Source organism: Panthera uncia, chromosome B1, assembly GCF_023721935.1.
Source record: "Panthera uncia isolate 11264 chromosome B1, Puncia_PCG_1.0, whole genome shotgun sequence".
Taxonomy (NCBI): Eukaryota; Metazoa; Chordata; class Mammalia; order Carnivora; family Felidae; genus Panthera; species Panthera uncia.
In genome coordinates, this window is record NC_064811.1 from 179,568,283 (window position 1) to 179,794,117 (window position 225,835).

Consider the following 225,835-nt stretch of genomic DNA (forward strand, 5'->3'; position numbering starts at 1 on the left):
TTTCTTTCTTTCTTTCTTTCTTTCTTTCTTTCTTTCTTTCTTTCTTTCTAAGTTTATTTTTGACAGAGACAGAGACAATGTGAGTCGGGTCGGGGCAGAGAGAGAGGAGGAGAACCCAAGCATGCTTAATGCTGCCAGCGCAGAGCCTGCACGCAGGGCTCGATCTCACCAACCATGAGATCATGACCTGAACCGAAACCAAGAGTCAGATGCTTAACTGACTGAGCCACCCAGGCACTCCTGGGGACAGCCATTTCTAATGGTTGTGACAAGGTCCTCCCGAAGTTATTAGGTTGCCTTACCTTTGTCTTTGAAAAATTATAGTCATCTCATCTCACTGCATGTTAAAACAAGGCTTGGTACCAGTACCGATTTATTTTTCTAAGTCATTTTTGCAGTGATTCAGATGGTGTTTTTTTGTGTTGTTTTGCTTATTATTGAGGAGAGGGGCATTGATTTCACCCTGGTGTGTATGTCTAAAAGCTTTCGTTCACACACAAAATTATGAATCACTCTATAGTTCTTTCTATACTACTTGATAAAATTCAGAAGCTCTTTTTTCCAAATGTAAAAAACCACTGGGGATTAAAAGGAGACCATAGGCCTTGGGTCAGAAGACACTTTTAATCCCTATGCCATACATAATGAAAGTGAGCTAAAGGCTAGTGTTGATCTCCTAGGTAAAAACTCCTTCATGCCTGAAATCCATAGGTCTCCATTCCTCCACCAGTCATGACGGTACAAAAGAAAATGATCAGGAAACTACAGATAGGATGAAGTATTAATACAACTCATTTCCTCATTAAGCCCTGGGGTTCCTGTACGGTGTGCAAATTTCTTTAACAATCATATCATTATCAAAACAAAATCCAAAAAGGGAGCACAAGGCTCAAGCAAAATCGTGCATTACAAAACATGTTCTTATCAGAAATGAATGACCCACAACTCACGAGTATGAGAAATGCGTTAGTAATTTACAAGATCTGTGCAATCAGACATAAGGTAGCTGTCAGTACCGCAATCAGCAGGTGACAGTTCCAGCTAGTTCGCAGGTGAGTATTAAGCCACAGGATTACAGGATGGTCCGATTTTACTGGTATTAAGTCACCTCTGGCGAGTTGAAATTGTAGGTATTACTTGAACAGCTCAAAAGGGAATGCAGTTTACTATGTTTTGAAGCACACAAAACGGAGTAGCAAAAGAATAAGGCATCTGAGGATAAGCTTAAAATAATAGTGCTGAAACACACCCCATCAGCAGTCCACAATAGTTTTAAAAAGAAACAAAACAGACACAAAATCTATAGTCACATTGCCTTGAACTATCCAGAAATAACTAAATCCTTAATCAATAGAATATTGACCATGGAGGCACACTAGATTTTTGCATTTTCCATGAGCCAGGCTTCTTTTAAAACATCGTTCGTAATTTTTCCAAGTCATATGTAATAGATCGTTTTTGTTGACCATGAAACCGTGGATGTTACATGGCAAGTTGTTGAAAAGCATCTATAACAGAAATTAATGAGAGCTCTTCTAGCTAATATTGGCTTTCGCTAGTTCTGACCTTAGAAGCCAAAAGCGACCCTAAAGATGCCATCAGAATTGTAATCCCATAAAATATAATCTTACATTTCATCAAATTAAAATGTTCTCAGCTTGATAAATGACAATGCCATGAGAGCTTTACTTTCTATAAGGGTGAGTTTTTACTGAACATTGAAAATGTCAACGCTGGAGTGTGATTTTTGATATGGGTTTGGGAAGTCTAAGCGAAATAATTAAAGTCCCTGTGCTGCCATATCCAACTACCACAGAATGGGTGACTAAAATAACATGTCTCCTGATTCTAGAGGCTGGGAAGTCCTAGATCGAGGATCTGGCCAATTGGGTTCACCGGTGGGGCTCTTCCCAGCCTACAGATGGCTGTCTTCTTGCCGTGTTGCTGTGTGTGTGACAGGGAGAGAGAAAGGAAGCAAGCTATCTGGTGTCTTTCCTTATGAGGGCAGTAATTCTATCACGAGGACCTCATCTTCATGCCCTTACCTAAATTTAATTATCTCCCAGAGGCCCCGTCTCCAAATATCATCACATTAAGGTTAAAGCTTCAACATATGAATTTTGAAGGGACACAGTTCAGTCCACAGCAGTCTCTATGGTAGTCCTATAATTTGCTGGCATTCTTATGGCAAAGATATTGTATTTGATAATACAAGCCCTCAAAAGGTTTTGAATTGTTGTCTTTCCCTCTTGACTTCCATTATGCCTCATAATTCTGGTACTCATATTTTTAGAACCACTCCTCCCCATCTTTCACTGGTTTCTTCTTCTCTTCTTACCCCTGCCTCAGGACTGTCACCGTACCAAACACGAACAGCAGATGAGAAACTAAGACCAGGGGAGGAAATGAAATGCAAAGGGTCAAGTCAATGGCGTGGTCAGAATCCAGGAAAGCTACTGGAAATAAAGGAGATGCAGATTCTGGCAGTCAGAATAAGAGCCATGATTCTCTTCACTGGGATTTTTAGCAAGAACTGAAAAAGGAGGGCAAGACAGGTAGTTAAAATAGCAACGAGAAAGAGATGAAGTTATAATAAGGGAATATATTTGAACAGATACTGAACCTAGATTGAGGACAAAGAATTGTTTTGACTGGTTCTCAGCTCTCTGTTTTCTTTACTTTATAGTCTCTTCTTAAATGATCTTATATACTCTCATGATTTTAACTATTGCCTCTAATCTTATTGCCTTTAATTGACAGTTATAGTCCTCACCACTCAAATCTTCAATTCTCTCCCTCTGCTTGGGCATTCTGTGATCACACATTTCAACTAAATGTAAATCTAAATAACTCTAAGTTCATCATCTTTCTTTTGAAGTCAAACTCTAACACCTAACTTCCTATTTCCAGGTCAGTGGTACTATAATTCTCATAAACAACATGGTATTTCATCCTCTATAGTCAGTCTGTAATAAATTTTGTCATTTTTTCTTATAAATTAATTCTCATATCTGACTCGCCTTTTTTATTTCCATGCTCATCAATCTCAGCAAGGCCTTACTTTCCTTACTTCCTTGCACAAGTGAGGATGGTGATTCTCTCCTGCAACAGAGAGAATGTGGGTTACAGAATAATAGAGATAAAATTACACAATGTGTGGAGTACAGTGGATGTACCTTGTAAATGAAGGTACACCTCTGGGGCACCTTGGTGGCTCTGTCAGTTAAGTGTCAGACTTCGGCTCAGGTCATGATCTCACAGTTCCTGGGTTCGAGCCCCGCATCCGGCTCTCTCTGTTGTCAGCGCAGAGCCTGCTTCAGATCCTCTGTCTCCCTTTCTCTCTGCCTCTGCCCCACCTGCTCTCTCTCAAAAATAAACATTTAAAAATAAAATAACATGAAATGAAATGAAATGAAATGAAATGAAATGAAATGAAATGAAACGAAATGAAACTCTGACACAGATGTGGCTCAGGACACATCTATTCCAGAAAGCTTTCATTTCAATTAAGAATTATTAGAGAAGGGCTTACATTATCACATCTTCAGAGGGGACATCTGAGGATGTGGTCTGGGTCATCTTGCAGGCCAGTGTTTGACCAGGCAGTAAAGAACACATAATATCACTTCATCTACTTAAAATCATACAAGAATGGTAAGCCAGTGAAGTATATAGACTCTTTACTCAAATCAATCTGTAAATTTTCACATTTAATAAGTGGAAAATATTGCTGAAAATGTAATCTCTGGCATAGATTTATTATTTTAAAATTAAGAATCAAGAAATACAAATTATGTTCATGAAATTTTATTTCAGCAAAATGCTTACATAAGATGCAAATCATTATTCAGCAAATCATTATTAAATATCTCCTTTTTGTAAAGGGCTAAAGGAAAGATAATTACCAACTCATATCTTGTATCTGAAAAATGTGAAGTAGAAGAACAGGAGATAAAGAAGAAACCAAAACCACGGAAGCTTCTGGTTGCCAGTTCAAGAACTTAGATTTTATTCTGTTAGCAAGAGAGAGATATTGAAGGTGTTTGCACAGAGGAAACGTGGCAAAGATTTTATATTTTTGAAAGGTTTTTATTTTAAAAAGATTTTTAAAAGATTAATCCGACGTGAAATAGACTGGACCAGGGAAGATATCCCTAGACAGGGAGCCCAGTGAGGAGGTGCTCGCCACAGTGCAGGGGAGCAGTGACCGCATGTTTGAACAAAGCTGGAAGTACAGTGAAGGAAAGGGAGATAGGATCTTGAGCAGGGTCACAAAGCAAAACAAAGCAACAGATTTGATCAGCAAGCGCGGGTGGGGCGATTAAAAGATAAGTAGGAAGGATGCTGCTGAGATACAGGAAAACGGCAGTAATATTGAGAGAATTTGGAATTTCAAACAAGAGGCCGGCCGGTATGAGGAAAAGAATGATCATTTCTAACCAAACTGCATGTGAAGTGAGAACAACGTATGAAACTGACCCAGAGACATTTGGAAACGAAAACATGAGACTCGAAACAAGGATCCGTGTTTAAGAGGTAGGTTTGGCACACCTGTAGGTCTATAGATACAGACACAGAGACAGATTAGATAGACAGATAGATAGACGATAAATACAGAGATTTCATAGCTAAAGAGATGTGAGTAGACACTGGGAGAGCTGGAGGAGGGGGAATGGGATCTGGCTGAGTTCTGGAGAATTCTTTCAGACCAATATATTTTTATGGTAGTGGTCTTCATTACAACTGGATTTAACTTGAGGTGTTACAGTCACACACTTCAATGCAAATCCTAGGCTTTCAAAAGTACTTACCAATTTGTTAGAAAAGAAGTCATCATGTTGAAATGTGAAAAATGTGTCTTTATGATGGAGTCCTGATACGATGCCCAGGGCTGAGACAGGCGCAGGGAGTCTTGGATTCTGCCTCGGATCCCCTCACTCTCCTGCTCGTGCAAACTCCTTATTTCTGGCCTCTCAGAACAGGAGCCGGCAAAGAGCCTGACCTTAAAGCCTTTCTTTGCCAACTCCTTCCTGAGACCGTCTACATTTTCGCTTCACCACAACTTGTTTTCAGGGAGGTATTTCCTCTGTGCATTAAGACCAGGTTCCCTCTCCCTTTCACTCCCCTCACCTGACAGGGACAGTCCTAAAAGCCTCTTATCTCTTCTTCATTTGTTTTTTAAATTAACCAAAATCCCCTTATCTGCTTTTATTTCTTTGTTTGTTGAAACTCCCATAATTTCCTTTGGACAAGAGGAAGACAAAGAAGATCTCAGTTCGCTCAAAGAGCTGACTTAGCTGTGCCCAAAAAGCTGTAAAACTAAGAACATTTGGTTAAAACAGAAGGCATTTGCGTGTTCTGCCTCTCTCATGGGAAGAACGCTGCCATGTTGTCTCGTTCTCCATCTTCTATAAAAGTATAATAGTGCTTTCCAGTTTCCCTTCTGTGACTGCTTAGAGAAATGTTACAGGAATTGATGAACACAAAACAGCTTAAGTCCCGAAAGGGAAAAGGGAAACATATGTAAACTCATACATGTATGCGCGTGAACGTGTTTATTATATATTATATATATAATATACACATTATATATAACATATGTAACATGCACCCTACATATTATGCATGTGTATTATATAGATATGACATACACATTTTTTTTAATTTAAGAACCTATTGCTTTGGATAAAAATCACAGATTCTCACAAAAGTGTGCAGTCTGGTTAAAAAACAGCAATTTTATATAATAATTAATATGACTATAGAGCAGAGAATAAATATTATATTACCAGATTGTTTCCAAATTTCAGTCAAAATCCCCCTCTGCAATTAATGAGTTACCCCTGTATTCTCTTAACTAAAGAGTCATATAATTTATTACTCAAACTGGTACATTATTGACAATGAAAGAGGGATTTATAATTAGTAATTACTTCAAGGAAACCAGTATCAAATGAAACCATCCCAAGCAATCCTACATACAAACACTGTAATAGGTTGAACCGTGTCCTGCCTCACCCCACCCCCCAACAAATTCATATGTTAAAATTCTAACCCAGTATCTCAGAATGTGACCTTATTTGGAGATACGGTCTTCACAGGGATCATAAAGTTAAGGGGAGGTCATTAGCCCCTAAACCAATATGACCAGTGTTCTTATAAAAAGGTGAAATTTGGAGACAGCCAGGCATACAGGGAGAGCACCATGTCAACAGTAAGATCCCATCTATAAAACAAGAAGAGAGACATAGAGCAATTTCTTCCTCGTATCCCTCAAAAGGAGCTAACCTTGACAATACCTCGGACTTGTAGACAATGAATTTATGTTGTTGATACTTTCTAACGGCAGCCTTAGCAAACTAATACAGCCGCTCTACTAATACATCCCTTTTTGTTGCTATGTTAGTTCTGGTTTGATTTTCATTACTTGTGACCAAAAGACTTTTGACTTGAAGGCTTCAGAAAGCCGACATGAATAAGGAAAGAAGAATGGTCCAGATATTGGGGGCAGCAAAGTCTAGGCAACAGGGGTGCTTTACACTCACCCAAGGAAAAATGTTAACAACCACAATAGTGTCATGTGTCAAGCTTGCTTTTCTTTCTTAAGAATCTATCAAGAGTGTAGAGAGTCTTAGCAACGGCAAGAATGGCTTCAGAATACAGGATCATTATCGTGGTAGACTATTATTCAGTTATTCCTTTTTTCCCTTGATTCATGGGACTCATTTTAGCCTCATGGTGGATCAAAAGAACTTCTCACCCTTTTTACTTTGGCCACAGAGATATGGCTTGCTTTGTCCAGTGGGACCTTAGCAAAAGGGATGCAAAATGAGGTTGGAAAGGTATAAGGGCCATTGAACTTGCCCTCTTGCATCTCAGCCATCACACAAGATGAGCTTGGGTAGTTCCTATTCAGCTTGGACCATACAATTAATACACCTGGAGTAGACCTGAACCATACCCACAGGGAGACACCACGCCCAACTTGACCCACAGCTTGCTGCAGAACCAGCCAAGCAAAATCTAAACCAGGCCATTTGCATCCAACCCAAATATAGGTAGCCCATGTATGATGGTCGTTATAAGCCACTGAGTTTTGGAAGAGTTTGTTACACAGCATTACTGTAGCAATTGCTAACTAATATACCAGACTTCTCTTATTGAAGATATTATTAATTGTACTATATGGTAACCAGTGTCCCAATATTTGTGCATACAATCAAGGGAGACCATACTCACACCTTTAAGAAACTTCTAGTTCGGAAAAGAAGATAAAAGCATATCTTAAAATTGACAAATGCAAAGTAGTATTTATCGGAAGACTAAGTAACATAGCATTAAAAGGTATAAAGAGCATTAACAGTGATGCAGACAAAAACCTTGGTGCCAGCTGGGCCATGGATTATGTATTATGTTGGGGTTTCTGCTCTTCCAACTCTAAAATGAGTGCTTCGAATTAGGTTGGCCTTGTGGTGACTTCCAGCTCAAAAAATGGACGATCTCAGGCTTACTCAGGGACCGACTCAGACAGGATTTCTCTCATAAAAGGGCATAAGCACAGAGAAATACAATACACAGGGCTATTCCTCGAAAAAGGAGTTGAATTTACATAGGTCGGTATATAACAATACAAACATTATGTGTTTAAACGATCTCAGCATATATCAAGCAAGACCTGAACCGGAAGAGAAAGGAATTATGCCAAGGAAAGCAGCATATCATGCCATACCTGCTCCATACATGTTACTACCCAATGAAACACCTTGACAGTGCTTTCTTTCTAAACATGCTTTTTATGAGATTTTTAAAATTATTCACCGTTCGAAACGACCCTTTCCCCGGACTATTTCAATATTCTGAGGTTGTAAAGTATGAAATCTCTTTAACTACACTTTTTAAAATTACTCTAGCCTCACGTGATCCCCCAGAAAAGGCTTAAAATTGATTTTTGCCTCTGCGGCAGATCCACAGAGCACGATCTAGCTATGTCTCTGTCTCAGTGAAGAGCCAATCAGTTTGCAAAATTCCATATGTTATTGCCACACAGTAACTTTGCTCTATGAATCATGGGAGATGTGAAGACAACTGTCAGGAAATCGTGAATATACATCCTAGAGCTCTTTGTTCCTTTATGATGACACAGTCTTCCAGTTCAAGAATATCATTTAAAAAGAGAGAGAGAGCGAGCTTGAATTTAATCACTTAGAAAAGTGAGCCTGTGTCTCTGGTGTAATTACTTGCCTTTGGACAAAGGCCACTTCCAAAATGTTTCAGAGTGTCCTGAAAGATTCCTGGAAGTTTTATTTTGTGTGCAACTGTTCCCCAGCTGCCGACTCTCACTGGGAGAGCAGAGTCTCTCCAAATGCCTCAGCTTTGCAGCATGGGTAAGAATAATGACACAAGAGGATGTCCTTTGGCCAGCGTATGCCTGTGAAAAATAATGAAGGGAACACAGCAACGACATTATGACACAAAGGTCATAATGAAGGCATAAATGAATGATTCCTTATCCGTCACGATTCTATCATTTAGCTTTCCAATTGTTAATGTAGGATTTTAAAATTACCATGCACGTTTCTCTATACCTGACCTTGCTCAGTTTGCCGTAGGTAAGAGTGGGTAAAACGTTGTTGTAACTCTACCCAGAAAAAAAGTTTTCTTTCTGGTCCCTACCTGTTGCTGGATCTTCAAAGAGAGCTCACGGCAGTGTTTGCAAAGCACACTCTGCAGGGAAAAGGGTGTGGGTGGTTATCTGTAAATATTCTTCTATGCTCTTCTTTGACATTATACTTTCAAAAGTTATTACACAGGAAATCCCCATGGATGACTAATACTTAAATTGAGTAAATAGCTCACACAACATAGGAATCCTAGAAGTAACAACAGAGGCAAACAGCCAATTGACCTCTTCTACACCTCTGTGTAGAAAGGCAACAAAGACATTCATTAATCATTACTCACAGAGCAGTGATGAATGGTAATTTGTCTTTTCTTTAACATAATGGGAAAATAAGAACCGCTATCAAGTTCCTCTTCATGTATAACACCACACACTGCAGATCGGGCAAGAACGGGAGCAGAGGGTTCTGTTGACCTCCTCTGTCACCATAATAAATATAAAACAGCCAAGTATCAGATCCAAATCATTGATATTAAATTGTACATGGGTTAATTACTCCTTTAGTTATATACGTATTTTCATTTTGCTCTTTTGTTGATAGGGAAATAGCTAAGTAATATAATTTTTTTAAGTTTATTTATTTATTTTGAGAGAGAGAGCATGAGCAGGGGAGGGGCAGAGAAAGAGCAGGAGACAGAATCAAGCAGGCTCCATGATGTCATCTGTCCAGGCTTCATGTGGGACTTGAACTGATGAATCATGAGATCATGACCTAAGTCGAAGTCAAGAGCAGGACGCTTAACTGATTGAGTCACCCAGGCGCCCCAGGTAGTATAACTATTATCATTACTTTAGTTCTAAGGGTACGAATAGGGATAGATTATGGAAGAGGCAATAAGAAACCAGGAATGGAAAATTTGAGAAACACACAGACTGTAGAAGTCTGGACAGGGATGTATTTGAGAGACTAGGTAGATAATTATAAACCAGTGGATTCCAAGTGCCAGAAACAAAATTTACACAATAGATCAGAAATTATGTTTGAAATTAGATACCACACAGACACGTCAGCAATGAGAGGTAAAAACCATTTAGATCAGTGCTTCTCAAATTTGAATGTGCATACATATTATCTGGGAATCTTATTAAAACACAGATTCCGATTCAATAATACTGGGGCAGAATCTGAAATTCTGCATTTCTAGCAAGTTCCCAGAGAATGCCAATGTGGATAGTCCATATACCACACTTAGAATATCAGGAATTTAGTCTACACAGAAGCAGGAATATCAGAAAGTCAGGAAGGGGGTCTAGAGGCTGCAAGAACTCTAGTCACAGCATGCTAACGATGCCTTCTGCCTCAGCCAGGATGATTTGTACATCTGCTTCTTTCCAACACAGCAGTCAGTCCCAGGGTATGGAGAGCCCACGGCCTGCAGATAGAAGCAGGTGAGCCAGAGGAAGTAAGTTAAACAGACCGGAGGAACAAACATAAGAGCAAATGCCAATATTATCCAACACAAGTGTCAATTCAAACAATTGTATTTCACGCTCATATTCTGATTTTAATGGAGGGGAGACAACAATTCGGTATTTCTTTGATACAAGTTGTAGACAAAGCTCTTCTTACTCAACTTTCTCATTTAAAGACCTCTCCATGCATTTTAGACAGGCAGTTTAACACAGTGGTTAACAGTCTAGAGACCTGGAAGTCAGGTTGCCACAATTTGAATTCTAGTCTAACATTCATCAGGTTACTAAGATTCATCTCATGACACAAATCATATTGCTGAACTTCACTGGGTCTCAGTTTCCTCACCTGCAAAATGGGGGGAAAGAAGAATACTGTGCTGACAGTATTGTGGTGACCAAATGAAAACATACAAAAGTCTTAGAAAGGTGCCGGGGACAGGAAACAAGAAGTGTGTGCAATGATAGTTACGCCTCGGCGTGGCGTTTCTGGAGCCATGAAAACTCAAAGCCAGGTAAGAACCGAGTGGAAACTGCAGGTGGTGTTCTCCTCACACCCATGGGTGCATGCATAGGTTGTCAAAGCCTCGGTGTCCTTGGCACTTTATTTACATATCTCAAGGCTGTTTAACGGAGGGGAGATCTACCTCCGCTCTCCAGTCAGTATCTCTTTTCAACATGTCCAACCTCATTGGCCTCTTCTTCCCCTCAATTGTTAACCTATTTTCAGTAACTTTCTAGATGTGAGTGCCTTAGATTTGAAAATATCTGAGTTGAGAATATTTCCTATTATATCAAAGTATGATTTAAGGAGAAATATTTAGGGATGTGCATTCTGGTACATCTAATCTGTTGATTTCTCCTACCATCTATGCACTGAGCAATTACATGCCAAATCCATATTCTAATGATTCTTGACACAATTCTTCTCAAATTTGCCTTTTTCTGTCTTTCTAGGCAACACCTTCCTTTTGCCCTCTATGGGTCTCGTGTCATTGCCTGTACATAAATACCATTACGGGGTTACTTTGGTGACTCAGTCAGTTAAGGGGCCGACTTTGGCTCAGGTCATGATCTCGTGGTTTGTGGGTTCGCGGCCCGCATCAGGCTCTGTGCTGACAGCTCAGAGCCTGGAGCCTGCTTCGGATTCTGTGTCTCCCTCTCTCTGTCCCCTCCCTGTTCACACTGTCTCTCTCTCTCTCAAAAATAAATAAATAAAGAAATATTTTAAAAAGTATTAAAAAAAATACTGTTATGTTCTCTCGTCTCTAAACATCTGCTTTAGACTCTCTGGTGGCCCACTGCTATTAACCTAAGATACTGCTTTTTGTCAGGCTTCTACTCTTCTCAAGAATCTTGCCTTCCACACCAAGCCTAAGCTCTTCTGCCCAGCATAACCTAACATTTCCATTTGACCTCTTTGTATCCTACCCGTCTTTCAAAGCAACGAATTGTGTACCCCTGCATTCACCTACCACCCTGTCATTGGTTGTCATCTCCTTTGCTTTGTTTGCCACCTTTTTCAATGGACTCTCATGATCATAAAGCATTCACAAAGATACGCATGAGGTGAATTCCATGAATTTGACTGGCAGTTGATTGGGGTACACACATTAAGAAAAGAAAAACAGAAAGTGCTCAAAAATACATTTACCCGTATCTTTTCCTCAAAATTCTGATTTCAGCTGAGCACTTATACAAAATTGACATATTCCAGAGTGTGTTACAGTTTAGAACAAAGTTCTTGTATTGGAAGAGAGTCCTGCAAATGACATATTATCCATTGTTTGACTACAGGTCAACATATCTGAGCTGAACATGATCCCTGCACCCTGCACCCTGCCTGGGATCGCATTACCAGTCTACACATGGGGACATAAAGCTGTCGGACTGTTATTTTAGAAGACGGGCAAGGAAGAACTTGATGACATGGGTCGCCTGCTGCCAGGAATATAGCTTTATGGCATGATATAGCTGCTTAATGGTCCACTGATCATTCTTCAAGTCACCTGAGGTGTTTAAAGTTTGCCACCCAGGGTGTATAAAGAGCAGCAAACTATAGAGCTTTAAGTATCTACTTTCTAAGTATTTTTTTCAAATATCGAAACTAGATTTAATGAATTTATTTTAAAGTTAAGGTACAGAGAAAAATTATAAACATGGAAAAGGAGCAGCAAGATACTTCTCTAGTCTATCACTCTTGTATTAATAACGAAGCATGGTATACAATTTATATTCTTCTCCTCTTTTGTAATCACTGACATTGTGTCCAACATATATATATGATATATGTACTTCTCTATATCTGTATGTATATATGTAGGTATGTGTATATATGTGTGTATATATATGTAGGTTTGTGTGTATGTGTACATATATATGCATGTGTATGTATATACACAAATTAAGCACAATTCATCTGTGATACTCAACATTTAAGTGGACTGATACCATGGCTGTCTCCCATTAATAAAGACACCATTATATGTTATACACTGTTCGGTTCTATGCCTGTGTCTTCGATCTCAGTCCAAAATGAAATAGAAAGCAGGGATAAAGAAAGGGAGAGAGGACAATGGGAAGAGGGAAAACCAGGGCAAGAAAACATTTACAGATTACTCCTATGCATCAGGCACAATGTGCTGTGTGATTTTTCACATTTTGCGGTAATCTATTTCCAACTCTTAATCATAAAGAAATGCATACGAATATCTCACATATTTTAATTCCTATTTGGAGCATTTGTGTCTGAAATTCTGCCAGCTCTGATATATTTCTCATTTTATTCATTTTATCATTCTATACAGTTCATCATATATTAGTTTACATTGGTTTTTTTTCAATGTTTATTTTTATTTTTGAGAGACAGAGCATGAGCATGAGCATGAGCATGAGCATGAGCAGGGGAGGGGCAGAGGGAGAGGGAGACACAGAATCCGAAGCAGGCTCCAACTCTGAGCTGTCAGCACAGAGCCTGACGCGGGGCTTGAACTCATGAATGGTGAGATCATGACCTGAGCCAAAGTTGGACACTTCACCAACTGAGCAACCCAGGCTCCCCATAGGTTACACTGTTTTTAAACCAACATAGTGAGTACCTTATGAGACTTTTCTGTTCACGCATACTTTCTGTGTCCATGCTTCGTAGACAATGCTTATAGATTATGTTTGACATAAATATAATATTAAATAACAAGTAATTTAAATAAAGTTTTCTGATTATAAAATCATAAATTATAAATGCTTCTTTTTGAAAATAGTTTTAGAGTAGCAGCCTGTCATACAGCCTTTCCTACTTCTTAATAAAGCACCCCTGAAGAAACAAAGAAAACACAACTTGGGAACAGCAATGAAAACAAGAAATGAAAGTCAAGTTATTACAAGAAGCTAGAAGATTTCCACTAATTTCAGACTGATGGAACTGGACAAAAGTTCCAACCAAAAGCTGTACACATTATACCATGAGAAAGACAGAAACTCAGGAATTGGGAAAGAGCCAATAGTCTCCCACCACAACCAAATACCCAGCGAATCAAACAATACCAAATCTCTGTATCAACAAGGCTGCTGGGTAGCTAAGTCAGAGCAAGGGTGTTGGGTGGGGAAGGCACCATGCATCCTCACAGGAATAGATCCACAATTAAATCTCCAGGAGGAGGAAAAGGCTAGAAAAAGCTTGGTCATGGTCAAGTGCATACTTACAAGAGCAGTTTTTCAAACACAATGTTGAAGGTGTGAGAAAGAGAAGATTCCTTCTCAATCCAACAAAACTGAACAAAATAGAAACCAGTCAACACTGGAAGATTAGGTTGGGAATCATTCATGGGAACATATCATCAAGCTGTAGTTGTAAAGAAGGCATAAGGAGACTTGAAGGGAAATTCACTTACCCTATCTATCGGCAAAAGTTTTAAAATAAATTGATGCAGAAACATTAGCATTGAGACTGTGAGGACAAATATTCCTAAGAAAAAGTGTCATACTCAAGATTCAGAGAAACAGTCTCTAAAAATAGCTTAAAATGGAAAAAAGAAAAAACAGATTTTTCTTAGGAGGATTTTGGAAAAAATAACGTTTTGAAGCCAAATAAGAACAGGGTGAAAATAAATCATGATGAAATTTTAAAAGACAAAGGTGAAATAAGGGAGGATTTTTAGAAAGTATAAAATACAGTAGGAGAATTAACATGTACAGAGGAAGCAGTGAATGGAAGAACTTGGTGACATGAGAAACCAAACCAATGAAGTATAAGACAATCTTGAAAAACTCTTAGAATGCAAAAAAAATAAATAATGTAAAGAAAGAGGGAAGGAAGGAAGGAAGAAAGAGAAAGGAGGGAGGGAGGTGGGAGGGAAGGGGAATGGGAAGGGAGGGGAGGGAGGGAGGGAGAAAAGAAGGAAGGAAGGAAGGAAGGAAGGAAGGAAGGAGAGAGGGAGGGAGGGAGGGAGGGAGGGAGGGAGGGAGGAAGCAGGGAGGAAGGGAGAAGAAAAGGAGGAATAGAAATAGAAAGAAAGAAAGGAAGAGGGGCAAACTGACTAACTGGAAATAATGAGGAAAATAGTAACAGAAGTGAAGAATAAGGAATGGAGACCCAATCGGAATACAAGTGAGAAAACCAAACAAATTAAGATGAAAACAATAACCAGACTCACAACTGAAATTTTTCCTGCTTAAAAGTAAACACAGTAATGTTTCTAGTTAGTCAAAAGTGACTGCCTTTAAGAAGTGTGCTCTACATACAGGTGTACCCTAGAAAAATATTTCAATTACCAGAATAAAATAAGAACTCCATAAGTATTCAGCTGGACATACAAAAATAAAAACCAGGTCAGCCACAAATTTCTATTTTTCTACCTTAAATATCTTAAAAACAATGTACAAGGTCTATAGTCACTGCAGGAGAGATTATTATTCAAGAATTTTCTATCCTGGGAAGAGCAGCCAAGATGGCAGAACAACATGGAGGTTTTTTGTGTCTCGTGCCCATGAAATACAGCCAGACCAACACTAAACCACCCTGCACACCTAGAAAATTGATCTGAGGATTAACACAACAATCTGCACAACTTGAACCACAGAATTCAGCAGGTATGTGGCATGGAGAGGTGAACTTGGGGAGACAGAAGTCGCGGAGGGCAGGGAGCCGCTTTTGCGTGCAGAGAGAGGATGGAGACGGGGCAAGGTGGGAGCGAATATGGGAAAAGCACCTCTCTCCAAAAGCAACTGGAGAGAAAGTGGAAAATTGGAAACAGCCACAGGGACTTAACTAAAAAGGGAGAAAGGAGAGGGTTTAAATTCCATTAAGACTGTGAACAGGGGGAGCACAGAGTCTGCAACTCTGTAGCTCGATACCTGGCAGTGCTCTGGTGGGAAGGGCTAATCCCCAGGAGCACAGTGGGGTCTGGAAGGTTCTCAGGCCACACAGGAAAAAGCGGTTCCACTGCTGAAAAGACATTTGGTAGAGACTCTTGAGGCCACCTGGTCCCAGCAGCCCCCAGAAAATGGCCACATTCGCTGGTGCTGGAACAAGGTCATTGGGGGTGAAGTGTGTGTTATGATTTTCCATAATCCCTATGGCACTGCTGCTACACTGTCTCGTAAACTTTTTCTGGGACGGGCTGGCACCTGGTTGCAGTTTTGGGGCACCAGCAGCAGCACAGTCCCGCAAATGTTCCTGGGTGCAGCTGGCACCCAGCCATTGCTTGGTGAGACAGTCTGCAGAGGGGCAGAGTGGGTCAAAGCCGCAGTCCCTCAGAAGAGGGGGGCCAGTGCAGGCAGCCGCATCTGAGACAAAACTTGGGAGGGAGGTTTTACCTGGGGCTTGGTTACAGACAGTGTGGAAGCGGTGAGTGGACAGAAGCTAAAGATGAAGGACGGGTGTGCGATTGCTGATCAGGGAGAACAGAGTTCCAATACTAGAGACAGGTAGCTGGATAACACCATTTTCACCACTCCCGCGCACGCGCATACACATCTACAAACGCCACAACAATCCACCCCAGTAGGCTAGCAGCGCCATCTAATGGAGAACCGAGCCGTTAACACTAAGCCCCGCCCAACTGGGCCAACCTTGCTCTTCAAGAATACAAGTCTCACCGCCTGCTTAGTTTATGGACTATAAAGCGCTTCATAGTTTTACTTCTAGTGGAAAATGAAGTAATTTCAGTCGGATTTCAATCTGTTAGCCGGTCCAACTATTCAAAATCTATCTTTCTTGCCTTCTTTCTTTTTCTTTCTTTCTTTCTTTCTTTCTTTCTTTCTTTCTTTCTTTCATTATTTTCCCTTTTTCATTTCTTTTCTTTTTCTTGAAACAGAAAGAGAAAATATTCATTTTTATTGTCAATTTCTACTAAAAATATTTTTCTTTTATTTTTTCTACTATATTTTTTTTACTTTTGTGTAAATTTTTTCAAATTCTATTTTACTTCCATCATTTCATTTTAGTCTACTTCAGTGCATTCATTTTTTGAAATTTTCAAATGATTTCCTTTTTTTTCCTTTTTTCCCCCTTATTTTCTATAATCTATCAAGCCACTTTCAACGCCCAGATGAAAACATACCTAGGATCTAGCATCATTTATTTGATTTTGTGTGTGTGTGTTTGTTTTTAATTTTTTAATTTTAATATGTTTTTAATTTTATTTTTTTAATTTTAATTTTTTCTACCTCATTAATTCCTTTTCTCCCTTCAAAATGACAAAATGAAGGAATTCACCCCCCAAAAAAGAGCAAGAAGAAACAACAGCCAGAGACTTAACAAACACAGATACAAGCAAGATGTCTGAACCAGAATACAATCACGATAATAATAATACTAGCTGGAGTCGAATATAGATTAGAATCCCTTTCTGCAGAGATAAAAGAGGTAAAAGCTAGTCAGGATGAAATAAAAAATGCTATAACTGAGCTGCAATCCTGAATGGATGCCATAGCAGTAAGGATGGATGAGGCAGAACAGAGAATCAGCGATATGGAAGACAAACTTATGGAGAATAATGAAGCAGAAAAAAAGAGGGAGATGAAGGCAAAGAGTATGATTTAAGAATTAGAGAAACCAGTGACTCATTAAAAAGGAACAACATCAGAATCATAGGGGTCCCAGAAGAGGAAGAGAGAGAAATATGGGTAGAAGGGTTCAGTGAGCAAATGATAGCAGAAAACTTTCCTAACCTGGGGAAAGACTCAGACACCAAAATCCAGGAAGCACAGAGGACTCCCATTAGATTCAACAAAAACTGACCATCAACAAGGCATATCATAGTCAAATTCACAAAATACTCAGGCAAGGAGACAATCATGAAAGCAGCAAAGGAAAAAAAGTCCTTAACCTACAAGGGAAGACAGATAAGGTTTGCAGCAGACCTATCCACAGAAACTTGACAGGCCAGAAAGGAGTGGCAGGATATATTCAGTGTGCTGAATCAGAAAAATATGCAGCCAAGAATTTTTTATCCAGCAAGGCTGTCATTCAAAATAAAAGGAGAGATAAAAAGTTTCCCAGACAAACAAAAATTAAAGGAGTTTGTGACCACTAAACCATCCCTGCAAGAAATTTAAGGGGGACTCTCTGAATGGAGAAAATATAGATAGATAGATAGATAGATAGATAGATAGATAAAGACCAAAAGCAACAAAGATTAGAAAGGACCAGAGAAGAAATACAAATCAAAACCACACTCAGATATCACCTCACGCCAGTCAGAGTGGTCAAAATGAACAAATCAGGAGACTATAGATGCTGGAGAGGATGTGGAGAAATGGGAACCCTCCTGCACTGTTGGTGGGAATACAAATTGGTGCAGCCACTCTGGAAAACACTGTGTGGAGGTTCCTCAGAAAATTAAAAATAGACCTACCCTATGACCCAGCAATAGCACTGCTAGGAATTTACCCAAGGGATACAGGAGTACTGATGCATAGGGACACTTGTACCCCAATGTTTATAGCAGCACTCTCAACAATAGCCAACTTATGGAAACAGCCTAAATGTCCATCAACTGATGAATGGATAAAGAAATTGTGGTTTATATACACAATGGAGTACTACGTGGCAATGAGAAAGAATGAAATATGGCCCTTTGTAGCAACGTGGATGGAACTGGAGAGTGTGATGCTAAGTGAAATAAGCCATACAGAGAAAGACAGATACCATATGGTTTCACTCTTATGTGGATCCTCAGAAACTTAACAGAAACCCATGGGGGAGGGGAAGGGAAAAAAAAGGAGGTTAGAGTGGGAGAGAGCCAAATCATAAGAGACTCTTAAAAACTGAGAACAAACTGAGGGTTGATCAGGGTGGTAGGGAGGGGAGGGTGGGTGATGGGTATTGAGGAGGGCACCTGTTGGAATGAGCACTGAGTGTTATATGGAAACCAATTTGACAGTAAATTTCATATTTTGAAAAAAAAAAAAAGAAAGGACCAGAGAATACCACCAGAAACTCCAACTCTACAAGCAACATAATGGCAATAAATTCATATCTTTCAGTACTCACTCTAAACATCAACGGACTCAATGCTCCAATCAAAAGGCATAGGGTAACAGAATGGATAAGAAAACAAAATCCATCTATATGCTGTTTACAAGTGACCCACTTTAGGGCTAAAGACACCTTCAGATTGAAAATAAGGGGATGGAGAACCATCTATCATGCTAGTGGTCAACAAAAGAAAGCCAGAGTAGCCATACCTATATCAGACAATCCAGACTTTAAAATAAAGACTGTATCAAGAGATGAAGAAGGGCATTATATCATAATCAAGGGGTATATCTACCAAGAAGACCTAACAATTGTAAACATTTATGTGCCAAATGTGGTAGCACCCAAATATATAAATCAATGAATCACAAAGATAAAGAAACTCATCAATAGTAATACCATAATAGTAGGAGACTTCAATACCCCACTCACAGCAATGAACAGATCATCTAATCAAAAAATCAACAAGGAAACAATGGCTTTGAATGACACACTGGACCATATGGACTTAACAGATATATTCAGAACATTTCATCCTAAAGCAGTGGAAGATACATTCTTCTCCAGTGCACATGGAACTTTCTCCAGAATAGACCACATACTGGGACACAAATCAGCCTTCAGCAAATACAAAAAGATTGAAATCATATTGTGCATATTTTCAGACCACAATGCTATGAAACTTGAAATCAACCACAAGAATAAATTTGGAAAGGTAAAAAATACTTGGAGACTAAAGAACATCCTACTAAAGAATGAATGGGCCAATCAAGAAATTAAAGAGGAAATTTAAACATATATGGAAGCCAATGAAAATGATAACACCACAACCCAAAACCTCTGGGACGCAGCAAAGGCAGTCATAAGAGTAAAGTATATAGCAATCCAGGCCTTCCTAAAGAAGGAAGAAAGATCTCAGATACACAACCTAACCTTACACCTTAAAGAGCTGGAAAAAGAGCAGCAAATAAAACACCAAACCAGCAGAAGACAGGAAATAATAAAGATTAGAGCAGAAGTTAATGCTATGAAAACACAAAATACAGTAGAAAAGATCAATGAAACTAGAAGCTGGTTCTTTCAAAGAATTAACAAATTCGACAAACCACTAGCCAGTTTGATCAAAACGAAAAAGGACCCAAATAAATCAAATCAAGAATGAAAGAGGAGAGATCACAACCAACACAGCAGAAATAAAAACAACAATAAGAGAATATTATGAGCAATTATATGCCAATAAAATGGGCAATCTGGAAGAAATGGACAAATTCCTAGAAACATATACACTATCAAAACTGAAACAGGAAGAAATAGAAAATTTGAACAGACCCATAACCAGTAAAGAAATCTAATTAGTAATCAAATATCTCCCAAACCATCTCCAGGGCCAGTTGGCTTTCCAGGGGAATTCTACCAAACATTTAAGGCAGAGTTAACACCTATTGTCTTGAAGCTGTTCCAAAAAATAGAAATGGAAGGAAAATTTCCAAACTGTTTCTATGAGGCCAGCATTACCTTGATTCCAAAACCAGACAGAGACCCCACTAAAAAGGAGAACTATAGACAAATTTCCCTGATGAACATGAATACAAACATCCTCAACAAGATATTAGCCAACCGGATCCAATAATACATTAAAAAAAATTGTTCACCACAACCAAGTTGGATTTATACCTGGGATTCAGGGATGGTTCAATATTCGCAAAACAATTAACATGATTCATCACATCAATAAAAGAAAGGACAAGAACCATGCAATCCTCTCAACAGATGCAAAGAAAACATTTGACAAAATACAGCATCCTTTCTTGATAAAAACCCTTAAGAAAGTAGGGATAGAAGGAGCATACCTTGAAATCATAAAAGCCATATATGAATGACCCAATGCTAATAACATCCTCAATGGGGAAAAACTGAGAGCTTTCCCCCTAAGGTCAGGAACAAGACAGGGACGTCCACTCTCGCCACTGTTATTCAACATGGTTTTGGAAGTCTTAGCCTTTGCAATCAGACAACACAAAGAAATAAAAGGCATCCAAATCGGCCAGGAGGAGGTCAAACTTTCACTCTTCGCAGATGACACGATACTCTATATGGAAAACTCTATATGGAAGATTCCACCAAAAAACTGCTAGAACTGATTCATGAATTCAGCAAAGCGGCAGGATATAAAATCAATGCACAGAAATCAGTTGCATGCCTATTTACCAACAATGAAGCAACAGAAAGAGAAATTAAGGAATCGATCCCATTTACAATTGCACCAAAACCCATAAAATACCTAGGAATAAATCCAACCAAATAGGTGAAAAATCTATACACTTAAAACGATAGAAAGCTTATGAAAGAAACTGAAGAAGACACACAAAAAAGTGGAAAAAGATTCCATGCTCCTGGATAGGGAGAACAAATATTGTTAAAATTCCAATACTACCTAAAGCAATCTACATATTCAATGCAATCCCTATCAAAATAACACCAGCATTCTTCACAGAGCTAGAACAAATAATCCTAAAATTTGTATGGAACCAGAAAAGACCCCGAATAGCCAAGGCAATCTTGAAAAAGAAAACCAAAGCAGGAGGCATCACAGTTCTGGACTTCAAGCTATACTACAAAGCTATAATCATCAAGACAGTATGGTACTGGCACAAAAAACAGATACTCAGATCAATGGAACACAATAGAGAACCCAGAAATGGACCCACAAACGTATGGCCAACTAATCTTTGACAAAGCAGGAAAGAATATCCAATAGAGTAAAGACAGTCTCTTCAGCAAGTGGTGCCAGGAAAACTGGACAGCAACATGCAGAAGAATCGACCCGGACCACTTTCTTACACCATACACAAAAATAAACTCAAAATAGATGAAAGACCTAAATGTAAGACAGGAAGCCATCAAAATCCTCGAGGAGAAACAAGACAAAAGCCTCTTTGATCTTGCCCACAGCAGCTTCTTACTCAACATCTCTCCAGAGGCAAGGGAAACAAAAGCAAAAATGAACTACTGGAGCCTCATCAAAACAAAAAGCTTCTGCACAGCGAAGCAAACACTCAGTGAAACTAAAAGGCAATTGACGGAATGGGAGAAGATATTTGCAAACAACATATCAGATAAAGGGTTAGTATCCAAAATCTATAAAGAATTTGTCAAACTCAACACCCAAAAAACAAATAATCCAGTGAAGAAATGGGCAAAAGACATGAATAGACACTTCTCCAAGGAAGACATCCAGATGGCCAACCGATACAACGGTTATTTTGTTATTACAAAATAACAACGGGCTAAAATTAAAAAATTAAAAACAAATTTATTAGGGTCGCTAAGGAAGACTTCCCTATGGCCATTTTAGCTATGACCTAAAACATAAGAAGGCGCTAGTAGGTTAAGAGTGAAGGTAATCCAGGACAAGGAAACCCCAGGAGTAAGGTTCTTGAGGCAAGGAAGGCAAAGCTGAGCACACCTGGAAAGTAGGAAGCAGTGGGGAATGTTGGAGAAATGGGGCTCCTCTTGCAGAGCCTTACAGACCAAAAGGGACCTTGGATTTTATTCTGAGGACAGAAGGAAGCTTTGGAACTTTAAAGCATGAGAGGAATGTGTCCAATTGATATATTAAGATTACTTTGTTGCTATAAGGAAGGTTTGTTGGTGGGGAACAAGGGTGGAAGCAGGAAATCAGACAGGACCCTGTTGTAATTGTCTGGGCAAGACTCAGAACTCCACAAAGTGCCTGCTAAGATTTCAACCCTCTTCAAGTGACTGCCAATTCCCACATTTCCTGGCACTGTGTTTTCTTCGCAGGCAACAATTTTACCTTTGTTGCCATTGGTGGGAGAGTTATTTAAATGGCAATATTTTGGGGGTACCTGGCTGGCTCAGTCAGTAGAGCATGAGACTCTCGATCTCAAGTTTGTAAGTTCAAGGCCAACGTTGGATGTAGAGATCACTTAAAAGTAAAATCTTTAAAAAATCATAATAATTCCAACACTTCTTCCAAGTCTATCTCCCTTCTCATGGCTCAAGTTCATGTTTTTGTCCCCGTTGGAACTATCCTTCATCAAACACTACCCTGTTACCTCTCTGCTGTCATTCTTAGAAGCCCTTGCTAAGTTGGTGAAAGATCTTTTGAAATTTCATCTCTTTTGGCCCCCATCTATCAGCAAGTATTTGTTCATATATCTCCAGTTTGCCAGACACTATGCTAAGCACTAGGGATAAGGCTATAAGCAACACAGACACATTCAGAGAGCTTATACTCTAAGAGGTACATTTCCCTCCTACAAAGAATTTAGAACAATTTCCTCAAAAAGTTCATCAAATCCCTCAAAGGACATTTCTCTCTTAAGGATGGCCAGCAGACGTCGTCAGCTTTAACTCACCTTTATATTACCTTCTCCTTTTCACAGGATCTCTACATGTCCATGGCAACTTCTCAGATCCTAAAGCAGCCTGGATTTTCAGATTTCCTTATAAGGCCCTCTACAGTATAGTTCTGATGCCCCCTATTCAACTATTCATTGAGCCACTACCCATTGTACACTCTCTACTCTAGGCATTCTGCACACCTTTCTCTTTACTGTACGAAACTTGCATTCACCAATACGTGATTCCATCAGCCTGATACACCTCTTTTCCTCCTAAAGTTGCAGGGCGAGGCCCTTTTCAGTCTTTAAGATTTATCTTAAAGTGTCATCTTCTCAAAGAAGCATGTCCTTATTACCCATCCTTAGAAGATTCTACATGATCCCAGTTATCCTGTCGATAGATTACCTCCTAATCATTATAACAATGCATAATTATTTTGTAGATCTTTCTTCCTTATTTTTACTCTGTCTCCTTCCTTCAGTGTAAGTTCCATGTGGGTAGGATCTATGCCTATCTTGTTCATTACAATGCAGCCTGACACATAGAGATGCCAAAAATGGCTTTCAAATGTATTCTCAGGGTATGAATAAACGAATGAAAGCCACTCTCTGTGTGCAGAACACTCTCCCTCTTCTACTTTAACTTAGTTAATACCAAGCAGGTCCCAGATTTATGGCACTTCTTATGAAAAAGTGTCCTTGGATCCCCTCGTTCACACCTTTCTATGTGCTCTCTTGCTGTCCTGTAGATCATCGGTTATAGTTTCCTCACCTGTTACTGTGATATCTCATCTAATCTATACCTCAAAGTAATTTTGAATTTATCTGAATTGTTAAAAGTCTTCCCACCTTCATTCAATAAATTCTGGAGTTCAGATCAATCAAAAACTTCCTTCCAGTAACTTAAAATTGAAAAAGGGACTTCCATTCAGTCAAAATGCAGTAACAGAGATTTAGATTTACCTGCCCAACTTAACCAAAAACCAGAGAAAATATATAAAATAACGATCTTCAAGGGACTGAACATGAGACAACAAATAATGGTGGTTGCTGAGAGACAGGAAGAGAGACTGAGCCCTGCATCTACCCCAACTTACTGCATCGAAGAGTTTCCAGGCCACATGAAAGGAAGGGGAGCCAGGCAGAACCCAAGGGACCACCTGAGCTGAGAAGATCCAACACAGAGTTCCAGGCAACCAAAGCAGCTGGTGTTCAAAGACATTGTTCTGGAAAGAAAAGTGCAGCACAGGGAGAGAACATTGGATATGTGTCCTAGGTAGTTATAAAAATATGCATTCAAGGAAACTACCAAGGCGAGGAATAAATACCCAGAAAGAATTAGAGGAAAGACCATGAGGCAATCCCACAGGGTTGACCATGCTGCCTCTTCTCAAGCCAAACTAGAAAAAATTCATTACTTATGGGGCGTGTGGTAAAGTACCTGTGAAAGTGAATAGAATTTGTAGATATTTAAAGGACAGGATGATGAAACAGTACTATAGACAATTCTATTCCAATACATTAAACAACTTAGACAAAATGGGGAAAAAAATTTTTGAAAGACAAACCATCAAAGGTCACTCCAAAAGATATAGACAACCAGAAAAAATCTATGGCTATTACAACAAATTAAAATTTTTTCACACAGAAAATTTTCATTCCCAGATAGATTCAATGGTGAATCCTACAAAGCATTTAAGGAAGAAATAACTGTAATATGGTTGCATAAAATATATATAATAATAAAACATACATATTTATGGGTTTACGTATATTTATAACATATATACCTACAAATATAGTAATAATGGTAATACGCTACAAACATATACATACTACATAAAATCTTCCCAAAAACTGTAGTGGAGGAAACACTTTTCAACTTATTTGATAAAGACAATATTACCTTTAGGCCAAAATCAGACAAGGCATTACAAGAAAACTATAGATCAATCTTCCTCACGAACTTAGAAGGCAAAACGCCTTTTTTTTAGAGAGAGAGAGATCCCGTGTGCAAGCAGGGAGGGGGCAGAGGAAGAGGGAGAGAGAGACTCTTAAGCAGGCTCCACACTCAGCATGGACCCCAACACAGGGCTCAATCCCACCACCATGGGATCATGACCTGAGCCAAAATGAAGATTCAGATGCTTAACCAAGACAGCCACCCATGTGCCTCACAAAGGAAAAACTCCTAACAAATTTTAGCAGATAGAATCCAGAATTACATAAAAAGAGTAACACATCATGACAAAGGAAGGGGTTATCCAAGGAATACAAAGTTTAACATTGAAAATCTATGTAATTCACCATAATCACAAAGTTAAAAGAAAATAATATTATCATCTCAATAGTTACAGAAAAAAAATTGTTAACCAAACATACCTAAGAGTGGAAGATAAATGTTTTCCCCTAAGATCAGGAATTAGGCAAGCAAGTTCAGTCTTACTACCTCTGTTTAACGTTGTATTGGAGGTTCTACCCAGTGCAATAAGGCTAATAATAATAATAATAATAATAAATGAAATACATCCAGTTTGAGAAAGAAGTACAATTTTTTTCACAGACATTGCTTATGTAGAAAACCCAATAAAATCTACAAAAAATGCTTCTAGAATCAATGAATCTAACAAATCACAGTACACAAAACCAACAAACAAAAGTTAAAGATGCTTCTATGTACTAGCAGTAAACAAGTCAGTCAGAGAAAGACAAGTACAATATGATTTCACTCATATGTAGAATTTAAGAAAGAAAACAAGTGAGCAAAGGGGAAAAAAAGAGATTGGCAAACCCAGAAACAGACTCTTAACTATAGAGAACACTCTGATGGTTACCAAAGGGGAGGTGGGTGGGGACGAAGGTTAAATCAGTGATAGGGATGAAGGAGGGCACCTGTTGTGATGAGTAGCCGGGTATTGTGTGCAAGTGCTGAATCACTATATTGTACATCTGAAAATAAAACTACACTGTATGTTAACTAACTGAAATTTTAAAACTTTAAATCATCAGAAGCTGATTTTTTAAATTACAACAGCATCAAAATATAAAATAGGGGACAATACGACAAAAGATACGAAAGACCTGCATGTTGGGCATTATAAAACATTTCGGAGACGTTTTTTAAAGTAAATAAATGGAAAGATCTGCCACATTTATGGCTGAAAAGCTCAATATTGTTATGGTGTTACTTTTCCTCAAACCAAAACTCAAGATTAAACATAATTCCAATAAAGCCCCAGCAGATTTTTATGTAAAAATTATCGAACCAATTCTAACATTTGTATGGAAATGCATAGGACCTAGTATAGCCAAAACAAACAAACAAACAAACAAAACCCAAAAACCTCTTTCAAAAAGAAGGACAAAATTAGAGTGCTAACATTACCTGGTCCCAAGGCTTATTATAAAGCTACAACAATCAAGAGAGTGTGGTATTGGCATAAAGATAGACAAATACATCAGGGAAACAAAATAGAAAGTCCAGAAATAGACCCACGCATATATGAAGAACTGATAATCAACAAAGCTTCAAAAGCAAATCAGTGGTGAAATAATAATCTTTAAAATAAGTAATGTTCAACAACTGGATAACCATATGAAAAAAAAACACAAAAGTATAAAAAATCCACTCCAAATAGATTATGGATGTCAATGTAAAACCTAAAACTGTAAAACTTTTCAAAAGAATATGTAAGAAAAAAATCTTTGTGACCCTAGTTAGGCAAAGATTACTTAGACCCCTTTAACTAAATCAATTTTTTTAAAAATTACAAACTGAGCTTCTTCAGAATAAAAGCCGTTGTTCTTCAAAAGACACTGTTAAAAAAATTAAAACACAAGCTACACTAAAAGAAACTATTTTGGAGTCATGTATCTGATAACGGACTTGTATCCAAAATACAAAAACCACCCTCAAAGCACAATAGTGAGAAAATGAATAATACAATGTTTTAAAGGACAAAAAGTTCTGAAAAGATAACTTCATCTGTTCAACTGGTGGCAAATAAACTTAAGCGTGTTCAACATCATTAGTCATTAGGTAAATGCAAATTAAGCCCTCAATGTGATACACACCTATTAGAATGGTTAAAATGTAAAAGGCTGAGCATAGCAAGTGTAGACAAGGATGCGGAACAACTGGAATACCCATGCGCCGCTGGTGGGAATAGGAGATAAGAACTATGAAAAAAAATAGTTTGGCAAAATCATAAAAAGGTAAACTTACACCTACCCTGTGATCCATTCATTTCACTCCTAGGTATCTACCCAAAGGAAATGAAAGCTTATGTCTATAAAAACATTTGTACATGAGTGTTCACAGCGGCTTTATTAGTAATAGTCCAAAACTGGAAATAACCCAATGACCATCAACAGATGAATAAATAAAGTATAGGGATTAACCTCTTGAGTCAAATAATAATAACGCTAAGTGTGCCTTCAAGTGGTAGACATTATTACTCCAGACAAGAGATTGCAGCAGAATTTAAAACTCAATTCATTGTATTTGACAATGGAATAGTACTTACAGATAAAAGGGAATAAACCATCAACACTCAATACAACATGGGCAAACTTCAAAATAATTGTGCTAAGTAAAATAAGCCACATGAGTACCTATTGTATGATTCTATTTATTTAAAGTTCTGTAAAATAAAACTAATCAATGGAACAAAAGGTAAGAATAGTGGTTGCCTGGGAAAGGGGTGGGAGAGAGGTTAAGGGGAAGGAGAGATTACAAAGAGGCATGCATAAGCTTTTGGTTGTGATGGATATGCTCATTATCTTGATTATGGTGGCGGTTTTGTAGGCGTATACGTGTGTTAAGATTTATCAAAAATGCACACTTTAAATATTTGTATTTCTATGATAGCTCACTAAAGTTGTAAAAAAAAAAACAAAAAAAAAAAAAAAAAAAAAAAAAAACAAAGAGGGTCTGAGATAAATGCCCTACACAGAGGTTCCATAGGCTGTGAGCTGGCCCAAATTAAGATTATGTCAAAGACACTGAGACTGAAAGTGATTCAGGCCATCTAACACTTCATGCAAGGATTGCCTACATAACTTAAGGCAGCCACCCTGAAGAGGCTAAGCTAGATCCTGGATAACTTTGCTATATCCAATGCTGAAATGAGAATGCCAATGGGTCATGACTTGACCCAACTTAAAAATACTCAAAAGGTTGGAACAATAAAAAGAGAACCTGGGAGCCTGGTGAATGGACTAGGTTTTCCAGTAATATTTTTGCAATTAGCTAACTGTGACCTGGAGCATATCCCGTGGTGTCTTAGACTATCACTATTTTCATCTATAAATTTCACATGTTGGACTCATTTTATAGAATCCCTTCCAGAGCTATAATGCAAGACCTAATCCTATCTTCCTTCTTTTCTGCCATCGTGTTTTTCTATGACCTATGAAAGTATACATGTGTCTAAAGTCAAGAGAAATACCAGAAGAGGAAGATGTATATTAAGAGATGATATTTATTCACAGATCACACAAGTGGCAACAACTGTTCACTACCATTAGAGCGAGTCCCTCAATCACCAAAGATTTATTAAGCTCCAGTAGTCCATAGTTGTTTATTGTGTTTAAAGAATAAGTGTAGTATTAATAGTTGGTCAGCATGTTCTTTATACTTACAGGCTCAAAGAGGAAATGAAAGGCATTTTAGGCGGCACCAGCTTTTAGTAACATAAAAATTGAACTGAAAAGAAACCCCCGAAATATTTGTGGTTAAAGTTCCTGCCAAAATCCAGCTTTTCTAAGACGGCCCTCAACCACAAACCTACAGTTAGGGATTAACCTCTTGAGTCAAATAATAGTAACGCTAAGTGTGCCTTCAAGTGGTAGACATTATTACTCCACACAAGAGATGGCAGCAGAATTTAAAACTCAAAAATAGTACTAAAATCTAAGATTAAGGGAGAATTTTCCTTGAGTTTTAAGGACTGGAAAGAAATTCAGAATTGGAGCTCTCTTAAAGAAGCACTATTTCTTTTTGACGCGAATGTGCAGCAACATCTTTCAATAAGCTCATCCTTTGCTGGGCTAAGATCATTCTCCTACCTTAGGTGGATGCTCAGGAATAGAAAAGTGCATTACTTTGGTAAAAAGGAAAATTTCTGATGGTAAGTAACATTACACAAAAATTTTAACTTTAAGGAGTATTATTCTAAAGGGTCTAATCTTGTCAGGAAGAATAGGCTCACAGATACTCAAGGATATTTCTTAAAATTCTTTTTTTTTCTTTTTTTACCATTTTAAGGAACCTGGAGATCTGGCTCCAAACTCTTTTTAGCCAAGCAAGTCTATTTATCTATTTCGTGTCTTTTCTGTTATATGAGAATATTTGATTCATTTCTTCATCCAGTAAATATGTAATGGATTCCTTCTTTGTGTCAGACAGCATAACGTTTGTGGTTGATAGAACAGAAGGGAAGATATGGTGTGCCGACATGTTCCTAGTCCTTGAGGAGTTCACAGACCACTAGGGAAAACAGGTACTTAACTAAGGGAGAAGAGACCCTCTCTCTGTTCAGCAGCATAGAAGTCTCTACGAAGACTCTACTCTAGAGAGTCTCTCTACGGAGAGCGCTTGACCTAAGCTTTGAAAGAGGTATTACCGGGAATTCATTATAGGCAAGAGGGGAAAGAGGATTCCAAAGATATCACCATGTGCAAACGCTCAGGTAGCAAAATATCACTGGTACTTTCTGAGACAGGGAAGTTATAAGGTTTAGTTTCAGCAGTTAGGAAGTTGGCATGGAAAGGTAGAAATGAAACCATCAAGACCTGGGTACAGTCTAGAGTGAGATGGTGAGGGCAGATCTTAGAGAGTGTTGAACATAGTTTAAGATATTTAGATATGAAATTATTGGGATATACAAAGACTTTTAAGCAGAGGAATGGGATGATCAGATTTGGGCTTCAGAAATGGAACTTAAACCAAAGTAGTTTTCAGGTCTCTAAGAAGCCCTACCAAATAGTGCTACTTTTCACGGAGTTCTACCAAGTGTCAAGTGGGCCTCAGTTGCAGGTAAGGAAAATGGACAAGGGAGACAAGAGAGGCCAGGCCCAATCCTCTGATTGCAAAGACATCAGAGGCTTCTCCTTTTATCTGTGTGGTATAATGGGGTTTTTTTTGGGATGCACCTCAGAGTTAGCTTGATTTTAGAAGATTTGGCTGCATTTTTTTAAAATTTGCAAGCCACTGGTATGGAAGAACTAAAAGGAAACTCTACTATCATCAGGGAAAAGAAAAGGTTATTGCAGTAGGCCAGGTACCAGATAACACAAACCGAGGCAGTAGAAGTGAGCTTGCTACTTGCGTTCATATATCAGAACGTCGAGAAACAAAGTAAAACTCAGAGAGAGGGAAGTACATGAATATTAATCAACAGATCTTTGACAAAGGAGCATATGCAATGCAATAGAGCAAAGATAGTCACTTTAATAAATGATGCAGGAACAGCAGGACATCCATGTACAAAAATAGTAAATCTAAACAAAGACCCCACACTTCACAAAAATTAACTCAAAGTTTATCACAGACTTAAATGTGAAACACAAAACTATAAAACACACTGAAGACAACATAGATGAAAACCCGGATGACCTTGGGTATGTCGATGACTTTTAGATACAACACCAAGGCACAATCCATGCAAGAAATAGTTGGTAAACTGGACTTCATTAAAATTAAAAAATTCTGCTCTGTGAAAGACACAGTTACGAGAATGGAAAGGCAAGTCACAGACCGGGAGAAAATATTTGCAAAAGAGACAGCTAAGCACTGTCATCCAAATTATACAAAGAATTCTTAAAACCCAAAGACAAGAAAACAAACAACCTGATTTTAAAATGGACAAAAGACACCTTAGCAGACCCCTCACCAAAGAGTTAGGGGTGGCAAATAAACATTTTTAAAAATGTTCAATATCGTATATCGTCAGGAAAATGGAAATTAAAATGAGATACGACTGCACACCTAGTAGAATGGCCAAAATCCATAATAATCTGAGATGGCTTCATGCTGTGTGATTCCAACTATATGACATTCTGGGAAAGGCAGAACTATGGAAACACTAAAAGATCACTGGCTTCCAAGACTGGTGGAAAAGGGGGTTGAATAGGTGGGACAAGGAAGAGGATTTTTAGTGAAATTACTCTGTACGATAGTATAATAGTGAGTATACGTCATTACATATTTCTCCAAATCCACAGAATGAACACCAAAAGTGAACCCTAACATAAACTCACTCTGGGTGATAACGATGTACCACTCTCAGTTGATTAATTGTAACAAATATGTGATTCTGGTGGAGGATGTTGATAACAGGGGGGCTATATATTTATGGGACAGGGGGTATAGAAGAAATTTCTGCGCCTTCTGCTCAATTTTGCTCTCAAACTAAAACTGCTCTGAAAAGTACAATCAGTTAAAAAAATAAAAACCTCCGATGACTTCCCACTGCAACCAGAATAAAATTTAAACATTTCACCAGCAAAAAAAAAAAAAAAAACCCACACATCCACACACACACACAAACAAAACAAAAAAACCTCACTAAATGCCCATCCCTTGTGTGCATAACAGCTTTGATTTGATTAGTAAAAATAAAACTATCTTTATAAAATACCATTCTAAATATATATTAACCCATTTGATGATTGTGATTAATATCATCATTTGTATTTTACAGGTGAGGAAATAGAGGCAGAGGTTTTGTGGTAAAAAAATCTCAGGAAGCCTGCAAATGACCATGTTCAATGATACCATTTACAATACCTCTGTTCTAAGCTGAAGGATTGTTTCACTTAAGCAAATATGACTTCCAATATATAATTTATGTTAGTTAGTATATGATAGATAGTTAATATTTGTCTGTTGTAGAAAGAATTAAAATGATTAGAAATCATTTTAATGGAAAGAGCCCAAATTCTCAACTGGTGAATGAATAAAGAAGCTGTGAGATATAAAATAAATATATATCACACATATAAACAATGGAATATTACTCAGCCATAAAAAACGAAATCTTGCCGTTTGAAACGATGTGGATGGAGCTAGAGTGCATTATGCTAAGCAAAATAAGTCGGAGAGAAACAAACACCACATGATATCACTCATAGGTGGAATTTAAGAAACAAAATAAATGAGCAAAAGGAAAAAAAGAGAAAGAGGCAAACCAAGAAACGGACTCTTAACTATAGAGAACAAACCGAGGGTTGCTGGAGGGGAGGATGGGTTCAACAGGTGACGGGTACTAAGGAGGGCACTTGTTGTGATGAGCACTGGGTGTTATATGTAAGTGATGAATCACTTGTTCTACTCCTGAAATTATTATTACACTGTACATTAACTAACTAGAATTTAAATAAAAACTTAAAACAAGGGGCACCCAGGTGGCTCATTCGGTTAAGCCTCTGACTCTTGGATTCGGTTCAGTTAATGATCTCACAGCTCATGGGTTCGTGCCCCGAGTTAGGCTCCATGCTGACACAGCCTGCTTAGGATTCTCTCTCCCTCTCACTCTGTCCCTCTCCCACTTGTGTGTGCGTTCGCTCTCTCTCTCTCCCAAAAATAAATGAATGAACTTTTAAAACCTTGAAACAAACAAAACAAAAAAGAAATAATTTTAACAACTCCCCCAAATTCAGCAGAAGCTGAGAAAAAAAATTGGCATCATTAACATATCACTGATGTTAAAGAAATTCTCTACTTACAGAAGCTGGAAGTCAACTGAATACCAATTTAACTGGGAAGAAATGGAAGATGGATGTGATTACTGACAAATAATAGTTAACTTGTAGACCCTCCTCCCGGGAAAGGAACTAGCTTGTTGGGAGACAGTCCAGTCTTGAGGCGAGGTAGTGTGTGGCCACTTAGCCATTTTGTCTTGTTGCATGACAGTTTCCATGACAGATCACGATTCGGGGGCATCATTTAGCTAGGAACGGTCAAATAACACGAAGAGATTTCATCAACAGTTTCCAAGATGAGTCAACCATTTCAAGTAATTGGATTCAAGTGTTTTGAAAATTATTGAATAATTTGATGTGTTGCACTTCACCTTCAATCACTTGGTAAGCAGTATTACATTTTATATTAGTATTTGGAGAAAAAGGTCATGTATTTTAAAATTGTGATCTACATATTAATCTATATCAATACTAATTATTAACTATATCAATGTCACTCCTTGATCCAATTGTAAAAGTGAAAAAAAACACAAAATAAAGAACTCAAAGGGCTGAAACTCAATAGGCTCACCCCTATTTTCTTCCAGCTACCATTTAAGAAACAATAATAATCACAGTAAAACTGACCACATACTTGAGAAGTCAATATAATCCACTCCAGTCTTTTTCATGAGAAAGTTTCCCTTTAGGTCCTATGATGCAATAAACAGGTCTGTAATCTTACATAATCTTAGGTAATGCCAAGTACATATATTCTAGAAACCCAAGGACAAACCCAGATAAAAATTGAGTAGCATGGAGAAGCCTTGGAAGTCATACATGTTTATAGGTAAATTTATTACAGAATCTAACAAAACTTCCTTGAATTCTGAAATGTATAGTATGTACATATTAAGCAAAGATTAACTGGTAAAATTCATGAGGAGATTAGAGAGATGGAAAATAAAGGTGTAAAGAGAAAGATCTAAGTATTGGTTTATTTGATCTGCACTGCTTAATCCATGTTAAACTATTGGGCTAATTAACAAATGACACTATATTTAAATTGCATTAATATGTTTCGATTTCATACTGATTTCATATCTTAATAGGAACTCAGATTTTGAAATTATTATTTTTCAAGATATGCAAATGAGAGGCAATTAGTGAATTTGCTGATTAATTGTAGGAGACTGCTTCATGTACCAAAGTCTGCTACCATTACTTTCTGGCAGATGGCTTCACTAAGAGATGAGCTATTACAACTCATCTCAGATTAAGGTGGGTTATTTTCAATGTCTGTCTACTACACACACACACACACACACACACACACACACACACACACACGTTAACAAAGTAAAGAAGTCAACCCCTGCCCCATTCCTCTCAGAAAGGATCCCCTCGTAGAAAAGGATTTAGGCTGAAAGCACATAACTCTAAAAGATCCCTTCAGCCAGCTGCTGAGTCTTTGGAAACTGATGAACCTGATGGTGGTAGAAAATTCAAGAGGACAGAGTACAATTAATGAACAATATGTCATTTGATTATTGTTGTTTTTTTAAGTTTATCTTATTTATTAATTTTGAGAGAGAGAGAGAGTGCACACATGAGCCTGGTAGGGGCAGAGAAACAGGGAGAGAGAGAATCCTAAGCCAGCTCCACGCTGTCAGCATAGAGCCCAACGTGGGGCTTGACCTCACAAACCGTGAAATTGTGACCTGAACCGAAATTGGATGCTTAACCAACTGAGCCACCCAGGTGCCCCGGTTATTGTTTTTCAAATTGTGTTACATTTTATTTGTAAAACTATTCAAAGACTATGATACTCTGTAGACTAAGAAAATATGTTTTTGTTTATATGTGCTATGAAACTTCCTTAGAACCTGAGAATTTTAACAAATTATAATTTTAAAAACAGGCATTGACTACATACCTAACATGCGGTAAGCACGGAGCCGTAACTTTTACATGCATTATTTTATTTAATCTTCACATCTTTACCCGGTAGATACTGTTAGTGTGTTCTTGTTACTGATTATCAATCTAGGGTTTAATGAAATTAGCTAAGCCAGGAGAGCTAACACCATTTGTTAAAGAGCTGGGGTTTTAAGGTTTACTTTGCAGCAATAACACTCTTATTCTACACTATACAATACTGCCTTCAAATCATAGAATTTCAGTGCTTTCAGGTGTATAAAGAACTTCCAAAGATTACTTTCTTTTAACCCTTATAACCACGTTCCAGAGATGCACATTGTACGTTGTGTGTGGAGGCCAGACTCAGACCCAAGGCCACCACTGCCTTCACCTTGGCCTAATTTCACCTTTCACCTTGGTCAAATCTGAGCACCACTTTCTTAACTAACAGCCACAATCATTTAGATTTCTAAGCAATAGCCATGGAGGGGAAGATGTTGCCATGGTAGCATATAACACTCAGTATGGAATAGCTACAATATGAAAATATTTTTCTTAAATTTTTAAGTACTTCTGTTTAATTTAGCCTGTCTTCCTACCATGAGGTATTCTAAAGATAAAATGGGGGGGGGGGGCTTTTTTTTTAAGCTAATAAAAATCATGTCCCCTATGGTAATGGTGATCATTTTAAAGTAGGAGAGGTTTGTAGATAAGTCAATGATGGAAAAAAGTAGGAAAAGTAGAGAGATTTTGTATCTTTGCCTTTAACTAGAATTTTAAATATTCTCAGTAGTTCATTTATTGGGAGATTTACTTGGTGTTTTCTAAATTTTTAACAGAAAGGAGAGGATAAAATTGAGGATGTTTCATTAAATTACCTCATAGATCTAATTGCTGAAATCATCTTTCAAAGCCATTTGGGATGGGGTTTTAGAGAACTCAGCATTTCCCTTCTCCCATACTGAGACCAATGGTGATGATTTAATAGATAAACAGAATCTCGCTATTGATTAAATATGCCAAGGCAACATTTATCTTTTGGTTATTCTTACTACACTGACATTTGAAAACCAAAGAGCTTTTTCCTTTCACTTAACCAGGTATGTAATTGGTGTTTCTTCAGATGCATACTTAGCTTGCAGAAACAATGCGTTTGGCAAAAATAATAACAACAATAAAAATGCAATGGAGAAATCTTATATATCGTGAAATTATACTTTATATGCTCTTTGTTATATGTTATATTTTAGTATGTACATAATTATTGTACAGGCTGTTTGCAGAAAACCAGATATGCTGTACTTTGTGGAAGAGGTAAGGAGTCTTCAAGCCTAATTTTGATTCCATGTGATTTTTGCATGCTCTAACTTGAGAAGTTAGCCCCCCGGTAAGATGTGGTACTGCTGTATTCAAAATAAAAACAAGCAGCTTTTAATCACCTTCTTTTTTTAATTAAGACTAAATTCCAGTATTAAAACATCAATATTTACTATGAAGACCCTAAGGTTTCTTCATAAACATTCAAATTAAATGATATGCAAACGTATACCAAATTTATACTGGCCATTAGGTCACTTCAGCATGGAAGAATCAAATGCTATGTATCCAAAAAAAAAAAAAAATTAAATGCAACCATTACTCTTGATTCAGAAACCTGAATAGCTCACTATGCTTCTGTATCTTTTTTTTTTTCTTTCTCTAATTTTTTTTTTGTCCCTCAAATGTCAATGAAGCAACTGAGAGTAGTTGACCTCTTTAACCTCGAAGGGAACCCTAAAAGCATTCCGTGCCCTCCTGCATCGAATGGCACTGAATTAAGGTGGGACATCTTCCCTCTGGAGCTCATCTGACTTCCAGCCTGCAACCTCTTACTCTTAAGCTTTAACAGTCTCAGCAACTGCAAAGAAAACAATATAAAAGCTCCTCATGGATTAACAGACCATTACTGGTCGTCGACACTTCAGCAGATGAAACCCCCTTGATCCCAGACTATAAAAACGCCTTCTGAACACTCTTCAGCTCCTCTTTGATTCTTGGCCCAAGTCTTAATTTTCTCACAGTACTGAAGCTCTGTATTTCATTAGAGATATCACCTTAAATCCCTGTGTGTCCTTACTTGTTTGAATGGGGTTTCTCTTCTCCAGATTCATCTGTATCTATTTTGAAGGTGAACTAATAAATATCAAAATATGTTTTTGAAAACTATTGATGGTAAGGGACAGGGTTGGGCTTTTTATTAGCTTGTTTTTTAGATAAAGCCCAAAGGTTACGAGCCCGAATTTTCTTCATTTCAAATTCGTATCATATAATCACTTTGTATTGAATCCTGAGGTTGAAAACACCAAAAACACCCCTGTTAGGATTGAGTCCAGCTTTTATTCCACAGCCAAAGTTATTCTTGCACTTTCTGTCTCAACTAACTTAGAGAATTTCGAATGGTGATAACCAAAACTCACAAAATCTTTTCACCCTACACAATATAAATAATATTGTCACTAGAATTTGAGTCTATAGTTCTCCTATAAAGGCAAAATATGAAAACTCGAATCTTAGTACGAGCTCAACTCTTAGTGTGCCAAATGTTGTTTATTCTGTATTCAGGCTGCTTTTTTGTAAATGCATTCTAATCTATACAAAAACAACAACAACAACAACAACAACAACAACAACAACAACAAAATGCTTTTTTTCCCTGAGGCATTATTTCAATCTACTGCTTGATCCACAAACACATGGCCTACAGTATCACTGCTTCCTTTTTACTTATTTAAAATGATAATAGTTCCACGGTTTTTTCTTGATAGATTAAGTAACACATGCCTATTGAAAATTTTCACAATCCAAAAAAAGAAAAAAGAAAAAAAGGAATAAGAAATAAAAGGGAACTGAAATTATTTTTTCCTCTGATATTGTTTTAGCTAATGAAATTATTTAGTTGAAACTGAAATTATTTATCATGGCATTAATCACAATAGAAAAAAAATGGATAGCCAGCAAAGTCCCCATCTTTCAGGAATTTATAATGCACAACTATGTGCCCATGTCTCTGGGTCAGCCATTTGTCACTCAGGAATCTATTAGAAAATCAATCCAATTGGTCTAAAATTACATTAGCATTATTTAAGATATTAAACTAATTAGATAGGAATGTTTAGCTCCAAGCTAAGTCCTAATCATTCCAATAGAATTATCTGCCATAAGTATATAAAGAGATCAAAATATAGAATAGATAGTAAAGACTTTTTACTATTAGTAAGTCACAAGTCCTAGGAGAAAGAGTGGGAGCCTAGCTTGGGGCATGATTAAGGCAAAGATAACTCCTCTGACTTTTATATTTAACTAATTAGAAATTTAAATGTTTCATACTCAAGATTATTAATCAAACCAGGGGCACTTGGGAGTTGAATTAAACACTTATAAGGAAGATAGAATTATTCTGAATCATGCTTGTTCTAAATTAAATATTTTTGTTACATGGGTTCGGCTGAGACAGATGTGTAAGTACCTCTAATCACACTATCGTTGGACCTATGTGAACATTGACTTCCATCCCTACCAAATCTTTTCTTTATCTGAACATTAAAGACACATTGCACAGGTGGGCAGGTGAGAGGTGAGCATAAAACTGAGTCAGACAAATCCCCTAAATTACTCTTCCCGAAAACCAGTGCCATACAAAGGTGGATGGATGGAATTTGATGGCCAGCTGGGGAGTCGCTGCTTATTACGTGACCTAAGGCAGGTCAGAGATTTAGTTTTCTAGCCAATCAGAAGGAGCGTAATAGCCTATTTTGTGAGAATATTGATAAATGCGGTGAGAAAATACACCAAGTACCTGGAACAAGGCAGATTTTGAATCATGTTTTGAGTTATTTCCATTCCTTTTGAAAATAAGAGCTATAACACTCTCCCATAAAAATGAAAATTATCCTGGGGTGCCTGGGTGGCTCAGTCGGTTAAGTGTCAGACTTCAGCTCAGGTCATGACCTCACGGTCCATGAGTTTGAGCCCCGCGTCGGGCTGTGCGCTGACATCTCAGAGCCTGGAGCCTGCTTCGGATGCTGTGTCCCTCCTCTCTGCCCCTCCCCCACTTGCACTCTGTCTCGCTGTCTCTCAAAAATAAATAAATGTGAAAAAGAAAAAGAAAATTATCCAGCTGCTCCCATCACTGAAGGCTTTTAGAAAGCATCTGTAAGAAACAGTGTTACACAATGTATCATGTATACTAAAGCAACATTGTCCCTACCCTAGAAACCCTGTAATCCAAGGTTGGCAAAGCTGATGAATTTAAAAAACCTAAATACAAAGGGGATAGCCATTCTACAGGCACTTTCATATGCCGTCCTGAAAAATAGCATCCTGCCCTTAATAATGAGAAATTGTTTGGTTAATCATTCACTCTTTGCATGATACACATGTTAGAGAAATCAATTCATTAAAAAATAGATTGGGTGCTTATTGTGGGTTATTAATTTTGAAAAGTGATAATTACTAAAGCTAGTGGATGACTGTCCATAAAGAACATAATAGCATACCACCTGCTCTGAATATTTGACTTCATACAAATGTGTATATGCATATGCCTGCATTTATAAATGTAAGTTTACATATTTATTTATATTCCAAGCATTTCTACAAAATATTTTATAGGACTTATAAAAATATATATAATACAAAATAATAAAACATATATAATCAGAGAGAAAGAGACTCTCCCAGTAAAAAGACCGTGAAAAATTGTAAGCACATAAAAGCAGGCCTTAAAGTCCTAAAGTCAGTTACTAAACGTCAATTGCTAATTCGGCCCTGACTTCCCTAAGGGTCAACAGAGGTCAAAATACAGAGGAAACACAGACTCCAGTATCCAAACCGATCATAAGACTGGACATCCTGATTGCCTCCAAGAAGCAATGTTTATCCTTACACTGAGAATCAGTCGAAGTTTCTCTACTGAGGTTTCTCACAAATGGGATACTAAAGGACAAAGTGGACAATGCAACAGGAACTCTTGGAAAGTAAACTAGATTTATTTTTTTTTCAGAAACTATATTCTGAGAATACCACAGTGTAAGTCCAGTGAACTAAACTGAAATCGACTTTGTGGGGAAAATCCCCGGCAAAGAATGTTACTGGCCAAATCATAAAATAAAGGAGATAAAAAGACAAAACCCTCCTGTCCCATTTTCTCACTTGTGAAATGAGGGGAGGGGACTACATCAGTTCTAAAGTTTTTGGCCCACCACAGACCTCCACGATAGCTAACCTGAATGCTTGGGTACTAATATTTATATTAAAAGAACAACAAAAACGTCATTAGTAAAGCTAAGAAAGGGGAACATTTGGAGAGGAAGAAATACCGTATCTTGGGTTGATTGGCAATCTACCATTTCTCTGAGCGAACTGTATGAAGAGAAAACTAGTTTCCACAAACTGGAGGCCTGTTGGCAGTGAGCTTTGTTCGAGTCATTTTAGCAAACATGGTGTTTTTTCACTCATTGTCAATCTTCTAAAATTAGAAGTTTTCACATTAAAAAATGTAAATTTCTGGCTTTTATTAAAAGAGTTGGGGATATGCCTGGATAGCAACAATCAGCTGAAGCTGCACGGCCAAGGTCATACTCTAGTACGAAGTCACACGTTCCTCGGCGTTCCTTACCGTGAAATTAAGTCAGCTGACTTTCGTCATGGGACTTGTGCTATTTGCTTTATGTCACAGATTAAGGAGAACAAAACATAAAATATCTCATATCCAAATTTCCCTTTCAAAAGTGAAAAGATAATAGATGGATGAAAACAGCTTATTTCAAGAAAAATTAGACCTCACTTCTCAGTGGAAGTAAAGAAGATGGCTACCTAGTTAAATATGATAGTTAATATGACCTGGAAATGGGGAGCCATTGGCCAAAAAGCACTAACTTCCAGTTACAGGATCAGTGAATTCTGGGGGTGTGATGTGCACACCATGGTGATAATAGTTAGTCATTGCTACGAGAGCTCTCAAATGTTCTCACCACAAAAGAGACGTGATAATAATGTGTGGTGATGGAAGTGTCAGCCAAAGCTACGAGAGCAAGCATTCTGCAACATGTAAGTGTATCAAATCAACATACTGTGCATCTTACGGAATGTATTATGTCAATAATATCTCAATAAAACTAGAGAAAATAAACTGCAAAGAATGGAAGAGGAATCTGAGATTAGGAGATCCTCAAGAGCTTTTATTAATCACAATGTGTTAAACCTATTTGGATCTTGGGGCTTGTGAGTGGCTCAGTCAGTTACACGTCCAACTCTTGATTTTGGCTCAGGTCATGATCTCAGAGTTAATGAGTTTGAGCCCCACGTTAGGTTCTGTGTGAACAGCATGGAGCCTGCTTGGGATATTCTCTCTCTCTCTCTCTCTCTCTCTCTGCCCCTCCCCTGCTCGTTCTCTCTCTCTCTCTCTCTCTCTCTCAAAAATAAATAAACATTAAAAAAATTATAAACTTTCTGGATCTTGAGTCACATAAAGCAATGATAAATATTAAAAATATGATCTGTTGGGTACATCTACCCAACTCTTTCACAACAGTTACACAGTACCCAAAGGCATTTCTGTTTTATATATAATCTTATACAATAACTTATTTAATATAAAACACCATACTTTGGTTTGACAGGTTGCCTTTACTTCAAAGTATCCTGGAACAACTGAGAAAACAACAAACGATGGTGAATAGTCTAAGAGAGAAAAGAAAATTATCTTAAAAATTGAACTAACTTCCAGAAACTTATCAGTATATAATTTTCTTAAGGTTTACTTGCATGTGAAAAAAACAAATTATATTTTTTTTAAGTTTATTTGTACTTATTTTGAGAAAAAGAGAGCCAGCACCAGTATGGGAGGGACAGAGAGAGGAGAAGAAGAGACAGAATCCCAAGCAGGCTCCATGCTGTGAGTGCAGAGCTGGATGCAGGGCTCGAACTCACCAGCCAGGAAATCATGACCTGAGCCAAACCCAGAAGTCAACCACTTTGCCTGGGTAGTTCAGTCAGTTGAGCATCCAATTTTGGCTCAGGTCACGATCTTGTGGTCTGTGAGTTCGAGCCCCACATCGGGCTCTGTCAGCACAGAGCCCGGAGCCGGCTTTGGATTTTATGTCTCCCTCTCTCTCTGCCTATCTCTCTCTCTCTCTCTCTCTCTCTCTCTCAAAAATAAATGAGCATTAAAAAAAGTCAACCACTTAACTAAGCCTCCCAGGTGCCTACAAATTATATGTTTTTAATTATATAAAAATATTACAGATTCAGGTGGGGCAACATGTTTATGGGTTTATAAACGCAAGCACATTAGGCTTAATTAAGCCATTATTCAAGCAGCATGTACTGGAGCCTTACTACTATATTTTAATCATATTAAATTCATTAATATGAGGTTGAATATGAACTCTATAATAAGAAAGATTGAAACCTAGCTACATATAATAAGCTGGGTCTGCAAAAGAAAATTTTTAAGGTTAGAAAGAAGTGCTTAACAGACCTGGATTTAGAAGTTACACTTCATCTTGCCTGGAGTGAATCTAGTCCCTGTATCGTTTATGTTAATTACAGAGCTGCTAATCATACTGGGAAGAATACAAAAACCAAATGGAAAAATCATTCAGGATATAAAGTAAGTTCTGATGAGGAGGAAGTGCAATATTGAATTAGAAGTAGCAACCACACACCTGCTGAGCCTCCGGTGTGTAAGCACAGAGGGGCTCGTCAGTTTGTGGTTGTTCACTCATTTGAACACAAGAAATCGGTTTCATTTCTCTGCATTCTTCTGATACACTACAAAGGCCGAGGAAAAATGCTTAGAAGAACAGTAGAAACAAAATAACCACAAAATTCGTAAGCACCGCAGGCAGCAACATTACCACAGAGAACATGAAGAACAACAGTGTGTCGTCCAAATTGTGAGCAGATCTGTGCAAGCACTCTCACCAAAGCTGAGGGGCACGATCAGGCGGCAGGGGCGTCTAAGAAGGAAGGGCCGGGCTTCCTGGCTCTTCTTTTCCCAGTATTCTCTTCTTTCAGCAGTAAGTTCAAGATACAGTAAAACTTCAAAAACTGGACTAGAATCCCTCATTAACTGCTGGGATTTTTTCCCCTATTAATTTGGGGGGACAGTGTCAAATCACACAACCATATGCACACACATTCATACTAGATTTAATTAAACAAATGCATAAAACGTTTGTAAATATACCTTGGACTCAGTATAACCTCAGGGGCGCCTGGGTGGCTCAGTCGGTTAAGCGTCCGACTTCGGCTCAGGTCGTGATCTCGCAGTTCTTGGGTTTGAGCCCCATGTCAGGCCCTGTGCTGACAGCTTGGAGTCTGAAGCCTGCTTCAGATTCTGTCTCCCTCTCTCTCTGCCCTTTCCCCACTCGCATTCTCTCTCTCAAAAATAAATAAACATTAAAATTTTTTTTCTAATTTAAGCTCAAACGCTGTGAATCTTTCACATTCACATTTGTGTAGTAAACGCTGATCTACAGAGTGAGACTAGCTTGCAGTACAGCCTAGCTCTAGCTCGTAGAGTTAAAAGAGGCTTAAGTTCAAAACCCGGCTTTCCCACTTGCTTGTTAAATTAGTAGCCTTCATTGTATTCATCTGTGTAAAATGGGAATCATAATTTACCTCTTAGGGTTGTTATGACAATCGAAAGAAACCATCCATGTCAAGCACGTTGGAAGTGGGCACTACACTATCACCAATTCAGTTTTCCTATATAAACTCTTAAAGCAAGTGTGTGTGTGTGTGTGTGTGTGTGTGTGTGTGCGCATGTGTGTATTAGAAATCTTTTGGTAAGGCAATCTAATGCAGATTTTGTTAATGAATGTACTCTAACCTGCAAATGCAATTCGTTCTAACACCCTATTATATAATTCTTTCTTTTTATTTATTTTTTAATGTTCATTTATTTTGAGAGAGAAACAGACAGAAGTGAGAGGGAAGGGAGCCGAGAGAGTAAGAGAGAGACAGAATGAGTGGGGGAGGGGCAGAGGGAGAGAGAGAATCCCAAGCAGACTCCATTCTGTCACGTTTCATGAACCGTGAGATCATGACCTGAGATGAAATCAAGAATTGGACAATGAACCGACTGAGCCACCCAGGTGTCCCTATTTCCTTCTTTTTCACAGTGTTATTTTCCTATGTCACCGAGAAGCAATACCTACCACCTGATAAGAGAAGCTGAGAATCAGATGGGGCTGGGTTTGAATTAGCTGAGTGACTGAAAGTTACTTAAATTTTCCTATTCTCAGCTCTTTCTTACTTGGAATAATTCTTGGTAGAAAGATTAAAGGGGTCATTTGACACAGAGTAGGACCCAAAATAAATCGTAGCTCTTATCAATATTATAACTACGTAGTTATTCAATCTTTACATTAAATTTTTTATTACAGTACTCAAATATTTAATTTGTATCATAAGCGAGGCTTAACATTAATAATATTTAAAGGATATTTTTAAGTCCTTGAATAAAATGGCTTCACTTTACTACCAATTTCCGTGATTTAAAAGATAAATGAATTTAGTTAATTGGAAGAACAAAAGCTGTCTCGTTTACCAAATTATTGACGTTTGTTGAGTGATGTGGCCTCTTGGGTGAAAGAGAAATGTTAACAGATAAAAAAAGAAAGGAACATGTGATACTAAGATATTTAGGGAAATACATGTTGTCACATGTTGATACTCTGGAGCCCTGGTACTTTTCCATGAGATGCAAACACAGTAATCATTTTTCCATCTTAGACATGCTCAGACATGAAAATAATTCAAAGCATAATAGACGTCCTTTTCCACCAGGATTGAAGAATCAGAATGACAATAACATATTTTTGTAGAAAGAGTGTAAAATCATTATTATATCGTTCAGCCTATTTCAGAAAGAACCAAAACTCCTGCCGTGAACTCCAGCAACAATAGATTTTTAAATCAACAGCTGGTTAACGTTATAAGAATGAATCATGGAGCAGAAGTGACAGCTGGATAGGATCCAGGGAGCCCAAGAGATACTAGAGATAATTTTGGCATTTTAAAGGGAGACTTTCTTGAGTGCCTCTGACCTGGTGCTACATACATCTTAATTTAAGGCGACAGATAGTGTGATAAAAAACAAAGTACAATTATAATTTAAACCCAAAGGATCTAGACAAATACAAGTGTCTTAAAAGGTGGTGTATTTTCCAATCACGGCAAAGCATTCACTTCACCCGATATCTCTTGGTTAAATCCTGGAAATATCTAGTGTTCCACTTAGAACCGTTTAATGTTTATTTTTTTTTTATATAAGGAATAAATTGGATCTGTTTTATGGTCAAGTTAAAACAAGACTTCTACCTAGAAGCTTGACAGGTAAAGCCACACCAATCTTTTCAGCTTTAAAACCAGTCAAAAAAAAAAAAATCTGTTTTATGCTTCTCAGACTAGACAACAAAGTCATGAGAGGTTTTCCCCTTCAGATTTAGTGTAAATGTCCCCACCTGACACACACAAAAGCCGAACTATCAAACGGAATGATGATACTGGTGTTCAACACCTGCATTTCAGAGCCGCCAACAAAGGGAGACGGAGACTTTGGCCTACACACCTGTCGGATGGGCGGATGCCTTTCACCTCTTCTGCTCGTGATGGGTCCCCGCAGGACAGAAGTGGAAAAACACACTCTTCAAAGGGTGATGCGCAGAACAGGCGAACAAAACTTCTGCGTATTCCGAGGTTTATGTGCCGAGTCATAGGGTTTATCTGGCAACATGCTTGGAAGGAAACTATACACTAATAGGAAAAAAAAAAAAAAAGTTTAGTTTGCTCCTAAACAAAAATGGGGGGAGGGGAAGGCAAATTTCTAAAAACACCAAAGGAAGATAAATTATTATTTAAAGGAATCTAAATGTACGACATTCGGTAGCAGTTATGGTAGCTAATTTTTACGTTATTACTAGAAAATGTATCAAGCATAAATACAGCCTATGTATATTTCTGGAAAAAGAATTTTGAAAAACAGTTATCTTATGAATACCAGACACGTATGTAGTTTATAGTCTTTAAACACTTATTTGCATACTTAATTTAATGTCGCGTGTATTCGTATCATTTTAAAAATAGTATACAATTGTTTTAATCTACTCTTTTGAAACCTTGAGGTGATAAATGGATGAGTCACTAAGAAATGAACAGGTACAGAACCTGTTTGGGAAATGTTTAACCAAGCTGCTTAAAGTAAGAGAAAAATAAAAATTCTAATAATTGTGTAACTCAAAGTATCACATTATAGAAAATCTGAAAGATTTCACGTGTAATATCACTTAAAATAGCAGTATGTGTAAAAGATAATAAAGTATTAGGACTTTGTATATGTTAAAGCAATTGGGACTTAATTACATCTAAAAATGTTTTTCAAACACTGGGTTAAATGTCTATGTCACCAAACAATAAGACGTCTTTAAAGCATTTTAATTTATAAAATAATCATTTCAAATTACCCTATGCATCTAAAAGGATTTCACAAAACAAGATTTTTGAGGAGCTTTAATAATGATTTGGATGCACAGAATTCTTTTTTTTTTTTCATCGATAAAAAAATAGGGATATTCAGGTACACCACCGTCATTTCTAACACTGCAATTTGTTTCAAGGCTAGAGGAGGGAAGCTAAAAGTTCGTGTGCATTTCTGATGACAGATGCGGACAGGAGCAGAATCTCTTTGGAGTTTCTGGAAGATGAAAAACAAACAACTTTCGTGCTCTTTTCTTAAGAGAGACAGAACAGATTTGTGAAGCTACCACCTAGCCAAATATCAAGCTCTGGAATTCTTCCCAACAGTTGTGACTGGGTAATGTTTCTATTGAAATGAAGTGACTTAGTCATTTACGTATAATTACCATTCAGAAGAGCAAGTGCACATACGAGACCAGAACGTCTCCAGAACAAACCACCCCTCCGTGGCCATCCTCCTAACCCGTGCTTGAACTTTGGCGGTAGTTAAAACTCAAACTGGATTGTCCACTACCTATAAATGAAGCTGAAATGTGCCGACTGTGAGGATAAGTTTCGAGGAAGCTAATAGGTTTTAGTGTCTGAAACTTTTGGTAATCTGGCTTTAAGTGTCATAGGTCTTTCAAGGTGGATTCCATCTGTCCTATAAAGTTATGTATTGAAACATAATGCATCCCTTTGATCTCCTTTGTAAAAACCCTATGAAGTCAACAAAATGCCCCCATTGACTCAACAGCCAGATCCCCAAACTGTTGACATGAAAGATTTTAACACTTGTAAGTGTTAGTAAACAGTAAGGCAGCTATGTGTTGAAAGCCTCTCAATAAAAGGAGTTGGTGATAGGCTGAGTCTTGCCACAAGTACAGACTGTCCTACTAATATTTTGTACCAAAATCAGACAAAAGAGCACGGTTCAAACCAGAATTAGGCTTGGTAATGTCCATTCACATATAACCCCTAAGTTATTCCCTAATAAAGTATTTATATTTTATTTCCGAATCATTTGAGTTAGTGGAAAAAAGTATTCCAGCAACATAGATTCATACTATGGTAAAGAACATAAAGACTATATACATGGATGTGGACTTACGTATGTATGTATTTTTGTTTGTTTATAATGTTATGTATTTGTGTATATATGTATGCACATATTCAAGGAAGGTGCATAGAGGGAACAGGGTGCAGAGAAAATTATGTTGACTTTTTCAGTCAGAACGATCCAAGTCCAAATATTGGCAATTACTGCTGAGTAGCCTTGATCATTTTTCTTATCTTTAAAAATGAATAAGTATTAATACCTACTTCACTGATTGTTAGATTGAGATCAGCAATATTAAGCACTTAGAATAGTAGCAATCAACAAATACTATTTCTCTTTTCCTTCCCCATATCATCATCATACCCAGACTTGAGTCCAAGTTTTTAATCCAATTTTAGAATTTAATTAGTCTGTTATTTCAGCATTAACATATGTCCTCAAGTTCTTGAGACATTGAACACAGACTCAGTAGGCTCTTATTGAAAGGCAAGGGAATGTGGTCTGTCTCAGGTTTGCAATTCCCTGCTGATCTAACAAAGCAAAATCTTGTTCCTCCTTCAACAACCTGGTCAGGTGTCATATCCTCTATAAAGACTCCCACAATCCTGCTGGGCAACAATAATTAAATGTTCATTTCTCTGTTCTCCCAAATCTTGGCTCATACTATTATCATAGTACTTATTATATTCCATTCTACTTACTTTTTGTCATGCTGTTATCATATTATTAAATTGCATTATATCTACTTCTTGTCCTACCTACTTTATCTCAGAGAAATTGAGTTCCATGAGGTTGGGATCCGGGTCTTAGCCTTCCTGACATCACCATCATGTAGCACGGAGCCTGGTAGAAACATACAACAAAAAGATATAGGGAAGCAGGAAAGGAAGCCAGAAGGACTAGTTCCCTACTTTTCTTATACTGTGTCTTTGATCATGGACTCAACAACAAGTAAGGTTTAAAAATAAATAATTCCATTAACTGGAAGAATCAAATTGTTCTAAGTCCTCCCCAATCTTGAAATATGATTCTATATTATTTCAGCATCTCACTTGTGAGCTGCCTCAAAGATCTGCAAATTTTGTAACACCATCTAGCCAAGCATATGACAGATGGCTCTGAGATCAGCACTGTATTTTTGTGTGTGAACCAACAAACATTCTATCCAGGTGGCATCTGTGTACACATATTAGAAATGCTAGAGGCTTTAAGCTTGCAAACAGAGCCCTAAGTGAGGAAATGCACATGCCATGTGAATTTGTATAAGCACATGAGCCTTTTACCTAATTCAAAATTAGAACTCACGTATAGCTGTCCATTTACAGATTTACTCCCTCTTCTCAGCTAGCCAGTCTTACTCAGATTCCCTTCTGGCTATAGCTTTTTCCTAGACATTTCCGTTTATACACACATATACACATGCACACACATCTATGCACCTACATATACGTAAGTGCCACTTTCTCTCAATCATCTTCCACAGTGATTGCCACCGAAGTGATCTGCCTAACGTTCAAATCTGGTCATTTTGCTTCCATACCACAACTTCTACATCACCAATGATAAAGTCAAAACTAACTGTATACTAGTCATAAGCAAATTACCTTCCACTTACCAGTTATACCAGGCTCCCTTGGGTCTCTATTCTTCTGCACATATTTTTTCCAAATACTAAGTTGCCATTTTCATGCTTCTCTTATTTAAAAAAATATTTCCTTTCCTCTCTCTTTTTTTTTTTTTTTTTTTGGAGAGAGAGAAAGAGAAAGGGCACAAGTGAGCAAAGAGCAGAGAGAGAGAGAGAGAGAGAGAATCCCACAAGGGGCAGAGAGAGAGAGAAGTGGGGCTCGTACTCACCCGATATGGAACTTGAACTCATGAACTATGAGATCGTGACTTGAGCTGAAGTCAGATGCTTAACTGACTGAGTCACCCAGGTGCCCTGCTTCTGTTTTCAGGTCAACTGTCAACCTGTCTGAAAAACTTCCAATGACAACACTTTCTCCCTTTGCCCACTGAAGAGTTGGATGCCCATCTACTCTGCCCCGAGGACACCCTGTGTAGATGTATATACCATGCCTCATAAACTGTACTACATTTTTTACATATACACTTGCCTCACAAGATTGTATGCTACTTGAGAATGGGAATGAAGTCTTGTTCATTAATTGTACACTCAGCACGTAGAATCCTGCATGTGCTTACTTATTTGTTAAATAAGTAAATGACTATATGGATACTATCTATAAAGTATTCATAATAACTTTATAAGGACATCCATGGAATTTCAAAGCTTAAAACAAACACTAGAAGATATCGTTGAAACATTAGGGATCAGAACTAAAGAAGTCGGCATAATAGAGTAGGATTAGTCATACACAAAACGATGCTTGACATTATGTCACATTATCTCCTCTTTTTTAAATGTTTATTTATTTTTGAGCGAGAGAGAGAGAGAGAGAGAGATAGGGTGCGAGCGGGAGAAGGACAGAGAGAGAGGGAGACAACAGAATCCAAAGCAGGCTCCAGGCTCTGACCTGTCAGCCCAGAGCCCAACGTGGGGCTCAAACTCACCAACCACGAGATCATGACCTGAGCCGAAGTCAGACACTTAACCAACTGAGCCACCCAGGCACCCTATGTCATATTATTTCTTTAAGTAAGATCAAGTCAGTTTGAAACCTTTATACAGAGGCATAGATTATATATATATTATATATATAATTATAATTATACTATAATTATATAATTATGTATATATAATTATATATATATAATATATATATATATATAATCTGTCTTTCTAACCAAGTACCCCCTTGAGGCTCCCAGATAGTGCGAGAGCAGGCATGGCGCCCATTGGCTGGCCTGCATCTTCATTCTGGGAGCAGGGCGCTAGGAGATGGAGCAAGCCCAGGAGCAGAGCACAAATGTAGCTCCCCAGGACCGTGGTTTCCCGGCTACCGGTACTAGTGTCATAACCACAGGCTCCTCAGACCCTCTGGAAAACTTGGAGCCTCAGCCTTCGGAGCAGCGGGTGCACTGTGTCGCCCAGCAGCAAACGTTGGCACATAAACCCCTCATCGTCTGGTTCCGCCCAAGACGTAGTTCCTGAGTCTCGATCCACGCCGTGGAGCTTCACCCATCAGCCTCAGACTGACAAGAGTAAAGAATTCGCCAGATTGTCATTTTGTCCCAAGCCGGATCCAGCCAAGGTCTGCTGTTTTTGCCTTCCCGGAAACGGATCACCACACAGGAAAGGAAGCAAGGCCTCGGCTCCTGCTATGGAAAGAAAAAGAGACGGTCCAGGTTAGCCAGGACATGAGCAAGAGAGCTGACCTTGGCTAAGGGGCTACTCCTGAGACTTTGCATCTTTAGGGAGTGATGGGGGGAGAAAAACGAAAAAAAACAGAGCTAGTCAAAGTTTATTCACAGCATGGAGAGCAGAGTATAAAGTCCAGCAGCTAACTGGCTGTGTTATGAGCTAACATATTTACATGGGTTTCAGGCTTCATCCTGGCAGTAAGATTCTAGATTGCCCACTTTATCTATGCTTGGTTTCACAAGTTTCCTAAATTCTCATGTTTCCTAACTTTAATTTTTTAATTGAGGGTCAAGTTCTCCAGGACAGCCATCCTCTCTTGCTGTCTTCCGTTCTTGCTGAAGAAATCTCAAACCCCTGTGTCCGTGGTTATTAAAGGGTACGTGGCACAACAATAATCTGTAAGCAGGAAGAAACTATACATCATGTAGTCCAGCCCCCTATTCCTTCAGGTGAAGGAAGAGAAGCCAGTTGAAGCTAAGTTGCTTGTTCTAGGTCATTGTATCCATTTAATGGGATACATGGAACTTTAATCTTTAACTCCTGATCACCTCCATGACACCTTGCTAGTTTCACTGCCACTAGCAGATTAGGAATATTCTCGTGTTTAGAATTCTCCCTATTATTCTAAGTTGCTATGAGTAAAGAAGCTCCCCCATTAATTTACCTTGAATGTGTTCAAGCATTTCTTCCTTCGTATCTGTATTATTTTTTTTTTGACTTGGGATAAGACATGGGAGAGATTAGGTTTGAACATAAAGCTGTACTCCTCGCTGGAATTCAGACATGTCTGGGTACACTGCAGCATTTTCTGGAACAAATATACAAGATAAATTGCCAATTTCATTTTTCAACAACTATTTACTGAATACCTACTATGGGCTACACACTGTGATAGGCAGATACACAAACACACACACACACACACACACACAAATGATATACATAAAGATCTATATTGTGCTAAGTGCTGTGAAAAAAATCACGAAGTTAGGGATTAGCTTTGGGCAGGAAGTTACACTTTATGTCAAGCACTAAAGGAAAACAGGCATTTACTTACAAGACGTGAACATTTACAGAACTGTGCTCAGGAGACTGTGTTTTGTTTTTGGATAAAGCTTTCCCTACCCCTTGGTGATTGGCCAATGCCCTTATTCTACATCAGTTAATGTGCTGCACAAAGGTAATTCTAATTATTGGTGACCAATTAAGTAGTGCTCTACTTTCTTATTAAATATATGGTTATTCATTCACTTAGACAGCCCCTATGTTGCCTTTTAAACCACATCTTAGCAAGGCTAGACCAACTGTCATCCACAAGGATGAGCAAATTCTTCAGTGTCCACGTTCCTCTTCCCTGCTCTGGATCAGAAATGGTTCACGTACTTAACTCTCTTTAATTATTTGTTGAAATGAGCGGAAGTTCTAGCTACATTCTTGCCACTGCTTTCAAGTTTCTGGCAGGAGCTCGCACTTACTCATACCCTTGACGGGAGATAGTTCTCATCTATCTGGAAGATTAAACACTGAACAAATGAACAATCTGAGGAGAAATGAACAGCAGGGTTGAACAGTAAAGGGACACTTGGCAACCTCTTTAGTTATCTTCTACCTGTTTAGAGCCATCACAACCTCTGCAATATACAGGTGATGAAACATAAAATAGAAATAAATGTGAATTTCACATAATTTGAAGAAAACACAAGTTTCTAAAAGCAAAAGTTATGTAGATAATAATCATTTATAACTTAACAGTTTTCACTTGGGCATGCATGTTAATTACAGTAAGGAAACAATACAACACATGATTCACAGTTCTTCAACCATAAAGGGCAACCCATGTGACTCCAAAAGCTATCAATAGATTGCTATTGCTTCTAAGAAGATAAAAATAGAGAGTTGTGGGTTTGTTTTTTGTTTTTGTGGGTTTTTTTTTTGAGACAGAGAGAGTGCATGTGCATGCCAGCAGGGAGCAGAGGAGACAGAGAGAAGGAGAGAGAGAGAGAGAGAGAGAGAAGCTCAACCAGGCTCCACACCCAGCACAGCACCTGACATGGGGCTCGATCCTGTGAGATTGTGACCTGAGCCAAAATCAAGAGTCAGTCGCTTAACTGACTTAGCGACCCAGGTACCCCAGTTTGGATTTTTTTATATACATAACATGGTTTAAATAAATTAGTACTTCACTCTAAATACAAAGTCAGGACTAACACACCAGAGGCAAGGAAAACAAAAGCAAAAATGAACTCTTGGGACTTCATCAAACTGAAAAGCTTCTGCACAGTGAAGGAAACAATCAGCAAAAATAAAAGGCAACCTACGGAATGGGAGAAGATACTTCCAAATGACATATTGGATAAAGAGTTAGTTTCCAAAATTTATAAAGAACTTATCAAACTGAACTCCCGAAAAACAAATAATCCAGTGAAGACATGAATAAACACTTTTCCAAAGAAGACATCCAGATGCTTACCAGACACATGAAAAGATGCTCAACATTACTCATCATCAGGGAAACACAAATCAAAACCATGATGAGATACCACCTCACACCTGCCAGAATGGCTAAAACTAACAACACAAGAAGCAACAGGTGTTGGGGAGGATTCGGAGAAAGGGGAAACCCTCTTGCACTGTTGGTGGAAATGCAAACTGGTGCAGCCACACTGGAAAATAGTATGGAGGTTCCTCAAAAAAATAAAAATGGAACTACCATACAATCCAGTAATTTTACTACTCAGTATCTACCTAAAAATACAAAATACTAATTCAAAGGGATACATGCACCCCTATGCTTATAGCAGCATTATTTACAATAGCCAAACTATGGAGAGAGCCCAAATGTCCATTGAGTAATGAATGGATAAAGAAGTGTGTGTGTGTGTGTGTGTGTGTGTGTGTATTGGAATATTACTCAGCCATCAATAAGAATGAAGTCTTGCCATTTGCAACAACATGGATGGAGCTAGAACATATTATGCTGAGTGAAATAAGTCAGTCAGAGAAAGACAAATATCATATGATTTCACTCATATGTAGAAATCAAGAAACAAAACAGATGAACGTATGGGAATGGGGACAAAAGAGGAGAAAAGGAAACAAAACACAAAAGACTCTTAACAATAGAGAACAAACTGAAGGTTGATGGAAGAAGGTGGGTGGGGGGTCCACTAGATGGGTGAGGGGTATTAAGGAGGGCACTAGTGATGAGCACTGGGTGTTGTATGTAAGTGATGAATCACTGAATTCTACTCCTGAAACCAATACTGCACTGTTAACTAACTAAAATTTAAACAAACAAACATAAATAAAGTCAGGACTAACAGCATAAGACACAATTCAATTTCTACAAACATGGTCCAAAGTTTTGAATCACTTAAAGCACTGTTTCCCCCACTCACCTGATAACTGCAGGTCATTATAATTCTTGAGTTCAGATTCCGATCATGAGACAGGAAAAGAGCAATAAGGATAGGAATAGAATCAGGCTTCAAGCATTTCTGTGACAAAATGAATTATGGAGTAAGAAGGAACATAGATTTACCCTCATGGCTCTGTAGTTGACATAGTGACCCAGAGGCTCTTAAGGGTTTGTCATACTATGAGAGTTACCAAATAAAAAGCTCAAATGATTTGAAATTATATTCGGATTTTTTTCTTAGTAAATTCATTTGTAGGTAATTGAAAAAAATATTCAGAAGAGAATGGGTTTCTCAAAATGCATTTAAGTAGCCATTTCAGTACAAGTTTTGCATAGAATTTTAGCCAGTATGTTGAGTTTCCATTTTGTGTTTGATGCCTTTCAGCAGATTGTCAATCACTAATAAAAAATAAAAATAAAAAAACGACGTGGCTTGTAGTCTAATAAATACTGGTGACTTTTTAAGATGTCAATTCTTAAAAAGGGGAAAATGCAAGATTATGTATGTTCTAAACATACACAATTTAACCAGGGGCACCTGGGTGGCTCAGTTGGTTGGGCATCCGACTTCAGCTCAGGTCATGATCTCACAGTTCGTCAGTTCGAGCCCCGTGTCGGGCTCTGTGCTGACAGCTCAGAGCCTGGAGCCTGCTTCGGATTCTGTGTCTCCCTTTCTCTGTGCCCCTCCCCACTCATACTCTGTGTGTGTCTCTCTCTCAAAAATAAAGATTAAAAAAAAATTTTTAAATAAGTAAAAATAAAAATAAATTTAAGCAAATATATTTTCTTAGCAATCACAAAGAACAGGGTAGAGAAACAACTTCTTGGAAGAGGGGGAAAAAAATCCATGAACTGAAGACAGGTTGTCGATCAGATGACCGATATAGTGTGGAAAATTTTCTAGTCATTGGGAAAAACTTACATATGTGTAGCATCTATAAAATAACAGATAATGGAGCCACAGCAAAAAATTTGTATGTGATATTTTAAGTTGTGAGTGGGTCTTCAATTGGTTGTCCCAAAATGTTGCTACCTAACCAATCAAGACCATCAGATAGGCTTCTGTGCCTGAGCATCTTCATCTGTTACAAGGCCCTCAAATCTTAACTATGTATATATTCCTGTGAGATATTTCATGCAAAAACCATTCTACTGTGGTCCACTGCCTCTAAAATTTCAGCCCCAGGTGAGCTGTTTTTGAGCCCCAGGTGTAGAGAAAAAATCCGGTTCTCCACTTTCCCAAACCTCTTGCAAAGTTTCCCTTTAAGCTCTATTTTATGCTAAAGAAATTCCCCATGTTTTAGGTCAGTACAAGGTCAAACCAGAGGTGTACTTTGTAAATAAAAGCATGACCCATAAAGTGATTTGTTTCATTTTCCAGTGCAAACGTTATTTGAAGTAAAGATAATACATTTGTAATTGATATAATCTTTTACTCTGCCTCAGCTTTGTACATCGGGAGCTTTCAGACTTCAAGAGAGCGGTTTGCATGCTTCGACTTGCTCGCGTTCAAGGATCCGGATTCACTAGTTAACATTCTCCAGTCTTGGCAACTCTGTGAAGACTAACGGGTATTGCTGTTGAAGAAAAAGGTATAGCAACAAATAGAAGAAAAGGAAATTTATGTAATTTGTACTTGCCTCATTAGATGGCAGCACAACATTCCAAAACCAAAGTCTTTAACATTTTGGTGAAGGATAGGATCTCCCTTAGATGTTGTAAAAGAGAATGAAATGAGCTAAAATCAAGTCTTTACATGAGCTCTCTCTACTGTACCTTGAATGTATCCATCTAAACTCAAATATAATGTTTGAAAACAGATCTTACATCACACAAAATTACGTTTATGTTCATTCATTCAAAACATATGCATTGAGCGCCTACTAAGTGGCAGAGACTATTCTAGCTATTTCAGAGATGCCTGGGTGGCTCAGTTGGGTAAGCATTTGGCTTTTGATTTTGGCTCACAGTTTGTGGGATCGAGCCCCGAGTCAGGCTCTGCCCTGATAGTGTGGAACCTCCTTGGGGTTCTCTCTCTCTCTCTCTCTGCCCCTCCCTCATTTTCTCTCTACATAAATAAATAAGCAAACAAACCTTTAAAAAATAAGATAATCTAATTTTTAAAAAGACCTAACATATTCATGGTTGCTGACATTTTCATCTGGGTGCAACCTGAGTTTCATGCACATAGATCTAACTGGAGCTTGGAGATATGTATGGTTCCTCTTCACCCCAATTCTTTCTGAAGTTTTCCTTGTTGAAGAAGCCATATTTTACTTTTCCTCTTTTCTAGTTATTTTTGGAACAGAGCATCAGCATTTCCTAGAAACTGCTTAAATATGTGCGTCTGTGGTTTTGTCTTACATATAACACTACTCTAAGCTAATTTGGAGGGATATTGTCCATGGATAGAACTGTTGTTTCCAAGTCCAAAACCTCATTTATTTTGCCAGATATAATTCAGTCTGTTACTATTTCATGTGATTTATAAGGACCAATAAATTTTGTTATTCCATTTCAATAAATTCTTGCCTGTCTGTATATACATACAAGCATTACACCTTTCACATACATGTCTATGCATAATAGAGTAACAGAATTAAAAATAGATATTATCTATACCATTCCAACACTTCTGGAAGGGATTACAAAGAAACTTAATAGTGTCAAAAAAAAGTAACACGTCAACCTTTTTAAAAATATACTGAGAAACTCACAACACCTCTTGGAAATTCATTTCAGCATCTCACAACTCTTATCCAGCCACTCGACAATTTTTCTTTGCCCACTGGGCACCCACTGCATCAGGCACAGGGAAACAAAGATGAAACGAAATATGACTCATGCTCCTAAGGAGCTAATTGTTTAGTGATGTAGACAAACACACAGCTTGTTTAAAAACAGGAAGATATGTGCTAACATTAAGGCATCAATAAAATGTTGGTGGATCAAGGATCCGGGAAATGCTTCACAGACAAAATAGCAAAGAATTGAAAATTGAGTTTATTTGGCAAGGAAGGAAAGTGAGATTTTTCATGCAGAGGTTAAAAAAAAATACACTAAGAATTTTTAAAAGAAAATGATTTTCTAGGAGACCAAGATAATTTTTATATGTCTGAGTCTTGGGTGTGGGGAAAGCAGGGGGATTTTTTTTTTTTTTTGTAGAAGATATTCAAGGAGAACATGTTTGCAAATGACATATTCATAAATAAAGGGCTAATGTTCAAAATATATAAATAACTTATATAAATCAACACCCCCCCAAGACAAATAATCCAATTAAAAAATGAACACACATTTCTCCAAAGAAGACATCCAGAAGGCCAACACCCATATGAAAAGAAACTCAACATCTCTGATCATCAGGGAAACGCAAATCAAAACCACAGGAGATATCACCTTACCCCTGTCAGAATGCCTAAAATCAAAAACACAAGAAACCACAGGTGGTGCTGAGTTGTGGAGAAAAAGGAATCCTTTTGCACTGTCGGTGGGAATGTAAACTGGTGCAGCCACTCTGGAAAACAGTAGGGAGTTTCCTCAAAGCTAAAAATAGAACTAGCCTACAATCCAGTAATTGTGCTATTGGGTATTTACCCAAAAAATACAGAAACACTAATTCAAAGGGATACATGCACCCCTATGTTTATAGCAGCTTTATTTACCATAGCCAAATTATGGAAGCAGGCCAAGTGTGCATCGATAGATGAATGGATGAAGAAGATGGGGTATATATATACATGGAATATTATTCAGCCATAAAAAACAATGAAATTTTGCCATTTGCAATGATGTGGTTGGAGTAAGAGAGTATAATGCTAAGTGAGATAAATCACTTAGAGAAAGACATATAAATACTATGCGATTTCCTTCATATGTGGAATTTAAGAAACAAATGATCAAAGAAAAAAACAGAGAGAGAGAGGGACTCTTAACTATTGAGAACAAACTGATGGGGAAGGTGGTAGGGAGAGGGGTGAAACAGGTGATGGGGATTAAGGAGTGCACTTGTCCCGATGAGCGCCAGGTAATGTATGGAATTGTTGACTCACTATATTGTGCATCTGAAACTGATATAACACTGTTACCTCTACTGGAATTAAAATTAAAAATATAAATTTAAGAAAAAGAAAAAGAAAATGTGCATTCAATGAACATTTACCTGGCTCTGACTGAACGGTGCTGGAGCTAAAAGAGAAATTATGGTAAAAGTGGCCATTCCGGGTTTATTACAGTAGACAGTATAGCTTAGTGAGAAAACTGAGTGACTAAGACTCCCTGTGTTTGAGCCCCACTTACATTATTCACTAATTATGTGATCTTAGTTAAGAGGCTTATTCTCCTTGAGACGGAGTTTCCCTGGTCTGGAAAAGAGAGTGATATAATAGTCACCTCACGGGATGTTGTACAGAATAAGTGAGCTAATCCATGTGAAGTGCTTATCTCTTTGCCCGCCAAATATGGCTGCTTTGCGCCATCGTCATGCTCAATGTTGTACCCGAATTACTTCGTTTTGTCTGACCCACACTCCTGTGACATAGATGTCATCATTCCCATTTGCATATTAAAGAACTGGGTGAGGCTCAGAAACAAAGTTCCCATGGCCAAGATGATGCATGCTATTAAATGATGAAACCAGGAAAAAGAATTTACAATCTGGTGAAAGAAGCAGAGAAACAAAGAGATGACTAGAGTACAGGATGATAAGGGTTATAGTACAGATAAGCACAAATTGTTGCATAAGGAAAGAGAAAGAGCCCTCTAACCCAGAAAGGAAGATTCCAGTAATGGTTTCCTGGAAGTGTCATGCTAGAATTAAGTCCTAAAGCATGACCTTATTGAAGAATAGAGGGAAGGCATCCCTCCCCTTAGAGTTATTGGCATTTGTTGAATCGTCAACAAGTCTGCGTCATCTGGGTGCCATATATAAATTTGTTCTTACAAATGTCACTCTAGAAATGATCTGGAGAATGAATGGATTGCCAACGGGAGATTGAAGGTTAAAAGGCTAATGAATTAATTGCTATATGTAAGAGATGGAAGGTCCTGTAATGAGACAAAGGCAACAAGATTTAGATTTAGCTAGAGTCAGAAGTCATTTTTCTGGTGGCGTTTTCGCCTGCGTAGAGCACCAACTCTTGGTCCTTCCAGTTGCCTCATTTATAAGCCTGCAAACACAAAAATCAAAAAGCTACGGTGTGAGCACAAGAGTGGGGTGCAGATGAGTGAAGAGGGCTCGACCACGGAACACAAACTTCACCTACCGCAGCCATTCCCACCTGTTCCACACAGCACTGGGGCCTACTCCTGCAGGGTCACCGACAAAACCTCCCAGAGTATGGAACAACATCCATATCCATGACCATGAGGATGTGCTAATGTTTGTAGTCAGGCAAAGCTATCATAACCACTGAGTGTCTTGCTCCTGTGTTGCAAGAGTCTATATATTGAAAGAGGAAACACTGAAGTCGCAATTTGTTTGCATTCGTACCCTTTATCATTAGTGACAGTTTAAAAAAAAATTTTTTTAACGTTTATTTATTTTTGAGAGAGAAAGAGACAGAGTGTGGGCGGGGGGAGGGGCAGAGAGAGAGAGAGAGACACAGAATGTGAAGCAGGTTCCAAGCTCTGAGCTGTCAGCACAGAGCCCGACGCGGGGCTCGAACTCACAGACTGTGAGATTGTGACCTGAGCCCAAGTTGAACGCTTAACTGACTGAGCCACGCAGGAGCCCCACGTTAGTGACAATTTTAAATAGCCTCCTCACAAATGAATGCTATGATGTTTGCAAACGTATGTAATGGTCGATGTCGCATCTCCTACAGGCCAAATGTGTCCCCTCACTAACTAAAGGCCTACTTACTGTTTAATAAAGTTTTCCCCACCTTGAGTCATATCTAAACCATATTCAGGCCTGTTATTTGATGTATATGTTCTCTCTACTGGTGATCTCCAGCCTCAGTGTTGAGATATATACATAGAAAGGAAAATGTTTGCTCCTTTATTCTTATAGTTTTGTACATTAGTCCTTTTTTTAGAGGCCTCAGGGATTTTTATTTATCCCTGGTTATCAGGGATTTTTATTTATCACCTGGTTAATAGCACAAGGCAACTAATATATACAATATATATTATATGTGCAATATATAATATATAATAATCAACATATAATTTCTTATGATTGATACATAAAAAAAGCTTCAAAGACTTTTTGAAAGTTAACAATCCCATGAATACGAATAATTTGTTAAAGACTGACCAGGCCATGAATCATTTGGAGCACACATGAGAACGAGAATGTTCCTTTGAGGAAAATGTTGTTGGTACCCAGTTGACTCCTCCTCACCATCTTCATGTTACTTCCAGGCAGTGAACCATCATTTTCAATTGCCTTGTTGCAACAGGAGATGTTAAGTATCCTATTAGTGTTGAAGGATGGCTGGTCAAATTTTTCGGTTACTTCTGCATTACTCGGTAATTTTAGGTCGCCCCACAGGATCTCGTATCCCAAGAAAGACTTGGATTTCCTTGACCCTTTGGGTTTGTGACAGGCTGAGTCTCTGAATTTATGATTTTCTGGGGTTAGAACAATAGAGTTTCTTTAGAAGGTGAACACTCCTCCCCTTTTGATTACCTTCCCTACCCTCGTCTCAAGTTCTCATCTTTCAATTTTGTTTTCCCTCTGAACCCCCTCAGCTTCCCTGCAAGAAGTTTTCTTTGTGAGAGGTGTGTGTTTGAAAAAAGCAAAGGTGGTCTACCCAACAAGTTGCTAGTCAGATTTCTCCACTAGAAAGTTGTGATGGAAGGATAACAGTTGATACATTTCTGTGCTTTGATGGTTTCCTAATTGACAAGGCAATAATTCAACCTGTAATCACCTGATTGCATTACTAGCCAAAGACATTTTGTGAAAGCAGCACTCAGGTGAATTTCTTCTTCACACGGACATCTAACATAGCAAAATAGCTCATGAGGTCTAGCGGTATGCATATAAAGTGTTGTTGTTTTAAGCTTCAAGTTTTCTCAGAATGAATTCCTTTGTTTCCTGGGTTTCTAATGAAAGATACACGAAGAAGTTGGATTTTTACATATAAAGTGAATCTTCAAAAACTTTTGTGATTTGAAACCCTGAAATTTTTTTATGTCAGCCCAAATCAATTTTAGATTTGAGAACCAGAATGCCTAAAGAGCATCACTGATGTGCCCGTGAGAATGGAATGGCATGTATATTGGTAAAACCAATGTAGATACATGCTTAAAAATACAGCTAAAAAGCAGTCTACCAGCTCTTCCAAGATTTATTTTATTGAAGAAGCTTTGACTTTTTCTTTTCTTTTGTGACTTAACATTTAAACGATTATAGTAATCATACTCCTTAAGGGAAATGTGAGTAACAAAGTAAAATAAAATGAAGGATAAGGAGACTATATCGATTGGTTAACTGTATCAATGTTGGTCATCTAGAATACGAGTAATATGTCTGATAAAATCTAGGATCTTATTAATACTATGATAGACAAACTGAAGTCTCTTTCATAGTAGACAAACAAGTATAAAGATGATCATGATTCAGTGCGATGACAAGTTAAAATTACTAAAACTGCTATGTTTAAGGCTTACCATGCACCAGATTCAGATTATGTCTGGAAAATTTACAGACATAAAATAAAACAACCTCAAAACAAAACAAGCCACAAAGTGATGTACCTGTTTCTTAGGGCTGCCATAACAAAACACCACAAAGCAGGTGGCTTTAAACAACAGAAATTCAGGGCGCCTGGGTGACTCCGTCCGTTAAGTGTCCAACTCTTGGTTTCAGCTCAGGTCATAAAATCACGGTTGTGAGTTTGTACCCCATATCAGGCTCTGCACTGACAGTGTGGAGTCCGCTTGGGATTCTCTCTCTCTCTACCCCTCCCCGCTCACGCTGTCTCTGTGTCTCCCAAAATAAATAAATAAACAATAAAAAAAATAGACAACAGAACTTTATTGTCTTACAGATCTGGAGACCAGAAGTCCCAAATCAGGATGTCAGTAGAGCCACATTCCCTTTGAAACCTGAAAGAGATCATCCTTCCCAGCCTCTTTCTAGCTTGTGCCGGTGGCATCAATCCTTGACACTCCTACAATCCCTCATTAAAGATGTACAGACGGCAAATAAGCATATGAACAGATGCTCCATATCTCAGGTCATTAAGGAATAACAAAAGAATGACATGCCATACCCACCTATTAGAATGGCGACAATCCGATACATTGACACCAAATGCTAGCAGTAATGCGGAGCAAAAGGAACTCTCGTTCATTGTTGGTAGGAATGCAAACAAGTACAGCCACTTTGGAAGACAGTTGAGCAGTTTCTTACAAACTAATTTACTCTTACCATTCGAGCCAACAATCAGGTCCTTGGTATTTACCCTAAGGAGTTGAAAACATACACACGCAAAAATCTGCATGTGGTTGTTTATAGCAGCTGTATTCCTAATTGCCGAAACTTGGAAGCAACTAACACGTCCTTCAAAAGGTGGATGGATGGACCTTGGCACATTCAGACAATGGAATATTATTCAGCACTAAAAAGAAATGAGCTATCAAGGCATGAAAAGACATGGAGAAAACTTAAATGCCTATTATGAACCGAAGGAAGTCAATTCCAAAAGGCTATTTACTCTAGATTCCTACTACCTGACATTCTGGAAAAGAAAAATTATGAAAACAGTGTTGGCAGAGGAGAGAAAGGAAGAACAGGCAGAACGCAGAGGATTTTTAGGACAATGAAATCATTCTGGATAAAACTGCAATGTTGGGCATATGTCATCACACAGTTGCCTTGTACAATTCCATAGAATATACACCACCAAGAGCGGACCCTCGTGTAAGTTGCGGATTTTGGATGATAATGTTATTCAATATAGGTTCATTGGCTGTAACAAATGAACCACTGTGGTGTAGGATGTCAACAGTGGGAGAGGTTATACATATGTGGAGGCACAGGATATATGGTAAATCTGTGTGCCTTCCACTCAATTTTGCTGTGAACCTAAAACAGATGTTTAAAAAAAAATTATGAAATAAAAAGGAAGATGATACAAAAGGTTAAAATACTGTTTATTCCATTGCTTATCAAAATGCATTTTTCCAAATCATGAGTAATATAGCTAATAGCACTTGTATAGTTTTTCCAGTTCATAAATACATTCTCAAGCTTTATTAACTTAATATTCACAATAAATTAACAAAGCAGATTTATACCCATTTTGAAAATGAGCAAACTAAAGCATGGCGTAACATTTTTATAATATTCAGAAAATGCATCACAGCTATTGGTAACAAATGATGTCAATACCAAGATTGAAATTACTATTTGCAGGTATGTAAGTTATATGAATTTTAAGTGTCATTAATTCCAGACTTTTACGCTTTCAGAAGAGTCCATTATAATTAATCCTATGTTAAAGGTGATTCTAAGAATAAAGCTCAAATACCTAAAAAGTGATAGATAGCACTCAATTCATAGATGGAAAAGAATTTCACATGTTTATTATTACATTTGATCCTGATATCAAGTCCTTTTTTTTTTATTTTCTAAGGTTTATTTATTTTTGAGAGAGACAGAGTGCAAGCGGGGGAGGAGCAGAGAGAGAGGGAGACACAGAATCTGAAACAGGCTCCAGGCTCCGGGCTGTCAGCACAGAGCCTGACACGGGGCTCGAGCTCACGAACAGGGAGATCATGACCTGAGCGGAAGTCGGAGGCTTAACCGACTGAGCCATTCAGGCACCCCTTATCCTCATATCAAGTCTTTTAAAAAAAGGGAGGGAGATTGTTCCTAACTCCCTTCTACAATGAGAAAAATAAGGCTAAGTTTATTTGCTAAAGATCATACAGCTAAAAACTGGAAGAATCAGTACTTAGACTCACATTTTCTCACCCCCAAATCTATACCTTTTCTTATATCCTCCTTCCTATAATTCATAGGAGCACACAGATTACAGAACACCTTACCCAGTGTCAGGTTTGGGGAGGTACAGAAAGTGTATTATTAACTTCATGGGAAATGTACCTTTAAAACTCAATTTTAGGGGTACCTGGGTGGCTCAGTCAGTTAAGTGTCTGACTCTTGATTTCAGTTCAGATCATGATCTCACAGTTCATGGGATTGAGCCCTGTGTCAAGTTCTCTCTCTCTTTTTCAAAATAATAAAAACTGTAAAAAATAAATAAATAAATAAATAAATAAACAAATAAATAAATAAAACACAATTTTTATCTCTCTCAGAATAAATAAATCTCTCTCTCAAAATAAATAAATCAATAAAAACTGTAAAAAATAATAAAACTCCATTTTAATCACAGATTTCTTAGTTTGGAGACCTTGAGAAGACAGTAGGCCTAGATTTTTAGAGACTGTTTTGAGTTCCCATTTAAAGAAAGTAGGAAACATGCAAAGGTTTCAAAGGCTATTGTTATCAAAGACTATTTAGCATGAGATGGTTAGAGTAGAAACAAAGCACAGAGAGCTTAGTGCCTGAGAACAGAAGCGCTGAAGACAGCCATGGTTATATTGCTTAATATTTCTGTGTCGCTGTTTTCTCATTTGTAAGATGGGCTGCCTCCTTGGTAGTATTATTATTAAATATCTAAAAGTGCATGCAGTTAACCTAATCTAATGCTTGGCATGTAGTAAGCACTCACAAATGTTACCATGTACCATTGAAAAGGCACTCACATATTTGTTAGATTAAATTATCAATAAAAATAGAGAGAGAGACTATGAAAGATCACTTCTAAATAACTAAAAGAAATAGAAGTGAAACCACAAGTATTTTAATTCTTATAGAGCATGGTTGAATTTTAAGGCTTAGGCTGCCTCTCATTTTTCTCATGTGGATTAGTACCAGAATTCAAACTTGAAACTTTAATTAGCCTTAGTTTCCTCTTTCTTTTCTAATATTGAAGATGAGAGAAGAGTTTCCCCTAAATTTCTCAAATTAAGGTGCATACGCATCATGGGGACTTTGTGAAAAAGACAAATTTCTAGGCAAAAGTCCCTGATTTTGATGCAGTAAATCTAGTACGAAGCCAAGTAATTTTCATGCATAGCAAGCAGTTTAAATGATCTTTATGAAGTATCATACTTTGTAAATGCTAGTTTAAAATATGATATATAAGTCAGAAAATGTAGTACAGGAAGAAACAGGGAATCAGCATGGTACCCTAGAAAATATCGATTTACAACAGAAGAAAGCAGTAATCAAGGCATAGAGGAACAAAAAAGACATCAGACATCAAAATGAGCAAAATAGCAAGAATGAATATTATGAGTAATTTCATTGGAGTTAAATGGATAAAACACTTCGATAAAAACGCATATGTTGGCAGAGTGGATTTTTTAAATTGACCCAACTACAAGCTGTCTACAATAGACACATCTTAGATTTAAAGACACAAACAGGTTGAAAGTAAAAAGATGGAAGAAGGCTTACCTTTCAAAAAGTAACGAAGAGAGCTGTAGTAGCTATATTAATATCAGACATAATAGATTTTAAGACAATAACTATCATTTGAGACAGAGAAGGACATTTCATATTGACAAAAGGATCAACCCATCAGGAAGACATTAATAATTATAAACATGTAAACATTAACCTATAGCAAAGCCACAAAATGGGCAGAATTGAAGGGAGAAATAGATCATTCAACAATAATAATTGGAGACTTAAAACAACCCCCAGACCCCATAATCCCTCCCTCACGCAGTCAACATAATATGACTTAAGAACTGAGTTGTCTTAAGCGAGGTTTAACTCAGTTTCCTGAGTCCTGTGTGCTGAGGGGGTCCCCGTGTTTCAGTCCACAGTGTACCCTTGGAAGTATATGGTGGGTAGCATCATCTCATTCACGTTACTACGATTCATACTTTTCAAAGGATACATTTTAAAGGTTAAAGATTGAAGTGACAGACATTTCTAAACAATGCACTTTTTTTTTTTTTAATTTAAGCAGTTTTCCATCCTCCACTCAACAACTATGTAGTGACATCCACTCTTGAATTTTCTACCAACACTGTTCAGTCAGATTCAGGAGCAGTTCTATATTGTGGCTGAATACAGTTCAGAGAGTGACTCACACACTCACCTTCTCGAGCAGGTCACCGTTAGTTTCCAAGTGACCTTTCTTGGTGTCTCAGCCGCTTTTAACTTTCCATGTCTGTATGAAATGCGCAGTTATAAATTTCTACTTGAAAATGTATCCATCACTTTAGATTTCTTCTTTTAGTAAAAAGAAAGAAAGAAAGAAAGAAAGAAAGAAAGAAAGAAAGAAAGAAAGGAAAAAAGTCTTCAAGTTAATACAAATCCTTTACACAAAGGAAAACGTGAGGACCAGATTTAGCCGCAACTGTAAATCTCTTCATAGGTAAGTATAATGTAATGCATAGCATACACTGGGCTTTTTTTTAAATATAATTACCTTATATTTCTACAGATTTATTTCTCATCATGATTCTCTTTCACTGAATATCTTTCTTATTCTCTGACCTTTTTTCTTCAATTTCTCTTGCTAGCTGTTTCTGCCCTAACCTCTTAAATATTAGTATTTCTCTGAATTCCAACTTTGGTCCACTTTTCTTTTTTATTTTGTCTTTTATCACTAGGAAATTTAATCCTTTTTTATGTTATTACAGACTTATAAGCTAATGATTCCCAAATTTCTCTCCCTTTCCTAGAAAGTTCTTCTCTGTTCCGATATTTATTTCCACATTCCTGCTGTACTTATCCCATAGACACCCGTTTCAACCTCTCCCCAAAATACTCAAATCCAATCGCCATGGCCACCTTCCAACAAATCTTGTTGCATTCATTTCTTCAATTAATGCATCCTTACCTACTCCTCACTTAAGTTATCCTTGATCTTTCCTCTCCCTATTTCCCACATCTCATTTTCCTCCAAATACCATCAACTTTGCCTCCAAAATCCTTCAAAACATTTGTGATAGATTAATAATGACCAGGAGCACCTGGGTGGCTCAGTCAGTTAAGCGTCTGACTTCAGCTCAGGTCGTGATCTCGCGGTCCGTGAGTTTGAGTCCCATGTGGGGCTCTGTGCTGACACTCAAGAGTCTGGAGCCTGCTTCAGATTCTGTGTCTCCTTCTCTCTCTGCTCCTCCTGCACTCACGCTCTGTCTCTCTCTGTCTCTCAAAAATGAATCAACTTTAAAATTTTTAAATAGTGGCCTTGTTTCAAGGATAAGAGGCCACATGGAAGAATGGAGAGATGGCTGAGCCCACTGTTAGCGCTGATACCCGTATTAGTGAGTCCGTCATCCTGAACCGTGCGGGATTTCCAGCAGTAATGTGATTGCAACCACAAGAGCGTGCTCCAGCAAAACCAACAGTGGAATCACCTAGCTAATCCATATACTGGTGAGAAAGAAATCATCCTTTGCTGCAGCCACTCAGCTTAAGGCATCCTGTTACGAGACAAGAGTTCACTGAAACACCGTCCCTTTCTCTCTGTGCTGATGGCCCTACCTGAAGTCTTCACTGGATTTTGGAAGCAGCATTTGAACCCATCTCCCTAACTCCTGTATTTCTTCTTACAATTTATCCAAGACCGTCATCTTTATTACATTGACATATTATCATGTTTTTCCTATACTTAGAAACTCTCAGTAAGCACATTGCTGTAACAATCGAACCATTTAGTACATCTTTGGATTCCAGCCCTTCTGCTCTCTACCTAACTTTCTATTTCAACCTCATTTCTCATTGCATCCACCTTTCAATACCCCTGTAGGGTTTTGCACATGTTTTTAGTGCAGCGTTTATCATCTATTTACAGTATATCGACGTAGTTAACCACTTGTTCCACTACCTATAGTAACTATAGGTGACCACAGTCCCTAAACACAGCAGCCACAAAATTACTGTGTGTTGTATAAATGCTTTGCTATGATCGGAAAACTTGGTTTTACTTTATTTCATTTGAATTTCAATCTCGAAAACAAGGCAGCTTTATGTCTACTTTATCGATGAAGAAACAGATTTTTAAAAGATATGAGCCCTGCTAGGGTCACAGAGTACCAGCCTTTAAAAGTGTTTTTATCTGATTCCTAGCCAGTTACCCTATGCCATCGTTAACTCCTCCCCTCTTCAAAAACACTACATATTTGCGTATTTTGAAAATGAAAATTTAAACATCTACCAAGATCTGGCTCTCTGTCAGTGCTGTATACTTTTATGTAATATTTCTTTGATTCCGTGTTATAAATATACAGTGAATTTCTGTCCTTCAGTCTAATGTAGAGTTGTATGGTAATATAATCTTTAATTAATTTTCTGTTATGGTCATCCCTTAAATACTGTGTCTCCATTCCCCAATATATTTAAGGAAAGCTTATCTTTCCACTGTGGTTGGCCTAGTAAAATCAACATCTTTAATCTTTATGTGTAATAGTTGGCTAAAAGCCAATGGAATCAAAAGGGCAGGTCTGAGCAAGGAAGAAAACTGGCAAGTGTAGACGAGTACAAGGGTAGAAAACCCTTTCCACAGATGCAGTAGAAAGTGCACTCTGTTCTGTAGGCAATGAACAATTTCAATAGATTGAATAAGTCACTGATGGCTTTTCTCACTTATCTGATTGTGACCTTGGACATTTTACTCAATTTCTCTAAGTCTTGAATAACTTGTCTGAAAAACAAGAGTAAATATGCCTCACAATGTTGTTGGGAATTTAAATAAACTATTATACAAAGACCACATTGCACGACGTCTGGCATATAGCAAGTGAGCAATAAACTGTAATAATTATAATTCTTGTTATGTTAAATAGTAAAAGATTTTTAGGCTAAATAGAGCAATTGCTCATAATTACTATGAGAGTATCAAAATAACACTTCTGACTCAAAGTTATGCTGTTAACTGTGATATTTTATTTAAAATATTATTGTTGGGTGGCTCAGTTGGTTAAGTGTCTGACTTCGGCTCAGGTCATGATCTCACGGTTCGTGGGTTCGAGCCCCATGTTGGGCTCTGTGCTCGCAGCTCAGAGCCTGGGGCCTGCTTCGAATTCCATGTCTCCCTCTCTCTCTGCCCTGCTCACACTCGGTCTCTCTGTCTCTCAAAAATAAATAAAGGTAAAAAAAATTTTTTAAATAAAATGTTAGTGTTACACTAAGTTAAGATTGGAAGGTAGAGGTTGTCCAGAAAGTGGAAAATGCTCATGGCAGACCCAACTATAAGGCAAGCTGAATGAGACCACCATGACTGATTTGAACAATATTAATTCACTGCCTTAAGGGACTTGACTGCTGAGATACCACTGAAAGCCCTGGGATTCTATTAGCACTGGGGAAACAGCTGTTGGGTAACCAATCAGTGGTGTCTATCACAGTTATCTCCACAACTTTTCTCCACTTCCTCATCTCCCTCTCAGTCTTCAATCCACTCTAATCTGACACGTGTCCGTCTTATTCTGAAAATCACCTCCTGAAATGGCCATTGACTCCAATATTCCTCAACTTAATCAACATTTGTTTAGTTCTCATCTTGTTTGACCTCTCAGGAGCATACAACACAGTTAGTTGATTGCTCCCTCCTTCGAGAAAGGCTCTTTACTGGCTCTATGTGATGCAAAATTTTCATGATTGTCTTATCTAGCATCTCCCTCTCCGTCCTTAGACAACCCTCTTCTTCTACTTGGCCTGTGACTCAGAAATTTCATTTTTCTCTCCCTACAACTGTATGCCAATAACTCCTAAATTATATCTCTAGCATATACTTCCAGACCTATATGTTCCATGGCTTGCTGACCTATTCACTTTATCATCTTACTGGCGTTACAAAATTAACATTTCCACAACCAAAGTTTTGATTTTCTACCAAGAGGGTTTTTCCTCTAGACTTACATTATTTCAATAAATGATACTATCACACACACCCTTACCCACCCATTTGCTCAAGTGAAAAATCTAGGCACATCTTGACATAGCTCTCCTTAACTCCCACATTCAATATATTACTAAGACTCACTGAACGTATCCTCAAAATACTCTGAATCCATCCAACAAAATTTACTGTGGCCATCTTGGCCTTCCTTCCTAGTTTCTTGAACATATTACACTCTTTCCCAACTGCAAAGCTTTTTTCATCCTGTTCCCTGGATCATCTGGATTGCCATCCATACACATCCTGCCTTCCATACACAAACTGCAGAAATTCTTTGTCTGCCTAATAATTTTCCCTCCAGAACACCTATTTATGATTGTCTCATCATAATGCCTCTTTCTTATAGCACCTTGTCCTTTTCCTCCATAGTACTTAGCACTATCTGTACTTTTAAATTTTATTTTAACTTTACAAACAAATTAAAAAAGTGAAATTATTAAAATTTGTTTCACACTTTCTTCTTTGGTTAAAATTAAGTATAATTTAGAGTATTTATTTACCTACATGTATATAGTCTTTATTATATGCTTGGGACGAATCTCTCTTTTCTTACTACTATAAGAAAATATACACACAAACACACACACATACACACACATAAGTATGCAGAAGTTTCTTTACAACTTTGAGGAGATTATTAAATTCTAAAATTTGGGCACATAACTATGGGATTTTAACTGCCACTTTAACTCATCAAAATTTAGTTCTTGCTAAAAGTTATTTCATTCTTACAAAACATTAAATCCAAAAAAGGAAATATAAATTCAGTAACACCCAGCTTCAAGTTTCACTATCAGTAATGAATGAGAAATGTCTAATCCGGTGAAGTTCAACTTATTTCAATAAATCTATGCCAATAAAATACCTATATGTCTTTATGGATCTCTGTTCTATTCTTGATGTTAATTCATTAGAATGTACTAATTGATCTATGTCAATTACTTTAAAGGAAATAATATTAGTAACATTTTGTCTTTAACATCTTAAATAGGAAATCCCCATTAGTGTAATAAATAATGTATTTGGCAGGGAACTGGCAAACCATCTTAATCAGAAAACTTCCTGGCTGACAATCACACAAAATTGAGACCACAAAGCATATCTTAAATGTTTCAGCACTTGGATTTTCCTAAGTACTTCTTTTAAGTTCCTTCTAAGCAACTTGCTCAAAGATCAAAACATACTAATTTTATCATTGCTGGCCAAAATCATAAAAGAAACTTATAAAAGTGTAAAGATACATTTACTAACTTGTAAACAACAAAAGGTTTCATGATTTTACTTAACAGAGTCAATAAGATAAAAGATTTTCCTCATTTGTAAAATGGAGAGATTGAGCTAGATAATAGTTAAAATATCTTCAAGCCCTCAGATTTCTAGTTCTTTAGCTCTTAGACTAAATATATAGTGCTTATTTTCTTCTCATGAAGAAAGGTACTAGTATCTGTGTTTTACCATGTCTATATGTTTACTTCATATTTAATAATGTATACTACATTGAACTCGTATACTAGAAGACTTGGGCTCAGTGTTGCCTCTCTGAGAAGTAGAAATACAAAAGAGTAATTCATTACCCCTACCTAGCTTGAACAAACAGCTACTTGTAGGATTTTTTGCCACCTCTCCACTCTCTCCTTCTATATTCCCCTCTCTGCCCCAATTCTATTGAACACACACACACACACACACACACACAGCAGGATGTCCATTATGGATATAACCATTTCTAATCTGTCAAGGGCAATACACAGCAGCCTCAGGAACCACAGAATAAAAACAACCCTTCCTAGAATCCATTTTAGATATCTCCCCTGACAGTTCAGCTAGAGCTCCTGCACTGTGCGGGCATTTTGGTCAGATCCTTGTTCACAGCCCTTGCAAAGAGTGCTAAGAAGTAATAGAGTTAAAAATAAAATTTAATCAAAGATGCTCATAAGCAAGCAAGAGATTTCAGGACTGTCTATGGTCAAGTTCAAGCTGTACCCTGGCACTTGAGCCAACAGACCCCTTTGTGCCTTTGTGCAGGCAAAGATGCTATGTGAAATGTATGGGAAAGCCAAAGAGAAAACCACAACACAGGTCCTGGGTCACACAATTTGCAACAGAGAACATATATCTTTTAAAATGCAACTCTCGGCATGATACTAAACTAGGGTACAAATTGAAAGCCTGAATATGGGATGCTAAGTGACTGTATGGCTAGAATTTCCCATTATGAACTACACCCTGCCTGACCCACCAACTCAGATAGCCAGACTCTTATCATCCACCACAGTTGTACCAGCACCTGTTCACTTCCATTCACTAGAGGTGGCATCTCTAAGGACTATCTGGTGGAAGATGGAAATGCCTAAGCCTGGTTTGTAGATGAATCAGCTCAGTATGTGGATGTCAGCCACTGCAGAAGCTAACCCATGGAAAATCCTCCCGGTTGGCAGTGTTTAAGATAGTAAATCTGATCATCTACTTTGTGTGATAAAAGAAGTGACCTGAAATTAGGACATGTAAGGATTCACACAGAGTCTGGCTAGCTGGTGAAAATCCTAGAAGAACAAAGATTGGAAGATCAGAGACAAAGAGGTCTGGCGGAAAGGAATGTATATGAATAAATGAGAATGGGTATAAAGCGTGACGATCTTTGTATTCAGAGTTAACACCAATCTAAGAGCTCCCTCCATGGAAGAAGCACTAAACAACCACGTAGATAGAGTGACGCAACCAGTTGATGGCAGACAGTTGTTACCGGCCAGCCCAATGCTGGAACAATGGACATATTAAAAAGTGGCAATGGTGACATAGATAGAAGTTAGGCACCAACCCAGCAGCATGGGCTCCTACTTCCCATAATGAATCTAGCTACAGCTGCCTCTAGATGTCCAGTAGCTGCCAGCAACAAAGACCAATCCCGAGCTTGTGTTATGGCACCATTCCTCAAGGAGACCATCTTTCATTTGATGGCAAATTATCTGTACTTGACCCCTTCTATCTTGAAAAGGCCTTTGATTGAGTCACATAGGAATAGACCTTCTGGGTGCAGACTGCCTTTTCTGTCCACAGTGTCTCGGCCAGAAGCACTATCCAAGGGTTTGCTCTGCCTGCATGGGACCCCACATACAGCAGAGTAGGAATGAGAGTGAGCACGTGACAAAGGGATACACTGGTCATAGCACATTCATGAAAATGTGGATCTGAGCAACAACGGCTAGGCTGTACAGACAGGGAGATTCATTGTCCACGTGTCTCTACAAAGAAGCATTTATTGCCCCAATTGCCTAGGTGCTGTCAGGCCCTTTATGAATTGCCTCAGCTTAGAGATCCCCACTTCCTGCAGTGGCCCCCAATCAGCAACTGATTCGAGCTTGAGGAAAAACTTTGAGCCCACTTGTCCCAGTGAGTTAGGAACATTATAGCTCCAAAGCACAGGGTGGCCAAATCCAACATCACTTCTGCATCACTGCTCAACTTCTGCCCAATGCCATTGGCTTGCTCTTCTTCCACAATTATTAATCCCATGGGCACTGCCCTGGAGACATTTATTCTCTAAGCTTCATCTCAGAGTCCGGAAAAACCAACCTGGGTTATGTTTTCCAAATGAGTCTCAGGACAGAGTGAGCCATAGGAGGCTCCAAAGTATATTAGTATTTCAAGACATTCTTATGAATCTGTAAGTATACACTTATAAGTATGTATTTTTAACTTCTCTTCGGCTTGTGCTTGTAGCTCTCTGATAATTGAAATGGCATGTTAATAAATTCTCAAATATCTTTAGCTGATATGTATAGCAAAGTTACCTCATATATATTTTAAAATTCTAAAACTTTCACAGGTAAGAGTAACATCAAAATGGATCAGAGATGCAAACAGGTAAGTTAAAATTATAAGCATAGGAGTAACTCTTAGTAGCTTTGGATTTGGCAAAGATTTCTTAGATACAGAAGAAACAGCATAAACAAAGTTCATAAATTGGACTCCATTAAAATTTTAAAGTTTTGTACGTCAAAAGACCCTGTTAATCAAAGAAAAAATAAGCCATAGAATGGGAGAAAATATTTGCAAAATACGCATTTAAAAAGGATTTATACCAGGGCACCTGGATGGCTCAGTCGGTTGAGCATCTGATTTTAGCTCAGGTCATGATCTCGCAGTCATGAGTGCAAGCCCCGCGTCGGGCTCTGTGCTGATGGCTCAGAGCCTGGAGCCTGCTTCAGATTCTGTGTCTCCCTCTCTCTCTGCCCCTCTTCTGTTCACAGTCTGTAGAGACAGACTCTCTCTCTCTCTCTCTCTCAAAAATAAATAAACATTAAAAAATTTTTAAAGGATTTATACCTAGAATATATAAAGAACTTTTACAAATCAATAATAATAAGATAAGTAACCCAATAGATATAAGCAAAATATCTGAACTGATGCTCTACAAAAAAGATATACAGATAGCAAATAAGCTCGTGAAAATATGTTTAACATTATTAGTCTGTAGGGAATTCAATTAAATAAAAGTGCATACTATATGCAAATTAAAACTATATGAGATACTTCTACATCACTAGCATTTCTAAAACTAAAAAGACTATTCTTATCAAGCATTTATGAGGATGTACAACAACTAGAACTCTAATACAATGTTCTTTAAATTCATAAGGCATAACCACTTGCAAAACTATTTGGCAGTTTATTATAAATACAACTCATCAATTCCACTCCTAAATACTTATCCAAGAAAAATAGGAACTTATATTCATTGCAGTTTTATTCAAAATAGCCCTAGAAATAGCAGAAAACATAGCAGAAGCTTTTCCAAAGAAGACATCCAGATGGCCAACAGACACATGAAAAGTTGCTCAACATCACTCATCATCAGGGAAATACAAATCCAAACCACACTGAGATATCACCTCACGCCAGTCAGAGTGGGTAAAATTAACAAGCCAGGAAACAACAGATGCTGGTGAGGATGTGAAGAAACGGGAACCCTCATGCACTGTTGGTGGGAATGCAACCTCGTGCAGCTGCTCTGGAAAATAGTGTGGAATTTCCTCAAAAAGTTAAAAATAGAACTACCCTATGACCCAGCAATAGCACTACTAGGCATTTATCCAAAGGATACAGAAGTGCTGATTCAGAGGGGCACTGTTTATAGCAGCACTCTCAACAATAGCCAAATTATGGAAAGAGCCTAAATGTCCATCAACTGATGGATGGATAAAGAAGATGTGGTTTACATATACAATGGAATACTACTTGGCAATGAGAAAGAATGAAATCATGCCATTTGCAGCAACGTGGATGGAACTAGAAGATATTACGCTGAGTGAAATAAATCAGTCAGAGAAAAGACTGATATCATGTATTCACTCATATGTGGAACTTGAGAAACTTAACAGAAGACCATGGAGGAAGGGAAGGGGGAAAAATAGTTACAGAGAGGGAGGGAGGCAAACCATAAGAGACTCTTAAATACAGAGAACAAACTGAGGGTTGACGGGGGGTTGGGAGAGAGGGGAAATGGGTGATGGGCACTGAGGAGGGCACCTGTTGGGATGAGCACTGGGTGTTGTATGTAAGCAATGAACCATGGGAGTCTACCCCTGAAACCAAGAACACACTTTACACACTGTATGTTAGTCAATTTGACAATAAATTATATTAAATAAACAAATAAATAAAATACAGCATATTAAGGGGAAAATAATAAATAAATAAACAAACAAACATTAAACACAAAATCAAAATAGCCCTAGAAACAACCAAATGTCCATCACTGTTGAAAAGATAAACAAACTGTGTCATATTCTTACAATGGACTAGTATTCACTAGCAAAGAAAAAGATACCTCTGATACATGCAATAATATGAATAAATCTCAAGAAAATTAAGAGTTCATAGGGAATGATTCCATCTAGACTAAATTCTAGAAAATAGAAGCTAATCTATAGTGACATTAGGCAGATCAGTCTTTGCACCAAGCTGTGGGTGGAGGAGGGAATGACTTCAGTAGATAAGGAGGAACATTCTGGACTGATGGAAATATTCTATATCCTGAGTGAGTGGTGGTTACATAGGCACATATATTTGTCAAAAGTGATAAAGCTCTACACTTAAATTCTTTGAATTATTCTACATAAATTATACCTCAATAAAGTTAAAAAACATTCAAAAACCATTTTAAAGAAGTGTGACCGAAAGGAATGAAAGCAGGGACTTGAAAGAATATTTGTACACCCACATTCATAGCAGTTTTGCTGAAATCAAACTATGTTTTTGGCTATACTCCTGGCCAAAAGGCAGAAACAACCCACGTGTCCATCGATGGATGAATGTACGAACAAAATGTGTCATATATGTAAAATGAAATATTATTCGAGCTTAAAACTCTGACAGCATCTAACACGTTACAACATGAGTGACCTTGAAAACATTATGCTAAGTAAAATAAACCTGTTACAAAAGGCCAAATATTGTATAATTCTTAGAGCAGTCAAACTCATAGAAAGGGGCACCTGGGCAACTTAGTGAAGCGTCAGGCTCTTGATTTCAGCTCAGGTCATGATCTCACAGTTCGTGAGGTGGAGCCTCACGTTGGGCTTTACACTAACAGAGCTGATCCTGCCTGGGATTCTCTCCTTCCTATCTGCCCCTCCCCACTTCCTCTCTCTCTCTCTCTCTCTCTCTCTCTCTCTCTCTTAAAAATAAATACGTATTTTTAAAAAAATTCATAGAGAAAATAGAATGGCGATTGCCATGGGCTAGGAAGAGATGGGAATAATGGGAAATAAGTTAGTGTCCAGTGTGCGTGGAGTTTCAGTTGGAGAAGATTAAAAAAGTCCCTTAGGTGGATGATAATGATGATGGCTTCCCAACAGTGTGAATATACTTAATGTCATGAAACTACACTTAAAAATAGCTAATGAGGGAAACTGTATCTATGTATGTATATTTTAGCACAATAAAGAAAAGGAGAGATAGAAAAGATAATATGTGAGGGAAAACACCCCCACTGAAATTAATACTTTGCTTCTCTGGGTGGGGAAAGCATGGAAACCAAGATGAGCTGCTTTGCAAATACTGGAGCAGCCCTGACAATGGAAAACTGATAAGCAAGGGATCAACGAGGTTGGGAAGGAAGAGCATCAAGTAGTTACCATCCTGACCAACAGGATAGGTGAACCTAATGACCCAGATGATTATCTTCATGCTAAAATGCAAGGAAATTGCATCTTAAGTCTCTCCCAAAGGGCTATATCTCTACCTCCCCAAAACTCAAAGCATATATTTCATGGGAAATTGCTGGAGAATTAACTAATGGAAAGTTTTGGATTTGGATTGGGTCTGCTGTCTGCACAACACTTTCCCTGTGGGTTAAGACAAAGGGTCATTAGATTAGGGGTAACATCCCGCAATTCTTAAGAGGAACCACTGGCAAATTGCTTAGATTCAGAGATCAATAGGACACGAGAACCGGCTATACTCACAGACTCTGCAGCCATAGCAACAACCTTGGCAAGCCCTCCACACAGAGAGCAACAAGCCACTTCAAAATCACTGGGAGCTGAGCCAAGAGAGGCAACACTGAGACAAGGAATTCGTAAATCTTAAGGATAAACTCCCTGCTCATGAAAACAAAGGACAACTTCCAAAGCATTTTCTTTGATTTCCTCTGATCTCTCTTTAATTTAAGAAGCCTGGTCCTAAAGTCGAGATCCGACCCAGTCTCTCAAAGGGAAGGACAAATTGCCCCAAAGTCCTTAACACGCAGGTCCATTAAAACATTAGATCTGCTTGGAGAGACTCTAAGCCCTGGAACCTGTTTTGAACATAGGATAATATTCAAGAACCTCGGGGGCTTTCAGGTACAGGATCAAAGATAACATTAATTCTGGGAAATGTGTATATAAGAAGAGAAATTATTTTGACAATATATGAAGGAGAAAGTAGCTGAGGTTGCTGAGTTGTGATAATTGCTTGACACAGAGGACCAAAGAAGATTTCCTGGGATGGAATCTCCTCTCCTGAGTGTGTAATTGCAAGGGATTTATTGCAAGTCTAGGGACAGAAAGAGCCTTCAAAATGTTGAAGAGTAGGACCCCAACAAATGAGCATGCTAAAAGGAAGTCTCTAAAACAACCCTGTATCACCACAATTGCAAATATGAAAGTGCCAAGGTGCCATAGGACTATACCATATTACATACAGGAGTGCTAAAGAAACTAGAAATAACCTTATGCATTATTTACCCCATTAAGTCCCTGGTTTGACTAGTCCAAAATAGGGATGGACATTGAATCAACCTTAGAGTAATCTGTGGTTAGTGATACAGCAAATGTAGTCTATTAGATCCCAGTTAATTTTGGTCACCAGTGTAGTTTGCCTTCATTTGGCCATTTATTTTCTTACTGTAGAGATAAACTCTCTAGCATCAGGTTATAATCTAATAAGGTGAAATATAAACAGGTGTCCTTGACCTAATTCAAATAGAACATGTATTCATTTCATAGATGGCACATTGAGTAGAAGTCAGAAACAATTGTATCTGCTCTGCCTTCCCTTCCTAGGGAAAACTGATAAATATGATAGAATAATTTAACAAAAAAAGAAATTCAAGAGCCCTTCAGTAAACAATACCTTTCTGGAAGTACTGTTATTTGGAATAAGTTATGCACAAAAATTTTTTGCTTACAATCCATATTCCTAAACAGGATGCAAAGAAAGTAGGTTCCATGTATGGATACAGACACATCAGGGTGTTATGCCTCAGACTCATCATCAGATTACATGGCCTCCTTAACACCAGTTTCCTTGACATTTACATGGGCAACTTTTTTCTTTTAATTTTTTTTTATGTTTTATTTTCTTTTTTGGGAGAGGGACAGAACGCAAGCAGGGGAGGGGCAGAGATAGAGGGAGACACAGAACCCAAACCAGGCTCCAGGCTCTGAGCTGTCAGCACAGAGCCCGACACGGGGCTTGAACTCATGAACGTGAGCCCGTGACCTGAGCTGAAGTCCAACGCGCAACCGACTGAGCCACCCAAACACCCCTACACAGGCAACTTTCTAACGTCCCAGCCCAGATAGCCAAGAAATGACTCTCCAGTGATCTCTTGATGTAGAATCATTAGCATGTCCCTAAGAAGATGGCAAAGTTGTCAGCTCCATCAAATGGTGTCCTTATTTTGAAACGAGTCAGCCACTCATTGAGCATAGTTAAAACAGAGCAACTCGAAGAGAGAACATCAAGTCCTTTTGCCACCACTATGAATTTCATCATATCTGACGTCCAAGTAGTTGCAGGAAAACATGGGCAAATGAGATCTCCATTGTTAAATGGAAGCAGAAGAATCAGGAGATGGTAATGACCTTCACAGAAGTGCACTGCACTGCTAAAGACCAGCCCTTGGCAAGGGCACCCTTACTGATTCCCAAAATACACTGCTTCTTCTAAGAAACACTGTTCTTGAACCTCTGCACTGTTTCCCAAGATCTCCAAGACCATTACTTCCAAATACTACAAAATATGATAGCTACCCAAATTCCAGCCTGGGGACAAACAAAATTGAGACAGAGCAGGGACCAGATTCAAGTCTCCTCACTCAGGAACATGCAGAGAAAAAAAAACCCCAATAACCCAGCTCTCTAGCCCAGCTTCGGGGTGCTGCTTGCCATCAGGAAGCCAAAAGCCACAAGCTCCAAACAAGTCCCATGGGCCAGCTTCCAAACGGTTTGCTCCTATGAGAACCAGACTAAGCCAGTCTGAGTCACAGTGAACCCCAGTGCTGACCTTTCACTGACTTTTTCCCTCATTATAATGCTAAAAATCACATCCAGGGATGGAGATTTAACATGCTAATTAGACATGCAATGTATGATAAAGCATGACCTCTTCATGTGCAGGCTCTGATAAATCCCCACCTCTACATGTTTAAACATCACCCTTCCCCCCCCCCCCCCGCCCCCCCCCCCCCCCCCAAGTCTCTTTAAAACTTTCCCTGACTTCTCCTCAGGTAGCCAGCCTGAGGACCCTTTCCTCTGTGCTGTCACCCTGGTGCTCTAGCATACATCCCTAAAAAGCCTTTCCTAGAAGTCCTGCTTGGCTTCTTGTCAATTTCTGTCACTTAGCCAGCCCAACTGAGTTTGGTAACAACATGATTAGGGGTAGAGTCTTCAAGATATTCTCAATAATTGCTCCTTTCAGAGTACCACCTCCCATTGCTCACGCCCCATGGCAAAAGAAATGAGGTCTGGCCAATGAATAGGGGAGAACTTTAGACACACCCGGCCATACCACCCCCCCCATAAAGGGATCTGGTGCAATTCAGGTGTTAAGTCCTGCATCTTCTTTACTAAAATACGAGAGAGAAAATAGAAGGAAAGCTGACTTATTTACTGAATTGGGAAAAGAGTACATGATTCACTGGAGCGAAAATGGGTTTAAAAAAAATAAAAGTAAATACCTGTGTTTAAAATTATTATTTTTTAATTTTTAAAGTTTATTTATTTTGAGAGAGAGAGAGAGCAGGAGAGGGGCACAGAAAGAGGGAGGGAGAGAGGGAGGGAGGGAGGGGGAGAGAGAGAGAGAGAGAGAGGGAGAGAGAGAGAGAATCCCAACCAGGCTCCATGCTGTCAGTGCAGAGCCCAAAGTGGTCTGAGATCATGACCTGAGCCAAAACCAAAAGTCAGACGCTTATCTGACTGAGCCACCCAGGTACCCCTGAACTTATATTTTTTTACATTTTAGTTATGTTGGTGGAAAAACCTATTGATGGAACAGAACAGGTATTCATTCCCGAATGCCAGAAATGTTAAAATAAATGTTAAAACTCCCTTTGACCAAATAGGTGACAACATAGATGTGAATCACTCAGAAGCTAAGTCATACACAGAGCTCTAGTGGCTGAGAAACCAGGAAATACTGAATAGTTTGCAAATGGAGCCAGGGGAATTTTAATTTAAAGTCCAGAAACTGTTTATTTATTTATTTATATTTATTTATTTTTGAGAGAGAGAACATGAGTGGGGAAGGAGCACAGAGAGAGAGGGAGACACAGAATCTGAAGCAGGCTCCAGGCTCTGAGATGTCAGCACAGAGCCCCGAGCAGGGCTCGAACTCACAGACTGCTTAACCAACTGAGCCACCCAGCTGCTCGCAGAAACCTTTTAAAACTAGGAGCCCTTTGGGGCACCTGGGTGACTCAGTCGGTTAAACAGCTGACTCTTGATCTCCACTCAGATCATGATCTCAGTTTGCCAGTTCAAGCCCAGCCTTGGACTCTACGCTGACAGCACAGAGCCTGGTTAGGATTCTCTCTCTCTCTCTCTCTCTCTCTCTCTCTCTCTGCCCTTTCCCTGCTCACTTTCTGTCTCTCTCTCAAAATAAATAAACTTAAAAAAAAAAAAAACTAAGAGGACTTTAAGGGCACCTAGGTGGCTGGCTAACTCATTTGAGTGTCTGACTTTTGGTTTCTGCTCAGGTCATGATCTCACAGTTCTTGGGCTCAAATCTCACACTGGGCTCACACTGACTGTGGAACCCACTTGAGATTCTCTCTTCCCCTCCCCAGCTCATGAGCTCTCTCTCTCTCAAATAAAAAACAAAACAAACAAACAAACAAAAAACTAAGGGGCCTTTGGTTATCTTTCTTTTCCCCCATATTTTTCTTTTCCAGTGCAGTTCTCTGATCCTTCTACTCTGTTGATAGATACTATTAGGCAAGGGTAGCATACAACCTCACAGCAACCGAAATTGTCCTAATCAACTGCACTTTGGAGACCTAAGTATGAGGTTGCTGACTCTGATGAGAGGCAAAGCTACTTTCAGCATATGTGAAAACATTTAACCAGCTGTCATGAGCCATTTGATGAATTTCTGCCTCCCATTCCAGAGGGGTGTCTATACAGAGAAGACTCTTGGTCTCAAAGTATTAATTACATCCAATCATACATTGAACAGGGCAATACCTGGGACATGTGAGAGAACACTCAACCAGAAAAAAAAGATCAATCTGTCCTATTTTAACAACTAGAAAAACTGATTAATGCTAATGAAAGTTGATTTAAATACACTCTAAAATTGTCTCTGGGTGATTAATGTGTATCAACATGATTAAAAAGAACACAAGAAGGGCGCCTGGGTGGCTCAGTCGGGTAAGCATCCGAGTCTTGATTTCGGCTCAGGTCATGATCTCACAGTTTGTGAGGTGGAGCCCCATGTCAAGTTCTGTACAGACAGTATGGAGCCTGCTTGGGATTCTCTCTCTCCCCCTCTCTCTCTGCCCATCCCACTTGCACTCTCTCTCCCTCTCTCTCGAAATAAACTTAAAAAAAAAAAAAAAAAAAAAAAAAAAAAAAAAAAAAAAAAAAAAAACTAGAACACTTCCAGCAGCAAAACAATGTAAATTAAATATTTGGATTTACTGGGTAGACTACTCAATATTTGTTGTCACAGATCCAAGGCAATGCACCTACACCATGCAATTGGAACATTCCATTACAGCTCCATGAGCCCTTTGGGGTAGAAATATGAAGAGTATGATATAGGGTGAACCACTTAGAGTCTCCTTAGATCTGATTGGCTTTGGGGTCATGCTCAAATCACTCCGACAGTATCCAAAGATTGAAAATCATATGGTATATAGGATTTTGGTTAATAGAATTACATTAGCATGTCTGGTCCCTGTGGGAAACAGCTAATTATTCAGAGAGAAGGGAGCCCTCTGACGACAGCATAGCCAACCTCACAATAGGCCCTCAATAGGATTCCTAAGAGAATTAAACCCCAAGGGATCTATTATGTGTAGTACATTAACTTGTTTTCTACACATCTAAAATGGTACCAGACGTGTTCCCTGGGAGAATTAAGAAATACTCACACTGTTTTCTATATACAGGGCTTCATTCTTTTGCAAAACTCAGTTGAAAAAAATTAACCAGTCAACATATGGCCATTCTAAGGAGTCAGACTGCAAAACGTGTCCCTGTCCAAAGAACTAAAGGTATGTTGGGCAGAAAATAATCACAGAAACAATGAAACTTGCTCTAACAGGCTTAGAAAAAAAGTTGAAGGAAGTGTTTTAAAATCATGTTGTATAATTTGTAAGTCCATACTGGAAGAAAAATTGGCATTATGTATAAACATTATCAGTTTAAAATGGTCCCTTCGTGCCGGGCGCGGTGGCGCGCGCCTGTAGTCCCAGCTACTCGGGAGGCTGAGGCAGGAGGATCGCTTGAGCCCAGGAGGTCTGGGCTGTAGTGAGCTATGCCGATCAGGTGTCCGCACTAAGTTCGGCATCAATATGGTGACCTCCCGGAAGCGGGGGACCACCAGGTTGCCTAAGGAGGGGTGAACCAGCCCAGGTCGGAAACGGAGCAGGTTAAAATGGTCCCTTCGTTTCCACGTCGTTATTTACATATTACCAACCAGGTAAAAAAGGGTAATTTCTAAGGAAACTTAAATGTCCAAGTGTGACCTGCAGAATTGTTTTGTGCAGCCAGAAATGAATTGTTCAACCAGTTGAATGACATATGTCTCTACCCTTCCCTTCAAATTCTTCACTACTGCCCCTGTGTATACCACCAGCCCACAGTAGGTTTAGTGAGTAGGCTCATCTTGGGAACCTTAATGTTAGTTGTAGGTTCTGTGAAAATATTTAGATTTGTTCCAAAGTACTGGGCATGGCATACTAAACCCCTTCTCTGCCAGTAGGAAGATACTGAGCAATTCTAATAATGGGTCAAGGAATTATATGAATGAAATTAACCACACCAACCAACATTGTACTATTGACCAAAATAATTAGTCACGCTACATTGTTGGCTAGAGGAAAGTGATGTGCCTTTAGTCTCACATATCGTACATCTTGAGGACCAAGATATCATCCTAGGAACCAACAGGCTGAGGTTAATTAAGCCCAATTTCAGTTTATAGATCTTTGTCTACAATAAACTGAAAAGGAAACATTTTATAATAGTGTTGATTATGAGAAACTTGAAAGCCCAGGATTTATGGGGACTAAGCCCCCCAGATGTACTAAAATTATTTTTGCTAGTAGAAGCAGCATACCCTGAACACATAGGAGTTGTTTAATGTACTAATTCCTCGCTTACCAATAATATGTAATAGCTTTTTAAATTTCATCATTAGAATTAGAAATAGCCTATTTATAGGCATAACAGTTTATTGAAGTCAGAGTTTTAGTGTGTGTGTATACAGCATTTCTGATCATTAGTTAATTCATAAAACTGGCAATTTCCATACAGTGCATTATAAATGTAAGTGATAGCCTGAGTGGCTTTCTAACTTTTATATCTCATGTTTACAATAGACCTATAATCTCACACGTTTGATAGCTTTAGGTTTCTGAATTGTTTTGGTATTTCACTTAATTGAAAACCAAACTCTACAGAATTTGCACCCCAAAGCTTGACCAAACCCCCGTGTTTTTAGATTTCTTTTACCATTGCAGAAAATGAAAGGAAGTTGGACAATTGACAGTTAATATTTCAAGCAAAGAAGAATGAAAAATGTAAGCAAATATATGATTGTGAATAGAACATTTAAAAAGGAAAGAAAATCAAAATAAGCAGAAAGGATAACTCATGGGTGACATTTTCCACAGGCATCCTGAGATATAACACGTTGTTTTCAAACTACTGATTTGATAATAAATCAAATTACTCTTATCCTTCCATACATAAATTAAATATGCTCACACAACACTTCCCTTTAAGAGTATCAAGTGAAATCTATTCAGATACTTAATAGATCATTTCTTCAGATAGTACTAATACGGCAGGTGCAAATTGTTTTTCTGACCTAGGAAGAGCTGCCGATACATGAATACAATGAGAATAAAAGATGCGGTGACTTCTTAGTTTTCTAAAAATTTATAAAGCCATTGCTTCAATCATACTTCCTATCTGAAAATCACTACAAGTAGCTATCCCAATAATAAAAAAAGTTAACCTATATTCTTATCATATCTCCCAAAAAATTTTTATCGGGTAATGATACGTATTGTGGACCATGTTTTACGAGCGTATGGTCTCTTTAAATCTATAAAACTTCTTCCACAGTTATAAATTCAGACACCAGCATCATTTTACAAAAGACTTGAACTACTTCATCATGCTTGCTTGGGGACAGGTACTCTAAATATACGTATCAAACTGTGCACCAAACTAGGTGTTGGTTTTTTTACTTGTATTTATCGATAAAAGTAAAAATAAGAAGTATTTTATTTTGAAAATTACTAAAGTATTACTGCTAAGCCATTTATTGTTATTTTTCACATTTGTAAAACCAAGTGGTTTTGAGCTGAAATATTTCCCTCTCGCCCAGTACACACTCAAGTGCACACACAACTCCCCTCATGGCGCATACACATTCCCGTGTAGCTTTATTCAAGTTATATCTTCAAGTCCCTATCCTCACCCCACACATAACCATTAATTTATTGAAGTAATGACAGGTGGAGCGAATAGGCATAACTCCAAACAGCATCAAGGGCGGTCACCCTTGCCCTTCAAAGTACAATCTGTGGTCTAGCAGTATCACGTATCACCTGAGACACTGTTAGAAATGCCAAATCTCAGATCCACGCCCAACACGGATGTAGAATTTAACCCATCCTTTTCCAAGACTACCAGGTGATTTTGCAAGTATGCTAAAGTTTGAGAAACACCGCTCTAGACGAGTGGTTCTCAAAGTGTGATCTCCAGACCAATCGCATCAGTATTACCTGGGAACCTGTTAAAAAATTCAAGTTTTCAGAATCTACCCCACACCTACACATCAGAAGCTCTGGCACTGGGAGCCCAGCAATCTGTGTTTTACAAGCCTTCCCGGCTGGGACCTGGTGGCAGCTGCTACTATTATCATTACCACATCCTCACCGATGATGCTACGTTTAAGAGCGATGACACTGGCAATTTCAGGGCAGAAGCAAACAAAACCTAAGAAAGGCCTTTAAGAACTTACCAGACCTGTATCAGCATAGATTTCTAAATTTACCTGTGCCCCTCTCCCCATTGCTCACTAAACTCCAGCCACAAAGCTCTTTCTCACCACAGGGAGTTCAGGCTCCTTGTTTCCTCTTCCTATCAGGCTCTTAATTCTCCTCTTAGGCTGGCTAGCTCCTCCTTCTTTACGACCCATCAAAATGCCATCGCCTTAGAGAAGCCTTCTCTGCCTCACTCACCCTATCTAAATTTGCTGTTTTCTGTGTCGGAAACTTGCTTTCCTCATAGAGCACATCACAATGCACAGTTAATGGTATTTATTTGTTAGGTGACTTATTTGCCATCTGTTTCTCCTACTGGACATTAAGTTCCATGAAGGGCCCACTTGGGTCTTGACCACCAACTTCCTTTGTGCCTAACAGTGTCTTCTGTATAGTAGGCTTTAATGAATACTTCCTGAATAAATGACTAAACAGGAGATATAACAAAAATAAGTGAGCATAAGTTGCCTATAATATTTGATACTTTTCAACATTAGAAGTTCTCTAAATATCAAAGTTTTTCCCAGGGAACTTAGAATCTTGTCATTTAACAAATAGGTTATATTAGTAGAATAACTTTAATCTAAAAAGCAATGAGAACAAAACACAAAATAAAAAGTGTTTAATTCCCTTTTGAATGTGTGTTGAATTCAATACAATTTGATAAAGCATTTTTCTAAGGCAAAGGAACCATTGTTACACTCAGAAGGTAATTGACTGCAAAAAATATATATAGTCTATGCTCTATGTTATTCTTAAAAAGAAATTCAAGATTTTATTCTATGTTTACTATGTTGCAAAAATGATGTCTTCTTTACAGCTCTGGACATCATGACAATGGCACGATAAAGGAATTTTTGTTGTTGTTTTTTCCTTTGCATTATCTTCATATACCAGTAAAAAATAAACTCTTCAATAAATAAATATATATAATAAATATTTGCAAAGTGAAAATGTATAAATAGGTCCATCCTTAAAAAAAAATGTTCCATCTTGGCATGCATGTTCCGTAGTCCACGTTTCATCCGGGTTTTTTACATGTAACTCCATAACCTGCAAAATCTTACAAGGTCCTCAGAATTTATGTACCAATAATTTTGGCCAACTGCGTTGATTTATTTCTTCAACATGAAGTGTCTATTTTATAATGTAACTTTTAAAGTAAACATAATCCAGAGAGGTGAGGTACCAGCAGCAAACTAGGTGGGGTTCCCATTATCCACAGTTTAACAGATTTTCAGCTTCAATTTTCCAGTAAGGACTGACCCAGTGTACCTAAGGGAACTTAATCCACGTATAAAGAGAGGTCTTGATCTGCTTCAAGTCAAAATGTGGGGGTTATTGTTTGTCCTTTCTCAATATCCTTTCCAAAGTCAGTCTCTCGCCAGAAAACATTCTGAGGGTCTTCCTGGGTTATTTCACGGTGCGAACTGTAACAAGAAGGAATGGTCGTAGTTTGGTTCTCCGGTAAAGACACTGTCACGCTTCAACTGTACATCAGTATGTCCTTGTACAATTCAGGCACTCTTTCCGGATCCACTGGTCTGGGCAGGAAATGTGTAAATTTCTGATGTCTTTTGGACCTGGCACCGTCTCTCGCGGTTCCGTCTTTGTTAAGCGCTACAAAGTACCTGCGGCCAGTGTCTCCGTGTTTATATATGTTGGATGAGTAGGTATTATACCAGTTCTCTTCAAATTGCTCCCTAAAGATGCATTCAGAAGTCAATTTCTCCTATAAGAGAGAAAGTAACTACCATTAAAAAAAACACCTTTGAGAGAATTTCTTTAGCAAAGTCTCATCGCTCTATTTTCACTGCTTTGCCTCTAACAACATCCTTGTCGAAGAAGAAAAATGGAGGAGCTGGTTTTGCTTTATTTTGTTTTAGTTCTTATGTTGTCTGGAATTCTTTCTCCCAGTCTGCTAAGCCTCCCAGAAGCCTAGTTCAAAGAACTTTCAGTTAAATATCAATTCTCAATTTTATTTCCAGACACTCAATAAATATCCAGAACTTTCCCATGCTCCATTATATCTCCCTCCTACCACCATCCCCACCAAACAGGCCTGTAGCTTATCTTGCTCTGTTGTTAGATGCCAAAGTTCTACATAGCAAGTTTCCACTCTCATTCTGAAACCTTTCAAGATCTTGTTAACATCCAAAGTCCTAATTCAAAAGCATCATTCCAAATCATGGATCTTCCCTTTATGTATTTACTAATTGTTTGATGATACATTCTCCATCATTAACTTTGATCTAGATGTTACTATTAGGTAAATGTAGTAAATAGTAAATTTCCAGTGATTTCTTGCCTTTTCAAAACAGACCACATGTTATCCTAAGGGAGAGACCACAGTCGCTTTTTGAATCGTGGCTCTTGTAATTATCAACACTGCAGACATGGTCAAGTATGGCTGCCATTTTCTGTTGTTGCTTACATTATCCTAAGACTTCATTCACTCATTTCCTATATGTGAAGGTCAGCAAGATATATATTTAGCTATGGAAGATGATCATGGGTGGAGAAAATTTACATTAAATGAAATATAAAGGTGAAAAGAATTTAACATGGCCAGAAGAAAATGACATTTTTCTCTGTCTCTAGCAGGAATAATCAAAATACAGAGGGAAGTAGAAAGACCCAGGATAATGGGCAGAAACTAGCAAACTGAAACCAATAATTGTTTGGGGTTTAAAAACTGAAATTGAGTTAGATACTACTGTCCCGACACATGGAAATTAACCAGGATGCAGATGTTTAATTTCTACAAGTGTATATTTTATATATTTCTTCTGACATGCATTGTTGGCAGGTATTTTACTGAACAAAAATGAATAGCGTTAATTTTAAGAATTATAATAATGTTTTTAAAATACGTACTGAGCCATAGAGTTCTCCTTTGTCATTCATTCCAAGGTAAAGACCACTGTCCACACCTCTAATACTGACCAGTCCCACTGCCACACTGATGAATTCCAGGATACCTGAATTTATAAACAAAATAATGACTTGTATTTATTAATGAACATAGACTACTGAAAAGAGTAGATTGGTATTGCTAAATATAGTAATGTAGGTGAAAGTCTGAAAAGTGCTATATAACTGTCTTATTATGATGATCCTCCCATTTTACAGGTGGAAAAAAAAGCTAAAAAGGAAAAATTGTCCATCAGGGTATAATGTTAAAGGTATAAAACCTTAAACCAGATTGACCTTCAGAGCTTACTGTAAAATTTACAGTAACATAATTTTACAGTAACTTACTGGCTAGTCTGAATACGCAAGTCGTAAATCTTCTTTGATGTTTCAGTTTCCTCATATACAAAATGGATGAAATGCATCTTTCCAGGAGAGTCGTATGGACCAACACATTTAGGCATTTAACAAGTGGAAACTATTATTATCATAAATTAGTACATAATAGAGGTATTCTTAGTCCTTTGTGATTCCATTAGTCAATTATAACCATGTTCTATTAATTGTTTTGTTTTGGTTTTGCTAACCATGACTCAAGTCAATCTTTTTCTAATGGCAGCAACCAGTATACCTTGTATGTGTATGTTAGTGTTTTATAGTTTATAAAGGACTTCTACTCAAAATTTCTCCCTGGTCTTCAAAAAAAAAAAAAAAAACAATTCACTAAGCTAGGTATGTAAGATAATATTATCCCCATTTTTACATATAAAGAAACTGAGGCACAAAAAAGGTTTATTGACTTGCCCTAGAATATGACATTTGGAATTAGTAGAAGTAAACACATGAACTCACATCGTTCTGAGCCCTAATCCAATGTTTCTACTCCAGGATGATACAGTGATTTCAAAACTTTATAGATTACGTAGTGTGCTGTCTCCTATTACATGGTTCTTAAAAATAAAATTGATAGTTCAAAGAAGTAAAGGGACTTTATAATTCATTAAACGTGATAGCCAAATACCAAGATTTTAGCATGCAAGTAGATTTTTTGCTATTTTTGCTAACTTTCTAAAATTATTTTTCTTTATCAATAGATAAACTAGGATCAAAAACTCTCCACTTAATACACTGATATGCCATAGTAAAAAAAATTAATGCTTCCCTATGCATTCCTTTTCTCTGTATACACTAACCTTTGGACTAATTCCTTTGTCTTGTTCTTTTGACTCTTTGCTGAAAGGATATATAGACATACTTTCTATGCTTGGAACTGCCTTCCGAGATAGCTTTCTACCCCTGCTCCTTTACCCCCTCTTCAGCTCTACAAACAGCATAAATGTGCACTAGTTAGCCCGATTCTTGCTCTTGTGTCATATCTTGATTTATTGAACAAGTTCCTGTTTGGACACTTGATGTTCCCAAGGCCAAGGGAAAGTACAAAATCTGGCTATTTGGTTATACAGAGGGTTCTATGCTGTTCAGAGCCTAATTCATTCTTTGGCAGAAACATAGATTCTTAAGCTCTAAACACAGATTCCTAAGAGCTCAAAGGAGCTCTCTCAAACTAGTGGTAGATCACGGAGAACACTAGAGCTATCAAGGATCCCACAGCAACCATGCACTACTAAATACACGACTAAGTGACTGAGCCACCCAGGCGCCCCATTGAGTGATTTCTATTAGAAAAAAAACACAAACCCAAAACATGATCAGTAGAAGAAGATATATTAACAGCATTTCATCCAGGATAAACTTACAAATGTATAATTACTTGAAATTGTATTGAATTTTAAATTCAAGTGGAAAAGCGTACCATGCCTCACATGTAACTTAATTCTCTTTAAGTATCTCATTTACATTAAGATGCTCTTGTCTTTCAGAGAACAGGAACTGATTAAACGATTAGGATGTATAATAGAACCAGTTTTCAAGTACAATAAAATATAAGTTTCATTTCCATATAAACCAATTATATAACAGGTCTTATAAAGTATCCATTTTTTTCTTGCAAAACCAAATGGTAAACCACCTCGACTCCATTTCTCATTTTAAGATAATGCTATCTTGTCCAAAACAATGTAGTTGTAGAAAGACAAGAAATCACATATCTCTTTAGAACAATGGCATTCAGTGGTTTCAAGTTGATTAAACAACATCTAAAACTTCATCCATAACCAGGCATTAATAATTTTGCAATGGTTCACAGAGATTTATGGGAACAAGGTTATGTGGTTGTTGTGCTCCTCTTATAGATTTTAGCCACACTTTTAAATTCTGATCCTTTTTCTCCTTGAGGAAATAGTATACCACACAGTAATTTGTAATCACTTGATTCTTAAATGAGATGTGACAAGTCTTTCTTATTTATAAAATGAGGTGGCAACTAAGCTAATTCCTTAACAAAGAGTAGACATGAAAAACCTTCCTTAAGAGGTAATCACAGATTTTAGATAGATTTTCTAATGCCCAGTGTCCCATAAAAAGACTTGGAGGTACTTTGTCTTTCTGGTATCATTTTCAAAGCCAGCCTTTTAAAAAATCATAATAAACAGGTGAGTCAACCCACAATGCAACCACATCAGACAGATCTATGGAGAATAGGGGAGAATAAAGGAAAAGCCTTTAAAGGAATATGTTTGATCTCAGGTTAAACTTTTTTTTTTAAGCAATGATTTCATGTTTACATATTAGGTAAAATCTTCCTACTGTACTACTGTGCAGAAAAACTCTATTATAAATATAGAGAGAACTCAGATAGGAAATTATATTAACCTCACTGAGACCTTTTTGCTTAGCTTCTATTGATGTGGTTTTGAAATTTTAAATACAGGATTCTGAGTTTTTCATTTAATCATTCACGGGCAAATTAGTATAAACTATCAAACATGTTATTTAGCATCACCAATAGCCATTCTCAAGCTGCTTCAAAATTCTCACTTTGATGACACATTAATGAGTTTAAAAGAAAAATAGCAAAATAATTTCATAATTAATCATTGAAGCACTAGTAAAAGAAGGCAAATACAGAGAGGAGCATATGATGTTATACAGGCTAAACATAAACTTTCTTCTCACCTACACTCCCCCTTGCAGTAAATTATGATGTGTTAGTGATTCAAGGCCACTAGGATGCACTGTAATGAATGGTAGAGGCTGTTCACACCTCCTTTAGGCTATGAAAACTAATCTGCGTTCTTTTCCCTTTGTGTAACAGTAAATATTTTGTTCCGATACGTAGCCTCCCACCATAAAGTGACTTGAACTATTACAAAATCGGTCCAGGTCCTATTTTTGCAATTACTAAATGCTTATGCAAAAATTTAGTAAAAGAAAAATGTTCTAGCAAGATAGGAATTCTGGTATACAATATCCTTTTCTTAAGGAAGAGATTTAAACACCAGTTTGATGAATGTCATCAAGCCTAGAAATATTTATAATCTCTTCCCATAGAATTGTATATCTTCCTGTAGTCTTATTAAGAGTCACAAAATGAAAAAAGCAACTGGTGTCTTTGGAGGCCACGGTTGAATCTCAAGTGTCTTAGTGGGAGAGAGCCAAAGCATAAGAGACTCTTAAAAACTGAGAACAAACTGAGGGTTGATGGGGGGTGGGAGGGAGGGGAGGGTGGGTGATGGGTATTCAGGAGGGCACCTTTTGGGATGAGCACTGGGTGTTGTATGGAAACCAATTTGACAATAAATTTCAAAAAAAAAAAAAAAAGAATCTCAAGTGTCTTAAAAGCTGAATTTCCAAGGCTATACTGTGTATCACAAGGGGATACTGTGTATCACAAGGGGTAGGGGTTAAGTCTAAACCTAACTTCTAGCTCCTCTACTCTTAGTCCTTACCACCCTTGTGTCCCTTTCTAAATCTTTCTAGTAGCCAGAAAATCTTTCTGTAATAAAAGGAATGCCATAATTCTTGAAGAAAACTGAGCCACCTGATGTCAGCAGAGTTCTTTAGAATCAGAATCTCAGCCTCCTCCATTTAGAAACCACTTTCTAAAAGTGACCCCAAGGTTGGCCAGTAGGTCATGACACTCTTGACTCATAGTCAATGGGAATTTGGAAGAGATCAGTGGAAGCTGCAAACATATGGGTTTTAAAAAGTTAATTTTCTAAGCCTTTAAGTGCTACCAAATGACCACCACATGCTCATTTCTACATCTAGAGTTACAAATGCCCCTGAAACTGAGATTTACACTTCTCCAAAGTTTTAATGAGTACTGCAAGTCAAAAAAGGGATGAGAGTATAAGAACAAGGGGAAGAGGACAAGAGAGGGCCATTCAGAAATGAGATTCTCAAAGAGCCCTCAGTGCGCTAAGGAAGAGAAAGGAAGACAGATGTTGGGCCCTTTCACATTGCTGCTGACAAGTAAACCCTATCTGTTAAAACTACAATAAATCTCTCCAGTGATGTCCCAAGTTTGATGACCAAGAATCCTTTGAGAATGCTACCGGGTTAACTCTAATATAATGAAAACCCCCGCAAGGGGGGGAAGATCCTGAGATGTTAGAACCTGGAAGCACCTTAAAAGTCATCACCTAATTTAAGCCCATCATTGTACAGAAAAAAAGAAAATTAAGGCTCGGGCTGTTGAAGGCACTTGCTAGCTCTACAGCTAGTTAGGGGGTAATTAACAATAGAGACCATAGGATTTCCCAATCTGGTGTCATAGGGATCCTTCGCCTGTTTATTTTAACCCTTTCTGTTCCCAGGCACTGCCGGAGGTATTCTGAAACACGTCCCTGTGTGTTCCCACCCATATCCTCTTTCGCTTCCCCATTTCCTCTTCCACACAGTCAATACGAAGATCTTTGCTTTCGGGTTTCACAATTTCTAGAGGAGCTTGGCTGAGCGACTGGGCATGCTCAGTAGCCGGATTGGCTCCCCCCCCCCCCCCCCCCCCCCCCCCCCCCCCCGCCCAAACAGTACTTGGGTTTTCTCGCCCAAACAGAACTTTCAAGAGCTCAAAGAATTGCAGGCAGGTGAGCCTTACAGCAGGGACGCTCACTGGAAGTGAATCTGTCACCTACCTCTTCGGGTGAACAGTTACGGTAAATGCTCCCACCCTGCACGGGAGCGACCCCCTGAGCAGTAGCCATGAAGTCACTGTCCACCCCGTAACCGCGGGGGCATGTTTAAAGAAGCAGACGGCTTCGGATGTTAATTTTTGTTAAGTAAATGGTGCTCGAGGCAATGTGAGAAGAAGCAGGAGAAACCAAAACAGATTTAAAAAACAAAACTAAAAACTGCCTGCGAGGTGAGACGTGCGAGGGAGACGTGATTCCGAGTCCTGGCCTCGCCCCAGGCAGCAGAAAAGGGCAGGGCCGCAAGGTGCGGGCGGAGCACCCACCCCTTCCCCTCCCGCCCCCGGCGTCTGGAGCTGCAGCCCTGCGGGAGAAAAGTCCTCCCTGTCCCCGCGCTGGCCCGCCCTTCAGCCCCAGCCCGCACCTCGCACCGGATAGGGTCCGCGCGCTCCCTCCGCACGGGCTGGCTCGGGGGTGCTGGGGAGCCGGTACGTACCGAAGAGGCTGTGGTCCTGCCGGGTGCCCTGCACGCTGCCGTCGGGCAAGATCTGCAGGTGGAAGCCCGTGCGGCAGTAGAGCTGCCGGCGGCGCAGGATGCCGTGCAGGTGCGCCAGCTCCGCGGCCCCGGGCCCGCCGCGGGCGCCCCTCTCCGCCGCGCCGCGGCGCTCGCCCAGCAGAGGCGGCCGCTCCCCTGCTGGAGGCAGCAGGAAGTGCGAGCCCACCTGCTGGCCCAAGCCCTCCAGGCCGCCGAGGAAGCCCCCGACTTCGGCTAAGGGAGCCATGGAGGGGCCCGAGGGAGAGGCGGACGATCCGGAAGACAAAAGACCCCCCAGTAAAAAAATGTAGCGGGGATGGGGGAGTGACTGGAGGAAAAATATAGCAAAACAAGCGCAAAAAGGCCCGGTTACTCCTGTGAGGTCGCTGACTGGACTTTGCACTGAGATAGCAGGGGAGTTTTCACTGTCTTGGAGCGATCTTCTCTCCTTGGGCGGGTGGGAGCCGGCTGCTGGCTTTGCAGAAACATCTATAGCTGCCGCTGCCAATACCGGGCTGGGCCTGGGGCTGGGACCGGGGGCTGAGGCTCCAACTCCGCCAACTGATCAGATCAGAGTCCTGTGTACATACACACCGAGTATATATGCGGGTCCTCTTGACATATGCTAATCAAGTCCTTTCATGCGCGCTGGGGAGGTGCTGTTTGAAATCTTAAACCGGCCTCCTCTCGACACGTTTTTGCTCTTCGGAAGTGACCAAAAGGGGCCCTTGACGGTCCTCTATCCATGCTGTCGCAAAAACCATTCCCACACTGGGCCAAAGCTAGCCAGCAACTCTGGGGAGGCGCAACTAAGGCCCCTCTTTGGGGTTGTCTTTGGAACAACCGTGATGCCGTTCAGCTACTGCTGTGCAACCGCCTTTGATGTGAACTCCTTTGCAGTGATAGATGGCTGCTAAAAAGGAGCCCAGCTTGGCAGGTATATAGAAGGGGAAGGGGGAGGGAGGTTGAGGAGGCGGGAGGAGGGGGTGGAGGAGGGGATGGGTAGGAGGAGGAAAAAGGGGAGAAGAGGAGGAGAATTGGACTCCTTGGGAGCTGCTGGGAGCCTGCAGTGGACAGGTGCAAAGAAAAGTAAGAGACAGAGAAGGAAAAAGGGCGTTACCTGAGGCTTAGGCCTGCCCAGACACACATGAAAGGAAAATCAAAGCTTTGACAGTTTAACTCACTAATTTTAAAACACTAATAAAATGTACAAGCATTACTTTTTTCTTTTATCATTTAGATGGGGGATTTTCTTTACATAATCAAGGTTAGGTTAGGAACACATACACCCCCCCCCCTTCCCAGGTTCGCTTTAATGTTTATCTTTTCTCAGATAGCACATGATCTAACCGAGATTGCCTTATATCTACATGGAAGTTTTAAATTGTGTGCTAAGGTCATGGGCTTTTCATCAACACAATAAAATAACATAGTATAAACAGGAATGTACGGATTAAGGGTAAACCCAAATACGTTGAAAAAAGATGGTTTACATTCTTATATTTGCCACAAATAGAAAATGAGTGGTGCCATAAATGATGAGTGGCCTCTGGGGCCCTTATCCAATCTAAGAGCATTTCCCTGTTCCTTTTAGTTGCATATTCTTTAAGGTTAGATTTTGTTGTTGTTGTTGTTGTTGTTGTTCATATTTTAATTATAAAAATGAGTCGATAGTGTTGATTCTCGACGTGTTTTTGAGACAGGAGAAGTTACTGGTAAAAATGTAAGAGTGCCTGTGTGTATTTGTAAACTAAAAAGTCATTGAAGTGAAGGAGATGAATACTTATCCATGTAAACCTTAAAACTTTGGTTTTGTACCACTAGTGAAATTCAAGATCTTCCCATTAAAATTTTTCAGTGGCAAAAGAGTTGAGAATCATTTGGCAGATTTATGTTCCCCCTAAGCAAAAAGTTTTAGGGAATCACTAAAGATTCATTTTTCAGTCTTATTTCATGGTCTGCTCAGCAAAAGCCTGAACCTGGGAGCACAAATGGATGTGACTGCTTTATTTTATCTGCTCGGCAGGGTTTTTTGCTAATTAACTGGCAGGTGCTTTAAAGTAGGTAAAGTTACACCTTTTCATCACTGCAGCCCTAAGTACTTACCCTTGTGCAACCAAGTTATAAAAGAATCCTTAAAGCAAGTGATTTACCGTTGATAGATATGAAATAAAACAAAAACACTAGCTAAAAACAATAAACAGAAAAATCACTCTAGAAATGTATATTCTAAGTCTGTTTTAAAGGTTGTACCAGGTAAATGTCGTATTATTTCACCTTTCAAATAACAGCGGTCTGTCTTGTAGTAGGACCCCCAAATCCACCATAAGCAAGATTTCAAAGCACATCTGTGTAAACATTATCACATCAGTGTAAAACATCAACCAATGAGCTTTTACTTTGAACCAAATCTTCTTAATTGCAGTGTTAAATCAAAGAAAGTTAGATCAAAGTTGTGTGAATCTCATAGCGGGATAACTAAAGTAGCCAGCACATACATTGATTACTTTTAAAGAGGAGGTACTTAAAGGTTTTAAAACTAAGATCAGGTGCCTTTTAATGAGGTTTATTTCAAGGTCTAAGTTCTGTACAACATCCAATACTGTTAATTATTCCGCAACGGATATCTAGCATCGTCACCTGCTCCTTGAGGTACCTGTTCAGTCTCTGAACTATTTCCCCACATGGACACTTTAAGCCCTGCTGGATGATCTATAGCCCTTAGACTGGTTAAGTCTCTTGTATTACTTCTAGATATTAATATCAGGAAATTTTACACCTGGTCACCAAAAGCCCCAATACTCTAATAATAGAGTTACCTTCTCTTTGTACAACTTGAGCATTTTCAAGTGCGTTACCTTAACTGATCACCACAATAACCCTATGAGATCAACACATCCCACTTTATAAAGAAAAACAAAAATGTCCTGGATTCTAGCTCTGGATTTAGTCCAGAGTCCTACATCTCAGGGTAATTTCTTTAAACTCTCTAAATGCCCCTGTTTCAGCTTTGTAAAGGAAGTACAATGTAACTCCTGCCTCATTCACTATGCCTAGGGTTGCTATGGGAATGTGGTTTTAAAACTACAGTTTTCTGTGCATCTAAGATGCTAGACTTTTCAGTTGTTGGGAAAATGTTTGCTTCATAATATAGCAAATGTGATTTGTTTGAAATACATAATAAATCTTTTTTCCCCCAAACCAAACCTTTAATGTGTAAGTTTTGAATGGTGCTTAATGCCATTTTATAAAGGGCCAGAATAGAAACAAAAAGATAAGGATTTCTTTTGTTTGTACTAGTCATGTGACAGGAAAAGATAACACTAAAGTTTTTTTTTTTTGCACATGCTGTGATGATATCATGGGAAGTTAAATAATTTTGAAGAGTGTTTTACAAGAGTGCATTATTCAACTTTTAAGTATACACTGCAATCTAATCAACTTCACCTATACTTCCTAGAGACCACACTTGCCTTGCTGTTATACAAATATGTGGTACAATTTCTACTTCCACAAAATGCAGTTACAGTTTTCCAGGCCATATAATTCCTATATAGCTTTTCAGCAAGCATATTGTCATGAATCTTTGTTTTTAACACACGAAAAAGAAGTCAATGGCTTTTGATACTTCTGCATGTGTTTAACTTGAGAGAAAGAAAAAAAAACGGATTTAAAAGTCTTGACTTACACCCTCAATAAAATAAAAGTACGTTTGCCTAACATTATTTATTATTTGTAATTACAAAATATTGGCAACAGCATAAATTTCCATACACAGGACACTAAATGAATAAATTATGGTACATTCATACAATGGAGCATTGTACAGCCGGGAAAAGAATGAGAAAGATGATATTATTAATGAAAAGAGCAAAGCTTTTGCACACTTAAAATATAGTGTAAGAAACATGTATATGCCTTTCTTTTTTTTTTTTGTCAAAGTTAAACATAGGATAGACAAACCAGAAACTAATGAAATTGGTTACCTTGTTCATTCATTATCTGGGATGGATGTGAATGGATTAGAAGACATGAGGGAGTGACACGTCTTTGAGAGCAACTTTTCATAGAGCTTTGACTTTTGCAGAAATATGTTTTCAATTTTTTTTAGGTGAAATAAAATTAAAAAGAATTAAGAGGTGGGGGCAGGGAACAAAACCAGCAACAAATGACCTAAGTGAATTCAAGTGACACAAAAAGGAGTAATGATCAGTTAAAAAACACTTAGTAATTTTCAAATAGAATTCTTTGACCAAATAACCAAGGTCTAAAGGCCAAAAGAAAAATACATGAACAAATATTAAATTTCAGTTACTAAGACTGTTTTTCTTAGTTGTAGAGGTTAGATTACTGTTTTGTAAGATCGAACAAATGAGTAAATATATTGACGATGAGACTTCAGTGTTTCACAGAGAATGGAGATACAAATATGAAAACAGACAAGACTAGAATGAATCCTGTAGTAATGAATTGGAATTGCAGTGATCAGTACCAGCATGTGGGGGGTGTGTGTGTGTGTGTGTGTGTGTGTGTGTCAATGTGTGCCTCCATTCTGACAACTAAAGAGGCCTAGATGCAAAGATACACCGGAGGCAAATGAGCACATGTCTCACATGAGCACATGTCTAGATCTTAGTTTCTTGATTTAATCTTCCATTAAAATGACCCAGGGAAAATGTCTGATCCCAGGACTGGGGCAGCTCTCTTTCTTTCTTAAGACTATTTTTTTAGAGCAGTTTTAGGTTCACACCAAATAAGAGTAGAGATTAGAGATTTCACATCTTCCACCAGAGTGGTATATTTATTACAATTGATGGACCTATACTGACAGGTCATTATCACCTAATGGTCATAGTTTGCATTAGGGTTCACTTTTGGTGTGTTGTATATTGTGTTCATGGGCTTAGGCAAATGTATAACGATATGTACCCATCACTATAGTATCATACAGAGTAGTTCTACTGCCCGAAAAACCTTCTGTGTCCACTCACTCATCCTTCCTCCCCTTCCAACTCCTGGCACCACTGCTCTTTTTACTGTCTTCATAGTTTTGCCCTTTCCAGAGTGTCATGTACTTTGTATCATACGGTACGTAGCCTTTTCAGATTGCCTTCTTTCACTTAGTAATATACACTTAAGATTGATTCCTCTATGTCTTTTTATGGCTTTTATAGCTTATTATCCCTTAGTACTGAATGCTATTTCATTGTCTGGATATACCACAGTTTATTTATCCATTCACCTACTAAAGGTTTTCCTGGTTGCTTCCAACTTTTGTCAACTATGAGTAAAGCCTCTATAAGCATCTGTGTGCATACTTTTGTGTGGACATGACTTTTCAACTCCTTTGGGTAAATATCAAGGAGCGTGACCTCTGGATTGTATGTTAGACTATGTTTAGTTTTGCAAGAAAATGCCAAATGTCTTCCAAAGTAGGTGTACAATTTTGTATTCCCTCTAGTAGTGAATGAGGGTTCCTATTTGCTCCACATTCTCACCAGCATTAGATGTTGTCAGAGTTTTTATATTTGACTGTTTTAATCAGTATGTAATAATATTTCATCTTAATTTGTGATTCCCTAATGACATATGATGCGAAGCATCTTTTTATATGCTTATTTGCCATATGTGAGGTATCTGTGAAAGCCTGTGGCACATTTTTAAATCTGGTTATTTGTTTTCTTGTTGTTGAATTTTAAGAGTTCTTTACATATTTTGGATAATAGCCATTTATCAGATGTGTCTTCCGCAAATATCTTCTCTCAGTCTGTGTCTTGTCTTCTCCTTCTCTTAACATTGTCCTTCACAGAGCAGAAGGTTTTAATTTTAATGAATTCCAACTTATCAAGTGTATCTGTCATGAATTGTGGAGAACTTTTCCTTATGGAAGAATATCAACTAATAAATACTGAAGGAATGATGGAACTACCAAATGGCCATTTTGCAGCCCTTCATAGGATCATTGCTAATCCAGTGATATCATCAATGCATGCTAAAACTAGGGGGTAAAAGTTAGATGAAGAAGAGACTATTTACATAATCTCAAGTACTCCCTCAAAAATTGTTTCTCGATCACAAAGAGAAAACAGTAACTTCTAGTGGATTAATCTAGTGAATACTATTTTAACCACATCATGAAAGTAAATAACGATAATGGGACAAACCAGTGCCATGTGCCTCTTAATATCTTAGGGAAGGATACGATGTCATTTATTTGGTGTTCCTGTCAAAAATGCATAAACTACTCATGAGGAAACATCAGATAAACCCCAACTGAGGTACATTCTGTAAAACAACTGGCCTACATGCTTCTAAAATGTCAAAATTAAGAAACACAAAGAAAGGTTGAGGAACTGCTCCATACTAAAGGAAACTAAACAGATGTGAAAACTAAATGTGTCGTATGATCCTGGGATGGAGTGTGAACCAGAAAAAAATAAAACTATAGGGGACATTATTGAAACAACTGGCAAAATTTTAATATGGATTGTGAGTTAAATAATAGTTTTGTATCTACATTAAATTTCCTGATTTTGCCAGTGTACTGTGGTTATATAAGGAAAAGTCTTAGGGAATCCCAAATAGAACTTTATGGATAAAGGGGCATGACGTCTGCAAAATTATTCTCCAGTGGTTCAGAAAAAATTATATATGCAACCATAAACAGAAAAAGAGAATAGATAACAAATCAGGTGGAGTGAAATGTCAACAAAGAATGTGAATAGAGGGCCACTTGTAACTTTTCTGTAAGTATGAAATTACATCAACAAAAAATTTTTAATGTAGATTTTGAAAGATCACATCTCAGATATTAAAAGCACTTTAATTATAGGAAAGAAAAATGTAAACTCAACAGGTATTATGTAAGATAATTGACATAAAACCAGAATTCCTGGGCTATTTGCATAGAAGAGTTTCAGTCTGCACAAAATCCTAAATCTGGATCAGAACAAGTTTGATATTTTCTGTGAACAATATTGACCACACATGGAAAAAGGAAAATTAGCTGACCATGAAATCACATAATTTTGGGGACCAAATTTAAACGGAATAAAATTTTGACACAAATTGAACATCTTTGTTGTTGCCTACTTGTTTCGGGAGCATCAACTACTCTAATCCAGCCCCCCTTCCACTTTACCCATCTCAGAGAGTAACAAGAGAAATTAACAACACAGCTTGATTTTTACCTTGTATTTTTTTCTTTCCTTACTCACTTTTCTAGATACAAGCAAGATATTGCCACTGAATGGTTATGAGACCTTGAGAAAGTTACATCACTGGAGCCCATGAGCTCAATTTTTTCCTCTATAAAATTGGACTAATAACATATGTTCTATCCAACTTGCAGAAGTATTGTCGGAATCCTAGGTGTATGAAAATCCATTAGTGCTACAGCATCTAAGTGATTATTATTTTTTAAATTTTTTTAATTTTTTTTATCTTTGAGAGAGAGAGAGAGCACAACTGGGGAAGGGGCAGCGAGAGAGGGAGACAGAATCCAAAGCAGGCTCCAGGCTCCAAGCTGTCAGCACAGAGCCGGTTGTGGGTTTCGAACTGACAAGTCCTGAGATCCCGGCCTGAGCCCAAGTCAGATCCTTAACAAACTGAGCCACTCAGGCACCCCAGTAAGTGATTGTTTTAATGACAACAATCATCGCCAGTTTTCCCTGGGTTTGGGGCCATTTGGAAGTAGCCTATTTCACGGCATCTGGCAAAACATACATAATTTTTTCACATGTCATGTGATCTTCTGTCATCATTTGAATATATCATAAAATTATAGTGTGAAAGTATTTCATATTTTTCATGTCACGGAAGGAAATTGCCAACTCACCTCAACCAAACACCTTCATTTTGCAGATGAGGAAAGATTGCTTTCAGGAAAATGCCACCTCGTTAATGGAGAAACCCTAATTAAAATTAAAATGGTTCACATCTATTTCCAACGCTGTTCCGACCCAACCTGCTGCAAATACCCAAGTAGGTAAAAGAAGTGGATTCTCTGGAGCAACTGAAATATACCTGATTTAAAAAAAAAATGTGATACAAGTTGACATCATCACTCGTACACGTTACTTTATTTGGTTCCTCCCAGAATCAGCAATTACAGAGTGGATTAAGAAAAATAATGATAGTTGCTTTTTTTTCCATTGCTTATTACCTCCTAACTATGAATGTATCCACAGATGCCACTAAGCCTCTTTGTTTTTCATTTCTTCATTTTCAAAGTAAAGAAACAATATTTTAAATAGAATATGTTTTGTCCTACTGAAACATAATGCACATGAACACCAAAAGAATATTATTGTTATAATAAGTAAAAATCAAATCATCAGTATTCAAATGAATTGCATTTTTTGACGGCATAAAATTACCATCAAAAATCTGATTTTTTTTAAAATGACACTCTTCCAAATAAAGAATCTATTCATAAAATTCAGGAAGTCGATAGATTTAAATAATTAATGAGTTTGTTCATTGTCTCTCCTTAGAATGAGTTAGAAATAAAACACACCATTATAAGCATGGAGATACAAGAGTTTAATTTATTGTAACATCAATAATATGGATGAATTACATTCTTTTTGAAACAACAGAAAATGGAAAAGTGATTAATTAAACTAACTTGAAATTTCATATCTTTCCAGCAAAGTAATATGATAAGAGTAACTGAAGCTTTATTTACCCATTTTTCTCCTCTAATTAGAGGCCTCCGATAACCAGTCCTGTTTTTGCAGAACTGGAGCCTTGCCGCGAGCAAAAACTGCTCAGAGGACTGGAGCTAAGTAAGTGCTGAAGTAGAGAGGAGAATGCGGAGAAGGGGAGAGGAGTGAGGGCTCAAAGGCACTTCTGACATTTTGGCACACAATTTAGGAAGACGTAAATAGCTTTCTAGAACGGTCACTCCGCACAGCGTTAGTTAGCACACGGGAGGCTAGCGATGCTTCTGGTACCAGCTGTGCAGGTGACATGTTGCCAGCTACCTCCACCCTGCCCTGAAGGCGTGTTAGAGAAGACAAGGCAAACCTCAATTACATTACTGAATGCCAAGAATACAGGTCCCAGTAGTACAGTTATTGAAATACGTCACATTTACATGCAATCTGGTTTGAATGTCAATCCAAAGGGCAACACACTCCTAACCGTGGTCCTCATGCTAGAATGGATGGTCCCTGCAGGCAGGAATCTTTGTCTCTTTTGTTCATTAATGTATATCAAGCCCCTACAAAAGCACCTAGCATATTTTTTTAGACTTGATAAATATCTATTGGTTGATGGATATATACACCTGAAGATTTCTCCATAAAACATGAAGGGCTTGCTTAGATGTTTTAATTAATTTTTATATTTTCCCCTGAGAGCTTCTAAGTCATAGAATGTATATTCAATGGTGTAAAATTTAATTTGGCTGTTAGAAAACACGAGCACGCTAGGAGAAATATTCTTTATCCTAAGAAATAATAATCTCTGCTCATAAACCCATGCCCTGAGGGAAAGGACCGTTCTCACCACAGTGGCAGAGAGGCAGCTGGTCTCCCATGGGGTCAGCCACTAGAGGACGGTGTGGGTACACACGCTGCGAGACCCTTGGTAAGGCCAACAGGGACCTTGATAGACAAGAATGAATGCTGCCAAGTTTCACTTCAGCTTCTAGTCATACTGTTGGTAAATTCCTCCTGCAAGTCTCCCTTCCAAAAAATGAAAACAGAAAACGGCACAATTATAACGAGCGTGTCATTGGCAAAGATAAAAAAAAAAAAAAACACAGAAAAACTGTGAAGGTGTCAATAATCTTAGCAGGAATAAAATGCAGCTCAGCACATACTGTACAGCTGTCAGGAACCCGTGAAGTGTTGACGCTGAAACTATTTGACTCCGGCTATTCTTGCGAACAAGGCTATAAGTTTCTAGCTGGCGATGAAATTGAGAAGGAGTTCAAGGACAGGGAGCAGAGTCGAGTAAATGGCAAGGAACAACTACGTTGCGAGTAGGTTGTTGTCATACCAGACAAGTAAGAACAACAGTTCTTTGAGAATTTTAACACCCTTAAACCTGCGTGTGTCAGAATCTACACCCAAAACACACGATCACAGCAGCAAATAGCCTTCCTGTGGGTTTTGGAAATAAGAGATGAAAAGTTCGGACGGCAGCCTTTTATGATTGACTTCAGTAAACTCAGATCCACGACTATTTCCTCAAAGTTATCAATGTAAATACTAATGAGCTGTAACAACCAGAATGTTTTATTCAGGACAATCATTGAACCTAGTTTATTGGCCTGTTTTTCTGAATGTTGACCAATATTTTTTTTTTTACTTTTTTTTTAATTTGAGAGAGAGAGAGAGAGAATGCAAGCAGAGGAGAGGGCAGAAGGAGAAAGAGAGAGGATCCCGAGAAGCCTCCACACTGAGGGATCCCACGATCCTGGGATCATGACCTGAACCATAATCAAGAGTCGGACGCTTAACCAACTGAACCACCCAGGCACCTGCACCAATAATTTAATTCATACCTTTATTCTTTATTATCCTAAAGAAAGAACCTCTATTCATGTTAAATTTGCATGGATTTTTTTGTAATTTTATAAAAACAAGTATTTGTCTTTCATTAAAAAATATATGTTCTTTTCTAAGTGTGTTTATTTTAAGATAGAGCATGAACATGAAAGGGGCAGAGGGAAAGGGAGAGAGGGAATTCCAAGCAGCCTGAGGCTTGATCCCACAACCCCGGAATCATGAGCTGAGCCAAAGTCAAGAGTTGGACGCTTAACCGACTGAGCCACCTAGGCACCCAAAAAATATATAAGTTCTTACTACACAACAGGTACTGTCTGTGTTTGGTAAAAGGCAAAACCCAATCTCTATCTTCCTGCTGCTTATGGTCTAGCTGGCTGATGTAAACAAGTAAAGGAAAACAGTATAACAATGATACTATGAGGAGGAAGTTCAGAGTACTTCGTTGAAAGCACATAGCAGGTTAGGCTAAACTGGCCTTGGAACTGGGAAGCATTTAGAAGAAGTTACACCTAAGCAGAGTCCTGTTAGGAAATGCCAAAGAAAGGAGGAGAAGCGGACAGAAGCCAGATCCGGAAATATGTCCCAGTAAGGCATGACCCAAACAGTTTCCTCCTCTCTAACACTCAGGCCTTAGACTAAATTATCTCTATGGTCCCATTCAATCTAACATTTTATGATTGTTATCCAAGTTTCAAGGTAAAATTTAATTGAAAAAGAAAATTCAGTAGCTTTGCTGTAAAGATTAATTTTCACAAACCCCTCTCTTCAAATCATTAAAAAAAATTTTTAACGTTTACTTATTTTTGAGAGATAGAGACAGAACATGAGAGGAGGAGGAACAGAGAGAGAAGACACAGAATCTGAAGCAAGATCCAGGCTCAGAGCCCAACAAGGGCTCAAACTCACGAACTGAACCATGAGATCATGACCTGAGCCAAAGTCAGATGCTTAACTGACTGAGTCACCCAAACGCCCCTCTCTTTAAATCATTTAAATTCTCTTCTTGGAGTGCCTGGGTGGCTCAGTCAGTTGAGCGTCCCACTCCAGCTCAGGTCATCATCTCGCGGTCTGTGGTTCAAGCCGCCTGTCGGGCTCTGTGCTGACAGCTCAGAGCCTGGAGCCTGCTTCAGATTCTGAGTCTCCCTCTCTCTCTCTGCCCCTCCCCTGCTCATGCTCTGTCTCTCTCTCTGTCAAAAATAAATAAACATTAAAAAAATTTTTTTTAATTCTCCTTTTCTTGAAACCAGAACTTCAAAGAAGGTAAGAAAGGTTCTAATGATGAAACTCAAACACTGACATTTTATCAAAAGAAATATGTAGATAATGATATTTTTCTGTATACGTGAGATTCCAACTTCTGAAATTTCCTTAAACATAATTTCTGTAGATGTATCTGCAAGTTCCCATTATATGTGACTTACTATTTTTGTCTCTAACATAATCCACTTACAGCAATATGTAAACTGTCTTTCAAATTATGATTTTTTTTAAATTAATATCACATTTAAAGCTCAACTAAATTTCAATGCAAAGCTGTGTCATGGTCAGTTACCGCCTTTAAGGCCTCTCTTCCAAGGCTCTAGTTCCATGTTTTAACATGGCCTCTTCTAGCTGGATGTCATAGGAGTCCTTCATAGTTATCAGAAAAAGGTTAGAAGAAAATTAATTTTCATCTGCAGACTTGGAAATAAGAAGAAAGGAGCATTCACAAAATGTTCTGAAATTCATTTCTCATTTGTTTTCACTTTTAAAAGACTTAATGACGAGTTGCTCTATTACCCTGACTTTTAGTTCATCCTTCTTCTTCATATGGTTCATTTTCAGTTTGAAAAAGTACATGGGTTGGATAATGACCTTGAATTTCACACACTGTTGTCATCATCATTTGATGTTTCTCTTTATTTAAAATTCACTCTAGGGACAGACTCTTCACAGGCACATAGATGTTTAATAAATCCGTGTAATTATTATAGTTAGCCATAGTCAAGAGGTCAATGATTAATTCTAGATATCATAGAACACAGGTCTCCATTACATAGGTTTTGATCAAAGCATATGCCCTGAAACAAATACCACACACAATAAAATTCTAATCAAATATGGTTTCCTTACATGACACTGGAAGGATGGAGGAACAGACCTACTTAATCTGGAATAATTTGTTGAAGGAGACCCATGCACCTGCATGATGATGTTAGAGCAGCTCATTGAGTGGTTTTCTACAAAGTCTTATCATCAAGTGAAAGGTTCATTTCATTTCCCTTGATGTGGTGGTCTGAGGTTTACAGGTTCCTGAACAGAATGTTTGCAACAATCTTGAAAAAATTGCAATCCTTTCCAAAGGGCAAGAGTTTTGATATGCTTCAGTTGCCAAGGAACTTATGAACACCCATATTTTCAGACTTTTAGTTTTTAGATCAGTCTCCAGTGTTTGAGGCACACTGATTTATTTTAACAGAAAAAGATATTGCATGGTGACCTAAATCACTTGATTACTTTGGCTTAAGTATCACTACCTTCCTGTGGACAAAATAGAAATTTTAAGTGCAATAAATATTAGGTATTCTTTAGATGTATTATATTACTGTATTGTAAATTTGAAATAATATATTTTGATCAAACCTGAAGATTAACATTAACATAAAGCAAGATCTAATTAGCTGGTAAGATCAGAGCTGATTCTTACTGGGTATCAGCTGTTAAATGCACAGCTTTTTAACTGGAGAGTTGCAGACTCAGGTCAAGAGTGGTCTCCACCTCCTCCCTTCCAAAAAAGAACAAAGAGTAACCTCCACCCAAATAATCTGACGGTTGCCAGAGGGGCAGGGAGGGGGGATGGGCAAAATTGGCAAATGGGGGCAGAGAGACAGGTTTCTAGTTATGGAATAAATAAGCCATGGAGCTAAGAGGTACAGCATGGAAAATACAGTCAATGGCATAGCATTGAATGTGACAGATGGTTGCTACACTTGTGATGGGCGCAGCATAGCATACAGACTTGTCCAATCACTATGTTGTATACTGAAACTAATGGAACGTTGTGTGTCAATTATATTCAATTTAAAAAAGAAAAGTGGTCTCCAGCTGGTTCTGGGTAGTCAGTTGTTGCCATCCAGACCCGGGATGATTCTTCAACTTCAAGCCTTTGGAACAGCAAATATAATTAATTGGAAAGAGTAAAAATAATCCCATAGTAATATCTTTATATAGGTTGACTGAAACCAATTAATAACCCCAAGAAGGGAAGGAAAGTTGTTAACCCCTACTGGCTAAAACATGGGTCAATTAATTTGCTGTTTGTGGCTAAAGGTAAATTTTTAATTCTAACCTTTTTTTTTTCTTTTTTTGGCTTAGTCTTGTGTCCTATTCATGGTGTTTCCTTCTGTGTGAAACATCGGTCTTCAAAACTCCCAAACACGCTAACAGATGTGGTCATCATTAGGTGCCCACTACTAGTGTGCTGAATCCAGCTTGATAGAACTATCCAGCTCAATAGAACTGATTATTAAATTTTCGGGAATTTAGTGAGCCAGTTGTTAGAGGTCGAGACATTATTAAAAATTAAAATATATAAACTTACAATTAGATACATTGTATTAAATCAAAGGTAACAGGTACTAAACACTTATCACTTCCCAATTATTTTTCTATAGCTATTATATCTTTCTATGTGTATAGTGGAAATTCTTTATGACAATGTACTACTCATGTTCATAGCAGTGGACCACGTAGGTCTCACTACATAGGTCTCTAGAGCTGATCTAGTTACCATACTTCCTGAGACTCAATACCACTTTTCCCTGGGGCGATATTTTATCCTAAAAATATGTCTTTATTTGAACTAGTGACATTTCTTTGTATTTCTTGCAAGTTAATGTGCCTTAAAAAAAATAAACTGTTTCAAATTCTGTTTCTGATTCCAGTATAGAAACTATATAGATGTAGGGCAGAATATCAAGGTGCAAGTCCTGATTGTGTGACCCAGAGAAGATTCTTTAACTGACAGTCTCTCAATTTCTTCATCAGAAAAAAAGTTAAAACTGCAGACATTTTAGTGGTTTTTAAGGTTTAAGATTTTACAGAAATGTTTCAGGCCTGGCTATGGGAGTTTAGAAGGAGGCTTTAAGTTCACAACGTCTGAACACCCTCCTATGTTCAGCTAGAAACATTCTGCTGTTATTTACTTTGTATTGGGGCGTTTCTATATCAGATTTCTTTTGACATTTTCCAGTCGGTACTCCCCAGCCTACCCCTAAGAACTTTATAAGTTTACAAACTTTCCAGATCAATCTATCTCTACATTCTTTTCAGTCTGCTAAATCTTTCAAGGGCAAATATAAAATGTTCACATGCATATTACAGAAACATTTAAACATTTTCCACTTTTTCTGTTCTATTATTTATACTGTCTTCTCTGATTAGAGAGTTGCAAGGAAACCAAGGTAGTCCCATAACACAGCTCAGCCCAATCTGATAGCCTGCTTTGCACAGACATATTCATTTACCAACGTACTTCTTCCTGTGAATTCTGGCCCTGATCTGAAAATTTTGCTCAGCACAGTGTTCTGCATAAGCAATACCAATCGATTGGCTTTGGCAAGAAATGAAACTGGTTTGCCATCTCACTAATCTTCTGTATGTATGTATATGGACTTACTTTATGCTATATTTGATTTCTCTGATGGTCCCCTCTTGGTGTTGATCTTCCCATCTGTTCTGAAGGCTGCCCTTCTGTTTGGTTATCTGCCCTTTCAGCAATTTCCCATCCAACACCTGACAGTTTGGGATCAGAGCCAGAGACAAGGGTATATAGTGGTTGTACCACCAGATACCTACTGGGTCTGTCCATATGGACATTGTACAGGAGAAAGTGTTATAAGTCAAAGAAGGTAAAACACTGAGTTGTGGCTTAAAGTTCTTGTTTTGGTATTTTCTTAGCAAATAAGGAAAATATCTACTGAGCATCTTCTTAAAGGTTTTCAGGCACTAAAAGCCTTTTAGTAAGGTACTCCTTGGTTAAATCTCTTCAGGCTATATCAAAATTATCTACCTTTTCCATTAATTTCCAACTCCTCAATCAACTCTTCATAATTGAGCCAGTCCTCTAGTATATAACACATTCATGTAAGAGCATTAGGAAGAAAATCTACTTTTTATTTCATATAAACTTTTTATTGAAGTATAAGACGCATTAAAAGTATATACAAATTATAAGTAGACAGATTTATGAATTTTCAGGGTGAAAACACTGTCTACTCTGCATCAAGATCAAGAAATAAAATATGAACAGAACTCCAGAATCCCACTTAGCCATTTTCTAGTTACTTCTCTGCATCAGAGGAAACCACTATCATGATTTCTTATACCACGTGTGTGTATGTATGTATATGTATATATTGTTATTGTTTTTGAACATTATAAATGGAATAATATACTTGAATCTTTTGTGCTCATCTTCTTTGACTCAACTTTCTGTTTGTGAAACTCATCGACATGAATGCATGTAGTGGCCGCTCAGTAATTTCCACTGCTATATAGCATTCAGTTGTGTTTGAAAACACCACACTTTTAAAAACCAAATCCAAAAAATAATAAAAATAAAAAATAAAGATAGAAACCATATCTAGGCCACTGTTGATAAACATGTGGAGACGTTTTAGTCTTTGGCCCCTTACTACTATCTCTCTATGTGTCTTTGGGTACAAATAAATATTTATTTCTGTTGAGTGTTTCACCTATGAGTGAAATTAATGGGTGATAGGGTATACATGTGTTCAACTCTTGTAGTTACTGCCAACAGTTTTAGAAAGATTGTATTATTAGTCATGCTTGTGTAATGGATGGTCATTATATTGCTCTGAGGGTATTCTCTTTCAGAAGACAGCTTTTAATGGGCAGAGAAGTTTCGATCACTATAAGGCATGGAAATGACTATGGGGCAACTGAGAAAGGCCTCACTTATTTTCAGGCACGAGAAGGCTTTGCTAATAGCAGGTCTGAGCGGCTATTCCTTGTTTCCCAAATATATAAGAAAACAAGTTCTTGCCACCCAATGGAGGACAAAAACAGCAAGAATTGAACAGTGAGACACTTGGCAAAGACCCTGGAAATCATATAAAGTCAGAAACTATATAAATCAGCCTGGACAGATATAATAGTCAAAGTGGGCTTATTTCTTGTCTTAAAGTTAAGAACTTAAATGTGTACAACTGACAGCTTGGTTGTTGTCACCAGTGAGATCTGTAATAACAAAAAGGAAAGGAAGTATCAAGGTCAATTCACTGACCTTCAGCCATGGATCGTGCTGGGATTCCTCAGAAGACCAAAAGAATCTGATGGAACCCTGTTGCTTTAAGGCTTGAAGTCCAGCAGGATTATGCCAAAATATGATATGTACAAGGAGGACTTCAAATCACAAAATTTATTATTCCCAAATCAACCCTTCTCCACAACCACACTCTATCTCTGATCCTTCCTTGCCAACCCCTTGCTTTCTCCTTTCGGTCTTCTGTTTGCATTAATTGTATTTCCAGATATGCAACTTGGTTTATCAGCTCCTTTAGCCTCCGATGAAGTACTTTATTTCCTTGTCTTCTGAATTGCCTTTCCATCTTGGCCTCTTCCCCCTACAACGATAAAAAATTCCCTTCTTCATTTAATAAACATTAATTGAGGCTCTACTCTGTGCCAGCAGCTCGACTAAATACATGCTCTGGCCTAATAGAACGTAGACACAGCTTAGTTTAGACCAAGGGGGAAAACAGGGGACAAAATGCTGTCAGTTTGTCTTTGGGGGTAGAAGATAGTCAAAAGAAAAAACAGACCCTTAGTGACTTGGGTCATTTGTTTTCATAGCACTGGATGCTGAAGAATGGAGTTCCAGACTCCTAGTGGCTAGCCCCATGAAGACCAAAGACCAAGAAAACACTGTGACCCCAGAAAACACATCTCTCCCACCACTTTCTCCTTTAAATTTGTTAATTGTACCTGAAGATGGGGACAATATGTATGACAACTTTCCCAAGAGACAAGGGACTTCCTGAAGCTTTGCTCTTTGGCTGGTAGCTTCCCTCTGTCGGAATTGAGTGCACCTGCTGGTAGGGGGCTCGTATGCCCCAATGTAGAACCTTAGATAAAACTGCTCCTTTTTTTAACTAGTCAAGATTTCAGTGTTCAGAGTGAGTAACATAAGGTGAGAGGAATATTTTAATAGGAGTTTTGTTAAGCAAGACATTTCTGCCTAGGCATGACACATATTACACTTAAAGTTCACATTTCCAAAATGTAAAAGTCACTCCTTTTTTTGCAATTTAAAAAGTAGTGAAAAGTTAAAATAACTAGGTGATAGTATGGAATTTTAATAGGGAAGTATTAAAGCAATTGTAGGGCAGTTGTAGGTTTTGAAAAGAGAAATGACATGTGAAAAATGCTCTGAAGTATTTATATATGCTTTACTGGTATGCTTGGAGCATTTTGGTTAATTCGGACCATGAGCTTGGAAGGTGATCACCTATTCAATTCTATTATTGTATAGGAAACTGTGTCTTCCAAAGCATTATAAGGTTATATTACTGAGACAGCAAAATCAAGAGTCCAAATCTTTTGCTGGCTAGTTTATCACTCTATATTGATAAATATGCTTCCTTGAAAAACCTTCTTTTGGCTTGATCCCTGCTGTTGTAAACATTTAAAAATGCTTCAGAACATTTCTTTTTGCTTAGACCATAGTGAACATAAATGAATGTTTTTTTGAATGTAGACTCTCACTGTGGAGTAGGGACATTTTTGGATATCATTGACGTGCAGGAGAATTGACAAAATTTGAAGAGGGGCACCTGGGTGGCTCAGTTGGGTCATCGTCTGACTCTGGATTTTGGTTCAGGTCATGACCTCTCAGTTCATAAGTTTGAACCCCGTGTCCGGCTCTGCACTGACAGTTCAGAGCCCGTTTGGAATTCTCTCTCCTTCTCTCTCTGCCCCCACTCCACTCGTGCTCTCTCTCTCAAAATACATATATAAACTTAAAAAAAAGAAATTTTGCTTTTCGAGGGAAAGTATTGTGGACAGTTATAAACAGAATAATTTTTGCATACAGAGAGAGCTCTATCCAAAGTCCTGCAGATACTTGACAAACCTAAATCCAGCACCTCTCACAGCAGAACTTGGTTTCTAGCCAGAGAAATGACTTGCAGGGGCTATATTAAATTTATTTGAGCAAGAAAGAACATATATGCGTACTTGAAGTGCGTAGATGGAGACTTTCTGTCATTTTCCTGATCTGTAATATGATGCTACTGTGTTACCACCTTAATTCCCCTTAGAGCTCTTCAGCTTTTAATATGCAGGCAATAAAAATTCATCAGTCTGTCCAAGAATTCTGCCATTAGGCCCTGTTGGAAATTTATGAGGAAATCCGGAAATTGTGTTCAGTTCAAAGTAAACAATGCCAGAAAAAGAACTGTGTTATATATCCACAGAGTAAATGTTTCTTTAGGAATACTAAAATTTCCCAAAATTCAGAGAAGGTAGGAATTGAAGGAATCTTGGTGATAATACAAGGAGGCACTGAGCCTTCCTCACAGCATTATTTAAGAACTACAGGATAGAAGTAAAAGAAACATAACGTGATAGCATCCTAACATAAGCACGTTTTTGTTCATCTGCTAGAGGATTTTTCTGTTTAGTGACTTTAAGAAAATTCCATTAGCCTTCATTAAAACAAGATATAACTGAGGTGTATCATATGGATTACTTATAGGCAAGGGGTTCATGGGAAATGGAAATAGCAGGCTTTGTGTCAGAAAATCTCATTTTGTTTGCCCTTAGTCTTTATAAGAATTGCCTGAATCAACTGATCTAATTCCCTTTGGACCACAGTTCAATTGAGACAACTGGATTTTGTCATTTACACCCTTAGACCCAGAATATTTTAAGGGATCCTGGCACCATTCCAGAGTCTAGAGACCACAGCTAGCATTACTCAGCCTGCCAAAATTGGGCTCAGGGGCGGGGAAGTGATGAGAATGTCACATACACTTTCTCACAATAGTGACACTGCCAGTGTAGCAAACCAACTTGTATAGCAATTAACAAAAATAGATGACACAATCACACTTATTCTTTTATATTTATACCAACAGCCTCCTCACAAAAGGGTATTTTTCAAGACACTTCTGATTTGTTGGATTAAGGTATGGTAATGTTTAAAAAACAACAACAACACCTATTAACCCTAACTAAAAATCGTTAGCATTCCCCCCATTAAAAGTCCAGAATCTGTCATCGTGTAGTCAAAACAGCCTTTGACTTAATCTGCCATCTTGACGACTTGAGCCACGCTTCTTTTTTATTTTACACCTGAAGGTGCAACTGCAAATTCTTCGTGACCTCTCAGGGGCCTTGACTTTCTCCGAGGGGTGCTACCGACGATCCAAGACCCACCCCGGCGTGCCAAGGCAAAGGGCCAAGGTAGCGGAAGGACGCCTGGACACCCTCGCCCACGAGGGCTCTTTTAAGTTCTGCTGACTTGGCCGTAGCCTGCGGTGTTGGGTTCTCGCGCAGTCAGGTGCTGCCGGGGGGCAGGCGCAGTTATTTGTGACTGCGGGGTGGAGACCCGAGTGCCGGGCGGAGGAGTAGGCGGGATCCGCCCCCTTCGCCGGCATCTCGCGGCCGGAGACCCCCCGGTCGCCCCAGCTGAAGGCCCCCTACAGGGTACCCCAGGTCGCACGTTTGTAGGGGTCGCTCTCGGGCAGCATCGAACCTCCGCACACCGACTTCTCGCGAGGTTTCGGCGCCCCCCCGCCCTCCTCTCCCGCCCGCTCCTAGTTCTGGTGCGGGCAGCTCCCGCAATGGCTGCACTGCGGAGGCTCCTGTGGCCGCCGCCGCGGCTCCCGCCTCCGCCCTCCCCTCACCATCCCTTCCCAGGGGCGTGGGGGCGGCCGGCGGGCATAGCCCCGGGCCCGCCTGGCCGGCCCTTCTCCTGCCGGGAGGAGGAAGAGGGGGCTGTGGCGGAGGCGGCTTGGAGGCGGCGGAGGCGCTGGGGGGAGCTGAGCATCGCGGCGGCAGCCGGCGGGGGTCTGGTCGGCCTCGTGTGCTACCAGCTGTACGGGGACCCTAGGGCCGACTCCGCCTGGACACCCGCCCTCGAGCGCCCCTCGGAGAGCTCGGCCTCAGAGCCGGAGGACCCGCCCCGCGGCCGGGGGCTGATTCCCATCCCCGTGGCGGCTGCCAAGGAAACGGTAGGTGCGTGAGCGCGTGCGCGCTCTGGGGCTGCCCCGAAGGTGAAGCTGGAGGGTAGGGCCCCCAGGTGTTCCACCTGAGCTCGGGGAGGGGACGTGTGACAGTCATGCTCGGTGCGCTGGGGACTGTGGGCCCCTGTGACACCGGACATCGGAGGTTGTGGCAGCGTGAGCTCTGCGGCCGCAGACGGGGACCTCCTGTGAGACTGAGACCTAGGCCAGGCGGGCAGCCCAGGGGTTGGTCACCCAGCTGTTGGGAAGATACAGATGATGCTGCCATCGAGGCCAGGACCTTAAAGGTGGCTGCAGGTACCACCTGCCAACCAAAACCTCAAACCAAGACAAAATAAAACGAGAAAACGGCCGCCAAGAAGTCAACAGGCAGAAAGTGGGGAGCTGGGTATTTGAGAGATAGGAACTGTCAGGCTGGGCCGGACAACAGCAAATGATCCAGGAGGTCCAGTGCCGTAGGAGGAGCTTTGAAGCAGTGGTCTGAGGTCTTAGGAGCGGCTACATTATTGTATAGCAGTTTAGTAGTCCCAAGGGTATTCTACTTCCGGCCCCCCAATTCCGTCCTCGAGACAGAAATTCTTTTAAGTATAGGACAGCACAAATAGGAAACTGAATGAAGCTAACTCCTACAGAAGATCTTCAAATGGAAATGTTCAAGTATCATTATGTCATTAATAATATAAGGTAAAGATGAGAGTAAGACAAGTGAGTAAAGGGGTACGATGTGTTTTTTTTTTTTTTTTTTTCCTATCAGTATGTTTAATAGTCATGTAAATGACTAGGAGTTATCTAGGAAAATTTCCTTTTTAAGACTTAAGAGTGTGAAGGGCTTAGATGACAGTAATTTAGAAAAGAGACAGCTATTCTGTTTTTAACTTTAATGAAAGGTATAGATGCTTTATTCTTTGCCCAAATATATGTTGGTTATATGATGTAAGTGCATTAGTTCTTTTGGTGGAAGTTGTTAATGCATTTAAACCCAGGAATCTACTGTATGGACCTTCTAATTGCAAATCACAAATACATAGCATAAAGTACTTTCATACGATGAATATTTAAAATACTAGCAGCAGATACCCTCAACTGTCATCTCCTACTCCTCTTCTCCCTTCCTCCTGATTGACCAAGACAGAATTTTTAATCAACCATGGTTGATCTGGGAACAGATTGGGCAGGTAGGGAGCATTACAACAGTATTTTCTTCTTTTTAAAAATTAATATTCCTTTTAAAGTTAAGATACTACAGTATCATGTAGTTTTTTGTTTGTTTGTTTTTTGGTTTTTTTTTTTTTGACAGAGAGAGACAGTGTGAGCAGGGGACGGGCAGAGAGAGAGGGAGACACAGAATCCGAAGCAGGCTCCAGGCTCTGAGCTGTCAGCACAGAGCCCGATGCGGGGCTCGAACTCACAAACTGAGATCATGACCTGAGCCGAAGTCGGAGGCTCAACCAACTGAGCCACCCAGGCGCCCCAGTATCATGTAGTTTTTAAAAGACCACGCTTAATAGTGTCTTCCTCATAGAATTAGGGGAGTTAAATGAGTTAATACTTCAGTTAAAATTGTAGTGAGCATTACACTAGCATGTAGTGAGGGTTCAGTAAATTTGTTTTTGTAATTTTATTCATGTATTTACTTATGTATATTTATTATGACATAATTGGTGTTTGTAAAAATTCCTGTAAAAATAATACCAAAGCCCTTTTGTCTTACTCTTCCCGAGTCTCCATTCATACAATTTGATTGTTACTCCTTTTGTAATCGACTTTTTTCCCTGCTCTGAAAACTTTTATAATTTCTTTTTACCCCTGGTATTTGAAACTTTCACAATAATGAGCTTTCTGTGGGCATTTTTTTCCCATTTATTGTATTGGAACTTGAGGAATAGAATATGGAAATTCATGTTAAAAGTTCTGTATACTTTTCTTGTATTATTTCTTTGACAATTTCGCCTTATCCATTTTCTCTGTTTTCTTTTTCTGGAACCTCTGTTAGCTTGAAGTTACACCTCCCAACAGATCCTAATCTAATCTTCTATTCTGACTTTTTAATCTTTTTGTTTGCTTGCTTGTTTGTATGGGAAATATCTTTGACTTTATCTCCTATCTGTCCTGTTGAGAGTTTTATTTCAGCTAGGCTGGTTTTAAATTCAAAACTATTTTTTGTTCTCTAATGTTCTTGTGGTGTAGCATTTTGTTTTATTTTTTGGCTGCTAAATTTATGGCTGCTAATAATCTATATTAAGGATATTAATTATAGTTTTGTTTTTAAATTCTCTTACCCTTTATGCATTGTATTGTTTCTTCTAAGTTCGATTTTATTCTTGTTTGATTTTTTAAGCCCTCACTTTCAATTTGGAGGTTTTCCTCACATATCTGGGGTTGTTGCCTATCTACATATGAGAGCTACTCAGAACTATTTGTTTTGTGTGTGTGTGTGTGCATTAAAATGTTTATGCTGTCAACCTGTGGTCTAAAGCAAAATTGGGGTAATCATAGAAATTATTGAATATAAAACTTAATATGCTTGTCTATAATGCTGTTTCATGATGTCTATTTGCTGATATATATACTTACAATTTACCTTCCTTTCTGTCAGTATATTTTCTTCTCTGAACTATTCAGAATGGATTCAGCAGCATTGGCTGATTATTTCAAGAGAGTTTGGGTAGGAATAGAGTATGCAGCAAGCACAATTAAATGCATTTACATGCAAAACTAAGTAATGTGCAGAATTTAAATTTTGCCTTATCCTGCAGATAGTTTTTAATACTTGTATGTTCTTCATACAGAAGAAAGTGTTCCTTGCTTCACAAGGTCATGAGATTCTCCTGGGGCCCACAAATGCTGAGGCTGGACTTCTAGGCCTGATGCCTTTATATTGAACAAAATCAATCTTCCAAACCCCACTTCTGTTTGAACTCCACACTGTTGATTTTTCTCTTGGAATGGCAGAAAAGGACAACTTCTTCTAGAAAAAGACATATACTCACAAGATAAATTTGTATAGCATCAACTGCAGCCATTTTTACCACATTTGGACTGTAGATGTTCAATTAATTGGTCCACTTAAAATTTTGGTGAAAGCAGGGAGCTATGAAATAGTACATATATAATATAGATTTTATTTTATCAATTTAAAACATTTAAGTGTAAATGCCTCTGTTAATTTGGATGTGAAATCAGGTTATTTTCTTTGAGGAGGAGTCAAATGATTGGTGTTCTCCTTATCTTTGCATAAGTTGCTTCTATAATTTATCACCTGTAATTTCCAGATTCATTTATGCAAAGTACATTTGTAAACTAATGTAATCTCAGAACCCTTCTAGATTGCTATGATTTGTTTTTAACGCCAGGTATATTGAGTTATGTTTTTTGGGTGTATGTGTGTATGTAATCACCATCTGTCACCATACATTATTACAATCTTACTGACTGTAGTCCCTATGCTGTACTTTATATCTCCATGACTTATTTATTTTATAACTAGAAGTTTATACCTCTTAATCCTCTTAACTATTTTGCTTATCCTCCCACCCACCTCCCTTCTGGAAGCCACCAGTTTTTTCTTTGTATTTAAAGTCTGTTTATTCATTTGTTTGTTTTGTTTTTTAGATCCCACATAATCATGAAATCATATCAATTTGTCTTTCACTGTTGGACTTATTTCACTTAGCATAATACCATCTAGGTCCAACCATGTTGTCACAAATGGTAAGGATCTCGTTCCTTTTTATGACTGAGTAATATTCCATTATGTATATGTGCATGCCCCATCTTCTTTATGTATTTATTTATTAGTAGACACTAGGTTGTTTCCATATCTTGGCTATTGTAAATAACACTGTGATAAACATACGAGTCATGTATCTTTTTGAGTTAGCATATACCTTTAGTCTTATACCTTTTTTCTTTGGGTAAATGCCTAGTAGTGGAGTTACTGGTACTCAGAAGCTATTTGTACATGAGGATGGCTTTTAATTTGGTGACCTAGACTTTTTAATAGAGTGGTATCCAAATGTCAGTGTTTTGTAAGTCCTTTTCTCTGGTGTCATTGAGTTACTTCAAAGAATAGGAAAGGTTGGAGGAGCTGTAGTCTAGATGCAGGTGCACGCGCACCTGTATGTGAGAGCCTGTGTGTTGGAGAAGTCTCCAATGACGTTCTTACCTGTCGTTATCTAATGCTCTGTTTGCAGCCCCATCACTTCCTCTACTTTCACAGCTCCTTGGATTCCCAAGACCTTCCCTTTCTGGGGTCTGTAACTCGAATCAGCTTACTTCCATTTGGTCTCTTCCTCCACGATACTCCTGTATTGCCTTTGTTCGTCTAACTCACTTATCACTGCTGCATCTCCTCCATTTTATAAAACTTTCATAAATTCTCTTAATCGTTTTGGTCTCCTTTTCTCTGGCTTAGTTCATGTATGCTTCTACCTTTATTTTTTTAATTTTTTTTTTAGTGTTTATTTATTTTCGAGAGAGACAGTGGGGGAGGGGCGGAGAGAGAGGGGGACAGAGGATCCAAAGCGAGCTCCATGCTGACAGCAGAGAGCCTGACATGGGGCTTGAACTCACAAATCACAAGATGATGACTTGAGCTGAAGCTGGACGCTTCACCGAATGAGCCACCCGAGCGCCCCTGCTTCTACCTTAAAAAAAAAAAAAAAATTCCTTTACTGTGATATTAATGTGTTTAAGAGAGGAAGGGGTTGAAAGAAACTCATGAGGTCTGTCTGCCATTTTGTCAGAAATATTTTAAACCTGTGTTGCCACTTCATTTATTATGCTTTTCTCCCCCCCTTTTTTTTATTATGCTTTTATTATGAATTTCTTGAGGTAGTAGAAATGATTCCTTTTGAGGTTTAAAACTGTACTAAGAAAGTTGATGCTTAAAGCCTCTTTTACTCATCATGTTACACTAAATATAAGCCTAGCAATAAATTAACCTGTACATGTGATGAGAGTGTATAATTTAACTGATAGGCATGAACAGCAGTAGCTTACAGATCCACAGTTCTATTACTGTAACCTTGAAGATTTTTGTTTTTAAAACATTGCCTCTCAACTTCCTGCAGAAGGCTTTCCCTTACTCTATTAAAATACCCCTGCTTATCCTACACTCCCAGATGATGACTTTTGCAATTCTATGTTAATTGTCTTCTCTGCTTTTTTTAGCCCTTTAAGAGGCATTGTGTTGGTCTTGGTCACCTTTATATCTTCATTGCTTGGTACGGGGCCTAACCCTGGTAGACACACAATAAATATTTGTCAAGTGAATAAGCCCATGCTAAACATTTACATGGGACACACACACTGAAAAGCACAACCACATTCTGTGAGAACTAATAGTTTTAGTATTTTGTTCCACTAAATGCTGGTTATTTATAACATTAGAATTGGGAAGACTTTAGTCAAGGTCAAAATTCCAGGCTTTGGGAGACCAATCACATGACACTATTTATTTTAATTGTGCAAGTTTGGCCTGCCAAAATTTCTCAGTAGACATGGCCTTTATTAATATCATAAAAAGATGTTGACAAGATTCTGCTTAGAACCTTACAAAAGCATTATTTTTTATTAGGGGAAAAAATTTTGTTCTAGAACTGCCTTTTTGTTTAAGGTCCAGAGTAAAAAAATTTAGATTGCTTAATACACTTTCATCCATATTTTACTTATTGTACAGAACACATCTATTTTTGACTTGCATCTCTTAAAAAGTTTTAAGCAACTTAATTTAGTTTTACTCTCAAATGGAGAAGACAACAATATTTGTATCTCTTTGGTAGAGTTCTATAATAATTGCCAATAATCATGCATTTTTAATTTATTTCACTGTATATCTTTCCCAACTTCTTTTTAAGGTAACGCATTTTGAGACATGAGGTTATGCTTATTCCTTCCCAGAATATTGAAGAATTTGCTAGATGTATAAATGTAGAAGATTCCCAACTTTTTATAGACTGAGAGAAGCCACAAAGATGTAAAACTGAAGATAGGCTAATTCTGTGTAGAAGAACATTGTTGTAGAGAAGGCTAAATTAAGTGCCTGATCCCCTCTTTGGTCACTCTGTGACAAATCCACCAAATTCTACCCTCATTCCTTCTAGTGGCCTGTGTTACAGATTCACATACTACGATTTGGGTGTATGTATATATCTTTTTCCTAAGTAAATCACAGAATAAAATTTGGATGAATTTGAAAAAAAATATATCCTCTTTCTGGTTACATCAAACTAAGAGTTATAAAACCATGTGCCTCTTTTGTCTGGGTTGCAATGAAAGATAGTTACAACATTTTATAGGTATCTTTTTATTCAGATTCACGCTGGGAATTAGGAATTGAAACTGTCATGACTTTCCACTTAAATTTAAAAAAAAAATCTCATCTCTAATTCTCTTCTAAGACTTGGAAATTGTCAAATAATGCACAGCGGTCAGTTTGAATGAAGGTGTATACAGGTATTTTCCTTTGATCTATATAATCTCCCCTTAAAAAAAAAAAAAAGAAAAACATTTAATTCTATTTTGAATTGGAATTCAGGTAAATAGTATTTGGGCTTAACGTGACTTCCTAAATGATTCTAATATTCTCACATGTAATTCTGTTTATGTAATTTGAGACTGGACTGTTTATGAGTACTAAGTAAAATGTAGCTTCCCTCTCATTGATTGAATAAATAATTTATCTTTAATAATTTTTGAAAAATGGATGCCATTTTCTACCTAATGATTAAAGACACTTGAGATTATTAAAACAATTATATTAGTCCTAAATTTTTGAAGTGCCATTGAGGGAGGTTTCATTCATTCTCCATACAGGATATAAGCTTTGTAGGTCATAAGGTTTTAATAAATTCTTATTTAATAACTGAATGACTGAATTCTAAATCCCGAAATAAGTTATAATATCTTATGATTACAGTTCTTTAGAAAGCTTGCTTTTACAAAATCATCTCATCCATGCAAATTTGCATTTGACTTTAGAGATTAGAAAATTAGTGCAAGATAAAATAATGGATGTATTACCTCATTGTGTTATCTGTGAGGATTAATGATTGGACACGGAGTCATAGCATTTGTAGTAGATGTGAATTAATAACTAATTTCAGTTTCATGAAGTAGTAAACGCAGAGTACATACATTTTTGTTTCCTTCTCTCTCTCTAAGCCTATGAAAAGCCAGAAGATTTATTCTCTTTAGAGTCCTTAGTCTTTCAGTATTAAATACTTTGTTTATCTTATTTTGAGATGGTTGCTTACTCTTGATTTTGGCTCAGGTCATGATCTCCAAGGTCGTGAGTTCGAGCCCCACATGGGGCTCTGTGCTGGCCAGCACGGAGCCTTCTTGGGATTCTGTTTCCCTCTCTCTCTGCCTCTCCCCTGCGCTCACCCTCTCTCAAAAATAAATAAATAAACATTAAAAAAGAAAGAGGCATAAGGATACACTGACGGATTTTTAGCATGAGGCATGAGGATGATATAATCAAATTTGCTTTTTTGGACTATTACTTGACTGGATGGGGAATTAGAGGGAGGGATGGAATGCTAAAAAGGAGGAGGCCAGGTAAGATGCTGTTGCTTCTCTGATGAGAATGTCAGAGGGTATGATTCTCTATATTCTTTAATTTAAAAAAAATGCGTGTTGGACAGTTTTTAATCCATAGTATTTCTTTAGACAATAAATGGTTATGACTTTAGTAGAAGAATAGCAATGAAGCAATGAGAATTTGCCACATTGGAGAGAGATTAAGGAGGTAGGATCAACAGGATTGGATTTTAGGGATGAGAGAGTTGGAAGAGTCTGGGGTGATACTCACGTGTTTGTCTTGGGCTCTAGGTGGACTGTGCAGCAAGTTCACAGAGACCGGGTCCTCAGGAGGAAAAAGTTGGGGGGAGTGTGCAAGGATTATGTTTTTAATTTGTACAGTGGATCAAGGTGTCTTTTGGACAGCGGAAGAGAAATCTCCAGTTGGATACACATAGGTCAGAAGCTCAGGGGAGAAATCTGTACTATAGCAATAGATTTGGAAATCATCAAGTGTTGAAAGTCATAAGAATGGATGACATTGTTCAGAATATGTAGAACATGAAGAGAAAAGCACGTAATAAGGAAAGAGTCCTGGTGAGCATCAGTGATTTAAAAGACTGTCAGTAAATAGAACTATGCAAAAAGCCGAGAAGTAAGGTCTAGACTGGTAAAGCCAGGAGAGTCGTGGAAGCCAACAAAAGATAGTACTTCAGATAAGTGCTCTAGTCAGTTTCAGTGAGCTCAGCCAGAGGAGGTCGGCATAGACGAGAAAGTGAAAGTGTTCACTGGATTCAGCAATGCGATCATGGGTGATCTTGGTGAGGTCTTAGAGGTGAAAATCAGATGATAGTTGGAGAAGTTGAGATAAAGTTAAAGAAAAGAGGATGTGGGCAAGATAAGGTATGTGTTGGCAATCCTTTTATAAATTTGGCCTTGAAGGGGAGGAAGGAGAGACAGTAGTAGATTAAGAAACGTGGAATTGATTTTTTTGCTTTTGGATGAAAGATCCTTAAATATGTTTAAAAGCTGAAGGAAAGAAGAGGAACACTAAACCCCAAGGAAGAAGAGGGGATAATTGATTTGCCAGGGACCAAAGTACAGATGAGAAATGAAAGTTAAAGCCCAAAAGAAAAAATGTAATCTTAGATAATAGGAACAATGCCATTTCCAGTGTGTAGGAGGAAGGGATGGGAAGACGCAGAGATTATACATGTTCACTGGCAACTACCTGAAGGAGTTCTTGCCTGATGGCTTCTGTTTGCTCTGAAATAGAAGATGATGTCATCTTCTGAGAGCAAGATAATAGAAATTTGTAGAGAAACCATGATAGAGATTTGGGGGAGAGTGGCATATTGAAATGGCCATTAAAAAAACAAACAAACAAACAAGAAACCAACTAGAAAACCATGAAATCTTTTAATTTCCTCATATTTTCTATTTGCAAGGTTAAATATGAGTTTTTAAATGGCAAAATGAGTTTTTAACTTGCTCATGAAATGTAGTTTTTCAATGAATATTTTTACATGACACAGCTTTTGCTGTTTTAATTCTTCTTTATGTTATTCCACTTTTTAAGATATATAAACCTTAGTAGTATGATCTAATTAGTACTTTTTTTACCCATGATGTAATATTTAACTCACATAGGAAATGCAGCAAACTTATAATACAGTAGAGATTTTATTCTTCTGTTTAAACTTGATGGGCAAGTTTAAACCGGAGATTATTAATTCTCACTGATCTCCTGTAATTGTTGTAGCAAACACTGAGAATTTGAGTAACTTTGCTTTGTTTAGTGTAAACACTCTTGTGTTGAAGAAAAATGTGTTTAAAAAAATCAAACAAGTTTTATTTGTGATATTATCTAGCGTTAAAAAAAACACTTAGTCATTTGTGTACTAAACAGGATTTTCTAGATATGCTTTTTATCTTCCTCTTTGAGTAACCCTTTACCTCTTTATTCTCTGACATATTGATAGATTATGTAAGCTAAGTAAAATGTGGAAATTCAGTGCTGTATCATTACTTGATTATCATAGTAAGTGTTCATTGAAGAATTATTTTTCCAAATTGGGAAAGTAGAATTCATGTTTTCTGCTTTATTCCCCATTCACTAAATTACATTTTACTCATTTTAATACTCAACTCCATCTCCAGAATTTAGAATATAGCAAGTGTGTATAAAAGAATTTCAAATGATTCCATTTTTTCTGCTCTTTGATAAGGATGATATCTATCAAATTGATAATGTAAATATTCCGTAGTTGAGATATTTAGATTATCCCTTTCTCTGGAAGGGATATAAGGGATTATTCAAACGGCTTGGAACAATTCAAAATGAATTTTCCTAACCAGCTTCACATCAGGTCAGAAAGGTTCCCATGGGTTTAAGGTCCAGTTTAAGCTAGCTCCAGCCTGTTAAAATGAGTTATATTCAAATAGGATCATCTAAACTTCTTCCAACTACAGCTGACCCTTGAACAACAGGGGTTTGTATTGTGCAGGTCCACTTATATGCAGGTTTTTTCCCCCGTAAATACGGTACCATAAATGTATTTTCCTTATGATTTTCTTAAAACATTATCTTTTCTCTAGCTTACTTTATTTTATCATAAGAATACAGCATATAATATAACACAAAATATTTGTTAGTCGACTTTTCATGTTATAGGTAGGGCTTCCTGTTAACAGGAGGCTATTGGTAGTTAAGTTTGGGGAGAATCAAAAGTTACACATGGATTTTCAACTGCACAGGGTTTGGCGCCCCTAAGTCCTGCGTTGTTCAAGGGTCAACTGTAATTTTATTCTAAAACTTTACTACTCTAAAGATGGGATGAGACTTATGATTCTCTCTCTATATACAAACAACATTCATTTTTCGTCCCCAAGAGATTAAGAAAGGTTTTGAAGCTATTACTATGTCAACCTTAATGATGGAGCCCTAAGGGCAGTGGTAGGCGGCTTTTGGACCAGGGTTTGTGGTGAAAGGAGATCAGTGTGACTCAAACTTTCTTTGTCACATGGCTTTCTCCATACTGATTCCTATCCAAATATCCAAATAAATGGGTCACATTAGGATTTTATGTCCTCCTCGTAAAGAATACAGTCCTAGTGACTGTACCGGTTCAGTGCTGTGCACATGTACTGTCACATATGTTCTCCTCTGATCTGCCAGCCCTGGTGATTACGTGATCCTCATGAAAGCCAGATAAGAGTTTTGATTCAAGTATTTTATAACACAGACTTAATCAAAGTGAATACATCCTATTTGGGGAGTAAGATTAAAATCTCTAATTCGTACTTTGATCTGATATTCTAAGTTTTATTAGAAATACAAATACTGGATGTTATTATGAAGTAAATATTTAATTATCAAAAAGTAATACATATATATCACCAAATATTTAAAACGTAGAATTTATCCTGAATTATTATAGTTGTTATTGTCAAATTTTTATAAAACTGCAGGCAAGCGGGCAAACTTATCAAGGTTTCTGCCATTCGCTGGCAAATTCTAGGAGAGTAGCACTTTGTGCCTTTGGTGTTTTACCCGCATCCCTCGCCCAGCAGAATTCAGAACATGGCTTAAGCCAGAGATTGGGTTGCACACTGATCTTTAGTAGAATGGTGAAAATTGAAAATTGGAAGGTTATGAAGAAGTGAACCAGAGAGGGATTATCTGAATGTCAGATAAATAAGAGCAGAAGTTACTCAGGTACCCAGGAGTGTATTATTTGATTTTAGGCTGATAGAGAAGTTCTTAAAATGGGTCTCTTTCGTATTTTTGGTGGTGTGTTTTATTAAGGAAGTTCTCTTAGAATCTACAAAGATAGTGGCTTTTTTTTTTTTTTTAGAAAGCTGCATTCTTAAATGTACTGTAAAATTCAAGTATCTGCAGCTGTGCCTTCTTAATTATAGAGTGGCTCCCTAGGGAGTTAGTTTAATTCCTGTGGTACTAGTACTAGGACTCAAGGTATGGTGAGACAGAGGGGTCAGAGGTACCTAACCTAGAAAAATTGGTGAAGGAGGGCACTGTGGTATCCTGCTGGTTCACTCATAGCACCACATCCTAATCCAAAAGCGATTGTGATCCTCATGTAATTGTCTAGCTTGGGACGATATAGAGCTTCCTCCCTTTCTTTTCCCTCACTTCCTCCCTCCACAATGATCTGCTTACTCATTGCTACTTCTGAGTGCCCTTTCCAACAGCTTTAAACTCAGGGATTAAAGAGATATGGAAATAACATAGGCTGAAATAAGAGAAAACAAGATACAGTAAAGAGCAGATGGCTTGGGATCAAGAGAAATGAGTCAAGATAATGACTTTGCCTTTACTTACCTTGACCCCCTGTATAGCAGGGTCAGCACCTTTTAATTGCCTTTCACAAGTCTCAAAAAAGCACTTTTATTTACATTTTATTGGCCAGAATATAGTCAAAATAGTCATTTTTTTAGCTTATGTAACTGCAACAAAGCCTGATGAATGTTACCTTTATTTTATGTGCTATTGTGCCTAGCTAAAAATCAGAGTTCTCTTTGTAGGGAAAAAAGAGAATGAGTAATAGGTATCTATCAGTCTTTCTTAGGTGTGAAGTATATTGTATTAGGAAAATGACTTTTTTTTTTGAAACTGACTTCTAAATGAAATGAAAATGCTCATAAATAATGAAATGCCCATTTAATAAAATAAATGGTTTAGACTTCTGGTTCTTGTAATACAGCATACTATAAATCTGTCATAAAAATATTTCAGGCATTCTTTTAAATACCTTACTGTACTCAGGAAATTAAGGGAAATTGCCAGGGGCAGAAATAAGGAGGAAACTAACTAGAACAGCATGAGCTGTGGCTTACGTGGGCGAGCGATGGGTTATTATTCATAGAATTATAGGGACTTGGATTTTAATGCCGACTTAAGGATAGAAACAAGACCTTGAAAAGTTGAAGCTGAGACACCTAGAGCCCTCATCAGAAGAATGGACTAGAAAAATATCATTCCTTTCATTTTGATGACAAGGAGACCTGTAGATGTCTGCCTGAACTCCACATGGGAAAAAAAATCTGAGAATGTATAAACATGGTCCCTTACTACCTCATATGGGTTCAGAGTTAGAACTTACGTTACCCAAACAGAAAAAAAGCTGATGTCGCTGACAGAAAGAAATACAAAACTTTTTTGAAGGGAAATACCTTGAACATTAACTATATGTAATTCCTACAGAGAAGGTCTGGAAGAGGATAAACTCATAATCCAAAGGTACAAAATATATGAAGTTTTATTAAAAAAAAAAAGTTAAACTGAATGGATTCCTAACAAAGAATAGGATAATTTGGTTGAATCTGTAATTTAAGTATTTGAGAATGATTAAAGATAGTGAAAACTCAGTATGAAAAAGAATAGGTAGATTACAATAAAGAATCAAATAGAATTTCTAGAAATGTGAAATATAGACATTGAAGGTTAGGTAGGTAAGGCAGCATATAGGACATAATTGAAGAGGCAATTAGTAATCTGGAAGATAATTTTGAAGAAACTACACAGAATATAACACACTTTTAAAGAATTGGTAAATAGGAAAATTTGAGAGACATGAAAAATAAACTGGGTCTAAAATTTGTCTCTTAAGGGGTTACAGACTGAGAGAGAGAAGCAGTGTCCTAAGAGAAATAGTTAAACAGTTCTCAGAAAAGAACAAAGATGTTAATTCCCAGATTTAGAAAGCATAAACAAAGATACATCTGTATTTAGTCAGAATGTAGGAATACTGTAAAATCAAAGATAAAGAGAAGCAGGACAGGTTTATACTAGGGATAGTAGTTGGCCTGATTGAAGGAAGGCTAATTTGTGGCAATGGATAGAAGCCGGAAGACAGTATAATATGTCTTCAAAATGCTGAGAGAAAGTAACTGCCATCTTAGGTTTCTATACCTAACTAAATTGTCACTTAGGAATGAGTATAAAATAAATTCATTTTTAAGGATTGAAACAGTTTACCAGTTTCGGATCATCTTTGAAAGACCTATTAAAGAGTGGATATGAGGAAGAAATTAACATAAAATAAAGGGTGAAATTCAAGAAGGAATAGTGAATAAATAAATAAATAGAACTACTCTATAATCCAGCAATTGCATTATTAGGTATGTACCCAAAGGATACAAAAATACAGATTCGAAGGGATACACACACCCTGGTGTTTGTAGCAGCATTATCAACAATACCCAGACTATGGAGAGACCCAAATACCAAATGTCCGTCGACTAATGATGAATGGATAAACGAGATGTGGTGTATATATACAATGAATATTACTCAGCCATTAAAAAGAATGAAATCCTGGGTTGCCTGGGTGGCTCAGTCAGTTAAGCGCCCAACTTCAGGGTCAGATCATGATCTTGGACTTTGTCAGCACAGAGCCCGATGTGCAGCTCGAACTCACAGCTTGGAGCCTGGAGCCTACTTTGGATTCTGTGTCTCCCTCTCTCTCTGCCATTCCCCCACTTGCACTCTCTCTCTCTCTCTCTCTCTCAAAAATAAACATTAAAGGGGGTGCCTGGGTGGCTCAGTCGATTAAGCGTCTGACTTCAGCTCAGGCCATGATCTCACAGTCTGTGAGTTTGAGGCCAGTGTCAGGCCCTTTGCTGACAGCTTGGAGCCTGGAGCCTGCTTCGGATTCTGTTACCTCTGTCTCTGTCCCACCCCTACCTATACCATATCTCTCTGTCTCAAAAATAAATAAACATTAAAAAAAAATTTTAAAAAGAATGAAATCTTGAGTTTTGCCATGACATGGATGGAACTAGAGTGTGTTATGCTAAGCGAAATAAGTCACAGAAAGACAAATACCATATGATTTCACTCATGTGGAATTTAAAAAACAGAGCATATGAGAAGGGGGGCAGAGAGAAGAGAGGGAAACCACAAGAGACTCTTAATGGTAGAGAACAAACTGAGGGTTGATGGAGGGAGGTGGGTGGGGAGATGGGCTAGATGGGTGATGGGTACTGAAGAGGCACTTGTTTTGATGAGCAATGGGTGTTGTATGTAGGTCATGAATCACTGAATTCTGAAACCAATATTGCACTGTCTGTTAACTAGAATTTAAGTAAAGATTTGACCAAAAAAAAATTGGTAAAAAAATGAGGTAATTCTTAAACATTGCATCCTACATCAAAAATAATAATATTATATTGAAAGTAGTTAAAACAAGGTAGCCCCTGAAGTACCATTTCTTATTAATTAGACTGATAAAATTAAAAACACTGACAATAACTTTTGGCAACAAAAATTCTCATACTCTCTTGGTAGGAATACAAATCTTTGGAAAATAGGTTAACATTATATAGTAAATTGGAGATTCACATGTCTAATAACTCAGAAATTCTATTTAGGTATAAACTCTTGAGAAACGGAAACCTGTGCACAAGGAGACATGTTTAACAGTTTTTTACATGTCCCCAACACCTCAGTTTTTAATGCCACAACAGCGACTTGAAAATGTGTTTCTCTCTACCTACAGCACACCTCACTTTGCCCTGTCTCAAGTGAATGACCTCCATTTTTCACAGAGGAAATGATCTATCAGAAGTAAATTTGCTCATTTATCACTTCTTCACAACTAAATATGCCTTTATATGTCCCTCACTTCTAGTTCAACAGGAATGAAGGAAACTTCCTGCAAAACTAAAGAAAGGAGTTTACAGTCTATGATTTTTCTCCAGCCGTACCCAGTAGCCCAAGAGGTGGAATGATAATGTATAATTCTGTCCTTGAGTTTTGAAGTTGGGAGTCAGACAGCTTTGAGGCTAAGTTATTAGAGGGGGCCATCTCCTTGAATGTTGAAGTTCTCTCTGACATGATTTGGAGTGGTGGGGAAAATCATGAGTTAGGTTTTAGAGTCCTCTTTAATAAGTGAGGAGGAATGCCTACAGGCTGCCATTGACAAGGTGGTAAATGATAGAACCAGGGCATATCTGCCTCCATCAGTATTAGTGACTCAGAACTTACTTGCCAGATATTAGTGCCTAAGTGAAGTTGGTGGCAGAGAAGAGCAGAGGGCCTTTGTCCTCTCAATGACAAAATACATAAACAAACAAACAAAAAAACAAAATTGATAGAAGACAGGCGACCAGATTTATTTAGTTCCATAAGAATGTTAAACTCGTGGGAGTATGTTTAAGGCAAAGTTTTACTGATTAAGTAAGATTCTTGAAAATGAAAATATTCCACCCTTGGCCACATAAAATCCTTGGATAGCTTCTCCTTAATTTGTAGAATATATCACATTTGTAATGTACCCTTCTCCAAAAAGAAATACCAGAATATCTAATTATAAACTTTCATTTTCTGTTTCTTGTCAAGACATTCACATCGTCTCCAAGATTTAGGATCAATTTAATGTACAGAATTGTATTCAAATATGATCTTATTAGGGTAAGCTAGTTTATACTAACAAGTAGACTTTCAGGTTTCAGTGGATTAACCCAAATAAAAGCTTATTTATTGTTTATGTAATATTTCTAGGGTTGTGTGTAGGTTGATAGAAGTCTCCTGTATGTGGCTCGCCTTCATGCAGTCATTCTGAGATGTAGATTGATAGTGACTCTACCGTCTTCAACAAGTGACTTCTAAGGTTCCCCAGAGTGTCAACAAACGAGTTAACCAAAAAGGTGGTGGTAGTGGTAGTGGTTGGTGGTGGTGGTGGTGGTGGAGCAGAGAGGAATACGCAGGGACAGTTTCACGGGCCAGGCCTGGAAGTGGCACGTGTCACTTCTAAACTGAGTCAGATGGGTCATATCTAAGTGCCAGAGATCCTGGGAAACGTACTCTAGCTGTATGCCTAAGAAGAAGGATTAATGACTTCATTAATATAATTAATATATATTTGTACCACCAATTACTTCAAACTTTTTAATTCTCATTATAGGAACTGTTAACTCCTCAAGTTTAAATGGAATTTTAATTGAAAGTATGTATATTAAATATCACAATGTTACGTGTAGATTTTATGTTGTCCTCAGGTAATCTGAGTAAATTGCAGTCTGCAAAAATAAATGTCACTGCATTGATGAAACCTAAAGAGTAAAGGAGAATCTGCCTCCCTACCTCAAGCCTTACAGGTTTCCTTGTGGTAGGAGAAATTCGTTGGCTTAATATCTACAACCACCACCTCTTTGAACCTGATCTGGAGCCACTTTCCAGGTGTATACTTTATAATGTGCTATAAATTTATGAGCCTGCTATGGTTCCTGCAAAGAAACACTGCATAGTTCTGAATTTGGGGATAGCGAAGAACTTATTCTGTTTCCTTGAGCATCAGCCTTTTACTCTTTCTTCATAGGCAACTTTCTAGATGGGAATGTTTAAACTTTCTCCTAGATTATGAAACTGAATCTCATATAATACTCTCTAAGTATAAAACCTTGGGAATGAAGTTAGAAACTATGTATTAATTATGCCTTTAAAAATGTTTATATCTCCGGGCACCTGGGTTGCTGTTGGTTAAGCATCCGACTTCAGCTCAGGTCATTATCTCATGGTTCATGAGTTCAAGCCCCATATCGGGCTCTGTGCTGACAGCTCAGAGCCTGGAGCCTGCTTCAGATTCTTTGTCTCCCCTGTCTCTGCCTCTCTACTGCTCACACTAAAAAATAAATAAACATTTTTAAAAATTGGGTTCAGTTTTAGTGTTCTGCCACGGTCTGTCTTTGTAACAGTAACTGAGTCATTTAACCTTTCAGGGTTATCACTCTTCTTGAATGTCATAGGAATCTATGATTTCTATGAAATGTCATAGATAGCATGATTGATTTGAATTTGTAAGGCCCATTTCAGCTATATAGTTCTTTAATCTTAACATCACTCTATTCTTCTTAATATTTTGATTATTACTAGTAGTTGCTTTAATCTTGTTCCCATCTTTTAATCCTCTCTAAACTTCATTTTTTGAAGTTTTTATTTTTATTCCGTTAATTAACATGCTATATTAATGTTTGAGGTGTACATAGCAATTCAACATTCCATACATTACCTGGTGCTCATCACAGCAAATGCACTCCTTAATCCCTATCACCAATTTCACCCGCACCCCTGCCTACCTCCCCTCTGGGAACCAGCAGTTTGTTCTCCAAAATTAAGAGTCTGTTTCTTGATTTATCTCTCTCTTTCTATTTTTTCCCTTTGCTTGTTTGTTTTGTTTATTAAATAACACATATAAGTGAAATCATGTGGTATTTGTCTTTCTCTGACTTATTTCGCTTAGCATTATACCCTCTAGCTCTGTCCATATCATTGCAAATGGCAAGATTTCATTTGGCTGAACAATATTCCATTGTATATATGTTTTAAATCCGTTTTATAAATTAAAACATTAGTTTATAAACTTTGTCCCAGATAATGCTTTTGAAGCTTTTATTCTTATTTATTCAAGGGACATTTACGTTCTCTCAGAAAATAAAATGCCAGTGTGTTGGGAATAAACTGCCAAAACTAAGTAATATTATATAAACTTGTTAATCCTTTTCAATAATAATTTCTACAATTGAAAAATTGAATTGTTTTTAAGATTTTATACATTTAGTCCTTTTTTCTTATTCTCTTTTTGAAGTTGTTTTTGCTAAATTTAAAAGGTATGTAAATATTGTACAGTTGACCCCTGAACAATTCAGGGGTATGGGTACCAACCTCCTGTGCAGTCAAAATTCCACATATAACTTTTGACTCCTTCCAAACTTAATAGCCTACTGTTTACCAGAAGCCTTACTGATAATATAAATAGTTGATTAACACATATTTTGTATGTGATATGTATTATGTGCAAATATTATAATATGCATACACTTTATTCTGACAACAAGGTAAGCTAGAGAAAAAATGTTACTAACAAGATCATAAGGACCTGGGGAAGATGGTGGCGTAGGAGGACACTGGGCTCTCTGTGTCCTGCTGATTGCTTAGATTCCACCCATATCAGCCTAAATAACCCAGAAAACTACCAGAAGACTAGCAGAATGGACTCACTGGAGAAAGCGTAGACAAGAGGCCCATGGAAGATGGTAGGAAGGGCAGAGAGATAGTGCATGCTACAAGGACTGGCAGGAGGGAGCCGGGGCAGTGGAGGGGCAGCCTACCTGGCAAGACAGAGCCCCCAAGTCTAGCTTGCAAAAACAGACGGGCTGGACTCCGTGAGTTCTGACAGCCAGTGGGACTTAAATCTGGAATGTTAAAAGTCAACAGCTCTGCTCTCAGGTAGCGGGGAGGGCGAGAGGACACCGGGAGGGAGAGTTGTTGAGCCCTGGAAGACAGAGCTCAGCTCGGCAGGGGAATAAAGGGGCTGGTAAGCACCATTTCCCTCTCCCATACCCCAGCCGAAATCCCAAAGGGAACCAGTTCCCATCACCAAACTTGCTTGCACCGTGCAAACGCCCAATGCTGTGCTTCTGTGGATCCATCCCTCCGATGGGCCTACGTCTTTCCCCGTGCTGCGGGGCCCCTCCCACAGGGGACCACCAGGGGCAAAGCGAGCTAAGCCTGCCCCTCCCGCCCCTGTGCACCTTGCAAATCTACCCTGGCTAGTATGCCAAATCCCATCGAAGCAACACCACAAGTCTGGCAGTGTACGAGTAGCCCAGGCAGGGGCCACACCACTCCACAGTGAGTCCTGCCCCTGGGAAAAGGGAAGATAAGGTACACACCAGTCTGACTGTGGCCCCAGCAGTGGGCTGGGGGCAGACATCCAGTCTGACTGCGGCCCTGCCCACCAACACAAGTTACTCCAGACAGCACAGGGGAAGTGCCCTGCACTTTGGAGCCACCCCAGGGACTACCCAAAATGAGGAAACGGAAGAACTCTCCTCAAAAGAAACTCCAGGAAGTAGCAACAACTAATGAATCGATCAAAAACGATTTAAGCAATATAATGGAACAAGAATTTAGAATAATAGTCATAAACTTAATCGCTGGGCTTGAAAAAAGCATTGAGGACAGCAGAGAATCTATTGCTACATGGATCAAGGGACTAAGAAATAGTCATGAGGAGCTAAAAAAATGCTATAAATGAGGTGCAAAATAAAATGGAGGCGGCCATAGCACAGGTTGAAGAAACAGAGGAGAGAATAGGTGAATTAGAAGATAAAATTATGGAAAAAGAGGAAGGTGAGAAAAAGATTAAAAAATCCAGGAGTATTAGGGGAGAATTAGAGAACTAAGTGATGCAATCAAATGGAACAATATCCGTATCATAGAAATTACAGAGGAAGAAGAAGTGAGAGAAAGGGTCTGAAGGTGTACTTGAACAAATCATAGCTGAGAAGTTTCCTGATCTGGAGAAGGAAACAGGCATTGAAATCCAGGAGGCACACAGAACTCCCTTCAGAGGTAACTTGAATCGATCTTCTGCATGACATATCATAGTGAAACTGGCAAAATACAAGGATAAAGAGAGAATTCTGAAAGCAGCTAGGGATAAACACGCTCTAACTTACAAAGGGAGACACATAAGAGTAGTGGCAGACCTATCTACTGAAACTTGGCAAGCCAGAAAGGAACTGCAGGAAATCTTCAATGTGATGAACAGAAAAAAATATACAGCTGAGAATCCTTTATCCAGCAAGTCTGTCATTCAGAATAGGAGAGATAAAGGTTTTCCCAGACAAAAACTGAAGGAATTCATCACCACTAAACCAACTCTACAAGAGATCCTGAGGGGGATTCTGTGAGTGAAATGTTGCAAGGACCACAAAGTACCAGAGACATCACTGCAAGCATGAAACCTACAGACATCACAATGACTCTAAACCCTTATCTTCCAATAATAGCAATGAATATAAATGGACTAAATGTTCCAACCAAAAGACATATGGTATCAGAATGGATAAAAAAACAAGACCCATCTATTTGCTGTCTACAAGAGACTCATCTTAGACCTGAGGACACCTTCAGATTGAAAGTGAGGGGATGGAGAACTATCTATCATGCTACTGGAAGTCAAAAGAAAGCTGGAGTAGCCATACTTGTATCAGACAAACTAGACTTTACATTAAAGGTTGTAACGAGATGAAGAAGGGGCATTATGCAATAATTAAGGGTCTATCCATCTGGAAGAGCTAACAATTATAAAGGTCTATGCACCAAATACAGGAGTCCCCAAATATATAAAACAATCACAAACGTAGGCAACCTTATTGATAAGAATCTGGTAATTGCAGGGGACTTTAATACCCCTCTTACAACAATGGATAGATCATCTAGACACAGGATCAATAAAGAAACAAGGGCCCTGAATGATAACATTGGATCAGATGGATTTGACATATATATATAGAACTCTGCATCCCATAGCAACAGAATATACTTTCTTCTCGAGTGCACGTTCAGTATTCTCCAAGATAGATCACATACTGGGTCACACAACAGCCCTTAATAAGTATAAAAGAGATCATACCATGCACGCTTTCAGACCACAATGCTATGAAACTTGAAATCAACCACAGGAAAAAGTCTGGAAAACCTCCAAAAGCATGGAGATTAAAGAACACCCTACTAAAGAATGAATGGGTCAACCAGGCAATTAGAGAAGAAATGTAAAAATATATGAAAACAAATGAAAATGTAAATCCAACAATCCAAACGCTTTGGGATGCAGCAAAGGCATACCTGAGAGGAAAATACATTGCAATCCAGGCCTATCTCAAGAAACAAGAAAAATCCCAAATCAAAAATCTAACAGCATACCTAAAGGAAATAGAAGGAGAACAGCAGATACCCCAAACCCAGCAGAAGAAAAGAAATAATAAAGATCAGAGCAGAAAAAAACAATATAGAATTTAAAAAAACTGGAGCAGATCAATGAAACCAAGAGTTGGTTTTTTGAAAAAATGAACATAATTGATAAACCTCTAGCCAGGCTTCTCAAAAAGAAAAGGGAGATGACCCAAATAGATAAAATCATGAATGAAAATGGAATTATTACAACCAATCCCTTAGAAATACAAGCAGTAATCAGGGAATACTATGAAAAACCGTATGCCGACAAACTGGACAACCTGGAAGAAATGGACAAATTCCAAGCACCCACACACTTCCAAAACTCAAACAGGAAGAAATAGAAAACTTGAACAGACCCATAACCGGCAAAGAAATTGAGTAAGTTATCAAAAATCTCCCAAGAAATAAGAGTCCAGGACCAGATGGCTTCCCAGGTGAATTCTACCAACATTTAAAGCAGAGATAATACCTATCCTTCTCAAGCTATTCCAAAAAACAGAAAGGGAAGGAAAACTTCCAGACTCATTCTGTGAAGCCAGCATTACTTTGATTCCCAAACCAGACAGAGACCCAGCAAAAAAAAAAAAAAAAAAGAGAACTACAGGCCAATATCCCTGATGAATATGGATGCAAAAATTCTCAGTAAGATACTAGCAAATCGAATTCAACAGCATATAAAATGAATTTTTCACCATGATGAAGTGGAATTCATTCCTGGGCTGCAGGGCTGGTTCAACATTCGCAAATCAATCAATGTGATACATCACATTAATAAAAGAAAAGAACCGTATGATTCTGTCAATTGATGCAGAAAAAGCATTTGACAAAATTCAGCATACTTTCTTAATAAAAACCCTTGAGAAAGTCGGGATAAAAGGAACATACTTAAACATCATAAAAGCCATTTATGAAAAGCCAACAGCTAATATCATCCTCAGTTGGGAAAAACTGAGAGCTTTCCCCCTGAGATCAGGGACACGACAGGGATGTCCACTCTCACCGCTGTGGTTTAACATAGTGTTGGAAGTTCTAGCATCAGCAATCAGACAACAAAAGGAAATCAAAGGCATCCAAATTGGCAAAGATGAAGTCAAGCTTTCACTTTTTGCAGATGACGTGATACTATACATGGAAAATCCGATAGACTCCACCAAAAGTCTGCTAGAACTGATACATGAATTCAGCAAAGTTGCAGGATAGAAAATCAATGTACGGAAATCAGTTGCATTCTTATACACTAACAATGAAGCAACAGAAAGACAAATAAAGAAACTGATCCCATTCACAATTGCACCAAGAAGCATAAAATACCTAGGAATAAATCTAACCAAAGACGTAAAAGATCTGTATGCTGAAAACTATAGAAAGCTTATGAAGGAAATGGAAGAAGATATAAAGAAATGGAAAGACATTCCCTGCTCATGGATTGGAAGAATAAATATTGTCAAAATGTCAATACTACCCAAAGCAATCTACACATTCAATGCAATCCCAATCAAAATTGCACCAGCATCGTTCTTGAAGCTAGAGCAAGTAGTCCTAAAATTCGTATGGAACCACAAAAGGTCCCGAATAGCCAAAGTAATTTTGAAGAAGAAGACCAAAGCAGGAGGCATCACAATCCCAGACTTTAGCCTCTACTACAAAGCTGTAATCATCAAGACAGCATGGTATTGGCACAAAAACAGACACATAGACCAATGGAATAGAATAGAAACTCCAGAATTGGACCCACAAAAGTATGGCCAACTAATCTTTGACAAAGCAGGAAAGAATATCCATTGGAAAAAAGTCTCTTTAACAATTGGTACTGGGAGAACTAGACAGCAACATGCAGAAGAATTTGAAACTAGACCACTTTCTTACACCATTCACAAAAATAAACTCAAAATGGATAAAGAACCTGAATATGAGACAGGAAACCATCAAAACCCTAGAGGAGAAGCAGGAAAAAACCTCTCTGACCTCAGCCACAGCAATTTCTTACTTGACACATCTCCAAAGGCAAGGGAATTAAAAGCAAAAATGAACTATTGGGACCTCATCAAGATAAAAAGCTTCTGCACTACAAAGGAAACAACAAAACTAAAAGGCACCCAATGGAATGGGAAAAGATATTTGCAAATGACATATCAGACAAAGGGCTAGTATCCAAAATCTATAAAGAACTCACCAAAAACTCCATACCCGAAAAAAAAATAATCCAGTGAAGAAATGGGCAGAAAACATGAATAGACATCCAGATGGCCAACAGGTACATGAAAAGGTGCTCAACGTCACCCCTCATTAGGGAAATACAAATCAAAACCACACTGAGATACCACCTCACGTCAGTCATAGTGGCTAAAGTGAACAAATCAGGAGACTATAGATGCTGGAGAGGATTTGGAGAAACGGGAACCCTCTTGCACTGCTGGTGGGAATGCAAACTGCTGCAGCCATTCTGCAAAACAGTGTGGAGGTTCCTGAAAAAATTAAAAATAGATCTACCCTATGACCCAGCAATAGCACTGCTAGGAATTTACCCAAGGGATACAGGAGTGCTGATGCATAGGGGCACTTGTACCCAAATGTTTATAGCAGCACTTTCAACAATAGCCAGATTATGGAAAGAGCCTAAATGTCCATCAACTGATGAATGGATAGAGAAATTGTGGTTTATGTACACAATGGAATACTACTTGGCAATGAGAAAGAATGAAATATGGCCTTTTGTAGCAACATGGATGGAACTAGAGATTGTTACACTAAGTGAAATAAGTCATACAGAGAAAGACAGATACCATATGTTTTCACTCTTATCTGGATCCTGAGAAACTTAACAGAAGACCATGAGGGAGGGGAAGGGAAGAAAAAAAAGTTAGGGAGGGAGGCAAACCATAAGAGACTCTTAAAAACTGAGAATAAACTGAGGGTTGATGGGGGGTGGGAGGGAAGGGAAGGTGGGTGATGGGCATTGAGGAAGGCACCTGTTGGGATGAGCAGTGGGTGTTGTATGGAGACCAATTTGACAATAAACTTCATACTAAAAAAAAGATCATAAGGCAGAGAAAATACATTTACAGTGCTATTTCAGAAATAAAAATCTGTGTATTGGTGAACCTGTGTTCAGGTGTGAACTGTATATCCCACCACTCAGAATTAATAATTGTTAACATTTTGATATTTTTTTCTAGTTTTCTTTCAGAGATAACTACCGTCTATGTGTGCTATCGTTTTTAATAGCAATATTGAGGAACATTGGCCTCTAATAGAGTTTCTCTTCACTTTTTTTAAATAAACCTAAAGTTTTAAGACAAAAACTGACAATGTGGTAGGAAGTTTACATTTAAACAAAGTTTTCAAGGAAGCCTAACACATGCCTAGCAAGATTTTATAATGGATTTTTAGATGCAGGTCTAGACTGTGTCAAGAACTAATGGATCTCATGATTGAAGACAGCATTTCAGGTATCAGGTAATTCTTAGGATTAGAAAAAGTCTTGTTTTGTGTTCTAAAGTGAACCACTGTGCCAGTGTGAATGTTTAATGTCCTGAGACCAGGGCTTTTGAAATCATTCAACTTTTAAAGAGCTTCTGTGAACTTATGCTGTCAGTGCTGCGACCAGTGGCTTTAGGGTTCAAAATTCAAGTAACAGAGAGGCTCCAAGACTCTTCCATTCTGAGAGCATGGGCCTTTCTTCCCTACTTTCCCACTTTCTATACCACCTCTTCCCCTCCCCAAGTGCCTTGGCCAGTGGCTCGGATGAGCAAGCTGCTATTTATAACTTTATAATTGAAAAAGAAGCGTGTTGTCAACATCAAGAGTTAGCACTGCTAAGACAGAACAGTGGGCCTGTATGTGCTCCGATAGAAGACTTTCCCTCCTCAACCAGTTTCCATCCCACAAGTGGCAGCTGGTGATTTATTAACTCACTTAGTTCTTTCCTGGGAATAGCATTAAGCTCAGGCAAGGAACACCTTGGGTGATAAGTTTCAGGCATTTTAAATAGTTTCTTATAGTCCTCATTTAGGTCACTGGTGACATTTTTTTTTTTTAAGATAAAATATTCTGGACGTAGAACAAAATCATCATTAAGTTGTTCTCTCCGTTGTTACACCATTTTCCCAGTCAGGCCCCAAATTTTAATAAAAAATGATCCTACCTATCTCCCTTCGTACTCCATCCCTTGTACCCACAAATTACATACCAGTGATTACCAAAAACTACACTACACACACGCTACACTGTAAAAATGCAGCGTTAGCACTTTGGGGAAGCAGGCTGTGGGGTGTGGAGATGGTCTTTGAAGATCTACAGTATCTTTTGCTGTCCCACACACCCATTCTGCAGGTTTTGTCCTTCATGGAAGGCCTTCTGCTTTTCTCAGCAGAACCCAGAATGAGCTGCCTTGCACTACTTCTCCCCCTTCCCCTCCACTGGGATGGGTGTGCAAACTCCATGGCGTGGACGGGCTTTACTTGGGCTGCTGTAGAGCACAGCACACTGTGCTGACTCTTCAAAGGACATCCTGTCAAGCCACTCCTGTGGTGTCAAGGCAAGTAGAACTCCCTCCTCCCCACTTGAAGCCTGCAGTCAGGTATGACAGGGGCCGGTACTCGGGAGAGTGCATTCTTGTCATCTCTTTGTCACCATCCTCTGAAAGGCAGGAATGCCACATCAGCCTTTCCTCAGAGAAGGGTATGACCCCCTGCCCCCTGCCGTGGGCACTTGACATCGGCTTCCTTGGTGGGGACCAGGTCGTCCTCGTCAGATTTTTTCCATTTCATCAGGAGCATGAGTTCTCCACTGGAGTCTGTAGCTCCAGTCATCTGCTCCATCCAGCTCCAAACCACTGGCAAAGTCCCATGGCTTTTCTGACTCTTCTTTCTTCTTCTTTGGTTTGTTCTCTCCCTTATTTTCAGAGCCAGAGTCAATTTTGTGCTTGCCTTCCTCTGATTTATCTGTCCCATGTACTGTTTTCTGTGACTGTAGAAACTGGGCATTGAGGTCAGGGCAGTCCGGGTTGTCTTCTGGCTCCCATGTGTTGTCCTCCTCTCAGGACCCCTTGCACTTCAGGAGTATCCACTTTGCCTTTTCCACTCCATGTTTGGGAACCTTTTACACCCACGAATTCTTCCCCCTCTTCTAGCACCTCCTCCACTTTCTTCTTAATTGGTTTCTTCCCCACAGTGCCCGCCAGCTTTCTGGTCTAAAGGATGATGCTGCTCAGAGCTGTGCCCAAGAGCATGAGAGGAAACTTTGCCACACTGGTGGTGTGTCAGGCCGGTGGGGAAAGTGGCCTCCAGAAAAGAAACAAATCTCTTCACTTTTTAAAGCTTGTTTTTGTCTTAGCAATAGAAACAAAGGTCAATACAACATGATGGTTGAGATGTAGTCTTTGGAGTCAGAATACCTAGATTTGAATCTCAAGTCTTTCACTGCAGAACCTTGCCAAAGCTAATTAAATTTACATGCCTATGCCTCACTTTCCTCATCTGTAAAGTAGGGATAATAATAGTACCTACATTACAGAACTATTAAGAGAGCTTAAAATGGTCAGGCACATAGGAAGGTCTTGCTATGTGTTAACTTTTTTTTTTTTTAATGTAATTAGATAGGGACTTTGTGTGTGGATAGCAGCACGGTTACTATGTCACATAACCTTCAAATCTACCCTTCATTGCCCTGCTTGTAATGCTGGTGTTGGAACTTGCCAACATTTCTTTTTTGCCAGTAGAGCTTGCAGCAGGGAACTGTAGGAGAAGTGATTTCTTTCTCGGACACTAGCGTACCTCTCTTCTTGTTCCTGGGGCAGCACCGTGAAACACCCAGTGACACTCATCTTCGAGCTGTTCTGTGCCAGGGGCCAGTCAGAAGATGGAAACCACATGGTAATTTGAATGCATAATGTTCAATATGAAGAATTATTAACTATTTATGATAGGAAAGCTACTGAGAAGGAATCAAAATTCAAAAGAATATTCTAGGGCCAAGAGAGAGAACCTAAGGAAAAAACAAACGTGGAAGGGCAGCTGCCTCCCCAGGTTGGGATTTAGGCCTCGTGAGAAAAAGTGTGTTCACAGCAAGAGCTTTTCCGCAGTGGCTGGGCTGAGGCTGGCAGACAGGGAGATACCAGCTAGAACTGGCAACCTGGAAGTCGCCTGCTGGTGTGCCCTTGGGCCAGTGTTGGCAGACAGGGAACCATGTGGTGGAATGTGCTTGCAGGAGATCTCCCACTGGGATGCAAGTAGGCCAAGGCTGGTTGGTGGGCAGGGAACTTGAAGTTGTGACTGGTAAGCGGGGAACCCCTCCACAGGGATCTAGGTAGGCCAAAGACTCTAGGACTGATCTTACTTAATGTTCGCTTGTTTGTTTGTTTATAAAGGATCCGACAGAATGGGTTCCTCCCAACTCAGATCTCCCAGTATTCGAGTTCCTCCAGAATAAAATGCCAGCTTGAGGGAAATGACCTGCCAGAACATTTTTAAGACCTGTATAAGTGAGTAGAGAAAAAGGGCCGATGAGTCACTCTGTGGTTGGTGTTCTGGACTGAATGTTTGTGTCCCCCCGAAATGTATATGTTAAAACTCTAGCCTCTCGTGTGGCTGTATTTGGAAATAGCATCTCTAAGAAAGTCATAAGGTTAAATGAGGTCATAAGGGTAGGCTCCTGGTCTGATAGGATAAGTGTCCTTATAAGAAGAGACACAAAGAGAGGGAGCTCACTCACACTTTCTGAGTGTGCCCACACACCGAGGACAGGCCATGTGAGGATACCGGAAGAAGGTGACCATCTGCCATCCAGAAGGAGTTCTCACCAGAAACTTTCTGTGCTGGCACCTCAATCTTGGACTTCTAGCTTCCAAAACTATGAGAAAATGAATTTCTGTTTAAGCCGTCCAGTCTGTGGTATTTTGTTATGGCAGCCTGAGCTAACTCATACAACTGGGTAAGTTCAAGGTGATTCATTTAGGGTAAAATAGTACAGACTATTAATGGTGTGTTATGTTCATTTCTTTGACTTGCAACCTAGAAAAACTATCTTAGAGTCATGTAGGCAGGCCTAGAAGACAGTAGCTTAGTGCACAGCTAGAGATTTTGTCATTAAGGGTCAGCCATCGCTCTTAGGAAATAAATGAAATACCTACCACATACCGTATAGTCTAGATGTTTGGAACTGAGCCAGAAAAACTGAGCGAAAGGTGCTAGAGTATGAGGCAGATGGGAGCCTCAAGGAAATACCAGGCCATCGGAATAGTTTTATCATCTTGAACATATTTAGAAACTTCCAACTGACAGTGCCACAGAGGCACTTGACATCGCAAACTTTATTCATGGAGCTGAGCTGCCCTAAGACTATTTCTGGACCCTGCTGATTAACAGAGGATTCTCGATGAACTGTTTCTGTTGGCCAGGGGAGAAGGAATTGTTCTCATGTAGTTTTCATTTGTCTTTGTAATTTGTGGAGCTAGTGTTTATTTGTCCATTTGACAGTTGAAAATGCTAAGGTTCAGAGACCTTATTTTTCCCAAGGTTACCTAACTGGGAAGTGGTGAACATAGGCCTGAAGGAGTACAAAACAATGCACTTTTATTCCAGTGTGCCAAGCTGTCTAGAGTAGAAAGAAGAACACTGGATTTGGTCCTAGACTCGGTTTCTCTAGGAAGGTTTCTCTAAACAAAGCTAGTAACTCTTGTCTAAAATTGGGCTAATAATATATGTGCTGTTTGCTTTTTAAAAAACAATACTCCATTCCACAACTTTTTCTAAAGTCTGTGTGTATGTGTATTTCTTTAAAGTGTGAATTTTGTTTCTCTTTTTTACCCATTCTTTCTTAACTTGGTTTATTTCACCCACTTACGTGTCCTCTGAATCTTACTATAGTGCCACCTCTTTTTTTCCCCTTTTTTGAGAGAGGGAGGGAGGGAGGGAAGGAGGGAGAGCAGAAACAGGGGAGAAGGGCAGAGGGGAAGTGAGAGAATCTTTTTTTTTTTTAATTTTTTTAAGTGTTTAATTTTGAGAGAGAGAGGGAGCATGAGCAGGGGAGGGGGAGAGAGAGAGACAGAAAGACAGACACAGAATCTGAAGGAGGATCCAGGCTCTGAGCTATCAGCACAGAGCCCAGTACAGGGCTTGAACTCACGAACTGCAAGAACATGACCTGAGCTGAAGTGGGATGCTTAACCGACTGAGCCAGCCAGGTGCCCTGAGAGGGAGAGAATCTTAAGCAGGCTCCATGCTCATTGCGGACCCTAACGTGGGGCTCTGTCCCCACAACCCAGGAATCATGACCTGAGCCGAAATCAAAAGTTGGTCACTCAACTGACTGAGCCATCCTGGCACCCCAGTGTACTATCACCTCTTAATCTACCATATCCTTTTTTAATAGCTATAGACTACTCCATTATTTAACTGTTATCTCACTCATGGAAATTTTGATTGTTTCTATTTTTTCAATATCAGAAACATTGCTACAGTGAATATCAGGTTTGTATGTAGACACACATGTTAAATTGCTAGGTCCATCGCTACTAAATTTTAATAGCAACTATTGAATTGTTCTTCAAAATGGTTGCATCCAAATATACTTCATCCCGATCGTCATGAACTTCTAGTGTCCCCTTTACTTAATATTATCAAATTTGATTGTTTACAATTCGAGTGTGAAAAATGATTTGTCATGATTGTTACAAATTACATTTCTGAAAAAAAAGTTCCATTTCTGTGATTCCTGGTGACGTAGAGAATTTTTTTGTTTATAGTTTCCTGGGAATTGCCTTCTAATATCTTCACCAATTTTTGTTTTTTATTGACTTCTAGGACATGGCAAAATTTAAATCCTGTTCCTACTTTATAGATCATAAATGTTTTCTCTCATCTCAGGCCTTTAAAATATATTTACAAACCTATAAACTTAAACACATATATCATTTTCTTCGTAACACATATGTGACCATACTGTCCCTATTGTTCTTGCCTTTTAGACCGATATTATATTAAGAGATTATTATATCGATAAATCATAGATCTCTGATTCTTATCTTATATTTAGGTGCTATTCCAAACTATGGATATAATGTAACTTATGTTTAATATTGTTTATTTCATTTTCAGTGCTTTTTAAAAATCAGATTTGATAGGGGTTTATTTTATTGGTCTTTTCAAATAATACTTTTTAAAATTAAATTTATTTACTGTTTTATTGTTTTACTTCTGCTTTTATCTTTAGTAATTATTCCCTTCTATTTTCTTCAAATTTATCTTAATTTACTTTTTGGCTTATTGTATTGAATACATAGTTTATTTACTTTAAATTCTTATTTTAAATTCTTACTTTAAATACATTTAAGGTTATTAATTTTCCCCTGTCAGTAATGGCTTTGACCAAATTACACAGATTGTTAATTGTAAATCCTAAGTGTCATTTATTTTCAAAAAGCTTGTAATCTCAGTTTTAATTTCTTTTTTAACCCAAGAATTTCCCAGTTGTGTAATAGTATATCTTAAATTTCCCAAAGTGGTCTTTTTTATGTTGGGTTTTTTGCTAATAACTTTTAGCATTTTTCCATATGAGGGAAGGAATAAAACTTGAATGATTTTTTAAAATGACATATGTCCAACTTTCAAAAATACAGTACATAGATAATATAATGCATAGCTATAGATGCACTGACAGCTTAAAAAATAAACTGTTAGCATATATACCTCTGTCATAATTCTCTCTTCCCCAAAGAGATAACCACTGTTCTAAACTTGATTTTTATCATTCTTGTGCAAGTTTTCATAATATTATTATAAGTGAATGTACCCTTGAATAATATATACTGATTTTATAGTATCTTTGTCCAGTTTGTATTTTTACTTAATATTGTCTTTAAAAACCTTATCTGTATTGATACAGGTACTCCTGGTAAATTTATTTTTCGTATTCTCTAATACTCTATGAATATTTCATTGAGCCTATATAACTTCCACATTTTTATCTTATTGATATTTTTATGAAGAATAATATATGGTCAATTTATATATTTTGTTTATTAAAAACAAATAAACATCTTATTTGTTTTGTTACACAAATTTTTTTCTTACATGGTTTTGTCATTTGACCTATCCATTTCTAGTAGAGATTTGTTGACATCTCAGCCATGATTGTGAATTGGTCAAATTGCATTTTTGTAACCGGTTTTCCATTATAGAATTTTAAACTATTTTGCCTTATGTGTGTAATAGCTTCTTGGTGAATTTTTTCTTTGCCCCATTTAATGCTTTTGGCCCTTAATTTTGTGCATTTTCAAGAATTCTTGGCAATGTTTAATTCTGGCTCTTGTAAGGAACATTTATATGACTTCTTAAAAATACAATGTGAGAGTTGTTCTTTTTTTTTTTTTTTTACTGTTTATTTATATTTGAGAGAGACAGAGACAGAGTATGAGCAGGGGTGGGACAGAGAGAGAGGGAGACACAGAATCTGAAGCAGGCTCCAGGCTCTGAGCTGTCAACGCAGAACCCGACGTGGGCCTCGAACTCATGAACCATGAGATGGTGACCTGAGCTGAAGCTGGATGCTTAACTGACTAAGCCACCCAGGTGCCCCAAGAGTTGCTCTTTTTTAATGAGAATTTAACTCACCTATATTCATTGACATATTTGCATCTGTTTTTGCTGTATAACATGAGCATGTATAATTTTTTTCTCTTATGCCCTGACATTATATTAGTCCTTTTTTTTTTTTGATTCTTTTCTCTCACTCTAGTGACTTGAAAATTATACATCCTAATTCTAGTCTTCAAGTGGTTACACATGCTTTTTGTTTTGTTTATTCATTTTTGAGAGAGAGAGAGAGAGAGAGGTAACAGGAAAGGGGCAGAGAGAGAGGGAGAGAGAGAATACCAAACAGGCTTCACACTTTCAGCACAGAGCCCAATGTGGGGCTCGAACTCACAAACTGTGAGATCATGACAGGAGCCAAAATCAAGAATCAGATGCTTAACTGACTAAGCCATCCAGGTGCCCCGGTTACAGATACATTTAACAGAAATTTTTAATTTATATATCTGAAATTTGAGGATAAATCCATATCAAAAAATTTCCCATTCCACAAAAGACAAATTATTGAACATATTTTACTATATTGCCTTCCCAACAGCACAGTTTTGAAGTCAATTACATTGTTAATACCAGCTGATTATTGAGTTTTTAATATTATGTTTTAATTTTTAAAGGAATCCTTATTTAACAATTATAATAAGTTTTATAACCACATTCATCCATTCATTTATTTAGCAAATATTGGAGAACCTGCTACAGGCCAGAGACTCTTGTAGGCTTTGGAGAAGCAGAAGCTTACCACTGTAAACAAATTCCTGCCTTTGTGGAATTTATATTAATTCAGAAGGGTACATGTAAAAATTTTGGATTTGTTAATGTATTTATAATATGTAAAAACTAGATGAGATCATCAAGGGGGTAATCACAGATTTTCAAAAGAGATGAGGTCCAAGGACTTGCAGAGAAGCTCCAAGAAGGAACTGCCAGAGGAGTAAAAGGAAAGTCAAGAGAGTGGTATCTTGGAAACTGAGACAATTATTTCAAGGAAAAAAGAGATATCAACTGTGTCAGACGCTGTAAGATGAGAACTGAGAATTGGCCTTTGGATTTAGCAACAAAGAGGTCATTGACGCCCTTGGTAAACAGTTTTAGTGGAGTGGTAGAGGGGAGAACCTGCTGAAGTAGAGGAAGTCAGAGACAGGAAATGAATGCAGGAGAGAAGGTGGGGAAGAAGGGAAGGGTAGCTAAATGGAGAAGTGGGACAGGAAGCCTGCTAAGACGGAGGAATACCAACATGTGTATGCTGGAGGGAAGTACCCAGTAGTAGAAAAATAGTGAGTTAGGTAGGCAGGGCAGGGGAGGTATTGCTGGAGCAAAGGCCTGGAATAGACCAAAAGAGACGCTATGTACGCAGTAAACCACGACGCATATGGCCTCGTTAGAGACATGCCTTACTTACATCATCCTCCTATCAATCGTCCTCAAAATACTGAGACAATATTTGTGAAAGTGCTTTGTAAACTTGTAAAGAACCTTAAAATGTACGCTACTATAACTACACGTAGAGACTTTAGAGTAAGTGGTCAGTTGCTTTTTTTTTTTTTAATTTTATAACTTTGTTTGATCTCGGCCCAGGAAATACTATTGGCTGGTCTTCAGCTGTGTGTACTTCCACATGGACACACGTACCTAGCATCAAAACATTTCACCTAGAGTACTTTGGGATTTTCCCACACTGGGAATTTGATACTTAACCTTTCGACCACCCAACAAGCAAAGAAAATATTACCCCTTTTATCTTCTTAGAAGCTTTTAAATGAGCCTCAGGCCATTTGAGAAAGCCAAGTGTAGTACTTCCACGAACATCTTTTTAGCCGGAATAAAAATAGATGTGAATAAAATTTCATGATTCTTATCCTAAAAAATATAAAATAAAAGTCTAAATTTAAAAGAGCTTTGCTGTTTGGTGTTTTATGAAAATGTTAGTACAGTTGCCAGTATCAGGTGCGACCTAATAACAAATACTCAGCCTTCTACATGAAATCAAATAAATGCTTAATCATTCTTTATTTTTAAAAATTAGTATTGATTTGATTTAACATCAAACAGTTTTTTTAAAGAAACTAATAAGGATGAGTAATCAACATAATTTTGGTTAATACAAATGGTTTTTATTTTTCCTTCCATTTTTCATTCTCATGGCTGTTTCTCACTGCTAAAAGGTAATACATTATACAGTGTTTAGATAATTGATATAATTGTTTCAAGTTACCTCTTTAGGGTATTATCAGCTTGTAGGCATCAGTTTCTCTAATTGTCAAGTAGTGAATCCTTTATCTGGCATTTAATCTTGCCTCCCTGGGAAAATCAGACGTTACCACAGGGTAAATTTTCAAATTGCTGACCTGAAGTAACATGAGACTGTGCCTTGGCAGTGAACCTTCCCTTTCTGTTATTCATTGGAAGGATAATGATGTACTCTGTTGCCTGCAGGCCCTTGTTTCACTACCTTAAGAAGTAACATCTAAGTACTAGTTGCAGAGGTCTGAGTTTGGAAATTCCAAAGAAGATAATTGCGTTGACACAATATTTTTATTTCTTTTGGAAAGATGAGGTAATTAAAAAATGTAACTTTTATCATTTCTACCACTTCTTAGACCACTCATCTTGCCCATGTCAACATGACTCAGACATTCCACAAAGTTACCTAAAAGTGATCATTATTTGTTTTTATGAATACATTATGTATTTCATTTTATAGGTGTGTTTGAAATTTTCATTTCCATGTAGACTCTCCCATTTTTATAAGTAGGAAAACTGAGATTAAAATGTAGCTCACAATTTTTCAGTAAGACCAAAAAGACAAAGCTTTCTAGAGTTAGAAAAATAATTCCCTGAATGTTGTTAGCAAACTTGAAAAGAATATTTAGCAATTCCCATAAAATAATTTCCTAGGAGGTATAAAAGATAATTTCCTAGGAGGAATAAAATGAAAAGGCAAATTTAAATTCTTTTACCTTCAGGTGTCTCTGATTTCATTTTTTCTGCTCTGTGGCTTTGCGCTTACAAATAAGGTAGCTTGTGTGGCCAACCCTGAGGTCCGTGCTTGGGTAGTTTTCAGTAGCAGTTTTACAAGATCTTTTTGACACGAAAAATTCAATTATCTTCACAAAATTTGCCATATCTAAAACTTGTGCAGTGATGCCTTCCCTTAAACTTAAAATGTCTATATTTTCCTTGGCCCGCATGAAGCCAAGAATTCATAATTGTATTAGGTTTAATACAGTTAATATTTGTCAAAGTCACATATGCTGTAGTTTCATTATTTTGAAGTTTGATGATACTTTATTTTCGGAGTGAATTTTACTATATTAATGAAAGAAAGTTGTTAGAATTTAAAACGTGTATGTGTGTGGGGGGGTTTTCAGGCATTTTTTTTTCTGTTGCTTAGACTTTCGATTTAGAGTTTTTTATTTTGATATTTTGATATTTTTAGTATATTTTGTTTTTAGGTTTTTTATTTTGATATTTTGAGTATAGCTATCTGTTACCAAATTTAGTTTAGGAATAACTCAGTTTTAGAATTGCAGAGCAAAAATTTGAAGACCATTATATTTTTCCCTGTAGATCATTCAGTTCAAATTTTGTAAAGTAAACTGTAGGACAGTAATTACTTTTTGGCCTCCCATAGATGATGCGGGGAGATCTGTGGAGGGGGAGCACAAAGCATCTGTTTACACTCAGCAGCTCCCACCATCGAGAATAGAGGATCAGACCCAGTGTTTTCTTAACTTCACTGCAGTGTTTTGTGAAAAGGTCAGAGATACATAAAAATTTTGCTAAATTTGGAAATACAGAGCTAGGGAGAGTGCACATGCAAACATTAAACTTCAAGCCAGTAGCGGCTGTGTCTAAGACTTTGGGAAGAGATACAGAATGCAGGAGATAAAATGTGTGGAACCGTCAACCTAAGTCAATCACAGCAGTTTAGTGTCCTGCAAAATTGATAAAGGTGATTTGGAAGTGTTCCCTCCCCTGAGGCTTCCAGTCCTACAGAAGTGGCTTGTTCTAGAAGTGAATCTCTCCAAGTCTTTGTTAAACGTACATATAATTCTAATATTTTTCTCCCTTGTCCTTTATATCCCATGAGTTGTTGATGTTGTTACCCCAAGTTGGTATGACAGACTGCAAGCTGTTGACCATAATCTCTTTTCTTCCCCCAAAATAGTTAGGGTTGTGGATGCCCAGTTGTTTTGTTTTGTTTTGTTTTGTTTTGTTTCCTCTTCATTTTCCTTCATCTCTTAACACTTAAGTGTGGCCATGTGACTAAGTTCTCTTCAACTGCATGTGAGCAGAAGTGATTTATACCACTTCTAGGCTTGGCCAAGAAAAGTTTCTCACATGAACTTCTTGCATACCACCCCCCACCCCCTCCCGCACCTCAGGTGATAATGACATCATCTTTAGTCTCTGAATCAGAGTTCCCTGATCCCATCCCCAACCCTGGTCCTGAGCTCTTATGAGAGTAATGAACACACTTCTGTTGTGTTTGAGCCATTACATTTGAGGAATGTAGCCTATCCTATCTTACACAGAAGAGAAAGGATTGATTGGTGAAGGCTTTGATCACTGAGAAGGGAGGAAATGATTATTTTTTGATGAAAGTGAATTAATTTTGTCAGCTGGACTGGTCTCCTATATTCTTCTCATATGAAAGCTCACCTAACTAGACACCTATTAGGTTTACCCTGACCACAGACACTAAGACAAAGGAGCTTAATGGCTAATTGGCCACTTTTGACTTTATTAATGGAAGTGATCTCTGTGATTTAATTCTCGTCTTATGGATTCCTATCTTATACCCCAATGGCCTTATGCCAATTTTCTGGGGACTAAATTTCTTCTTTCTGAATCCAGGTTTCTCTTAACTTGGTCTATTCATCTCTTCTTTAAATAATGGCCTTAGGCCAATTTGCCTGCTGCTTGAATCTGCCTGTGTCACCTGTATTCCTGGCAGATACCACAGTCTGGGTCTTGTACTGGGTTCAGGATTATGCCAAATAAATCATATGCTCTATTTCCCTTACCTTTTCTGTTCTGGCTTCTCTTCCCTCCACTGCTGTACCCTCCTTTTAGTCCTTCATGTAGCAAAAAGGGTAACCTACCAAATTTGAGCATCTTCTAAATCATATTTCTATTTGTGTTTTTCTCCAACAATTACCACATACTTCTATGTTATAACTACCAGTATTCATTCAAATTGGAAAAGCTATATTCTCATCTCTCTGGCCTTCCCTAATCCATATACTGTTAAAAATTTCACCAGATGTACTGTCCATTTGTTTTTATTCCTATAATCAAAAGTTAGAATAATTTGTGAGTTTCATTAACCCTTTTTGGAAAGATATTATAGAAGCAAAAATTATTCTTTATTGTAGAAAAGAATTGGTAATATGTACTGAAAAACGCTAAGTGAAGTAATAGGCAGCTGGTAACATTGCAATTAGAGTTGACCCTTAAATAACACAGAGGTTAGGGGCACCACTGCCACCCCCAGCTGAAAGCCCCTATGTAACTTTTGACTCCTCCAAAAACTTAACTACTAATAACCTACTGTTGATTGGAAGACCTTGCCAATAACATAAGCAGGGGATTAACGCACATTTTGTGTATTATATGTATTACATACTGTATTCTTGCAATAAAGTGAGCTAGAGAAAATGTTAAAATCATAAAGAAGAGAATGTACACTTAAAGAGCTGTACTGTATTTATTTTTAAAAATTGTGTAAGTGGATGTGTGCGGTTCAAACCTGTATTGTTCAACAGTCAAGTGTACTTTAAAATTTTAAGTATGTGGAACCATTTTAAAATCCAAATATGCAGTTTTTTATATGTTGTAGTCACTTGGGAGGGGTGCCTGAAAATTGAGTGTTCTACATTTTAAGACTCAAGCCACAAATTATTTTTGCCTGCATCCCTACTTAAGAAGATATTCATTTAACCAGAATTTTTACTCTGTTAAAATAAGAAAATGAAAAATCTCATATGTCTTCTTATTACAACAGCTAAACTTAAGCATTTACCAGCATTAGTTTTTTTTTTTTAATTTTTTTTTTTAACATTTATTTATTTTTGAGACAGAGAGACACAGAACATGAACAGGGGAGGGGCAGAGAGAGAGGGAGACACAGAATCTGAAACAGGCTCCAGGCTCTGAGCTGTCAGCACAGAGCCCGACGCGGGGCTTGAACTCACGGACCGTGAGATCATGACCTGAGCCGAAGTTGGACGCTTAACTGACCAAGCCACCCAGGCGCCCCTACCAGCATTAGTTTTAAAGATATGTTTGAACAACTTAAAAAACAGACACCCGTAGGGGCACCTGGGTGGCTCATTCGGTTTAGCATCCGGCTTGGCTCAGGTCATGATCTCATGGGTCCTGAGTTTGAGCCACACGTCCAGCTGTATGCTAATAGCTTGGAGCCTGCACCCTTTTTCAGATTCCATGTCTCCCTCTCTCTCTGCCCCTCCCCTGCTTGTGCTCTGTCTCTCTCTCTCTCTCAAAAATAAATAAAAACATAGAAAACAAACAAACCAGATACCCATAAATTATGCCATACCTTTCTCACTAAAACTTTAGAGTATCTTTTTTTTTTTTAATGTTTATTTTTTAGGCAGAGAGAGACAGCATGAGCAGGGGAGGAGCAGAGAGAGAGACGCAGAATCCGAAGCAAGCTCCAGGCTCTGAGCTGTCAGCACAGAGACCAACGTGGGGCTCAAACCCACAAACCACGAGATCATGACCTGAGCTGAGATGGAACGTTCATCTGATTGAGCCACCAAGGCGCCCCTAGAGTATCTTTTATCATCTCTGTCTGGATTCCTAGTTTGGAATCAGAAGCTTCTCTTTTGATTGTGTCCTTGTTTACCACCTAAGGCAGACTCAGTCAGTATTCCTTTGCTAAGGAATCACGTTTTCATCCACAAGCATATATTTGTTTACTTCCACAATCATCATTTACCAAGCCTCTTAGATGTGCCAGGCGTTATGTTAAACACTGGTTAAGTCCTTATAAACATAAGAACTACTCTTCCTCTCAAGGAATTCATGGTTAAATGGCAGAGACAGATATGTAAACAGATCGTTGCAACTCAGTAGGACTGGGGGAAAGGAGTGCAAGTACCAGACCAGGGATGTATAAAGAAAATAACTAGGATTTCTTGAAAGTATAGTATTGACTCTCAGGGAACTCTCAACACTCTCACTGTTGTCAGAATTTCAGACATGTTATTACAAGGGATGTGATTAATTAGGACTGATTCGGTGCAGTATCTTAGGAGAGAGGGCATGGCAGCAGAAGTTTTCTGGCAGGTATCCTTTCTGAGAGTCTGAGCTGAAGAATCACGTAGACCATTTGATATGGAGCAAAGATTCATCTTCTTGGTAATAGCTGCAAAAGTATCAGGACTCACTTCCAGAGAAATTGAAAAGCTGAACAGGAAGCTGAAGCTAATTGAAAATACTATTGGAGCTGACTATAGCTCAGAGACTATTGTAGTTCCCAGGTACAGAGTGAAATTAGATTCATTCTTGTTTCTATGAACAGGTTAGGACCAGATGTTGGTTACTTATTAGCTTAGTTGGTTCCATGAGGTAGCGGCAGTAGACAGCCATGTTGCTAACTAGCAGATCTCTATAGCAGACACGAAAATAAATCGTCAAGGAGACCTGATAAAGTAGCAGTTTAACACCAAGTACTGAAGTGGGGATAAGCATGCATTGTAATCCCAGGGGAACTACTGAAGTATTCCGGAAAAGGTCTCAGGCACAGGTTGGCAGGAACGCAAGTACTGAAAGTGGGAAATAAGGGATGCGTTCTGATAATAGGAAGGAAATTGGAAGCTCAGTTCTTGGTTCCAGAACAGAAGAGACACCACCATCCAAATCTTCAAGGTAAAAATAATATTAATTATATTTAATCTCCAAGAATTTTTTATTAGAACAAATTTTTGAAATCGATAATGAGCTATATACTTCACAGGTTGATGTGCTCCTTACTGCCTAACAAAAATTATGTTTTAGTCTCCTGGATTTAAGAGCTTCTTCATTGGGTCTGCTGATAACAGCAGCTATCTTTCACCTGATGTATTCCACCTTATAATAAGCCATTTAAAAGAAGCATCTCCAGGAAAGATGGAACATGGAAACTTTGTGTTAAACTTTATATTGTGTCTATTTTGAAGAAATTATTTTGTAGAAGCATACCAGTCTTCAGCTCTGTGTATGCTTCTGCTACCCTCCAGCTTCTTGGAGAGGCCATTTCCCTTATAGCCATTATAAACTTGAGGGTTTTCTCTATAATACTCCTTAGCAATGTAAAGGCTATCACTTCCTCAATTTCCCAAATGTGTGTTTTTTAGTTTGACCATCAACCTATGGAAATGAAGAATTTTTCTTAAATGACCATGACTTCTATAACTCCTGTCAGTGTTTTCCCTGCAGTTCACAGATGGTCTAGTTATACTTTACCACTTTTGAAAGCTTATTTTTTAAGTACATAATATTGGATTGATAATAAAGATTTTCATTTTGGTAATGTTTTCACACCTAATGATATATAATTCAGGTTTTTTGGTTTTCAGGTTAGTTTTTCCAATCGCCTTAGGTACATTATACTTATGAATGAGTTTTTCTCTACTGGGAATTTGTGATGCAAAAGTATTATTTACTGAAACAGTACATGGTAATGAAAAATGTTTAGGTTAATTTTAAGCTTTAGGAATTAACTTGAAAAAGATATATTGGATTGAGATAAGCAAAAAAAGGTATTAAAGTAGATCAGCCAGTGAATACACATGTACTTAGCCTGTCCCTTGTAATATCAGGATTATCCATAGATTCACACCAATTGCTACAGGGAAATGGCTGTATTTGTTTTTTAAAATGCTCAGAACATTAACATGATACAAGATCATCGTCATTTGTAAGCTAATAAGGCTTCCAAGAGGATTAGTAAACTGGTTTGAATCTCATTTTTCCTTTATTTATTGGTTCTTATTTTTGAATCTTTATAATAGTGATGTTAGAACTTAAAAAGGTTTAGATTTTCTAAACTTTAGAAAATTCAAAAGCAAAGCTGTATCTTTTAAAGGTCTGAGAGTTCTATCTCATATTTTGGGAATCTACTAATATGAATCTGTCCCTTTCCTCTGAGATTCTAGTAATTCATGGACCGCTGCTCCTTATCAACCTCCTAAACACTGTAAAATTTAGTGTGGTTAGAACTGTACCACATTAAAAAAAAGAAAAAATTTACTAAATTCTTCGTCTGTGCCGTTAGGTCATTCATTAAGAAAATAGTCTGTTCATAAACTCTGGAGAAAGAAGCACATGGACAGTTGGAAGGTTTGAAAGTGATTAGGCATATATGTATGTAAAACATGATCAAACTAAGATTATTCATATTTGACTCTAAAACAGTTTTAGATTAAGTGATCTTCCAGCTGATTATTTTATAATGAACTCATTTGCATATAGTAGGTGCACAAGAAGTATCTATTGAATGAATGAATTTACATTAGCTCATTAGTTGATTTTAAATACTCATCTTGGAAACAAAATTGTTAAAAGATTATATAAATAATAGAGTTTGTCCAATAACTTTTGAGTTTTTGTTTGAGGATTTCTGTTTATGCTTGTACTTGTCTAGCACATTTAAAATTTTTGTTTGGGGACTCATATTTATGCTTCTGTTTTGGTTTAAGAAAAAAGGTAAAGAAGCAAGAAGACCAGATGATCTCTGGTCATGACGACCATTCTAATCCAAATACATTTATTTCCAGGGAGCATAGGAAAACAGGTAAACACCCATTGCTGATTTCAGGTAGACGATAATGATCAACATCAACAGCAGACATTGCATTTAGTGGCAATTCATTAGAAGCATTCTCTTCAAAACATGGCACAAGATAAGAATGCTTACTATTACTGATAACTGTTCCACATCTTATTTAGAGATGTGGACCTCTCATAATTAAGGCAATGAAAACGACTATAAATATTAAAAAGGAAAAACTACCAACTGTCATTATTATGAAAGAATTTATGATTCTTTACTTAGAAAATCCAAGGAAAAAATTAATAAAATGAAGGAATTTTAAAAGGTAATTGGATACAGGGAAAATATGCCAAAGTCAGTAGCTTTCCCATTCATTAGAAATAGCCAGTTGAAAATGTAACAGGAATAAAATGTTCCATTCACAATTCACAATTACATAGAAACTATAAAATGTACCAAAAATCCACCAAAGATATTTAAAACTTATATGAAGAAAACTGTGAAACTTTACTGAGAGACATAGTTGAAGACCTGAATAAATAGATCTCCATCTTCCCAGATGGGAAAAATCAAGTCTCCTAAGTTATACCAAAATTGAATGTCATCCCCAACAAAATGCTGGAGGTATTATTTAAATAGAACTTGACACATTGATTTCAAAGTTCAGTTAGAGGAGAAAATTGAGTATCAATCACCATGAATATTTTTAAAATATTGATAATAAGATGAAATCTCACTTTACCTAATATCAAAGCATAACTACATGCTATAGTAATTACTGAGTATGAAGAGACAAGTTAGTCAGTGGAAATGAATAGAGAATATAAAGCCAAGGAAAGGGGGTGCCTGGGTGGCCCAGTTGGTTAAGCGTCCAACTCTTGATCTCAGCTCAGGTCATGATCTCACAGTTTGTGGGTTCAAGTCCCGCCTTGGGCTCTGGGCTAATAACATGAAACCTGCTTGGGTTTCAGTCTCCCTCTCTCTCTGCCCCTCCTCCACTTTCTCTCTCTCTTTCAAAATAAATAAATAATAATACGCTTTTTAAAAAGCCAATGAAAGCACTGATTTCCTGTTTTGTTCTTCATCTCATCGCATTCTTCAGCCAGATGAACCCATTCCTTACAGTTGATGGTAACCAAACTGTTCTAGGATCATTCTAGTATACTGGGTTAACATGGGAAAATTAGTTTTTACTTTTTACCAGTTTATGTTACATTTGAGTAGTTCCAGTATATATTACTACACTATATCATTTATCACACTAAATTTAGAAGAGGCAATGGAGGAAGTAACAAGTCTACAGTAGTAGGAGGTCCATTTTAAGCACCCAGGCTCCAGTTATCTCTTTTTTTATTATTTTATTATTATTTTTTAATGTTTATTTATTTTTGAGAGAGAGAGAGAGAGGCAGACTGCAAGCAGAGGGAGGGGCAGAGAGAGAGGAAGACACAGAATCAGAAGCAGGCTCCAGGCACTGAGTTGTCAGCACAGAGCCCGATGCAGGGTTCAAACCCACAAACCATGAGATCATGACCTGAGCCGAAGTCGGTTGCTTAACCAACTGAGCCACCCAGGCACCCCTCCATTTATCTCTTATACATAAATCATGTTCTTCCCTTTTAAGGTATATTTTTTTTTGTCTGGGGCACAAACCATTCCAAACGACTTCCCAGTTCTTCTTTTAAGGTGGTGGTAAATAAACGTGAAGTCACCACCTTATGCCATTATCAAAACGATGGGTACTATTATTGCTAAGGCAACAGTGGGTAGAATTCATACAGTGGAGTTTTTTTGTTGTTGTTTCAAAAATTTATTTAAATTCTGGTTAGTTAACATATAGTGTGATATTAGTTTCAGGAATAGAATTTAGTGACTCATAACTTGCATATAACACCCAGTGCTCATCACATCAAGTGTCCTCCTTAATGCCCATCACCCCTTAAACCCATCCTCCCGCCCATCTCCCCTACAGTAACCCTCAGTTTATTCTCTATAGTTTAGAGTGTTAGAGGGCACTTGGGTGGCTCAGTGGGTTGAGCGCCCAACTCTTGATTTCAGCTCAAGTCGTGATCCCAGGGTTGTGGGATCGAGCCCTGTGTTAGGCTCTGCCCTAGGCATGGAGCCTGCTTAAGACTCTCCCTCTCCCTTTCTCTCAGCCCCTTCCCCTCCCATGTGCTCATTCTCACTCTCTTGCTCACTCTCTCAAAACAAAAAAAGAAAAAAAGATAAAGTCTAAGTCTGTCTTATGGTTTGCCTCTCTTTTTTCCCCCTGTTCATCTGTTTTATTTCCATATATGAGTGAAATCATGACATTTGTTTTTCTTTGGCTGACTTATTTTGCTTAGCATAATACACTCCAGCTCCATCCATGTCATTGCAAATGGCAAGATTTTATTCTTTTTGATGGCTGAGTAAGATTCCAGTGTGTGTGTGTGTATGTGTGTGTGTGTGTGTGTGTGTGTACACACCACAACTTCTTTATCCATTCATTAGTCAATGGACATTTGAACTCTTTCCATAATTTGGCTATTGTTGATAATGCTGTTGTAAATATCAGGGGACATGTATCCTTTTGAACCAGTATTTTTGTATCCTTCAGGCAAAAACCTAGTAGTGCAATTGCTGGATCATAAGGTAGTATCGTGGTTTTTTTTTTAAATTTTTTGAGGAACTGCCATACTGTTTTCCAGAGTGGAAGCAACCAGTTTGCATTCTCACCAACATTGTAAGAGGGTTCCCCTTTCTCTGCATCCTCACCAACATCTATTGTTTCCTTTGTTGTTAATTTAGTCATTTTGACAGGTGTGAGGTGGTATCTCATTGTGGTTTTGATTTGTATTTCTCTGATGATGAGTGATGTTGAGTATCTTTTCATGTATCTGTAAGTCATCTGGATGTCTTCTTTAGAAAAATGTCTATTCTTGTCTTCTGTCCATTTCTTAACTGGATTATTTGTTTATTGAGTTTGCTAAGTTCCTTATAGAACTTGGATACTAACCCTTTAACAGATATGTCATTTGCAAATATCTTCTTCCATTCCAAAGGTTGCCTTTTAGTTTTGTTTCCTTTGCTGTTCAGAAGCTTTTTATCCTGATAAAATCCGAGTAGTTCATTTCTGCTTTTGTTTCCCTTGACTCTGGATCTAGTAAGAAATTGCTACAGCTGATGTCACATTTAGGTCTTCCATCCATTTTGAATTGATTTTTGTGTATGGTGTAAGAAGGTGGTTCAATTTAATTCTTTTTTGCATGTTGCGGTCCAATTTTCCCAACACCATTTGTTAAAGACACTGTCTTTCCCATTGGATATTCTTTCCTGCTTTGTTGTAGATTAGATGACCATATAGTTTTGGGTCCATTTCTGGGTTTTCTGTTCTATTTCATTGATCTATGTGTCTGTTTTTGTGCCAGTACCATACTGTTTTGATTACTACAGCTTTGTAATATAACTTGAAGTCTGGAATTGTGATACCTCCAGCTTTGCTTTTCTTTTTCAAGATTGCTTTGACTATTCAGAGTCTTTTGTGGTTCTGTACAAATTTTAGGATTGTTTGTTCTACCTCTGTGAGAAATGCTGCTGGTATTTTGATAGGAATTTCATTAAGTATGTAAATTGCTTTGGAAAGCATAGACATTTTAATAATACTTGTTCTTCCAATTATGAGCATGGAATGTTTTTCCTTTTGTTTGTGTCATCTTCAGTTTGTTTCATACAGTGGAGTTTGAATGAAAACCTTAAACTCTTCTTGGTCAGATTTCTTTTGATACCATTACTCAGGTGGTTAAAGGATTCAAACTGTGTTTTCTCTTTCTATCAGTAAAGGATGGATTAGAGGCAAAAATCACAGGTAGGGCATTACTGTAAAATTTTAGAGAAGTAGTGAGTGCTTAAACAAAAATGGTGGCAGGGGTGGATGTGAGAAATTAGAGGGAGAACAATAGGTTTTGTTGATTGATTGTTAGTAGAAGTTGAGGAGAGGGAGAAGTTGTTAGCATTAGGGCATGGAAGGTGGATCCCATTCCTAGCTGCAGTGGTCCAGCAGGTTTGGTGTCCTGGGACCAGTCACAGCCGCTTAGGGAAGAAAGTTTGATGAGAAAACACAGGTACATCATGAGCAGTAATGGCAACAGCAGGTAAGGGCAGAAGTCACAGATCAAGTCCATATTAGGTCATAACGAATAAAGATGCTAGAGGCAAAAATTGTGGTTCAGAGTGTTAGACTGAGGCATGACTTCAGATTGTGGTGCGGAAACCATGAGAGCGCCACACAGAGGGGACCTTCAGGAAGTTCATTGGAAATGGGTCTTGGTTGATTATGGCCAATTAGGTCCAAGGAAATAGACTATCAAGAAGAAAGCAGGAGAGTAAACTGTGGTCACAGACAAGATTGATTTCCCTGTGCTAAGAGGAAGAAGAACCCCCTGGGATATATGTGTAGAAAAGGACCTAAGATGTTAAACTGATTGCTGAGGAGTATTGAAGGAGATTATTGCCCATTATTGACATTAAGTTGTTCAGTGTCCCACTTCTCACCCATGGCAGTGCCAAAACAATTTCACAATACCTCTGGATCACCTGAGTGTTATTAATACATTGCTGAGCCAACTCTGGTAACTGAGTTGCTTTATTCTTCTAAAGCATCATTTTTATGTCATTGCTCTATGTAAGAAGATTCTATGTAAGAATCTTCTAAAGCCATGTTGTCTATCATTTTAAATTACAGTGCTTTAGTCTGGCATTCAGAAATCATTTTTCCATGAATGCAAATCCTCTGCTCCAGGGAGGTTATTACCATTTTCAAATATGTTGTGTAGACCTAGAGTGTTCATATCTCTTCCTGACATTAAAATTCATATTTTTTTCTTCCTGAAACCCTCTTATTAACCTCAACCTTTACAATGCTTTATTTCTGTTTACTCTAACTGGATTCACTCCTTTCTTCCATGTTTGTACCTTTTGTCTCTCCAACTAGTATTTTTCCCCTCTGTATAGATTATATATTTCTTAAAGGCAGAGACTATATAGTCTTATCTTTTATACATACCATTAAAAAGTAGGGCGTGAACCTTTCTTTTAGTTTTTATTTGACTACTTGTACAATGTTTTTAAAAATATTAGTGTTCAGAATAGTGGGAAAAGATTAGTCATTTGCCTGGCTTTTCATTTAATAAAGCATGACTTAGAAATATAAAATGTAGTCTCCTTGTTGAAAGTTTTTATGAATTGTTTTGATGTGACTTCTCAAGATATTAGATACTTAAATAACTTTAATAGTCTATACACAATCGGCATTATGACTTAGTAGACATAGAAGAGACAATAAAGAGAATAAGCTTGCCCTCTTAAATAAGAATTTCTTATGAAATGTGTAAAAATGTTATTTTTGTATTTTTGATAATCATGTAAATTGCTGTTAACTCCATAGAGGCAGAGTGAAAATATGTATGAAAAGGTTTTGTTTGACTAACCAAATCCACTCATAAGAATTTATCTCAACTCTTTGTAGATATATTTAAATATATATATTTTAGGCTGGTCATTATGACATTGTTTTATAATAGTAAAATACTGTGAATCACTTAAATATTCAACCATGTGCAATTCATTAATTGTGCTATGCTACATTCACTATGAAATATTATACAACTACTAAAAAATAGTCTACTAGAGTAGTGACATGGGAAAATAGTCTTGATATATTAGTAAGTTAAAAATAACAGATAACAGTATAGTGTAATCCCATTTTTTGCCAAAAAAAGAAAAATCTATGTATCTGTAAATGTTTAAAATTCTGTCTTCTAAATTGTATACAATAACTATGCATCACTTTTGTAATCAGGAAAAAAAAAACCTATTAAAAATAGATTTGCTGTAATTCAGAGAGAAAATAAATAACAGTGATAAAGATAAAATTATTTATCTATGAGGACCAGTCTTGCAATTAAGGAAAACAAAAGAGACTTCCTTCCCCCCCACTCCTTCTAATTCTGTAAAATCTTAACCTTAGGTAGAATTCAGAATGATCATTGGTGGTAATTGTACTGTTGTGATCTAGAGTTACCAACTTCAGATCTAATCTAAGCACTGCCACTAAGTAGTTTCCTTAGGGGTAGCCCTGAATAGCTTTCTGGGTTTCACTTTCTCATTTTATTTTATTCTTTAAAATATTTTTTAACGTTAATTCATTTTGAGAGAAAGAGAAAGTATGTGCATGAGAGCAGGGAAGGGGCCGAGAGAGGGAGAGAGAGAATCCCAAGCAAGCTCCATGCTGTCAGCCCAGAACACCACGTGGGGCTCAGTCTCACAAACTCTGAGATCATGACCTGAGGCCAAATCAAGAGCGGATGTTCAACCTATTGAGGCACCTAGGTGCCCCTAACTTTTTTTCTTTTTAGAAAATCAATAGACTCTAGCAAATAGACTTCTAATTAGATAAATAACGCTACATAGAGAACACATAGCAGGCGTTCAGCAAGAGTTAGTGTTCTTCTAAAGAAGCTACTAGCTCAGAGATCTAATGTTCTCTGAAAGTAAAACTTAATCACAGGTCCTTTAAAGTGCCAGTTCAGTTGGGGCGCCTGGGTGGCGCAGTCGGTTAAGCGTCCGACTTCAGCCAGGTCACGATCTCGCGGTCCGTGAGTTCGAGCCCCGCGTCAGGCTCTGGGCTGATGGCTCGGAGCCTGGAGCCTGTTTCTGATTCTGTGTCTCCCTCTCTCTCTGCCCCTCCCCCGTTCATGCTCTGTCTCTCTCTGTCCCAAAAATAAATAAAAAAAAATAATAAAATAAAGTGCCAGTTCAGAATTTTCAGGGCCTTAATGATATTTATTGTTGGATCTTTCACACATTGATTCATTTTATTCGTATGGGTAACTTATTTATAAAATGATTTAGTTCTCCAGAAGACAGTATTTTCACACTTTTTCATTTACTCTGTTGATTCACTTTCAACATAATTAAAAGCATTTAGCTTCTAGAAGATGTTATTTCCCACAGTCCAAATTTATCTGCTTTCTTTAGGTTGCTATCAGCAGAACAGACATTGAAGACTTAGATCTCTATGCTACATCTCGGGAAAGAAGATTTCGTTTGTTTGCTTCTATAGAATGTGAAGGACAGTTATTCATGACTCCATATGACTTTATTTTGGCTGTTACAACAGATGAGCCCAAATGTAAGTATATTTTCTGAATTCTCTTAATCATTTTATAAGATTTTTTTCTTATCTCTAGTTTGGAAAAGGGTAGAACAGTATAAGTTTTCAGAACAACTAACCCAAGTAATGTGGTATTTCAAAAGACGTGATGCTGTGCAATCTTACTAGACTAATATTTCTTATAAACTCCTACTGGCATCTCTTTCCTTTTCACAAACTTTTATTTTCTTTTTCTCAGTTCATCAAACTTAAAAACACCTTACTCTTCATATTTTTTAAAGTTTATTTATTTATTTGTTTTGAGAGAGAGAGAGAGAAAGAGAGAGTTCCAGCGGTACAGAGACAGAGAGAGGGGGAGAAAGAGAATCCCAAGCAGGCTCTGCACTGTCAGCTTGGGGCCCAAACTCAGGAACAGTGAGATCATGACCTGAGCCAGAGAGTTGGACACTTCACTGACTGAGCCACCCAGGAGCCGCATATAATAGGTTTATATTCTCCCTATTCAGTTCTTATATCTAGCATGAACAGAGTAATTCAGAGGACTGGATTTGAAGCTAGACCTAGGCCAAGAATTCTACCTGTACCTCTTCTGTATTTGTCATGGCTCCTACACTGTAAATATAGACTGATTGTTACTCATCTTTCCATATGTTAAGAGCAATGGTTCTCAACCTCTTTGGCATTATGTACATTCTTGGAAATCTCATCAGTGTCTGATTAATAGAAGACAGCTGTATTCTCACCTCCTTTTTTTATTTGGTACATTGCAGTGTGTTGTTTTTCACGAAGTATATTAAGAAAATCTGCCTCACAGATAAGTAGGCAAAGGGAAGAGCATTTTAATAGCTTTTTCAGATATTTGTAAATATTCTTCTTGGTTATTCTGTCAACACTTGGCTAGTGGTAGTTTCTTAAAGTTTTGTTGCAATGTGGAGTTTGAAACTTTTGACATCTGTTATGTTAAAATCCAGTGGTTTATATTGTGCTTTGAATGGATCTTTTACCCTTATAATCTTGTAACATCAAATGGAAGATACTGGTTCACTAAGTTATGCAGATCTTCTAAATGTTGACATATTTATTATACAATTTTTAAAAAAATCACATTCATGGATATTATCATAAAAATCTTTACATATTGGAAAGCTCATGGTGGTATATACACGTTTTCCCAAATTCTGATTTTCACTTGAAAGCTCAAATGTTTTGACTGGCAACAAATATTGTTGGTGGTTATCCTGAAGTGATAGCTGACTGTTCATTTGTAAGAGAAAGCCTGCCAAATACCGAAGTCCAAATAACCATAATTTATCTGTCATTTGTTCTTTCAAGTAAAAATGTGTTCCATGAAAAAAGGTTCAGTTCGCAACTCACAGAGTCACAGTGCTTGTTCTCAAGACAACCACAGTACTTTGGAATACAACAGAAGTGCTTTATGCACACTTCCCATTTCATCTCACAGCATGTTATCACATGTATGTAAAGACACCTATCAAATGCCAGGTATTGCACTAGGCACTGGAGATAAAATGGTGAGGGGAACAAAAAAATAAATAAATGCCCTCCACCCTCATGATGCTTACAGTCTGGTAGAAGGAATCAATGCTGATCAGTGAAATAGACAAATCAACAGCAAACTATATCTGTGTTCAGTGCCACGAAAGAAAGATACTCGAGGCTGTGAGAGTATATTTTTGAGAAGTAACGTAGTCGAGTACTTCAGGGAAATCCTCCCTGGGCAAATAAATATCAACGTGAAATACGAATTGTGAGTAAGAGTTAACTAGGCAAGTAGGATGCCGAGAGTAGACAATTTCAGCCGAAGAAACAGCATGGATCAAGACGCCATGACAAGAGGGAATGTGATACACGGGAGGGGAAACCGATCTGGGAGGCTGTAGGGCAAGGAGCAGGGAAGGATATGGTATAAGGTGCGGCTGGGGGTGTGGGGTGGTGCCAAAGGTTTGAGCCTGGAAACTTATATTAAACATTTCTGTTTTTATCCCAAAAGTAATGGAAAATCATGGCAGTAGTTTAAGCTGCAGAAGAATTTGGTATGTTAAAAAAGAATTCAACTGACTACATTTTAAAGACCTTTTTGTCTTTATTCAGTGATTCATGAGTCAGGCAGCATCCCATCTAGCAGACAGAACGGAGCTCCAAGGAGCTGTACAAAAGACATATAGGCAGAAAGGAACAGGAATAGGGATGTCATACCAGGCAAAAATGTGGGTTGATTATCGCAAGGTTACTCCCCTTTAGAGGATGGCAGGGGTCTGTCAAGCAGATTACCTAACTAGTGCTGATTGACTGATTTAAGATTCCATTTCTGGCAGAGCAGAAACTGTAATTAAGTTAAGTTTTGGCTTGGTGACATGGGTCTTAGCATAAGCAACTCTGTTGGACCTATTGCCTTGTTTTTAACAGGTACATACCATAATTAGATTGTGTTGTGAAAAGATTTTTCAGAGTGGAGATAGATTGGAGAGGGCCAGGGTGAGCGTGAGCAGATCAGAGAGCAGACTCTTGTCCAGGCTTGAAAAGCTTCTAATGATGGTAGCAATGGTGATGATGGACTAATGAGTACTAAAAATTTCTGGCTGGTTTAACTGTATGGATGACAGTAGGGACCAGGTTTGAAGGGAAAAATTAAACTTCAACTGTGGACATGATGGATTTAAGATGCCTTAGACATCTAAAGAGGAGATATTGAAGACACAGTTGTGTCTGGCTTTTGATCATTCATTTCAATTCTTTGAAAAGCAGTGTACTAAAGAACCAGTTGTTTGATAATCTACTTGAAACTGCCAAACAAATGCCTGAAGTTATATTAGAACAAATTATAGCCATTTGTTTTTTCTTCAGAGACAGGGATGTGACAAAACCTTAACATGAAATCCTCAAGTTCTAATATACAGCATGGTAAACATAGTTGATTAATACCATATTGTGTAATCATAAAAATTTCTAAGAAAGTAAATCTTAAGCATTCTCAACAGTAACCAAAAAAGTAACTCTGTGAGGTGAAAAAAAAATTGTAAAAGTTCAAAAAAATTAAATCCTAAATAATTTGGCAAATTGGCTACTTTGCAAGTTAGCTTTTAATCAATTAATTTTTGATACTTTATATTATTTCCATTGGAGATGAGGGGAGAGGGCTGGGTAGAGTATATATTTAGGGTTCATCTGTACGTGGTTATTAATGCAGTATGTATGGATGAGATTGCCTAAGCGGCAGTGTAGTAGGAGAATACAGAGGACCAAGGACTAATTCTTGAGGAATTCCTAGACTTTAAATGGTGAAGGTACAAAGGCTTGGAAGATGAGTCTCAAAAGGACACCTAGGAGTATCCAGAGACATGGGAAGAAAGTCAGGAGTATGGAGGCATCAAGGCCCAGAAACACGAATAGAATGGTCAAATGAAACGTCAAGTTAGATGAGGGCAGAAAAATGTCCACCAGATTTAGTAATTTGAAGGTGATTGATGATTTTTAAAATGATGTTTCAGTGTAATGATTAGGGCAAAGACCAGAGATAGCAAGAGTAGAAGATGAAGAGATGAAGACAGGCAGTATAAAGGACTCTTTCAAGATGTTTGGCTGTGAAGTAGAAAGGAAAGGAAAGATCATAGTTGAAGTAGAGGCTTTTATCCTGCAATATTTTGCCAGGAGACGCTGAGGATAGCACTACAGGAGAGGAACAAACACCTGAGATGAAGAGAGTCAGCGGTAGTCCACTTTGGGAATATGTAAGGTAGTAGCCAGAGAGAAGGCTATAAATTAAGTAGGACTCTTTTTGAGGAATTTGAAGGCTGTGGTAGGGATTAGAACTCTGTGTTCCTTTAGCCACTCTTTCTTCCCTTCCTTCTGGAAATATTTATTGAGAACTTACCATATGCCAGATACATATTTTGCCTTGGAATTGGTTGATACTTTTGTCCTCTTAAAATATTTTAAGCTTCATAAATGTAGAGACTGTACATAGAAAAGACCCTTATACAAAAATATATACGTGTTCTGTACTTTTTTGTTTAATTGATGTCATACAATGTGGATTTTTTTAAGCTAGCATATATTTGATAAAACTATTAATGTATTTTTTAAATATCAAATGGCATTTTTGCATCAAATTCTATAATTTTTGTCAAACACATATTTTTTTAAGTTTATTTATTTATTTTGAGAGAGAGAGAGAGATTGAGAGCACAAGTTGAGGAGGAACAGAGAGAGAGGGGGAGACACAGAATCTGAAACAGGCTCCAGGCTCTGAGCTGTCAGCACAGAGCCCAACACGGGGCTCGAACCCACCAACTACAAGATCATGACCTGAGCCAAAGTCAGACACTTAACCTACTGAGCCACCCAGGTGCCCCTCAAACTGGAACTTTTAAAATATAGTTAAGAACAATCACTAAAGATCAAGATATTTGTAAAAACTTTTTTTAAAGTGTAGGGTTATAAAAAGAAATATTTGCCTCAGAAGAGAAAATAGGTTTCACAGACTGAATATTACTAAATCATATATATATACGATTTATATATATATATATATTGGCATATTAAGATGAGACAGACTTGTTTTTAAATGTTTATTTATTTATTAGACTTGTATTAAAATTTTTTTAAATGTTTATTTATTTTTGAGAGAGAGAGTGTGAGCGGGCGAGGGGTAGAGAGAGGGGGAGACACAGAATCCGAAGCAGGCTCCAGGCTCTGAGCTGTCAGCACAGAGCCTGAAGTGGGGCTCCAACTCAAGAACCAGAGATCATGACCTGAGCTGAAGTCAGATGCTTAACCGACTGAGCCACCCAGGCGCCCCTGGACAGACTTGTATTTAAACCTTAGCATTCAGTTTCTAGCTTTGAAAACTTTGTTATTCAATCTTTAGTCTCATCATTTATAAAAATAAAAATAATAGCAACTTCACAAGGTTTTTGAGGATTGAGTGATATTGGTTGTGTTCAGTATAGTACCAGACAGACAGTAAGCACTTAATAAATGTTGGTAGCTGTTATTGTCATTGTCACCATCATTGTCATTGTTTGAATCTATAATCATAATTAAAAACAAATCTTTGATACAATTTTATGGTGACACCAACACGAAAAAAAGGGGTATGCTGTGTGAACATTTGCTTAACAGTTATAGTTTAAATAAATGTTAATTGAGATATACATTTGATTGCTGATCATAGCTTTGTGTTTGAAATCTAGAAAATTTCTTATTTTACCTACCTAAATAGAACCTAAAAGGTAAATTTCCCTTCTGGAACTAAAGTAGGTAATTGATTACTTTCACATAGTATTATTTTAATTTTAGTTTTAGAAAATATATTGTTAAAAAATTTCAAATATACATAAAAGTATTAAAAATATAATGAACATCAACCTATAGCTGAAGAAATAAAATACATCTATTAGAGTTGAAGTCCCTCTTCACCCAAGTTATATTTATATATGTAGTAACTTAATACGAAATAAGGAATTCCGAAAATCAGAAAATCCTTTGAAGAACAATCTTAATGGCTCTTTAGTCTTTATAAAAAAAAAAAAAGCTAATAATACTGAGCATGGTAACACATCCGGCAGAATGAATATGTCTTTTGTGAATAATGTACCCTGGAAATCTCATAAACCCTACAGAGCTCAAGAGTGTGTCACTTCCTCTTCTGATAAATAGCTTCTGAACATTGCATAAGAGCATGTGCATGTACTTTTGTACCATTTATTTTTCTTCTGTTCTCATTTGCCATATTTCAATAGCAACAGAATAATAAATATTATTTACAATGTTCTGTTCATTATGGAAAGGAAGATATCTTTATGAAATAGGTGTATTATAGTTAAGGTTAAATGCTGAATTCTTCTTTGTAAATTTATGATTTTAATCTTTCGATTACATGTTTGTATAAACTATCTTAGGTAAAGAAAGGATGTTGTTGCTGCATAGAGAAGAAATCTATCTCCATAAAAATCAGCTTGCTAAATTTTAGAATATATTTCTATCCTTCCAATCTTAAAATGACTTATTACATTGCTTAAAAGGAAAGGTACATGGCAAAAACTGCCTATCTCATAATCTTCACTTTGATATACTGTTTATAATAATTGTGGTTAATTATAAAGAAATAGCCACATTGCCATGTAGAATAATTATTGGTTGTCATTATTGTAATGTAGCTGAAATAATTAATATTTACCAGTTCCTAATGCAGCTGTGTTATAGGACTTAATCACATAGAAACCTGGAGATGATTCTTAGGCAGGCATTCACAGTTTTCAAATCCGAGTAAAGGAAATAATGTTGACTGTCCGTTTATTCCAATATTATAAGACTTATAGTGTTTTATGTCTTCAAGGGTGTGAGGAGGAATCAGTAGGTAGTAGTACCTACTTTAGTTCCTACTTTAGTAGGAGTCAGTAGTGATTCTACGTATTTTATTCGACTATAACACTCTTGTTCCAGAAATGAATCTTAAATACAGGGAAAAAATGGAAAACAGGATGAGGGTCCCCCTCTCACATTACCTGCTCTCTCCTTCCTCTCTTTTTCTCATTGCCCCCATTCTTCCACTCCACCCTAGAGAGACCAGGCATCTGAATCATACCCAGAGATACTAGCACAGCAGAGATCATGGGTAGTGAAATTATAAATTCTCTGGTAATATTTTTATTCTAGTATGAATATTTAACAAATATCAGTATTTGTGTTGTAAGCCTAAAAGATTTTTAACATGGATTAAGTTAACTTTATAAATCCAGAAACCCCCAAAGTAAGATAATGATTATGGAAAATGTTTACTACCCCACTGACATTATTTATTATACCTAGTTTATAGTACATGAAACATACATAACATAAATAAACCATATCTTGGATCTACATCTTGAAGTTAAAAAAACATTGCCTGTTAGATATAAAGTCTGGTGTTATGAGTTATGGCTGTAGGTTGGTTACTGAATTTGGATATACATTGCATGAAATATTTATTATCTAATTCTTTTGTATTTATTGCAGTTGCTAAGACGTGGAAGTCACTTACCAAACAGGTAGGTTAAAGCTCTTGGTGTCATATACATGCACACTATGTATATGCGTGCCCACTTTGGAAAATTGTTTGGCATCATCTTCTAACAGTAAAGATACACATACCCTAGACCTAGCAGTTCTACAACAGCATACATATGCGTACTAGTAATGTTAAGCTTGAATATACCCTGTGTTCGAGTAATTTTACACTAATGTGTGTACATAGAGAAGCTTATGCTTTCAGGAGAGGTTCACAGGAATACTATTAGATTATTCATAATTGACCAGAAAGACTACAATATAATATCAATAGTAAAAGTGATGAATAAGCTTTTACATATTCATACAGCAGTTGCTATACCGAGTGAAAACAAATGAATTATACCAGTGCTTAAACTAGATGAATCTTGGAAATGTAATGACAAAGTAAGCAATTGACAAATATATAAATTACAAAACTAGGGGGGGAAATCATAGTGTTGAAGAATGCAGTCATTGGTGGGAAAATGATAAATTTAAGGAATGATAAATTTAAGACAATATTTACCTCTGGGAAAGATGGAGGGATATATCATAAGTAAGAGCTACAAAGAGGCTTATAAAGTACTGGTAATTTTCTGTTTCTTAACAGTTTCTACTTTATTTTTTTTAATTTTTTTTAATGTTTATTTACTCTTGAGACAGAGACAGAGCGTGAACAGGGGAGGGGCAGAGAGAGAGGGAGACACAGAATCTGAAACAGGCTCCAGGCTCTGAGCTGTCAGCACAGAGCCTGACACGGGGCTCAAAGCCACGAACTGTGAGATCATGACCTGAGCCAAAAGTCGGACGCTTAACCGACTGAGCCACCCAGGTGCCCCAACAGTTTCTACTTTAAATTTTAATATATTATTTTTGTACTTTTAAATGTATGATAAACTTCAATATTAAAAAAATCAGTATTAGGATAGCATTCTAGGGAACTTCTTTAAACAGTTAAAGAGAACCCTCCCAAAGCCTGTAGCAAATGCAATGTTTACATGTGAAACTTTAGACATTCTCTTTACAATTATGTATGATATAGGGGTGCCTGAGTGGCTCAGTCGGTTAAGCATCCGACTTCGGCTCAGGTCATGATCTCATGGTCCATGAGTTCAAGCCCTGCGTCAGACTCTGGGACGAAAGCTCAGAGCCTGAAGCCTGCTTCAGATTCTTTCTCCTTCACTCTCTCTCTCTGTCTCTAACCCACTTGTGCTCTCCTTCTCTCTCAAAATTAAATTAACATTATAGTAATAATAATATAAATAAAATTAGATATGATATAAATATGTCTCCTATCACAACTGCTAACTCCCTGTTTTACTGCAGATCAAAGCTAATGCTGTGTATTAGTTTGCTAGGGCTGCTGTAGCAAATACCAAAGTTTGGGTGGCTTAAATGACAGAAATTTATTTTCTCACGTTTCTGAAAGCTGGAAGTTCAAGATCAAGGTGTTGGCAGCATGGGTTTCTTCTGAGGCCTCTCTCCTTGGCCTGTAGGTGACCATCTTCTCCCTCTGTTATCCTCACATGTTGTTGTTCTGTGCATGTCTGTGTCCTGATGTCTTTTTATAAGGACACCAGTCATATTGGATTAGGGCCCACCATAATGACCTCACTTAACAATCTTAATTACCTTTTTAAAGGCCCTTTCTCAATACAGTCACATTCTGGTGTACTGAGAATTATGACTTCAAATGTAAATTTGAGGTGGACATAATCCAGGCTATCACATGTAGTATGACAAGAAGAAAGAAAGAGGTTCTAAGGATTAGCACAGTAGGAAGCCATATGGTTGAGAGAAAAATGTAAAAATACATAGATTTCAAATGTATTCAAATTTAGTAAAAGTTTAGCAAGGTTGCTGCTGAGTATAAGATCAATTAACCAAAGTTAATAAAATGTTTCTGCACCAGCGATAGCAATTAGAAGCTGTACTGTCAAATAAGATACTTTTCACAATAGCAACAAAAACTATTACTTTGTGTGCCTAACAGAAGATGTGCAAGACATTGTTATATTTTTTAAAAGACATGAATAAACCGAGAAATAGATCATGTTCATGGATGATTCATTTGGAAGAGTAAGGATCCAGAATTTTCAGAACAATTCTGAAAAGGAAGGAGGGGAAAACATCAGGATGAGAATGATTGGGCCTGTGTCATATTAAGACTAATAATAGAGTTATAATTAAAATAGTATTGTATTATTGCAAGAGTTTTTTAATTAGATGAAAATAATAGAATATAGAGTTCGTAAACAGACCCATGCATATATGGAAAGATCTGTAAATCACTAGAGAATGAATTGACCTTTAGATACTGAAACAATAGTCTTTCCAACATGGAGGCAAACAAATTAAATACTAAACTGATCACCATACACAAAAGCAAATTTCAGATGGATTAAGTTCTTATTTTTGACAAACAAAAGTTCTGAAATATTAGAAGTAAAATAAGGGATACAAGAGGATTCTTTAGATAAGACACAAAGCAAAGCTCAAAGGATATTTGGGCAAATTTTATTAAATTAAATATGAAAAACTTTGGCATACCAAAAGAGTGTCAACAATGCTGAAAGATGTATGATAGATGGGAGAATATGCTTACAGTGTATTAACAGAAAACATTGAGTGTCTTGTACTCATATAGAACTCCTGTAAATCAATAGAAGAAAGATAGCCAGCTCAATAAGAAAAAAATGAGTAAACATAGAATGGCCAATAATATATGTAAAGGAGCTCAGCCTCGCTACTAATCAGGGATATGCAAATTAAGCCAATAATATGTTGCTATTTCACACCCGTCAGATTATCAGCTGCCAGAAATCTCACAATACCAGTAATTAGCACCGACAAGAAGAAGAAAGAACCAAGGTAGAATGCAAATTTGTATATTCACTTTTGAGAGAAATTTGTCAATATCTAATAAAGTTGAAAATATATAATCAAGAGCTCTACTTCTAGAGATGTATACTAGAGAAATAGTTACACCAGCAGTCTTGTACATGTTTTCTGTTTTCTTCTTTCTGCAGCATCAATTGTAATAGCCAAAACACAAAAAAAACAATATAAATGTTAGTCAGTTGAGAAATGAATAAAAGAATTGTCACCGAGGCATATCAAGGACAAATTCAATGTATAATACAGAACTATGGTGAATAAATACATTAGAGCTATAGGTATCAACGTGAGCCAAGATCAAGAGTTGGACGCTTTACTGACTGAACCACACAGGCGCCCCTGCAATATAATTCTGATGCTACCCATCCAAAGTTAGTTTCAGACTCCATAGATTTAAGGACACAGTCCCCAACAAGACTGCTCTCATTTCAGATGCCACATGCAAGTTCAAGGGTCCCGAGGCCACCCACACTTCTGACCAACTGGCTACAAATCCAAGAGGTTCCTGTAATTCTCCTCAAGTTCAGTAATTTTCTAGACTGACACAAAACTGACAAACATTCTGTATTTATTAACAGTTTATTCTAAGTGCCACAAGTCAGGACTAGCCATATGAAGAGACTCCTCGGACAGGTATAGGAGGATCCCAAACACACACCTTCCGTGCCCTCTCCCCACCTCGCACATCGGCATGTTCACCAACCTGAAATCTCCACTGAGCTTGGGCGTTGAGTTTTTATTGAGGGTTTCATTATCTAGGTATAATTGGTTCATTGGCCAAGTGCTTGAGCTCCATCTCTAGTCCCTTTTCCTACCCCACCCCAGAAGTCAGGAGAGCTCAAAGCTCCAACTCTCTGATCCCACGGTGATTCCTTCTGGCAGTCAGCAGCCCACCCTGGGTGTGACTCAAGGATTCAGAGTCTCCTAGGAGCCAGGGGCAAAGGCCAAGCAAAGCATTTATTACACAGCACCACTACCTATAAGAGACCAAGATAGGCACTGAATGGGGAGGGAGATTCACATTCCGAGTGGAAATACAGATTTTAATACATTTTAAAACTTCTTAAAGTCAACAGGACACAAAGATCAATGTGTTAATTGGATAATCTAGACCAGAAGAATATGAATTATTACTAAAGTAAACTGCTTGGTCAGTAAGGATCTGGCCCATCATTTAGAAGTTGTGTGACCTTGGGTGAATTTCTTATTCTTTTTAAGTCTCAGTAAAATATGCAGAATGAGGTTTGTTTTTTAAAATTAAATGAGAGATTGTATTAGCCCATTGTTAGGCACATGGAGGGCACTCAGAAAAAGGTAGCTATGATTTTTTTTATTGTAAACTCAAGTGGAGTTTAAACTAGAAGAGATGGAATTGAATACATGGAAATAGTTAAAATGGAGGAGTGAATATTTGTTTAATAGATACGGTATACATTAAAGTGTATATAATATATGCAAGGTGTTATTTTTCATCTCTTGCTCTAACAAAAATATTCATGAGTTTACTGTTGTTTAAGCAGTAAATATCTGGCTTCTCATTGTTGTTCATACCTGAATTCTTACCTCTGTGCTGTTGCTGCCCTAATCAGACACTACTGATTGTCCGCTGGCATCTGTTACTTGCAATGCAGAGATAACACTACACAACGGAAATGAAAGCAGGGTTCACAGATGGACTTCAGGGAAAACCCCTAAAAATAACTCTCCCAGGGATTCTTTATTTGCCTGCTAACTCAGCTTTGTAATGAAAAAAAAAAAGTTTATAATGTCACAGAATGTTTTTAGATACAACCGCATCAGGAAGGATTTGTCTAAAGTGTTTCTCAAAGTGTAATGTGTAAAAAAAAAAAAAAAAATCACCTGGAGTTCTTACTAACAATACAGATTCTGTTTCAGTAGGTCTGGGAACTGAGACCTCCTTTTCTTACAAGCTCCCAGGTTATGCCTGGGGTATTGGGGAACCATCGTTGTGTAGCAAGAATCAGGTCTGGAATATAGAAGTGGTTTCTAGTGTTCTTCAGTGTGTTACTTAGCCAACTACCTTTTTTATTTCAAATTATTTCAATTTATCTTACCAAATCCCTTAATAATTTTTCTTCACAATTAACCAAAATATAATTTTCATTTAATTATTTTTAACTAAGTATTAACAATAAATTCAGAATTCCTTTGGTGTCTGAGCAATGATTCAAATGTTTAAATTTTCAAAATAGTTCCCCAACCTGCTGTGATAGTTTGATTTTAGAAAGGCAGACTAAGCAATTGCAGTCTGTGTTTTTTACTGAATATTTAAGTTAAAATTAGAAAAAAAAATTGAAAGTGGCCACCATAACTCAATACCCTTGAACTCCTGCTTCATCTGATGTCACCATTCTTTGAGTCACTACTAAAATATTACTCATTCTTTCCCAGTATGACCCTCTGTCCATTTACTTCTTCCAACTCCTTAAATCCAATACGGCTACAGAGAAGAGACAGTATGTGAAGCCAGGTCATCATCTCTGACCTTGATAAGGAAATCCACCTTAATTATGGCTTTCATGAAACTCAGTGTTTTATCTTAAATTGATTTTTTTATATATATTCCTCCAGTTGCTAAACTTATCTTAAATTTTTGATAGCTCTAATTGAATTTAACTTAGCTTCTTTATTATTTATTTTATGGTTAGACTGTGGGCAAATACTAAGTTTTGTGGTTGAATGAACCACAGGTATAGAATAGAATAAATACAGCCATGTCTCAGGTCCTTTAAGTGAAGAATTTTTTTGCATAGGCATTTAAATACTTTTTATTTATAAGTAAGTGGTTTACCATTAATATTGTGATACCTTATGTCATAGGAATTAAATCAAATGCTCTCAGAAACACCACCAGTTTGGAAAGGATCCTCAAAGCTTTTTCGCAGTCTTAAAGAAAGAGGTAAATTAACTTTAATACTTATGCATTTTTAAATGGACACTATACTATTTATACTATTTATATATTTTTTCCTCATACTTAAAGTAATTTTATTCATGTGTGTGTGTGTGTGTGTGTGTGTGTGCGTGTGCGTGTGTGTGTGCATAGAGAAAAAACTGAAAAGAAAAATAGTAAAATATTAATACTGATTGTTTCTGGGTAGTGGGATTAAAGGTGGTTCTTATTTTTATATATATTATTCATGTCTTTCAAATTTTTTACAACAAAGTGAACCTTCATAGTACAAAAAATTATTTTTTAACCATAGTGAGAAGTGTAGGTTAGGGGCGCCTGGGTGGCTCAGTCGGTTAAGCATCCAACTTCGGCTCAGGTCATGATCTCCCAGTCTGTGAGTTCGAGCCCCGCGTCAGGCTCTGTGCTGACAGCTCAGAGCCTGGAGCCTGCTTCAGATTCTGTGTCTCCCTCTCTCTCTGACCCTCCCCCGTTCATGCTGTCTCTCCCTGTCTCAAAAATAAATAAACGTTAAAAAAAAATGTTTAAAATAAAAGAGAAATGTAGGTTATATTTACTTACAGAAAGCATTTTTTAAAAATACTGATCTCCAACTATTTTTCTTCCTTCCATTTTACTTCCAGGCAACTATAGATATTTAAAAATTTAATCAGTATGAAAAACTTATTGGATGTCTTTTGGCCACCCAGTTTGAACATGTTTCTTTTAAAAACAACACTCACTGCAAAATCCACCTGTTTGATCATACTATCTTAGCTATATCTATTTGTCTAAGTCATGGATTCATACACTTCCTTGCAATCAAATTATACTGATTTTATTGCTGTTTTCTTTGACACTGTACTTTTTGTTCATATTTGTAGAAAACACTAACAAAATCTCTTTAATCTTACAAAGTAATTTCTCTTAAAAATACACTTTTTAACATGCTCAAGTATAAGAGTATATAAAATTAAAATGTTAAAGAAATTATATGAACAATTATTGGTTTGAAAATAATTATAGTATACTCTAGTATGAAGACAAATATTTTAAAGGAATAGTTATAGTCTATATATTTTATCTGAGTAGAATTAGAAATTCAAATTGCTTTCACCTAGTTAACATGGAATCTTTACCTTTTATTGCAGGATTTTTCATAACTAGAGTTTTAAAATTAGGGCCATGGTATCTTTAAAGCTCTTAGAAATTTTTTCCTAGAAGTTGTCTTAAAGGTCATTCACATCTTAGGGTGGGATGATAGAATCAGGAAAATTCAAAGCTCAGAAAGAGAAGTTAGCAAATTTAAAAATATTTACTTAATACTTCTAATGGGAAAATACAAATTGGATCAAGTATAATCTAAGAAAAATAAATGCCTGGAAGAAGGAAATTCTTTGTAGTTAAGGAGAGCGTTAAATCTGGAAGCCCTAAGTTTAGTTTAGGCCTGTCCTAATCTTCTTTATGATGTATGCATATTAGCATGTTTTTCGGGGGACATGAGCTATTCAGTGCTACCCCACAGAATTATCTGTATAGTGATGGAAATGTTGTATTTCTGTCTTGTCTCCCATAGTATACTGCCCTTAGCCCCATGTGGCTTTTAAGGATCTGAAAATGTGGCTATTGTAACTGAGGAAGTAAATGTTTTATTGTGTTTAATTTTAATTGTTTTAAGTTTAGGTAGCCACATCTGGCCAGTGGCTACCCTGTAGGACAGTGCAGAGCTGTGTCACAGTGATTGGATTATTGAAGCAATCCTTATACCCGAAAAGTTTTAGAACCTTTAGGTTAGGCGAAGTAGAATGTTACAGGCAGCCTTGCTTTTTTTATAAATAGGTTTAAGTGGCAAAGGAATTTTAAAGCTAAATCTTTAGAGCTATTAAAGATTAGTTTACAAGTGAATTATATCTACTTAAAATATTTCCCAGCAAGAAAATGCAGTTTTACAAAAAGTTAATTGAAATGCAACATTTATGAAAACATTATCCAGACTTAGTCATAACAGCCAACTGTAGTGCATCATAATAGAGGAACTAAATAGTATAATGTTTTTAAGGAACTTCCCTTAGAAGTTTTTTTGTTGAATTTTCAAAAGAAACCTAGTTGGCATCTTTCTTACCCTCTTTTTTAAAGATCACAGCATTACTATATGCTTAGCATATGTATTTATTTTATTTTACTTTTTGATCTTGGGTGGCCTTAAAATAAATTGAAGGGCCAGTTTAATAGTTTTCCATTTTTGTAATTGGAAAGCATTAGCATTAAGAAGTTACAGTTCATGTTTAGTAGTATTTTCTCTTTTCCTTGATCATTTTTATTAAATTATATCATGAGCTTCACTTTGTTCTCCATGCCTGTGGATTACACCACCTCAGAAACCATTTGGTCCTACAGACGGGTACCTACCATGATAATTGTGATCAGTGCTCTCACTGTTAAGAAGTAATCATTCCCTGTGAGAAACCTTGAGTTAATTATCAAATAAAAGATGTGTAGTAGTTATTAGACTTCTTTATACCAACCAGCATCTCTGTATTCCACCAGGTCAATCAGAACGACAGTCAGTGAGATGGGATTGTAAAGACATAGAGCTTTCTTTCCCATCCCATTTTCCTTTCTGTTTCTCTTCCTTTCTTCCTGTCTCCCTTTCTCTCTTTTTCTCTTTCTTCTTTTTTCTTTTCTTTCTCTCTCTCTCTCTTTGTTTCTTTTTTTTTTTTATGAGGGATCCCTATGGAATCTAGGTATTGTATCTTTATATACGTTGGCCATTCCAGAATCTTTCTCCCATAACATTCATGGCAGTCAACCAGAACTATCTGTCTATAGGTCACAATATTGTAGTATAAACAAAAGAAGGGAATGCTTTCACAGGGCTTCTAGCTAGTTCCCTTCAAGTCTTCTGACAAACTGCCTGACAGTGACTCCTGTCCTCTTTGTTCTGTAACAAAGAGGGGAGCCTCAAAGAGCATCAGGGAAAATGGAGTTTCAGGGTTCACGATCTGATTATTTAAGGATTTTTGTATACCCTTTTACCAAACTTTAGGACTATCTGATATCTGGAGAAGTGTTAATTGACTTATTCCTGACTGTGATTTTCTCAGGATCCTCTTGGAAATTCAGTGAAACATGAATTCTAGTTTGGGGTGCTATGCCCAAAAGTAAGAATTTGAGTAACAGAATATATATCTTTATTTACTCTGAACACCTTTCGAACTTTGTAATTCTGGGATTATAGAGAACTCGGGATGCAGTATTCAGAAAGTGTAACCCATTTAATTAAAACAAAAATTTCTTAAGAGTACATTTAATAGAAGCATTAAGTTTGTCAAGAATAATAAATGATAACTTGAAAGCAGACAAGTTTCATTTTTTAAGCAATACAGAAATTAGATTTGTAAGCAAGAATATCTAAATGTTTTTTCTGAAAGTTTCAGCACTTTACAGTTTAGCCTTTTTATTTTATGCTAGATTCATCCATTGAAAACTAGCAGCAAGTTTACAGCTAGCTATAAGTAAACATTGTAATTTTGCTTTCCTTGTCAAAATATCTAGGAGCATTAATGGGAATTTTACATGGGTTCTACAGAGGCATTGTGAAACAAATTAAAATTTGGGTTTTTTTGGCCGTGATTTTAGAATAGTTTAGTCTTGCTTAAAACAGTACTTAGCATGTTCTTTAAAGCGGTAAGTTCCTTATTAATATTGCATATTATAATAATATTTTACTTGCTAAATATAAAGTAATATTTTATATATAGCATTACTAATACTATTTTTCTTCTAGGTGTGATTTCTTACACAGAATATCTTTTTCTCTTGTGTATTTTAACAAGTAAGTGTACTCATAAGTCTATTTTTGGATCCATTTTTCTTTTTTAATCAGAATCTTGGAAAACAAATCTTAGATTCTCTTACTACTGAAAATCAGTTTAGGTTTACCCATGGTTATTTTGCGAAAATCAGCAAATGCTAAGCATAGCACTATCAAGAGGCAAAAACGTAACTATTTTTATGGTTCTGGAATAGTAATAAAGTGCTCATAAATTACAAATTTTACGTCATATATCAATCCTTGTGGTTTAATCTACATGAAAGCCTAAAGATCAGGTCAGATGGCAATTTGTAAATTTCCTGCCACCCTCACAGAAATCACATATTTTTTAAGACTAGCATGAAAGAATGAGTCTTTTAACTAGTGAGTGTGTCAGAATACCCATCATCATCCTAGAACAGCTTTGTTACTCTCTTGCTCTCGTATGCAGCAGTTTTTATGAAATCTACAGAGGGCTTACTCGTGTTTTTAGTTAAATTTCATTGCATTTAATGCAGGATCTTACCTGCTCTAGTTCACTGTGCTCCAGCCACCTGGCTTTTGTGTTCCTTGAATTCTCACCTCAGGAATTTGTACTCTCTGCTCTTTCTGCCATCAGTGCTTCTCTCCTCAAGATCCTCATGATAATAAACATTATCCAGGTTTCTTTTGAAATGTGAAATGTGAACCTTTCCTGACCATCCTCCCTCTCCTACCGCTCCCTTTTTCTCCCTTTACCGTGCTTTATTTTCTTCATAGCACTTAAAACTATTTGAAAGGATTCGTTTATTGGTTTATGTGTTCTTGTCTTTCTCCCCATACTTGAATGCAAGGTCCATGATGGCAAAGGTTTTCTCTTTTTTGTCCATTTCTGTATCAAGAACAGTGTCTAGCACATGGTCACCTCTCAAAAAACTAGTTGGTGAATGAGTGAAAAAGAGTAAATGAAAGAATATCGCTAGAGGGATTTCTGTTTGTGGGGATATGTGGAGATGTATGGGAACAAGAGTATCAGTGAAACTGTGTCATTAGAAACAAGTCATAAAATTCCTTGTACCTCTATGATTAGAAAATTCAGAGCCACTTTGTTACTCTAAATTTACTAATGAATGGTGTTATGTTGGAGTTCTATCGTAGGAAGTTTGGGGGGGAGTATGTGTGTTTCAAAAATTATCCTTTATTCTTTTTTGTATTTTTTTCTTCCGAACTCAAAATTAAAACGTTGGTGCTGAAGCACGAGAAGTGTTGTATTAGTAGTTACACTAAGGGTTAGTGGTTAGTAGTAATACAACTGTCTGAGGTTGTTTCAGACTGGAAAGCCATTACAATTCAAGCCCAGTCAATGATGAATACTCCGTGAAAATCAAAGGAGTGTCAACCAGTATCTCAGAGACTTGTAAAAAAGCTGTATTGTCAGCTAGAACAACTTTGGTTGCAAAACTATTCATTTGAAATACCTAACACAGCAGAATGATAGGCAAGAATATAACAGAACTGGCTAGGGAAGCCACTTACTGAGATGGGACAGGGTGTGTGGTTAAATGTGTAAGGAAAACACCTGGTGGATGTGCTTACATGGAAGGGTTAGGATCCTGGGACACAGTGAATCTTCCTTTGGAGTTCAGGACCCATTTTAGAAACTTGCAGGAATTTCATTGAAAAATTATGGATGTTTTTTAGATTAGAACGAAGACCAAACGTGAAAACAGAGCTGACACAAAGTGGGCTACGGAATCTGTGTTACCTGTCTGTAGTTTTCTCCTCTTTGCTTGTTATTGCTTTAACTTTATTTTCCCTTCCAAACACTATGTGTAAGGACTTCCTGTCTGTGTGTTTTCAGGATCATCTCAAAGCTTAAGACTTGGTTATTAGGGATGATGAAATTTTTTATTTCTTTTTCAACTGAATGCTAATGAAAGTAAGTTTACATTCCTAAGCTATAAGCAAGAAATGAGCTTGCATATAAGACTGGCTTCTGTTTCCATTAGAGACAGCTATTACCAGTTAAGAAAGTAGGGTAACGTGCTTCTCTTTTGCTAGCTTCAAGGTTTTACAACAGGTAAATACCAAATGTATCTGTGGGAGGCCTCTCTTCCAAACTTTTTGCACGTCATCTCAAAAGAAAGGGTCAGATGTTTCTAAAAGGCATGTGTACTGAGCTTCTCTTTGAAGGACACGTTCAAGTTTTCTTCTTTATGCTTTAGAAGGGAAAAGATATTGAACCTCCTTATAAGATTCATAACATTAAAGCAGCTCTTAGTGTGTAAAAGTATGTCTTTCTCAGAAAAGCAATTGTTCCTTGTATTTGGGGGGAATTGAGAATTATTCAAGCCTCTTTTATATTTCTGTTTTTGAGGCTTCTAGAGGTTTAAACTCAGATATGTAATATCTTGTGCTTGACATTTATTTTCATAGGTCATTCGCACAATAATTTCCCTAAGAATTACAACTGGTCCATTGTGTCATGTTTTAACTTTTTTCTTTGAATCTAAGTAGTTGAACATATGCGATGATTTGATATTTCCCTTTTAAAAAAACTGACAGACTTTGGATAACAAAAAGAAGTATTTATTTTTGCAAGTAAGGTTAGTTAAATTTTACTGTCTGTGCTATGCAACAGTTACCACACAAATACTTCTAGAGTGTATTATCAATTTTGTTACTAAGTGTGCTAATACAGGAAGCAGAAATATGTATACATATATAGCTTTTATTATATTTAACTAATAGTAACATGCTGCTTTTAAATCCTTGGTTAAAGAAAGTATTTTTGTACAGTATATACATAACTGCTTACAACTGTACTTTATAAACATTTTTCCATTTCACAAGTACTTTTCTATTTTTTCTGGCAGAGCCACATGCAGGATTTAGAATAGCTTTCAACATGTTTGACACCGATGGTAATGAGATGGTGGACAAAAAGGAATTTTTGGTGGTATGTATATTATATGCTGCATTTTATCAGTAGTTAAGTATTGAATATTTATATTCTTATGTTTTTGCATTGTTTGAAATAATGTAGAAGGAAGAGTGAAAAAATTATGCTTTCACCTTAATTTAATAAAGAAGTATATTCTTACGTACTTTAAATAATTTTCATATTAAAAAATATATAAATTATATTCATTATATAAAGGTGATTATAGTTGTTACACGCTTTCTGAGCATTTGAAATGAGCCTGATATTTCCCAGTGCGTGGGTAACGAGCAGTCTGGGGGTGTTGTCTGTGCTCAGTTCTTCTCAGACCCCATCTTCTCAGTGCCCCCAACCACAGCTTTTTGCCACAGGAACTTCCCTTCCTTCCCATGATCGGATCTCTGGTTTTTCTTTCTGCTTTCGTCTTCCATTTATCACTGCCTTATGTTCCGGTCTGGTCCCCATTTTCCTATTCCCTTCTCCTGTCTTTGAATGAGGTCTGATGTAAAGTGGGGAGAGTAAGATTGTTCTTAGGTATTCACCTTCAGTCTTTCTCACCCGACCGACACAGGACTGGTGCTGGTGTGGCAACATCACAGCTGCTCACTCATCTTACCACCTCCCACTTCTAGAATCTTCTATTTCTTTTCACCCAGGGATTCTGCATCTACTTCTATGTCAAAAATGTCTGTTTTTTCCCCCTCAAAGTAGAGATCCTTCCAGTAACAAGATATATACCCTTAGCCCCTAGTAAAAAGAAAAGAGAAAGACGGGATATAAATAGCCATTTTGTTTTATATTTTCCTTTGTAACCAGCCATTAAAAATCCCTCAAAAAACCTCTTAAACAGCTTAGTATTTTCCTCAGAGGCTGGAACATGGAAGAGAAACTATGAAATCATTCTTTTCTGTGGTAGGAAAGAGAAGAGATAAAAATCCTTGTCGAAAGCTAATTAGTAGCCATTCAAAAAGAAGCAAGCCACTACTTGCTGGGATCTGTCCCATGGCTTCCTCTAACACCCATGCAGCCCTCGCTCGGACAGTCCCTGAACCAGGCCATTGGACCGGGAACCACAACAGACCCCTCATTCCAGTGTTTTCCAGGATGATGGGGGGAGGGGGTAAGAGTTTTCAGGTTCAGTGCAAAGGTAGAGATATGTTCCTACCATCCCAAAGTCAACAGATTTAGTTTAATATGGTTTTGTTATGATAGCATAAAACTCCATTTTAGGACTTTCAGAATGGGCCTAGTACTCTAAATAATTTTTAGTAAGCTTTCTGTACAAACTCCCAAGTTCTACCCCATTGATTAAAAGATTAACTTTTGGAACTCAGTCCATTGAAAGTCGCCTGTATAGAGATGTCCTTTGGAAAGCTGTCTGTGGAGACGGGAGGTAAAAACGTTCATGCAGGACCATGGCTTCTGCTCTTTACTCTTGTGAAGGCGATGGTGTGCTCCTTGCCTTTGTGGTGGCTGTACTGCTGCCTCAGGTGTGATGGCTTTTGTTTGTTGTTTTAGTTTGTTTGTCAACAGCAAAGAATTCCTGAAAGAAGGAGGTAGAGTTGAGCTAACTTAGTTGTTAGAGTCTAAAATCTAGGATTACCCTGCCTATTTATGAAATGAGTATTAATAACCTTTGCTGAAAACTCTTTTCACAAAGAAAAAGTGTGGGGATAAATGTACTTGTTCACAAAATCATTTATATTATGTACTGTACTTGTGTTATTATCTATGTTGGGAGGTAATACATTTCATCTGACTTTCAACTATTGCCTTATGAAATGAAGAGTTGAGATCGCTGTTCAGGTTACACAGACAAGAATACTGACCTCACCAGAAAGCTGTGATAGAGGTAGGATTAGGCTTCCCTTTGTAAGATAGAATTTTAAAGAGGAAATAACAGCATTAATAATAATAAATGACATCTCTTGAGAAGTTACTCTGTGACAGGCAATGTGCTGAGTAACTATGTGTAATATTTACTCTGCACAACATTCTTACAAGACCTGGCGATTACACCTCAATAAAGCTGGAGAAAAAAAATATTCCTGTAAGGGAAGGAGTTACCTCCTTGTTCTGGATGTGGAAAACACTCCGTGAATGATTAGACTAACTTACTCAAGGGGTTATAGGCAGAACCCTTGCTCCCACCAGCATTCGGTTACCTGAAAAGGACTTCCGAGGCCATCTCATTCCACGTGAGCAAACTGGGGCCTCGTGAGGGATGAGTGACCTGTTCACCATCATGAAGTTAGTGACAGAAGATGGGCTCCAACCCACAATCCTGAATTCTGTTCCAGTTTTCTTTATACCCCAGTAGGCTTTTTTATTTGTGGGTCACAGACTCCCTGTCTGTATGTCTTAGAGATAAAGTAAAGCTATAATCTTGTACATTTAACTTAACCATAGGTTGCCAGTAGCCAAGGGTGTGTTTTCTTTTTCTCAGGAAAAAAAAAAAATTGGTACCAGAAAATATATCTGTAGCAGTATGAATGTTCTTGGTAGATGTTTTTAGAATATACCTAGCACAGGGTGGTAAGTGGGGCCCCGGAAACTCACTGGATATTTGATTCTTGATCACTTTCTTTGTCAGCTTCAAGAGATATTCAGGAAAAAAAATGAAAAGAGAGAAACTAAAGGAGATGAAGAAAAGCGTGCAATGCTGGTAAGAATAATTTATGGTAGTTTCAGGTGGGCCTTCTAGCTGAGAGTCGTTTTATTCATGCTGAGACACAAGAACTACAGTTGGTAACTTTACAGCTATCCCTTGCAGGAAAGCTTCCTAAAGTTCTTACGTAGGAAAACTGCTTCAGATTTCTATGCATCTGTATCAATATTATCTTAAATATTGATATTAAACATCTGTGTCCATAATCACATGCATTTTTTCATTTTCATCCATATTGTTGTTTTCCATGAGATTTGAAGGGTATATCATATAATAGATGAATACAGATCATTATGCATGAAAAAATTTAAAGGTGAATTGCAAAGATTTAATTCTACATGTGAGTGGCTTTAGTGGCACTGTAACAATATGGATGTTGAAGCAAAACCAAGGAAATAATATATTTTTTTGAGTTCTTAGAAATAAGAGATTCTTCTGGGGTGAGTAAGGTTTTCAACTTACTCTGAAGGTAGAGTTAAGCAGCCTTTGCCTCCATTTCCCTACCAGTCTTCTTTCTGTTTGTCCCAAGTATTTCCGCCCGACAGTATCCCAGGCTCACATAATACAAATAACAAACAGGTGCTGAGATCTTACTCTCAGGGACTGTGCTGGATGCTTGTCGGCCCACCAGTTAAATTAGTTATCTTATTATCTGTAATTATGGCAAGCTAAGATTTGAGTCCATGGTTGGGCAGCTCCAGATCTGTACTTTAACCATTATAGCCTATTTCTTCGTCTGGTCCTTAGATAGCAGAAACACAGTTTTGTTGAGATGTAAGTGATGATTGTTTCATTTTAAATTAGTGGCCCTGTGCAGCAGCTTAGTTGGTCTACCTAGAGAGCTGCAACATTTTTTATTATTCTCATTGTTATAAGGATATATATCACGTTTTTTTAAAAAACATGTATTATCTGTAGCAGATGGTGCCATATTTAATCCCAATAGATTGTGTGTTTATATTTAAATTAATAAAAGCAGATTATCAGGATTATGGAATACTTATTATTTCATAAGCTATTTGACTGTGATATAATTATCAGTTTTTGTTGAGTCACCCTCAGTATTCTAATTGACAAAGCTTATGGAAGACACAAAATCAAAGAGCTGGTTATAATGTTAGGTATTAAAAGGGGCATTACGAGTTCTCTAATTCAGGTCTCGTGATTTTCAAATTATAATTCATAAATCCCACGTGAATTAGCTCTATAATGCCATTTTTTTAGAGTATTAGCAATAACATGAGAGAACTAAATACCTTCGTAAATTTTATTTCCTGTAGATAATATATGGAAAGTGTAAGAAGTTATTTTAATTTTGATAGATTAGCTATATTTAACTGCATAAGCAAATTGTTAATAAAATATCATTTAGGAGGCTGAATTACATCGATTAACCTTTTGCTATACCTCGGGAACAGAATAGATCATATTTCAATGGACAGAAATTTAACTGGCTTTTTTTTTTTCAGTATAGTTGAAACACAATGTTTACATTAGTTTCAAAAATTTAACAGTTTTGTTTATTTATTTATCTATACTGCTTTCAGAAAGGGCTTGTGAATCTTGCAAGGAAAACACAGTGCTGTTCTAATCATTAACATTTACTAAAATACGTAAGTCAAGTAACAAAGGGAGAGAGAAAAGGGAGCAATGACAGCAGACAAGCCACACTGGGAAAAGCTACATTGTCAGCACAAAGCTTGGCTCTGAGCTTTATTGCAGTCCAGGAATAGTAAATTTAATGCTGGTTTAATGAAAATAGTTCATAATAGTGATATAGTAAAACCTTATTAACTTTTATTAATTAGGGAAAGTCTATCCGAATTTGAAACTTAAGTTATATCAACATACCCTAAATTATATAATTTTATATGCATATAGGTCACTGAAGCTTCCTCTAGGAAATACATGGAGGAGACTTGTTTTAAAGAACAGATAAAAGTGACTTATAAGTAATATACTGTATAGCTTGTTTATATATAAGGAAACACTAAAGCCATTGATCTCCACAGATACTTCATAGGTACTTACCTTACAGAGTTTAATTAGTGCTCTTGAAATTTATTTGTATAATTTAGCCATCAGAACTATTTCTTAAAGCAATTCAGAAATAATCTTTAGCCTCTGAACTAAATAAACAGCACTCTAAGACAATACAGCTCTCTATGGTAATCTATTGTTAATAGATGCCACATTTTAAATAATGCAAATCTGAACTGGTAAGATTTTTGAATCTTTAAGCAATTGAAATTTAGCTTATAGTGAAAATACATTGATTACATTAGAGAGACAGTAGAGCACAGGCTCAGGAGCCAGATTTTCAGAGTTTGAGTATCAGCTCTGCCATTCATTATCTGCCTGACCTTGAACAGGTCCTTAGCCTCTGTGTGCCTCAGTTTCTTCATTTGTGCCATGGGGATAATAGGAGTAATGGCCACATGTGATTGTTATGGGGATCAAATGAGCTAAAACATGTCTCCGCTTAACAGTATATGAAATATACTAAATCCTCATGAAATAAAACTGTGCTGCGGGGGTCAAGAAGGAAACAACGTATCTTGAGACACTCTGTGCTATGTCCATTGTAAGTGTTGCTCCCATTTAGTCCTCATTACATTTCTGCAGGTAAGTGTCATACTGTTTTCCAGAGGAGGAAGCCATCTTAGAGAGCTTCATTGACTTGCCTCAGGTCATGGCGCTAAAAGGAGCAGAACACGATTCCACTGCAGGTGTCTCATACCATATCCACTACCATGCTGCCACATCTAGAGTTTTCCCCTAATCCATATGGAATTGCTGAAGCATGTCAGTAAAACCGTGTACGTCAGAGGAGTGTTTTACTCAAAGCCATAGTTCTGTCAGAAAGTTAAAAAGAAGATGGTTGAAATGAGCACAGATTCACTTAATATTTAATTGTATGAAATTTGAAAAACTTTGCTACTCATCTTTAACATTTATCCCACTTGTATTGTGTGTGTGCTCTATATAGAATGTAGCATAATGATTTGCCCTTCCTAATTGATTATTTTGTCGTCTTTTTCTTTTTTTCTTTTGCTATACTTGGGTTCATTCTGAAATGTGACACTTCATTTGGCCCTTTGTGCTCTATGTCAGCGTCTTCAACTTTATGGATACCATTCTCCTACTAATAGTGTATGTACAATACTTTAAATGTTCTTTATGTAAATATCCCTCACCTGTTGTACTTGATGATGTTATTTCTTTGTATCCAGCTATATCTACTATTGAAAATGTTGAGGAATTTATTGAATATAATAAGGTGCGGCCAAGCCAATTTTTTTTATTTCCTTCCTAGATTTATAAGAAGACTAAAATTTACAAAGCAGGTGTATATCTTTAACTTTAGATTAAAATAAGGGAAAGGTGAGTGAACAACTACCAAAAGCTCTGATAGAATAATCAAAATTTTATATTTTTCAGCAGTATTTGAAGAGTTAAATACAAATTATGGAGCAGATTCTCAGGCTATGCTCCTGCAGAACACAGGTATTTTAAGTACTAGATCTCTTCATCTGATAACAGTCTTTCTCAGTTCTGATAAAGAGGAATATTAATAGATAGACTTTTCTTGGTCATCACTATTTCTGTAAAATTTTTCTAAAATCTTGAATGCCTGCCTACGGCCTGTGGTCTGTACAAAAGTCTGGTATGATACTTGACATGTTTAATATATCATGTTATTTCTCGAAGAGGATTACCACTTTCAGACTCTTCTTTTCTTGAAAAAGTTGACAGTTCTGCAAAGGATCTTCCAGATATGCTTATGCTCAGTTTTCTTCTCCTTTCCTTCCTCCTGGAAACTCAGAGCTTGTTGGTTAGCCCAGCTACTAACAACGGAGCATATAGGCCATGGCCCCTTTTGAATGTAAACATGCACAGTTCATTTAGTTTCCCCAAGGATCCTTAAGTCATTTAGAAGGATCCTTCAGTAAACAAAGTCCCCCTGAGAGAAGCCCCTGAGTTCAGGGTTACTGACTCCGTCTCCTGCTGAAAGTGTTAGAGTTACAGTGTGCAAAGCAGGCGTGCGGTCTCCTGTGTCGGAGACTTAGCCAGAATTCCAAACTATAAAAATTAACTCTGTTCTAGCTTTGAACATACACTGGAGGATGATTCAACATAAAATAAACCCACGGTATCTTGCTTCAGTCACAAGGAATGGACCTAGAATGGGTTGGAGAACAACCCAAGTCCATGGGACCCTTCTGACTACTTATTTTGACACCTTACAAGTGTTTTAAATTTTTACTACAAAGTTCACTACTTTTTCCATTAAATACAGTTTTCCATTTTCTTGAAAATTTTAATGTTCCTCTGTTAATCATTTCAAAGCTTTGTAAGAATATATAAAATGAAAATCTCACAGGTTATTTTTTTTAAGTTTATTTATTTTGAAAGAGAGCGAGTGAGAGAGCGGGGAAGGGCCGAGAGAGAGGGAGAGAGAGAGAATCCCAAGCAGGCTCCACACTGTCAGCGCAGAGCCCTATGTGGGGCTAGAACACATGAACTGTGGGAACATGACGTGAGCCAAAACCAAGAACCAGACACTTAAACAACTGAGCCACCTAGGCGCCTCCATTTTTTTTTAAAGTTTATTTAAAGAGAATGAGTGAGAGAGCAGGGGGGGGGGGTGCAGACAGGTAAAGAGAGAGGAAAATCTCACAGATTATATGTACTGTGAAACTTATTAAATGTTAATACTTGTGACTTTATTACTTATTTTTCTAATCTCATGTGTCATTGAGCCATTTTTCCAACTGTGGCATTTTATATTTTTCCTTTAAACTCAAATGATTTTCATATAGATGATTTTCAGAGTACTCTTGTCAAAAGGAAATAGATACTAACATAGCTCTAGTTTAAACTACACATACAAATTGCAATCACTCAGACATTAGTTGAATAATATTGAGAAGTAGATTTAAATTGTCTATTTCATTTTTATTATGCTTGTGTATTTAATAAGAAAGCAAATATATGATTTTCATCTTATTGTAATATTTTAAATTTTTTTATCACATATTTTAACTGAAAATATTTTTTCCATCTAATAATATAAAATACATATTTTAAAGTGGTGTAACTTGGTGTCATTTTTATCCAGTCTTATTAAATGGATTACATAACTTTTTAACTCCCTTAGGTCTTATTTGGTTATATAAACTGACTTTTTTTCCCCTCTGATAGAGCAGTTTTTGCTCAGAAAGGTATGATTATTTTTGAAACAATGCAAGCAAACAAGGAAAATGTGTTTACAATTAGAAAAAAAGGTCAGTTGGCCTAAAAATTTATATCAAATATCATTAATGCATGTAGTGCACAAATGTATTAGTACGATGTTATAAATTTACTGGCAGTTATGTGCTAGTTTCCAAAATTGTACATCAGCTGGAATGCTAAAGTGCACAGTGTGAGTATAGTTCATGGAGCTGAATACCGCCAGAGATCCTACCTCAGGAAGAAGTTGCTTCAGGAAAGGTGCAGGGACCCTCCTAACTTTGCCTATAGAGAGATTCTGTGGCCTCTGTAAGAGCCTCTTACAAAATTCAATCACCCTCACAGTAGATTCTGCCCGTGTTATGTCAGATTATTTCTTGCCATCCTATAAGGTTGAGCATACCCCTTTGTATCCAAGAAGATGGTTGCCTTGTTGCCTTTTCTGTTGCAAACATCTGTGATTCTTTCTGCGTTTCTCATATATTCAGCTCTTGATTATCTGGCCACAGCAATGAACATAAATGTAAAAAACGAGAAAGAATAAATAGTGCAAAATCAAGTATATTTTACTTTGAAATACCCTATTTGATTTTTAAAAACTTTTTTAAAGATTGTTTTAATTACTCTGATTCCATTGTAGTCAGAAAATGCACCAGTTTTTATACAGTTTTTGACATGACTAAAACAATGTCTCTGTATTCTCCAATATGGGGTGCAGGGTTGTATTCTATGTAAGATCAAACATGTTAATATGTGTTTTAAACCTCTATCATTATTAATGTTTTTGTCAGCTTGCTCTGTCAATTATTATTTTAAATTATACATTACAACGATAGACTTAATTTCTGCTTGTAGTTCTATTATTTTTAAATTTTATATATTTTGAAGCATTGTTACTGCCTCTCACAAGAATATAGATTTCTTACATCTTTTTAGTTAATTGAATTGTCTCTTTATATACTATCCCCAGATCTCTAGAAATGGTGGCGCTTTTTTTGCCTAAAAATCAATATGATTGTCAAAATAAATATATCACCTCTAGTCTTATTAATATTTTGCATTATTTTCTATTTTTTTGAGCTTATTTATTTGTATTTTTGAGAGAGAGAGAGAGAGAGCACAAGCTGGGGAGGGGCAGAGAGAGAGAGAGAGAGGGAGAAACAAAATCTGAATCTGAAGCAGGCTCCAGACTCAGCTGTCAGCACAGAGCCCAACGTAGGATTCGAATTCACAAACTGTGAGATCATGACCTGAGTCAAAGTCAGACGCTTAACTGACTGAGCCACCCTGGCGCCCCATATTTTGTTTTGTTTTCTGTTTTTTCCTGTAGTAATGATGAAGCTTTCCCTTAGTTTTAAAATATATTTTTTAGTTCAGGGATGCCTCAGTCATTTAAGCATCTGGCTCCTGATTTCGGCTCAGGTCATGATGTCACGGTTTGTGGGTTCAAGCCCCGCAGCGGGCTCTGTGCTGACAGCAAGGAACCTGCGTGTGATTCTGTCTCCCTCTGTCTCTGCCCCTCCCCCACTTGCTCTAACTCTCCCTCAAAATAAATAAAAACAACCTTAAAAAAATAATTTAAAAAATACAATATATTTTTTAGTTCAGAAACTTACGGTAAATAAAATGTAAATATAAAATAAATAATAATAATAAAAATATAACCCACAGATCAGTAAATAAAACATTGCCGTGCCCCCAAACAGCCCTTCATAGGTCTTTCCTGTCACAATCCCTCCCCTTCCTCCGTAAGATAACCACAATCATGACTTTTATGTAAATCACTGCTTTGCCGTGTGGGTTTACCACCTAGTTAATGCACCCTCAACAACGTGGTTTAGTTTCACCCATTTTTGTGCCTCGTATGAATGGGATCATATTACAGGAGATTTTCTGTTTCTGCTTCTTTGACACGACACATTGTTGGTGTCATCTACACTGTTGCATCCAGTCCTAGTTCACTTCCTTTTGTTGCTGTAAGCAGCACTCCTCGAACATTTTTGTTCTCGGGATCCCTTTACGTTGTTGAAAATCATAGAGGACCTGAAAGAGCTTTGGTTTATGTTGGTTGTATCCATACTTGCCCTATTAGAAATTAACACCGAGAAGTTTAAAAGTATTTATTAATCCATTTAAAAATAATAAACATAAACATTTTTTTAAAGTAACTTTAAAAACGTAGTGAGGAGAGTGGTATTTCACATTCTTCGCAAACCTGTGTAGTGTCTGGTCTAATAGAAGACAGCTGGTTTCTCGTGGCTGCTTCTGCGTTCAGTCTGCTGCAGTCGCATTGTTTTGGCAACAAATGCTATCATTCGTTTCCCTTGAAGTGACAGGCGTGCTTGGTTCAAAAAAATGTCTGCCAGATACCAAGGTCTGATTAACTGTAGTTTTTCTACCCACTGTTCTTTCAAGCAAAAATGACAGTTCCTAAAAAAAGTGACCAGTTCACCTTGCAACACAAACCCTTGCACACATGCTTTTTCTCAAGACAACTGCTGTGCTGGAGAACATAGAAGTGTTTTATGCTCCTAGTTTCATCCCAGTGAATATTAAAGAGACGTGTGCTCACAGGTGAATTTAAAAAATTGTATTTTATAACTATTAATATGCAAGTGCAGCAGATACATTCACAGCAAATACATTCGTAAGTGAAGTTTTTTTCATGTGAGTATATGGAACCGAAGAATGTCATGACTTTGGTCTTTGGTGCCAGTGCTGCTCTTGTACTAAGGCAGCGAGCAAGCAGGTCTCCCCACCATTGCTTTGGCACCATCAGTCTACACAGCAGCGGAGACAAATAATGTCTCTACGATGCTTGTAAGAGGACGTATCTACTTTGTGTTTTGTCCAGCTTTTTCAGTTATTAATGAGAAGGTTGGCTGTCATTAATGGAAGCCTCGTACATCTTTTTCAGTCTCTCTCCTTACATTTTGATGTGTCTTTTTAATTTTAAGTTTATTTATTTTTGAGAGAGAGAGAGGGAGGGAGGGAGGGGCAGAGAGAGAGAGACAGAGAGAGAGAGCATCCCATGCAGGCTGTGCGCTGTAAGCATGGAGCCCAATGTGGGCCTCAAACTCAGAAACCGTAAGGTCATTGTCTGAGCCCAAGTCAAGAGTCAGATGCTTAACTGACTGACCCACCCAGGTGCCCCTGATATGTCTTTTTTAAAAGCATATATTTTATGTATTTTATTGGTTCTTTTTTATGTGGGGTGATAATTTGTGCTTTTGAAAATTTCAGTCAATTTACATTACTGGGATTATTAATTTATTTAGATTTATTTTAGCCATTCCATATACTCTTCTCCTTTCTTACCTTTCTTTTGAATTAACTAAGGTTAATTTTTCCTCTTTATTTTCCTCTATATTAGTTTAAAAGACATTCACTATATTTCCTCTATTTTCACTATTTTTCCTCTTTATTTTCCTATATTAGTTGAGAAGACATTCACTATATTTCCATAAATATCCATAAGTATACTTATGGTAATGAAGTCTTAGATATGCCATATCTTCACCTCTTCCCTAAAAAATAGTCTTAAAGTGCTTTGATATCTCCCATTCCCCTCCTGGCCTGGACACTTGAACTTGTACAAAGTTTGGTTTTTTGTCATTTTTTTAAATCCTTCAAATTAGGCTTCTGAAATATATACTGTCAGTGTTAGCTTAGAGTTACTTATATATCTGCCATTTATTAATCCCCTTTTTAATCTCATCCCCTCCTAAATCTCACAGTCTTAATCTCAGAAAGATTATCTTCAAGTGAGGGTCTCCCTGGAAATGTTTTTATTTTGCCCTTATTTTTTCCTAATTTTGTTGAGATATAATTGACATATAACACTGTATCAGTTTAATGTGTATGACATAATTGGATATATGTATACATTGCAAAGTGATTACCACAATAAGTTTAGTTGACCTCTGTCACTTCAGATTGTTACAAATTGTTTTCCTTGTACTGAGAACTACTCTCTTAGCAACTTCCATTATACAGTACAGTGTTATTAACTATAGTCACCATGTTGTACCTTACATCCCCAGGACTTATTTATCCTTATAACTAGAAGTTTATACCTTTTAACCATCTACACACACACACACACACACACACACACACACACGTATATCTGTGCCCTTATTTGGAAAATAACCTTACTAGATCTGTTGTATAGGTTGACATTTATTCTCAGCAAATTACGGTATCATTCCAGTTTCCTGGCTTCTTTTATTGAAATTGAAAGGTCAGTTCCGAGTCTAATTATTAGTTTGTAGTTAATCTTGTTTTCCTTTCTACCTACTTTTAAAATTCTGTTTGCCTTTTGTATTCTACGATTTGACTACAGTATACCTTTTTGCCTTTATTTAGCATGAAATGTATTGGGCTTCTCAAATACAGGGATTGTATTTTTTCATCAATTCTTGAATATTCACCGCCAGTATCTCTCTGGATATGGTCTCTTTCCCATTTTCTCTATTACTGGTTTCTGGAACTTTTATAGATACTAATGTTCTCTTCTATGTCTCTTAACTACTCCTTAATAATTTGTCATATTTTTTTTCTTTTCATGTTGCGTTCTGTATAACTTATTCACATTATATTCCAGTTCACTAATTTTCTCCTTAGGTATGTATAATATGATACTAAGTTTCAGTGGTTCCATCTTTAATGTCCAGAGGTTTTATTTGGTTCTTTTTTCTGATCAGCCAATTCATTTTCAGTAGTCTGTTCTTACTGGAAAGTCCTTTCAAATACAGCTTTATATTCTTTAAACTTACTAAACTTATTTTGTATTCCATACCTAATAATTTCAATATCTGAAGTCTGCAGGTTTTGTTCTATGGTTTGTTGTTTCTGCTGGGTCTCACTCACGGTGGTTTATGTTCTTTTGTGTTTAGTACTTTTGTATTTTGAGTACAGATTTGTTGGAATGTGTCTGTGGAGATTCTTTAAGGACTGGGTTAGGTGTGTGTTTTTTCCAGGAGGGCGTGTGTGTGTATTTGTATGTGTGTGGGTGCGGCTGTGGGTTATTCTGTGATACACTGGAGAGAACTGCAGTCCTATGTAACTTTATTTTTTTAAGTTTATTTATTTTTGAGAGAGAGAGAGAGTGAGAGAGCACAGGAGGGCAGAGAGAGAGGGAGAGAGAATCCCAAGCAGGTTGCACACTGTCAGTGTAGAGCCCTATGCGGGGCTCGAATTCCTAAACCGTGAGATCATGACCTGACCTGACATCAAGAGTCAGCCGCTTAACTGACTGAGCCACCCAGGTGCCCCAGTCCTATGTAACTTTAAATTATAATTCTTGGATAATAGTTTTTCAGGCCATAGTTGTCATAGTGGCCCAGATTATTTTTTATTTGTTTGCTTTTATTTTTCTATGTATGTTTTTGAGTATCACTAACAGTAAAGACAATTTACTGTCTGATTCCATGGGCTGCTGCTTTGTTTTTGTTTTTCCAGTTTGCCTAATCTCTAAGTATAACCTTTCTCAGATCCTAACTGTATATAGGTATTTGCCTATCTGCATGTGGACAACTTTAGGGAGCCATTATTCTGCTTACCACAATGGTATGTTCCCTTCTTGAAATCAGTCGTCTTTTTTACTAAATTGTTTTCTCTTCCTTCTGTCTTTCCTTTCTCCCTTCTTTTATTTATTTATTTCCTTCCGCCCTTCCTTCCATCCTTCCTTTTTTTCCTTCTGTCTTAGCCAATTCGTGTTGCTATAACAAAATACCTTAAACCGAGTGGCTTATAAAGAACAAACATTTCTCACAATTCTGGAAGCTGGGAAGTTTAAGATGTTGCTGACAGATTCAGTGTGGTAGCTGATGAGGGCCTACTTCATGGTTCATACATAGCACTTTCTCACTGGATCCTCAAGTGGTGGAAGGAGGCTAATGAACTCTCTCAGACCTCTTTTATAAGAGCACTAATCCCATTCATGAAGGCTCTGTCCTAGTGACCTAAGCACCTCCCAGAGGCCCCACTTCCTCCTAATACTATCACCTTGGGAGTTAGTATTTCAACATAGGAATTTTCAGACCTTTGCTCCTTCCTTCCTTCTATCCTTTGTATCATTAATGTCATGGAATGCCTTCAGTAGGATGCTACTTTGGCTCATCCAAAAAGACAGAGGAAATTCTTGACCAAACTTCAAAGTCTAAGGAAGTTCTAATAACAGGCTCTAAATTAAGCAAAAAAAAAAAAAAGAAAAAAAAAAAAAAAGTCTTAAAAAGTATAGTACATGTGGGATATCATTTTGCCTTTGCCATTCATTTTTGAAGTTCTTCTGAACTATGTCTTCTGTTACCTCTTTTAATAATTTCTACACCTAACAACATTCTAGTAAGGAGGCCTAAAGCTCATATAGTAATGAGACACTGAGAAGACTTCAAGAAGTCTTTGCAAATTTTCCCACATTTACATATCAGAGCATCATGATATCTATTTAAGAACCATCACAATGCTTAGTGAGTTATATTTGGGCATTTCCCCTCTCAGTATTTTCTTAGTCTGCATTGCATATATTCTGGTTTTGTATTTGCTTTGCCTTTCTTGCTATTAAAATCTAGGCTGATTTTCATTGCTACTTTAAACTTGTTTTAAATATTGTGTTATATTTTTCTGATATTAAAGTTTTCTACTAGTTTTGCATGTTCTGAAAATCTACCCTCGATTTCATCCCCCAAATTAATCCCTGAGTCATTATCAAAAATTAAATCCTGTCTCCTGAACATACACACCTATGACTGTGCCAAGAAAATCACTGATGTATTAGCTTTTACCCCCTCAGTACAAGGAATGACATATTAATATGAGGAATGACAATAATTGCTGTAAGAATATTGTCCCTTTCCCCAGAAACTCTATAATCTAAAAGCCTATGGATAAAACAACATATATTGGCAGTTATAGCAATTCAGTTATATATTCTATCATAATTTAATCTTTGGAGCTAAATGTTGAGTGTGAAAGCTTTCTACAGGAGGGACCATTAAGCTGTTATGTTCTAAGTAAGATATTTTTATTGAAAAATATATTATCCTGATAGATAAATATACATTCTTAAAATATTTTAAAATATGGGTAGCAAAAAGAGGAAAATAAAACATATCCCAATCTCATCATTCAGAGATAATCAGTATGTTTGAATACATTTACGTCTTTTCTATGCTCAGAAAATGTAGAGATCCACATCAATATAGTCTATCAAACTAATTGTATCCCTTAATATGTTATGAACGTCCTTCTGATGTCATCAGTGTTGGTGTGTGTGCCTGTGTGTGTGCATGTGCGTGAGTGGCGATGGTGACCAGTGTTGGAAGGAGAGAGGCATGGCTTCACAAAGTGAATCATTCCTGTTACCCTCCAAATAACAGGGTAGTAAGCCTTATTTTCTAGTTTGATAGGTTTAACAATCCCTTTCTTTACCATAACCTTCTCAGTTACAATAAAAAAATGTATCCATGTTGAAAATATTAAGATAATCTTTGCAGAGTACCTAATCTAGCTAACATTTACTGAGGTTCTACCATACTTATATAAAGACACGGACTTTGTTCTAAATTCAGCTGATTTTACTCACTTGGCTTATAATTGCTTAGTTACATTTTATTTTGTTACTAGAGGGGGTGATGAGCAGATCCTCTGGTATATTGCTGCATTTACATGGATGGTAATAAGTACCTCTATGTTTATATAAGTGATTTCTGCTAAATTATACATTATTATTAACATCTAAGATTCTATTAAAATATGAGCAGTAAGCAGTGTTTTTTTCCAATTAATAATAATGAAGTAGAGTTTAGTGTGTTGAAATAATTCCCAAATGCATTATGATTTTATTAATGGCACCAGACTTAAAAATTAACACACACAAAAATAAAAATCATCAGCCGCTCCTAAGTACACCAAGCAGCATTTTCTTCTCACAATAACCAGAATACCAAGCCTGAGCACCTGTGAAATCTTCCCTGATAAACCGTGCCAGAAACTGCGTGTAATTATGTTTGTTTACAGAGACCCAAGTTAAGCTTGTAGTTCTGCATTTTCATATGAAGATTAGACTGCATTTCTTACCGTTGGTATCCATCGCCTTCTTCAGTCTAGCCAGTACTGAGACAGAAGATTAGGAAGTCCCTCATCTATTCACAATAGACACAGCTACCAAATCCCTGAGTAACTTCAGGTGGTTTAACGTAAACTGGCATATTTATTCTGTATATGTTTTAGATTAGTTTCAGCTTTGTTCCTCTAAATATGAATGTGGTCATTTGACTCTTTGATGCACTGACACAATGTACACTAGCCAACAATAACTGATTTTTAAATTAAGTATCATTTTTATAGATCGCTACAAAATTACCAAAATATTCTCCAAATGAATTCACATAAGGTGTGAATAAAATGCTTATTTCACACTTTCTTAGAAGTTACGCATGTTTCGGTAGGCAGCATGGGGGAGGGCCGAGGAATGCGATTCTTTTTGACAAAGCCACATTGTACGTGGAAATAGTGGTTATATACCATTACACCTTTGAAAAAATACCTCGGGTTTACCAGCAATGTAATATAATACTGTTGTGCGCAGCAGAAAACAAAACAGGTAAGTTAATGTGTTTTCTTTTCAAGGTTGGCTAGAAGAGACTTAAAGTGTATAAATTATCATTCTTTGTGACTGTTCTTTAGATTTCAGATGTACTTCTTAAAACTTCTACAGGTACTTAAGACAGATGCTGAGGAACTGGTCTCCAGAAGCTATTGGGATACACTGAGACGTAATACAAGCCAAGCACTCTTTTCAGACCTCGCAGAGGTACAATTAAACCTCAAGCAGGACGTTGTACTATTTGCCGTTTTGTAAATCTGGTCTTCATTTCATTTCAGAGTTACAATGATGAAACCAGCAATAATTTTATATTTTCCCTTTTGTCCAGTAAAGCAATAATTCCCGTGTCCGAACGGTATGTTCGAATATGTCTTCTGTGCTGGCAGTGGCTGCGAAGCCACCTATAGTGGTCTATATTAAATCAACTTGTGACTTTCCAACTTAATTAAAAAGAAATATTGCTATTTTTAACTTAAGGCTCACTTTCAGGAAATTTGAAAGTACTATTTTATTGTTTCACTGAATCTTTTAACCTTATAATTTGCAATGTTACATGAAGGCTGAAACTTTTAACTTGGTAAAAGATAGCTAATGCTTTAGCGTATGGTAGATTTCAATATTAAATTTCCTAATATTAGCGTGTAGCTTACCAAGGGGGATAGAGGAGGTATGCTAGAAGAAGTCAGTCAAGGAAGGGAGGGATATTTTAACTTGACACTGTTCAGGATTGCCAGTGCATGGAAAATTAAAAAACGGACTGACAATTATTCATTATTGTTCTTGAATTCTCTAGAGACATGTACCTTATTGCTGCACTCAGGTGGGGTGCACCCACCACCGACTCATTATGCTGCTGTTATTAGGGATTTTTCATTTGTTTTGTTTTGTTAGCGATTTGTCATTTTTAAAGATGGGCTATGTCTTTTACATTAAACACTATTTTATATTTTCTATTAATTTTTAAGAACTTTATTAGAAATGGCTGTCAGTCTTACCACAAAGAACTTTTCAGTAAATACTGAGATACATTTTTCATTATTTTTCTCTTTAAAGTTAGCTTCTCATTTCTTTTTCTAACTTTGACTTTTTTTTTTACATTTTTTTAATGTTTATTTATTAAACAGAGAGAGTGAGACAGAGTGTGAGTTGGGGAGGGACAGAGAGGGAGGGAGACACAGAATCTGAAGCAGGTTCCACACTCTGAGTTGTCAGCACAGAGCCCAACATGGGGCTTGAACTCAAGGACTGCGAGATCATGACCTGAGCCAAAGTCGGACGCCCAACTGACTGAGCCACCCAGGCAGCCCTAAACTTTGACTTAAAAATTACACCTAAAAATCTGAAGACGTGAACAGGAATCCAGGTGTCACTTCTGTTACCCATATACAGTGTTACTCTGTTGGCACCCCTAGGCTAGGCAAACACTTGGCAATGTTAGTTTTGTCAATTGTGCTCAATTTTAAAATACAAAAACATAAATAAAGCATTTTTCCCTTTCTCCAATTTACCTCTGATATGTAAATATGATGTAATTATAACCAGTAATTAACCCTTTAAAATTACCTTTTAATTTGAACCATTTTTAAGGCATAAAGTGGTAATTGATGTTCCATTTACAGGTATGTTAGAAGTACTTACTTCTGTAATCATTTGTGCAGGCACGTGGTAGTAAATGCCTGAAATAAGAGCAACTGGGGACATGAGCCCTGGAGTCCCTACAGCCCAACTGGGACCTAGCTTCAAACTAACAGTCGTGTCCCTGCTCTCTTTCCATCGGAGACTGTCCACCTCTCAGCCTCCAGCCTGTCTTTAATCTAAGAAATTCCCACAGGTGGACACAATCTGCTAATTCGATGTTGAATTTAATCCAGATCTGGGGAGGTTTAATATCAGAAGACCAGTCAGCTCTTACATATACTCAAAGATTAATATGTATGCATAAGACCTTTTGAAGATGTTTTTCACTCGTCAGAGGTGTGCTGGAGCTAGATTTTATGGCTTCCTAGAGCTAATTCTGCACATCTCTTCCCAATTCAACATTCCATGACATCCTGTTGGTCCTTGAAAGTGGCCATGATAGAGGAATTAATACCATAGAAATTGGCCGACACTACAAATCGGGGTTGTTGGGGGTTTTTTTCCTAAAGAGCTGGTGTACTAGCATACTATTGGCTATGATCAACCTACACTTCACTCATAAGATGCTAGATTATTTAATGAATTGATTCAAACATCATGAAAGTAAATCGGATAGAAGAAAGAAGAAAACAAAACTTATATTGTCTTCTAAAGTAAAATAATTATTTGGGGATTATCTCTGTTACTACCGTCCCACATGAGAGAGGATAATTGAGAATTAACTGTAGTTAAGTTACAGCTCATCGTAATTCCTTATCGGTTCCTACTGATACCAATGTACATCGAATTGTTTATAGTATCAGTATTTCAGAATTCACATTAGTTTGAAAGAAAGCTTAGAAATCTGTTTGATACGCCACCCTTGGATAGAGTTTGATACGATTATCATACCACTGTAATCAATAAAAATATGTTGAAAGATATTTTAAAAATTTGGAATATTTGACATTTTAAATTCCATGCAAATTTATTAATTTATTTTATTTTTGATGAAATCTTTTAAAGTAATTTTTAAGCCCCAAAAGATAAGGGTCTTTCATAAATGGCCATAGGGTTCTTTTGTGGCTTTTTCTTGCTTTGTTATGAAAACACCTGAATTCATTTTATTTTAACAATGAGCACAAGAATCAAAGGGATAAAGTCTCTATTTTGTCCCAACTCCCCTGTGATTTAAGTTACATAACACTGCCAGGATACTAAGGGCACTGGTATAGTTTTCAATGACTCCCAACAGTGCTCTGTTTCATTGAATGGGGGGAGAAAAGTTTTCACCATTTCCATTTTCTAATTTTTTTTCTCTAATGTCAAACTGTTACTTATGCCTCTGTGGGTCTGGATTATCTGGATAAGTGCAACCTAAGTCTAATAAGATTTTGATGATGAAAGACTGTAAACGAAGATCTGCTCTGTTCAGTGGGCATGAGAAAAGCTGGAAGAATGAGGTCATTCTTTAAAACCTGTGTAAAACAAAGCCATCTCATTTCACTGTGTCAGGTCTTGAGGTAGAGGACATCACAGCACTAAAGGAAAACAGTTCATGAGGGTGTTATCGGAGTTCACTAACTTTTGGTGTTCTCATTTGAAGGCTTTTTTTTTCAGGTCTATATAACATATATGGGCAGTTTCAGTTAACAAAAGAAGTAAGAGTGCACCATGTAAAACTTTTTCTGCATTAAGCGTCAACATTATCATCTTTTCTGTCTCGTCTAGTCCTTTTTCAACTTCTTGAAATATATTGATTTGGCAAAAATAAACAATAGCCAACATTTGTTAAGCATTTACAGTATGCCAGTTATAGTGCTAAATGATTTACATGTGTTACCTGAGCCTCACAACACTTCAAGGTAGGTACTATTATTATTCCTGAGGGTAATAATGTCCTCAGAGAGGTTAACTTCCCAAGGTCACCTAACTAAGCGGTTAAAATTCAGGATCCGAAGCCAGAAATCTGACACTTGAGCTCACCGTCTTATGTGCTCACCACACCACTACTTATTTGTGAAGTAAGCAGCTTTTTCTAGAACACCATGGCCCCTCTTTTTACCCACTTTATACCTCCCCCACATTCCCTTCCTCTAGCTTCTAGATGGATACCCGCCCCCCCCCGCCCCATTCTTCATACTGACTTCTGATTGGATAGAGCTTCCACTTGATGCTCCATTTAGTCATGCCTTCTCAAATATTTCCTCCCCCTGCTTCCTTAAGCTGTTCCATGGATAATGATGGATTAGACTTGATGATACACAATCACAAAAGAATGTTTATAATTAACATGAGAAATCTCTTTTTTCCCAATGGTCTTAATGCTTTACACCAAAGCAGCTTATGACTGCCAATAATAACACTTGTATACTTGACTTACATTCATACCCTAATTTTATCCTCACATTCATTGTCATAGGTAGGTTTGTGCCTCTTGTATAGATAAGGAAGCTAAAGGTCAAAAGATCCATAAACTCAGATCTTCTGATTTTAAATCCTGTCCTTATGGCAGTCTGCCTCCTCCACCTAAAGCCACTGGTGGAGGTAATAGTGCCTTTTGAGCACTACTGAAAATTATACTTGCCTACTATCAGTAGGGAGTTCTGAAAGGCTGGCACCACTCATATTCCTCAACATCCATCATCTGCTTGTTCGATAAGGTTTATTTAAAAGATAGTATGGGACACCTGGCTTCCAGGCTGTGGTGTTTTCTCCCTGGCGATCAGATCTTCAAAGAAGTTGGATATATTACAGGAAACTTCTAAGTTATTCCAACTCCTGAAAATCCTGGGAGTTGTCAGCAAACTAAGAAGCAGTAGAGATCTTTCAAACCAGTTAAAGGAGGTTATATGCTAGGGATTACCTAGGAAAATCCAAGCTAAATAAATATAAATAAGACCTATAGTCTTACTAAAGAATTTCACCAATCTGAGATCATTTAAAGTGGAAGATACCTACATGTTGGAGTTTTTAAGAAAGACCTGAGTAATCACCATAGCAAAGAGACCACTTTAGAAAAACAGGGATTAAAAGAAGGCATGTGGGAGGGAAAAGACAAATCACGAGATGTAGTCTCTATAACATTGAACTAGTCATTAGTAGTTAATAATAGTTGGTCTAGGGAGAAGGGAAATAAAGATCCAACAAATATTATGAAGGATAAAATTGCTGTCTTCGTGAAAGATTGGGAAGAGAACTATAAAGAATCAAAGGATTACCAAAAGTTAATGTGTGGAAGATGGGTAAGATGAGACATTTTGTCAGGGAACACAGATCACAACTTACTCCTTTGTAGAGAAGTATATGCTGTTTCTTCTGTTTTCTATAAAATGCCGACAAAATTCTCACCAAGAAGTAATATTTCAGATATGTACTTTTAGATGGATATTTATGACTGTGTTTTTTTTAAATACAGAAAATAGTAGTTCTTATTTGACCTCTTATTTTTCTTACATTTTCCAGGATAATATATGGGAGAGTTACGGTCATTTGAATTTTAATTTTTATACCTGAGTTTTATAAGATAGGTATGAGTTATTGGCCAAGTGAGGAAGGAAGGAGAGAAGAGAAGGAAGAGAAAAGAATCAAAGGGGAGAGAGAGGGAAAAAAAGGAAAATTGATATCGCTACATTAAAGGAAAGGACTGTTTTCATAGGCCAGTAAACTTTATAAGGACTAGAATTATGTGATTTTAAGAATACGCTTGTTGGAAATTGCAGGAAAAAATCCTCTGGAATTAATTTCTTATCCATTCAAAAAATAATGTAAGAATTTTAAACAAAATTATAGATGGTGTAATTTCCAAAGTAATAGTTTCAAAATATAGTATCTTCAATTTAAAGTATCATAAATGTGGAATACAAAAGGAAAATGTGATGCTTAAAGGAATCTATTTTGTGAAGCTTCTGACAGTTCTTTTGTCAGCCCCATGTTTCGTACATCTGAAGAATTTACCGCCTTTGACATCCTTAAAAAACATTGATTTTTTGGGTTGATTAGGAAAATCCAAACTAAATGACTTATATAGTGAGAAAACATTTAGGTGATTAGTAAAGGATTTCAGCTATCTTAGATAATTTAAAATACAGATAACCTATATGTATACTTTGAGTTTGAAAACTCCTTAAAATATAATCCTAATCTTTAAAATTTTTTGAGGATAAAGATCAATTTCAATCATATTTTTCTGTTTTCAAATATTGAACTTCATTTTGCCAATAATGGCATTTATTAATGCACCCTTATGCTTTTCATTCTAATGTTAATGTTTGTATGTTCTTGGTATTTATATGGTGATAAAATTCTTTGAGGGATGTTGGGTATCCCTACTCTGTTTATTGCAGCTCACCTTTAAATTGTGATTTTTTTAAGCGTGCTGATGACATTACAAGTTTGGTAACAGATACTACACTTCTTGTGCACTTTTTTGGAAAGAAAGGAAAAGCTGAGCTCAACTTTGAAGATTTTTATAGGTGAGCTTACCTTTATATTTGTATTGAAAAATGTTAACATGCTGAAGTCAGAAAGGTCTCTAGGAACGATCTGGTGCAGAAATACTCACCTCTTGGCTGCTTTCACCTTAACTGAATATATCTCTATAACAAATACGCACTTCCATCAGTACCAGCATACTAGTGGTTATCTTGATAAGTGTAATAGGAAGTTGCTGAATGATAAGAAATGCCTGGATATCTGGATTGATTATGTCCTGTATATTCCTGAGAAGGTATCTCCCCAACTCCTTAGTCTCAGTGAACCACATTAGTAAACATGGATATAGTGTCAATGTAGTAATCGCCTGGCACTGCACAGTAACTCTCGAAAGTCTCATTGCTCCCCTGCAAGGTCTTTGTGTTATCCCCATTTCACAGATGGGGAAGCCAAAGCCTCCACCATCATTCTTCATTTATCGTATTCATTCTTTATATATTTTGTCATAGATTCATGGATAACCTACAAACAGAAGTTCTAGAAATAGAATTCCTTTCCTACTCTAATGGGATGAACACTATCAGTGAAGAAGATTTTGCTCATATTCTTTTACGATATACAAATGTGGAAAATACATCAGTATTTTTGGAAAATGTGCGTTACAGTATACCTGAAGAAAAGGTATCTAATCACCCATATCTATTTTGTTACATATGATACTATCTTGTAATTATATAGGTCTATAAAATATATTGTCCTTTTCTTAATTCTTTTTCTCTGCTATGGATTAATAGATATTTCAGATATATTTCATTCTTTTTTCCTCAGTGTCCTAAGTGCTCTGGCTAATTTTCAAAATTTGATTAATGTAAAATTCTGGGTCAATATCCATGTCTTTCTTAGAAATGCTGAAAACCTTTAAGATTATTAGCAGTTGTGTAATTCAAATTATGAATATCATTTTTGAAGAGAATTCTACTGAGCTATATGCTTTGACTACCACATCAACATCACCTCATATAAAATAGTTTATATCGACATCATTTCAGTAACGCTTTATTCCATAATATCCTTAAAAAAAGGTCATTTGAAGACAGCCTTTGATGAGTGAGGGATCTTATCAGGAAGTGAAGTGAGGTTTTCAAAGAGTTTAGATGGCACGAATGGTTAAGAACCTGGGACAACTGATTGTCTATTTGTTTAGCAGCAAATGTGTTGTCAGCAATTCTGAGCAGTCGCATTATCTAGTGGTATTTGAATGCATCATTGCAACCAAATGGGACTGGTGTTACAAGTACCCCTTCAAGCATGAGATGTTTTGGATATATTGCCTTCTATTTGTGTTTATAGAAGGATCAAGTTAATCTATCCAAGAAAAACTTGCAAATAGTTTGACTTTGTTTAAAGTGGCTACACTGTGACAGTGCTAACAATTCTCCAGGTCTCCTATGGAATGAGAAAAAAAGGCTTGATGCATTTGGCCATTAGTTTACATAATCTCTTAGAGGACTTTTATCTGTTTTGTATGATAAACTGAATTTTTTCCAATTGATACCCAGATCCCTAAAAATAAATATCGGAAATTGTACTACTTTGTCAAGCTGCTAGAATATTTAGAGCTTTAATGAATCTGCTTTTCTTTGTCTTTTACCAAATGGAAACAGCAATCTGTAACTCAAAAAGTTCAGTTCCAGGGTAAAGAGTGTATGGGAACGCTTATACTGTTTTTGCAACTTATACATCAAAAAATTATCTGAAAATAAAAAGTTTTCCTTTAGGCTAAATTCAGTTTCTGAAAACTTATAATTGATAGAAGTATCTTAGTTTTACAAATCATTACAGTTAAAAAAAAAAAAAAAGAAAGAAAATTTGGCAAATGAACCAGCATCAATTCTCCTGATGTTTGTTTGGTTTGATATTACGTCATCAATCCTTAGAACAGACTTCCAGATATTGACATTTTTTCTTTTAGAAAAAGTGAAGCCAAGTCTTCTCAGATACTTAGACACTTGTTCAGGGAATCAAACCCAAGACTGTAAGCCAATGATACTCCTACCACACCCTACTTATATCTTTCCCTTCCTCTCATTTCTCATCCATTTCCTTCCAAAAGAATAACAGGTACTGCTACTTGGATAGCACTTGACATTTCTAAAATACTTTAATTTTCATCCATGTATCTAGCAGATATTGGGCATCAACCATTTTTGAGACCTTATTCTAGCTACTGTAGATAAAGTGACAAGATCAGCAAAATCCTTCTCATGGAAATACCTCTTAGTGGAGAGACACAATAAACAAGTAAACAAAAAATAAATAAATGATTTATTTCCAGATAATGATAGATGTTAAACAAAAGTCATGAGGACTGGAAAAGAAGATGGACTGTTGGGGAAAGGTTTTTTTTGAAGAGGTAGCTTTTGAGGAAAGACTGTGAGGAATGACCTATGCAAAGAGGCAGAGGAAACAGCAAATACCAAAGGCGTGGGCACAGAAAAAGCTGAGTTTATTTGAGAAATTGCAAAATAGGGTAAAGTAAGTGCATAGGAAAGTAGTAGGAGATGGAGAGACTGAGATGGGTTAGGTCTTCGAGGAATTTAGATTTTATTCTAATGGTGATTGTAAGAGTGATGGGACACTACTACATTATTAAAATTTGAAACAGGAGTCAGCAAACTACCTACCTCCTCTGTTTTCAGAAATAACATTTTATTGGAACATAGCCACACTCATTCTTTGAATGTATCGTCTGTGAATGCTTTTGCGTCCTAATAGTAGAGTTGAGTAGTTGCAGCAAAGACTATATTTCCTAAACAAATAAAAATACTTCCCCTCTGGTCTACTCTAGGAAAAGTTTGGTAGCCTTGCTTTAGAACATAGGCCTGTGTGCATTCATCCGTCAAGTATTTATTCAGCATGCATTCACTGTCTGCTGTGACACCTAAATATGTGACTCATGGGCCACATATGATCTGATTCCTCCTTCAAAAGATCATCATGGCTGGTATATTCAGAGTACACTTCAGTTGGCCCAGCTCTGAAAGGAAGAGGCAAGTTAGGATATTGTTATAGGAGTGCAGGCAAGAGATGAGCATGGCATGGACCAGGGTGAATGTAGGGAAAGGTGGTGAGAAATTGGATCATTTAAAGAGGAGAGCTGATAGAACTTGCTGCTGGATTAGATTTCAATGTGAAGGAAAAAGAAGAATCAAGAATTCCTAGGGTTTTGGCCTGAAACACATTGTGAAACAGCAGTACCATTTTCTGAGCTAAGCAAGACTTCAAGTTTGGGGTTTTAGGAAAGAATGAATGGTTTCATTTTGGACAGTTTAAGTTTGAGATTCCTATGAGATATCTCAATGAAGAAGTTATGTAGGCAATTGGATATGTGACTCTAGCATTTAGGGGTGTAGTCATTAGTGTATAGACCTCCAAATTATGTCATTCCTCTCCAGCTTTTAGTAATCATTGTCAATTTCCTGTCTCAGTGGATTTACTTATTGTGACTATTTCATATAAATAGAATCATGCAATATGTGACCTTACATGTTTGGCTTCTTTCATCATATTTTTGAGGTTCACGCATGTAGTAACTTGTATCAGTACTCCATTCCTTGTTATGGCTGAATTATGCTCCAATGTATGTATACTCTTTGTTTATCCATTCATCTGTCCATAGACATATATATATAAATATATTCATATATATATATGTTTTATATATATATAAATATATTCATATATATATGTATAATATATATATATATATATATATATATAAATTTTTAGTTATAGCCATCCCAGCGAGTATGAAGCAGTATCTATGTAATTACCATTACCTTCACCCTAAATAGAATTCTTTATTTCTTCATATAGCTTTGAGTTAGATTCTGGTTTCCTTTCTTTTCAGCCTCAGTGACTCCCTTTTGCATTTCTTGTCGGATAGATCTGCTAGTAACGAACCCCCTTGAGTTTTATCTGAGAATGTCTTACTTTCTTCATTTTTCAAGGATAGTTTTGCCACATGTTGTTTACTTGAGAACATCTTAATCATTTCTGAAGGATAGCTCTGCCACATACAGAATTCTGCCACATACAGAATGGTCGGATGTTTTTCTTTTAACACTTGAACTGTCCTACTTACTTTTGGCCTCATGGTTTCTGATGAGAAATCAGCTGTTAGTCTTATTGAGGATCCCTTCTCTATGAAGAATCACTTCTCTCCTGCTGCTTTCAAGATGGCCTTTGTCTTTTGACAGTTTGAGTATGTGTCTTGGTATGGATCTTTTCAGTTCTTCCTGCTTCACGTTCATGAAACTTCTTGAACGTGTAGACTTAGGTCGTACATCAAATTTTTGAGGTTTTCAATCATTATTTGTAAAACTATTCTTTCTGTTGTCTTCTCCCCTTTTATTTCTGGAAGTCCCATAATTTGTGTATTGGTACACTTGATGGTGTCCCCAGGTTCCTTAGGTTCTGTTAATTTTCCTCATTTTTTTTTCTTTCTGCTCCTCAGACTGAATACTTTTAACTATTCTATCTTCAAGTTTGCAGAATCTCTATTTTGCCTATTTAAATCTGTTGCTGAATACCTACTCAACTTTGTGTTTCAGTTACAGTACTTTTCAGCTCCAGAATTTTTATTTGGTTCCTTTTTACAATTTCTATCTTGATATTCTCAATTTGTTCATAGGTAGTTTTCCTGATTTCCTTTAGTTCTTTATCCATAGTTTCCTTTAGCTCTTTTGAGTGTATTTTAGTTGATTCCGAGTCTTTGTCTGTTTAGTCCAGTGATTGGACTTCTTCAGGGATGGTTTCTGTTGATGTATTTTCCTGATGAATAGGCCATATTTTCCTAATTCTTTGTATGCATTATAATTTTTTGCTAAAACCTAACCATTTTGAATATTATACTGTGTTAACTCTGAAAAACCAAACTCTCCCCTACAGCTGTGTACGCAAAATAGCTTGGCGAAGTCACTAAATAAATGGGGGAAAGTGCATTTCTTGTCATGTATAGTCACTGAAGACTCTGTTCTGTTATCTAAGTGATTAGCCAGAGAACTGACAGAGATCCTTACATCCCAGAACCAGGAAGAAAAACATAGAGTGTTCTCTTTGCAACTCAGCTCTGAGTTGGAGCATTCCTCCTGCACTAACCCAGGCTACCGAAGCCTCTTCCTTTGCCTTCATCTCCTGCCTCCACAAAGCCCACAGATCTGCAAGATGTGGTAACCTAACATCCGTAGGTATTTTCAAAGCATGTGGCAGTTCCTGGTTACGTTTAATTTCCCAGGTATCTACAGTGTCCCTGTTAGCCCCTATTCTAGTACCATTCTCCTCAGCCTTCCCTTTGTCAAGTTTTTGGATTCTGTCTGCCACCTGTCCCATCTGTCACCCCTTGTGTCAGGCAGGCACAGAGTGTGCATGTCTTTAAATCTTTTGATAGATGTCACTGTCCCCAGGAAAGCCCAGGAGGGAGGGGCAAAACAAAAGTCAGCCTCTTCACTAGTCCCTCAGAGAACTACCATACAGGTCAGATCGCATGTGGTAACATTTTAATAACAACATTTTAATTACCAATACATTTTATATTAAATAACACAACATTTAATAATCGCATACCATAGTAGCCCTCTGGCACCAGGAAGCCACGCCGGGAACATCAGCACTATCCCACAGCACCGAAAGATAAAAATGGTAGTTCAGTGGACAGAAACACCACAGTGCTCTCTCCCTGAATTCCAGCTACCCTTCTCTTCATTAACCAGTCCCCTCCTTGCTATCAACTATGGATTAGATTCCAGAGTTTGAAAAAAGTTAATCCTGTCAGTCTTTCCCAGCTAATGGCTGTTTCAATGGAGGGACCAATTTTTTAAGCACCCTACCCTGCCATTTTCCATGGCATGACTCCCCCCAGTCTCGTCCTAGTCTTCTAATAATTATTTCACGCTTATGTACCTCAACCAAAGATAAACAGGTGCACACACTGGGAGCTCCATCATGGCTGCAGATAGAGCATGGTGTCTGCCAGTACAACCAGTGTAATCACACTGCAGCTTGAGATCTACAGCATTTTCTAGTTTGTCTCTTGATTGAATTATGTCTTACCAACTCTCTCGGTTTTGTTCACTGAGGCCTTGCCACAGTTCCATCCAAATGGACTTACACATGCTTGTTCACATCCTGAATGACATATTTCAATAGTATATGTAAATTTTTATTATAAAAGACACATAACATAAAATTTACCATTTCTCCCTTTTAACTATTTTAAAGAGTAAAATTTGGAGGCATTCTGTTCACAATGTTATACAATCATCATTAATACTAGTTCCAGAACTTTTTCATCATCTTAAACAGAAACCCCATAACCCATTAAGCAGTCACTCCTCAGTTCACCTCCCCCTAGCCCATGGCAACCACTAATCTGCTTTGTTTCTATGAATTTATCTATAATGGATATTCATAAAAGTGCAGTCATATAATTTGTAATCCATTATGTCTGGCTTCTTTAACTTAGCATAACTTTTTCAAAGTTCATCCATATTTTAGCAAATAATGGCGCTTCATTCCTTTTTATTGCCAAATACTACTTTATTATATAGATATATCACATTTCCTCTGTTTGTCAGTTGGTGAATTGTTTCTGAGTTGTTTCCAGTTTGACTATTCAAATAATGCTGTTATGAATATTCGTATACAATTTTTTCATGTGGACATGTGTTTTGAACTGTCAGAGAATTAAATATATACTTCAGGGTAAATAGCTGGGTCACATGGCATCCTTAATTTTTAACATTTTAAGGAACTACCAAACTGTTTTCCACAGTAGCCACAGCATCTTATAATCTCATTAATAATGTCTGAAGTTTCTAATGTTTCTACATTTTTCTCCACAGTAACACTTGTTATTGCTTGCCTTTTTAATTTTAGCTATCCTAGTGGATGTGCAGTGGTATCATTGTGTTTCAATATGCATTTCCCCAGTGAATAATGATGTTGAGCATCTTTTCCTGTGCTTGTTGGCCATTTGTCTATCTTCTTTGGAAAAATATCTATTCAAGTCTTTTGCCTATTTTTTAATCGTGTTGTCTTTATGTTACTGATTTTTTTTACTTTTATTTTTTATTTTCTTCATTTTTTAAATTTACATCCAAATTAGCATCTCGTGTAACAATGATTTCAGGAGTAGATTCCTTAATGCCCCTTACCCATTTAGCCCATTCCCCCTCCCACACCCCCTCCAGTAACCCTCAGTTTGTTCTTCATATTTATGAATCTCTTCTGTTTGGTCCCCCTCCCTGTTTTTATATTATTTTTGTTTCCCTTCCCTTGTGTTCATCTGTTTTGTCTCTTAAAGTCCTCATATGAGTGAAGTCATTTGATATTTGTCTTTCTCTGACTGACTAATTTCACTTAGCATAATACCCTCCAGTTCCATCCACGTAGTTGCAAAAGGCAAGATTTCATTCTGTATGATTGCCGAGTAATACTCCATTGTGTATATATACATCTTCTTTGTCCATTCATCCATCAATAGACATTTGGGCTCTTTCCATACATTAGCTATTGTTGATAGTGCTGCTATAAACATGAGGGTACATGTGTCCCTTTGAAACAGCACACCTGTATCCCTTGGATAAATACCTAGTAGTGTAATTTCTGGGTCATAGGGTAGTTCTATTTTTAGTTTTCTGAGGAACCTCCATACTGTTTTCCAGAGTGGCTGCACCAGCTTGCATTCCCATTTATGTTATTGATTTTTAAGAGTTCTTTATATGTTCTGGATACTAGAATCCTGTCAGATACACGATTTGCCAGTATTTTCTCCCATTTTGTGTGTTGTCTTTTTACTTTCCTTGATAGTATCCTTTAATGCACAAAAAATGTTTACTTTTGACAACGTCTCATTTCTCTATTTTCCTTTTGTTGCTCATACTTTGGGTGTCATATTAAGAAACTATTACCAGGAAGAAGATACAACAGCTCTTCCTCTTTGAAAATAAAGAATATATTGATGTAAAAAAAAAAAAAAAAAAAGAGGAAGAAACCATTGCCAGTTCCAAGGTTATGAAGTTTTTGTTTCTGTTTTTTTGTAAGATTTTTATAATTTTAGCTATTAAATTTAGGTCTTTGACCCATTTTGAGTTCATTTTTGTCTATGAAGTGAAATAAGAGTTCAACTTCTTTCCTTTAGTGTGAATAAACAGTTGTCCCAGCCCCATTTGTTAAAAAGATGTTAAAAAGAAAGAGGTTCTTTCTACAATAAATGGCCTTGGCACTCATATTGAAAATCATTCTATCGTAGATATTTGGGTTTATTTCTTGATTCTCAGTTCATGTCTTTTTGATGCTTTAAATTTTTCCGTTATTATCATCATGTTATTTTTGCTACAATGTAAGATACTTCTTTTCATTCCACTTCTCACAGTTAGGACATTTTCCTTTCAAGTCCAAATGGTTCATTATAAAAGTGATTCTGGTGGTGAGACGAAGAAGAAATGACTCTACCTCCTGACACTATCGTTCTCTCGCTACTGTTAAAAATGGAGTGCTTTAAATTATCAAAATGAATTCCCTGTTCTTCAAGTTTATGATTCTCTATTTCCAAACACAAAGAATTTAATCTACACAGAAGAATAATTATATGGTGTTGAATCTGACCTATCTTTCTGAAACATGACATCACTCTTCTGAAAAATCTAAAGATTCAGATGGTGAACATTGTATTCTGTCATACCTCGATTTGCTTTTTAATCTTATGCTCCCTAAAAGAATTGACATTTTTGTTTACACTTTGCTTAAAAATTGCTGTGGCAGCTGGCCACAGCATAAACTGATATAGAACCAGAACAGTGACCGGTTTCCCTAGCAACAAGCTCTCCACATCAAGACAAACCCCTTCTGGCTCACTCCCCCTAATTGATTCAAACAGCCCTTCCTGGAAAACATGGCAATTGGGATCAGGTCACAAAACAAAATCCAGGGTTGGAGTGGCCATAAATGAATATAAGAAAAGAGGAAGAGAAAATAGTGAAGAGAAAAGACAGTGAGAATTCTCCTTGCAGGTAAAAAGCATTGCAGGTGAAGTGGAAATAATGTATACCAAAAATTGGTATTATTATTTTGATAATAAATTGATAATGAATATGATTCTGATAATCGTTTAATCAGTAATTGGCTTATATGAAAGTAGACTTTTCTGGTTCTTTCCCTGCCTTTCCAATGCTGCCTCGTTAGTTTCCCTTTCCCTTTTCATGTATGTTAAGGTGAGAAATTGTTAAGCCTAAGCTCTTAGCCCTATGCCCTTTTTCTGTTTACTTTGTCAGTTGTATTAGTTTTGCTGAGAACATAACAATTTAAATGTAGCTCTTCATGGCCAAATGTACATTGTCTGAGATACACGGTGCGTTGAGCTGGTAGCGGTGGTAGTCCTTGCAGTTTATGGAGATGACGTTCCGGGGTCCTCTCCGTGGGCCCAGAACTGTAAGTGTGCACTCACGGGGCCTCCTCGTGCTGTCCTGGCAGAGTTATCGTGGCAGAAACAAGTGAAAGTACCCTGCCTCTGGCCTGTTCAGCATTTTGATTTTCGCATTTTCATTGTTACAGACATTAATGGCCAAATGCTGAGTTATATTTAAGGAATACGTGTACAGGAGAAACTGGTGTTCTAGGGGTGTTTTTCCTCTCGTGTTCTTCTTCTTAATCATCATACTTACTCTTAGGGTTTAAAAAACTTAGGCCTAAAGTACAGTTTTCAAAATTGAAGCTTTTTGGGTTTTTTCCCCCTCTGTTTATTCAGCTTTTTACTTGTTAGGACAGAGTGGCTGCTTCCAAGTTTCTTTCATGCTAGACTAGAAACCAGAGTCCTAGGACACTTCTGTCACCTGAAAAAAGTGCACTGTTGCGTTGTGCCCCTTCCCTGTCCACCTGCCCTTCCGCAGCCCCTCAGCAGCCACTGATCTACTTGCCGTCACTTTACATAACTCTCGTCTGTTCTAGAATTTCATATATTGAAATTATATCGCATGTGGTGTCTCGTGTCTGGCTTCTTTCACTTGAGCTTCATCCATGTTGCCAAGCCATAGCTGGGTCCTTTGGTATTGTTAGACCACTACTTGTGTATGCATTCACCTGTCATCTGGGGTATTTCCAGCTTTAGGACATTATGAATAAGGCTGCTGTGAATATTTGTGTGCAACTCTTTGGGGAGACGTGTGTTTTCATTTCTCCTAGGCAAACACCTAGGGATGGAATGGCTAGATTATATAGTAGCTGTTTGTTTACCTTTATAAGAAACAACCAAAGAGGTCTCCAAAGTGGTTGTAAAAGTTTTATTCATTTTTATTGTATCATTTTTGAAACTTTGTGCAGATATGACAGTGTTTTAAAAGTATTTTCACCTGTCATGCTAATGGTAGCAACCCTATGCAGTGGAAATAAATCTGAGTGAATTTTACATTCCATTTGAGGAAGGAGGCTTCAGAATGTGCCCTGGAAATGTTTACCTACATGAGATATGGCAAGTGCCTAATCTATTTATGTCTAGTAAGTACAGATGCTTATTTTAATAAATTTGGCAATACTAAATATATTTCCATGTATTCTCCCAATATAGGGCATCACATTTGATGAATTCAGGTCATTTTTCCAGTTTCTGAACAACTTAGAAGACTTTGCAATAGCCTTGAATATGTATAACTTTGCAAGTCGCTCTATAGGGCAAGGTAAGTAATCGTCTTTCAGTACTTAGAGGCAAAAAATAATGATCCTATCTTGTTTCTAGGAGCTTCGATAACAAATTAATAAAGTATTTCATATTAGCCATCAAGTCACCTGAAAGTGTGATACATACTTTGATGGGAAATCTGTTTTCCAGCAGAGTTTAGGGAAATATGCTAAATTTTTCCATTAAATTTATTATTGGCCTTCATTTCATCTTATAGAGAAGACTTAGTGATGCTTGTAAAGATTCAAAGAGGAAGAAACCTCATGGCCGCTGGTAGCATTGTGCAGTGCGTGTGCACCTATGGAAGAGCCAACTGGCCACGCTCAAACGTCATCACAGGGTGATATTTGTATTTCTGATCTTTTGCTCAGTCCCTGCTGATCGAGAAGCCTGAATTTTGCCAACAGAGCCCCCTCTTTGCTGTGGACTTATGTTAATCAAGTTTTAAGAATCACATATAAAATTATATGTTGATTTTGCTTAATTTCCAAAGAAATACACTGTCATAGAATTCAGAATGCTGTCGTCCTCAGGATCAGCTTCATTCTTTCCTTATAGACAAACTAACGAGTCCAGTCCGTTTTCTAAGATTCTGTAGCTGGGACCAGTTTCCCTTCCCTAATGTGTCTTTTGTTTACCATTCTTGCCATATGAGGACTTGCCACTTACGTCTTTGAGGTAATTCTACCTGTGTCTGCCATAATCTAATAAGTGCTAATTCCCAAGTTTAAATCTCAGAGGACAGTCTTGTTTTTCTATTACCAAGTTCTGGGGAGAAGCCAAACTGTAGTCCCTAAATGCTCATAAATTCCGTCTCCCCCCAAAACATAGATATTGAATCCCTCACCTAGCTTCATTCATGTACTCGCTGAGTTAGAGAAACCTGAAAATTTGTCCTATTTCACCCTTGTCTAGTGCAGATGTTCAAAAAAGACATCTCAGCTCAACTACTTTTGTGTTTGAAAACCAAAACTTTGGGAGCCCTGCTTTCACAGACCGGCAGTTACTGCCATGATGAACCCACTAGTCAACCTTGAGAGGAAAAAAAAGTCAGCATCTGCTTACCTGGTTCAGAATGGAAAGTTGCTCTTTTACTGTATGGAACTAGGAATGAAAGCAATCAAATGTGTGCCCTGGCAGGTGCTCGGAATCCGTCTCTCTTTGTTTGCTGTTGCTGCTAGCACTTACTTTCAGGTGTTTACCTCTCAGAAGGACCATTGCGGTGGCCAACCCTGTGGTATTCCTGCCATTATCCACCTTCCTCTCTGATGTTTCCTAGACAGCTCACACAGTGATCTCTCTAAGACGTGATCCCTTCTACGACACGCCTGCTGTGTAAACTCCTCCGTTCCACACTTGCCTGTTGAAGACTGTCCAGGCTCCTTACCTCAGAGTCCCTGTGCAGAGCTTCTCCAGCTTCTCCGTGTCCCCTGGGCTCTGTCCGGACCAGACCACTTGTTGCCCTCCCAGCGTGCCCGAGACTCTCCTCTTTCCCCCCACGCCTGTGTTCATTCTTGTCCCCTCCTCTGCCATTTCCCTCATCTCCACAAGCAGAATTCATCCATCCCTCAGGGTTCAGCTCACATACAAATTGCAGCCTTTCCTAATCACTGCTCTTCTCTTTCCTTTCCTTACGACTCCACACTACAGACGGAAGTAGTCACTCTGTCCAAGTTCTCATACACTTCGTTAATATTTGTGTGGTCCTGTGTAACGGTTATTTGGACAGGTGTCTCATCATTTGTCTGCACTGTAGGTTTCTTGGTAACTTATTCAGCTTAATTTCTAGTACGTCTATCACTGATAGTAGGTGTTCATTAAACATCATCAAATATGAATGCATTATTAACCTAAGATACAGCTACTGCTTGGCCTTTTTAATTCAAACCACATAAATTCTCTGTTCCCTAAAAGATAGCATGATTGATGAAAAGTCGCGTGTTACATAAAGTCATGACCCATGGTCAGAAAAACTTCTTTTTTAACCTTTCTAGTAGTTAACATATATTATAAAAATAATATTAACTATTTCCTCCTTTTCTGTAACATTTATCCAGATGAATTTAAGCGTGCCGTCTATGTAGCTACTGGCCTCAAACTTTCACCACATTTAGTGAACACAGTCTTCAAGATTTTTGACGTTGACAAAGATGATCAGTTAAGTTATAAAGAATTTATTGGAATTATGAAAGACAGACTCCATAGAGGATTCCGGGTAAAATAAATTTGAAGCCTATTGATATCCTTTTTAAAAACTGAAAGAAAAAACTCATCTCCGTTTCAGAAGCAATTTATACAAATTTTTAAGGATAGAAACATGAAATGTCATATTTGAAAAGAAAACACATAAGGTCATACCTATTTTCAAAAACACTTTGAGATGATTAAAGTTAATGCTTTTTGAAAATATAAATCAGTTTGAATTTCAGTAACTCACTTTCATATCCAGTTAATATGTTCCTCTCCGTTTGTGGGGAGAAATGTCAAATATTTTTTGATTAATTCAGTCTGCACACAGGCAGTTCAGACTTGGTACTAGACAAAGACATAGCATTTTGTACGATGCAGATTTCCACTAGGCAATTTGAGGCTCTTCGGTCACTGCATATTCAGTACTTTTTAAATGGAAAATACACTAAAAACCTTTGTTTTGTCTGTTGAAATATTTTTTCCTGTTAACATCTTCTACTGAAAATTACTAGAAATTTAGTGATTTTTTTTTCTCAGAAACATGGTTTAAGTAATGAAATGTAGCATGAATCAACAAATGTTTGCACATTTAACATGTTTGTGGATGTGCCACAAACGGAAGGTAAAAAAAAAAAATTTTCTATTAACAGAATGTTCAATCTTCTGTCTTTGGTAAGAATACCCCTAAATGTTGTACATCTAAAAAGAGAAAATTTATATATAAAAAAATTGAGATTCATCTTAAACAATGTTTTTAAAGATTTTTAGTGATTTTTTAAATTTGGTAAAGATACCGTGTACTTAACTGCCACCTAGTGGTGAGCTGTTAACACTCCCAACTGAGGTCACAAATACCTGAAAGGACATACATTGAAAATCATTTATTTTTCCTCAAAAATTTTAGAGTAGCAGAAGCAGATTAAAATATAAACCATGCTACAAATCACTGTGTTTATCTCTTAAATGTTATATGTTTTTATTTTTGCTTTATTTATTTATTGCATACCTGTGGCCCCATAATATTTTGTGTACGTTTACATACTGGTAATCCTCTGTTCCGCAGGGTTATAAAACAGTTCAGAAGTATCCCACTTTCAAATCCTGTCTAAAGAAGGAACTTCACAGCAGATAAGTATGTAGCTTCCCTGTTTGTCTAAATTTGTTCAGAAACAAAGAATCATAATTTATTTTTCTATTATGACACTTAGGAAATAGCTGAAAGAAATAGACTTAGAACTTATTTTTGTATTTTAGCCCATTATTTCAGTTGAAGAATTACACTTCTAATGATTTCATTTTAGACCAGTAATTTAATTTAAGAATTAATCATTATGACAAAGCATGAATTTGCAACTATTACACTGTGATCCAAAAAGGAACTAGAATAAATACTCATCTGACTGGAATTCTCTTGGATGTCTTGAATGAAAAATTTTCTGTTAAGCCTGCAGTTTTGTGTGTGAGCAGATACAATATGAATCCAAATAGGATTTTTATGATCTGGGACCATTAGCGTCTAAGGGAATATTAGTTAACTATTTTATAGGACCATGTCCAAACATCTGCTGTAATAATAGCAGCTGACTTTTTTAGAATTATTTTAGGTGTCTGGCCCTCTAATAGGTGTTCTTGTACATGTAGTATCTCATTTAATCTTCACGGCTGGATACTGCATGTGACAGCAGAGAAAATAAAGACATAGTGAGTAATTTGCCCAAGATAACTTGCTGGTAAGTGGCCAGCTAGGATTTGAGCCTCATTCTGTCTCATGGCATAGCCGTGTTACTTACTGTTAACGAACCATCACCATTGAGTGCCGTAGTTGAGGAAGATGCCCGAGATTCGTTCCGTTTGTGTCGACCCAAAGAAGTAACTCCTATTTGTTGCTGATCCCCAGAATGAGAGGTTTACGTTTTCTTTTTTTCTTTTAAAAGTGTGCTATTGTAGCTACAAAATTTTGGTTTATTGTGATTTCGTATTAGTTAGGTCTCATCAGTAACAGTTTTGTTCGTTTATATATGCTTGTCAGTATACATTCTCGCTGTTTCCCTCAAGCCTGAAACATTTGTATTTGTCTTTAGCAATATTTCCCAAAGCGGTTCCATAGGATATCAATGCGTATTACTCTAAAAAAACAACAACAACAAAAATCTACTTAGTCAATTAAGTTTGAGAAGTATCCTAATTAACATGATACAGTAGGTTTCTTCCCCCTTAGAACTTATCAGATCTTAATATGCCACTATTTATGTGTCTTTCCGAGAGAAAACCAAGTATTCACCATTTTACAAAGCTTTCAAAGCTTGCTTTCTTTTTTTTTTTTTTTTTTGTATGGAACTCATTTGGGAAACTCATTTTGGCTCTAACATGTTCAGTGGCAAGTAGGCTTATTTATTTACGGTGGTAACTGTTGAGCTAGCAAAAGAAGTCAGGTCTCCCTCCTCTCTATTTGAAGGAAGTTTCCACTGCCTTAGAAACTTCACTAACATTAAAACAAAAAACAAGTAGGACCGTACCCTTTGTTCATATAGGTAGTGTTCCCCACCAACCCAAAATAGTGCCACGCTGACACTACTAATCCTGTGTAGTAAGTAGTACATGGAACCCTAGATAAAAACGACTACCTTTATTCTAGACCTTTCGGTTAGCCAAGTTACTTAGCAAAATGCTGAAATTTTAAGTTAAAGGAAATGTCTTACGTTAAGTCTTTGAATCTTATATTGTCGAGTGTTTTTATTATGTGCCTTACTGTTTCACATTATTATAATAATAGTTGATTAATGTCATCACCTTTTGGTTTCATCGTAAATAAATATTGCTAATATTTTTTCTCATTAGGTACTTCTAAAGCAAAGTTTAAAGGATTATTATCTATATGATGATCCAAGAAGCAAAAATTTCAGAGTAAAAGCAGGTCTCAGATCACAGCATGTAGAAATGAAGGAAAAGAAGAAACACTAAATATAGTTTTTCTTGATTGAATTCTTGAACATAAGACAGATAATATGCATCTTCTCACTAACTGTAAATGTTATGTGTTATCAAGTTGAGCTTTTGCATTGATTTACTGAACTCTGTACTTTTTCATTCCTTTCAGAAGTATATAGATACTTCCAATGACTATGTAAGAATGTATTTTAAATACTTTTTATTTATTAGAAATTTACCTGATTTCAAAATAATATATGACTCCTGCAATCTAGATCACTTAAAAATTAATAGCAACAACATATTTTCTTTGGTTTTAGACTGTGAAGTTATTTTCAGAAAAATGAGTATTACTTGAGATTTATCTTAGGCCCTTAGAGTTGTTGATGAATCCCCATTATTACCAGGTTTTTAATTACATTAAAATAATTTTGAAAAACAAATAGAAATTAAGCTACTATATAAATATAATATGATGGTTTACATTGTACTTTTAACTTTTAAAAGTACTTTACATACACTGTGTGAATCAAGTAACAGTTTTTAAAAGTTTTTGTTTATTGGCCAAAGTCATCAGAATGTCTGATACTCTTTCACGTGTGCGGTAAAGCAATTTCAAATGCAGATTCTTTTTTCTCCAAAAAAGTCACATCTTCATGGTAGAAACCGTGGTGGCTACAGCACCTACTGTCCTTGCCGTGACCGCCTTTAACATGCCGCTGCTCCTGACAGCAGATGGCATGTGTCGTAACGCCAGTCGCAGCGATGTCTTGCAGCCGTGTGACGTGCTGTTCGGGAGTGTTGCACGGGGCGGATGTAAGACGTACACGAGTGATGTCTGTCTTTGGTAGAAGTTAAGATTTTGTTTCTTGCAAAAGGACCACGTGCAAAAGTGATGCCAAACAGCTGGTCATAATGAATAACTTAAGTAAATTAATTCTTTCAAAATGATATTTCAAATTCATTAAGTCAAAAGACTTAAAGAGAAAAGAAAAACTTTCTAGAGAGAAACAAAATTAGGTTTTCACGTGGAGAAAATAATTTGATAGCATTTAATGGAAGTTTGTTCAGTTAGAACGTATAGTTTATGAAAGGATACTGTACAAAAATAGAACAACGAAGTTAATATATTTATATATTGTATGTGGAAGGTAAGTTCATTTATCTTCTTTTCTGAGATGTATTTAATGTAAATTGCACACACTCCAACTATCACCTTGCTTTTGCATATGAAAATAGGAAATATGGACTTTGTTTTTATAAGTTATAAATGTGAAATTGGTAGTTCTGCATCCGCCTATTTATAAAAGTACTGTTATTTCCAAGAAAATGTTACGATTAGCATTGACTATGTATTTGTTAAACTTTGTACATTCTTTATCTGGCATTATTTATTACATTGATATAGAAATATATATGATTCATGGATTTGAAGATTCCATGCAGTATAATCATTTAATTTCACCTGCTTTGAAGGTTGACTCAGTTGATTGACTAAATGAAAATGCCAACCCACTCATTTAACATGTCCAAGGTCTATTCTACCTTACACTGAATGTTCTCAATAGTAATTATTTGCTATCCAAAATAATTGAAGACATGCAGTTTACTTTCATCTTTGACTAAAAGTTATATTATCTTGCACACATGGAGAAATTGCTGTTTGGAACACTTCTGTCAGTATAGATATAAAAATGAATTAGCTCATGAAAATTCTTTATAATTCTGTCACTCTCCCAAGGCACACTACGTATGCAGGCTTTATTTTTTATCAGTATAAATGAATATTTATTTATAAGGCTGCAACATAATATTAAAAAGGGAATAAATAAAATATTCTGATAACTTAAAATGAAAAAGTAACAAATTACAGTGGTTATATATTATTACCCTTGAACTTTATCATCTGTAAATTGGGAGGTAAAAATATCTCACTGGATTGTTGTTTACATCCATTAAAAATTTTTAATGCTTTAATAGTAACATATGAAATACATGTATGCCGTTATTCTCAGTATTTCCTTCTACAAATTATTCTTTAGAAACATGAAACTACACATAAATTTTAGTATCGTACTCTACAGAAAGCCTACATGGTAAAAAGTTTATGCTATTTTCTCAGTATCATTTCATATTAAGAAGTTCATTTAATTTATCCAGTTCATTGTTCTTATTATAAAATATAATTGTAAAGCAACCTGTTGTACATTCTTATAGTATCTTAAAGTAAATGTACCTGCCCTTGAATCAAGAAACTTAGTTTTTTGTTTGTACGTATATCTGTGGATTAATGTCTTTCTTCAAACTTTGAAAATTTTTGTCGGTTACCAAACCGACATTGATCTTAGTCCCTCTGGTATGGTAATACATGCCAGTGAGATTAATCTTATCAACACTTTAATAGGTGTAAATAAATCACAGAGCCATAAAGCTTCTCAAAGTGTATAATAGGAATTCATACATTATAGAATTATAGTCATGGGTACTAAAAAGCTTTTCAGAAAGTTTTTCATGGTGACTTAATGGAGTATGAATTTTGCTTTACAGAACTGATTGTTTAAATGGCTTAAAATCCTTAAGCCAACACTACAGCAGCCCCCGTTTTACCGATGTTGGCATTTTGTAGGCATTGTTTTACGAAGACAGCTCCTAGAAATTTACTAGTTTTCAGAATACACTCTACCTGATGTTTTATAGTCTATAATGTGTTAACAGTTTTACATAGTGCTTTTACTTCCATAGATGTAAAAATATGAATTGTATAATATTCACAAAGTATAAAATAAAAATTGTAAGTGTTAAGAAAGCATTGTGGGTTTTTTTTTCTTAATTGGCAGCATTGTTACTTTTTTAGTAGTTCATGAAATAATTGTGTGTCCTGCAATCAGTCACATCTTATATTCCGTGAAATACCATATGATGAACATCAGCACAAAGAATTCTCTTTATATCTTTGTGATTATCATTAGGTCACGATCAATATTTTTGGCACGCATCTTGAAAACCAAGGATTGTGGCTATAATTGTGACTGTCAGCACATAAATGTACAATGCTTAGAGGAAATGAAAACCTTATTTTAGGGGCGCCTGCGTGGCTCAGTCGGTTAGGCATCCGACTTCAGCTCAGGTCATGATCTTTCAGTTCGTGAGTTCAAGCCCCACATAGGGCTCCGTGGACCTGCTTCGGATTCTGTGTCTCCCCCCCCCCCCCCCCCGCCCTTCCCCAGCTCACACTCTGTCTCTCTCTCTCTCAAATATAAATAAACATTAAATTTTTTTAAACCTTACTATAAAAGTTTTCTGGAATAAATTTTTTCCAGTGTCATAAAGGAAGAGAAGGACAAACAATTATGAGAAATGGAATAGAGAAGTAAGAAGAGACTGGAGAAGGGATTGGAATGAGGACAGATTTTTCAATTGGGATTGAATAGACAGTTTTTAGGAAAATAAATTTAAAGAAATGCAAGTTAAATCAATAATGGCAATACATCCTTTCCCATACCAGATTGAGGAGATAGGATGGTTTGGAATATGCAGTGTTGGTTAAGCGTGTGTAGCAGTTGCTGGTGAGGCTAGAAATTTGAGTGCAGCATCTTCAGAGGGCAATATAGAGTCATGCCTCCGAGTTCTGACCTAGAATTTTACTTCTGGGATTGTACTGTCCCAACACACACATTCGCAAGTTTGCATGTCACCAAATACATCTTTACAATGAAATTGCATGTAACTGTGAAAAAGAATGAAGTCCGCTGCTCATGCTGATACTGACAGAGATGATCTGCAAGGTATTTTATAAGAGCACAGCAAAGTACGGAGGAGTCTACAATATACTGTTTCTGTTCACAGCATAACTTAATTGCATAGAATTACATTTTAATGTATCTATAGATACAGATACAATGCTTAGAGGAAATAAAAACCTTGTTATAAAAGTTGTCTGGAAAGGATAAACTTTATATATATATATATATATATATATAAAGTTTATCC

The 225,835-nt window shown here is 37.4% G+C and overlaps 2 protein-coding genes, 1 long non-coding RNA gene and 1 pseudogene across 5 annotated transcripts; 2 read left to right on the forward strand and 2 right to left on the reverse strand.

Annotated features, from left to right (window-relative positions):
* Positions 1–86,410: 86,410 nt before the first annotated feature.
* Positions 86,411–94,684, reverse strand: FGF20 (fibroblast growth factor 20). Its single transcript, XM_049631702.1, has 3 exons — positions 94,220–94,684; positions 88,658–88,761; positions 86,411–87,512 (listed from the first exon to the last, which is right to left on the reverse strand). Exons 1-3 carry the CDS (start codon positions 94,503–94,505, stop codon positions 87,267–87,269), a joined length of 636 nt encoding a protein of 211 aa, XP_049487659.1. The 5' UTR covers positions 94,506–94,684; the 3' UTR covers positions 86,411–87,266.
* A 7,446-nt stretch (positions 94,685–102,130) lies between these two features.
* On the forward strand, positions 102,131–104,842 carry LOC125924017 (uncharacterized). The gene is made up of 3 exons (XR_007458219.1): positions 102,131–102,241; positions 102,969–103,047; positions 104,596–104,842. It is a non-coding gene; the product is annotated as an uncharacterized LOC125924017 (long non-coding RNA).
* Positions 104,843–114,511: 9,669 nt separating this feature from the next.
* Positions 114,512–223,970, forward strand: MICU3 (mitochondrial calcium uptake family member 3). Of its 3 annotated transcripts, XM_049631703.1 has the most exons (15): positions 114,512–115,016; positions 163,702–163,855; positions 170,855–170,886; positions 176,627–176,705; positions 180,484–180,531; positions 183,366–183,448; positions 186,024–186,095; positions 189,213–189,251; positions 200,056–200,151; positions 205,936–206,036; positions 206,505–206,676; positions 216,617–216,725; positions 218,785–218,942; positions 219,981–220,049; positions 221,756–223,970. In XM_049631703.1, the coding sequence occupies exons 1-14, from the start codon at positions 114,627–114,629 to the stop codon at positions 220,047–220,049; spliced, it is 1,602 nt and encodes a 533-aa protein (XP_049487660.1). In that variant the 5' UTR covers positions 114,512–114,626; the 3' UTR covers positions 221,756–223,970. The 3 variants fall into 3 exon arrangements, with proteins under 3 accessions (XP_049487660.1, XP_049487661.1, XP_049487662.1); XM_049631704.1 differs by lacking the exon at positions 189,213–189,251 and having other exon boundaries at positions 114,513–115,016; XM_049631705.1 differs by lacking the exons at positions 218,785–218,942; positions 221,756–223,970 and having other exon boundaries at positions 114,513–115,016; positions 219,981–221,749.
* LOC125923542 (chromobox protein homolog 1-like) lies at positions 139,441–142,138 on the reverse strand (annotated as a pseudogene).
* Positions 223,971–225,835: the final 1,865 nt, after the last annotated feature.

What these genes read in the sequence shown, in the direction of transcription:
- MICU3 (XM_049631703.1), top strand. Translation starts at nt 114,627, where the DNA reads ATGGCTGCACTGCGGAGGCTCCTGTGGCCGCCGCCGCGGCTCCCGCCT. An exon ending in TGGCGGCTGCCAAGGAAACG is followed by an intron (nt 115,017 to 163,701) that starts GTAGGTGCGTGA and finishes TGCTTTCTTTAG; the next exon opens with GTTGCTATCAGCAGAACAGA. An exon ending in ACAAAAAGGAATTTTTGGTG is followed by an intron (nt 183,449 to 186,023) that starts GTATGTATATTA and finishes TTTCTTTGTCAG; the next exon opens with CTTCAAGAGATATTCAGGAA.
- FGF20 (XM_049631702.1), bottom strand. Translation starts at nt 94,505, where the DNA reads ATGGCTCCCTTAGCCGAAGTCGGGGGCTTCCTCGGCGGCCTGGAGGGC. An exon ending in GCAGGACCACAGCCTCTTCG is followed by an intron (nt 88,762 to 94,219) that starts GTACGTACCGGC and finishes TTATAAATTCAG; the next exon opens with GTATCCTGGAATTCATCAGT. An exon ending in AAGGAGAACTCTATGGCTCA is followed by an intron (nt 87,513 to 88,657) that starts GTACGTATTTTA and finishes TCTCTCTTATAG; the next exon opens with GAGAAATTGACTTCTGAATG.